Source organism: Oryctolagus cuniculus, chromosome 18 (assembly GCF_964237555.1).
Source record: "Oryctolagus cuniculus chromosome 18, mOryCun1.1, whole genome shotgun sequence".
Taxonomy (NCBI): domain Eukaryota; kingdom Metazoa; phylum Chordata; class Mammalia; order Lagomorpha; family Leporidae; genus Oryctolagus; species Oryctolagus cuniculus.
In genome coordinates, this window is record NC_091449.1 from 57,058,087 (window position 1) to 57,343,819 (window position 285,733).

The 285,733-nt window shown below is 48.5% G+C and overlaps 3 protein-coding genes, 1 long non-coding RNA gene, 1 other non-coding gene and 1 pseudogene across 10 annotated transcripts; 1 reads left to right on the forward strand and 5 right to left on the reverse strand.

Annotated features, from left to right (window-relative positions):
* Window positions 1-4,903: 4,903 nt before the first annotated feature.
* Window positions 4,904-132,649, reverse strand: GLG1 (golgi glycoprotein 1). Its single transcript, XM_002711721.5, has 26 exons — window positions 132,176-132,649; window positions 74,799-74,831; window positions 66,031-66,117; window positions 61,553-61,768; window positions 57,644-57,847; window positions 56,088-56,159; window positions 54,694-54,877; window positions 53,483-53,697; window positions 45,276-45,397; window positions 43,452-43,553; window positions 40,412-40,565; window positions 35,736-35,873; window positions 31,165-31,251; window positions 29,600-29,662; window positions 28,772-28,885; window positions 27,767-27,855; window positions 25,538-25,655; window positions 24,347-24,439; window positions 19,323-19,460; window positions 17,650-17,773; window positions 16,184-16,326; window positions 15,985-16,086; window positions 14,968-15,075; window positions 11,899-12,019; window positions 11,223-11,329; window positions 4,904-9,215 (listed from the first exon to the last, which is right to left on the reverse strand). Exons 1-26 carry the CDS (start codon window positions 132,623-132,625, stop codon window positions 9,048-9,050), a joined length of 3,552 nt encoding a protein of 1,183 aa, XP_002711767.2. The 5' UTR covers window positions 132,626-132,649; the 3' UTR covers window positions 4,904-9,047.
* A 616-nt stretch (window positions 132,650-133,265) lies between these two features.
* LOC127489343 (interleukin enhancer-binding factor 2 pseudogene) lies at window positions 133,266-139,022 on the reverse strand (annotated as a pseudogene).
* Window positions 139,023-146,639: 7,617 nt separating this feature from the next.
* On the reverse strand, window positions 146,640-198,472 carry RFWD3 (ring finger and WD repeat domain 3). Of its 3 annotated transcripts, none has more exons than XM_008257612.4 (13): window positions 198,322-198,472; window positions 187,333-187,951; window positions 177,309-177,511; window positions 172,656-172,726; window positions 170,322-170,513; window positions 170,149-170,240; window positions 165,382-165,496; window positions 164,345-164,573; window positions 161,268-161,418; window positions 157,254-157,430; window positions 153,425-153,639; window positions 151,424-151,635; window positions 146,640-148,948 (listed from the first exon to the last, which is right to left on the reverse strand). In XM_008257612.4, exons 2-13 carry the CDS (start codon window positions 187,947-187,949, stop codon window positions 148,805-148,807), a joined length of 2,418 nt encoding a protein of 805 aa, XP_008255834.2. In that variant the 5' UTR covers window positions 187,950-187,951; window positions 198,322-198,472; the 3' UTR covers window positions 146,640-148,804. The 3 variants fall into 3 exon arrangements, with proteins under 3 accessions (XP_008255834.2, XP_008255833.2, XP_051703251.1); XM_008257611.4 differs by having other exon boundaries at window positions 170,322-170,516; XM_051847291.2 differs by lacking the exon at window positions 198,322-198,472 and adding an exon at window positions 197,035-197,343 and having other exon boundaries at window positions 170,322-170,516.
* On the reverse strand, window positions 155,745-155,851 carry LOC127491414 (U6 spliceosomal RNA). Its single transcript, XR_007920075.2, has one exon. It is a non-coding gene; the product is annotated as a U6 spliceosomal RNA (small nuclear RNA).
* Window positions 198,473-202,398: 3,926 nt separating the features above from the next.
* LOC138846576 (uncharacterized) lies at window positions 202,399-223,366 on the forward strand. 4 transcript variants are annotated; one of them, XR_011384096.1, is made up of 4 exons: window positions 202,399-202,626; window positions 213,349-213,550; window positions 221,183-221,323; window positions 221,782-223,366. It is a non-coding gene; the product is annotated as an uncharacterized lncRNA (long non-coding RNA). The 4 variants fall into 4 exon arrangements; XR_011384097.1 differs by lacking the exon at window positions 221,183-221,323 and having other exon boundaries at window positions 202,403-202,626; window positions 221,782-221,895; window positions 221,992-223,366; XR_011384095.1 differs by lacking the exon at window positions 221,183-221,323 and having other exon boundaries at window positions 202,409-202,626.
* FA2H (fatty acid 2-hydroxylase) lies at window positions 209,630-260,509 on the reverse strand. Its single transcript, XM_002711722.5, has 7 exons — window positions 260,158-260,509; window positions 231,490-231,582; window positions 221,684-221,826; window positions 221,028-221,134; window positions 215,469-215,641; window positions 213,496-213,748; window positions 209,630-210,908 (listed from the first exon to the last, which is right to left on the reverse strand). Exons 1-7 carry the CDS (start codon window positions 260,425-260,427, stop codon window positions 210,829-210,831), a joined length of 1,119 nt encoding a protein of 372 aa, XP_002711768.2. The 5' UTR covers window positions 260,428-260,509; the 3' UTR covers window positions 209,630-210,828.
* Between the last annotated feature and the right edge of the window lie 25,224 nt (window positions 260,510-285,733).

Below are 285,733 nucleotides of genomic sequence, written 5' to 3' on the forward strand. Positions count from 1 at the left end.
CATTTATGTTTACCACATGTTTACCTTTTCCGTTGCTCTTGCATTTCTGTATTTCCTCTTCCTCCAGGAATTCTTTTCATGCAAGCCAGATAGTGACAGATTATCTCAACTTTTCTTTGCCTATTTTAATGGCTATCTTCATTAGGCATAAAAATGTGCTTTATGACAACTGTTTTTCCATCCCAGAACTTCAGATGTGTCTTCTCATCGTCTCTGGCTAAGAGGTCAGCCGTCAGCCTCAGCAGAACTCCTTTAATGGCAGTTTCAAAAGCTTCCTTTTCCTGGCTACTCTGAAGACGTTTTTCCTCTGGGTTTCAGCTATGACTGTGTGTCTAGGTATGTGTGGTTTTTATTTATTGGGGGCATTCTTCGTCATTATCTTTCAAATAATCCCTGACCCATCCCCTCTCCTTTTCTGAGGCTCTCGTCTCGGAAGCCAGATCCTTACCCTGGGCCTCAGGGACCATTTGTTCCTTTTCTGTTTCTCATTTTCTCCTCTCCGTGCTACAGTCTAGGTATTTTCTATCAACCCACATTCTCCTGTAAAACGGCGTCTCTGCTTGCTTCCTCTGGGATATCCAGTTGATTTTTTTGAAATGGACTTCGATTCTTTGTTGAAATTCTCTGGGCTTCAGCCACATTCTGATTTCTTGAGCATTCTGTTTGCCCTGAACATAGTAGTCTTAGTTATTTCAATTCCCTTGTAACTGGGTACCTGCGGGTCTTGCCTCTTGGCTTGTGAGGGGTGGCCGTCTCACTGAGCTCACGGGAACCCTTCCTGTGCCCACGTGGAGTGACTGAGGTCACATAAGGACCATCATCCTATCAGCGCAGACCGCCTCCTCTGACCTCATTCAACCTTAACGACTTTTTTGGGGGGACCTCATTTTTCAATCACTGTCACACAGTTAGGGCTTCGATATATGAATTTTTGTGGGGGTGGAGACACATTCAGTCCCTAACACCTAAAAGAGCTGATGTTTCCGACTAGGAAACTGATATCGCGCACAAAAAACTGTAGAGGTTCTCGGTGATGTGACACCGCCATAGAAGACTCACTCTCTTCTCTGCCAGTCACACTGAACTGACTCAAGGCTGGGATGACTTATTCCTCATTTTTTATTGCCCATTTTTTACACTTAGAAAAATATATTTTTTTTAAAAAAAGTGGTTTTTTATTTTTTTAAAAAGAGCATTTTTAAAAAATGGGCATAGTTTTGCTTATTAATGAGACAGAACTATCTTCTCATATGCAAGTGGCTTTCCCTGGGGTAAAAATGTCACAAGGGCAAGACTTCTGTCTTGTGGTCTCCTGCATCCCAAACACTAAAAAAATAGGGCCTGGCCCATTCTGGACACCAGCACTTCCATATTGCCTGTTCCCAGCCCTGTGCGGCCCCTCCTAGACACACCTGTCTCCCGTCTTACAGAACTGTATCTTCCCTTCTCAGGTTTCCCCACCTGCTTGCACTGGGCCGAGCTGACGGCAAGTGCCTAACAGATGACCTTGGTGTTGTTTCAAGTGGTGACCCTGCTCTCTGCCTCCTCAGCTGTCTCAGGGGTCCTCCCACCCTCCCTGTTCCAGCCCAGCCTTCGGGGTGAGCAGCCACAGCAATCCACAGACCTGGTGTGCGGTGTGGGGCAGTTCTGTCAGGGTCCATGTCTTGTCTTGGTACCAGCAGCTGACGGGGAGCAGCCCCACCTTCCTGCTGAGCTAGCGAGAAGGGCTCCCCTAATCTACGGCGTGGGTGAGAGCCCCGCTTCCTGGCAGAGAATGATCGACACAGAAAGCCGTGCCTCAACGTGAGCGATGCCAACGCTGCCGACAAGGACCCTCCTACTGTGCCGTGTGAGTCTCAGGCCACTGTATCCGGAGAGGGGTCCCTTCTGTGCTCCCAGGGCAAGTCCCAGGGTGCAGGGCTGCGATGCAGCAGGGTGGCAGGGGTGTGGGGACAAAGGCTGACGCGGCAGAGCCCAGGGAAGTCTCAGCTGGTGGAGGTGTAGGGCAGAGAGGGGAGGCTGCAGGGAGTGTGGAGCTGGCTGGCAGGGTTTGAGAATACAGACAGCTCAGACCTGGACTTCAACCACCCAGAGCAAAGAGCGCTCTGGAACACAAAATCCATGCCTGTCCCGTGCCCTCCAGGGAGTTGGGAGGCCCAGCAGAAGGGCCATAGAGCAGACAAGCTCTGAGCACACCCACTGCTGAATAGACCTGGGCCTAGGGAACAGGGAGGGAGGGGGACTCCCTAAGGCCACACAAAGGCAGGTGGTTTCAGGTGACATCTTGCTACCTGTGGTTCCCTACAGCTCAGAAGCCATCCCTGCTCCCCTCATGTGGCCCCCGGACAGCACCCTGGCCCTTGATGAGTCTCCGGGGTGGTGACGGGAGGATGTCATAGGGGAAGCTGGGGAGCCCCTTGCTCAGCCGGCTGCAGCTGCCCCAGCAGGTGGCAGGGAGATCTGAGGCCTGCCGAGGCCAGCGGCACAGCAGGGCCTCCCAGGCTGTGCTGTCTCTGCCTAGGGGTCCCAAGGAGTAGTGTCTGGTGCCCAGCGCTCGCTCCTTCTGCAGCCACCACACCCACAGCCCCATACCTGCTCTCCGCTTCCACCTTCCTCGGGAATCTCCACCTAGAGGACTTGGTGGATTGGCCCTGGCTACCTGGATATCCGACTGGGCCCCATGTTGTGGCAAAGCGGCTCTGGCTCGGGCCTGCTGATGGCGTGTAGAATGTGCTTGTGGGACACCTGTCACGCTGTCCCACTGCCCCTCTGTTACTCCAAGGCCGCGTTCCCTTTTGGGTACAGTGGAGGGAAGGTCCGTGCAGGGTGGTGTGCTTTCCAGGGTACAGGAGCAGGCCAGCACTGGACTGCAATGAGACTCGTGAGGACAGTGGAGACGTGGCCCTGGGTAGGGGGCCCCACACACTGACCTGTCGTCACCTGTGACACTGTGGCTGAAACCGTGGCTTGACCTCCACTCCACACTGATCCTCTCAGGTCGTCTTTGCGGAGTGAGGCATCTCCACGTGAGGGAGTCTGGGAGGCAAGCTCAGACCCTGACCAAGGCTTAGAACAGGACATGCGCTCAGGCTCCCAGCAGGGGACAGCAACTCACTCAGGAGCCCTCGGAGGAGAGGAACCTCCAGTGGCCGACCACGCTGCTAGTGCTGCGCTCTGAAATCCTCCTGGGGAAGTCAGGGGGCCCAGCCAAGAGCAGCTGGGTCTTGCTCTGGTTCTGCCACCAACCCTTAGTGGCCCCTGGGGTGCTTTTACCTTCTCTAGCCCTCAGCCCCACCTCCCACAGCCAGCCCTAAGGCTGTGCAGTGAATGGGACAGAACCTACACCCGTCCTTACAGAAAAGATGAATCCTCTCCTCTGTAAGGTGGGGACCATACACAACCCCCAAGAGAAAGGGAGGAAACGTGGTGGCGCAGGGCCAGGGGCCGGTGAGGCCAGCAGCAGACGGTTCAGCCTAGCCTCTCCCTGCGCCCATTCCCCACAGCAGACCCTCCCAGCCATCACCTCCTGCTATCGGGCTGCTGGGCGCCGCTCGGTGCTGTGGCCTGATCCTGGCTGCTCTCCGATGGGATGCTGCTGTCTTGTCCAGAAGCATCAGGGAGCACCCCCTGGTTCTAGGCCCCAGGCAGACGGGAGACACAGCCTTGCCGAGAGCCTGGAGGATGACGGACAAAGCCCCGGTGACTTCCCACTCCTCGCTCCAGCCGGCTTCCTCCTAGTGTCCCGCCCCTGCCAACACTCCGCTTCCCTCCGCTTTCCACCTGTCCAAGCCTCTCTACAAATACAGGGTGTCTGAGACAACACAGCTGTCCTGTGCTTGTTCTGGGTGAGGGAGTTGGGAGTACAGGACCAGCCACACCCAGAGGGTGCCCACCCAGGGTCTCAGAAGAGGCCCCACCACTCCCCAGAGCCTGGCTGACATCAGGGTTTCAGTTTGGACATCCAGTCCCAAAGTGGTGCCTGCAGCTCCGCCCATGCCCCCATCTCCTCAGCCAGTGAGAGAGGCATAGGCTAAGCAAGCTCCAGTTTGGCCAAAACGCTTTACTTCTTAGCAACCTTGGAAGACAAAATCCAAATGGCTTTGAGGATTGAGAATGGCCCAGGAACGCTTACCAGAGAATCTTCACACACCAAACTTGGGGGTGGGGGCAGCCCCTTCACCGTTGAAGGCCTCCGCCAGGCGGTTCATTCCGAGTCATTCCGGTGCCAGGACTTTGGGGATGTGGCGCCCCCTGGATCTGGGCTGGGTGAACCCCACCTCCACAGGGCGCCTGAGCCGTGGACCACATTTCCCCAGCAGGAAGCTTCCCCCAGTCACTGCAGGGCCCCTGTGCGGTCTCCTCATACATGTGGGGCTGACTCCAGGGGCAGACTGCCGACTCGAGGAGTTCTGAGAAGAAATCTTGCATCCCAGCCTGACTCCCATCTCACTGACGCTGCGTTACTGAATTCAGTAGGGTTATCACTACTTCAGGAGATCCCTGCCACCAGGAAAGTTCCTTAAGTTATTAATTCTTAGCACTCAGATGCACGTGAGCTTTGCCGAGAGTAGGAGAGGAAGAGAAAAAAGTGCAGGAAGAGAGGCGTGGTGAAGGCCATGGACCTGAGGGCCGCGTGCAAAGGGCAGATCCAGGCGCCTGTCACGGGCCCCGGGCTGCAGGCACGTACCCTCCCCACGCTGGCCCACACCAGCAGTCATTCAGAACACATCAGCTCTGCCATGAGCAAACGGAAAGCACAGGGGGTCGAGCCCCCTTCCCTATACAAGCCAAGAGCTCGGAGTGCGAGCAGCAGTCGGCAAGGTCGGTCACCGTCACGGCTTCCTAAGCTTCTCTGAGCAGAGCGGGTGGTTGGAGAGTCCTCCCAGTCACCACAGAGAAGATGTAACAAGTAAAAACCTGCAAACTCTTTATTAAATTCTCCCATTTCATCTGTACAGAAAAAAATGCACATTATGTTCAGAATCTCAGTAACATCTCAAAATTACACAGCATGAACATGTAAAAACAAGGACCTGCCAGGGTTTTATACAGAGAGAGGAAACCCATTTACAAAGAAGCTGTTAATTGTACTTTTCTTTCTTAAAAAAAAAAAAAAAAAAAAAAAAAAAAAAAAAGAAACAAAAAGCCAGAACAGTCAGAGGCCTAGGGCCTCATACCACACTTGCTGTGCAGCCGGTCGGTGTGTCTTCTGCTAGGACCGACCTGGGAACGCTGTGCTGGGAGAAGCCGCTTGGGACACCTCCTGCTGCCAGCCCTCCCATGGGCCCCTCTATCCAACACACTGCAGCCTGCCCTGGGGCCCTGCTGACCTCTGGGGTCTGGACGTCAATTCTGTGCTGTGGGGAAGGCAAAGCACAGCATAGGGGCACTGTCTTAACCTCCTGCTTTCTGGGAAGACCCCACGCCCCGCCCCAGGCCCTGTGCTGTGATGGACAGTGGGGAGAGACCACCCTCAGGGTCCTGCACACAGCCCACCTCTTCTCGCCAGGTGACAGGCAGCTGGCTCGGGGGAGCCCACGGCCCTGAAGGTTCAGGATGGATAGCATGGGAATTTGGCTTCAGACATGATTGCTCAACATGTGACCCTGGTCTGCGTGGAGGGAGGTAAATAGATCACCTGGGGGCCGGGGGCTGGCTGCAGCCCTCTGGGAGCCAGAGCCCAGTGAGAGAAGAGTCCCCAAGCGCTGGGAGAGCCCACGACACCAGGATGCTGTTTTACAAGCTACTTGGACAGGTGCTGAGCAGCAAAGCGGTGAGCAATGCAAGGAGCACTCTCATCTCTGAAGTTTTTCAAATGCCTAAGAAGCCGAGATCCCCGTAAAATGCGCCTGAGCTTAGCCTGCCTGAGCCAGGCTGGGCTGGCGGAATCCTGAGGGCTCCGAGCGCAGCTGCCTTCGCCCGTCCACGCACTCTGAATCAGTCAACCGTGGGAAAGGCCCGCCCTCTGGATGGCAGGCCCTGGGCCGCTGGATCTTTGGGACAGCAGCAGTACCACGTGGGTGGGGCAGGAGAGCTCCCGAAGGGCACTGATCTCTCAGGCTGCAGGAAGTCATTCATACTCCTCCTCCCTTGTGTGAGAAGATACCAGTGCGGATGTCCTCACCACTGGGTTCTTTCCTGATCTCAGGACACAGGAAGACATGAAACCCAACACCAACTTTCTGTGGCATCTTCCAGGAGAGCTGCCCCTCTCCTGCCCCCTGGCGGAGCTGACTGCTGCCCTGCGGGGAGGCACTGGGGGCTGAGACAGTCCACAGCCGCAGTGAACGTGAGGCCGCACCTGCTCACTCAACAACAGCTCAGAGGCAGCCTGAGGATGCCCTCGGCTCCCAAGGACAGAACTGGGGCCGGTGCGAAGCCGGGCCTTTGGTGTGACTCCCCTGTCCACGCATCTCGCCAGCAGGCTCATCTTGGGACAGCAGTGACGGCAGAGAAGCCCAGGGTGCACCAAGATAAAGGTCTCACCTACAGAGCAGGAGCAGTTGGCTTTGCTCTTGACATAGAATCCAGATTTTTGGTCACCTACACCACGCGGCCTGCAGCCAGAAGCCTGGGCTCCAGGACCTCGGGAGCTGTGGACCACACGCTGTGTAAGAGTCCCTGAGACCCTGGCAAGGCCACATGACAGTGACCTGGCTGCTGCATTGTCAGCCTTGCCATTGTCAAAACATCCTGACCTGCTACTGATACCATTCTTCGAGGGCTCCGCACCAGAAGACACAAAAGCCAGGTCAGGATCCACCATGGGCCCCTCCAGCAGGGGCAGGGGTCCTCTTCCGGCCGGGCTCTTGACCAGGTGACTCACACCCAGGACTGACCTAGGATGCCAGGACCCAGGGTGCCCTGGGCTGCCAGTGAAGATGGTGCTGTACCACTTGGACTTGAGAGCAGCTCAGGCCTGGGACCCTCGAGAGCCAGTCACGGGACCCATTCCAAGGGGGACAAGGAAGCTACTGATGACACAGGCAGAGGTATCCTTTCTATCTATCCCAACCGCTTCTAAAGACAACAAACATCCCACAAACAAACTCATCACACTCCACATCTACTGCAACTAACGCGCTTTTCTCTCATTGGAGAAGGAACGGAAATATGGGAGGTATTAGAACCGCGAGGCTGAGGGAGGCTGCAGAGATGGTGGACCTGAACCCTGGCCTGTGGACCCGGTGCCCGTGCCCACAGCATCGCAGTTCTTGCTCTGGAGCCTCTGCACCCCCTGCCCACCGGATGGGAACCCCAGCAGAGTGGGAATGGGCACGCCAGAGGCGGGAGTGGGTGTGCCTCACACGTGCCACGTGTTTCAGGTTGTACGAGGCTGGAGGACGCCAGCACACGTGTGGAGAGTCAGAAAGGCCTCAGCAGCAGGACTGCGGGCACCGAGGGGCTCAGCCGCTTCCTCCGGCAACTTGGATGGCCCTGGGCGGGGGTGTGTGGCTGCTTCCGGAACCCAGTGCCTCCAGCAAAGGCAGCCAAAGAGAAGAAGACCAAGGAAGAAAAACACAGTACTCAAATATACGTCAGTCAGGTGAGACGGAAGGAACTTGGGTCAGCTGCTCGGCAAGCCGACGCCCCCTGTGCTGACACCCGCGGGAGGAGGTGTCCCAGGGCCGTCCTGGTCAGCAGAGGGAAGGGCGCCACGCGCGGGCCGTGGTCTGTGTGGACAGTTTTAGGCACGTCATTTATAATACTTTGTGGACATCTAACAGGTTAATAAAATATATTTATATAAATATATCTCCTACTGTACACGCTGCCCTCCTGTGCAGCCACAGGACCTCACGCCCCAGCTCAGGCAGAGATGTGTCTGCCGGGCCGGTGACGCTGGTGCTGCTCCCCACACACCCCGAGCCTGTGGAGCTCAGCTCGGGAAGGGTCGATGAGTCACCAAAATACAACATTTAGCCAACGCCTACTAGAGTACGTACACGCAGCAAATAGACAAAAAAGAAAAAAAAAGGAGAAAAGTCCTCCATGTTTTAATGTAGGAACTTTCCACACCCTCTCCACGTAGAGGCCCAAAGGAGCTTGTCTGGGAAGTTTGCCTGGAGTGTGCGGAACGGTCAGGCTGGACTGCCAGCCACACCCTGAGCCCACACGAGCCCTCTCTAAACCACTGTCTCTGCCTGTACTGTCGCCTGAAAACCAGAGCAGGCAACCAAAGGCCCTGCTCCTCCTGCCTGCCCCGCGCTGCCCCCGCCCGTCTTGAAGGACGCCTCCCCCACAGTCACTGCCTCCTGCTGAGGCAGAGGACTTCTGCAGCGTGGATCCAAGGTGACTGAGTTCTGGGGGAGGAGGCTTCCGGGGCTCCCACGGCCCAGGGACTCCGATTCCAGTCTCTCGGTGCAGTGCAATGGGTGCCCGGCTTTGTCCAGGGTCGCAAACTCACGATGCCCTCGCATCCCATTTGCCCTTGGCTGAGGAGGGGGCTTGTGCTTTGCTCCACTGAGATGAGATCACAGAAAGACCTGGGGCCGTGGGGCTGCGCCCTGCAGGGGCTCCGTCAGCGTGGGAACGGGAAGGCGTTGCCATTTCAGCAGAAGGAGCAGGACAGGAGGTCGGGGCAGGCTGGGGAGGGGCTTCCCACCGTCTGGCGTGCTTCTCTCCCCATCCTGTCTTCACATCACACAGTTACACAGGAGGAGGAGGAAGTGCGTTACTATACACATGTTCTTCTGTCCTGAAAAATTTCTTTTTTTGGCGGGTTTTTAAAAAAAGCATTTGAGTTGCAGGTCAAGTGAGCTGGGGCTGGAAGTCCTGGCCATCCGGTTGGTGTGAGAGAGACGTGTCTACAGGCAGGAAAACCCGAGGCTGCCAGCGAAGGCAGTCACTGAGAGGCCATCTGCCGATGCCGCACAGGGGGCCGAGGAGGAGGACGCTGTGGACGGGATGGCGCAGTGGACGCCTGCTGTTGCTCTACCGTGGGTGTGGCATCACCTCGGAGAGGCGCGAGGTGAGTGGGGACACTATACAGGAGGGCTGTACAAACGGGCTCTGCACAGGCAGTTCCTTTGGGGGCCAAGGTGGCTCTACCTGTCCTTGAGCTCCCGTGTCACTCGCTTGGTGATCCGTCCACACATCAGGCCAATCAGGAACAGAATACAGATGCTGCCGCTGATCACAGACAGGATGTAGTTCTTGGACGGGGACGTCATGACTTGCATGGCAAGGTCAGAGAAGCCATCAGCTGGGGCCACCTAGAACAAGAGACAGCAACGTGTCCACTGAGAACAGGTTGCTGGTGCTGCCGTAACCAACTTGTCCCTGTACTCTATGTTTTAGGAAGTGAAAGCAGGGGTCAAGGGGATGGACACAGAGCTACAGCTCTTTGGCCTGGTCACGAAACTGCACACATCCACTGCCCAAAGTTAGAAACACAGACACAGTGACCAGCACTGCTGACACAGCCTGCTCCTCGTGCCTCCTTCCCTCCCTCATAGGAAAATGAGTGGCTCAGGCAGGGGTGCTGAATGGCTGGCTCGAGGCCACAGGGGCATACTGTTTGGCTCTTCATTGTGTATGCTGTCATTTTTAGAAACAAAAGAAGAGACTGTGCTGTGTGTTGATTCTGCATCCTGATTCTTCTCACCATTTCACTGTAAGCATTTCCTGCATCAAAAATAAGCTGCAGGGGCTGGCACTGTGGCAGGCAGCGAAATCACTGCCTGCTCTGCTGGCATCCCGTATGGACGCGATCCTGTATGGACGCGATCCTGTATGGACACTAATTTGTATCCTGGCTGCTCCACTTCCGATCCAACTCCCTGCTAACGGCCTGGGAAAACACAGTGGAAGATGGCCCAAGTGCCTCGGGCCCTTCCACCCGCGTGGGAGACCCAGATGGAGTTCCAAACTCCTGGCCTCAGCCCAGCCCAGCCCTGGCTGTTGCAGTCATCTGGAGAGAGTGAACCGCAGATGAATACCTCTCTCTCTAACTCTTTCAAAATAAACAAACAAGGTGCAGGTGTGCTTCCTAGGGACAGGGCAGATGTCCCCACTCTTCCAGTGTGCACGCTGGCAGCTCCAGGGGTTCACCCTGTTTCCACCACTCTCTCAGTGGAACTCTATGTAGCTGTAGGGGCAGCGTCAGCACAGGAAGGTTCCCTTGCTGCTGACCACGCTGTGTTTTTGAGCCTCAGCCTGGGTGCCTGGGAGGGGAAGGACACAGGGACACTGGAAGCTCCTGTGTCTGTCCCACCTGCACAGCGTAGAGCAGGCAGGTGTGAGACCATGGGGACGTGAACGTCAGTGTTCGCCAGGACAGCATGGCAGCCAACTGCTCAGAGCCGCTCTGGAGCAACGCTCGGCCGCTCGGAGGCATGGAAAGCAGCAGGGAGGGGGACTAACGAAGAGTTCTCACCGCAGCTTCATCTAACCGACGGCTTCATCCCCCCGGGAGAAGGGGGAGGGGAGGTGGCCACCGTGACAAACATGATCCCCTCCATCTCCTTCTATCTATGAAGACCCCTGGTTATGCCCTCTTGCCTTTTACCCCTGACCTTGGGGCATAAGGGAACCAGAAGAACTGGCCAAGGATGAGTTCCTGTGGTCACTCTCCTGATGTAAGGTCACTGGGAACATCTACCCCAGGGTGGACTGAAAGAAGCACAGGGATCTGGAAGCCTGGCAGAGCCCAGGGGGAGCAGAATCTCTGAGGTCGGGGTCCTGCAGCGCAGTGACCACCACGCTGTGCATCTCACGGGACCCACAGGTCGAATGAAGGGCACCCGGAGACTGCTCTGCAGGCTACAAAACAGCGCGGTTCAGAGAACCAGGACAAACCGGGGCTGAACTTGCACGGGAAGAACGTCTCCCCCGCCCGTGTCTGCCTGGGGACCAGGCACAGGGCTAGCGTCCCTGAGTCTGTTCTGTGCTCCAGGTTGCAGGCCAGCTGAGTACTGGTCCCGCAGATGCAGCCTCACGCTGCAGAAGTGAGCGTCAGGACAGGTGAGGCGCATTCCTCTTCCCCCGGGCACGACGCCCCTCTTCGGTTCGGCTGACGGCCACTGTGGCACCAGGAGTGGCACTGGAAAGGCCTGTAGAGAGTCGGTGCGGGGGGGGGGGGGGGGCGCTCCAGGCTTGCGGACAGCCAAGGAAGTTTGAAGGCTCACTGCCTGCTGTCTCAACAGCAGGGACAAGGACACTGGGGTCCTCTCAAGGAGGTGACGGCGACAGAAGAGAAGGTGCAGGAAGCTGGCGCTCACCTTCGCAGCGTAGCTCCACATCTCGATGCGGTCATTGAGGCGCTTTTTGCATTCGGGCTGCAGCCTCACCCGCTTGTCCTCCAGCGCCTCCATGAGGCAGGACATTTCTGCGGAAGGAGAGAGAGAGGTGTGCGGCTGCGGGAGCGGAGCGGCGGGTGGACGGGGAGAGGTGCAGACGAGCCCCAGCCAGGGGCTCAACGGAGCAAAATCCGTTCTGCGAGCTGACCTCAGGCCCCGCATGGACAGGAATGATGTCTAACCCCCAGGACTAGCTGTCCAGCCTCAGAAAAAACTTTTCTTTCTGTCTGGGTCCCAGCTGCACAAGGGGCCTGTTGACCAAGCCCGTGGTGGCCAATGGGGAAGCTGATGAAGCTACTTTCGTTTGGGCAAGGGGGAGAGAGGGCCAGAGTGAAGAAATACCTTTTGCTTCCATGACAAATGACTGTGCCCTTATCAAACCTTTAGCCCTGAGCAGGGCTAGGTCAGCTCAGACCTGCAGGATTTTCCATCAACTCAAGACGCTATAAAGGCCTAGTTTTGGCATCATCTAGGCCCTGGGGATGTTGCCTGGGGTTGGGTTGCAGCTATTGAACAGGGCAGTAGGACTGATGTCTAATGGAGTATCTGCTCCTCCAGAGACAGCTTGGACCAGGCGAGAGCCAACACGGCAACTTACGGCGCCCTCGGCCGGGGGTGATGGCTGCACAGTGGTGTTTGATATCCAGGGCACAGGCTGTGTGAAGAACAGGGTCGACAAAGATGTCCGCCTTGCTTTCCTTCAGCATGTTTAACACTTCCTGGAAGCGAAGGTCAACACAGAGAGAGCTGTTACAGCGGAAACACATTTGCTCTGTTGCTGGTACACATTTCACACGTAAACAAGACAGCCAAGCAGGGAAGGCTGAGGGCAGCAACGGAGCCCTCACTGCAGGGGCGGCACCGTGGGGTGACGGTGGAACACAGATGTTCATCCACCTCTTCTGTTTTTATTGCTGTTAATACAGTTATTTATTTATTTTTTTGACAGGCAGAGTGGACAGTGAGAGAGAGAGACAGAGAGAAAGGTCTTCCTTTGCCATTGGTTCACCCTCCAATGGCCGCCGCGGCCGACGTGCTGTGGCCAGCACATCGCGCTGATTCGATGGCAGGAGCCAGGTGCTTCTCCTGGTCTCCCATGCGGGTGCAGGGCCCAAGCACTTGGGCCATCCTCCACTGCACTCCCTGGCCACAACAGAGAGCTGGCCTGGAAGAGGGGCAACCGGGACAGAATCCGGCGCCCCGACCGGGACTAGAACCCGGTGTGCTGGCACCGCAAGGCGGAAGATTAACCTAGTGAGCCGCGGCGCCAGCCAATACAGTTATTTTGTTACTCTAAGAAATCTGAGGAAAAAAAATCTGATCTGAAAATGAGAGTGGGGCCGGTGCTGTGGAGCAGAGGGTTAACGCCCTAGCCTGAAGTGCTGGCATTCCATATGGGCACTGGTTCTAGTCCCGGCTGTTCCTCTTCCGATCCAGATCTCTGCTATTGCCTGGGATAGCAATGGAAGATGGCCCAAGTCCTTGGGCCCCTGCACCCACGTGGGAGACCCGGAAGAAGCTCCGGGCTCTGGATCGGCACAGCTCCAGCAGCTGTGGTCATCTGGGGAGTGAACCCGCGGATGGAAGACCTCTCTCTCCGTTTCTACCTCTCTCTCTAACTCTGTCTTTCAAATAAATAAAAGAAATCTTAAAAAAGGAAAAAAGAAAAAGAAAATGAGAGTAATACGCTGTATTAAAATTCCCAAATAATTGTGTGTTTGTTTCACTATCCCTGTCATGCTCAAAAGGAAAAAAGAAGGGAGAGAGCATCATTTCTACTCCAACTAACCACTGAGGTAGAGAAACACCTCAGGCCTGCAGCCCCCGGCTGGTCCACCTGCAATAGCAGTTACAGGAGGCCAGGCCTGCCAAAGACTCCTCCGTACCAAAAACCAGTCTGCGCTTCACAGAAAGAGGCCATAGCCTCTATAAAAACAGTAACAAACAAACTACAAAATAAATAAATACATATCAAGGGGGAGGAGGTTAGCCTAGTGATTAAGGCACTAACTTTCCAGTTAAGACACTGATGTCGGGCTGGCGCTGTGGCTCACTAGGCTATCCTCTGCCTGTGGCGCCCGCACCCTGGGTTCTAGTCCCAGTTGGGGCGCCGGGTTCTAGTCCCGATTGCTCCTCTTGCAGTCCAGCTCTCTGCTGTGGCCCAGGAGTGCAGTGGAGGATGACTCAAGTGCTGGGGAGACTGGGAGGAAACACCTGGCTCCTGGCTTTGGATCGGTGTAGCGCCGGCCATGGTGGCCATTAGGAGAGTGAACCAAAGGAAGGAAGACCTTTCTCTCTGTCTCTCTCTCACTGTTTATAACTCTCTCTCTGTCTCTCAAAAACAAACAAACAAACAAAAACAAAAACAAAAAAAAAGATACCTATGTCAGATGCCACCTGCTGCCGGCAGCCCATACAGGTGCCAGTCCAAGTCTCGGCGGCTACACTTCCAATCCAGCCCTCTGCTAATGTGCCTGAGAAAGCAGCAGCAGATGGCTCAAATGCTTGGGCCCCTGCACCCACATGGGAGACCCGGAAAAAGTCCTTGGTTCCTGACTTTGGATTGGTTCATTGCCAGCCTTTTTGGGGAGTGAACCAGTGGACAGAAGTGCTCTCTTTCTCTCTCTTTGTAACTCTTTCAAATAAACAAATCTTTAAGGGAAAAAAAAAAAAAAAAAAAGAAAAAAAAGAAAAAGAAAAGAAAAAGATGCCTGTCTTGCCCCTGAGTGTGTGAGTCTGACATCTGGCTCTGGCTCCCAGGCAATGTGCTCCCTGGGAGGCAGCCATGATGGCTAAAGTAGTCAGGCTCCTGCCAGTCCGTTGGGAGACCTGCACTCAGCTCTGAGCCTTGGAACTGGCTAGGGGTCACTGTGGGCATTTGGGGAGTAAACTAATGAGTGAGAGCTCTGCCTCTTAAAGAAAGAACGACAACATAATCAAAACAAAGCTCAAATATTGCTTAGAAGTCCTCCTCAAAGTTCTGTGGTTCTTTTTTTGTAATATCTATACTGGGGCCGGTGCTGTGGCACAGAAGGCTGGGTGGCTGCCTGCAACTAGTTAAGAGTCCCGGCTGTTCCACCTCCAATCCAGCTCCCTGCTGATGCGCTGGGGAAAGCAGTGGAAGATGGCCCAGGTGCTTGGGCCCCTGCCGACCATGTGGGCCGAAGCTCTTGGCTTCAGTCCTGGCTGCTGCAGCCACTTGAGGAATGAACCAACAGATGGAAGTTCCGTCTCTGTAACGCTTTCAAATAAATAAATAAATAAATAAGTCTTTCAAAATAAAAGACAAAGCTTTTCAAAAAAGGTCAAGTATATTATTTCTGAAATAAACTGAATTTTTAATTTCTTGGATTTTCACCAACACTCACTGACACACCGGTTCTGACATTTTGCTTCAGTACCGCACTCCCGGTGCCCTCCGACAATGGTCCCAGTGCAAACATGAGAGGCTTTCCCAGCAGTTAGTAGAGGTGACAGAATGCTCAAATTACAGGAGGTTAGCAGTCAGGGTCCATATTACAGTTTGGTAAGGGGGAACAGCAGAGAATGCCAGGTAGCAGGGTCTAGCTTTTGATTCTGTCACTACGTGTGTAGACTACAGCGTTAAAGTGAAGACGACAAAGGCGGAGAAAAGGAACTGAGGGAAGAGCAAGGTGCGGGAGGTCACCTTCTTGCACATCTCCGTCTTGATCTTGAGCAGGTTCACTTTGAGGCACTCCTCCACTTGGCCTGTCTGCTCTTGGGCCGCTGCTTCCTCAGCACAGAGACTGGAGATCTGTTCAGACAAAAACAAGGCCTCCCCTTGGGCACAGAAACCAGCAGTTTCCAAAGCAGGTGAATCTGGTGATTCTAACCGGGCCCTGCACTTCACAGTGCATTTGCTCCTTCCACAGGGGCCAGCTGCTGTGTCATGAACAAGGGACAGTGCTGCCAGAACCAGAAATCTTAGTTTCCAAACATGCTCACTTGGTGATCACAGCTTCCTGGTGGATTTCACGTCTCTCTGCCACACTGGCTGGCAGCCTCCATTTGGACACACAGAGCTGCAACTCAATGAATGCACCCATCTCACTGCCAACCCTGTGGCTGGAGGCAGCCTGTCCAAGAACTATCACAAGAAAGGTGACTCCCTGACTCTGACAAAGCAAATGATAACAAACGTCTGGCCCAGACTCTCAATTGGGATGTATGTGCACAAAGGGTTCTAAAACACAGCCCACAGCAAAGATACAAACTTAACTTTATATACAAAGTTTTATGAGCAGCTTCTTTAAAACATCTTTAGTGTTAATCTCCTAAAATTAATGTATGTTGAACAGGTTCTCTAGATGGCTACAAGGTTAAGTAATTTCCAAGGATGGACACTTCTTGAACAGCTATCATGGGAGCACTTCTGTCTTTTTTGGGCCTTCTGAGTTGACCATATAGAATAAAGAGAAGCAAAGAACAAATCATACATGGAGAACCATCATTAAAAATGCCCTTACTCAACAGAGAAATATGGAACCAACACTGTAGGACCAATGCGAAATCTAATCTAGTGTTGCAAAGAACCAGGAATTCAAGTGATACAGGGCCCAGGACATGGGTTTCAACCAAGCCTGGACTCAGCACTGAAGAGAAACCATAGTGAAGAACACCTCCCCTCCTCCCGATCTCTGACCAGCTCTGGCCCACGTCCTACCTCGTCTGAGCAGTGCAGCTGGAGCTGGGGATCGAGTCGATAATCCAGGGCCGACTCCTGGATGATGACTCGGATTTGGTCTTCGCAGTCTGAAGACAGGCGCTGCGTGGGATGCAGGGAGGACGTGTCAGCCCGGGGAAGGGGGAAAAGGTCTGGGGACAAGGGGACAAGAGGTGCCCCAGGGCAACCACCAGCCTACCTGGTCGGCGTATCGCAGCTTGAGGCAGGAGATGACCTGGCCTTCCAGCTCTGAATCATCCTTGGCCTTACTGAGGATCCCGTGGCAGAACTTAGGTATGTCCGCTTTGCAGGCTTTCCTCAGCACGGGGTTTAAGCGGTAATCTACAGCAGACAGCAAGAAGTATGCAAGAAAGCTTCATCCCTGGGTTCACACATTTTCAGAAATCCAATTCCCCATAAGGGATGTAGGTGTCAACAACTGAGGATGACTGGTTTGTTTCCTGGTAAATGTCTGCTGAGCTCTCACTCCTCTGCTGTCAATCAGCAGTACAAGTTCACACAAAGGCACTTCTGCAGGGCCTGGGAATCCTTCTCCTCTGCAGCACCTCTAAAGGATTTGTGGGGGTGGGTGTTGTGATGTAGTGGGTTAAGGCACCGCCTGCAATACCAGCATTCCATATGAGCGCTGGTTCAAGTCCCAGCAGCTCTGTCTCTGACCCCAGACCAGTACTCTGCTGATGTGCCTGGGAAAGCAGCATAAGATGGCCCAAGTGTTTAGGCCCCTGCTACCCATGTGGGAGACCCAGAGGAAGTTCCCGGCGTTAGCCTGGCCCAGTTCTGGCTGTTGTGGCCATTTAGGGAGTGGACCAGCAGGAGGAAGATCTCTCTTTTCTCTCTGTAACTCTTTAAAATAAATAAATAAATAAATCTTAAAAAAAAAAAAAAAATAAGGTCCAGTATTGTGGCATAGCAGGTTAAGTTGCCACCTAAGACACTGCCATATCACATGGGTACCAGTTAGTGTCTCAGCTGCTCCATTTCCGAATCAGCTAATGGCCTGGGAAAAGCAGCAGAGGATGGTCCAAATGCTTGAATCTCCGTAAGCCACATGGGAGACCCATATGAAACTCCTGGCTCCTGGCTTCAGCTTGGCCAAGACCTGGCTGTTGTAACCATCTGGGGAGTGAACCAGCAGACAGAAGATCTGTCTCTCTCACACAATACATACATAAATCTTTAAATAAAAATAAAGGGTTTGTGGTCCCATATCCTAAGTAATCCATACAAAGATTAAGCAAATTTCAGCAACCTTGCCTGTCACAGTTAAAACATTAGGAGACATCCTATTCAGGTTCTTGTAAGGCAGAGTTGAAGTTTCTCTATTCTGAACCAAATTACCTGCCACATGTATAAATCATTAAATCTCCAGACTTTTCTAAGGAACTCAAGTCCTCATTCCTTTGCTTTGCTTTCTTTCTTAACCAATCCTCACTCCTCTTTTATCAAGGACATTTTTCTAGTTCTCAGCTTCTTCCTTCTTGCACTTTATTCCTTTTCTCTAGATATTCCCTCAAAGGAAGACTAAGGCAATTTGCTCACATCCAGACTCCACTGTTAAAATGCAGACAGCAAGGCACCTTGGCTGACTTTGGTACCATATGTCCTTTCCACTCCACTCTGCTCCACCTATAGCTGAGCACTTACCGGTGTTCTGGGTGATCTGGCGCTTGGTTATCATCTGCTTGCACTTGGGGTCCATCAGTTCACTGTTTTTATTTTGCTTTAAGCACTGCAACATAGTTTTAGAGTCTGCTTCCGGACAGAACCTCTGCAAAGATACAAGGATTTATAAAAACAGTTATCCAATAGTGGTAACTGACCCCGACTGTGATCACTCTTCTGTGACACAGCGTAGTAAAGAACTGTGTGAGAAACAGCCAGGCCAGAGCAGTGCTCATCCCAATTCTCCTTTCTTTACTTGTTCTTGACTATTTCTGCCCCACCTCATTGCTTGCTACTCTGTGTGGGATTGATTTCTGAACTAGATGGCTTTATTAAATTACACGGATGCCCATGAGCTCAATCATTATTTAGGCATGGATGTAACACTGTACCAGGTGGCCCTCCAGCCCTCACGTTGTATGTACCTATCACCCAGTGTGATCACAAGTCTGATTCCCCCTTGCTGAGGGACTAGTCCATGTGTGCTTTACTGTGTCCCACCGGACAGGAATGAGTCTGGGGCTAGGAATCAGCCCCATTTCTGTCTGCTAATCTTCAGGAATTTAAGGATCACAGTGTCTGATAAACTCTGATCGGGACAGTGGGGCATCAAAGCTCCCTCCTCAGTTCTAATTGTAATCTACTGACATCTGAATATGGGGACATGGATTTCTGGCTGATTTTCTTTTTCATTCTCAAGATTGATTTATTCCTTTCTTTGAAGAGCAGGGAGAGTGAAAAAAGAGAGGGAGAGGGAGATCTTCGATAGGCTGGTTTACTCTCCAAACAGCCAGAACAGTGGCGTCTGCACCAGGCCAAAGCTAGGAGCTCGGAAATGCATCCTGATCTCACTCTAGGGCGGCAGGGGTCCAAGTACCTAGACCATCATATGCTGCCTTCCCAGGCATATTAGCAAGAAGCTGGGTGGAGTGGCGTAGCTGGGACTCCAGTGTGGGATGCCAGCAAGTGGTGATTTAACTTCACACAATGGTGGCTCTGGGTGCTGATTTTTTTTTTTTTTTTTTTTTTTAATAAAATATCACAGAACCTTTCTGAAGTGAGAGCTTGATAGGTCTACTTTTCCGTATGACTCAGCTGTACCAGCCCCAGCTAAGGAGACTTCGTTGTTTCTAACGTTCAAAATTTTCTGTGGAATTGATTTGATAGAGTAAAAGAAGTAGCATTTTATATCAAAAGAAAACTGAAATAACGAGTTGGAACCTTAAGGTTCATCTTTTATGCATGTGGACTGCTGAGAACATTCACCAGAGGGGTAGATGAAGCAGAGGAGCCTTCAGAACAGAAACATCCGAGTGTGGGTGAGGACCCCTGTAGGGAGCCTGTCGTTTAACTGCCCTCCAAACCACTCTCGGTTCCTGCCAGCCTTATACCTGTGCCTCAGGTGAAGGCTGTGCTTTTTAAGCATCACCTGAAGGGCTTGTGACCAGAGTCCCTGCTCCCCTCCCAGAGATTCTGACTAGTAGATCTGAGCATGGTTAAAAATTGGTAAGTTCCCAGGTGCAGCTGCCACTGCTCTTCCAGAGACCACACCTGGAGAATCGCTGCCTCAGCTATATAAAACAAGTCGCACAGACAAGAATTTGCTGTGTCATGTTTACCTGCCATGCGCTTGGCCTTTGTTCTGGACTCCTTACCTTTATCATCTGCTTGCAGACCCGCATGAGTGTGTAGTCCAGTTCTGGGTCCATCATCTCTGTCTCCTGAAGCTTGAACACTTTCTGGTGGCAACGGGTACTTAGCTGCTTCTTGTTTTCTTTGAGGCATTCAATAATCTACGGCATGGAAGTTAAGGTCAAGAACCAGAGACTGATAACCCATCAGCTGTCTGAGGAACACTAAAGCCATAAGGAAGATGCTAAGTAAATAAACCAAGGACTCAAAGCAAAGGGAATAAGGTTACAGAGTGATCAAAACAAATTCAAAAATACATTTAACATTCTCAGAACTATCCAGAAGGAAACAGTAAATAAGAATCAAGAACAGGAGTTACAAGAAGAACCAATTAAAGATCTAAGAACTGCAAAAAACAAAACCCAATTGGTAGTTTCTTTAAAGAGCAAAATGGACAGAGTTGAAGAATTAACTGAAGCTGGCAAACAGGACTGAGGAACCACTCATATAATGTACAAAGAAATGAAGACAAGGGAAACACCAAAGAGAATGTTTACAGACATGCAATAGACCAGACTCAGACACCCAACAGCCTGGGGTGAGTTTCAGAAGGAAGAAAAATAAATGTACTAGCAGAGGTAACAATGATCAAGGGGCCAGCGCTGTGGTGCAGTGGGTTAAGCCCCTGCTGTGACACTGGTGTCCCTTATCAGAGCACTGATGAGTTCCTGGTGCTCTGCTTCTGCTTCAGCTTCCTGCCTGAGTGCCTGGGTAGGCAGTGGATGACCCAAGTACTCGAGACCCTGCCACCTAGGAGGAGCTCTGAATGGAGTTCCTGGCTTCTGGCTTCAAACTGGCCCAGCCCTGGCTGTTGTGGCCGTTTAGGAAACTGAACCAGTTGTACAGATCTCTCTCTGTCTTTCAAATAAATAAATCCTAAAAAGGAGAACAATGATCAGGAATTTCCCAGAATTTAAGGGAGACATCAATTAAAAGACCAAAAGGGACAACTGGGATAAAGAGAGAAAAACAAAATACAAAAAAAAGTACCCCACCACACCTAATAATATTACATTTGCAGCCATGTGAGCAGTGAACCAGTGGATAGAAGATCTCTGTTTTTCCCCTCATCTCTCTGTCACTCTGCCTTTCAAATAAATGAATCTTAAAAAAAAAAAAAAAAAAAAAAAGATTTGCTATTTATTTGAAAGGCAGAGTGACAGAAAGGGAAGAGACACACAGAGATCTTCTATCGACTGGGTCACTCTCCAAATGTGGAGGTCTGGGCAAGGCTAAAGCCAGGAGCCAGGAGCCAGGAGCCAGGAACTCCTTTCTGGTCTCTCACATGGGCCATCTTCCACTGCCTTGCTAGTTGCATTAGCAGGCAGCTGGATAGGAAGTGGAGTGGCCAGGACTAGAACCAGCACTCCCACATGGGAGGGTGGTGATGCAAAGGATGGCCTGCCACGTGCAGGGTGCTATGCCACAATGCTGGCCCCAGGAAAGAATTTTAATGAAGGAATTGTGCATTTCCTTCCCACAAATCCTGCTTTGGATTAGGAAATGACACTGTGACTCATTAAACTACAAGTAAAATATTACAAAACATTTACAGGAAAATATTAAAAATAATCAAATACAGAGGCAAAATGAAATGTTTTTTCAGGAATTTCTATCCCATTGCTCATAGCACACAATACAGTTAAAACAAGTAAGATTCCCCTGGTCGCAAATTTCCAAAGAACTGGGGAGGAGGAAGAAACGGGAAGAAATGGTGGTGGGAGCAGATGTTAGCAGTGCTGCTTCTATAGCCACTGTACCTGAAAGCAGTACCCTCTCTTAGACGCAGGAGGTTCTGAACAGGTGGGACTTCAGGATATTCCCTGACTGACAGTAGAAAGCACCCTGCCAGCAGAAGCAGCTATTCCCCTGTTTAGTAACAGCCTCTTTCCCTTGAACCTCTGCTGTGCATGGAAGCCCCTTCCAGCATCAAAAGCTGCCACCATGATGACAGCTTCATGAACATCATCCCTGGCCTGAAGTGACACAGGAGCAGCAGGCCCAGACCTGCAGGCTGCTTTGCAAGAGGCACAGCAGAGTGACAGAGTGACACATACACACAGAATGATCGACCTTCCATCTGCTAGTTCAATCCTCAAGTGCCTGCAACATCCATGGATTCAATCCAAGTCGCTCACATAGGTGTTTGGCAGGGCCCCAATTACGTAAGCCATCATCTGCACCTCCTAGACTACATTAGAAGGAGGCTGGGTAGAAGTGGAGTTGCACACCTGTGGCATAGATTAAGCAGCTGCCTGTGACACAAGTATCCTATATGGGTACCAGTTTATGTCCTGGCTGCTGCACTTCCAATCCAGCTCCCTGCTAATGTACCTGAGAAAGCAGCTGAAACAGCCCAAGTGCTTGGGCCCTTGAATCCACGAGACTCAGATGGAGTTCCAGGATCTTGGCTTTAGCCTGGCTCAGCCCTGGCTGTTGCAGCCATTTGGAGGAATAAACCAGTGGATGGAAGATCTCTCTCTCTGTTTCTGTATCTCTAGCTTGCAAATAAACAAATAAATATTTTAAAAAATAAAATAAAATTTAAAAAAGTAGAGTTGCTGGGACCTGAATCAGAACTCTGATATGGAATGCAATGTCTCAAGTGGTGGCTAACCTGCTGTACCACATGTCTGACTTAAACACATACCCCCACCCCTCCAAAAAAAAAGACTTGCAGGCTGGCATTGTGGTATGGTGGGTAAAGCTGCCGCCTGCAGTGCTGGTATCCCATTTGGGCGCTGGTTTGAGTCCCGGCTGCTCCACTTCCGATCCAGCTCTGGTTTCAGATCGGCGCAGCTCTGGCTGTTGCGGCCAGTTGGGGAGTGAACCAGTGGATGGAAGACCTCCCTCTCTCTCTCTCTCTCTCTCTCTCTCTCTCTCTCTCTCATCTCTCTGTGTAACTCTTTCAGCAGTAGAAGATGGCCCAAGTCCTTGGGCCCCTGCACCCGCATGGGTGACCTGGAAGCTCCTGGCTTTGGATCAGTTCAGTTCCGGCTGTTGAGGCCAATTGGGGAGTGAAACAGCAGATGGGAGACATTTCTCTCTCTCTCTCTCTCTCTGTCTCTCCTTCTCTCTCTGTGTAACTCCGACTTTCAAACAAATAAATAATTTGCCGGCGCCGCGGCTCACTAGACTAATCCTCCGCCTTGCGGCGCCGGCACACCGGGTTCTAGTCCCGGTCAGGGCGCCGGATTCTGTCCCGGTTGCCCCTCTTCCAGGCCAGCTCTCTGCTGTGGCCAGGGAGTGCAGTGGAGGATGGCCCAAGTGCTTGGGCCCTGCACCCCATGGGAGACCAGGATAAGTACCTGGCTCCTGCCATCGGATCAGCGCGGTGTGCCGGCCGCAGCGCGCTGGCTGCGGTGGCCACTGGGGGGTGAACCAACGGCAAAGGAAGACCTTTCTCTCTGTCTCTCTCTCTCTCTATCCACTCTGCCTGCAAAAAAAAAGAAAAACAAAAACAAAAAAATAATTTTTTTTTTTAAAAGCTGGTATCCCACGTGGATGTCAGTTTGAGTCTTGGCTGCTCCACTTCCAGTCCAGCTCCCTGCTAATTAATTAAGACAGTCCAAGCGTTTGGGCCTCTGTATCCACATGGAGACCAGCAAGAAGCTCCTGGCTCCCAGCTCTGATCTGGCCAGCCCCAGCCATTACAGCCATTTGAGAGTGAACCAGTGGATGAAAGATCTCTGTCTCTCCTCTCTCTGTGCAACTCTGCCTTTCTAATAATTAAGTCTTAAAAATTTTTTTTAAATAACTTATTTCTATATTATTCCTAGTGATTCTGGGTAGGGCACTGTTTCCATGTACATAAAAATTTCCCAGGTGAGGGGCCAGTGCTGTGGTGTAGCAGGTAAAGCTGCCACCTGCAGTGTTGGCATCCCATATAAGCGCCGGTTCTAGTCCCGGCTTTTCCACTTCTTATCCAGCTCTCTGCTATGGCCCGGGAAAGCAGAAGAGGTGGCCCAAGTCCTTGAGCCCCTGCACCCACGTGGGAGACCTGGAGGAAGCTCTAGGCTCTTGGCTTTGGATCAGCCTAGCTCCGGCTGTTGCGGCCATTTGTGGAGTGAACCAGCGGATGAAAGACTTCTTTCTCTAACTCTCCGCCTTTCAAATAAATAAATTAACCTGGAAAAGCAGCAGAAGATGCCTGAATACTTGGACCCCTGCCATCAACATCAGAGACTAGGATGGAGTTTCCGTCTCCTGGCTCCAGCCTGGCTCAAATCTGGCAATTGCAGCCTTTTGGGAAATGAACCAGTAGGTGGAAGAGCTCTTTCTATCTGACTTTCAAATAAATAAATGAATAAATCTTAAGGAAAAAAAGTTCCCCAGGTGATTCTCAAGTGCTATTAAGAGGTTCTGTGCAATGGAACACAGCAAGGGAATAATGCCTTTTGGAGATGTAGAGTGTTGGGAAAGCTAGATAGAGGCATCGGAAGGATCCTTAGGAGCTCATTAGGCAGACAAGATAGGCAAGGATGAATAACCTAAAAGGGGGAACTAAAGGACAGGGGACAAGAGGACGGCGCATGCAGAACGAGTGGCCTGGGCAGCTTCAGTTTCAGAACTCAGACTTTGCTGTCCTGTACCACCAGCAAAGAAGGAAAAATTAAAACGGCCACTTCACGTTACTTTCACACTTAAAAAATACAGGGGTTGGAGCTGTGTGTAGCAGATAAGGCCGCCGCCTGTGGTGCCAGGGTCCCATGTGGGCACCGGTTTGGGCCCCGGCTCTCTGCTATGGCCTGGAAAAGCAGTAAAAGATGGCCCAAGTCCTCGGGCCCCTGTACCTGCGTGGGAGACCTGGAGGAAGCTCCTGGCTCCTGGTTTCAGATCAGCGCAGGTCTGGCTGTTGTGGCCAGTTGGGGAGTGAACCAGTGGATGAAAGACCTCTCTCTCTCTTTCTCTCTCTCTCATCTCTCTGTGTAACTCTTTCAAATAAATAAATAAATCTTAAAAAAAAAAAAATACAGGCAAAAGCTACCTGCGCGTTGCCATACTGAACAGTGGAACAGTAGTTCTTGATGTCACTCTTGCAGGCCTCGTATAGGTCTGGTTCCAGACGGATGTCCTCTGTCTGCACGAGAGGGAGCCAGTGTGAAGAAGTGAGCTTGTTTTATGCAGGTCTCCAACATTCTAAAGCCTCAACTGCTAACTGGACCTTGTCTACTGTCACCATAGTCTTCACAGCACAGGGGCAGCAGTGCAGCCACATGACAGGAAAACCCAGGACTGACTTTAGTTCCACCACCATGTTGCTAGGTGGCCTTGGACAGCAAAATATGTCCACCCCACAGTGTCCTGTTGAGTCCTTCAGAGACTGCTATGAGATGACATAATATGGGAAAACCATGGTACAAAGGCATGGTTCTATCTTTATTCTAATGTTTTGTTAAAAGAGCTAGGGCCAAAACCTCTGAACTCAAACAAGTCTCTATTACAGTAGCATATTGAGGCCTGATCCATTTTACACAGAATTCTCACCAAATCACTGCCGCTGTATGTGGACATCGGGTCAGTAATTTCCGGGATATTAATGGTGCTTTGTCTCCATTGCTAGTTTTTGCTTAGAATGAGGTGAAACAAGTATGCACCATGGCACTAAACATCTTTAAAATATTTTTAGCTGTCTTTTGACCATGCTTTGGGCTTTACCTCAAGAGTGAAACAAAAGGTCCTTTATAATGCACCCTGCGGATGCCTTTCCAGCATGCCTTGGTAATCTGTGAGCTCATCAGAGCGTGGCATGCCTGGAGAATGCTTGTTAGTCAGGGAGTGGGCTAATATCCTCCAAGCTGACACAATCAAATGCAAAGGAAAGACCTTTTGTATCATGGCAGGGAGAGGTTGCTCTTTCCCCTCTATTCTTGTTGGGGTGAACGATGAACGTTGGAGCAGGCAGCCCGGGGTCATCGTGCAGGCATGTGGGGACATGCCCCAGCACAGCACAGCGGGAGGAAAACACCCGAATCCTTGAGACCACTACTGATCCAATGATTATCTCACACACCTGGGGTCTGTCTTACAGCCGGACTTCCAGCTACTTACGGACATCAGCAAAACAATGAAACAAGGAACTGTCATATAGTAAAACTCTAGCACACGATGGCCTGTCTGCACCATTCGTGGCAGAGGCTCAATCTTCCGCCTCGCCCCGGCCCTCCCCTGGCATTACCATCTCCAGCTCCTCCACGCGGAGCTGCTTGCGGCACTTCAGGGACACTCTGTGCTCCTTGGCTTCCTGCAGAGTGTCGTTGCGCACAGTGGTACTTAGGCAGATCACCACGTCCACCCTGCCAGGAGGGACAAGGCTTCAGCAAGGTGCACGGGCCACACCATTCACCCAGAATGCATCACTCCTCTACCACCTGGCGAATGTCTGTCCTGGACGTCTCACTGCTTTTCCAATGCTAAAAGCAGCGATCTATACAGCAGTTCCCTTATCCAGTTTCATTTTCCAGGTTTAGTTACCTTGGGTCAACCACAGCCCAAATATATTAAATGCAAAATTCTAGAAATAAACAATTTAGGAGTTTTAAATTGTCCAAAGTTCTGAGTAGTGCACTAATTAGCCACTCTAATCTGCCAGGGATGTGAACTGCCCTTTTGTTCGGCATATCCACACTGTGTACACTACACATTCATTAGTCACTAGGTAGCCATATTGGTTATTGGACTGACAGTCACTATACCACAGTGTTTGGGTTCAAGTGACTCTTATTTTACTTAGTAACACCCCAAAACACAAAAAGTGATGATGCTGCCAATTCAGATAGACCCAAGAGGAACTGTGAGGTGCTTTCTTTTAAGTGAAAATTCTTGACTTAGAGGGGAAAAACTGTATGCCGAGGTTGCTAAGATCTACAGCACTAAAAGAAATTCTGAGAGACACTCACATTCATGAAAGTTGTGTTATAGTATAGTCTTTAAAAATTATTTTTTGTTTTTAGTTATTTTCATTTTATTTGAAAGGCAAAGAGAATCAGATAAAGAGATCTTCCATTTCCTGGTTTACTCCTTAGATGCCTGCAACTGCCAGCCTGGAACTCTGGGCCTTCCACATGCGGAGCAGGGGCCTACGCACTGGAGTGATCATTTGTTGCATCCGGGTTATGCATTAGCAGGAAACTGGTTTGGAATGGAGTAGCAGGTCCTCAAACCAGGCACTCCAATATGGGATGCGGGTGTCCCAGACTGTGACAGTCCCTCTGCCACATTCCCACACCAGCAGTATATTCTTACAAGTGTTCTATTCTATTATTATCTTATTAGTCTCCTATTGTAATTAATACATTAAATGTTCTCATAGGTATACACAGAAAAAAGCCATAAATGCATAGGATTTGTTATCATTTGTGGTTTCAGTATCTGCTAGGGGTCTTGGGGTTAAGAGGGTCCTGCTGTGTGTCATAAAGGTTAGGTAGCAGTCTGAAGGCTGATCATGTGCCTCATTGGAGGGTAGGCCAGATAAGGGGCACGTACAGGGACAGTTCAACATGTGTTTTGTTAAAAACGTGACCACATAGGAATGCTGCTCTTACTGCTGGGACTATGCCTCTAACATACCTTAAAAACGCATTGCTGAAAGGCACGGAGACCTGAGAAACAGGAGAACCTGGTTTGCACGAGGGGAAACATGGCGGCAGCCATGCTGTAGAAGCTGTATCAATCTCATCACCAAGGCCTAATTCTTAAACGAACAGAGGTCGTGTGTCTCTGCTTGATAGCTAAGTCAGCGAGGCATCCGCTGCTTCTCGGAGGTCATGACATCACGGATGAGGCGAGGGTAGACTGATTTATCCCTGACTCACACTGCAACTTACTTTGCTAAGTTCACAACCTGGATCTGCTTCATAGTAAGGCAGACGAAACCTGGAGAAAGCACAAATGCTCCTGTAGCTGGTGGGCTCTTCAAATAAAAACCAGGGCAAGCATCTGGCACAGTGGCTAAGATGCCACCTGGGACACTTGCACCCCATATCAGAGAGTGTGGGCATGAGTTCTGGCTCTCTCCCAATTCTGGCTTCCTGCTAATGCAGACCCCGGGTGGCAGCAAGTAGTTGTGTTCCTGGTTCCCAGTTTCAGCCTGTTCCCATGCTGGCCACTGTGGGAGTTTCAGCAGCGAATGGGAGCTTGCTTGTTCTCTTTCTCTGCCTCTCAAATAAATAAAAATAAAATAAATCATAAATTTTTGTAAAGAACTGCTACTAGGAGCTGTGGCTCTGGGTGGTCATAAAGATGATCGGTGTGACAACTGAAGTGTTTGGCAGCATGCCCGCAGGAGACAGGGGGCCTCCTGGGCTAATCCTGTCAGACAGCAGGAGGATGCCTGGCGTCCTGGTATTCATTCAGTAGCTAAGAGGGACTTTGGCAAAGCAGAACGAATCAATTAAAAGCTACATACTTCTTTTTTATGTTGGGGCAAAGTTTCAACACGTCTTCCTTGCAGGCCATTTTAAACTTGTAAGAGAACCGAAAATCCTTCATCTGCACCTGAAAGACAACAACAAAGAAAACTGGAAGCTATGGAAGCTGCAGTCAGCCTGATGGGTGACATCTTCACAAAGCCTTCAGAGCCTGCTTGCACGCGGGCGGGCCTGGCCTCCGTCTCTCATCCGGGCCTTCACTGCCATTCCAACCACTCTGGTGCCCTTTCCTCCGCCACAGGAGCTATGCTCCTGGTTCTCTGCATGGTTGGCCCTGCTACTTCCTGGACATTTCTACCGCTGTACCTGCTTCTGAGATCCCTTTTCTCAGCTTCACTCTCTGGCCCTAATCTGCTTAGTTCTTCTTCACAGAAGCCCTGGAGACTCTACGTGTATCTGCCCGGGGGGTAGGGGTGTGCCACCTCACTACCACCTCCCATTGCTGGGCACTCCGGGGCGCTCGGGAACACTCATGGAATGGACAGTCAGACAGGCTCTGGCCCTGGGAAGAGGTCATTACCACGCCGACCAGCCTGCTTCTTCCTTGGAGGGAAGTGCTTGCTGTGCCAGAAACACCTCCTTCAGTCCATGTGGCAGTTATGGAAAGGACGGCCTAACTTTCTCATTCAAAAATCAGATCTGGGTTGCGTAATTTAAAAGAAAAAAGGGCTCAGAGTTCACTGTATTCAGACAAATTCAATTATAGGAAATGCTTGCCTACATGTCTCTGTCTCCACATACTGGACACTCCCTAGGCAGGCACCAGGTTCTGTTTATCACTGCCTAATTTCAAGGGGCCTAACACAGTGCCTGGCCAGGGCAGGTAAAAGCCACCTTTACTGAGAAGGACAAGCCTTTACTAGACACCTTTACTAGACAGGACAAGCGTCTGGGGAGGGCGAGCGTTCACAGAGCAGCAGGGGCGCGTGCGTGCTCCAGACGAGGCAGGCAGCAGAGACGAGATCACACCAGGTGTCACTCACCAGCTGGAAGTGGGTGACTCCGATGGCGCACTTCTCATTCATGTCCTTCTGGTGCTTGTTCTGTATCAGGCACTCCATCAGGTCCCCCGAGTCTATCTGGTTATCTGCTACGTCCTGGAGAAGACAGTGCACATTTACTCTTCGGTTTCCACAGGCGAGGTACAAAATCTGTAGCTCAGCCCATGAAAAATGCTGACAGATTCTAGACCCCTTCACGAAAAAGACGCATTATACGTTATATCAAAATAAGCCTGAGACATCACAAAGGAGAAACACTCAGTGGAATGAAATTTGCACGGCCAGTTGTTCTGCAGGAGACAAGAACACCAGAGACCAGTGCTCTCTCCCCTTCACCGTCCTCACAGGGCACAGCAGCTGGCTCCGGGTAATAATTACACAGCCTCCTGCTCGGCAAAGCCCAATGGCTCCTGAGTGCTTCACTCCTACAACCGAGGTCGCTCAAGGAGTGAACAAGTAATAAAATAACAGAATCCGCCCAATCCTGAAGTATGAGGAGAGAGCTGGAAGGGAAGGCACTATTTCAGATGCCAATGCTTGAGCTGATGTGTGGGAAGTGACAGCCATCTTTTCCTATAATGGGCATCCCATGACTGCTGCTAACCACAGAGGCGAATCAAACAAGGCTTATGAGGATGGTGGCACCTCTCTCTGGAGCTTGTTCACATTTTCGACTTTAGCTTGTCAAAGCTGGCCATTATTCAAGAGTAATGCACGCTGAAGACAGAGAGGAGTCCAACACACCCAGGAGTCACAGTCCCAGTGAACTAAGGTCTGTTTCTAACCCTCATTTCTCCAGACATTACTTACATGGCAGAAGTTCTGAATTATGGGCTCGCAGGCTCTCATCAGCAAGGCTTCTATTTGAATATCCTGCAGAAGATTAAATATGTTAACAATTCTGCTTTAGAAAGAGCCAGAGGTGGAGAGAAGAGTTTCTCTTTCTGAATCAGTAGCATCCAATGGGCAAATAATCTAGTATGTACATCTGGGGATGATCCTGGTCCTTATGCCAGACAGCCCCAGAACAGATAGAGTTGTTCCTCCATTATTCTCTGAAAGATGGATTTTCTGGAGGCAGATTCCCCCCCTCCATGCCTGAACCAAAGAGAAGGCAGAATTAAGAGGAGTGGGAGGACAAAGCTCTTAGCAATCACATTAGAGAATGACAAACCTTTGGAATTTTTCAAAAAGCCACGCAGTTCAAATTGAAAAAAGGGCCCAAGTGACACCCATCTCTAATTTATAGGCTCCTAAGTCAGATCACTGGCTTCATGCCAGATGTTAAACCACCGCTTCTGGGAGCACACACGAAACGGCTTCAGGCTGCGGAACCCTGTGCAGCACTTGCTGCTGAAACACGGTCCCTCGAGAGCTATGCACCCAGAAGTCCTCACCAGCCCACAGGACAGTGAGAGAGGCGTGAGGGGAGGCAAGGCGCTTTTGAAAACTACACATCAATAAAAGACCAGGTGAGAAATCTAACTTCCTATCTTGCCAATTTTGACAATTCAAATAATACTAAAAGGCTTATGATGAAAAATATAGCAATTCCCCATGCATCTAACTTCTGCTCTCACAAGAGAACTTTACAATTATTTTTAGAATGGAGTCTTTATTCAAAAAATAAATGTTTTCATTTATGAGAGAGCAAGAGAGGATGGCAGGGACCCAAGCACTTTAGCCATTATCTGCTGCCTCCCAGGTGTCTTACAGGAAGCTGGATCTGAACCCCACAAGCCAGGGCTCTAACCAGCACTCTGATGTGGGATGCGGCATCCCAAGCAATGGCTTAAGCTGCTGCACCACAATGCCCACCCTCACCTCGACATTTACAGCTGCCCCTCTGCTAAAGTAATAATCACTGTATTTGCAGATAATACGTCCCTGCATGAGGTTTGTGAAATCCCATTTTTTTATTTCAGTGGGTCTCAGGATGGAGCAGGGATAAACGTGTCTTCAGTCTTCCAACTTTACCTGGAAGTCTCAGGTTTTTATCGTGTTAAACAGATATTACAAAACGGCCTAACAAAGAGAGCTAAGGCTGAGAGAACTGGAATGCATGGACCACTCTTCAGTGTGAGGAGCAGGCTGGAAGCCCCATGGCTACCTGTCTTCTGGGACAGGTTTTAACCACTGTGGTAACTCTCAAGGACAACCAAAGGGCTGAATGCAGAGAGTGCACTTCTAGAGAAGGAAGGAAGAAGCCAGGAAGCAACACAATACACGTCTCTGTAAAGCCAATGGGCAGAATCTGATTAGATTTCTTTTGATTGCCAGGGCACCTGTACCCTTGAGTCTGTGCACAGTAGAACTAAGCAGAAGAGGCCCTCTGCCAGCAGGCCCTGCTCTCTGAGGAGCTGCATGCCACTTACCTCTGACTCTAACTCGGTGAGGTTGCCAACTATATCTCTGCACTCCACGGCCAGGTCATCCAGATGGTCCTGGAGGCACTCGAGCTCCTGCAGACAGACAGGCAAGCCCTTGGCAATTAGCAGTCATATCAACACATGGGGAGCCGAGATACCACTGGTCCTCTTTTCCTCTTCTTCTAAAACCTTACTGACCAAAACACAAAAGCTTTGATTCCTGAGAACGAAGACTGTTAAAAAGATAACCACTCGGGATGTGGCCGGGAAAGGTGGCCAGGGTAAAACAGCTTGCAAATCTCCCAGAAGGCCAAATGTGTAAGCTCAACAGGAACAGATCCTCAGGCGTCCTCAAGGTCTAAAGATCTTATCAGGCCTTCATCCCACTCCATCCATTCCCTGCTACTCCATTTGAAATCCATGTTTCGATCACTTTTACGTCTTACTTAAAAGTCAGCACTTTGATGATGATCACTGGACAACACATTCGTGGTGAAGGCATGGATCATTTTAAGTCTATTCATGGGCGAGGGGGGTGGGACCTGGGGTCTGGAACACACACAGAGCTGACAGCTCCTGCCAGTTAGATCTGGGGTTCTGACCCCAGCCATCTCAAACGAATCCTCTGAGGGAATTCTCAAACAAGTGGGCATACTAGGGCTTGGGTATCTTATGCTGTCTTGTCTGGCCTTTGGAAACCAAGCTGTAGTGACTGTAGCATTAATCCACTTGGATTCTGTTAACAGGTTGAAGAACTCCAAGTATAACAGTAGCACATTTCTGGAAGTACAACCAACACCTATTTCTCTGTGAAGTGCTCTGTTTAAGGGGTCAAGTTTAATTTACTGACTATCCCATAAGAATCAGAATCAGAAGGGAGAAGATGGATTGTAGGAATTACAAAATAGCCATTGTAGAAGAAAAACAAACAGAAGGAAAATGCACTACACTATTGGGAGTAAACTGGTCCCTAAGTTTCTGAATCACCACAGTCCTTGTTTCATAGGGCCGAGGCAGCATAAAGCTAAACCAGGTATTTTCCTTTCCTTTTTTTTTTTTTTTAGACAGGCAGAGTGGACAGTGAGAGAGAGAGACAGAGAGAAAGGTCTTCCCTTTTGCCGTTGGTTCACCCTCCAATGGCTGCCATGGCTGGCGCGCTGCAGCCAGCACACCGCGCTGATCTGAAGGCAGGAGCCAGGTGCTTCTCCTGGTCTCCCATGGGGTGCAGGGCCCAAGCACTTGGGCCATCCTCCACTGCCTTCCTAGGCCACAGCAGAGAGCTGGCCTGGAAGAGGGGCAACCGGGAAAGAATCTGGTGCCCCGACTGGGACTAGAACCCAGTGTGCCGGCACCGCTAGGTGGAGGATTAGCCTATTGAGCCGCGGCGCCGGCCTCTTTTTTTTTTTAAAGATTTATTTATTTGAGGGGCCAATGCCGTGGTGCAGTAGGTTAATCTCTGCCTGCGGTGCTGGTTCTAGTCCCAGCTGCTCCTCTTCCAATCCAGCTCTCTACTGTGGCCTGGGAAAGCAGTGGAGGATGGCCTGAGTGTTTGGGCCCCTACACCCGTGTAGGAGATTGGGAAGAAGCACTTGGCTCCTGGTTTCGGATTGGCGCAGCTCCAGCCATTGCGGTCATTTGAGGAGTGAACTAACGGAAGGAAGACCTTTCTCTCTATCTCTCCCTCTCACTGTCTGTAACTTTATCTCTCAAATAAATAAAATCTTTAAAAAAAGATTTATTTATTTGAAAGTCAGAGTTATACACAGAAAGAGAAGCAGAAAGAGAGAGGTCTTCCATCCACTGGTTCACTTCCCAATTGGCGACAATGGCCAGAGCTGTGCCAATCCAAAGCCAGGAGCCAGGAGCTTCCTCCAAGTCTCCCACAGAGGTGCAGGGACCCAACGACTTGGGCCATCTTCTACTGCTTTCCTAGGCCACAGAGGAGAGCTAGACTGGAAGTGGAGCAGCTGGGACTCGAACTAGCACCCATATGGGATGCTGGCAACTGTATGCGGCAGCTTTCCCCACTCTGCCACAGCACCAGCCCCAACTATAGATATTTTCTAACAATATACCCAACAGAACTCTAGCAGGATCAGGAAGCAGACTACTGAAAATTATATTCCTATCCTCAACTGATCTGCATAGATAGCCATGTTGCTTCTCTAAATGGCCAATTCTGGTACATGTGACTTGGTCTCCCATGTAGGCGGGTGGCAAGGGTCCAAGCACTTGGGCCATCTTCCACTGCTTTCTCAGGCATATTAGCCAGGAGATGGATCAGAACTAGAATAGCCAGGACTCGAACTGGCACTCCGATATGGGACACAGAGGTTGCAAGCAGGGCTGAACCCACCGCACCACAATGCTGGTCCCATTTTTTTTTTTCAGTGTAACTTTAAAAAAACAAAACAAAACAAAACAAAACAAAAAAAAACCATTTATTTTGTTTATTTGAAAGGCAGAGTTACAGAGAGAGAGGGAGAATGAAAGAGAGAGAGAGATCTTGTATCTTCTGGTTCACTCTTCAAATAGCAACAATGGCCAGGGCTGGGCAGGCTGAAGCCAGGAGCTGCAGCTGGGTCTCCCAAGGACTTGTGCCATCTCCACTGCTTTCCCAGGTCCACTAGTAGGGAGCTGGATTGGAAGTGGAGCGGCTGGGACTCGGCCGGCACCCATATGGGATGTTGGCATTGCAGGTGATGGCTTCACCTGCTACCTCACAGCGCTGGCACCTCAATGTCACTTTATAATACTCTAATTTCAGAGGGGGTTCTGCATTGGTACATACGCCTCAATGTCACTTTATAATACTCTAATTTCAGAGGGGGTTCTGCATTGGTACATACGCCTAAGTTAATTTCTTGGTCTAGTATTTATGTAGCTTTAAACAAACAGCTACTCCTCATTGCTCATCACTCTGTGTTCAGATGGAGCCTGAAATATCTTCCCCAGCCTAGAGCAGTGAGCGCCCTCCACTGCCATCCTGGGATCTCCTGGAACAGCACTTCACTCACTCAGGGGCACAGCTTCTGTCTGAAACATTCTCCCGATGGCTGTAGACTGCGAAATCCACTCCAGAGTTCTGAGAACTCGGTTCTTGTGTCACTTTCCAGGCTTTCAGTGGCCATTGTTGAGCAGTGGGGGCCCAGTATTCCCTATTCAATTTTTAGCCTATTCTTCATTTTTTACTTTTAAAATTTTTTATTTATTTGAAAGCAGAGAGAATGATTTTTCATCTGCCATTTCACTCTCCAAATGGCCATAACTGGCAGGTCTGGGCCAGGCTGCAGCCAGGATCCAGGAACTCGATCCTGGTCTCCCACGCAGGTGGTAGCTATACAAGTACTTAAGCCATCATCATCCACTGCCTTCCAGGGTGTACATTAGAAGGGAGCTGAGGGGCTGGTGCTGTGGCATAGTGGGTAAAGCCACCTCCTGCAGTGCTGGCATCCCATATGGGTGCCGGTTCGAGTCCCAGCTGCTCCACTTCTGACCCAGCTCTCTGCTATGGCCTGGGAAAGCAGTGGAAGATGGCCCAAGTGCTTGGGCCCCTGTACCCACATGGGAGACCCAGAAGAAGCTCCTGGCTTCGAATCTGCCCAGCTCCGGTTGTTGCAGCCAATTGGGGAGTGAACCAGCAGATGGAAGACCTCTCTCGCTCTCTCTCTGCCTCTCCTCTCTCGGTAACTCTTTCAAATAAATAAATAAATCTTTAAAAAAAAAAATAAGGGTGCGGAACTAGAGGCAGATCTGGGGCTCAAACTTAGGTACTCTGATATGGGATGTGAGTATTCCAACAGTGTCTTAACACATACCCCAAATGCCTACTCCTATCCTCCATTTTAAAGTAAGATGGAGGATAGGCTACTTTTCTATGCAACTGGCACTAATGCATTTTTTGGCTTCTTTCCCTGAACTAGGCATATCATTCCAGAAACTACTCACAACACGCAGGTAACTACTGGGAGGTGGGGTGAGACTGCCTCTTTCTTTCCACTTTCCTGTATGGAGAGGTCAGAATGGAATGGAGTAAATGTCTAGCTAAGATCAAACTGAGAAAATAACTCCACTTCCACCTGTCTGGTAGTGCTGTTCTAGGACTCCACACTATTTATGCAGACCAGTCTTTATACACAGTTGTATGCACCGATACTCTCCTTACTCAGAAGGACTTGCTGTGGCTTGTTAAAGTAAGAAAAAGACAATATAAAGTGGATTACCAATAACCTAAAAAAAATAAAAAGGAAAATATGTCAAGGAAAGCAGGAGGAACCAGCGGTAAGCTTAGTACAAAAATGGCTATCAAAAAGTCTTGGTTAGAAACAGACCATACCTTTGGTTCTAAGTTTTCTAAGAGGCAACAGAAAAGAGGGGAAGTAATTGAATCCAAAATATGGTAACCATAACCTAATAACAAACTGGCTTCTAGAACTTCTTCTAGGGAGAATACTGAAGAACACAGCAAATTGTATCTGTGAATGCAGCACAGACCTGGACTCCACAGTGTTTGACTTCTACATAAAAGCGTCATCAGCACAGTTACTAAAAAGCAGACAGGAAGCTGTGTCACCTACCTGTCCGGTCTCTGTCTTCTCACTACACCATTTTCCCAGATCAATCAGGCACTTATCTTGCAGGGCAGGGTCCAGTTTAACATCCATGGCCCGCTGGTGTAGGATCCTCTGGACTTCAGCTCGGCACTCCCGAGAGAGCTGCATGAGACAGAGTGAGTAAACGACTTTAATGGAACAGATCAAACGTGAGAGTACTTTGAAAGTTCATGGAAAATGAAATTAAAAGATAAATTTATGTTGGTGCAAATAATTTGAAATCTAGGGGCCAGTGTTGAGGCGTGGCAGGTTAAGCTTCTACGTGCAATGCCAGCATCCCAAATGGGTGCCACTTGAAGTCCCCGCCTGCTCCACTTTCAATCTAGCTCCCTGCTAATATACCTGGGAAATGCAGAGAAGATGGTCCGAGTCCTTCTGCCCCTGCCACCCACATGGGAGACTTGGATAAAGCCCCTGGCTCCTGGTTTCAGCTTGGCTCAGCCATTGCCATTGTGGCTATTTGTGAAATGAACCAGCAGATAGAAGACCTCTCTATTTCTAGCTATCGCTCTCTGCAACTCACCTTTCAAATAAAAAAAAAAAAAATCTTAAAAAAAAAGGAAATCTATAGTTTTTCAATAAGATGCATTTCCCATGAATGCTTTCTTTTTTAAAATTTATTTATTTATTAATTATTTGACAGGTAGAGTTACAGACAGTGAGAGAGAGAGAGAGAGAGAGAGAGAGAGAGAGAGAGAAAGTCTTCCTTCCGCTGGTTCACTCCCCAAATGGCCGCTATGGCTGGTGCTGCACCGATCTGAAGCCAGGAGCCAGGTGCTTTCTCCTGGTCTCCCATGCGGGTGCAGGGGCCCAATCACTTGGGCCGTCGTCCACTGCCCTCCCGGGCCACAGCAGAGAGCTGGACTGGAAGAGGAACAACTGGGACTAGAACCAGCACCCATATGGGATGCTGGCGCTGTAGGTGGAGGATTAACCAAGTGAGCCACAGCACCGGCCCCTATATTTATTTAATTGCTGTTTTCCTCAATTTTTTTTAAAGATTTATATATTTATTTGAGAGGTAGAGTTACAGACAGTGAAAAGGAGAGACAGAGAGAAAGGTTTTCTATCCACTAGTTCACTCTCCAAATGGCTGCCAACGGCTGGAGCTGAGCCGATTCAAAGCCAGGAGCCAGGAGCTTCTCCCAGGTCTCCTGCATGGGTACAGGACCCCAAGCACCTGGGCCATCTTCTACTGCTTTCCCAGGCCACAGCAGAGAGCTGGATTGGAAGTGGAGTAACCAGAACTAGAACCGGCACCTATATGGAATGCCAGTGCTGCAGGAGGAGGATTAACCTACTGTGTCACAGTGCTGGCCCCCTTCTACAAGTTTTTAAAAAAATATTCATTTATTTATTTGAAAGGAAGAGTTAGAGAGAGAGAGAGGGAGAGATAGACAGAGATCTTCCATCCACTGCCCCGCTCCTGAAATGGCAACAATGGCCTGAGGTGTGCTCGTCTGAAGAGCAGGAGCCAAGAGCCAGGAGCCAGGTAACAGCTGGTAGCTTCCTCCAGGTCTCTCACGTAGGTACAGGGGCCCAAGCACCTGGGCCATCCTCTGCACCCCTCTCAGGTCCATCAGCAGGGAGCTTGATCGGAAATGGAGCAGCTGGGACTTGAACTGGTGCCCACATGGGATGCTGGTGCCATAAGCGGCACCTTTATCCACTATACCACAGTGCTGGCCCCTCTCGAATGTTATAAACAGCACCTGGATATGTGGATTTCAAACTTTTCTGAACCATAATTAACTTACCTTTTAATTCCAGTTTCCATGAATTTTCTTTTTATAAGATTTATTTATTTATTTGAAGGCAAAGTTACAGAGAGGCAGGGGCAGAGAGAGACAGAGAGGTTTTCCATCTATTGGTTTACTCCCCAAATGGCCACAATGGCCAGATCCAAAGCCAGGAGCCAGGAGCTTCATCCGGGTCTCCTACGGGGACACAGGGTTCCAAGGACTTGGACCATCTTCTACTGCTTTCTCAGGCCACAGCAGAGAGCTGGATCGGAAGTGGAGCAGGAGCTGGTGCTGTGGCGTAGTGGGTGGGGCCGCCGCCTGCAGTGCTGGAATCACGTATGGTTCAAGTCTCGGCTGTTCCACTTCTGATCCAGTTCTCTGCTGTGGCCTGGGAAAGCAGTAGAGGATGGCCCAAGTCCTTGGGCCACTACACCTGCATGGGAGAACTGGGGGAAGCTCCTGGCTTCAGACTGGCACAGCTCCAACTGTTGCAGTCATCTGGGGAGTGAACTAGCAGATGGAAGATTTCTCTCTCTCTGAGTCTGCCTCTCTGTGGCTCTGCCTTTTAAATAAATAAATTAAAAAAAAAAAAAAAAAAAAAAAAGTGGAGCAGCCAGGACTCAAACTGGTGCCCACGTGAGATGCCGGCACAGCAGGCAGTGGCTTTACTCACTACACCACAGCGCTGGCCCCTCCATGAATTTTCTGATATGCTCCTATCCACGAAGACACTAGATCAAATCTGTTATCAGGGAGTGTTTCCCATACTTCATAGCTCTAATTTCTTCCAGATAAAGAATTAAGTGTTCTAGGAGGTTTGTCACGGTCCCTGTCTCCAGGAGTGCAATTATACACATCGCATTTTTTAATATACTACTCACAGAACTACATCCTATTCTGAGAGGATCCTGAAAAAATGAATTGGATTCAGTGAGATTAGAAAGTTTTCTGGGGGGCTAGTGCCATGGCTCTTTTGGTTAATCTTCTGCCTGCGCCGCTGGCATCTCATGGGCGCCGGGTTCTAGTCCCGGTTGCTCCTCTTCCAGTCCAGCTCTCTGCTGTGGCCCGGGAGGGCAGCGGAGGATGGCCCAAGTGCTTGGGCCCCTGCACACACGTGGGAGACCAGGAAGAAGCACCTGGCTCCTGGCTTCGGATTGGCGCAGCACCGGCCGTAGCAGCCATTTGGGGAGTGAACCAACGGAAGGAAGACCTTTCTCTCTGTCTTTCTCTCTCACTGTCTATAACTCTGTCAAATAAATTTAAAAAAAGAAAAAGAAAAAAAGAAAGTTTTTCGCTTGTTTAGCAAAATTACTTTGTTATTCTATGAACGTGGAGTGGAATGCCAGATCCAGTTCTGGAGAGAATACATACTTGGTTCAGGAGAACTGAGGCACCCACAGGAGCAGGACCAGACTCTTCCAGATGAGTCAGGCAGAATTAGCAGAACGCTGTCATTGGGGGCTCGCGCTATGGGGTAATGGGCTAAGCCTTTGCCTGCTGTGCTAGAATCCCATATGGGTGCTAGTTCAAGTCCTGCTTGCCCTTCTTCTGATCCAGCTCTCTCCTATGGCCTGGGAAAAGCAGTTACAGATGGCCCGAGTGCTTGGGCTCCTGCAGCTGCGTGGGAGACCCGGAAGAAGCTCCTGGCTTTGGATCAGCTCAGCTCCAGCTGAGCTGGGGAGTAAAGCAACAGGTGGAAGAAGACCTTTCTCTCTGACTCCCTCTCACTGTCTGTAACTCTACCTCTCAAATAAATAAATAAAATCTTTTAAAAGAGAGAGCGAGCGAGCGAGCAAGCAAGCAAGCTGGCATTGACAGGTATAGCCGGTGTCTGTCATGAGAAGCCTACACACTGAGGACAGGAAAGAAAGAGACTGGGCACAGGGGTTCCTTTTGGAGTCATGGAAAGTTCTGAAACTAGACAGAGGTTGCAGTCACACAACGTTGTGTGAATATAATGAAAACCACTGACATTCTTTAAAACAGTAAATCTTATGTTATGTGCAATTCTGCTCCATTTAGAAAAACAGCTTATGCACCACATTCCAATCCTTTCATCAATTCTAAGAGGAGAAAATTTTCATTCTAGTGCCTAGCAGGATGCTGGAATTTGGGAGGCCCTGTGGTTAATAAGAGGGTCATTATACAAAGAAAAAAGTAACGACAAATTCCCAGGCTTTCGTACACAGCCCTATGAAAACTGGGTCAGGTGTGCAGCTACTGAAACATGATACTGCTTCCTACTGAGTGGCCGCAGTAAGTCCCAGACAAAATGGTTCTGCGTGAAGCTCAGAAGAGGTTTTTACACACGTGCATGCAAAGTAATACCATCGCCAGTTTATGTAACAAAGCAGGAAGGAGCCACAATTCAGTATCTCAAAGCACCAGCATGTCAGCACAGCACCAGGGCCAAGCACACTGGACTATTCTGTGAAAGGCAGCAGTCGGGGCGGACAGGTAAAGAGACTGCGTGTGGATGGAGGCTTCTGCAGAGTTGTCAGGGAAGTCTCATCAATACCGCATTATGAGCTAACTGCCAAGAGCAGAAGCGTACAGAACCATTTGTATCCTGGCTAAAAGCTTCTAATGGATCTTTGAAGCTAAATAAAGTTAGGGCAGCAGAATTTAATTGCCCATTTGTGATTCAGATTTCGGTAATTTAAAGAAAAAAACCTGGAAGTCTTCCCCCAATCACTTTGCTAAAAACATCAAGTCAGAAGCTGGTGGAGCAAGTGCAGGCACACTCACTGAATGAAGAGGCTTCTGACAGTACAGCAACCCCTCCCCACTGAATACACTAAGTAGTCTTCCTCGGATGAGAGAAATCAGAAGATACAGCAAACTATTAAAAAACACATGTGATGGTAAGAAGAAATGAAGCCAATATGGACCACATACCCTCCTTCCCTGCTCCTCGGTGCGGTAGGCATGTCTATACAAACAGGAGAACACGGCTCCCGGAGGCATGAGTTCACTGGTTTCATTCCAGCCGTGCGTGTGGCAAAGACGTGAAGCATCTCCTTGGCACTTGCGGTAGAGGACAGGGTCCAGCCTGTAAGGTGAGAGTCCAGGGGTAACACTGTTTACTGTACTTCCCCTTCTTATAGATGCTCCGGGTTTGCACCAGTACTTGCTCGTGTACTCACTGATAATCACCTCCAGAGAAGCCCAGAGAGAAGACTTCAAAAGTTTTACCTCAAAGATGCTACCTTGGCTATGTGAGGTACTAACACTGTCACAGACTCAGCACACACATGCCCTGCTGAACATAAAAAACCAGGGGTATAGCCACCATCAGGAAACTCACAACTTTTTATGAAGTACTTTTTCTAAGAACAAATGAGGTTCAACCTTACTTGAAATTCAGTGAGATTAGAAAATGGTAAGATAAACAGCCTCTGACCCAACTTCCTCATAAAAGCATTCTTCCCAGTTGATCTGTAGTTCACCAGAATATGCTCACTACTTTACAGAACCTGACATTTAACTTACAATCTAGGGGCAGTGGGTTAGGCAATGAGCCTGCTTCTCCCTGAAATGAGACCCGTGGATGTTTAATTCTGTCCACAATGTATTGTCAACTTCAAGGGAGGGTTATTTACTGGGAGGAGGGGCTCCTGGTCACCGAGTGGTTTTCAACACTACAAAGCACTTTTTTGTTGAGGAGGGAAGGTATTAAAGAGAAGAAGAAAAACATGATTTTGATCAATGTGGTACACTCAGTAAACTCCGATGGCCCGAGCAAGCACAGGGAAAATGCTGCCGGGCTTTCTTTAGTCCTTTTCAAGCTAAGCTGAAATCCCAGAAACAAAAAAATCATTAATTTTCAAGTGAACTCTTTTTTTTTTGACAGGCAGAGGACAGTGAGAGAGAGAGAGAAAGGTCTTCCTTTGCCGTTGGTTCACCTTCCAATGGCCTCCGCGCTGCGGCCAGCGCACCGCGCTGCCGATGGCAGGAGCCAGGTGCTTCTCCTGGTCTCCCATGCGGGTGCAGGGCCCAAGCACTTGGGCCATCCTCCACTGCACTCCCTGGACAAAGCGGAGAGCTGGCCTGGAAGAGGGGCAACCGGGACAGAATCCGGCGCCCCGACTGGGACTAGAACCCGGTGTGCTAGCGCCGCAGGGCGGAGGATTAGCCTAGTGAGCCGCGGCGCCGGCCTCAAGTGAGCTCTTTCCACATGTGGGTAAAACATGTGCAGCTGGCGCCGCGGCTCACTAGGCTAATCCTCCGCCTAGCGGCGCCAGCACACTGGGTTCTAGTCCCGGTTGGGGCGCCGGATTCTGTCCCGGTTGCCCCTCTTCCAGTTCAGCTCTCTGCTGTGGCCAGGGAGTGCAGTGGAGGATGGCCCAGGTGCTTGGGCCCTGCACCCCATGGAAGACCAGGAAAAGCACCTGGCTCCTGGCTCCTGGCTCCTGCCATCGGATCAGCGCGGTGCTCCGGCCGCAGCGCGCCGGCCGCGGCGGCCATTGGAGGGTGAACCAATGGCAAAGGAAGACCTTTCTCTCTGTCTCTCTCACTGTCCACTCTGCCTGTCAAAAAAAAGAAAAAAAAAGAAAAAAAAACATGTGCATCACCAGAGAAAGTTACAGACCACAGTCCTATGGCTCAGACAACAGAGGGCTGACCTCAGGGAGTAGGAGCAGCAGTCAGAGGTAACCGGCTGCCCTGGAGGTGAGGAGGGGCTGAGGCCAAAGAACTGGAAACAGTAAAAATGACCTTGCACTGATTTCATGCTGCATTCCCCCCCCCCCCCCCCCGCACCCCAGCCCCGCTTTTTTGCTAACAGGATGAAAAGGGAATTAGAGAATCAAACTGACACTTACTGATAAGAAGCTTATAACAAAAGCCAATTCCCATACTCTGTACAAATCAATAAAGATACAAATGCACTATTATCTTCTTAGTCATATCTGCAGATGCTTTTGCACCCCCCACCCCGTGTCAGAATTGTTGAGAGATCTTTGTGGTATCAGAACATTTTAACCCTGACTTCTAAGGTAGTGCAAAGACTGGTAGTGGGCTGACTCTGCTTTTAGAGACTGAGTTGAGCGCAATGAAGAATAGGTTTCAGGGCCGGCGCCGTGGTGCACTAGGTTAATCCTCCACCTGCAGCGCCGGCATCCCATATTGGGCGCCGGTTCTAGTCCCGGTTGCTTCTCTTCCACTCCAGCTCCCTGCTGTGGCCCGGGAGGGCAGTGGAGGATGGCCCAAGTCCTTGGGCCCTGCACCCACGTGGGAGACCAGGAAAAAGCACCTGGCTCCGGGCCGGCGCCGCAGCTCACTAGGCTAATCCTCCGCCTAGCGGCGCCGGCACACCGGGTTCTAGTCCTGGTCGGGGCGCCAGATTCTGTCCCGGTTGCCCCTCTTCCAGGCCAGCTCTCTGCTGTGGCCAGGGAGTGCAGTGGAGGATGGCCCAGGTGCTTGGGCCCTGCACCCCATGGGAGACCAGGAAAAGCACCTGGCTCCTGGCTCCTGCCATCGGATCAGCGCGGTGCGCCGGTCGCATCGCGCTGGCCGCGGCGGCCATTGGAGGGTGAACCAACGGCAAAGGAAGACCTTTCTCTCTGTCTCTCTCTCTCTCACTGTCCACTCTGCCTGTCAAAAAAAAAAAAAAAAAAAAAAAGCACCTGGCTCCTGGCTTCAGATCCGCACAGCTCTGCCCATTGTGGCCACTTGGGAGTGAACCAGCAGAGAGAAGACCTTTCTCTCTTTCTCTCTCTATCTGTAACTGCCTGTCAAATAAATAAAATAAAATATTAAAAAAAAAAAAAAACCAGAATAGGTGTCTTGTGGGGGGTGGGGTGGATAAAGGATGTTAGCTGCCTTAGAACTTAACGAAAGTAATTCGCTGCTGATTATTTCAAAATATACAGGTAACAGTGACAAAACAGGGGAACATGCTGAGGCAATATACTTGCTCTTTCTTTAAAATACTCACTTCCAATCTCGGGAGATGAAATACTGCAGCTCTAGGAGACGGTGTTCACAGTCTTCCACCATCTTCTCTGTGTACAAATGCTCCATTAGGCAAGAGAGGATCCTAGCCGCAAAAAGAGTGGAATTGCAAGAGCTAAGTATTCTGGATTTATTTTCCTGCGATCACTCAAGTTAACTGAACCTGACAGCGACACTGTCATCAACTTCAGAGCCACTTAGCACTTAGGACTCAGCATGCACAAGATCTGTGTGCAGTCACTTTATTTTTAACTGCTGATAAGGAAAATTTCCAACACACACATTAGCAGAGAGTCATATGATAGTCACCTTTCTTCTCTATAGCTTTATCAACCTATGGCCAAGTTGTGTGCGTGTGTGGGTGTGTTCCCTTGCTGATACTCTGATGCAAATTCCACACACCATACACTTCAGAATGTTCCTCTAAAATATGAGAATATAACACCATTGGTACACTATCAAGAAATTTTAAAAAAATCCCTAACATCACATAATATTTTGTTATTTGTCAAAAATTTCCCATTATCTGTCTTTTTACATATTCAATTAAATCAGGACCCAGAAAAAGTTCACACATTGTATTTCGATGAAAATATCTTCCATCTACTGTAATCTGTCCTTCTTCCCTCTGCTCTCCCCTCTTTTGGTTGCTATTGCTATCTTTATATTGATAAAAAAAATCTTAATTAGTCTTAAGAATTGTCTATCTTCTCCAACCACACAAAAAACATTAAGGACAGGAGCTGGTGTTGTGGCACCACGGGTTAAGCTGCTGCCTATGATGCCAGCAACCCATAACAGAGTGGGTTGGAAGCCCTGCCGCTCCATTTCCAATCTAGCTCCTTGATAATGCACCTAGCAAGGCAGCAGATGATGGCCCAAGTATTTCAGCCTCTACCACCCACGTGGGAGAACTGGATAGAGTTCTGAGCTCCTGGCTTCGGTCTGGCCCATCCCTGATCACTGGGTCCATTTGGGGAGTGAAGTATAGATTTCTGTCTCTCTTTTTGTTTGTCATTTTACCTTTCAAATTAAAAAAATAAAATCTTTTTAAAAAAATTAAGGAAAATGGTCATGGTTTTTCAGTTCTCCAGCCCAGCATGGGCAGCAGGAATTTCTGTACAGCACAATAATAAACACGGACTACATGCTATTTTTGCCTTTGGATACAGCCAGCTGCAGGCTAAAAAGATTTTTGCAGAATGGGAAACCTGTCCTTATTTGCAACTTGATTTTAAGAGCTGTTTTCATACCATATGAAATAAAAGTAATGCATGGGAATAGAATAGTTTCTTATAGCACTTATTCAGCCTTCCTAGTTCTTGGATGAAAGTCCAGTATTCATTTTTTCCATGACCATCTACAACAAGTATCAGATTTTGTTTCCTATTTCAGTTATAATTGACCATTTTCTAATGATTACTAAGCAGCTAGTGCAAACAATGAGTCAATATACAAACCAGATGAAAAGTACAGGGCACCAACCTATGTATCATTTTATCCTGAGTGTTTTTCTCATGTTTACTTGACTACTAAATGAAATTATTTAGTGACTTAACATATAGCACAGGTCCATACATGCTCAATCACTGTCAACAAGCATCATCACACTGCTGGGTTTAGGCGTCTCTTCGTCACAGACTTAAAGTTCTAACTCCAATACTAGTTTTGACAAAAGTTGGTATGTGTGTTTCTGGTTCAACAAAATTTCAGGGAAGATGTAAAGCACCCAAAAGTCATTGGAGGGAATGTTCTCTGCTGTCAATGAAACACAATATGAATTAATGCCAGAAATGAGAAAACCTACATTGGGTCTCCAGATCTTATATGTTTGCAGGCTGTCTGTATCACGGATTCACAGGCTTCATTCAAAGCTCGATCAATGCGGTAATCAGCACCAGGGTCAGTCTCCTGAATCAGTGTTTGAAGCTGTGTTAAAAAAAAAAAGTAAAATGAGAAGAAAGGAAGGAAGTCACTGAAGCCCCAGGGAAGAACAGTGTCCTCTCTTCACACAATCAGCTGCTGAGCCGGCGCCACGGCTCACTAGGCTAATCCTCCGCCTTGCGGCGCCGGCACACGGGGTTCTAGTCCCGGTCGGGGCGCCGGATTCTGTCCCGGTTGCCCCTCTTCCAGGCCAGCCCTCTGCTATGGCCTGGGAAGGCAGTGGAGGATGGCCCAAGTGCTTGGGTCCTGCACCCCATGGGAGACCAGGAGAAGCACCTGGCTCCCGCCTTCTGATCAGCGTGGTGCGCCGGCCACGGCGGCCATTGGAGGGTGAACAATGGCAAAGGAAGACCTTTCTCTCTGTCTGTCTCTGTCTCTCTCTCTCTCACTGTCCACTCTGCCTATCAAAAATAAATAAATAAAAAAAAAAATCAGCTGCTCAGCCTAAGCTATCAGTGTGCTCTGACAAGGTGCTGCAGATGTCACCAGGCAAACTGAAGAGCTCTCACCAGATACTTCCCAAGGCAGCTTATCTGCCTTGTTGCAATGTTTTCAGGTTAAATCACTGTGGGGGACTGCTTATCTACCTGTCCTGAACCATGCCAGGACATCTGTAAAACAAGAGGTTTTTATAATCACAACTGTGCAATTATCTGCCTACTTGTTAATCAGATTGCAAATCTGAGACTCAGGGTGAAGTCAGGAGTGAGTGGAGAAGAACTAAGACAATTCCAGAGATCTAATTTGGTCCAAAGGACATAAAATGTGAAATTTGATTCAATGACACTGGTGTTAAAAACCAACGTCACATAACTATTCAAGGAACAGCATGAGCCAAGTGATGAAAATTGGACATTACATGGCATAATGACAATTTTTTTTAAGTACAAGGAAAATAAGGGAATAGAAATACTGAAGAAAAAAAAGTCCTTAAGACAGACCCATGGAAATTTTGAATTCACACCTAGAATGCTTATAAAGACTTTTAGATGACCCCAATCAATGAACATGGACTACTGTTCTTAGGTGTCTTGTATTTTTTTTAAAGATTTATTTATTTATTTTAAAGTAATAGCTACAGAGAGACAGAGGCAGAGAGAGAGGAAGAGAGGTCTTCCATCCGCTGATTCACTCCCCAGATGGCCGAAATGGACAGAGCTGCACCAATCTGAAGCCAGGAGCCAGGAGCTTCCTCCAGATCTCCCATGCGGGTGCAGAGGCCCAAGAACTTGGGCCATCTACTATTTTCCAAGGCCATAGCAGAGAGCTGGATCAGAAGTGGAGCAGCCGGTCCTGAACTGGCACCCTTATGGGATGCCAGCACTGCAGGCAGCGGCTTTATCCACTACGTCACAGCACCGGCCCGTGTCTTGTATTTTAAGAGCCAGACGGCATGGGTTTTTGTGCTCTGATATGTTATATGTACGAGGACAAATACAAGGCCTTAAGTAAACAATCTGTGTAGATGTTAAAAAATAATAAAAACAAATTGTCCTGGGTCCTGAGATTACTGCATCCTGTGTCAGAGTGCTTGGTTGCAAGCCTAACTGCGCCATAAAGCAACTGGGAAACAGCAAATGATGGCTTTTGTATTTTGAGTTTCTGTCATCTATGCAGGAGACTTGAATGGAGTTCTTGGCTCCTGGATTCAGCCTGTCCTAGCCCTTGCTGTTGCATGCATTTGGGGAGTGAACCAGCAGATGGAAGGTCTCTGTCATTTTGCATTTAAAATAAATAAATAGGCCGGCACCACGGCTTACTTGGCTAATCCTCCGCCTGCGGTGCCCACACCCTGGGTTCTAGTCCCGGTTGGGGCGCCGGGTTCTGTCCCGGTTGCTACTCTTCCAGTCTAGCTCTCTGGCTTGGCCTGGGAGGGCAGTGGAGGATGGCCTAAGTGCTTGGGACCTGCACCTGCATGGGAGACCAGGAGGAAGCACCCAGCTCCTGGCTTCGGATCGGTGCAGTGTGCCGGCCGTAGCAGCCATTTTGGGGGGTGAGCCAACAGAAGGAAGATCTTTCTGTCTCTTTCTCTCACTGTCTAACTCTGCCTGTCAAAAAAAGAAAATAATAATAAATAAATAAATCTTAAGAAAAACAAAAAACAAATGTCCTTTACCTTATTAAAAACAGATGGTATTTATTTTAACTTGCAGAAATATTAATTATTAGAACCAAGAACATAAAGCTTATAATTTACCATTTTTTTCCTCATCTATTTTGACATAACCAACACATAAACCAAAGCTTGTTCATTCTAAGTAGACACAAAAATACCTGTCTTTCTTCAGTTGGAAATGAGAACATGGCCCTTATCATTTACTGTTGCTTGGTCCCTCCTATGTCATGTTATAAAGCAAAGGGACATGAGAACAGGTGACTCGCGTTTGGTTTTCCATCTTTGAGGAGGCAGCTGGGATACAGAGTAAAAAGCTCTACATCTGGGACCAGAAGATCCAAGTGTTATCGAGATTTCTGGCTTTGTCAGACATTAGCTTTGAGAACACGGATGAGCTGATAAAGCTCACAGTTTGAGTTTCCTCAACTGCAGAAGATGAGAAATAATAATATGCAAGGAAAGACCAGGTAAACTGCAAAGCATTTTACAGACATAAAAGATGATTATTTCTACAGATGGGGAGCAGATGGTGTTTTGGGGGGGGAATTTTCAATCCCAGAAAGCCTATCTGGAAAACTACCATCGTTTTTTCCAAGTTAAAGATTGTGGAGCCTCTTCTGCATCTGCAGTTATCCTCTACGGGCGTCTCCTGTGACCTGCACACATCTGACCTGTGATCCCACAGGGGAGAAGAGGAAGGCTTGGTGCTTGCACGGATTTATCAGAATGCAGATCAAAGGGGAAGAACAAACAATTGACTTCTGTTGTCTTAAAAGAAGGCCAATTATCAAGGTAAGAAAAATACAAAACATTTCTAACATTCTAGGATGGAAGTTATTTGCAGTAATTCTTGGTGGCAATTTGGAGAAGCTACAAAATGCTGTAGAGAGTTAGAAGATGGTCAAGTTATTAACAATTTTATGACATTTGCTGACAGAAAACCAAAATATTTACATATTTTCTACAGAAAGTTAGGAGCAACATGGGCATCTGTAAGTCTTTGCAAGAACCACAAGAGTCAAACCTTCATAACAGGCATACTTTGAGATTCACGGTGAATGTACTGATTGCAGTTACTAAAAGGAGAAAATGGGGGTAGGAGGGAGTGGTGTTAGGCATGTGGCCTAGTGGTCAAGACGCTGCTTGAGAGGCCCTGAATGCCACATTAGGATGCCTGTGTTTGAGTCTTGGTTCTGCTTCCGATTCCAGCTTCCTGCTACTGTGCACCCCGGGAGGCAACAGGTGATGGCTCAAATAGTTGGGTTCCTGGCACTCACACAGGAGACATGGAACGAATTTCTGGCTCCTGACTTCAGCTGGCTCAGCCCTCGCAACTGTAGGTGTTTGGGCAGTGAACCAGAAGATGGAGTCCTCTCTGTCTGCCTCTCAAATAAATAAAATTAAAACAAAACAGAAATAAAAATGAATGCCCTATCGAGCATAAGAGGCTAATGACTCAAGGGACTCTGTTGCCATCAATTCACTGACAAGAGCAGGAGAAATAAATACTAAAAAAAGTGAATTGCTTTATGAGTAAACATCTGTTCCAGCCCAACACACCTGGGAAAATCAGAGAAACACTGCAGAGATGTGATTATTCCAGAGCCTTGTAAGCAGCCATGTCTGGCGGGGAGAGCGTGGGCCCAGATTTGTTCAGCCATAGCTGAAGAGAACTTAATAATTCGTGATCGTGATAAATCTGGAGGAGTATGTGCTCATTAAGAGGGTCATTTTTCTTATGCTTTATGGTTCACTACTTGTTCAGAGATCACGAAGCAGAGAATTGGGAAAATGAATGGACAACCACGGACAGATACTGAAAACTGCTGTATTAAGGAAGAAAACTTTCAAGGCCAGAACTGTGGTGTAGTGGGCTAAAGCCTCTGCCTACGGTGCCGGCATCCCCTATGTACATGCAGCTGGGTCATGTCCACGCTGCTCCACTTCTGATCCAGCTCCCTGCTAATGCTCCTGGGAAAGCAGTGGAAGGTGGCCCAAGTGGGTGAGCCCCTGCACCCATGTGGGAGTCCCGGAAGAAGCTCCTGTCTCTGGATTGGTCCAGGTCAGGCCATTGTGGCCACTTGGGAAATGAACCAGCAGATGGAAGATCTCTCTGTCTCTCCCTCTCTTTGTCTTTCTCTCTATATAACTCTGCTTTTCAAATAAAGAAACCTTTTTAAAAAAAATTAAATTTTTTTTCCCTGCTTGCCTAACATTACTGTGGGCAAAACCATACATTTTACTATTTGAGATTACTCTCTAGGTTTTTGTTTCTGTTTTTAAAGATTTGTTTATTTATTTGAAAGGAGACAGAGACAGAGAGAGATCTTCCATCTGCCGGATCACTCCATAAATGGCCACAACAACTGGAGCTGGGCCAATCTGAAGCCAAATACTTGGGCCTCTGTACCCACATGTTTACCCATTGGGCCATTTCCTGCTGCTCTCCCAGGCACATTAGCAGGGAGCTAGATCAGAACTAGAACAGCCGGGACTCAAACTGCTGCCCATGTGGGATGCCAGCACTGCAGGCGGCTTTCACCTGCTGTGCCAAAGCGCCGGCCCCTACCCTCTGGGTTTGGGAAGCACTTTCTTTTTGGGGTACAAAGGTTGACTTCAAAGGTACTTAGCTGTTGAGTCACTTGTTCTTTTAATAAGCTAAATTCCAAAAAGCCCTAAAGTGAACTTGATGCCTTGAAATAAGTCAATCCAGCTTATTTTCTTTCTGTATACTTTACATGTAGTCTCAGCAGAAAGATAAGGATTGTTCCTGACCCCTGACTGCTCCCAACCTCTGCATGATGAATTATCGATGAAATGTCAACACCACACAGGCTGTCTTCAGATTCATTTAATCTGGGCGTCGGGGCAGACGCTGATGTGCAGGTTCCCCGGAACAGTCATCAACAAGAGGAGCCCCGTCTGGACAAGCTCAAACCACAGCAGAGTCCTGCAGCCTGTCTTCCAGAAGCTGGGTGCTCCAGGGAAGGGGGAGCGAGGGTCTGTTCTTCCCACCTCTGTGTGGGACACGTATGTGTGTGTGTGTCCGTGTGCACACATCAGAGCTGCTCTCTACTCTGGGTGGGTCAGGATGAGTCAGAAACTAACAGGAAATTTTATTCCACAGCAAAATTCTATGGAAATTTAGTGTTTCAGATTGTAAAATCCTGTTTTAGAATATAAAATTCTGATTTCACATGATTAGCAGGAAAATGAAGTTCAACAAACTTTTTTTTTAAAGAGATTTTTTATTTATTTGAAAGGCAGAGTTACAGGGAGAGGAGAGGGGGAGAAGGGATGGGAGGGAGGAAGAAAGAGAGATTGATTCTCCATCCTCTGGCTCACTTCCCAGATGGCTACAACAGCTGAGGCTATGCCGGGCTGAAGTTAGGAGTCCAAGCACTTGGGCCATCTTCCACTGCTTTCCCAGGACCAAGAGCACAGAACTGGATTGCAAGTGGAGCATGTGATTGGTGCCTGTATTGGGTGCTGGTGTCGCAGGTGGCAGTCCAATCTACTACGCTACAATGCCGGCTCCAGAACATTCAGTTTTCAATAAAAATGTCAACTATAGTGACTGGCGTTGTGGTGTAATGGGTTAAGTTGCTGAGTGCAACACTGACATCCCATATGGGCACTGGTTTGTGTCTCAGATGCTCTACTTCCAATTTGGCTCCCTGCTAATGAGCCTGGGAAAGCAACAGAAGATGGCTGAAGTGCTTGAGCCCCTGCAACCACATGGAAACTGGGATGAAGCTCCTGGCTCCTGAGGCCTGGCCCAGCCCTGGCTGTTGTGGCCATTTGAAGGTGTCTAGCTTCTTTCTTTTTCTCCATTAACTCTGCCTTCCTTCCTCCCTCCCCCCCTTCCTCCCTCCCCCTCTCCTCTCCCTCTCCCTCTCCTCTCCCTCTCCCTTCCCTCTCCCTCTCCCTTCCCCTTTCTTTCTCTCTTTCTCTCTCTCTCTCTCTCTCTCTCTCTCTCTTGCTTGCTTGCTTTCTTGGCAGAGTGGACAGTGACAGAGAGAGACAGAGAGAAAGTCTTCCTTTTGCCGTTGGTTCACCCTCCAATGGCTGCTGATCTGAAGCCAGGAACCAGGTGCTTCTCCTGGTCTCCCATGCGGGTGCAGGGCCCAAGCACTTGGGCCATCCTCCACTGCCTTCCTGGGCCACAGCAGAGAGCTGGACTGGAAGAGGAGCAACCGGGACAGAATCCGGTGCCCCAACCAGGAATAGAACCCGGTGTGCCGGCGCCACAGGCAGAGGATTAGCCTATTGAACTGCGGCGCCGGCCAACTCTTGCCTTTCTACTAAAAATAAAATAAATCTTGGGGCTGGTGCTGTGGCATAGTGGGTAAAGGCACCGCCTGCGGTGCCAGCATTCCATATGGGCACTGGTTCCAGTCCTGGCTGTCCCACTTCTGATCCAGCACTCTGCTATGGCCTGGGAAAGCAACAGAAGATGGTCCAAGTCCTTGGAGCCCTGAACAAGCTCCTGGCTCCTGGCTTCAGATCGGCCCAGCTCCATCCACTGTGGCCATTTGAGGAGTGAACCAGCATATAGAAGACTTTTCTCTCTCTGCCTCTCTGTGACTCTGCCTTTCAAATAAATAAATAAATAAAATCTTTAAAGATAAAATAAAATCTTTAAAAAATGACAACTATAAAAGACTAATTCTGGTTTTCAAAAGTTTTTCTGAGGGGAAGCTCAACTTTTTACTTTAGGACATAAAGCTAAAGTTAAATGATCTGTTGTGCTTCCTAAAATAAAGTTCACAGTACAGGGCATTTCTATGTCATCTGGCGTTTAAATTGTCTAGTAAGGGGCCAGCGCCATGGCTCACTTGGTTAATTCTCTGCCTGCAGTGCCGGCATCCCATATGGGTGCTGGTTCTAGTTCCAGTTGCTCCTCTTCCAGTCCAGCTCTCTGCTGTGGCCCGGGAAGGCAGTGGAGGATGGCCCAAGTGCTTGGGCCCTGCACGCGCATGGGAGACCAGGAGGAAGCACCTGGCTCCTGGCTTCAGATCGGCGCAGCGCTGGCAGTGGCGGGCATTTGGGGGGTGAATCAACGGAAGGAAGACCTTTCTCTGTCTCTCTCTCTCACTGTCTATACTCTACCTGCCCCCCCCCCAAAAAAAATTGTCTAGTAAAAAGTAAAAAACATGGACAGCAGTAACAGACATGTTGTATTTATGATAGTCGGTTAACTTTCTATCAGCTAACTGTTCTGGAGCTATTTAACTATTCACGAAGTTTGGATCAAGAAAAACTATTTTCTCTAACAAAGTATGCTATCTTGGCCGGCGCCGTGGCTCAATAGGCTAATCCTCCGCCTTGCGGTGCCGGCACACCGGGTTCTAGTCCCGGTTGCCCCTCTTCCAGGCCAGCTCTCTGCTATGGCCCGGGAGTGCAGTGGAGGATGGCCCAAGTGCTTGGGCCCTGCACCCCATGGGAGACCTGGCTCCTGCCTTTGGATCAGCACAATGCACCGGCCGCAGTGCGCCAGCCGCGGCAGCCACTGGAGGGTGAACCAACGACAAAAAAGGAAGACCTTTCTCTCTGTCTCTCTCTGTCCACTCTGCCTGTCAAAAAAAAAAAAAAAAAAAGAAAAAAGTATGCTATCTTTATAGAATTGACTGCAAAGTTACGGTGAAGGAAGAAGGATCTTACAATTCATAGATGACCTAGTCTAACATGAAAAGATGGTATGGTTTCAAAACTGATGTGCTCTCTTTCATAACCCTTTCTATTATAAGCTCAACCTCCTGCTCTGCAGCAAATGTCACATTTTCACTAAGATATGCCTGAGGAAATGACATTCCATGTCTGGTCCTTAGTAGCTGATGCTCACTGTGATGTCATAAATGATCCAGATAAACCAATTTTGGACAATGTCAGGAAGAGGCCACTTAGCTGGTAAGACATGACTTTCAAAATGCCAATAGAAAAATTTTCCTTACCGCCTGCTGGCAGTTCATTCCAAGGTTGCCCTTTTCGCCTCTAACTACTTTCATGAGACAATGCAGGGTTCGTCCTTTGCGATGTAAGCCGGAACAGTGGTGTTCAATCTCCCCCCGACAGCTTAGGATGATCTCAGGGCTCAGAGAAAAGTCCTCCATCAGCATGCGCCGGTAATCCAGCATCTCCCCCTGGCACTCACTGCTCACTTGTCGCCCTAGGTTAGGGTGAAAGTCACAGCAGGACGGAGGGTGAGTATGAAGGGCAGCAGTCACCAAGTATTAAAGGTATGTGTTCCCACCTGGAAGGTAATAACAGCAGCTATGCTAATAGCTAGACCGAAAAGCTTGAACTCAGCAAAAGCTTCAGCAGGGTAAAGTGAGCCCAGGCTCCAGACTCAGACTCATCCTGCCGCTGTTTTGTACTATGCAGACTTCAGACTCCTAGGCTGACACAGTGCAAAGCTTTGCCAATGGAAGTCTCACCAGTAAATTAACTATCATGGTAAAAACAAAGCCAAACAACAATCTCTACTGGCCTATACAGTTAGAGAGTGTGGCAGAAACTACACCTCAGATACTCACTTTAGTTCCCCCCACTTCTTTGAATCCTAAATGCCACACTGGGAAGACCTGAGATCAAAAAAATAAAAAACGGTCACCCAGCCACTGAGTTTAGATTTGAACTCATAATTTGAAGCTGAGTCTCTCTGATCCAAAGCTTATGTGCTAAATCATGCTACCCTGACACTCCTAAAAATGATGCAGTTTGCTTTTTAAAAAAATCAGAGATACTCATGGAGCCAGCACTATAGCTTAGTTGGTAAAGCCACTGCCCACAATGCCGGTATCCCATATGGATGCTGGTTCTAGTCCCAGCTGCTCCACTTCCGACCCAGCTCTCTGATGTGGCCTGGGAAAGCAGCAGAGGATGGTCCAAGTCCTTGGGCCCCTACACCCATGTGGGAGACCCATAAGAAGCTCCTGGCTTCTGACTGGCGTGACTCTGGCTGTTGCAGGCATTTGGCAAGTGAACCAGTGGATGGAAGATCCCTCTCTATCTCTCTACCTTTATAAATCTGCTTTTCAAACCAACAAATGAAGCTTTAAAAGAATAATCAAAGATACTCTAAAGAGCAAATATCGGAAAAAACCAACATTACAGGAACCAGAAGCTTTAGAGCATGAACCCAGATAAAGAAATGGACTGCCACCTCTGTGCACGGCTGACTCCAGGCACATCAGAAGGTAGGAGAGCCTGGCTTCCCGGGACCGAGGCAGGTTTTCCACATTGCACCGGTATTTCTTCAGGTCGCTCTTACAGGATTTCGCCAATGAATAACTGACTTTGTAATCCTGAGCAATCAGCTTCTGCCGAGTTGTTAGAGCTTCGCGACACTGAAGAAGGAGAACAGGCAGAGAGCTGTAAGTGCCCTTAGACAGTTCCCAGGTACCTTCAGGACAGTCAGCTGTGCATCAGTTGTAGTCATTACCAAAACGCCTCTCCTTGGGTGTGGTTGACACAGCACGATCATGCTTAACTACTGTGGCAACAGTCAAGCAGCTCTGGAATTCTATGGTGAATTGCCGGTTGTTGCTACGATAGCAGTTATCCCAAACACATCAATATTTGGTAGACTCCAGCATAGCACATTGACACAAAGTATTGTTTTGCTATTCAACAATATCTGAGATATAAATTTTACCAGGATCAAAGTGGCCACTGAAATAATACCCAGACGTTCCATTCTATACTTTCACAGTATAACTGTTCAATAGCAAATGATATAGGAAACTGAAATGAGAAACATGTCTTAAGTTGCACAAGAAAGTAAATGATATAATAAAATTAATTACTTTCAGAAGCCATAAAAGATTCTTGCGCTCATAGGGACAGAGAACAAACAGTAAAGCAAATGCTTAATGAGAGAGCTGCTGGAAATTAGGTAGTGGATGACCCAGACTCCCTGGTTTGGTTAGCCTGAACTGCCTGTGAATGTAGGGCTGGCCTCCGTGTGGTTCTGATACAAAAACCTCTAATTTACCAGACAAATCAATCTCTAACTTTTTACTGTCCAGATATCAAAATGAGAGCTGCTTTTTTTCAGTTTCAGCCAAATGTGCTTTGCTTCTTTACGTAAACCCAAGTATCTAACTTAGGGTAAGCGTTCTTAGTCATGTGAACTTTGGTATGAGATCACAATAATGGGGCCAGTGCTGTGGTGCAGAGGGTTAAGCTGCCACCTTTGATAACAGCATCCTACACGAACACCAGTTCAAGTCTTAGATGTTCTGCTTCTAATCCAGTTCCCTGTAGATGCACCTGGGAAAGCAGAAGATGGCCCAAGTGCTTGGGCCCCTGTCACACATGTAGGAGAACTGGATGGAACTCCAGGTTCCTGGGTTCAGCACAGCCCAGCTCTGGGTATTGTGGCCATTTGGGGAGTGAACCAACAGACTGAAGATCTCTGTCTCTCCCTCTGTAGCTATGCCTTTCAAATAAAAAATGAATCATTTATTAAAAAAAAAAAGAAAAAGTATTAAGAGGATTTGAGAAAGCTTTTAACAAAATTAACGAAATATTCATTTGTTTCAAAGTAATACTGACCTTTTCACTCATGGATTCTTCAAATTTATGGTTAAAGAGGCACTTATACACTCTGCCTTCACCAGCTTGTGTCTGGAGGATGGAACATACTTATCATTATTACCATTACTTACATAGTTACACTGTGTATTATCCACAATCTCATACAGAAATTCCTATTAAATAGTATTTGAGGGTAAATGACTTAGCCATTTATAAAACTGAGTAGCCTTTGAAAGAAAACAGTGACTGTAATAAAGATGAAAAAAAATTTTCATGATGTTTGGCTACTGTCATTTGTTCCCAGATATAATGTTAATTAGGAAACCAAAACAATGTTAGATTGAGTCTCCTTTCTTAGTTTATGACAGAGCCAATAAAACTCTTACTAGTGGCTCTGTTAATTCAAAGCAGCAGGCAGGGTAGCAGTACTCACAAGTCACCCTGGGTCCTCTGTTGTAAAGGTGGATACTATTCTACTTACAGTGTTAGAAAGTTGTTCTATAGGAGCAGCAGGTAGTAATCAAAGATTTGGTTTTAAAAGTTAGACACCTTTTGTTTTATTCACCTTAGCCAAAAACATATAAATATGCACTGCATCAAAGCTGAAGTCACTGAGTAGGTATGAGCAGAGTTCTTACCATAAAATAAGATGCTCATACATGAAGCAGACTTTTTCTTGTTGTTGTTTTTGGTTTTTTTGACAGGCAGTTAGACAGTGAGAGAGACAGAGAAAAAGGTCTTCCTTCTGTTGGTTCATCCCCCAAATGGCTGCTACGGTCGGCGTGCTGCGCCGATCTGAAGCCAGGAGCCAAGTGTTTCCTCCTGTCTCCCATGCAGGTGCAGGGCCCAAGCACTTGGGCCATCCTCTACTGCCTTCCCGGGCCACAGCAGAGAGCTGGACTGGAAGAGAAGCAACTGGGACAGAACCTGGCGCCCCAACTGGGACTAGAACCCGAGGTGCCGGCGCCGCAGGCGGAGGATTAGCCTGGTGAGCCGCAGTGCCAGCCAAGCAAACTTATAAGAACAGGAATTGAGAAGACAGGGGCCAGCACTGTGGCTCAGCAGATTAATTCAAGTTCAAGTCCTGGCTGCTTCACTTCCGATCCAGCTCCCTGCAAATGAACCTGGGAAAGCAGTGGAAGATGGCCCAAGTGCTTGGGCCCCTGCACCCACATGGAGACCTGGAAGAAGCTCCTGGTTTCTGGCTTCGGATTGGCTCAGCTCTGGCCACTGTGGCCATTTGGGGAATGAACCAGCAGATGGAAGATCTCTCTCTCCCTCTCCCTCTATAACTCTGCCTTTCAAATAAATAAATAAATCTTAAAAAAAAAAAAGAAAGAAAAAAAAGAAATTAAGAAGAGAGACAAAGCAGCAGAAACACATGCTGGGACAGTCAGCATCCAGCTGCTAACTAGGTGTTAGATCATCAAGGATGAGCAGCCAACACTACTGCATTAGGCTGGAACCAATTCCACCTTCCTTTCATGAAGGGCTTGTGATGGTCTGTTTTATTCTGGAGTACAGAATTTACTATATTTAAGAAGAAAAAAAGAACAGCTTCTGAACTGACTCACATTTTCACAAAAACGCTCTCGATCATCTCGGCAAGCAAAATATAAATGCCGATCCAAATGAAAGTCATCAGAGGACAGCTCAGCCACTCGAAGAATTGCCTTCTTGCATAGTTCAGACACTTGAATCTTGGGTTCTTTCTCCTCTGCTTCCTTCACCAGGCCCTTCTCCAAACACGACACCACTTCACCTTGTGAATGTGCATCCTATAAAATACAAGGAACGTGAATATTTTAAAACTTATACCATATAGGTTTTAAATAAACATCATTTAGTTAGCAAAAAAAGTAAAGCAAACAAAAAACCCAAGCAATACATAGCTAGTTTATTGATGTTGTATTAAGAAATCAATCACATTATAGAAGTTAAAAGAAAATGCCCTTAATAACAACTGGTTACAATATACATATGATATATAAACAAAAATAGAGGTCCTTGGAATTATAAGTATAGCTCACGTAGTGCTAGAACCAGGAACCTGAAATTTCAATGTCAGAAAATTCTTAAGAGGCTGGCACTGTGGTGCAGTGGGTTAGTCTTGGCCTAAAGCGCCAGCATCTCATATGGGTGCTGGTTCTAGTCCCAGCTGCTCCTCTTCCAATCCAACTCTCTGCTATGGCCTGGGAAAACAGTAGAAGATGGCCCAAGTCCTTGGGCCCCTGCACCCACGTGGGAGACCCGGAAGAAGCTTCCGGCTCCTGGTTCCAGATCGGTGCAGTTTTGGCTGTTGCGGCTGACTGGGAAGTGAACCAGCAGATGGACGATCTCTCTCTCTGTGTCTACCTCTTTCTGTAACTCTGTTTTTCAAATAAATAAAACAAGTCTTTGAAAAAAAAGAAAAAAAAAAAAAAGCGGCCGGCGCCGTGGCTCAATAGGCTAATCCTCCGGTCGGGGCGCTGGATTCTGTCCCGGTTGCCCCTCTTCCAGGCCAGCTCTCTGCTGTGGCCCGGGAGTGCAGTGGAGGATGGCCCAAGTCCTTGGGCCCTGCACCCACGTGGGAGACCAGGAAAAAGCACCTGGCTCCTGGCTTCAGATCAGCACGATGCGCCGGCTGCAGTGCGCCGGCTATGGCGGCCATTGGAGGGTGAATCAACGGCAAAAAAGGAAGACCTTTCTCTCTGTCTCTCTCTCTCTCACTGTCCACTCTGCCTGTCAAAAATAAATAAATAAATAAATAAATAAATAAATAAGAAAAAGAAAAAAAAAGAAAGAAAGGAAATTCTTAAAAGATGATATTGGTTCAACACTCTGATCATAGCTCATTCAATACTGAAATAAAATCACAAATTTATCTTGATTTACTTCTAAGAGCTAGGCATTTCTCAAATAATAGTGCTTTTAGCCAGTTAAAAAAGAAAAAACTGGAAAATCCCTTGAGAAAAGAAGTTAGATACCTTCTTTCTTCTTTTTCTACTCTATACTATCCATGACCACCCCAACACTAAGTCTGTGACATTATTAATACTCTCTAACGTTTTAAGTTTATTTTAATGTGAATCACAAAAATTGTCACCATTTATATACTGCTTTGGAGAGTTTTCCTAAAACAATTATATTTAATTATACATCACCCCCATAGAAACTAGAAGTATTTATTCACCTAAAATATAAGGAATTTCCCTTAAATATTTTTCATTCAGGAGCCCCAATCTTCTAGAACTCTTTTTTTTTTTTTTTTTTTTTTTTTTATTTTTTGACAGGCAGAGTGGACAGTGAGAGAGAGAGAGAGACAGAGAGAAAGGTCTTCCTTTGCCATTGGTTCACCCTCCAATGGCCGCCGAGGCCGGCGCGCTGCGGCCGGCGCACCGCGCTGATCCGATGGCAGGAGCCAGGAGCCAGGTGCTTTTCCTGGTCTCCCATGGGGTGCAGGGCCCAAGCACCTGGGCCATCCTCCACTGCACTCCCTGGCCACAGCAGAGGGCTGGCCTGGAAGAGGGGCAACCAGGACAGAATCCGGCGCCCCAACCGGGACTAGAACCCGGTGTGCCGGCGCCGCAAGGCGGAGGATTAGCCTAGTGAGCCGCGGCGCCGGCCTTCTAGAACTCTTAAGATATACTTTAGGGGCTGGCATTGTGGTGCAGTGAGTTAAGTTGCCGCCTGTAATGCCAGCATCACATGTGAGTGCCAGTTCATGTCCTAGCTGCTCCATTTCTGATCCAGCTCCCTGTTAATGTGCTTGGAAAGCATCGGAAGCTGGCCTGAGTGCATGGGCCCCTGCCAACCTTGGGAGACACCTGGATTAAGCTCCTGGTTTCTGGCTTTGGTCCATTCCCAGCCGGTGTAGCCATCTGGGGAGTGACCAGCAGAAGGAAAGCCTTTGCATTTACACCAAAGGAGAAACAAACAGACGGCAGGAGAAATTTAGAGAGAAACTACCATGTATTGTTTACAATATACAAGAGACTCCTTTTGGGGCCAGCATTGTGGCATAGTGGGTAAGCCACTGCCTGTGATGCCTGCATCCCATACGAGTGCCATTAAGAGTCCTGTGTGTGCTAACCACTGTTTTTATGCAAACAGTGACGTATATATACAGCAAGATTAGAGAACTCATACCAGCAGTTAGAAGCTGGTTTGGTACTGAAATTTAGAGCTGGGGGAAGCTGATCAGCTGCTACCTTGGTGGTCAACAGGCAAGAATCACTACAAAAGACCTGTGGAGAAACATAATGGCCTATTCCACACTGTAGACCACCAACCACATAAATGAAAAAGTGTTATTACTGATTCCTGCAAAGAGGGTACATAAAAAAGTCTGTGGAGGGGCTGGCGCTGTGGAGCAGCTGGTTAAAGCCCTGGCATCCCATATGGTGCTGGTTCTAGTCCCAGCTACTCCTTTTCTGATCCAGCTCTCTGCTTAAGGCCTAGGAAGGCAATAGAAGATGGCCCAAGTCCTTGGGCCCCTGCACCCACGTGGGAGACCTGGAAGAAGCTCCTGGCTCCTGGCTTCAGATAGGCGCAGCTCCAGCCATTGCAGCCATCTAGGGAGTGAACCAGCTGATGGAAGACCTCTTTCTCTCTCTGCCTCTCTCTATAACTCTTTCAAATAAAAAAAATAATAAATTTTTAAAAAATAAATAAGTAAAAAAGTCTGTTGAAAAACAGAGTTAAAAGATAAGTTTATTTTGGTGGAAAAAGGGTTTGAAATTCATAGGTAGTTTTTCTTGTATTTTTTTAAAGATTTATTTATTAATTTTGAAAAAGTTACTGAGATAAATGAAGAGACACAGAGAAAGATCTGTTGGTCCATTCCTCAGATGGCTGCAATGACCAGTACTGGGCCTGGTGAAAGTCAGGGACCAGGAGCTTCTTCCAGGTCTCCCACGTTGATGGCAGGGCCCAAATGTGTGAGCCATCTTCCGCTGCCTTCACAGGCACATCAGCAGGGAGCTGGATAGGAAGTGGAGAGGCAGGCGCCCATATAGGATGCTGGCACTGCAGGCAGCGGCTCCACCTACTACATCACAACGCTGGCTCCCATATGCAGTTTTTTTATAATAGACATTTTTCACAAACTTTTTGACAACCTCTCTGTGTATCTGAAACACTGGGGAGATTTGAACGAGGTGAGGGCTGGAACTGGATATGACATCCAAAACCCAAAATAAAGGCAGAAGAGAGATAAATAAAGACAGAAGAGCTTCTCCTTACTGGTGACTGCGCTACTGTTGTGATGACCCCACTATCTTGGCAGATGCTACCTTATACTGTTTGGAAACATTCTGCTACGAACACATGAAAGGTATACCCAGGCCAACTAGCTTTGAAGGTTAGAATGCCTGAGCAAGTTTCTTTCATTTCAACTTTAAGGCCACCTCTGGTCCTCAATGTTCCCTCTGCAAGCTATCCCTAGCTTTCCATTCATCAAACCTCTAAGATCTTACTACTGGTGAAGTCAATGCAGTGGGTACCTTTTCTCCAAGCCGAATGCTGCCGCATTTCAGAATGTTGATGTCATTTTTGCAGTCGTCCATGAAGCCACAGATTAACCGGTAATCACTGAAGATGATGGCTGTCATCTTGGTGATGTATTGGTGACACTGATACTCAGTAATGTTGCCACGGTGATCCACCAAGCAGGAGACCAGGTAGCCTTTCCCCACTGGTTCATCAGCGCATTCTTTAATCTGCTCAAAACAAAGTGGCTGTTTATACAAGTGTTCCACGCTCACATATTTTCCTGCTGATTTCCTGATCTCTTTATGTGGCAGATAAAAAAATGTTTAGAAATAAACACACTTTAAAGAAAAACACTGTACCATCTTGTGGGGAGCAACTCGGACTAGACTAAGTTACTGGAATTAAGACTTATTCTATGCATCTGCTCTCCCACAATATGGCGCTGGGAGAGGAGGAAACAGCGTCTACGCAGCTGCCTCCAGTTCGACCAATAACCTGCAGGAGCTGATCCTGCTCCTGATTGGAGGAGAGCAGCGTGCTCGGCGTGTGAGTAGCAGAGTTGGGATTGGTGGAAGAGGACTATAAAGGAGGAGAGAGACAACATGCACCAGGAACATCTATCTGAAGGAACACCTGTGCAGCCCCCGAGAGAGCCGGCCGGCGGTGTGCCGCTCCCCCGCGGAAGTGGGGAAAGTGGCAGGGGGCACCGCCCTTCCACGGAGGTGGAAGGGACGGTAGCCAAGCCGGGAAGAACCAGCAGCAAACCCGGGAAGGGCCGAGCAGACAAAAGAACAGCGCAGGGTCCTGTGTCGTTCCTCCGCGAAGACGGGGAGCAACACCATCTCTACTTAGATTGCTGTGCCTTCTAGGACATACCTGACTAATGTGTTTTTGCAAGAAAGTCAAAGCCTGTCCAAATGCTTCCACAGAGTTCATCTCTAGATGACGTAAAAACAGTTCTTAGCACCTACAGCTTCAGTCAGAGTCTCGCGGAGAAGAACGCAGTGGACAGTGAGACGAATCGAGGAACTAGCTCTGGAAAGCTGCGCTGGACCAGCAGTCCAGCGGCACGTCCCAAGCCAAGCTACACAGCAAAGTACTGCCGTTAGGTGAGCCCAGAGGCCAAGAGGAGACAGGAAGGCAGGCACGTTACTTCTTGGCATGATATTAATGTGCTCTGAATAGGCTATGGATTTGGACACATGTTTTTTAATTTAGTAGAATCCAAGCTTAACCAGTGTGGTCTGGAACAGAAACATGTTTCGGATGATGTCCAGTACGAAAGCTGGGAGGCAAAGGCTGCTGCAAAGCTAGTCTGGGTGGCTTAGACTTGTAATCCAGTGGATCAAGCACAGAGTGACTCCACATGGCTAGTGTTCCCACAAAGTACATGCCAAACCACAACTACTAATAAAGCAAACTGGCTCCCCAGACGCTGAAATTCAGGCATAAAAGCCTGAAATCTACTTACAGGGTTAAAAGCTGGAATTATAAAGCAGAGAAGGTTGTTTGGAAAAAGTCTATTGCGTGCAGGGAAATTAGACACAGAGTAGCATTTTCATTCAGAGGATGCAGACAAATGTAAATATTCGTTTTGAAGATAAAAAAGTGTTTCATTGACATTTTGAAACCAGTAGCGACAATTTTCTCCTACAATACCAACTACTGAAAGTAGGCACATGTGACAAAGATGTTTTCCTTTTCCGAAAGGTATCAGTGAAGGACAAACCTCCCACTGACCATCCGGGTCTCTTCGTGTCTACACCCGGGGTCAAACTGGGAACAAGTTAAGAACTCAGTTTAAGACAGACAATTGTGTTTACTTTTAAAGAAGCAGATTTGGGAATATAAGTAAATAGTCACACACTGGCTCCAGAAACAGCAGAGGCCTCCAACAAAAGAGATGAATGAGGGGTCAGTGCTGTGGTGTAGTGGGTAAAGCTGCCGCCTGCAGTACCGGCATCCCATATGGGTGCCGGTTTGAGTCCTGGCTGCTCCAATTCTGATCCTGCTCTCTGCTATGGCCTGGGAAGGCAGAGGAAGATGGACTTGGGCCCATATGGGATGCCAGCACTGCAGGCGGCACTATAACCCTGATTTTCAGACAAATAAATAAATCTTTTAAAAAAAAAGAGAGAGAGATGAATGCAATTCTTTCAGTTTGTGTGTATGTGTGTGTGTGCGTGTGTGAGATGCTTAAAAAAGGGAGCCATGAATGTATATTATGAATTTATTTCCAGGGAAAGTTTTTTTTTTTTTTTTTTGAGCAAAACATTTTCTAAAGTGAAAGAGGAGGAGTAAGTTCTCTCAAAAATCTCAGCATTTCTAATTCAATCACAGAAAAAGTCCTGGATAAAAAATAGACCAGTGGCAGACACCTGCATTTTAAAATTATAGCAGGAAAGCCTCCATATCTTAATATTGAACAATTTAAAATTAAAAAAAAAGAAAAAGAAAAACAGAAGATATTTTGAATGACTGTCCCAGTAAGAAATCACACGTACAGTTTAGCTTCAATCACTTTGGATTTTACTGAAACAGAGACCTGGTACCTATTTGTATTCCAGTTCACCACTAATTACAACAAGGTGTAGTGTGCAAATGAGAAATTCATGCTTTTGTTCAACCATTCTGCTGAACCACATTTATTGCTTCTCTCTTATTAAACTTCTAAGACTAACAGCAAAAACAGCATTAAACCACTGACACATTTAAGAACAGGAGTCAATGGGAAGTGCCTGGGGAGCAGACACACAAGGTGTCACTGGAAACACTTGCAGTCACGCTCTAGCTGACATGAGGTGGAAGGCAGGCAGGTGGTATTGGGCGCAGTTCCCAAGAGAAAATCAGCTTGTCTGTGGTTTGCAAACAACTCTTCTGATGTTATTTTCTCCCTCAAAGGATGATTCAAAAATTTTAAAAGAAGATTGGAGGAAGATGTATAATAAAATGGTTTGCTGGGAACTATGTTCTTCTGAGTTCAATTTTCCTGACTTGAGTATAATCTCCCAGTAGAAAGGGAGAAGTATCCTGGTCACTTCAATCTTTTACAAAACTGCAACACCTCAAAAGGTCACAGAGGACCTTCATTATATAGACATTATAAGGAAGCAGCGAATGCAGAGTGAAATTAATATGGCAAGTATGGAAATACTCTGAACCAAATTTCCACACAGAATTCAAATTGGTATACATTTAATACTGACGCAAAATGGGGCATAATGAACACCTTTATGTTTGCATGTAAGTATACTAATGTGCCAAAAAAACAAAAATCCCACCTTTTTATACTCTGATAGTTCCATAATATAGCAGGAATGCACAAATATTTAAAGTTCAAGCCCAAGACCATTTGTTAGTATTTCTTTTTGTTATTAAGCAAACATCACTGCCCTTGATACTTTACCTGAGCGGTTCAGTCACAGAGGTCGCTAGAGGAGTCTGAGATGTAGAATACTAATGTAAAGGGCTAAAGGTCAGTTATTCAAGCACATACTGTTCTATCCCAAAGCTCCCAGGTAAACAGAAAGGGTCACTGCTTTAAAGATGAGAAGATATCTGATCTAGTATTAGCAGGTCTGAGGAAGACAAGAGGACCCCATAACGATGTGTAAGCGAGGAACACAGCTAAGGGCTTAGCCAGGTGGGGCAAGGTGCTCCCTAAGAGCTCCGGACAATGTGGCCCTGACAAAAGCTGTCAATAGAGTCAGTTTGAAGACAGATTAGAATGGCACAAGACCTGCAACTATAACTTGGGGGTAGAAAATTAAGAACTGTTCTCTCTGAGATTCTCATCATTCATTATGCAGAAATCTTTGGCTTTCTGGAGGTTCCTATTCCTGATTCTTTAAAAAAAAAAAAAAAAAAAAAAAGGCAAAACCAAACCCAACATTTGAAGTAGCATGATGTTCATTAATATCAATTGTTGTTTACATTAAGCTATGAAAAATAATTCAGAATTTCTCCCATTATCATCTCTGCAGAGCTAAAATTTTCACTAATTGTTTTAGTTTTTATCCTCCGTATCAATTTATAACAATATACATAATCATATCCTTACCCTTTTCATCACAAGCTCCTATAATCTGAAGCATATGCTGCTGGGGTTCAGTGGATCCAGCTGCACAGCCAGGACACTGAGCAGTGTCTGCAAGCCTCCCAGGGAAACCAGTGTCACGTGCCTCAGATCTGGCAACTGTGAGATGTGTGCGAGCAGCACTGATGACCTCAGCAGTACACTGGCTGTCTAGGGACCAACAGAACCTCATCTCCAACTGTTTCAGTCAATAGCATCCTCCTCCAAGTGTAGGTGGATGCTAACAAAAAGAAGTCTAATTACACCCTGCTTCCTAGCTCTCCAACAAGACAGATGTGAATCCTCAGACAAGTAAAGTAACTGAGTCATTCCTCTCTTAATGACTGGTCTGCTCAACGATGTAATTCTCTCTTCAGTTACTAAACATCCATCACACTCTTTTCAATAGCCTACCTCTGATATGGTAGATTTGCAAACTTCTCTGGCCACAGACTCGAATTTGGGATCTGTAGTTAGGTTCAGCTTGTAATTCCACAATAACTAGGTACAAGAGAAAAATAGAAAAAAGGGGGAAAATTCCGTTAGAGTAGTATGCAATTTATCAACAGTTACTATAAATGACAAAAGTCTATTGTAGAGAGTCAGATACAACATATTCCCTGTGAGGTAACAAACAGAAAGATAAAACACCATTGCATTCAAAGATAAAAAGGAAAAAACTGCAGACAAAATTAAAGTATTAGCATTTTGACATACATTTCTCTTTAAGGACAATTTAAGGTATGAATTAAAAATTATTTTAAAATAAATATTAAAATCCCTGATCAAGTTTTCAAAGAAAATGATATATTATTTTTATAAAATATACACAGAGGGAGAAAAATCTTCCTGTTGGCATAGTTTACTCCTCAAATGCCTGCAATAGACAGGGCCGGGCCAGGCCAAAGCCAGGAGCCTGGAACTGAACCTGGGTCTCCCTTGTGGGTGGCAGAGAACCAAGCACTTGAGCCATCATCACTTGCTTCCTCAGAGGTTAGCATTAGGTAGAACTGCAAGCAGAGCCAGGACTCGAACCCAGGCATTATGATATGGGATGCAGGTATCCCAAGCCTCATTTTAATTACTGTGCCAAATGCCTGCCCTTTCAAAGAAAACTATAGATAAGTTATCCAAGTTAAATTCTGCTTAAACCAAAAAGTCTAACCCAAGAGTTTAGATCTGCTGGGTTCAGTTTCAGATTTCATAATTGACAGTGCTTTCACAGATCGTTTTTATCAAAGTGAGTCACCTGGAGTCTAACTCCCAGCAATATCTATCTTCATTCCTTTAAAACACTTGACACAAATACTGTAAGTTGCATTTTACACATCTATTCTAACATTTGCTAAACTAGAAGCAGCCTAAAACCTTATTATGCTCAGGTGAGGGCTGAATATTACTTTTATCTTTGTAGCTTCAAATTAAAAACTTCATTAAATGGTCTGATTTCTGAAAAGTAGCAAAAATCAGCCCTTAAAACTATTCGGATAGAGAGACAGAGCAAAACTTGGCATGATGCAGGATATGAATAGATGTTTGCTGGAAGGGCCATTCTTTTCTTTCTGACTGCCATACTCCAAGATGGAAGGTCAGCATCTCCTGAGCACCCATTACCACGCACCACACACAGTCTGATGTCCTGGAGCACCACAGGCTCCTGGAGAAAACCAAGGTGAGCATTTGTTGACTGTGTTCTAGGCATGGTGTTAGGAACCAGGAGAACAAACAGAAGTAGAAAGTAAGAGGCTGTCCAGTGGGTGGCTATGATCAGCTGTAGGACGTAGTGAAGGCATCCCCAGGTGTGACAGGAGTGCAGGGGAAGAGGGCTCTGGGCTGGGATGGGATGGGGTTTGGCTAGGGAGCACTCAACAGAGAAAAGGCTATTTAAGTGAAACCAGTAGTTAGATTGAAGCACAGGAAGAAGACTGGTTTAAGTAAATGAAACAGCATGCCTGGGAGCAGGGTGAGTTAGAGGAATCCCAAGACCAGCAGAGGATAACTCTGGACAGGCAAGCCACAGTCAGATCAGAAAGCCCTTGTGTGCCATGTCTTAACTTTAACCCTGGAGTAATGGGGAGTTAGCCAAAGGAAAACAATGCTGGTGACATGGCCATACATACTTTTTAGAAGTAGAAAAGGGGTCCAAATAAAGAACATTAGGAATGACAGACAGAGCAGCCAATTCTGGGTGAGTGCCGAGGAGTTGGTGAAGAAATAACCCAGCGGGGCTGGTGCTGTGGTGTAGCAAGGTTAAGCCATCACAGGGACACCAGCAAGCCATATCAGAGCACCAGTTGGAGTCCTGGTTGTTTCGCTGTGGATACAACTCCCTAATAATGCACCTGGTAGAGTAGCAGAAGATGGTCCAAGTCCTTGGGCCCCTGACAACCACGTGGGATACCCAGAAGGAGTCCCAGGCTCTTGGCTTCTATGTGACCAAGCCTCAGCTGTTGAGGCCATTTAGGAATTAGACCAATTTGATCACTCTGTCACTCTGCCTTTCAAATAAATGAATAAATCTTAGAAAGAGTAGGATTTCTTCTCATCCCTGCAAAAACAAAAACTCTTATCTTCAATAGGACATATTAGGCCAAACTGAAAATGGGCATAAAAGCGGGACTGAAAGGATTTTGGGCCTCCTGAGATGAATTCAACAATTCAAAGACAAGGCTGGAATTCAGGGAAATATGTTCACTGTTATTTATTTACTTTTTAAAGTGCACAATTCAGTACTTTTTACTTTTTGTAAAGCTGCACAACTATCACCATTTTCTAATTCTAGAACATTCTCTTCACACCCAACAGAAACATTAAACCCATTCTATCATTCTTCATGCTCTCACCCCTATTCTCTGGCAACCTAATCTATTTTCTGGTCTTTTATTTATTATTAAATTTATTTATTTCCTTAAGAGACTGGGGCGGGGGAAGACAGAGTAACATTGCTCCCTCATTTGCTGATTCACTCCCCAAACGCTCACAACAGCTGGGACTGAAGTTGGGAGCTAGGAATGCAATCCAGGTTTCCCCGGATGAGTCTGGGTGGCACAAACCTGACTTCTTGAGACACTACTGCTTCCTCTCAGGGTCTGCATTTGCAGGAAGCTGGAGTCAGGACAGAGTTAGGAATTAAACCCAGGTACTCCAACATGGGATTCAGGGTCTGACCCACTAGGTTAGATGCTTGCTCTGTAAATTTTATATTAAAGGGCTGGCGCCGCAGCTCACTAGGCTAATCTTCCCCCTGCGGCACCGACACACCGGGTTCTAGTCCCAGTTGGGACGCCGGATTCTGTCCCGGTTGCCCCTCTTCCAGGCCAGCTCTCTGCTATGGCCCGGGAGTAGTGAGCCCTGCACCTGCATGGGAGACCAGGAGAAGCATCTGGCTCCTGGCTTCGGATCAGCGCGATGCGCTGGCTGCAGCGTGCCAGCCGTGGCGGCCATTGGAGGGTGAACCAACAGCAAAAGGAAGACCTTTCTCTCTCTCACTGTCCACTCTGCCTGTCAAAAAATAAAAATAAAAAAATAAAAATTTTATATTAAAGGAACTGGTCAGCAAATGGTTTATTTTAACTACAGAAGGCAACACATCTGATTACAATTGGGAGAAGCACAAGACTGAGGGAGATTACTGACCAGTTAAGAGGCAAGAATTGATTTGGATGGAAGAACATGGTATATATTTGAGAAACACACTATGAAGTAATTACAGGACTAGGATATGTGGGGCAGGGGAGTGGCTCTTCATGTTCAAGCTCTTTAAAAATACAGCCTACAGTTTGTTTTATCTTTTTCCTCTTCCATCCACCCTTAATAATTTTATATCAAACCTATCTTTAAAAACCAAAACAAGGGAGCTGGTTCATGTCCCAGCTGCTTCTCTTCTGATCCAGCTCTCTGCTTAAGGCCCAGGAAGGCAGCAGAAGCTGGCCCAAGTACTTGGGCCCCTGAACTCATGTGAGAGACCTGGAGGAAGCTTCTGGCTCCTGGTTTCAGATCAGTCCAGCTCCAGCTGTTGCGGCCATCTGGGGAGTGAATCAGCAGATGGAAGATCTTTCTCTCTCCCTTCCTCCATTCCTCCCTCTATAATTCCATCTCTCAAATAATAAAATCTTAAAAAACAAACAAACAAACAAAAAAAAAACAGGAAGCAGGCGTTGTACAGCAGGTTAAAATGTTTCTTGGAACACCTTTATCCCATATTGGAGTGCCTGGAATAGAGTCCAGCTTCAACTTCTGATCCAGTTTCTTACTACTGCACCTGGGAGACAGTACATGATGGCTCAAGTACCTGAGTCCCTGCCACCTACGAGGGAGATCTGGATTGAGCTCCTGGCTCCTGGCTTCAGCCTAGCCCAGCTCTGGCTATTACAGGAATTTGGGGAGTAAATAGCAGATGGAAAAATCTTTTTCTGTTGCTCTGCCATTCAAATAAATAAAAATTAGTATCTAAGCACTAAAAAACAAAACAAAACAAAACAAAACAAAACAAAAAAAAAACAACAAAAAACAAAAAAACAAAAGACAAGACTATCAGGTCACTACGAAGTTCCTTTCTAAAGTCCTACATACTGGGCCAGCATTGTGGTGTAGCAGGTAAAGCCACCACTTGCAATGCTAGCATACCATACAGACACCAGTTCATGCCCTGGCTGCTCTACTTCTGATCCAGCTCCTTGCTAATGGCCTGGGGAAAACAGTGGAAAATGGTCCAAGTGATATTTTATTTAAAAAACTTAAATAATAAAGTCCTACATACTACCCAGAGGTAAACACTGTAAATTCCTATTTCTTATGGTAATTACCTCCATATTTTTTAAAAAATTATTTATTTGAAAGTGAGAGTTACAGAGAGAGAGGGAGAGACAGATCTTCTATCCATTGGTTCACTTCCCAGATGGCCACAGACCAAAGCCAGGAGCCAGGAGCTTCTTCAAGGTTCCTCACATGGGTGCAGGGGTCAAAGCACCTGGGCCATCTTCTGCTGCTTTTCCAGACCATCAGCAGAGAGCTGGATCAGAATTGGATCAGCCAAGACCTGAACAAGCTCCCATGTGGGATGCCAGCACTGCAAGTGGTGGCTTTACTCACTACACCACAACAACAGGCCCAACTCCACATTTTTAAGTAATATGCTTAAACTATTATTTCTTGACTTGTCAGTTTTAGATATTACCTTACCTTAGATACTACCTTACAATGTAGAAGATGAGCAACGAAGCCTTATACCCTTCCTACTGATCTATGTCCTTCCAAAATAGTAAAATCATGATAGATCTTCAGTGTTTACGCTATTGATTCTATTTTAAAAATGGCATATTCTGCCAAAATACCTTCATTATACAAGGGTACTTCAACAAGTTTATGAAAGATGAAATTAGAAGGTAAGTTTTATTTGGTGCAAAACAACTTTGAAATCCACAGATAGTTTTTTCATAACACCATTGTCTACTAACTCTTTAAAGACTTGTCTGTGCATGGATTTCAAAAATCGTTTTGTACCAAAATAACATTTATCTTTTTAAAATTTTTAAGATTTTATTTATTTGAAGGGCAGAGTGAGATAGGGAGAGAAAGAAATAGAGATCTTCTAACTGCTGGTTCACTTCCCCAAATGACCACAACAGCCAGGGAGGGGTCAGGCTTAAGCCAGGAGCCATCTGGGTCTCTCACATGGGTGGCAGGGGCCCAGGCACTTGGACCATCCTCAGCTGCTTTCCCAGGTGCATTAGCAGGGAACTGGATCAGAAGTGGAGTAGCCTGGACGTAAACTGCCCCTCACAGGATGCAGGTGTCACAGGTAGCCTCAACCTATTGTGCCACAATGCTGGCCCAAGGGCTAAATTCTTGCACTCAAGGAGCTAGAGTTTACATTCTTTGACAGGGAAAAAGATAATACACAAACACTTAGATGATAAAGTCTCAGAGTAGGGGCTGGGGGTGTTACTTTCCATAAGGGAAGGGGGACCCAGTAAATGAGTATTCACACAAGGTGAATGTTCCAGGCAGAAAGAACAGTGCATGCAAAAGCGTCAGGCACTCTCATTCACTACTTGCGGATCAGCTGGGGGCTACTGTGGCTTCAGTGCATTTTACATGGACAGCAGATAGCATCAGATAGCAGATGTTCATGCTTCTGCCTCAAGAAAGAATTCAGGATTAGAAGATAGTAAATGGCGAGCAGCAAGTGTTTTCTTGAGAAAGCGAAATTACATACTCCACAGAGTGTAGGCTCACTGGGAGGGGAGTGGCCCAGCCTCTGAACTGTGTTTAACTTTATATGGGTCATTTAATGAAAGAGGAGGTACATTCCAACAAAGGAGAGGAATATTCCTGGCTTTCTTGGAAGTAAGTGGAGACTTCCCAGAATCTAGTTGCTGCCTTGGATGCTGGTAGGTACGTCATTTAGCATGCTAATACATTACAAGGAGCATATAATGAGCCATCAATCTAGACTAGCTTTGGCCCCCTAAACTAGTATGAGCCTGGTCCAGTTAGAGGGTTTGTTAATCCTCAGAGAGGAAACCATACCCTGTAGGCTTTGAAATAAAAGGAACTAACAGAAGAGGTCAGAACACAGAGAGAGAGAGAGGAGGGAGGGAGGGAGAGAATATCTTCCACCCATTCCCCAAACTGCTGCAACAGACAGGGCTGGGTCAGCCTGAAACCAGGAAGCAGGACCTCTATGCCCATCTCCCACATGGTGGCAGGGGCCCAATGACCTGAGCCATCTTCTGCAGCCCTCCTAGGCACATCAGCAGGAAGCTGGATCAGAAGCAGAGTAGCCAAGACTTGAACTGGTGCTCTGATACCAGATGCTAGTGTTACAAACAGTGGCTTAACTCACTGTGCCACAAAACTGCTCCCAATTACTTCCTACAGATTTTATATCAACTCTCTCTACTGCTGTGCACTATTTGTTCCCAATTTTTCAACATCATGTCCTTCCCACTTCCCAGATTTTGAGGCACACATACGTGGGTTTCTCCTCAGTTTCCATCTACTGATGGACTTGGGAGGTTCCCCCAAATCTTCTGCCTTAATAATAAAGCCACAACAAATGTCATTTAGTAAACACAACACTATCCACTCTCTTAACTATACACAAATTTCTAGAAATAAAAGTTAGACAAAATCATATATATGCTGGACCAAAGCATTTTAAGTTGACTACTTTAGAAAGACATTTTTCTTATTTATATTCCCCCAATCACAGGCTTCAAAAGCATTTAGCAAACTTCTTCTAAAGAACCGGAAAGGATTAGAAACATTTTAAGTTTTGAGGAAATCCACAGTCACTGTTCCAAAGACTCAACTTTGCTATCTTGGCATGGCAAGCAACCACAGAAAATATAGAAATTCATGTGGCTATTCCAAGAAGACATTATACATAAAAACAGATAGTAGACAGGATTTGGCCCATGGTTGTAGTTTTTTAATCTGAGAGCTACAGAATGTTTAAATTATCAATACTGTACACTTACCAAACTTTTTTTATTTGCTAACCAAGTAGACAAAATAGAATACCCATTTTTCTTTTAATTTTCATGTTTCTTATTATAAGGGAGGATCAACTGTTTTGTTGTTTACTAGATATTTTTTTCTTCTCCTGTGAATAGTCTAATATTCATGTCCATCATCTATGTTTATTAACAGTACTTCCCATCAAAGAATATAGTCCTTTGAATCCATACAGCAAATAATTTTAAATAAGGCTGATTATGTTTAGTGCAATCAAATTTTATATATATGTAATATATATAACAGATATGTAAAATATCTCTTGAGGTCATGTGATGTTTGTAAAAGTCTTCTCTCTCTTCATGTTTTCTTCTAGGATTCTGGGGATCTTATTTTATACTTTAAATCTCTAACCTATCTAGATTTTCTGTAGAATGAATAGTTAGCCGAAACAGCCAAACTGCCTCTGTGTTTTGGTGGTCCCCTGTCTAATCCACCTACTACACTGTGACAGAGTGGTTCATATGCCTCTTTTAGTTCAAGCACAAACTCTCTATTATTAAGCCTTTCCTGACATCAACCTACCCTGACACAAGTCACTTTTTTGTCTCCACTGCAAAGCACAGATTTTCCCCAAAATATACAACACTTTTTGCATAGACATGATTTCATCATGGTCTCCTTTTGATGTGTTATCATGGTATCTGGATCACAGTTGACTGTATGATGACCATGAAAGAAGCCTAAAATGTGCAATTCTAGGGGCCGGCACTATTGCATAACGACTAAAGCTGCCGCCTGCAACACTGGCATCCCATGTGGTGTTTTGTTTGTTTGTTTGTTTGTTTTTACAGGCAGAGTAGACAGTGAGAGAGAGAGAGAGGTCTTCTTTTGCCGTTGGTTCACCCTCCAATGGCCGCCGCGCTGTAGCCGGCACACCGCGCTGATCCGAAGGCAGGAGCCAGGTGCTTCTCCTGGTCTCCCATGGGGTGCAGGGCCCAAGCACTTGGGCCATCCTAGACTGCACTCCCGGGCCACAGCAGAGAGCTGGCCTGGAAGAGGAGCAACCAGGACAGAATCTGGCGCCCTGACCGGGACTAGAACCCGGTATGCCGGCGCCACTAGGTGGAGGATTAGCCTAGTGAGCCGCGGTGCCGGCCCCCCATGTGGTGCTAAAGTGAGTACCAGCTGCTCCACTTCAGATCCTGTTCCTGCTAATGAGCCTGGGGAAGCAGTGGAAAACAGCCCAAGTGCTTGGGCCCCTGCACTAATGTCGGAGACCAGGAAAAGATACTGGCTCCTAGCTTCGGCTTGGGCTAGCCTTGGTTGTTGCGGCCATTTGGGGAGCGAACCAGTAAATGGAAGATTTCTCTCTCTCTCTCTCTCCTTCCCTCCCTCTACCTTTCAAATAAATAAATAAATCTTAAAAATAAAAAAAGGAATTCTGTAGCTCTAACTTGATCAGCAGAGAATACTTTTACTTAGTAGCTGTAACAGATGAAAACATTAAGCTTAAGTACATAAATATTATTTGGCAGACTTTGGTTTCTTCAACAAAGGGGTATTCGCCGAGTGTACCATGGTCCTTAAACAAAATGGATCATGCTTTTAAGGTTAAGAGAAGCAAAGAAAGTATGTTTCCCAGAACAACAGGAAAAGCATCCCCAAATCTATCAACTTTTATATAAAGCACATATGAAATACAGAAACCCCATACTTACATGATTACAGTCTGAAGAAATTTCATTTTCAGGCTAGAAGGAAAAAAAAAAGAGATGATGTTAAAAAACAAGAACCTCAAGTTTTCAAACACCCTGAAATAAGCTCAAAACAAGAAATCTGAATATTCAGTATTTCTTCAACATAATGAGGAAAATGGAGTCTATCTTTTAGACTGCTGGTGAGAGCTACACCAGAAAGGTACCTAAGAGACATAAACCCTTTCCTTCACTAACACATGGTAGAAAGGGGGAGACGGAAAAAAAATGCACTAAATCAATAAAAAATGGTGACTTAGGGTCATTACGTGAGACTTCATAATGCTGTAAGCTAAAAAGGGTCAGGTGCAATATAGGTGTCCTTTCTTTAAAGTGAGTTAAGAGATCTTTTAAAAAAATATTTAAATCATAGGCTTATTAAAGAGTGCAGATAAGGTCTGTCAGTGATTTGAAAATCAGTCTAATGTCACCCCTGGGGGAAGCTAGGTGACCGACACAAAAGATCTCTATGTACTACTTCAGAATTTCTGTAAGTTTATACTTAAAACTAGAAAGTTGTCTTTTAAAGTTGGGATCTATACATATTCACATGAGTTCACTTTCTTCATAAGGGCAGATACATAAAGAGAAGATGAACGTTCAATTCTATGATGAATGAAAACAAAACACCTACTAGGTTTTACCTAATATTGCACTTTGCACTGCATATCTCCTTTAGTTTCCTCATTCACACCCTTAAAGGAGATACAGCTATAGTAATACGCACCACAATAAAGCACTGCTTCTTTTGAATTGCTAAAGTATCCAACTATTAAAATGAATTAACTGAAAAAAAAATTTTTTTTTGACAGGCAGAGTGGACAGTGAGAGAGAGAGAGACAGAGAGAAAGGTCTTCCTTTGCTGTTGGTTCACCCTCCAATGGCCGCCGTGGCCGGCGCGCTGCGGCCGGTGCACCGCGCTGATCCGATGGCAGGAGCCAGGAGCCAGGTGCTTTTCCTGGTCTCCCATGGGGTGCAGGGCCCAAGCACCTGGGCCATCCTCCACTGCACTCCCGGGCCACAGCAGAGAGCTGGCCTGGAAGAGGGGCAACCGGGACAGAATCCGGCGCCCCAACCGGGACTAGAACCCGGTGTGCCGGCGCCGCTAGGCGGAGGATTAGCCTAGTGAGCCGCGGCGCCGGCGAATTAACTGAAATTTTACCAATTTAGGTTGTAAAAGGTGCCACCCACATGGGAGATCTGGCGAGAATTCCAGGCTCCTGCTTCGGCTTGGCCTATCCCGTGGCTGTCGTGGCCATTTAGGGAGTAAACCAGCGGGTGGAAGATCTCTCTCTGTGTCTCTCCCTCTCTAACTCTGCCTTTCAAAGGCAGAGTGATGAGAGAAACAGGAAGAAAGGAAAAGAGACAGAGAGACAGAGAGAGAGACCTTCTATTTGTTGGTTTACCACACAAATGCCCACAATGGCCAGAGCTAGGCCAGGCCTGAATTCCATCTGGTTTCCCACACGGGTCATCACCTGCAGCCTCCCAGGATGCCCAGCATCAGGAAGCCCAGGAGAGCCTCAAACCCAAGCACTCTAATACAGGATGCAGGCGTCCCAAGCAGCTTCTTACCACTATGCCAAAACTTTTAAATTTTCTTCCTATTTAAGTCACAACAGATACTTTAATGCCTTTCTGAGTCTCAAGATTCAGCCTCCACACAAAGTTAATCTAATCTCTCTACCCTTCCACTTTGAAGTGCTTAACTTAAATCTCTGAACAATTTTTAAACGAGAAAGCTTCTAATTTACTTTGGTGGTTTTCTATCCCATCCCAATTTAAATTATCCCTTAAAATTTTCCAATTAATAAGTTTGCTAAGTCGTTCTCAAACAAGGCATGAAAGGCAATTAAAATCACAATCTACGGGGCTGGCGCTGTGGCATAGCGGGTAAAGCTGCTGCCTGCAGTGCTGGCATCTCATACGGGCGCTGGTTCGGGTCTCGGCTGCTTCACTTTTGATCCAGCTCTCTGCTATGGCCTGGGAAAGCAGTAGAAGATGGCCCTAGTTCTTGGGCCCCTGCACCCATGTTGGGAAGCCCAGAGGAAGCTCCTGGCTCTAGATCGGCGGAGCTCCTGCTGTTGGGGCCAATTAGAGATGGAAGACCTCTCTCTCTCTACCTCTCCTACTCTCTCTGTGTAACTCTTTCAAATAAATAAATAAATCTTTAAAAAAAAATCACAATCTACTTTACATGTATTCGTTTCTATTAAACAACTTCTCTAAAGAGACATTCTTTGCTCTTTTTTTTTTTTTTTTTAAACAGGCAGAGTGGACAGTGAGAGAGAGACAGAGAGAAAGGTCTTCCTTTTGCCGTTGGTTCACCCTCCAATGGCCGCCGCGGCCGGCGCGCTGCGGCCGGCGCACCGCGCTGATCCGATGGCAGGAGCCAGGAGCCAGGAGCTTTTCCTGGTCTCCCATGGGGTGCAGGGCCCAAGCACCTGGGCCATCCTCCACTGCACTCCCTGGCCACAGCAGAGAGCTGGCCTGGAAGAGGGGCAACCGGGACTAGAACCCGGTGTGCCGGCGCCGCTAGGCGGAGGATTAGCCTAGTGAGCCGCGGCGCCGGCCCTATAGAGACATTCTTGAAAGAAATTCAGAGCACTGGAGAACTTTCAAACTAATGTAGTCAAATAAGATGTAAGTTGCCCATAGAGAGAAAAAAAAATGTTGTCATAGTTATGGTCCACAGGACCTACATTAGCAAATTAATGATTGTTCTAATGCCTTGCTTTCCTACAATGGTCAACTGGATTTTTTCCCAAGTTATCACTCTCCTGTCATGGGACTTAAGTTAGATCCTATGTTTTCTACATTTGTATTTTGTCTAGCAGTGATCTAAATATACATACACCTTGCTCCCACTGATGCTGAGCTGGGCCACTGACTCGCTTTGACCAATGCAATTTTAGGAGACACAATTGTGGTTGGGTGGTTTGGCCTGTAACCCCTACACTTCCACCTCGCCCCATGAGAAAAACATGCCCAGGTGGTTGATAGTAGAAAAAAAGACAGACAGATCTGAACTCAATTTGCATTCTGGAACAAAGCCATCCCAAAGGCACAGCCATGGGTAAACAAACTGAGTGCTTGTCATTATAAACCCATAGAATTTTAAGAGTGTTTTTTATGAAGAAAAAATGGCTATTATACTTACTATACACTTATTATACTTTCAAGCTAATAAAATAGTAAAAATCCCCCAAACTTTTAAGTTGTAACTGGTAAAAACTATGCCCTAAAATCAGTGAAGGAGGGTTGGCATAGTGGTCGAGCAGGTTGAACCACCACTTACTGAGACGCCTGGCTGGGGTCCCAGCTCCTTGCTTAGCATCTAGCTTCCTGCTAATGCACATGGGAAGAAAACAGGTCATGGCCCAAGTACCTGAGTTTCTGCCACCCATGTGGGAGACCCAGATGTACTCTGTGGCTCCTGGCTTTAGATTAGCCCAGCCTGAGATACTATGGGCATTTGGAGAGTGAACCAGGAGATGGAAACTCGATCTTTCTGTTGCTCTGCCTTTCAATTTTTTTTATTATTCTGTTTATTTTTTGAAGATTTATTTATTTATTTAAAAGGCAGAGTTAAGAGAAAAGAAGAGACAGAGAAATCTTTCATCGCTAGTTTGCTCTCCAAAGGACTGCAATGGAAAGAACTGGGCCAAAGCCAGGAGCTTCTTCAATATCTCCCATGCGGGTGCAGAGGCCCAAGGATTTAGGCCATTTTCTGTTGCTTTCCCAGGCTATTAGCAGGAGCTGGATTGGAAGTGGAGGATCCAGGACACAAATCAGCTCCCATATGAGATGCTGGCATTGCAGGAGGCTGCTTAACCCACTATGCCACAATGCCAACCACTCAATATACTTCTCTCATCATATCAAACTCAAGCTGATTCATTTTGTAAAAGCAAATGTTTCTCATCACAAATTGGTCAACTTGAATAAGCAAGATGGATAACGCTGATCATTCAGTTTTAATGTTGGGGTAGAAGTTTGACACAGTGTGCGAGTAGCATCTTGGAAGGCCCAAATCCTGTTGAGTGTTTGGCTTATAGTCCCAGCTCCACTCTCCATTTCAGCTTCCCATTAATGCGCACCTTGTGAGGGAACAAGTAACTGCCCAAGTATTTGGGTCCCTGCCACCTACACATGAGACCCAAATTGAATTCCTGGCTTCTGGCTTTGCTTTGGCCCATCTGTGGCTATTACAGGCAACTAGGGAGTGAACCAGTGGATGGGTGATCTTTTTCTATCTTGGTCTCTTTGCCTTTCACATACATAATTCTTTTAAATTTTAAAATGTTGGGGCTGGTACTGTGGTGTAGTAGGTTAAACCTCCGCATGCAGCACCGGCATCCCATATGGGTACCAGTCTGAGTTCCAGCTGCTCTACTTCCGATGTATCTCCCTGCTAATAGCCTGGGAAAGCAGTGGAAGATGACCCACATGCTTACGCCCCAGTGCCCACGTGGGAGATCCAGAAGAAGCTCCTGCATCTTGGCTTCGGATGGGCCCAGCTGTGAGCCAGCAGCTGGAAGACCTCTCACTGTATCTTTCCCTCTCTATAACTCTGCCCATCAAATAAATAAATCTTTTGGGGAAAAAAAGTCACACATTTGCTGTAACTTTCTATTACCAGTCACCTAAGAACAAGTTGTACAAAAGGAGATCCAGAGCCTGTGCTACTGAATTCTTTCAAATACTTCGAGCCCTCACAATAATATATTTAAAATTTTGATTGTCACAATTATTCTGCTTCAGAAGAGCACTGGGGAATCTAATACCTAAAAATACAAGTACAAAGCATTGATTTAAGGCCACTGAAACTTCGGTTTATGCCAGAAATGAAAAAAAAAAAAAAAAAGATAAGGATTCATGACTAGAGGTGGCTTTAACATGGGACAATTCTCACACAGCAGCAAATTAATGAGGTCTGAAAAGAAGTGAATTTACTAATTCTTCCTTCCCAAAAAAGGAAGGACTTACCATGACTTACCAAAACAATGTGTTCAACTGGTTACTAACACTGTGCCTGCTGAGGCAAATTCCACAGTGGGTTAAGCTAGCCCTTGGGACACCTACATCCCACATCAGAGTGCTGGAACAAGTCCTGTCTATTCCATACTTCCAAACTAGCTTCCTGGGAGGCAGCAGATGATGGTTCAAATACACGGGTTCCAGCTACCCATGTGGGAAACCTGGATGAAGTCCCTTGCTCCTGGCTTCAGCCTGATCCAGCTTTGGCTGTTGTGGGCATTTGGGGAATGAACAACCCATGGGAGATCTCTGTCCATTTTTGTCTCTCTTTCAAATAAATAAATGCTTAAAAATAAAAAATAAAGTTGTGCCTGTTTCCAGAACAAATAAACAATGCACTGAAATAGAGCTGGTTTATAACACTTTTTTTTTTTTTTTTTTAAGATTTATTTATTTACTTGAAAGTCAGAGTTATACAAAGAGAGGAGAGGCAGAGCGAAAGAGAAGTCTTCCAACCGCTGGTTCACTCCCCAGTTGGCCGCAATGGCCAGAGCTGCACTGATCTGAAGCCAGGAGCCAGGAGCTTCTTCCGGGTCCTCCACAGGGGTGCAGGGGCCCAAGGACTTTGGCCATCTTCACTGCTTTCCCAGTCCATAGCAGAGAGCTGGATCGGAAGAAGAGCAACCAGGATTCGAATCGGTACCCAACATGGAATGCCGACACTGCACGTGGTGGCTTCACCCACTATGTCGGCCCTCTATAACAGCCTTTTATTAGTTTATTTTGGAGCTGCTAAAAATTCCTAAATGTTTCTGATTTTGTTTTTGATCTCTAAGTGGGATGCAGTAGTATCTCAATCAAAATCAAAAACAATTCTTATAAATGTTAAGTTACCTCCTGAATATTTTCCTTGCTTCACCAACAGCTTATTTAATAGATTATATTCTCTCTTAAAAATTCAGAAAATAAAAAGGAAAAAAATGAAGAGCAGATCCTTTTCCCAAAGATGACTAACTCATTTGCTTTAGGATTTAAGATTAAGCAGATCTAGTTTACATAAGTAATTGCCACAAAAATGGATAGATCAGACACAACAAAATTGTCTTGCATCTGTGTATTGGCTTAAGGCTACAGTTTCCATTTATGATAAAATTCAAACATGTTTTCCCTATTTCAATAGCTTTCTTTATGGATAGTGAGGATAGCAACCTGCTCACTGAGCAAGACTATGAAATTGTTAATTGCTATTCTCCTGGTTAAGTTGTGCTAGGATTTGAGAGAAGTCATTAACCTCATTCTCTATCATGAGAATGCTTTGGATTTGAGCTATGGTGAAAAGAGAAAAAAACATCTTTCACACTCTTCTCCCATAAAAATTAGAGACTTATCTTTCTAAAACTCTCTGGTAACTTCAATAGTATAATTACCAATTCAAAATAGTTTAAAACTATGAGAAATGTCTATTTCAAATACAAGAAACTTCTAAAAAAATTGTTCTTTATTTACTTGGAAGGCAGAGTTACACAGAGAGAGAAGAGACAGAGAGCTAGAGAGAGATCTTCCACCGCTGGTTCACTCCTCAAAATGGCCCAACAGCCAGGGCTAGGCCAGGCCAAAGCCAGGAGCCTGGAGCTTCTTCCAGGTCTCTCATGTGAGTGCAGAGGCCCAAGTATTTGGGCCATCTTCTACTGCTTTCCCAGGTGCACTAGCAGGGAGATGCATAGGAAGTGGAGCAGTTGAGTATCGAACTGGTGTTGAAAGGTGATGCTGGCATTGCAGGCAGTGGTTTAACCCATAACGCCACAATGTTAGCCCATATAGGGATCATTTCAATGTCTGACAAGAAAAGCTATCTTGTGATAGCAAGTGTTCATTTAGTTCACTGATGAGAGCTTAAACTTACATTGCCAGAACAGAAGAATAATTAATTCAGAAGGAAAATCCAAATCAATACCTGTTTCTGAATGGACTCAACAGTAAGCCATTTAGCTGTTCCCTGTTCTAAAAACGCCTGCCACAGGACACCAAAACAGTAAAAATTTCCATCCTGTATTCCAGGTCCTACTGGGTGCAACCATGTCACACAGCAGGCAAGGCACACATATTTGGTATAAATTTCACTCAAAGTTATACTGATTTTGAAGTTCTTCCTGAAAATGCTAGAATTCTAATGAATTCTTAGTTGATGACTCCTCTTACTCCAGTATCCGGCAGAATTTTTCATCTTAAGAAAAACTCTTCTGTAGCAGCACAGATACTTAAATCTAAGAAAGTTCCTTAAAGGCATGAAGCATACCTTGCAGACTGCAATAGTAAGCACACACTGGGTACTCCACATAGTGTTCTTATTTGGCTGACACTGCCTCCCAGGACGCACATTAGCAGGAAGCTGGAATCAGGAGCAGAGCCCAGACTCAAACCCTTATACTCTGACACGGCCCCTGGGCATGCCAACTGGAATAAATGCCCACTTCTACTGATATGAATTCTAACTTCTGGGTTTCCAAAAGCAAGCTGTCAGTCAATTGGGGGCAAACTGACAAACAGCTTCTTAAAAATGTCTTTCTGGCCCACTTTCCAGGTTTTTTTTTTTTTTTTTTTTTTTTTAACTGCAATTCTCTAACAAAGCTCCAAATCAAAGATCAAAGCTATGAGATGAATTAAAGCTGAACTTAACCCGCTGAAGCACAATGCCAACCCCATCTTCTAATTTTTAAAGTAAAATTTGTGGGGTCAGCGCTGTGGTGCAGGGGGTTAAGCTGTAGCTTGTGATGCCAGCATCTCACATTTGAGTGCTAGTTTGAGACCCAGCTAGTCTATTTCTGATTCAGTTCCCTGCTAATGTGCCAGGTAAGGCAGATAAAGTTAGCAAACCACATGAAAGACCAGGATGGAGTTCCTGGTTCCACGATTCAGCCTGGCCCAGCCCTACTTGTTGCAGCCATTCGGGGAGCTAGCCAGTAGTTAGAAGATCTCAGTATGCCTCTCTCTGCCTCTCTGTGTCTGTCTGATGCTCTCCCTTTCAAACAAATAAATAAAGCTTTTATTTAAGCAAAAGTAAATTCAGTTCTCAAGGAGCAGGTCTTTGACTTAGCAGTTAAGATGCAAGTATTCCACATTAGAGTACTTGGACTCAATTCACAGCAGGGAAAAAAAGGTATTTATGTAGAGAGAACAAAGTCCAACAGTAGGTGGCCAATCCCAAGCAGATTCACTTGGAAATGTGAAAGGACTTCTGTTGTTGTTGTTGTTGTTAAAGATTTATTTATTTGAGGCCCGCACACCGGGTTCTAGTCCTGGTTCTGTCCTGGTTGCCCCTCTTCCAGGCCAGCTCTCTGCTGTGGCCTGGGAGTGCAGTGGAGGATGGCCCAAGTGCTTGGGCCCTGCACCCCATGGAAGACCAGGAGAAGCACCTGGCTCCTGGCTTCAGATCAGCGTGGTATGCCAGCCACAGTGCACGGACAGCAGCGGCCACTGGGAGTGAACCAACGGAAAAGGAAGACCTTTCTCTCTGTCTCTCTCTCTCTCTCACTGTCCACTCTGCCTGTCAAAAAAAAAAAAAAGATTTATTCATTTGAAAGGCAGAGTCACAGAGAAAGAGGGAGGGAAGGAGGAAGAGGGGAGGAGGAGGAGGAGGAGGAGGAGGAAGAAGAGGAGGAGGAGGGGAGGGAGGGAGAGAGAGAGAGACCGAGCTTCACTCGCTGGTTCACTCCCCAAATGGCCGCAACAACTATGGCTGGGCCAGGCCAGAGCCAGGAGCCAGGGACTTCCTCCAGGTTTCCCATGTGGGTGGTAGGGACCCATGCATTTGTGCTATCCTCCGCTGCCTTCCCAGGCACAGCAGCAGCGTGCTGGATGGGAATTAGAATGGGTGCCCCTATGGGATCCCAGCTTCACAAGAAGGAGCTTAGGCCGGCTCCGCGGCTCACTAGGCTAATCCTCTGCCTTGCGGCACCAGCACACCAGGTTCTAGTCCCGGTCAGGGCGCCGGATTCTGTCCCAGTTGCCCCTCTTCCAGGCCAGCTCTCTGTTGTGGCCCGGGAAGGCAGTGGAGGATGGCCCAAGTCCTTGGGCCCTGCACCCGCATGGGAGACCAGGAGAAGCACCTGGCTCCTGGCTTTGGATCAGCACGATGCGCCAGCCGTAGCGCGCCAGCCGTGGCGGCCACTGGAGGGTGAACCAACGGCAAAAAGGAAGACCTTTCTGTCTCTCTCTCTCACTGTCCACTCTGCCTGTCCAAAAGGGGGAAAAAAAAAAAAAAAGGAGCTTAACCTGCTACACCACAACGCTGGCCCCCCGTCAAGGGACATTTATAATCACATTGACCTGAGGAACAAAATTGATATTTATAGGCCAATGTCTGAACTACAATTTAGGAATATATACCATGAGTATTTAATAAAACCTGTCAAACAATTGTAAGCAGGTATACAAATGTTTTAAATGAATTTAAAAAACATAAAAATGGACTGAGTGTACCAACTGTCCTTTGTTGCACAGGACAGCACTGCACGGTGAGGAAGCAGCCCTCCATGACAAAGCATAACAAGAAGCACTGATTTAAATTACACTTTCCTGTTAGCACCCTAAATGGCAACATACAGTCACCCACAGATATTCGTTCTAGTCTACTGCCACTTCACCCTGAACACGCTTGATCTCGTCTGATCTCGGAAGCTAAGCAGGGAAAGGCCTGTACTTGGGAAGGTTAGTACTTGGAGGGGAGATTTATATTCTAAAATATCAATATTTTAAGGCATCTATATTAAAAATAAAGATGACTTTTTTAAAATATAAAATACCATATTCAAATAAAAATAATTTACCAAAACTATAACTTTAAAAAGTTATACATAACTATTAGGTGTATAAATTTCAGAAATAATACCAAATATTTATACCTAATTTCTTAGTTATTTATCAATTAGCTTGAACTAACTTTTTAAATTTCCCTCTGAGATATAAGCCATGGACTGAGCACTAACACAGGCAGTTCACAAGCAAAATCTTAATATTTTCCTTTGGGTCATTGGAAAGTTTAATTTTTTAAATTTTAATAATTTTAAATATTTATTTATTTTATAAATAAAAGCAGAGTTACAGAAAGAGAGAGAGAGGCAGAGACAAAGAGTGAGATCTTCCATCTGCTGGTTCACTCCCCAAATGGCCACAACAGCTGGAGCTGGGCCAATCTGAAGCCAGGATCCAGGAGATTCTTCTGGGTCTCCCATGTGGGTGCAGGGGCCCAAGGACTTGGGCCATCTTCTACTGTTTTCCCAGGCCATAGGAGAAAGCTGGATAGAAGGGAGCAGTCAAGACTTGAACAGGTACTCATATGGGATGCCAGCATCACAGGCAACCGCTTTACCCACTATGACACAATGTCGACCCCTAGTTTATTTTTGTTAAAGATTTGTTTACTTTTTTAAAATGTACAGTTACACAGAGACAGACAGACAGACAGACAAACAGGCACTCCATCAGCTGGTTCACTCTCCAGATGGCCACAATGGCCAGGGCTGGGCCAGGCTAAAGCCAGGAGCCAGGAGCCAGGAGCTTCCTCCAGGTCTCCCATGTGGGTGGCAGGGGCCCAAGCACTTGAAGCCAACTTCCACTGCCTTTCCCAAGCCATCAGCAGGGAGCTGGATCGGGAAAAGAGCAACTGCAACAGAAACTGGCACCCACATGGGAGCTGGCACTGCAGGGCACAGCCTTACCCGTCACACCACGATGCCAGCCTCTGGAAAGTTTAATCTTATGAGCAGCCTCCAGATACAAGCACAGTAAACTGTGTATCTCTCCAGTAAAGCATTACACTGCCTCCATGTTCACTGAGGGTAGAATTTTGTCTGTTCTATATTTTAAACTATATTTTTAAATACAGTATATATTTAATAATAACTGTACCAAGAATAACAATAAAATCACTGAAAACCAAGAAACACAATGTATATGGTAAACAAAACATACTTGTGTAATTTTTTATTTTCAGGAGAATGTTAATTTTATACTGGAAAGCACTGAAAAAAAAATTTCATAAAGTGAGGAACATTTAGATAAAGGACACAATGGACTAAATACCTGCTCCAGCAGAAGATGGACAATAGAAGGGGCAGAGGACAGTCATTTGAAAAACAGAATGGTCTTGGGTCTAAAGGGATACAGAAATGAGGAGGGGCTGTGGCACAGTAGGTTAATCCTCCGACTACAACACCAGTATTCCATATGGGCACCAGTGCTAGTCTCGGCTACTCCCCTTCCAATCCAGCTCTCTGCTATGGCCTGGGAAAGCAGTAGAAGCGGCCCAAATCCCTGGGGCCCTGCACTAGCATGGGAGACCCAGAAGAAGCTCTGGCTCCTGGCTCCGGATCAGCTCAGCTCTGGTTGTTGCTCTACCTCTCAAAATAAATAAATAAAATCTTTAAAAAAAAAAAATGCAGTAGAACAGCAATGAGTTCCTCCTATTTTGTCTAAATGTTTTAAAAGCTTCCCATAATTCAGAACTATACATCTCAGCCCCTCTTCCCACGCACCTACATCAACTTCTGCCATCAATATTTGTAATTTCTTTTCCCTTTGGAAATCTGGTTAGGGTTAGGGAGGCAATATGAAAGGAAGTGGCCGGCGCTGCGGCTCAACAGGCTAATCCTCCACCTAGTGGCACCGGCACACCGGGTTCTAGTCCCGGTCGGGGCACCAGATTCTTTCCCGGTTGCCCCTCTTCCAGGCCAGCTCTCTGCTGTGGCCCGGGAAAGCAGTGAGTGGAGGATGGCCCAAGTGCTTGGGCCCTGCACCCCATGGGAGACCAGAAGAAGCACCTGGCTCCTGCCATCGGATCAGCGCGGTGCACCGGCCGCAGCACGCCAGCAGTGGCAGCCATTGGAGGGTGAACCAACGGCAAAAGGAAGACCTTTGTCTCTCTCTCTCTCTCTCTCACTATCCACTCTGCCTTCAAAAAAAAAAAAAGAAAGAAAGAAAGAAAGAAAGAAAGAAAGAAAGAAAGAAAGAAAGAAAGAAAGAAAGAAAGAAAGAAAGAAAGAAAAAAAGAAAAGAAAAGAAAAAGAAAGGAAGCAATCAATACCAAGAAAGTACACAGTGGTGGGGCTGGTGCTATGGTATAGAATGACTAAGCCTCTGCCTGCAGTGCCAGCATCGCATATGGGCGCCGATTCTAGTCCCGGCTGCTCCTCTTCTGATCCAGCTCTCTGCTATGGCCTGGGAAAGCAGTGGAAAATGGCCCAAGTGCTTGGGCCTCTGCACCCACATGGGAGACCTAAAATAGGCTCCTGGCTCCTGACTTCAGTTCGGCACAGCTTCGGCTATTGTGGCCATTTGGAGGAGTTAACCAGCATATTGAAGACCTTCCTGTATCTCCCTCTCTGTAACTTTATCTTTCAAATAATAAATAAAATCTTTATTAAAAAAATACAGTACACAGTGGTAGTAGGGTACTAAAATATTTGATTGTATTCTGAAAGGTACATACTTTCCTTGCCTGTAATAGTTACTCAGAAACTTCTGTCCTGAGCTGGGTAAGAGATTTCACAAAATTTTGAATCTGTGATTTCACAATGTGGCCAAATGTCAAAACTGGGCGGAGAAAGAGCTCAACTACAGGATATCACAATGTACAGGATTCCTAATATATCCTGGTCAATACATTGGCTTTAAAGAGACAAGCATATGGGGAACGGTGGCTCTGATTCACACCAGGCAATGTCTCCTCAGTGTGGGTTTCCTAGGGTAACAGCAATCATGCCATATGGTGCAGCTTTTACTGGCATGGACAGGACAAAAGAAGCCAAAAACTTAATGTGCTATTTTGGGCCATGAAACGTGATAAACTCTAAAATTAGATCGTAAGCATCTTTAAGATTTAAAAGGAAACTTTTAAAATTTTTAAGATTTAAAAAATACTGAACTTTTTTATAACTTAAGGCTCAATTAGAAAACATCTTTGTCAGTCTTTGCAATAAGAGATTAAACAAAAGTCAAGAGACAGAGAACAAACATGGCAGCAATTTTCTGAGAAAAATATTTTTAAGGTTTAAGAGAAACCTCTTTGGTTACAGTATAAATATAAAGGTGTAACCCAAAGGAACAGCTTTTGGAATATTACATTTTGATAACACCAAACAAGGGCAAGTCTGCTCCTTTTTCCTGAATTAGGTTAATTATAAGTAATAAAAATAGTTTTTCGGCAGGGCTGGCACCAGGGCACAGTAGGTAAAGCCATAGCCTACAGTGCTGGCATCCATAATGGGCGCTGGTTCAAGTCCTGGCTGTTCCACTTCCGATCCAGATCTCTGCTTTGGCCTGGGAAAGCAGTGAAGATGGCCCAAGTCCTTGTGCCCCTGTACCCACATGGGAGACCCAGAAGAAGCTCCTGGATCTCTGGTCATTGCAGTCATTTGGGGAGTGAACCAATGGATGGAAGACCTCTCTCTCTCTCTCTCTCTCTAATAAATAAATAAATCTAAAAGAACACTACATATGTTTCTATTAAATCTATTAAAAATTAGTTTTTCCTTTACCTTAAGCTGACAAAATGGGTTTCACAAACTGCTTTATATAAGGCACTAACTTTTAAAGGTATTGCTCTCTAATATCTCCCATAACAATAAACATAAAATATCTAGAGCAGAGGTAAAGTGTAAACAAATAACGTCCAACTAAAGAGCACTTTGGCCAATTCCAACATGTAAAAATATAACACAAAAGTATCAACACCACTTGTCAGAAATGCCAGCAAAATCACCATCACTTGTTAAAAATGCAAATTCTTGGATCCTCATCCCAGACCTACAGAATCAAAAACCGGAGATGGGGCTGAGAAACCCATGCTTAGACTGGGTCACAAGGTGATTTCACAAATGCTCACATGTAAAAACCACTGAGGTAGGGGCACTGGACTTCTCATGTATGAAAGCCTAGGTATGCCAAAATGCAGATTATCGCTGAAATGCAATTTATTTATTTAAAAGATTTTATTTATTCATTTGACAGGCACAATGGCTGGAACTGAGCTGATCTAAAGCCAGGAGCAAGGAGCCAGGAGCTTCTTCCGGGTCTCCCACTCGGATGCAGGGATCCAAGGATTTCAGCCTTCTTCCACTGCTTTCCCAGGCCATAGCAGAGAGCTGGATTGGAAGAAGAACAGCTGGGACTAGAACTGGCGCCCACATAGGACAATGGCACTGCAGGGAGAGGCCTAGCCCACCACACCACAGTGCTGGGCCCTTAAAATGCAACTTAAGAACTTTTATTTTCATAAACATTCTGTTGTCTTGTTCTGGAATATTAGTATCTAGAAACTACAAATTAATCAAGTGCCATGACAGGAAGAAGTGAGAAATGCTTTTTGGGTTTTACAAATCTTTTTATTCCTTCTTGAGAGACAGTTTTTTATTATTTTTTTATTTTGTATTTTTTGACAGGCAGAGTGGACAGTGAGAGACAGACAGAGAGAAAGGTCTTCCTCTGCCCTTGGTTCACCCTCCAATGGCCACCGCGGCCACAGCAGAGAGCTGGCCTGGAAGAGGGGCAACCGGGACAGAATCCGGCTCCCCGACCAGGACTAGAACCCGGAGTGCTGGCTCCGGCGCCGCAGGCGGAGGATTAGCCTATTGAGCCGCGGCACTGGCCAAATGTACAGGCTCTTAAAAATCTTACCATTAGCAATATACACACAACAGAAGGTAAACTAGAACAAGAAGTGAATTTTAACTAGAAGACTCTAGTTTTTCTTCCACTAGTCATTTACCTTTGCTACTGAATTCAGAGAAGTCTGAAGTTTGTCATTTTATACCACTACTATGACCTAGTTTGTGGGATATGGAAAATAGGATATATAAAAATTTTCCTGAGCAATCAAAAGCACACCCAACATTTACTGTCTTCTATGAACAGGTCAGCATCTTTTTCTTCAAATGTCCTGACTTGGAACATGTGAACTCCATTAATCTGCAGGTACTTTCGCTTAAGCCACTGTTTAACCTGTTCTTTGGTTCCGACTTCCTTCACCAGTTTTGAAAACATTTTAACTTGTATTTAAGTTCATGATTTAGTCACAGATCTTGCTTTACTTCTTTATTCAAAATCTGACTATTTGGCCGGCGCCACGGCTCACTAGGCTAATCCTCCGCCTGCAGCACTGGCGCCCCAGGTTCTAGTCCCGGTCGCTCCCCTTCCAGTTCAGCTCTCTGCTGTGGCCAGGGAGTGCAGTGGAGGATGGCCCAAGTGCTTGGGCCCTGCACCCCATGGGAGACCAGGAGGAAGCACCTGGCTCCAGGCTTCGGATCAGCGCAGCGCTGGCCGTAGTGGCCATTTGGCGGGTGAACCAACGGAAGGAATACCTTTCTCTCTCTCTCTCACTAACTCTGCCTGTCAAAAAAAAAAAAAAAAAAAAAATATCTGACTATTTATGGGTCAGGTGTTTGGTCTAGCAATTAAGCTGCCCATATCCCATATGGATGCAATTCCTAGCTCTGACTCTTGATTTTTTTTTTTTTTTTAACATTTATTGATTGATCGATTTGAAAGGGAGAAACACATGGGGTGGGGGTTCCATTTGTTTTTTCACTCCCCAAATGGCCACAACGGCTGCAGCTGGACAATCCAAAGCTACGGCCAGGAGTTTCTTCTAGGTCTCCCACATGGATGCAGGGGCACAGGGACTTGGGCCATCCTCTGCTGCTTTCCCAGGCGCATCAGTGGGGATCTGGATTAGGAAGTAGAACAGCTGGGATTCGAACTAGCACCCACATGGGATGCCAGCACTGCAGGCAGTGGCTTTACCCACTATGCCACAACTCAGGACACCCCGATTCTATCTTAACACTAGTGCAGACTTTGGAAGGCACTGGTGATGGCTCAATCAGACTTCTAACTAGCACATTCAGCCCTGGCTACTTCAGCATTTGGGGAGTGATCCAGTAGGTGGGAGTGTGTATATGTGTTCTCTCCATCTGCTCTCAAATTAATTAATTAATTAAAAATGTTTTTGATTATTCTTACAGATTTTAGCTTAACTGCATTAGTTAAGTAGCAATTATCTGGAACATTCTTTAAAATGGATTGTAGATTCCACAACATTTTCTTCATCAGATCCTATATTCTACTATCAATTCCATCTTTTGTTACTTTTTAAGATTTTATTTATTTATTTGAGATAACAGTTATAGACAGATACGGGGAGAGACAGAAAGAAAGGTCTTCCATCTGCTGGTTCACCTTCCAAAAGACTGCAATGGCCGAAGCTGGGCCAATCCGAAGCTAGAAGCCAGGAGCTTGTTCAGATCTCCCACACAGTGCAGGAGCCCAAGCACTTGGGCCATCTTCCACTGTTTTCCCAGGCCATCAGCAGGGAGCTGGATTGGAAGTGGAGCAGCTGGGACTCCAACTGGTGCCCATATAGGATGCTGGCACTGCAGACAGAGGCTTAGCCTACTACAACACAGCACCAGCCCCATGACTTTTTTTTTTTTTTTTTTTTTTGACAGGCAGAGTGGACAGTGAGAGAGAGAGACAGAGAGAAAGGTCTTCCTTTGCCGTTGGTTCACCCTCCAATGGCCGCCGCGGCCGGCGCGCTGCGGCCGGCGCACCGCGCTGATCCGATGGCAGGAGCCAGGAGCCAGGTGCTTTTCCTGGTCTCCCATGGGGTGCAGGGCCCAAGCACCTGGGCCATCCTCCACTGCACTCCCGGGCCACAGCAGAGGGCTGGCCTGGAAGAGGGGCAACCGGGACAGAATCCGGCGCCCCGACCGGGACTAGAACCCGGTGTGCCGGCGCCGCTAGGCGGAGGATTAGCCTAGTGAGCCGCGGCGCCGGCCTAGCCCCATGACTTTTAAAATACAGTTTTCACTGTATCTCAAAATGCCTTAATTTGGTAAACAATACTTCTATGGAAGGAGCCATCTGATAACAGCAGGACTCGTATGCACAAGATATAATTATCAACTCCTATTTATCATGAAATTATTTATTTATTTATTTATTGATAGGCAGAGTGGATAGTGAGAGAGAGAGACAGAGAAAGGTCTTCCTTTTTTTTGCCATTGGTTCACCCTCCAATGGCCGCTGCGGCTGGCGCACAGCGCTGATCCGAAGGCAGGAGCCAGGTGCTTCTCCTGGTCTCCCATGAGGGTGCAGGGCCCAAGCACTTGGGCCATCCTCCACTGCCTTCCTGGGCCACAGCAGAGAGCTGGCCTGGAAGAGGGGCAACCGGGACAGACTCTGGTGCCCTGACCGGGACTAGAACCTGGTGTGCCGGCGCCGCAAGGCGGAGGATTAGCCTATTGAGCCGCGGCGCCGGCCTATATCATGAAATTATTAAAAATCCTTCACTGGGGCTGGCATTGTAGTATGGTGGTTTAAGCTGCTGACTGACACTGGCATCCTATTTGGATGCTGGTTCGAGTCCTGGCTGCTCCATTTCCAACCAGTTTCCTGCTAATGGACCTGGGAAAGCAGAAAATGACCTCAAGTATTTGGGATCCTGTCACCCACATGGGAGACCCATAAGGAGTTCCAGGTTCCTGGTTTTGGCCTCGCCCAATCCCTGCTATTGTGTCATATGGAGAGTGAACTAGCAGAGATCTCTTCCTCTCTGTAACTCTGCCTTTCAAATAAATAAGTAAATATTAAAATAAAATCAGTCTTGAAAAGAATATTTTGTGCAATTTCTCAGTAGTGTTTTTACCTTACTTTTGGGGCTGGCGCTGTGGTATAGCAGATAAAGCCACTACCTGCAGTGCTGGCATCCCGTTTAGGCGCTAGTTCCAGTCCCAGCTGCTCCAGTTCTGATCCAGCTCTCTCCTATGGCCTGGGAAAGCAGGAGAAGATGGCCCAAGTCCTTGGGTCCCTGTACCCATTTGGGAGACCCAGAAGAAGCTCCTGGTTTCAGACTGGCGCAGCTCTAGCCATTGCTGCCATCTGGGGAGTGAACCAGTGGATGGAAGACCTCTCTCTATGTGCCTCTGCCTGCCTCTAACTCTGCCTTCCAAATAAACTAAATAAATCTTTAAAAAAAATAAAGATTAGATTGAGAATTCTGTACTTTTTTTTTTTTTTTAGTTACAGAGAGGCAGGGGCAGAGAGAGAGAGAGAAAAGTTCTTCCATCCGCTGGTTCACTCCCCAGATGACCGCAACGGCCAGAGCTGCACTGATCTGAAGCCAGGATCCAGGAGCTTCTTCTGGGTGTCCAACACGGGTGCAGGGGCCCAAGGACTTGGGCCATCTTCTACTGCTTTCCCATGCCATAGCAAAGAGCTGGATCGGAATTGGAACAGCCAGGACTCAAACCAGCAGCCATATGGGAATGCCGGCATGGCAGGCAGTGGCTTTACCGGCTATGCCACAACGCTGGCCCGCTGTTCTTTTCTTAATATATTCCTACTTACATGAATTTGTCACTTAAACTCGGCAGATGGGACTTCATTAAACCATGATGAAAATGGTCAGGAAAAGAGCTATTTTTATGGACAGGAACTCTGGTAAAGTTCATGAATAAAATAATTTTTGTGGATGTATCTTATTAATATTCATTTCCTCAACTTGCAAAGCAAAGTCAATGACATCATTGTTTGTCACTTTAACTAGCTCTTTGCCCAACAGTAGACCTAGTCACTGATGCTCAAATAAAAATAAAATGCTAATGCAAAATGATGTAATTTCTTTCAGTTTAGTTTATAGGACTTTGTGATGAAATAAAAAGAAAAGAAAAGGGAAAAGAAAAGAAAAATCTGTTATTACTATACTTAGAGATATCAAATAGACCACTCTCACAAACGGACCAAATGACTGTGGTGGTCCCCAAATTATAATCCTGCATTTGTCTAGTGCTCTGACCATTTGACTTGGCGGCTCTGTATCAGAGGGCTTGGGTTTGGTTTCTAACTCTACCACTGACTCCAGTTTCCTGCTAAAACAGACCCTGGGAGCCAGACAGGAGGTGTTATGGCCATTAAGTAAGTAAGCCAGCAGATGGCTGCTTGCTCTCTTTCTCTCTCTCTCTGCCTTTCAAATAATAAAAATAAAAATTAAAAACAAAAAGTAGGGCAATTATTCATGTTATAAAAGGATCTGCTCTACAAAAACAAAACTTAAAACTCAGCACAAGTTATCTTTCAATTGTGAACTCCATCTATATGCTTAAAATGTGATTCCATTCTCCAAAGAAGGATCTGCAACTATTTTTATGTTTTGTGTAAAACGAACATGCATAACTCCAAGGTTTCTGTTAATGTATGCTAATTGGTTTCTGTAACATAGTACAGTAGTAGGGAAAATTTGACCTAAGGTGAAATTCCTATGGGAATTCCTATGGGAAGCTCTTGGGTCATTCTTGAGCTTTCTATTATTTATGGTAACTAAAGAACTTATGTAGGGGGCCGGTGCTGTGGTGTAGTGGGTAAAGCCGCTGCCTGCAGTGCTAGCATCCCATATGGGAGCCGGTTCGAGTCCTGGCTGCTCCACTTCTGATCCAGTTCTTTGCTATGGCCTGGGAAAGCAGCAGAAGATGGCCCAACTCCTCAGGCCCCCACACCCATATGGGAGACCCGGAAGAAACTCCTGGCTTTGGACTGACGCAGCTCCCGCTGTTGTGGCCAACTTGGGAGTGAATCATCAGATGGAAAACCTTTCTCTGCCTCTCCTCTGTCTGTGTAACTCTGACTTTCAAGTAAAATAAACTCCCCAAAAGCCTGCAACAGCCAGAGCTGGAAACTCAATGAAGGCCTCCCACATGGGTGGCAAGGACCAAATACTAGAACTGTCACTGCAGTCTTCCAGGACGCACACTAGCAGAGCTGAGCACCAAACACATGGACCCCAATGTAAATACAGACACCGTGACAGCCAGGCCAAACACCCACTCCTCCACAGAGGTCCATCAGATACTGAACTAGGAAGTTGTGTTTGAGTGCGGGAACAACCACAGTATAAGTAATTTGGTGCCTAAGATGGTATTGAATAGATGGAAGTAAATACATGAGTACTTCAAAGAGTTCATAGAAACAGAATTAAAGGATTATTTTGGGAGCAAGAATGTTTGAGATTCACGTAAACAAAAGGTCTTAAAAAACTTCATGAAAAGTAGGTAGTAGGAAAAAAATATCAAAGGATTTTAATTCCCTTTGCCATAAGATTTTTGGAATGTCCATGTACAATTTGCAGATATTGGTAATCCAAATTTCTGGGCAAAGTTAACTCAGACACTGCTTGCAGAGGATGGCAGAAAAACAGACAAGAGCCTACATCAGGAGGCGTCTGAGGCTGAGCAAAAAACAGGAAGAAAGCAGAGTGAAGAACACAGAGGACCATAACCCAGAGCATCTGGGAGAAGTCTGGGGCAGCTCTCTGCAAACAGCAGTCTGGGTCTTTGATAGAAACTGTCCTGTCTCAAAGAATGTGGGCCATCAATCAGTGTCCCCTAAACTGAAGGGGAAATAAGATAAAATAAAAGGGGAAATAAAAATAAGTTCTCTTTTACAAAAGACATAGTAGTTATTCGGGAAGAATACATATTGAATGAGAACTTTTTTATTTTTTAACAGGCAGAGTTAGACAGTGAGAGAGACAGAGAGAAAGGTCTTTCCTTTTTTCCATTGGTTCACCCCCCAAATGGCCACTACGGCCAACACTACGCTGATCCGAAGCCAGGAACCAGGTGCTTCCTCCTGGTCGCCCATGGTCTCCTAAGCACTTGGGCCATCTTCCACTGCCTTCCTGGGCCACAGCAGAGAGCTGGACTGGAAGAGGGGCAACTGGGACAGAAATGGGGCCCCAACCAGGACTAGAACCTGGTGTGCCGGTGCCGCAGGCGGAGGATCAGCCTAGTGAGCCGCGGCGCCAGCCTCATTTTTCTTTTCTCCCTTTCTTTCTCTTTCCCTTCCTTTCCCTTCCATTCCCTTCCCTCCCCCTCCCTCCCCCCCCTCCTTTCCTTCCCTTTTTTAATAGAATGTTAATAGCATAGTTCTGTATAGAAAAGACTAAAAAATACTATTTTACCACGGGGAGACCTGATTACATAAAGGCAGAAACCTGTTTAAATCAGCCAAGCAACACAGTGCATGGTTTTAACAGCTCCCAAAATGACTGCTGAGGGATCTCCAATTCAGGGGTGAAACGTTAACCCTGGCTTCCTGGACAGGAAGGTTTGCTCAGCTTTGTTTTCTGGTGGGAGGGACACAGTTCAGTTGCCTCTGTGATGAACGCATGCTTCAGCTCAAGCCCGGCTCAGTGGAATTTGCAATGATGGCTCTTTAGAATTTGAAATGAGAAACTGACAGATACCTCGATTCTAATCAAAGAAATGAATACAACTATTAGTTTCCTAGGACATGGGAACTGTTCTTGATTTGGGTCACCTCAGTAGTAAAACTTCCAGAGATAAAAATCCCATTTCCCGTGCTGAAATCTTACTATGTTCGCACAGTGTCACACTGTCTGTCATGTGCCTCCCCAGCACGCGGCTTTCTTTTGGGAATTCACAGCCCCTATCCCCCTATTAGTCCAAGTGCTTCGGGTAAGATTAATTCCTGAGACTGGAGAGCACGTGAGTCCAGTCTAAGACCATCCACAGAACCTTCCTAATTGGCCAGGGACTCAGACAATGGCAAACAACAACACATCTGCAAAAATGCTGGCACAGATGGAGGAAAAGGGATCAAAGTTCCTCCTTGCCAGTACGTGGAGATGGCGAAGGAAGTCAGCCCAGCACATGGAGAAATCCATTCAGTTAATACACTGAGTCCAGTAACTAGCTAAGCCTGAAACCAGTGCTCTACTTTATAGTACAAGAGGTAATTTTTTTGAGTATAAATTTACAAAAGAATCCTAACTCCAGATTGATATAATAAGGAACATGTACTTTTTGCCTGAATCTCTGATGAAGCTGAAAGACATACTGGAATAATTTTACTACTTTTTAAGGTAGTCCATTTATATATTTAAAATTGTAATGACAACATTTGTAAAGGGTTTATTTTCTTTTAAAGAAATCCAATGGGTTTATGCACACTATATGCTAAACAAAATGTGTCACCCAGTCAAATTTAAGGGTATACAGGGGGAAAAGGAATAATATTTTTTTACTCTGGCAATTAGGCCTGTTTAATTCTAAAAACATATTGAGCCTTTTTTTTTTTTTTTTTGAAGATTTTATTTATTTGAAAGAGTTACACAGAGAGAGGAAGACAGAGAGAGAGAGAATTATCTTCCATCTGCTGGTTCACTCCTCAAATGGCCACAATGGCTGGGGCTGGGCCAGGTTGATGCTGGAGTTTCTTCTGAGTCTCCCACATGGATGGAAGGGCCCAAGGAGTTGGGCTATCCTCTGCTGCTTTCCCAGGCCATAAGCAGTGAGCTGGATCAGAAGTGGAATAGCAGAGTCTTGAATTAGTGCCCATATGGAACATTGGCATTACAGTCGGTAGTTTTATCTGCTACGCCACAACACTGGCCCATACTTTAGTTTCATGAAAACTAACGCAACAGGGCCGGCGCTGTGGAGTAGCAGTTTGAGCTGAGCTGCTGCCTACAATGCTAGCATCCCATATGGTCACTGGTTCAAGTCCTGGTTGTTCCACTTCAAGTCCAGCTCCCTGCTAATGCACCTAGGAAAGCAGCAGAAGATGGCCTGAATGCTTGGACCCCTGTACCCACATGGAAGACCTGGATGAAGTTCCTGGTTCCTGGCTTTAACCTGGCCCAGCCCAGCTGTTGTGCCCATTTGGGGAACGAACCAGCAGAAAGACTCAACTCTCTCTGCAACTCTGCCTTTCAAATAAATTTATCTTTAATTAAAAAAAAAAAAAAGGTGGGGTCAGCGCTATGGCATAGGGGGTAAAACTGCCGCCTGCAGTGCCAGCATCCCATATGGATGCCGGTTCGAGACCCAGCTGCTCCACTTCCGATCCAGCTCTCTGATATGGCCTAGGAAAGCAGTGGAAGATGGCCCAAGTCCTTGGGCCCCTGTATCCACGTGGGAGACCCGGAAGAAGCTCCTGGCTCCTGGCTTTGGATCGGCGCAGCTCTGGCAGTGGCAGCCAACTGGGGAGTGAACCAGCGGATGGAAGACCTCTCTCTTTCTCTTTGCCTCTCCTTCTCTCTGTGTGTAACTCTGACTTTCAAATAAATAAATATTTTTTAAAAAAACCTGGGAAATCAAACCTACTGATAACAGACCTTTTATGGCCATTGTCTTGTAGTTGGTGCTACCATAATGACTCCAAGGGTGCAAGAGTCAAGAGAGAAAATAAAGAGTGTATTAAGCAGAAAGGCTGGAGAACTTCCTCTTGCTTTCTGTACCAATGGGAGTGACTCACTGAAATAAAGATGTGGTAAATGTTTATAACCTGGTAAATATTAACATGCTCAGTTTTGCACTTCAAAAGCATTTTGAATTACTTCATGCTTGGAATAACTCCAGTTTAACTTTTAGTGACTCTCAGCTGACAATGATTCTACACAAAATCCATGGTGTAAATGCAAACATCTGAGTTGATTTTAATACATAATAAACAAAGGACTAGGTATAAGAATATTACAAAGCACAAATAGTTGTCAAATCACAAGCAAGGGGTTTTCAGAAAGTTCATAGAAAATTAATATTATCTTTTTTTTTTTTTTTTTTTTGACAGGCAGAGTGGACAGTGTGTGAGAGAGAGACAGAGAGAAAGGTCTTCCTTTTTGCCGTTGGTTCACCCTCTAATGGCCGCCGCGGCCGGCGGCCAGCGCACTGTGTTGATCTGATGGCAGGAGCCAGGTACTTATCCTGGTCTCCCATGGGGTGCAGGGCCCAAGCACTTGGGCCATCCTCCACTGCACTCCCGGGCCATAGCAGAGAGCTGGCCTGGAAGAAGGGCAACCGGGACAGAATCCGGCGCCCCGACCGGGACTAGAACCTGGTGTGCTGGTGCCACAAGGCAGAGGATTAGCCTAGTGAGCCGCGGCGCCGGCGCCAATATTATCTTTTAATTCTAGTCTTCCATGAGGTTTTTGAAGTACCTTTGTAGAACATAAAAATTTCATTCTTTATGGCACAATTACACATAGTAATTTATTTCTTCTTTTGCCTTGCCAATTATAAATAGGGAGGGCAAGCATTGTGGCACAGTGAGTTAAGCCATCAGCATTCCATGTAGCAGTACCAGTTCAGATCACTGCTGCTCCACTTTTGATCCACCTTCCTGCTAAAGCACCTGGGAAGGCAGCAGGGAATTGCCCAAATACTTGGGCTGCCACTCTGTGGGAGGTGCAGATGGAGTTCTAGGCTCCTGGTTTTGGCTTGGCCAGGCCTGGATGTCACAGGCATTTGGAGAGTGAACAACTGGATGGACAATCTCGCGCTTTCTCTCCTTCTCTGTCACTCTACCTTTCAAATAAATAAATGATTTTAAAAAATTACAAGTTTCAGGAGCCAGTGCTGTGGTGTGGCAGGTTAAGCTACTACCTGCAGCGCCAGCTCCCATATGAGCACTGGTTGAAGTCCCAGCTGCTCTACTTCCTATCTAACTCCCACATGGGAGACTTAGAAGAAGTTCCTGGCTTCTGGCTTTGGCATGGCCCAGACCCAGGCTTTGTGGCCATTTAGGGAGTGAACCAGTGGATAGAAGATGTCTGTCTCTGTAACTCTGCCTGTGGGTTGTGCAGGCAAGGCCACGTGTTAAGACAAAGTTGTCATTTCTTCAAGTTGCAGCAGTATGGAAACCTAACAGAAGATAATCACTTGAAATTTAACATCTCGCTGGAAGACTTTATCTTAGACTGCAGAACGTCACATTATTTTTAATTTGCCCCATACCTCTAAGGTGGTTTAGAAAAAAAAGTCACTGTAAAAACTGAACCCTAAGTTAAATTACTGGAATAAACTACTTTCAAAATAAGTCCAATGCAAGGGTTTAAATCATAACTATCACAAGGCATGTCACGAGTCATGGAGGTGAAGTGGACAATCTTCTGTTATCCCAGGTACTGCAGCAGTGTTTTTCATTACTTTGTTCATTTCAAGCCTGAGTATTCCATAGTGGTAAGCACTCAACTTCCTACAGACTCAAACACATTTGATCAACTCAAAAGCATCCTACAAACTCCAAAGATAACAAAAATATTCTGTTAAATTCTTTCATTAACTAAAGTAAAGCAAGTTTTTTTCTGAAATGCCTGGGGGCATATGCCTGCTTAAATTGAAATTAATATTATTCACTCACTTAATGACCCAGGTTCTACTTCTTAAAACTTTAATATTTCATTTTTTATAGTTCTCTGTATATCTTCTATAAGTACTTAAACAACAGTGTTCTAAATCTAACGCGCATGCGAATTAGCAGGAAAACTTTAACAATGAAAATATGTGGTACCCACTTCTGCTAATAGTGGGTTAGACTTCTTGGAAAAACCCTTTAACTATAAACAACTGAAAATGCTAGAAGATAAACATTTTCTTAACAGCAACAAAGAGTGGGGCTGGTGCTGTGGCATAGCAGGTATAGCCACCACCTGTACTGCCAGCATCCCATATGGGCACTGGTTCAAGCCCAGCTGCTCCACTTCGGATCCAGCTCCCTACTGTGGCTTGGAAAAGCAGTAGAAGATGGCCCAAGTGCTTGGGCCCCTACACCTGTGTGGGAGACCTAAAAGAAGCTCCTGACTTTAAATGGCTGTGGCGGTCATTTAGGGAGTGAACCAGTGGATGGAAGATATCTCTCTCTGCCTCTGCCTCTCAAATAAATAAATAAATCTTCAAAAAAAAAAAAAAAGTTAACAATACTGTAAAGTATTACTAAGCCAGACCTGAATGAAAAAGGAGCTATATACCTAGCAACACAGGAGAGTTCAGAAGTTCTGGCTAAAACCAATCAAAATGCATTTCCTTTTTGAAGGGTATCTGGATAGGAAACAAGCTGAAGGGAGCCAGCGCTGTAGCACATAAAGTCACGACCTGAAACGCCAGCATCCCATACGGGCACAGGTTTGAGTCCCTGCTGTGCCACTTCCAATCCAGCTCCCTGCTAATGGGCCTGGAGAAGTAGCAAAGATGGCCCAAGTCTTTGGGCCCCTGCCCATGTGGGAGATTTGTCCATTGCAGCCGTTTGGGGAGTATGCCAGTAGATGGAAGATAAATCTCTCTATGTCTCTCCCACTCTGTAACTCTTTCAATAAATAAATAAATCTGTTTTTAAAAAATAAAAAAAGCCATGGGAATAAACTGATGGCTCATAGCAACAAAGAAGTCAAAAGAAGAAATGAAGAAAATGAAATGAAGAAATGAAGAAAATATGGGAAAGAAGAAATGCCAACCTAAAATGCTGTATGTAAGACATATTTTTAGGGCCATATATCCCTCCCATTTCTTTAAGAATAATCCTTTGGGGGCCAGTGCTGTGGAGCAGCGTGTAAAGCCAATGCATGCAGTGCAGGCATCCCATATGGGCACCATGAGTCCAGCTGCTCCACTTTCGATCCAGCTCCCTGCTAATGCACCTAGGAAAGCTCCAGCTGTTGCAGCCACCTGGGAAGCGAACCAATGGATGAAACATTGATTCTCTCCCGCCCCCTGTAACTCTGCCTTTCAAATCAATAAATTTTGGAAAAAAAAAAAAAAAAACTCTTTGAATATGACACTGTTACTCTGCGTCCAAGAGATGGAGTCTAATTCCTTCACCCTTTGAAATTTTTCAATTTGTTTATTTTTATTTATGTGAAGAGGTGTCGGGGAGTGATCTTCCATCCAAAATACTTGCAACAGCTGGGGATGTGTCAGGCCTAAATCTGGAGCCTGGAACTCAGTGTAGGTCTCCCATGTGGGGGGCAGGGACCTAAGTGCCTGAGCCATCTCCTGCGGCCTCCAATGGTGTACAGCAGCAGGAAGCTAGATCAGAAGCAGAGTGGGAACTCCAACCCAGGCTCTCCAACACGGATGTGGGCAGCCCAAGCAGGGTCTTAAGTATTCGACCAGATGTCTGCAGACACTTTCCGCTTTTGAAACTAGCCCTGGCCACCTCACTTGATTTGGTCAACGAAACATTAACTAACGTGACACGAGCAACTGGAAGAGTGTGCATTTCAGATTGTTATCTCTGTATTGCTTTTGAACCCAGCACAACGTGAATTTGGGCTACCTAGGTGGATGATGAGAGACTACCACCCAGTTGGTTCTTTCAGATCGGCAAACTATCAAATATTTAAGTATCTGTCCAGCTCCCTGATGAACTATCACACAAGACAACATGAAGAAAAGAGAAAATTTATCCCACTGAGCCCTGCCCAAAATTCTGAACCACAGATTCAGTGGCAAATAAGTAAGTAGTTGCTGTAATTTATGAGCCATTAAGTTTGGGAAGATTTATTATCCAAAGTATAACTGTTTCCTGAGGTATGGTTCCTATAAGTCTTGGAATCTCCAATGTTAATTAGATGAATGATGGCTGGGAAGCACTGGAGATAGCGTAAAAATAGGGGCTGGTCAAAAAGAACACCAGGGCCAATGTGCAATTGGAGAGTTGGGACTTTAGCATATCACAGTACCTGGCTTTGAATCCAAGTTCAAGACCCTGATTCCAGCTTCTTACTAATGTAGACCCTGGGAGGCAGCAGCTATTGGCCCCAGTAACTGGATCTCCCTAACTGGGACACCTGGATTGACTGCTTGGCTCCTTGGCTTCAGTCTCATCTATCCCTGGTCATTGGGGTTATTTGGGGATTAAACCAGCAGATTTGAGCTCTTAACTCTCTTTGTTCTCAAATTAAAAATAATAATAATAAATTAGACATTGAGACCTGACTGAAATCAAATCTTTTTTAATAAGACATTTATTTTATTTGAAAGGCAGAGTGACAGAGAGAGAAGGAAGAGACAGAAAGAGATCTTGTATCTGCTGTTTCACTTCCAAAATGGCAGAGATGGTCAGGGCTGGGCCTGGGGTCCAAGCACTGCTTTTCAAGGCACATTAGCAGTGAGCTGGATCAGAAGCAGAGCAGCTGGGATTCAAACTGGCTGTCTGATATGGGATGGCAGTGGTCTGTTATGGGATGGTGGTGGCGCAGGTGGCGGCTTAACCTGTTGTACCACAGCACAAGCCCCAAAATCGTTTTTCCTAACATCACAACACTGGCTCCTATTTTTTCTAATGATTTTTACCATACTTCATGCATAGAACCCCACTCACAAATCCGAGTTTCAGTGTAAGTTTGCAAAACACAACTCTCAAAGAAAGACACTTTCCACTTCTCTGAATAGTAAAGCCTTCTGAGGTTATGACAACCAAAGAGAAGTCTCAGAACTAGAGAAAAGTCAAGCTTAGGGCAACAGCTTTCACATTAGTCCTGTTGTAATATGGACTTGTTTATAAAAGGGAAAATAAAGTCCTTGCTCAGTTTTATATAGACGGAGTTTTGGTGGTTGTTGAGAGAAACCTGAGAAGATTTTTACAAGTTCTACATAAATCTTTTCTGCTAAATTGTTTTGAGTCACAGAGGAAATCACCAAAAAGCAGATTCCAGAAATGTCTTCTGACAAAGAACTTTGCAAAGTGAGCCATGACCATGGGACCCAGAAATGTAAAAGAAATATGGGTAAAGGACTGCGATCTGTAACAGGAATCCCAAATGTAATAATGAACATTATAAAGCAGGAAGGGGAAATCATATCATCTGAGTATTCTGACTTCTTACTAAAACACTCTAATAGCAATGACTTGCTAAAACCAAAAGCATGAATGAGATACAACTGGGTTGGTTTGGAGAGGGGAGTGTTTTACTTGTTTGCTTGCTTTTGTTTCCTAACTAGTAAGCTCTAAGCGCAGTCAATTTGAGTTCTTTGTTTAAAAAAAAAAAAAAAAAAAAAAATTGTTTACTATAGGAGTTCTTTTATTTTTATTTATTTATTTAAAAAATTTTTTTTTATTTTTGACAGGCAGAGTTAGACAGTGAGAGAGAGAGAGACAGAGAGAAAGGTCTTCCTTTTTCCATTGGTTCACCTCTCAATGGCCGCTGCGGCGGGTGCGCTGAGGCCAGCGCACCATGCTGATCCAAAACCAGGAGCCAGGTGCTTCTCCTGGTCTCCCATGCGGGTGCAGGGCCCAAGCACTTGGGCCATCCTCCACTGCCCTCCCAGGCCACAGCAGAGAGCTGGACTGGAAGAGGAGCAACAGGGACAGAACCCGGCGCCCCAACCAGGACTAGAACCCGGAGTGCTGGCTCCGGCGCCACAGGCGGAGGATTAGCCTAGTGAGCAGCGACGCCAGCACTATAGGAGTTCTTAATGATGCATGATTGGTGAATCAGACAACGAAATGGACTAAAATTAATCTCATTCACACAGTGGAAATGTCTCCACAGAACTCAACCAGTTTGTGCCCATCTCCAGCTACTGACTTGTCTGACTACTGTCTGTGTACAGTACAGTCAATTTATCCTTCAGCTTTGTAGGGTTTCTTGCTTCTATGAAGTTCAGTTTCAGAGTAAATACTGTCTAGTGTGTTGTAAACTGTTTCTAAGAAATAAACACATAATTTACGGGCGCCACGGCTCACTAGGCTAATCCTCCGCCTGCGGTGCCAGCACCCCGGGTTCTAGTCCTGGTTGGGGCGCCAGATTCTGTCCCGGTTGCTCCTCTTCCAGTCCAGCTCTCTGCTGTGGCCAGGGAATGCAGTGGAGGATGGCCCAGGTGCTAGGGCCCTGCATCTGTGCGGGAGACCAGGAGAAGCACCTGGCTCCTGGCTTCGGATCAGTACAGCACACCGGCCGTGGCAGCCATTTGGGGGGTGAACCAACAGAAAAAAGGAAGACCTTTCTCTCTGTCTCTCTCTCTCACTGTCTAACTCTGCCTGTCAAAATACATAAATAAACAAACAAACACATAATTATAAAATAAGAGAACAGTCTAAATATTCTACTTAAGAATTTTGGTAAATTTAAGAATAAAAAGCTAAGAGTTGCAAGTAGGGTACTGAGATGGGAGACTACGGTTTGTCACTATGAACCCGAAAGCATCTTTTACTTTTTTAAAAAAGACTTATTTATTTACTTACTTATTTATTTGAAAGGCAGAGCCAGAGGGAGAGAGAGAGGAAGAGACACATAGAGAGATGAAGACCTTCTATCTGCTGGTTTACTCCACAAATGGCCCTAACAGCTGGGATTGGGTCAGGCTAAAGCCAGGAGCCAAGAGCTTCAGGATCTCCCATGTGGGTGGGGAGACCCAAGTACTTGTATTAGCTTCCATTCTTTCCCAGGTGCAATAGCAGGGAGCTGGATCTGAGGTGGAGCAGCTGGAACTAGAATCGGTGCCCATATGGGACACAGGTGTCACAGGCTGTATCTTAATGCTATGCCACAACACTGGCCCTGGCATTATGACTTGAAAAACCATGGACATGCATTACTTGAATTATAAAGAAAGGAAGAGGGGCCAGTGCTGTGGCGTAGTGGGTAAAGTTGCCATCTGTAGCGTCAGCATCCCATATGGGCACTGGTTCGGGTCCTGGCTGCTCTTACTTCCAATCCAGCTCTCTGCTATGGCCTGAGAAAGCAGCAGAAGATGGCTCAAGTCCTTGGGTCCCTGATCCTGCATGGGAGACTCGGAAGAAGCTCCTGGTTCCTAGCTTCAGATCGGCTTAGCTTTGGCTGTTGTGGCCATTTGGGGAGTGAACCAGATGGAAGATCTCTCTCTGTCTCTACCTCTCTCTTTTTCAAATAAATAAATAAATCTTAAAAAAAAAAAAATGGAGGGGGGAAGAAACTAAATCCAGGTGCCTGGCAGGACGCGTAGTATCCAGATGAGTATGCAGTATTTTCTGAAGACAACATTCCTACCGCATTCTGCTGTGTATGCTTTAGTACACCAAAAAAAGTTATCTCATCTAGAGATATTGGATTTTTTTTTCTCATCGCTCAAAATGCAATTTGCATAGAATGTCATGAGTCATCCTGTTAAAAGATCAAAGGATAAAGACCTTTGAAACAATGTTTTTCAAGATGACATGGTCTTATAAAGTGTTTCAGTAATCTTCTAGCAGCTGAAAATAGGTAAATGTGCCCCGAAAGACCTGCATTTTTGAAAAGCATTTCTCGGGACCAGTGCTGTGGCACAGCAGATAAAGCCGCCGCCTGCAGTGCAGTCATATCATATGGGCACTGGTTACAGTCCCGGCTGCTCCACTTCTAATCCAGCACTCCGCTATGGCCTGGTGAAACAGTAAAAGATGGCCCAAGTCCTTGGGCCCCTGCACCCACGTGGGAGACCCGGAGGAAGCTCCTGGCTCCTGGCTTTGGAGTGGGCTCCTGGCTTTGGAGTGGGCTCCTGGCTTTGGAGTGGCGCAGTTCGGGCTGTTGCGGCCACCTGGGGAGTAAACCAGTGGATGGAAGACCTCTCTCTCTGTCTTTCCCTCTCACTGTCTGTAACTCTACCTCTCAAATAAATAAATAAAATATTTAAAAAACTATATTTCTCTTCTTAGAGACACTAATCAATCCCAGTGAGACTTTTCTGGATCTATCAGGAAAATGGGAGATTCAACAACTGGGCAGGAGAAAAGCAACTGTTTTTCACAGAAAGTCTGAGGGTCACATGTCACACTAACAATGAATGCAAATCTTTAACATTAGTTGCCAATTTTTAAAATTATAAGTATATATTAATATGTTTCTAGATTTTTGTTCTAAAGAGACAGGCATCCCACATGACACTGGTTCATGATCCGGCTGCTTCACTTCCAATCTAGCTCCCTGCTAGCCCAACCCACAGCACTGGCATCCCATATGTACACCAGTTTGAGTCCAGGCTGCTCCACTTCTGACTCAGCTCTGTGCTATGGCCTGGGAAAGCAGTGAAAGATGCCCAAGTGCTTGGACCCCTGCACCTGCGTGGGAGACCTGGAAGAAGCTCTAGGTTCCTGGCTTCGGATCAGCTTAGCTCCAGCCGTTGTGGCCATTTACGGAGTGCACCAGCAGATGGAAAACCTCTCTCTCTCCCTTCCTCCCTTCCTCCCTCCCTCCCTCTCTCTCTCTCTCTCTCCCCTTCTCCCTGTAACTGTCTTTCAAATAAATAAAATAAATCTTAATAAATAAATAAATAGGGGCCAGTACTGTGGTGTAGCAGGTAAAGCTGCCACCTGCAGTGCCAGCATCCCATATAGGGGCTGGTTTGAATCCCAGCTGCTCCTCTTCTGATCCAGCTCTCTGCTATGGCCTGGGAAAGCAGCAGAAGGTGGCCCAAGTCCTTGGGCATCTGCACCCATGTGGGAAGCCCAGAGGAAGCTCCTGGCTTAGGATCAGCGCAGTTCCAGCCGTTGTGGCCATCTGGGGAGTAAACCAGCGGATAGACGAGCTCTCTCTCCGCCTCTGCCTCTAACTCTGCCTTTCATATAAATAAATAACTCTTTTTTTAAAAAAATAAGTAAATAAATAAAAAAGAAATCTGGGTTCTATGAAAACTGTCCTATCTCAGCTTTAACAAAACCATGCTGTTTTCTTAATCATGAATCTTAATAGTGTTTTTCTATTTACCCTACCACTCCCTTTTGAGTTTCCCTTTCCGCGGCTTCTACAATTAAGCTCTTATAAATCTTCTAATCCCAGCCACTCCTTCTGTTCCCTACAATTCCTTCAACAAGCTTTCAAGCCTTTCATTGTGAGTATTCCTGAGGGCTCAGTTCTTGGAATCACACTCTTCAATTTTACACATTCTTTAAGAGGGTTCTGCCATTTTTAGAGTTCCAACTACAGTCTTTCAAACTGAATGACTCTAGATTCAGTTCAAGATGTAGTCACAAATTTATACCCTCTTTCTGGAAATTGCTTGAAATGCCTGGCTGATATTTCAAATTCAACACAAACTAAGAATTATATATTTTTGGAAGTAGCCTAACAGTTAAAGCTTTCCATTCCCTTCACCTGGCTACATTCTACTGCTTCTTTAGCCCAACCATCAGTTTCTCAGGAAAATACTCCCTGACTCTCCATTAAAAGTGTCGATGTAGCTCTCTTTCACATCACTTACAGCTGTAGTTTTCCACTGGCTTTGTGGTTCTGTAATGGCTGCTTCTCTCACTGGATGGCAAGCTACATGAGAGCAGGGCTGTGACTTTTAGGATAAGAGGTGAAAGATATGTCAACTGGGGTTGGCACTGTGGTTTAACAGGTAAGCTGCTGCCTGCAAGGCTGGCATCCCATATGCGCACTAATTCGAGTTCCATCTGCTCCACTTGCAATCTAGCTTGAGCCCCTGCATGCACATTGGAGACCTGGAAGACACTGCTAGCTCCTGGCTTCGGTCCGGCCCAGCCCTGCCCCAGTTGTTGCAGACATTTGGGGAGTGACCCAATAGATGGAAAATCTCTATCATTTCTCCCTCTCTCTCTGTAACTCTGCCTTTCAAATGAATAAATCAAATCTTTAAAAAAAAAAAAATGAGAGAGAGAAAGGTATGATAGCCACCTTATTCCCAGAACCTACCATTAGGTTTTGGGCATGCAGTATTTCATTAAAGGGCACAATTTGATGAGAACTGTGTCAGTTGTTTAGGGCAGTCTGACCAACTGATCCTGGCTTTGAAAAATGCTGACAGATTCTTTCTATGATTATCCTTTTTTCTAAACTCCTTGCAGAGCACCAACAGCAATATCATCACAGAAATATTACTATCAATAGCATGACAAATGCCCTAGCATTTAGCCAATTTTTGTTAGGAATACATAAACCACCTCTTAGGGTGCGCTTTTCCAAGACGTGATAAACATTATTAACATTCTTGGAGCCACAGCTGTGGCATAGCAGGTCAGGTTGCTGCCTGCAGTGCTGGCATCTCATATGGGCACCTGTTCCCACATGGAGCTAGCTCCCATATAGAGCTAGGCTGCTCCACTTCCAATCCTGCTTCCTGTTAATGTGCCTAGGAAAGCACCTAGGAGAACGGCCCAAGTGCTTGGGCTCCTGCACCCATATGATAGAACCTGAGGGAGCTCCTGCCTGGCTCCTGGCTCCTGGCCAGGTTGTTGGGGCCATGTGGGGACTGAACAGGCAGATGGAAGATCGACTCTCTCGTAACTCTGCTTTTCAAATAAATAAAATAAATATTTTTAAATATTCTTTTTAAAAAAAGAGATTTATTTTATTTATTTGAAAAGCAGAGTTACTGAGAGAAAGGGAGACAGAAATCTTCCATCTGCCATAGGGAAAGAAATACTACCAAACGTCTGATAGATTATTTTCAGAACACTTATTAACACTTCTAAATGATTTAATCCCATGCCTCCACAATTTTACACACATTTCAACAAAAAAACTTTCTGAAAGAAAACTGCCTCATTAAAGTTGGAATATCTCTTGATTACAGACATCAGACAAGTGGACAAAAATGCAGGCAGGTACTATACCAACAGAGGACAGTCAGCAAATACAACCCAAAATCTTTCAGATACTGGAAAATATCAAATAGTTTTTGCTAAATTTAATGCTTACAGAAAGTACAGTGGACTTTTTTTTTTTTTTTGGACAGGCAGAGTTAGACAGTGAGAAAAAGAGACAGAGAGAAAGGTCTTCCTTTTTCCGTTGGTTCACCCCCAAGTGGCTGCTACGGCTGGCGCGTTGTGGCCGGCGAGCTGCACTGATCCAAAGCCAGGAGCCAGGTGCTTCCTCCTGGTCTCCCATGCGGGTGCAGGGCCCAAGCACTTGGGCCATCCTCCACTGCACTCCCAGGCCACAGCAGAGAGCTGGATTGGAAGAGGAGAACAGGGACAGAACTGGCGCCCCAACCGGTGCTGGTGCCACAGGCAGAGGATTAGCCTAGTGAGCCACGGCACCGGCCCTCAGTTCATTATTAAATACAATTTCAGGAGCCCGCTCTGTGGCACAGTAGGTTAATCCTCAGCCTGCGGCGTCCACATCCCATATGTGCGCCAGTTCTAGTCCTGGCTGCCCCTCTTCCGATACAGTTCCCTGCTATGGCCTGGGAAAGCAGTAGAAGATGGCCCAGGTGCTTGGGCCCCTGCACCCGCATGGGAGACCAAAAGAAGCACCTGGCTCCTGGCTTCAGATAGGCGCAGCTCTGGCTGTTGCGGCCATCTGGGGAGTGAACCAGCAGGTGGAAGACCTCTCTCTTTCTGCCTCTCCTTCTCTATGTACCTCTTTCAAAGAAATCTTTAAAAAAAAAAAAAAAAAAGGAACTAAACAAGGTCTCCAACTGTTCTGTTTTATTTCCAGTGTTATATTAAATCCAGAGACATTAAACAATTTGGCCAAAATTGAAATGATAAAGAAAAGGGATAAAAATGACAGTGACACAAACACAGAGCTTGTTTTACATTGGTTCGGAACAATTATTCTTTATCTATCTTTATTTATTTGAGAGGCAGATTACAGAGAGAGAGAAAGCCAGAGGAAGAGAGGTCTTCCAGCCACTGGTTCACTCCCCAAACAGCCACAATGGCCAGAGTTGGGCCGATCTGAAACCAGGAGGCTCCTCAGGGTCTCCCACATGGGCTCAGGAGCCCAAGCACTTGGGCCATCCCCAGTGTTTTCCCAGACCATAAGCAGAGAACTGGATCAGAAATGGAGTAGCTGGGACATGAACTGGCGCGCCTATATGGGATGTCGGCACTGCAGGTGGAGGCTTAGTCCACTATGCCACGGTGCTGGCCCCACAATTAGCTTTGATAAAGTTGAAAGCAAATATACAGGCCAAGGCCCTGAGGTAGAAGCTAAGCCAAATTGCGAAAATACATCACATCAAGAAGTCTTTACGGTTATGTTTTGCATTAACATAGGAGCCTGTAAAGTCTAATCCAAGTTTGCATTTAAGTTTCAAGTTAGCAAATAATGCATTAACCAGAAATGTTCCTTTAAATTACCTCAAAACAACTTGAAAATATTCTTTCATGAACTGTCCCAAACCTTGAATAAAAGAGCTATCATTCGGAGGGCATGTGGAGTTGAACCTCAGCTTGGGACACCTGCATGCCCTACCAGGAGGCTGGTTCCAGGCTACTCTGCTTCCTGAGACACAACTTCCTAGGAGGCAGCACTTAGGTTCCTGGCATCCACCTGGGAGACCCAGCCCCAGCCCTGATCAGGGAGAAATCGCTGCAGGCACTTGGGAAGTGAATCAGCAGGTGGAAAATCGAGCTCAGCATCTGCCTCCCCCAGCTCAACCTGCCTTTTCAAGTAAATGGGAAAAAAAAAAAAAAAAAAAAAAAAAGACTCCTAATTCTTTCTCCCATTTAACACTAAATTGACATCAGGTAGCCTACCAGCTCCCACAATGACATCTTGATGTGTGGTGGCGTTTTTTAATTGCCCTTAGAAAGCTCTACAGTTTCAAAAATGCTTTTGGATCTATTATAACTCAACTAGTCATTTTTACAGATAAGAAAACTAAAGCTCACCAAACTGACCTGCACAAAATCACTTAGCTTGTACAGTCTTCTGACTCAAAGTTTAAAAAAAAAACAAAAAGGCTAAGGTGCTCCTCCTCTTAAACACTTCAGTGTATGACCAAGTCAAGTCTTACTGGCAGAGCGGGAAGGTCAGACTGAACCAGCAACCTGCCAAATCACACTGCGTGATATCCAGAGTTGGACGGTAAGAGTCCGTTTCAGTAAGTAACTTTGTTTGTTCAGAAATTATTCAATTTGCTTGGGAAAATAAAAATTACAAATAAACACCAAATTATGCAGGGCACTACCACTTTGGTTATGTATAAAATGGCCAAATTTTCCCACAAAAAATAATATACACAATTATTTCTAGAATAACCTGCTTCAGTAATGACATCAAAAATTCATCTTGGTTTAATTTCTTGTTTCATTTTTCTCTGCTAAAAATCCAAAGAACTTAACCATTTTGGGAGAAAGCAGTCTATTATACAAAAACATTTATTTGTCTCAACAAGTACATTACCTCACAAGTATTTTAAATTCCAATCCAACCACCATCAATAAAAAATAAACCAGGACCCCATGTTCTAAAAGTCCTTCTGGTCAAAAGCAATCATTACAAGAGGGCAACTGTATTTTTACATATATGCAACCATGTCACATTGGCTCCTAGAAACCTCCAGCTAACAGCCAGTTTCTGAATTCAACAAAAATGAGCTGTGGTGGGCCGGTGCTGTGCCGCAGCAGGGTTAAGCCAAGGCCTGCAACGTCGGCATCCCACAGAGGCTGTTCTACTTCCAATCCAGCTCCCTGCAGTAAGACTGGGAAAGCAGTAGAAGAGGACCCAAGTGCGTGGCCCCTGGCTTTGGATCAGCCCAGCTCCGGCCGTGGGGGCCATTTTGGGAGTGAACCAGCAGATGGAAATTCTCTTTCTCTATTTCCCTCAACCTCCGAAACTCTGCCTTTCAAATAAATAAATAAACCTTAAAAAAATAAAAATAATTGTTTTAAAAAGCAGTGATCAGTAAAAATAAACTCATTTCTAAATCTTAGCAAGTTCATGGAAATTATCTGTCAACATAAAAGACTGATTCTCAATTACCCAATAAGAAACAAAACAATGGATTTTTTTTTTTTTTTTTTTTTTTGACAGGCAGAGTTAGAGAGAGACAGAACGGCCGGCGCCGCAGCTCACTAGGCTAATCCTCCGCCTTGCGGCACCGGCACACCGGGTTCTAGTCCCGGTCGGGGCGCCGGATCCTGTCCTGGTTGCCCCTCTTCCAGGCCAGCTCTCTGTTGTGGCCCGGGAGTGCAGTGGAGGATGGCCCAAGTACTTGGGCCCTGCACCCCATGGGAGACCAGGAAAAGCACCTGGCTCCTGCCATTGGATCAGCGCGGTGCACCGGCCGCAGCGCACTGGCCACAGCGGCCATTGGAGGGTGAATCAATGGCAAAAGGAAGACCTTTCTCTCTGTCTCTCTCTCTCACTGTCCACTCTGCCTGTAAAAAAAAAAAAAAAAGAGAGAGAGACAGAGAGAAAGGTCTTCCTTCTGTTGGTTTACCCCCCAAATGGCGGCAAGCTGCGCCAATCCGAAGCCAGGAGCAAGGTGCTTCCTCCTGGTCTCCCATGCGGGTGCGGGCCCAAGCACTTGAGCCATCCTCCACTGCCCTCCTGGGCCACAGCAGAGAGCTGGCCTGGAAGAGGAGCATCCGGGACAGAACCAGCACCCCAACCGGGACTAGAACCCTGGGTGCTGGCCTTACAGGCGGAGGATTAGCCTATTGAGCCGTGGTGCCGGCCTCAATGGATATTTTTTAAAAAGATTTCTTTATTTATTTGAAGCAGAGTTAGAGAGAAAGAGAGAAATTCTATCCACTGGTTCACTCCCCAGATGGCTGGGCCAGGAGCTTCATCTGGGTCTCCTACGTGGGTGGCAGGGGCCCAAGCACTTGGGCCATTTTCACTGCTTTTCCCAGACACATCAGTAGGGAGCTGGATCGGAAGTAGAGAAGCAGAAATAAGAACTGATGCACCTGTGGGATTCTAAGCCATACTCCAGCCCCAAGACAATGAAGTTTTTTTAAAAAGTATACTAAAAGTATACTTTTAGTCAAAAGGTAGACTACACAGTATACAGGCTATGATAAACAATTGGGGGGGGGTAAGGGAGGATGTTGCTTCAGAGCAGCAATTACTCTGCATTTCTGCTATATGTGAATTAATTTAGAGAACAAATATATATATTACCTCAATGCAACCCACCAATGACCTTGACCTTGCTAACCTCTCCTGAGGAACAGCAAAGTTCCAGTATGTGTCAATCTGAATCGTCATGCTGTGCTTCCTGAACCTGCTGTATCTTAAATCACCTGGGATTCCATGTAGTTTACAAACAGCGATACTTACAGTAATAAAGAGCCCATCCAGAAGCAGTAAACTATGAAATAATATCCTCAGAGACTAAGAGAAAAATCAAAGTCTAAGGGAACTGCCTCAGGAAGGACTAGATCTACCCTAGAACAGATGTGGCTTTTCCTGTTTATTAAGGGGTGGGGATACAAAATAAATGCAGCTCCTGTTTACTACTAAAATACAAGTGTATCTTTGTACTCTGACAGTAGGACAGTGCTTTGTTTTTTGTAAGCATAAGAAATACTAAAAATTACAAATGACATGGAATAGCATTTTCCATATAGTTCAGAAGTATTTTCATCTTTTCTTTGTAAAAAAGATTTAGAAAGGCAGAGTAAAAGGGAGTGTGTGTATGTATATATATGGAGAGAGAGATGGACACAGACAGAAAGGTGTTTTCCACCCGCTGGTTCAATCCCCAAATGGCTGGAACAGTCAGGGCTGGTCCAGGGAATGTGCACAGAAGGTTAAGCCTCTATCTGCAATGCCAGCATCCCATATGAGTGCCAGTTTGTGTCCTTGCTGCTCCACTTCTGATCCAGCTCCCTGCTAATGTGCCTGGGAAAGTAGCAGATGATGGCTCTAGTACTTGGGCCCCTGCCACCCACGTGGAGACCCAGCGGGAGTTCCAGCCTCTTGCTTTGGTTTGGTCAAGCCCCAGTCATTGCAGCCATTTGGGGAGTGAACCAGCAGAGTAAAGTTGGCTGGGCTCGCACTCTTTATCTTTCTCTGCAACTCTTTCAAATAAATAAAAAAATTTTTAAAGGGGCCAGTGCTGTGCCGTAGCAGGTAAAGCCGCTGCCTGCAGTGCTGGCATCCCATATGGCTCCCGGTTCGAGTCCCAGCTGCTTCACCTTTATCCAGGTCTCTGCTATGGCCTGGGAAAGCAGAAAAAGATGGCCCACGTCCTTGGGCCCCTGAAACCGTGCATAGAAGACCCGGAAGAAGCTCCTGGCTCCTAGCTTCAGATCGTCGCAGCTCTGGCAGTTGCAGCCAACTGGGGAGTGAACCAGTGGATGGAAGACCTTTCTCTCTCTGCCTCTCCTTCTCTCTCTCTTTGTAACTCTTTCAAGTAAAATAAATAAATCTTTAAAAAAATAAGTTTCAAATTTCAAACTGGTGCTCACATGGGATGCTGGCACTACATGCAGGTGGCGGCTTAACCCACTGTGCCACAGTGCCAGTGCCAGTTCTCTTTTTTTCTTTTGAATTTACTTGTTTGTCAGCTTAATTTTTTTGAGAAAACATTTTTAATTTACATTATAGTCAAAGCCTTAATGGATCTACTAAAATAATGAGCTCAACAAACAAACAGTATGAAGACCAGGGTCCAGCAGGAAAACAGGTAAGGGCTATAGACAATAAACAAGTGAAAAGAGAACATAAACTTCTTGGTATGACAAATCAAAGACTGGCACCTGAACTTGACCTAACTCAGCCGACAACTGAGAAAGAGACTCCCATGTGCTGGCACGCTGTTCCCTTCCACAGTGGGAACTCCTGGCCTGCCTCAGGAAGAGAGCTCCCACTCAGAACAAGAGCTCAACTGTGGGGGGGTACAGGGGAGGGTTTTAAGAACAAGAAATTAAACCTACGCATTTCTTCTCAGGGAGAGAAGTGATGGGGGCATGGGGTGGGGGTGGGGAGCAGCAGAAGGGCTTCTGACTTTTTTTCGTGCCTGAAAGCAGAAGACTCCAAAGCCCTGGGAGGTGAAGGGAAGGAACCCGGGTCTCCAGATGGCTCCGTGGCCGATGGCTTCCCACTTCTCTTATGGTAAGCCACTGATATTTTTGGGTTTGTTATGACAGTTTTGCCTTAAATAGTACCCAAAGTGAAAGGAAAATTTTTTTTTTAATCTTGCTCAACTCAGTTTCAAGTTGACCCTCCAGTCATGTATTGAAATTATACTTGTGCCATTCTCATGCTACTAATGCAGAATTTGTTAATATTGGATAATGGGGAAAAAAAGATCTTTAGTTTTTAAGTAAAATAAGTAACATATACTTAAGATTTGAATTTTTTTTTTTTTTTTTGACAGGCAGAGTGGACAGTGAGAGAGAGAAACAGAGAGAAAGAAAGGTCTTCCTTTGCCGTTGGTTCACCCTCCAATGGCCGCCGCGGCCTGCGCGCTGCGGCCGGCGCACCGCGCTGATCCCATGGCAGGAGCCAGGAGCCAGGAGCTTTTCCTGGTCTCCCATGGGGTGCAGGGCCCAAGCACCTGGGCCATCCTCCACTGCACTCCCGGGCCACAGCAGAGAGCTGGCCAGGAAGAGGGGCAACCGGGACAGAATCCGGCGCCCCAACCGGGACTAGAACCCAGTGTGCCGGCGCCGCTAGGCGGAGGATTAGCCTAGTGAGCCGCGGCGCCAGCCAAGATTTGAATATTTTAAAAATACATATATAAAAAATACAGTGGAGGGGCCGGCACTGTGGCCTTATAGGTTAAGCCTCTGCCTGTGCTGCTGGCATCCCATATGGGCACTGTGGTTGCTCCATTTCTGATTCAGCTCCCTGCTAATGCACCTGGGAAAGCAGTAGCAGATGGCCCAAGTGCTTGGGCCTCTGAACCCATGTGGGAGACCCTGAAGAAGTTCCTGGCTCCTGGCTTCAGATCAGTCCAGCTCCATCTGTTGAGAACATTTGGAAAGTGAACCAGCAGATGTAGGATGTGTGTGAGTGTGTGTGTGTTTGTATGTGTGTCCCTCTCTCTGCAGCTCTGCCTCTCAAATAAATAAATCTTTAAAAAAAAAAAAAAAAATACAGTGGAGGGGGCCGGCGCTGTGCCGCAGTGGGTTAAAGCCCCAGCCTGCAGCACCAGCATCCTCTAGGGGCACCAGTTCACATCCCAGATACTCCTCTTCCGATCCAGCTCTCTGCTGTGGCCTGCGAAGCAGTAGAAGATGGCCCAAGTCCTTGGGCCCCTGGAGAGGCCCATGTGGGAGACCTGGAAGAAGCTCTTGGCTCCTGGCTTTGGATCAGCTCAGCTCTGGCTGTTGCAGTCATTTGGGGAGTGAACCAGCAGAACGGAAGACCTCTCTTTCTCTCTGGCTCTACCTCTTTCTGTAACTCTCAAATAAATAAAATAATTCTTTAAAAAAAATACAGTGGAGCCGGCGCCGCGGCTCACTAGGCTAATCCTCCGCCTTGCGGCGCCGGCACACCAGGTTCTAGTCCCAGTCGGGGCGCCGGATTCTGTCCCGGTTGCTCCTCTTCCATGCCAGCTCTCTGCTGTGGCCCGGGAGTGCAGTGAAGGATGGCCCAAGTATTTGGGCCCTGAACCCCATGGGAGACCAGGATAAGTACCTGACTCCTGCCATCGGATCAGCACAGTGCGCCGGCCGCAGGGCGCCGGCCGCGGTGGCCATTGGAGGGTGAACCAAAGGCAAAGGAAGACCTTTCTCTCTGTCTCTCTCTCTCACTGTCCACTCTGCCTGTCAAAAAATTAAAACAAACAAACAAACAAACAAACAAAAAAACAGTGGAAAGTTCCCCACCCATCCTTCCTTGGCCTAGTTTATTCCACATCCTTCCAAAGCACTCAAGTACAAACACAAATATTAATAAATATGTTTATTCTCCTTATTCTTTCTCTTTGAGAATAGAGGTGGGTGCTCCACATTGAGGCATGACCTCACTTTCTTCATTTAACAGCAGATCTTGGAGATCTTCCCACACTGACACCAACAGCTTCTTTCTCACAGTATAGCAGCCTACTGTACGGATGCACCACAATCATTTTTAATCTTCCTTACTGAAGGATCTGACTTGTTTCCCGCTGTTAGCTATCAGCCCTTCCAAAGCTTCAATACACATCATCAAACATTGATCACACTGCTTATATGTAAATTTATCTGAATAAACTTTGAAAAATAGGATCATTGGATCAAAACCTACCTCCTCACCATTTCTCTCTTTCTCTCACACACACACACACACACACACACTCATGCACACAAAACCTGGAAATCTGATTAAGTCATTTTTTTAAAAATGTATTTATTTGACAGAGTAACAGAGAGAGATCAATCAGTTGATTAACTGTCCATCCCATTGGTTCATGTTCCAAATGGCAGCAACAGTCAGGGCTGGTCCAGGCTGATGCCAAAAGTCCAGAACTCTATCGGGCTCCCACGTGGGTAGCAAGGGCCCAAGCATTAGGGCATCATTTGCTGCTTTCCCAGGCACATCAGCAGGAAACTGGATCAGAAGTAAGCAGCCAGGACACAAACCAGCACTCAAATGGGATGCTGGCACCATGGATGGTGGCTTAACCTGCCATGCCACAATGCTTCAAAAGGCAGGGGTAAAGATTTACTTATTTATTTATTTGAAAGGCAGAGGGAGAGTAACATAGAGAGACACAGAGATATCTTGAATCCAGTGGTTCACTTTTCAAGTGGCCACAACATTCAGATCTGGACCAGGCCAGAGGCAGGAGCCAGGAGCCAGAAACTCCATCCTGGTCTCCCAGTGGTAAGGGTCCAAGTACTCAAACCATCATCCACTGCCTTCCCAGGTGCTTTAGGAGGAAGCTGGATTGGAAGTGGAGCAGTGGGGACTTGAATAGACACTCTGATGTGGGATGCTGACATCTTAAGGGCTTAGCCTACTGCACCACAATGTCTGCTGGACCCTGGGTCTTTCTTCTCTATGGATTCCATTTTCCCCTTCATTTTGTTTATGTTTTCCTTTATATCCTTCAGTGTCCTTAGAATAGCTGTTTTAAGACTCTGGAGTGCTAATTCCATTATCTCTCATTTCTTGATCTTTTATGGCTGATTACATTTTGTTATTGGTCACAGTCCAATTTGCCAAGTTGTGGTAATTTTTATTATTATTAGACTCAATGCATCCCTCTGCAGACTCCCTACTCTTATCTGTGCCGTGCTCTTTCTTGTGTTTTCTCTCAGTACGGTATCCCTGGCTGTGTTAGATCCTCCTCCAGTCAGTTCCTCCTCCCTGTGCTGCAGCCTGGAAACCACTTGCAGGCAGTAAACTGGGGTAATCATTGGCTAACTCGGTTTGTTTTCCTCTCTCAGGATCATAGTCCTGTACTGCCTGTTGTCCAATAGCTAATTAGTCTTACATTTTTGTCTAGTTGTTTATGGTGAGGGTAGGGGAGACACTTTCCTCAGGAATTAACCTTCATGAGCAGAAGCAGAAATCATCCTCCCTTGAATTTTTTTTTACTTCTGACATATCAAATGCAAATGCATTGGGGAAAGAAGACCGAGGGTAATTTATTCAGAGCTAGCATTTCTGACACAACAGGTTAACCACCACTTGGGATACCACCGTCTCATATCCAAGTGCCAGTTCTCGTCTGGTTGCTCCACTTTCAATTCAGCTCCCCGCTAATGTGCCTGGGAAGGCACTGGAGGATGGTTTAAGGACTTGGGCCTCTCTCTGTATGTAACTCTGCCTTTCAAATAAAATAAATAAAACTTAAAACCCTTCCTGAACCAGGTTCATAACAGTTCGGGGGTTAAGGCTGATCTAGCTTAACCCAGAGCACATCATACATTCACTGTAATATATTAGCCTGCTAAATGACAAGCCTGCCAGCTGACACGACCAGAAACATTGGACCATATAAGTAATGAAAAGGGTTAGTAGCTACATTCTAGCAAATTTCCACTTAATTCCCAAAAAACCATGAATATTTCTACCCCTTAATAAAATATACCCCCCCAGGGCCGGCACTGTGGTGTAGCGGGTAAAGCCGCCACCTACAGTACCAGCAACCCATTTGGGTGCCGGTTTGAGACCCAGCTGCTCCACTTCCAATCCAGCTCTCTGCAGTGGCCTGGGAGGCCAGTGGAAGATGGCCCAAGTACTTGGGCCCCTGCGCCCATGTGGGAGATCCGGAGGAAGCTCCTGGCTCCTGGCTCCTGGCTTCGGATGGGTGCAGCCAACTGGGGAGTGAACCAGCAGATGGAGGATCTCTCTCTCTCTCTCTCTGTCCGTCTCCCTCTGTGTTACTCTGACTTTCAAATAAATAAATAAATCTAAAAAAAATATTAAACAGTGTACCTCCCCTTTCAATAAAGGGCCCATATAAAGTTAAACACAGTTCACAGACATTCAGAGACCATTCCCCTCTAAGGAGGCCTGTGGAGTGTGTACCTTCTGTTTCTCACTAAAACGCTTGCTGCTCACTATTTACCATTTCCTAACCTGCTGCTACACTGTTTCTTGAAGCAAAGTTAAGGACACCAGTACTAGGCAGCCCTTGCTACCCTGTGCCAAATCTAAAGACAGCAACAGTCATCATCAAAAATGAAACACAGGCAAAGGGTAAGAACAGGGCCTCATGACTTGTGGGACAACAGCAATCAACTTAAACTACAAGATTACAGCTCCGGAAAGGGGGAAGGACAAGAATGAACTGAAGATAAAGGCTTTGAATTTAAAAAGAGCTGGACTAGAGTCCAAAGTCCATTACTTAATCTATGTTAATCACAGTCTCTGATTCATGTTTGTTTTGTCTTTTTAATCTACAAAATAAGGACGCTACCTGTTCTACTGCATATGGTTACCAAGATCTGCAAATGAGATAAAGAAGGTTCCATAAACTGAAAGTTGGACAGCAACTTGACTAAGAATAACTAAATATTTAGGGAGGAGGTTGTTACACAAATATTCTGTTTGGTGAGTTTCTCTGTAATATTTACCCTTGATTCCACATCAAGAAAATTTTTTCAGAACTTTATTCTATATGAAACAAAATTCCTAAGTCACCTTTTTCAAGTCAAATAAAAATCTTGATTATTGACAAAACCATATAGTAAGTGGGCAGGAAATATCTCACAAATGAGGCCAGTCACTAGGCTAATCCTCCGCCTAGCGGCGCCGGCACACCAGGTTCTAGTCCCGGTCGGGGCGCCGGATTCTGTCCCGGTTGCCCCTCTTCCAGGCCAGCTCTCTGCTGTGGCCAGGGAGTGCAGTGGAGGATGGCCCAAGTACTTGGGCCCTGCACTCCATGGGAGACCCGGAGAAGTACCTGGCTCCTGCCACCGGATCAGTGCGGTGCGCTGGCTGCAGCGCGCTGGCCACGGCGGCCATTGGAGGGTGAACCAACGGCAAAAGAAGACCTTTCTCTCTGTCTCTCTCTCTCACTGTCCACTCTGCCTGTCAAATAAATAAATAAACAATAAATAAAAAATCTCACAAATGAATAAGACCAGAAAGGTAATCTACACTAGTTCTCTTCTGCGATCCTGGGGACACCTGGGGACAGAGAAGTCAAAGACTCCAGAGGTGACCCTAACTAATAATAACTAATTCTTTCTATCTCTGGGTTCTTAACTGTGGATTGCAAGATGATACAAAAGGAAACAATGAAACTGCTGGAAAAGCAGGATACCATTAACTCAAAAAATCAACTATATGAACAACTAACTGGGTTTGAACGCTATGAAAATGCTGTTTTTATGTCAAACTGATGAAATACTACTAGTTTCTTTTTGGTCCAATCTTATAAAAAGCACAAAGGCAGAAAATAATGTTTTAAGAAGAGCTGGTGGTGGAGACAGGGCCAGAGGGCTGTGCAGAGAGAAGAGTATTAAGCAATATTCTGGTGCAGCAAATTCCCAAATCACTGAAAGTGAAGTCTTCCCCAACAACTACCCTTTACAAATACCCATGTAAACTCCAGAGCTGTAACCCACACTCTCCAGAAGCCCACAGCACTACACAAATTGGTGGATGCAGAGCAGCACGCCCTGGAAGGGGCTAGTAGGAAGAAGCAAGGCAAGAAAGTAGGCAGAGAACAGCAGGCTAAGGAGCAGGAACTGGTTTCCCTAAGAGGAAGGGAACTGCACCAGTGTCTTCGGACTCCTGCTTTCACTGCTCTCACTTCTCTTATTCCAGCTGTACTTTAAAGTCAAAAATAAGAACACACAATAGCATTATCTAAATTCTTTAAAGCTCTTATGATGATTTAAAAACAATAACCACACTAAAAGCTTCTACCTGTACACATAATAGACAGTCAAGTCCTAACAAACCTAATAAACTAAGTTTTAAAATGAAATTGTGAAATTTCAACCGTATCAAAACTAACTCTGCTGCCTAATTGCCTCTAAAAAAAGGTTTATATACTGAAAATATTTTGCACCAAAATTGATGTATTACTAAGCTTAGTGTTGATAAGTTTTAATACTTTAGACTTCCTTTAAAAAAAAAGATTTATTTATTTGGAAGGCAGATTTACAGAGAGGGAGATACAGAGAGAAAGGTCTTCCATCCACTGGTTCACTCCCCAGATGGATGTAAAGGCCAGATCTGGGCTAGTCTGAAGCCAGGAGCCAGCTTCTTCCTGGTCTCCGACGTGAGTTAGGGTGTAAGCACTTGGGCCATCTTCTACTGCTTTCCCAGGCCATAAGCAGAGAGACGGATCAGAAGGGGAGCAGCCAGGACATGAACCTGCATCCATATGGGATGCCTGAGCCACAGGCAGAGGCTTAACCTACTATGCCATGGCACCAGTCCCAAAACTACAGACTTTCATCCAACCTTAGCAGTCTAAGCAAAATACAAACAACAGTCTTTGTTAATATTCTCCCTTCGAAAAGTCAAGTATTTTCAGGAAAATTTTAGTGATTTTTGTTTTCAGTCACTCCACTCTACAAAGTAGAATTTTAAGCGAAAACATCTTCAGTACATAAGAAGTTTGTTTTGTTTTGTTTTGTTTTCTTCTGACATGTAAGAAACAAGTTTTCCTTCAATAGATAGTATATTCCAAATTTAGGCATCATTTAGGCCTGCAGAACTAAAGATCATCTGTCAGATTGCAATTCCTTTATTTACCCCTTTGCACTCTTCTCAAAGCATGTTTGCTTAAATACTTGGACAAGTATGCAAATGTTCCTGATCTTACTTAAAGCTTTGAAGAAGTCTGAGGATTACATCAAAGTGGAGCATTACAGTTCATTCCACATTTCTGTTAAAGAACAGAGAACATAAAGAATTATCTTGAACAATTTCATCTGTAAGAACAAAGAAGGGGCGGTACTGTGGCATAGGGAGTTAAGCTGCTGCCTCTAGTGCTGGCATACCATATGGGTGCCAGTTTGAACTCTGCTGCTCCACTTCTTCTCCAGCTTGCTCTAATGTGCCTGGGAGAGCAGTGGAAGATGGCCCAAGCACCTGGGTCCCTGCCACCCACATGGGAGACCGGGATGAAGCTCTTGGCTCCTGGCTTCAGTCCGGCCCAACCCTGGCCACTTGTGGCCATTTGGTGGAGTGAACCAGGGGATGAAAGCTCTCTCTGTAACTCAAATAAATAAATAAACCTTTCAAAAAAAAAAAAAAAAAAAAAAAGAGAGAGAGAGAGAGAGAGATTAATTTGTCCAGCTCATAGTAACTGGTAAGTAAGCCAGGATTTGAATACAAGACTTGGAGCTCCAAAACCCATTCTAGTTTTCCATTTGCCACACTGCTTCTCTTCCTATCAGAAGTTGTACATGATTACACAACCATATCTTTTCTGATTTTTATTTCATAAATAACAGGTGTGTGCACAGCAGATGGCACTAATTCACTGATGACAGATTTTGTTCACAATTAACTCTCCATCACCCCTCCTCCATCTGGAAAGTTACCGTTCACTTGATTACTGATCAAAGCTGATTGGGCCACTGCAAAGCTAGTTTTGTTTAAACTCCAATGACAAATGAAACTTCCTAGGTACCAAAACATTCTGTGAACATGATTTTCTTTTCTTTAAAACTTGAATTTGAAAAACAAAAATTTAGAAAATAAAGAAAAAACACATAAAACTTGAATTTGAATTCAGAACTTATATTCATTCTAATTTTTCTCATATTATCAATTCACTTCATTGTTTATCTTGCTTATAATTTTAAATATATATTTATTATTCTGTAAAGGAATAGGAAACACTATTAAGAGTATGTCCTATTTTACAAGTATATAGGCCTAGTAATTCAAGTCAGTCACCCATTTTCACTATGATTCCCTAAAAAGAGTTACAGGTATTATTCAACCCTTTCATAGAATTTGCAGACATTGTAAATATCACACATTCACTCTAACAAGATTTTTTGGTTCTATTAAAATTATCAAGGCTTAATGAAAATAGACATCTGTTTCTCTTAATTCATATGTTTTTAGATTCCAGTCCACACTTGTTGTTTCTCCACACTCTATTTTAATGCAGATACAGGGTGAGGACTGGCACAGTTTTGAGGGCCATCACTGGAGATTCTTTCTTAAATTTCAAATATATCTGATTCTACTAAAACAGGTGAGTCACTTACTGACTTCCAGCTTTATCACAGTATTGTTCCTCCAAAGCTTAAGGACAATTCAGAAATTAGGCAGCAGCAGATGAGATTCACCCATTAACAAGTTGAGGAGGCATTTTACAGTAACTAAATTAAGAATTTTATTATACAGGCTGGCGCCGGCACACCGGGTTCTAGTCCCGGTCGGGGCGCCGGATTCTGTCCTGGTTGCCCCTCTTCCAGTCCAGCACTCTGCTGTGGCCCGGGAGTGCAGTGAAGGATGGCCCAAGTCCTTGGGCCCTGCACCCCATGGGAGACCAGGAGGAAGCACCTGGCTCCTGGTTTTGCATCAGCGTGATGCACCGGCCGCAGCACGCTGGCCGCGGCGGCCATTGGAGGGTGAACCAACGGCAAAGGAAGACCTTTCTCTCTGTCTCTCTCTCTCACTGTCCACTCTGCCTGTCAAAAAAAAAAAAAAAAAAGAAGAAGAATTTCATTATACAGGGGGCTGGCGCTATGACCTAGCATGTTAAGCTGCCACCTGCAATGCCGGCTGCTCCACTTCTGATCCAGCTCCCTGCTAATGCACCTGGGAAAACAGTGGAAGATGGCCCAAGCGCTTGGGTCCCTGCACTTGTGGAGGACACCTGGAAGAAGCTTCTACCTTCAGATCAGCTCAGCTCTGGCTGTTGCAGCCATTTGGGGAGTGAACCAGCAGAAGGAAGACCTCTCTCTCTGCCTGTGCCTCTCTGTAACTAGCCCTTTCAAATAAAGAAATCAATCTTATAAAAAAAAAAAAAAAAAAGGACAGGGATGGGTATTGGTGTAGCAGTGAAGACATCACTTGGGACCCTACACCCATATCAGAATATCTAAGTTTGAGCCCCAGCTCTGTTCTTGATTCTAGCTTCCTACTAATGTGTACCTTGGAAGGCAGCAGGTGATGGCTCAAGTGGTTGGGTCCCTGCCACTACACAGAGACTTAGTGTCTAGCTCCTGGCTTCAACTTTACCCAGCCCTGGCAGCTATGGTCATTTGCCAAGTGAATCAGCTAATGTAAGATCTCTGTCTGGGACCGATGCTGTGGCACAGCAGGTTAAGCTTCCACCTGTGGCGCTGGCATCCCATATGGGCACCAGTTCATGTCCCAGCTGCTCCTCTTCCAATCCAGCTCCCTGCTGGTGGCCTGGGAAAGCCATGGAAGATGGCCCAGGTGCTTGCACCCCTGCACTCACGTGGGAGATCCAGAAGTTCCTGCTCCTGGCTCCAGTTTGGCCCAACTCTGGCCGTTGTGGCCATTTGAGTGGTAAACCAGCAGACGGAAGACCTGTCTCTATCTCTCTCTGTAACTCTGCCTCTCAAATAAATAACTCATATATATATATATGTATATATGTATATGTATATGTATCTTTTTCTCTCTCTGGCTTTCTGGCTTATTTATTTGAAAAAAATAAGTAAATTTTTTAAAAGAGTAAATATACTTTCAAAATAGCAATAACACATCTTTTGCAGTAGTAAATGAGATAACATCCAGAAAGTATCTGGCTCCTTAACAGGCACCTGGGAAACCCTCAATAAGGGGCCAGTTGGGGCCTGCATGTGGTGCAGCGAGTTAAGAGCGTCAGTTAAGAGTCCCAACACCTCTGCTTCTGATCCAAAGTACTTCTGATGGCTCAAAATACTTGCACCCCTGCCACACGTGTGAAGGTCTCGGATGGAGTCCCACGCCTGGCCCAGATCTGACTGTTGTGCGCACTTGAGGAATGAAACAGCAGACAGAAAATTCTCATTCTGTCTCTTTTCCCCTCCCTACCTCCCTACTGCCTTGCATTTCAAATGAACAAACAGAAAAAAGTCTTTTAAAAATCTTCAGCAAACGGTACTTATTATTTGTATTCCCTAACACTGAGCACAGTTCTGTACAAAGGACTCAATAAATGTTTGGTGAAGAAAAATTAACTTATCTAACAGCTTACAAGTCATTTTAATTACTTCTTTTTAAAATGTATAAATTCTCATACAAACAGGAAATTTTTTTGCTTGTGGCTGACTAGGCTTGTTTGAACATATTAGGAAAAATGTATAATAGAAATGTAGGGGCCACTGCTGTGGCATAGATTAATCCTCCACCTGTGCTCCAGCATCCCATATGGGCATCGGTTCTAGTCCCAGCTGCTCCTCTTCCCATCCATATCTCTGCTATGGCCTGGGAAAGCAGTGGAAGATGGCCCAAGCGCTTGGGAGTCCCGGAGGAAGCTCTTGGCTCCCACTTCACATCAGCTCAGCTCCAATCACTGCAGCCATTTGGGGAGTGAACCAGCAGACAGAAGACTTCTCTCTCTGTCCCTCCCTCTCACTGTCTGTAACTCTACCTCTCAAATAAATAAATAAATAATATTTAAAAAAAAAAAAAGAGAGAAAGTAGCATTTCATCTTTTGGGATGTTCAAGTATTGCATTTCCTTCTACAGAACAATGGAATAACGAAGCAACTGTGTGCTGTAAAGTTGGTAACTCTCCATTACCTCCTAGGATACTTGCACCTCAGGTTGGGCTAAAAACACATCCCATTTCTGGACTTCACCTGGAGAACCAGCCAGTGGTGAAGACACTTCAGGAGGCCAGTGCTGTGGTTAGAAAGTTAAAACTCCACCAGCCGTGGCAAGCACTGTGGCATAGTAGGCTAAGCCTCCACCTGCAGTGCTGACATCCCATAAGGGTACCAGTTTGTTTTCCAGTTGCTCCTCTTCTGATCCAGCTCTCTGCCATGGCCTGGGAAAGCAGTAGAAGATGGCCCAAGTGCTTGGGCCCCTGTACCCATGTGGGAGACCAGGAAGACGCTCGTGGCTTCGGATTGGCCCCGCTCTGGCCATTGCAGTCATTTGGGGAGTGAACCAGAGGATAGAAGACCTCTCTCTGTCTCTCCCTCTCTCTGTAAATCTGCTTCTCAAATAAATATTTTTTTTAAAAAAAGCATCTCCCTTTTCACCCATGCTTTTGCCTCTTGTGTACATATTTTTCCACATTTCACAAAAACATGAAGCACCAGAACCTTAAAGATCTTATGAGAAAATCTAGTCTTACGGTTTTCCAAAATATATGCCACTAATGGTATGTAAGATGATTTCAGGTGGTATGCTTGGTATTGTACATTTTGTGGACATATGTTTGGCTTAATGTATATTTTAAAAAACTACAGCTAGCACAACAAACTCTTTCACGTAGGACACAGCTAAAATAGCCTCTGCATCTGGGGAAAAAATATGATTTTTAAGCTAGGCAGACCTGGGTTCCACCTACATCTAAGTCTTAATTTTGTGCTCATTTCACTGCCCTAAAAGAATGCACCGTGTGCATAACATCAAGTGATTAACACCTTATATAATTGTTTCTTAATCACAATCTCATTTATCAAACCAACAATAAGTAGTAGTGGTATCTAAAAAGCACTAGCTGTCCTTCCACAATGAAAGGTGCCTAAAAGAGACCAATTAGGACTTGATTATGTAGCTAGCTCGCTTTAAACCACTGAGTTACCACAGGAAAAATTCCATATTGGCTCAAACAAAGCTATCGTAATACAACCTAAAGCCGTATAATGTCTGGATTAATTACAACTGGTATTATTCATAACACTACTTCCTTCCATGGATGAATATGCAATCAACAGAGAGTACACATACAAACACCTTGGAAATGATACAATATATACACACAGAGAATATACCAAGGGGGGCCAGCGCTGTGGCACAGTGGGTTAACGCCCTGGCCTGGAGCACCAGCATCCCATATGGGTGCCGGTTTGAGTCTTGGCTGCTCCACTTCCTGTCCAGCACTCTGCTATGGCCTGGGAAGCAGTGGAGGATGGCCCAAGTCCTTGGGCCCCTGCACCCACGTGGGAGACCCGGAGGAGGCTCCTGTCTTCAGATCGGCACAGCTCCAGCCAATTGGGAAGTGAACCAGTGGATGGAGGGCCCCTCTCTTTCTTTCTCTCTCTCTCTGCCCCTCCTCTCTGTGTAACTCTAGCAAATAAATAAATAAATCTTTAAAAAAAAAAAAAAAGAGAGATAACATACCAAGGAAACAACTCATGAAGGCTAAAGATCTTAAAGGGGTTAGCTATGAGCACAGTGGGATAAGCCAACTGCTAGCTGTGACACTGGCATCTCAGACTGGAGTGTCAGTTCAAGTCCCAGCTGCTCTACTGCTGATGCAGCTCCCTGTTCATGTGCCTGGGAAGACAGCAGAAGATGGTCTAAGTACTGCAGCCCCTGGCACCCACATGGCTTCTGGCTTTGGCCTGGCCCACACCTGACTTTTGCGGCCATTTGGAAAGTGAACCACTGGATAGAAAAATCATCGTTCTCTGCATTTCAAATAAATTGCCCACAGTCCAAATTTAGTTGATGGCAGTGCCAGTCCTAATCCCAGCTCATTTTTTGTGCTGATCCATGGGTTCAATAAGAATAGCTGGGAAATATGAGTATAATACTTCTGTTCTATTAGTATAGATCCTGCTTAAGGTGGGTTGAGATCTGAAACTATCAAGTAAAAATTCTGTTCATGATGGACCCACACTAGTAATTATGTTAACTTTGCTGATAATGGTGGTCTAACTGCCTGAGAAATCCACAATACATCAATACATAAGAGCTGCTGCAACTCACTCACTTTTTTTTTTTTTTTTTTAAGGATTTATTTGTTTATTTATTTGGAAGTCAGAGTTACACAGAGAGAGAAGGAGAGGCAGAGCGAGAGCGAGGTCTTCCATCCGCTGGTTCACTCTCCAGTTCAACAGCTAGAGCTGTGCCAATCTGAAGCCAGGAGCCAGGAGCTTCCTCTGGGTCTCCCACCTCGGTGCAGGGGCCCAAGGACTTGGACTATCCACTGCTTTCCCAGGCCATAGCAGAGAGCTGGAATGGAAGAGGAGCAGCTAGGACTAGAACCAATGCCCATATGGGAAGACGGCACTGCAGGCCATGGCTTTATGTAACTGCTGCACCACAGTGCTGGTCCCAACAGCTCACTTTTTTTCTGAAAGACTTATTTATGGGGCCAGCACTGTGGCGAACCAGCAGCATTCCATGTGGGCTCCGGTTTTAGTCCTGGCTGCTCCACTGTTAATGCGCCTGGGAAAGCAGAGGAAGGTGGTCCAAGAGCTTGAGCCCCTTCACCTATGTGGGAGATCTGGGGGGAGGCTCCTCGCTCCCGGATTCAGCCTGGCCCAGCCCTGGGCAGTGAATCAGTGGAAGGAAGATTGATCTCTCTCTCTCTCTGTAACTCTGTCTTTCAAATAAATAAGCAAATTTTTTTTTTCTAAAGCTTTTCCATTCACTGGTTCACTCCTCAAATAGCCACAATGGCAGGAGCTGGGCCAATCCGAAGCCAGAAATCTCTCAGGTCTCCCACTTGGGTGCAGGGGTCTAAGTACATAAGCCATCTTCTGCTGCTTTCCCAGGTGCATTAGCAAGGAGCTGGATTGGAAGTGGAGCAACCCGGAATCAAATGGCCGCTGTGGCCGGCACACCGCGCTAATCCGAAGCCAGGAGCCAGGTGTTTCCTCCTGGTCTCCCATGGGGTGCAGGGCCCAAGCACTTGGGCCATCCTCCACTGCCTTCCCGGGCCACAGCAGAGAGCCGGCCTGGAAGAGGGGCAACCGGGACAGAATCCTGCGCCCCGACCAGGACTAGAACCCAGTGTGCCAGCGCCTCAAGGTGGAGGATTAGCCTAGTGAGCCGCAGCGCCGGCCGCAACTCATTCTTGATAGTGAGGAAAAGAGGATTCAAGTTCCAGGTGACACTGCCCATTTTGTATCCATTTATAAATCTGTAGCATTCTCAACAATCACACAGTAGCTACAACCATCTGCAGCAGACTGGAAAGAGTATGTTCTTGAACCCAAAAGGGACTTGCTGAGTATCAGCTCTGCCACTTATATATATCAGAAGCAGAGTAGCCGGAACTCAAACTGGCACTGCAATATGGGACACAGGTGCCCCAAGTGGCGGCTTAACCAGCTGTGCAACAATGCTTTCCCCCCTTCTGCTCTCTTTAAAGAAAAAAAAGTTTAAAAATAACTATCTACTCAAGAATATACACATGTATTTATGGTGTTCTTCTTTCCATATTTCTGTATGTAAACTTGCAGGAAATTTTTCTTTTATCTTTCTTTTTTGACAGCCAGAGTGGACAGTGAGAGAGAGAGACAGAGAGAAAGCTCTTCCTTTTTCCATTGGTTCACCCCCCAGTGGCCGCCGCAGCCGGTGGGCTGCGACCAGTGCACTGTGCTGATCCAAAGCCAGGAGCCAGGTGCTTCTCCTGGTCTCCCATGGGGTGCAGGGCCCAAGCACTTGGGCCATCCTCCACTGCACTCCCGGGCCACAGCAGAGAGCTGGCCTGGAAGAGGGGCAACCGGGACAGAATCTGGTGCCCCGACCGGGACTAGAACCCGGTGTGCCGGCGCTGCAGGGGGAGGATTAGCCTAGTGAGCCGCGGCGCCGGCCTTGCAGGAAATTTTTCTAAATTGGAAATTTAGCCCCTCATCTCCAAAGACATACCCCCATCTCCAATTTACATGATACCTTTCTTCCTCTGGAGCATAAAATCAGCTCCATAAGTTTAGTCATCCTCAGTCAAACAGTATTTCAGAGATGCCAGCACTGAATTAGGTACTACCCCTCAGAGTTTAGGGATCACCCCTACAAAAGAAGAAAAATGTAGTTACTGTGATAATATCCTTGCTGGGAATCTTACAGTCACTGGTAGAGCTAGGAGTGAATTTTCAAGCCAGTGTAGTTTTCTACATACTAAGTAATATAACAAAGATATAAATTAAGCAGATTCCAGGAAATCATCAAATCTATGTCATTTACGGAGTATGTATACCTCTACAAACGTCTACACGCACAACAAAGGAAGACTGTAGATTTTCAAATGTTTCTAACGCAAATGAAGGAGACTTGCATGGGACACTTTTTGCCACTTTCCCTAATAAGGTTCTGTTTCTGCCACCAACCACTAACAATGGGTGGCCACCAGTGTTAGGATCCCCGTGTGAGGAAACAAGCTCTATTAAGTATCCTGAGGGAACAAACAGAAAACTCCATAATGCTTGGCAGCGTTAGGAATCGTAGCTGAAGCTGCTAAAACAGCTGAAGAAGAGTAGCAAGGGAGCTTCCTTCTGGCTTCAAGCTACACGTGAGACATCACGGAGGCCCCACGTGTCTGGTGGCTCTGGAAACTTCTCCTGATTCTGGGTGTCTCTTCTGAATTACTTTATGGAGAATACTAGGACGAGCCTGGCAGTGGGCTGAAGGCAGAAAATGACCAAGAGCAGCACATTTCCCCAAGCCAGCGGTCTTCCCAAAGCCTTGCGCGCCTTAGACAGCATTCAAGACACAACATCCCGGACAAAACAGCAGCAGCCTCTCCTTGTCAACCTGGTGGGCTGGTTCTGCAAATCTACGTCTTAGAAAAGAGAATCCCCACCAGATCTGCTTCCAGACTTGGACTGAGAATGGCCAGTAGGCACTTATGACCCCAGCATTAAATCTAGAGAAGCAACTACCCACGTCCCTTAGCTGAATCCTATCAGACAACATCCACTGCAGATTTCATGCCGAGGTGCTGCTGAAGTCTGACTCAGACCTCAGGGAAGATTCCACCACCTAACCACATACACTGTTAGGGACTACAGCTTCACACGCTGCCCCAACTTTCCAAGCTTTGGGGCGCCAAGGTACATGGTGTAAGTTTAAAAACGAGGTTCGCTACAAACTGACCAAAAGAGGGAGAGCACACACTCGGTTCACCAGGTTTAAAAAAAAAAAAAAAAAGAGGGGACCAGCAAATTACAAAAGGACGAGGGTTAAGACAATAAATCCTGCTGTTGGCTACAACACACACCAGAACAGACCCCTAATCAAACACGATCTACAGCCAATGAACAGCCCACACCCAGCAGCTGAAGCACGCCAAGCATTTTCCAGGTTTAAAATGGATTGCTACAAATCGCCCGAGTCGAACCCGAGGGCAAAATGCTAAAGTGGCTCTCGGCGAGGAGCATCACACAAAAGACAGGAGCAAACAGAAACACGCTCTGGGCCGCGGGCGGCTGAGGCGGGGAGCCGAGGTCTCCGTCCCAGCCCGCCGAACAGGGGGGCGAAGAAGGGCCCGCTGGGGCTGGGGGTGGGGGTGGGGTCCTCTCCCCCTAGGGCGCCCGGGAGAGAGGGGCGGGCAGCGCAGCGGCGACCTACACTCGGCGGCACCCGCGGGCCCGCACCAGGCCTGGCCCTCCCGGCCCGGCCCGGCCCGCCCGCTCACCTCTCTCACGTCCTGCAAGCACTCGAGCACCGCCAGGTTGTTGCTCCAGGTATGTCTGGGGCACACACGGGTCACGTCCTCCCTGCAGGACTCTTCCTCCGCCAGCTTCCAGCCCCCGCCGGCTCCGCCGGGCCCCGCTCCGCCCCGCCGAGCCGGAGGCCCACCCGCCGGGAAAGGCGGTTGCGGCGGCTGAGGCGGCTGCTGTTGCTGCTGCTGCTGCTGCTGCTGCTGCTGCTGCTGCTGGAGCTGCGATGACGGGGGCAGCTGCGGACCCGCTGGGCCGCCGCCTCCGGCCTGCCCTGCAAAGGGCACCGCGTTGACCCCTGCGCCCTGGCCCTGACCGTGGACGCCCTGGCCTGGGACTTTCTGGGCCCCGGCCGCCGCGAGCAGCAGCAGCGGCAGCGCCGCCGACAAGCGGAACATCCTCCGTACACGTCCACACGCCGCCATCTTGGGTCCGCGGCGAGCTCGACGCACCCGCCGGCGCCGCGTATTTAAATGAGGGGGCGGAGCCGCGGGGCGTGGGGCCGTCGTGGCCCCGCCGAGCCCCTCCCCGGCCGCCGAGGACCCGCGAGGCGAGGGCAGGGCGCGGAGCAGGCCGCGCTGTGGCGCCGCCGCCCACTCCCCGGACCCGGCGGGCGGGAAAGCCGCGCTCTTTACCCTGGAAGTGGCTGGGCCCGATTTAGAAAGCTGGGTAGGGCCACGACGACTTGGTCCAAGTCCCTTGGTTGTCGTCACAGGAAAAAAAAAATCAAAAAGGATTGGGGTTGCCACAACCAAGATGGCCGGTAGACAGTGTCCCCAGTTCAGTCACTTGGAAAAAAAAAAAAGTGTGTACACGTGAACCTTTCCCCCAGCAGGTGCAGTCCGGGTCTTTCTCGCCTCCAGGGCAGTGGTTAAGAGCACAGGTTAAGAAGAGACGCCTTGGCCCTAACCCTTGCACGTGAACAGAAATGTCAAGAACGCACTTGATTGTGAAGATTAGAAATGAGACATGTGCCTAGCCCACGCATGGAACTCAGAAAGTTACAGCGGTGTCTGTTGATGTGAGGCCCTCTGCGGGAGTCCTGATTCCAAGCCAGGAGCAGACTCAGGACCCAAGGTTGAAAAGAAAATGGAACACAGGTTGGCTGTGTGCTGGCCGCTGCTTTTGCGGACTTGTCTGTAGCATCTTCAACACCTGCTGCACCCTCACCAGTGTCGCCTCCTTCAGGTTGGGAGAGATGTCGTCTTCCCAAAGCCTCTTCACATCCCTTGCACCATTTGAGTCGCGCATCAAGACTGGGTTAGGTTCCAGTTCAACTGGGGAATGGCATAAAGATGTTAAATGGGGCTGGTGCTGTGGCATAGAAGGGTAAGCCTCTGCCTGCCGTGCCGGCATCCCATATGGATGCCGGTTGGTGTCCTGGCTGCTCCACTTCCGATCCAGCTCTCTGTTTATGGCCTGGGAAAGCAGCAGAAGATGGCCCAAGTGCTTGGGCCCCTGCTCCCACATAGGAGACCTGGAAGACGCACCTGGCTTCGGATTGGCCGGGCTCTGGCCATTGCAGCAACTTGGGAAGTGAATCAGCAGGTGAAAGATCTTACTCTCTCTCCTTTTTTCTCTGTATCTCTCTTTCAAATAAATAATCTTTTTTAAAAATGTTAAACAGTTCTGCACAGAGGAGTTAAATGAGCTACCCAGGATGAACTCTGCCAGCCCATTTACAGCCTTCAACCCCAATCTCTGGGTCTTCCCACCACCTTGGTACACTTTTATCCCTTTCTGCCATTGCAGAATGATGGGGAGGGAGGCACTTTGAGACATATAGTCCCCACTGACTACAAGTTATCAAGTCCAAAATGCAAATCCTGCTGTCCCGGCCCACAGATGAGCAGTAAAGACCATAACTAGGACCTGAGAAGTTGGATAGGGGCTCAGGGGTTCCAAAAGCAGCCCCCCAAGGCGGAGAATATTCTGTGGGTACAAATTGCCTACCGTGACCAACCCATGGCCTCCACCTCTGAGACTGAAAACAGGTTGGTATCTCCCAAGGCTCACACTTGTTTCTGCCATAAAATGACCCTAAGGCTCTTCTCTACCAGCGTGGTGAGATAAAACGCAAAGCATAGATAAGAGACAGGCCAGAGACATCACGAGTCCTTGAGAAGTCACCAGGAACCATTAATTTTCAAAGCTGGATCTGCCCATGTTTAGATAACAAGTGAACAACTGTTTTAAACTAATTTAAGGCTAGAAATTGACAGTCTGCCCACTGAAGCCAGCAGTTGCCTATCTTTTATCAGGGCACAAAGAAAATTCTATATTGAACTGCAGATTGCCTAGCAGATAGGGAGGAATATATGCACCTATCTTGAAATCACAGCGACCGAGAAGCAAGAAATCGAAAGAAGTCTGGGAACCTGGCCAACTCAAACCATGTCTGGCAATTCTATACCTTACACAAGGTACAAGCTCCCAAACCAGTGGAAAGATGGTTGACCTAAATCAGGTCTCCTGGACTTTTTGATGTATCTTTTCTACCAGAAACTACACATTCATTTTTTAAAGGATGTATTTATTTGAAATGCAGAGTTACAGCAAGGCAGAGGCACAGAGAGAGAGGTCTTCCATCTGCTGGTTCACTCCCCCAGATGGCTACACAATAGCTGGAGCTGCACCAATCTGAGCCAGGAGCTTCTGGGTCTCCCATGTGGATGCAGGGGCCCAAGGACTTGGCCATCTTCTACCGTTATCCCAGGCCATAGCAGAGAGCTGGAGTGGAAGTGGAGCAGCTGGGACTCGAGCCAGTGCCCATATGGGATGCTGGCACTGCAGGTGGCAGCTGAACCCGCTATACCACAGCACCAGCTCCCATATTCATTTTTAAAAATACTATTATTACTCTAGGAATTCTTTTTAGCCCCCCCCCCTTTATTTTTAAATTATTTGAAAGGCAGAGTTACAGAGAGAGAGAGAGAAGCAGGGAGATACAGAGAGTTCTGGGCTCCCGGCTTCAACATGACCCAGCACTGAGTGTTGTATGAATTTAGGGAATGAACTAACAGATGGAAGATCTCCATCTGTCTCTCTGCCTTTCAAATTAAATGACAATAAATAAATAATTGTAGGGACAGCATTTAGCCTAGCAGTTAAGACATTGGATAACAGGACTGGCACTGTGGCGTAGCGGGTTAAAGCCCCGGCCTGCAGTACCGACATCCCTTATGGGCACTGGTTCGAGTCTGGCTGCTCTACTTCCAATCCAACTTCCCTGCTAATGCACCTGGGAAAGCAGTGCAAGATGGCCCAAGTCCTTGGGCCATGCATGACTTAGCTCCAGCTGTTGGTGGCTGTTTGGGGAGTGAACCGGTAGATGGAAGACCTATTTCTCTATCTCTACATCTCTCTGTAGCTCTGTCTTTCAAATAAATATAATATATCTTGGCCAGTGCCGCGGCTCAATAGGCTAATCCTCCACCTGCGGCGCCAGCACCCCGGGTTCTAGTCCCGGTCAGGGCGCCGGATTCTGTCCCAGTTGCTTCTCTTCCAGTCCAGCTCTCTGCTGTGGCCAGGGAGTGCAGTGGAGGATGGCACAAGTGCTTGGGCCCTGCACCCGCATGGCAGACCAGGAGAAGCACCTGGCTCCTGCCTTCGGATCAGCGCGGTTCACTGGCCCTAGCGCTCCGACCGCAGCGGCCATTGCGGGCAGGGGGAGAGGGGGTGAACCAATGGAAAAGGAAGACCTTTCTCTCTGTCTCTCTCCCTGTCCACTCTGCCTGTCAAAAATAAATAAATAAATCTTAAGAAAAAATACACTGAATAAGACTCCCACATCTCATATTGTTTCCTGCTAAAGCAGATCCTGGCATGGGCAGTGGCCAATGGGGACAGGGGAGCCAAAGCTAGGATCCAGAAACTCAATCTAGGTCTCCCTCTTCCACGTGGTTGGAAGGGACCCAATTATTTGGGCCATTACTGCTGCTTCCCAGGGTCTACACTGTCAGAAAGCTGGAGTCAGGAACCTGATCCAAGTATCAAACCCAGGTACTCTGGTGTGGGATGTGAGTTAACCAGCTAGGCCAAAAACCTGCCCCTGTGAATTTTTTTAAAAGATTTATTTATTTACTTGAAAAGCAGAGTCGGAAGGAGTGAGGAAGCAGGGAGAGAGACAGCAAGAGATGGACAGATCTTCCATTTGCTGGTTCACTTCCCAAATGGCCAAACAGCCAGGGATGGGCCAGCCCGAAGCCAGGAGTCAGGAAATCCATCTGGGTCCCCCACATGGGTGGCAGAGGCCCAAGCACTTTGATCATCATCTGCTGCCTTCTCAGGCACAATAGCAGGAAGCTGGATTGCAAGCAAAGTGGCTATGACTTTGACTAGCACTTCGATATGGGATGCTAGTGTCATAAGCAATGGCTTAACCTGCTGCCACATAACACTGGCCCTAATTCCTGTGGTCTTTCCTACTAGGAAGTATTTTAATCATTTTTAAAAAGATTTATTTATTTATTTGAAAGGCAGAGGTAAAGAGAGAAAAAGAGAGGTCTTCACTCTCTTCACTTTGATTCACTCCCAAATGGCTGCAATGGCCGGAGCTGGGCTGATCCGAAGCCAGAAGCCAGTAGCTTCTTCCAGGTCTCCCATGCTGGTGCAGGGGCCCAAAGACTTTAGCCATCTTCTACTGCTTTCCAGGCCATAGCAGAGAGCTGGATCAGAAGTGCAGGAGCCGAGACTCAAACTGTTGCCCATATCTGATGCCAGCACTGCAGGTGGCGGCTTTACCCACTATGCCACAATGCCAGCCCTGAACTTTAATCATTTTTCTTAGAAAACAAAAACCAAAAAACTTCCAGACACGGTTCACTTAAACAACAAAGGTACTGATTGACAGGGATTTTTCAGGAGTTGGGGATTCTAAAGTACTAGGAAGAAATGTTGGTATCCTGCTTCATTATAGATGGCAGAGGTCATTAATGGGAAACTTCTGCCCTCTAGGCCAATATCAAAACCCAGTGCAATGATAATCCCTTTTATAGTTTGTTTTCTTTCCTGCTATCTCCTCTATCCCACAGAAATGCCCAGTAGGAACTAGCTTAGACTCCAGTCTTCTTGTTGAGTAGGAAAGGGAAGGTCACTCAGTCTCCACGCTTCCTCTTCTTTAGATGGTTCTTCTGTGTTCTCTCCCTTGCCTTCCTTCTTCTCTCGTGGCTTCTTGTAAGTCTTTTTTTTTTTTTTTTTTTTTTTTTTTTTTTTTTTTTTGACAGGCAGAGTGGACAGTGAGAGAGAGAGACAGAGAGAAAGGTCTTCCTTTGCCGTTGGTTCACCCTCCAATGGCCGCCGCGGCCGGCGCGCTGTAGCCGGCGCACCGCGCTGATCCGATGGCAGGAGCCAGGAGCGAATCCGGCGCCCCAACCGGGACTAGAACCCGGTGTGCCGGCGCCGCAAGGCGGAGGATTAGCCTAGTGAGCCACGGCGCCGGCCTTCTCGTAAGTCTTAATGAGTCGCTATCACTCCATCCCAGAGAGAAAATTTGGAAGCAAGATGGTTGCATCAGTTCCTGGCCAAGGATCTTTCTGAAGCCACCACGGACCACAGGCTGAGATGTGTAGCTCGCATGTCCTGCTGTTCCAGGGTCAAGACTGTGTGCCCTGAAGCTGCCATTCTCACAGTGATACCTGCTAAACCTGGAAGACACAGTCCTGCCACCAAAATCTGCAAGCAATGCCTGGATGCCGCATTTAGGGCCAAAGGCTGTCGGATGGGGTTATTCATCACAGTACAATGCCCAAGTAGGTCAAGGATCCAGGGTGAGAGGCTCACACCCAGGAGAGAGTCCTCAAGTCCTTGCAGTCTGATGAGAACTCTGTGGAATGAGAAGCATTTTCCTCAAACCAGCAGGTGTGTCAGGTGGCCGGCAAGGTACTCTGCAACACCTAGATAGCCAAAGGGAGTTCTAGGTCCAGTTTTCGGAGATTGGGTGGCACTGTTGTATTGGGAATCTTTGCCGAAGCATTAGGAGAACCGATGTCAGAAACAGTCTTATTGGTCTAAATTTCTGAAGGATCCTGCGCTCTCAGGCTTTCTATAACTTTGTTCCCCAGGGCAGCAACAGCTTCCAATGGTGGCAGAATCTTCAGCATTGCAACCAGGTCAGTAACGTTGTGTCCTCTAGTCATTGTTCTTTTTTTTCTAAGATCCTACCTGTCTTCTTCAGTTTGCCCTTCAAATGTCCCTGGAGCCACATTCAAATTGTCCATCACATTGCTTATGTTTTTTTTTTTCTTTTTTTTTTTTATTTTTTGACAGACAGAGTGGACAGTGAGAGAGAGAGAGACAGAGAGAAAGGTCTTCCTTTGCCGTTGGTTCACCCTCCAATGGCTGCCGCGGCCAGCGCGCTGCGGCCGGCGCACCGCGCTGATCCGATGGCAGGAGCCAGGAGCCAGGTGCTTTTCCTGGTCTCCCATGGGGTGCAGGGCCCAAGCACCTGGGCCATCCTCCACTGCACTCCCTGGCCACAGCAGAGAGCTGGCCTGGAAGAGGGGCAACCGGGACAGAATCCGGCGCCCCAACCAGGACTAGAACCCAGTGTGCCGCCACCGCAAGGCAGAGGATTAGCCTAATGAGCCGCAGCACCGGCGTTTTCTTAAAAGATTTATTTGTGGGAGACTGGGAGGAAGCTCCTGGCTTCGGTCAGCTCAGCTCCTGCCATTGCGGCCAACTGGGGAGTGAACCATCGGATGGAAGACCTCTCTGTCTCTCTCTGCCTCTCCTATCTGTGTAACTCTGACTTTCAAATAAATAAATATTAAAAAAAGATTTATTTGTTTATTTGAAATAATTAGAGGGAAATGGAGAGACAAAGTTTTTTTTCAAATCAACTCGTGTTTTTATTCCATTTTTCCATAAACTTTTTTTTAAGGATTTATTTATTTATTTGAAAGTCAGAGCTACAGAGAGGAGAGGCAGAGAGAGAAAGAGAGAAAGGTCCTCCATCTGATGGTTCACTCCCAGTTGGCCACAACGGCTGATCCGAAGCCAGGAGCCAGGAACTTCCTCCGGGTCTCCCACGAGGGTGCAGGGGCCCAAGGACTTGGGCCATCTTCAACTGCTTTCCCAGGCCATAGCAGAGAGCTGGATGGGAAGTAGAGCAGCTGGGTCTCGAACCACATGGGATGCCTGCGCTTCAGGCCAGGGCATTAACCCACTGCACCACAGTGCCGGCCCGAGACAAAGATTTTTCACCTGTTGGTTCACTCCCCAAATAGCTGCAATAGCTGGGGCTGGCCCAGGGTGAAGCCAGGGGCCTGGAACTCCATCTGGGTGGCAGGGTTGGGCCATCTTCAGCTGCTTTCCCAGGCACATTAGCAGGGAACTGGATTAGAAGTGGAACTGCCAGGACTCAAGCCAGTGCTCAGATGGGATGCCAGCACCTCAGGCAGTGGTTTACCCACTGTATCACTAACCCCCACATCTTTTGTTTTGTCACCAGAGAAAGGAGAGGTCTGTTCAGCAGAATGGGGGGTAAGGTCCCGATCTCCCTTCAGCAAAGCTCCACTGAAGGAGCTGGCTTAAGTGGGGGCGGGGGGGGACATTTCATGCAAATAGAAATCGAGTAAGATATGTAGCACAAAGGGCCTGAACCCTCTGCCTGGGCTGTCTCTGGAACCAGAGTCCATTGCAACCATGGCCTCTCTCAGCCCTCACGGTGCTCGTCACACCAAGCTCCCTTTCCCCTGAGCAGCAGACAACTGGATAATCCTATGATTTTTTTTAAAAAAGTATTTATTTACTTATTTACTTATAAGGCAAAATGAGGGCTGGACAGCCGTGTGGGAGACCCAGATGGAGTTCCTGGCTCCAAACTTTGGGCTGGCCCAGTCCTGGCTTGTTGTGGCCATTTGGGAAGAGAACTAGAGAGCCAGAGAGAACCAGAAGATGGAAGGAAGTCCTCTCCTCCCTCTCTCTCTCTCTCCTCTCTTTGGCTCTCCTCCTTTCTCTGATGTTCTTTCAAATCTTAAAAAAAAAAAAAAAAAAAAAAAAAGGCAACAGAGAGAAGGAGAACAAGCAAGAGATCTTCCATCTGCTAGTTCATTCCCCAAATGGCCACAACAGCCAGCACTGGACCAGGCCAAAGCCAGGTACCAGGAATTCCATCCAGGTGTCCTACACGGTGGCAGGGTCCAGTGCTGCTTCCCAGACAGAGTAGACGGGACTCAAAGCAGTGCCCCAGTACAGCATGTCAGTGTTCAAGCAGTGGCTTAACCTGCTGTGCCACAATATCAGCCCCCAGTAATAAAATATGAAAAGGACATTTCTGTCTATAAGAAAAGAAAGTGAAATACAGACCTCTTCGCACATAGAAAGCTGACATAGTTCTGCGCTGGCAGACATTACTTTAGTCTGAAGGAAAAGCACCCCAGTTGGAATCTGAGGACTTAAGGAAGGATAAAGAGCACTGGAAGGATAAATAGGGCATAAATAATAATACTGATGTTTATTTATCTTTAAAGATTTATTTATTTATTTGAAAGGCAGAGTTACATAGAGAGGGAGAGAGAAATCTTCCATCTGCAGGTTTACTCCCCAAATGGTCGCAGTAACTGGGACTGGGCCAGGCCTGGAACTCCATCTGGATCTTCTGTGTGGGTGCAGGGGTCCAGGACTGGGGCCATCTTCCACTGCTTTCCCAGGTGCATTAGCAGGGAGCTGGATCCGAAGTGGTGCAGCCGGGTCTCAATCCAGCACCCATATGAGATGCCGGTGTTGCAGGTCACGGCTTAACCCAGTGTGCCACAATGCCAGTCCCAACACTGATAGTTTTTTTTTTTTTTTTTTTTTTTTTTTTTTTTTTTGACAGGCAGAGTGGACAGTGAGAGAGAGAGACAGAGAGAGAAAGGTCTTCCTTTGCCGCTGGTTCACCCTCCAATGGCCGCCGCTGCAGCCGGCGCACCCCGCTGATCCTGGCAGGAGCCAGGAGCCAGGTGCTTTTCCTGGTCTCCCATGGGGTGCAGGGCCCAAGCACCTGGGCCATCCTCCACTGCACTCCCTGGCCATAGCAGAGAGCTGGCCTGGAAGAGGGGCAACCGGGACAGAATCCGGCGCCCCAACCGGGACTAGAACCCGGTGTGCCGGCGCCGCAAGGTGGAGGATTAGCCTATTGAGCCACGGCGCCGGCTAACACTGATAGTTTTAAATATAATAATGAGGGGTTTATAACATATGTGAAAGGAAAAAATAGTATTTCCATACTACTTAATTAAGGAGGCATTTATAATTTTTAAGTCCAAGAATATATGGCAAACACTAAAACAGTAATCCTGTACATGAATGTATATGTACAAAGAGAAAAACACTGAAGACACTAGAATTGAAAAGCACTTGATTAATCTAAAAGAAGGCAAAGAGTGGGAATAAAGCAACAAAGAACAGATGGATAGAAAACAATTGTATTAAATCTAAATGCAAAGGGAAACCCTTGGAGGGTTTCAACACGAGTATGAAAAAATTACTTCCCAAGCAGGAGCTAGCAGAGGTTGGGCCTTTGGCTACCACACAGCTGACCTTACAGTGGCCAGCACGAGGCTGGACACAGAGGGCATCAGTGACGACCTACTGACCGCACTACTCAAGCTGCCGGCTACGCTGCCAAGCAGCAGCAGATTCACCTTTCCCTGAAGCCCGTTCTAGTTGCACTGTTCAGCCAGCAGAGAAAAGAGGTGACTGGATTGAGACCCCCGTCCCCACCCCCACACTCCTCAACCGTCTTTCCCATTTGGTAACTATGGCAGCTTCTAAAGTACAGGAATATTCTCCCAGACTTGACCGTGCAGCGGACTCAGCTGGAGTGACTTACAAACAGTTCCGATTATGGTGTCAGGAATATGCTTTCCTGTCAGCCCAGCGCTGACCCTGCTGATCTTTGGCAACTGTTGCTCTAGGGCATGAATGCATTGATGGTCTCCCTGACCTTTGCCATAGGCAAGACTTTAAGGTCAAGAAGGAACATTGACCCATGCAGTTCTAACACTTTTACCCTAAAACTGTTTTTCCTTTTTTTTTTTTTTAAAGATTTATTTATTTATTCGAAAGAGAGAGAAAGAGAGAAAGAGAGAGAGAGAGAGAGGTCTTCCATCTGCTGGTTCACTCCCCATGTGGCCACAATGGCCAGGGCTGGGCAATCTGAAGCCAGGAGCTAGAAGCTTCTTCCAGGTCTCCCATGCCGGTACAGGGACCCGAGGACTTGGGCCATCTTCTGCCTTCCCAGGCCATAGCAGAGAGCTGGATTGGAAGTGGAGCAGCTTGGACTCGAACCAGCACCTATATGGGATGTTCGCACTGCAGGCAGTGGCTTTACCTGCTACACCACAGTGCCAGCCTCGCTTTGGGTTTTTTTTTTTTAGCAATCTATCCATTGCTAAAAATGTAGTATTAAAGACCATACTATCGATTTTGAATTTTTCTTATCCTTTTGTATATTTCCCAAAGTGTCAACAGTTGCAAAATTTCCCTGGAGAAAATGAACCCTTTGTCAACATGTCATTTTCATATTCACTCAGCAGTTATTTTCTGAGTGCCTCCTTTGGGGGTAGCACTGTAGTTGGGGGAACCAATCTAGTCTGGCTTCCATTAGCTTCTCCACCATTACCTGCTGTTGAGTTATTCTAGGTCCTCGGAAAAGAAATCACCAGGTAGGACGAACCATGCAGGGATTAAAGCCTGATGGGTCCACTTCAGCATCTCTGCTATGCTCATTGGCTGAGAGCAACTCTGGGGAGAATGGCTTCAGAGTGAACAGAGTGATGGATTTCAGAACACAGAGTTGAGACACTGGTCAGTAACACTCCTCCCCACAACTGGAGGTCGGAGGCATATTTTCATGTCCTCTATCTTTCAGACTTATTTCTCCGTAGTTCCCATGGGCCTCTCTATCTAGGGGAAAAACTGGAGAGGGAGATCAGTGGGATAAACTAGCATTCATCACTCTAATTGTCTCAGAGCTGAATATTCACCCTGTGCTTCCTCCACTCTTATCCACTCTTATCCTCAGCCAGCATCCCCAAAGCTGTGGTGGCTTACCAGGCGATGCGACCCAGACCTTCACCCCGGAGTTGGCAGTGGTCTAAACTCCTGGTCACCATACCATCCTCAGTGTACATGTCTGTTCAACTAGAAAAGAGCAGAGCACCAGCAGACCCTGAAGTGGACTACCTAGACATTTCTTCCTCCCACTATGTGAAACGTCCTATGTCTTATCAGGGTTTATGACTTGACAATATGATGACTTATCATCTATGATCACTGGGAATAGCAAGCCTACAGGTCCCTAGTGGCAGCTATAACTTGTATTTCAGTAAGCCCTTTTGTGCCACTTGGACCCAGAACCATGCAGGGTCCAGAATGCAGGATTGGGAAGCACAGCCATGTGGGTCCTGGGATTAACAGACATAGCTGTTTTTCCACATTAGTTCCTAGATTAGTTCCATGTATTCTTCCCACTATGGACACAGCACAATACAGAGGACACTTTAACATCGCATCCTGAAGAATAACACCTCTGCTTTCAAACCACTGCTTAGTGCTTCAGCTGTACCTTTTGAGGGTCACAACTAGGATTCCATTAGCTGGCTCCTCCTGAACGGTGCGGTAGTTTTCTGCACTCCCTCCACTGTTAAGCTATCGATCAATTATGCTGTGTGGCAATCTGGGCCTCCATCAGTTATTCCACAGGCAGAGGCCCTGAAAGGCAAACCCACATCCATAACATGCAGACTATCCTTGGAGGAGGAAGTGCTGGTCTTTGTAGAAGGAAGGGGCCCTGTGATTTTTTTTTTTTTTTTTTTTTTTTTTTTTTGACAGGCAGAGTGGACAGTGAGAGAGAGAGACAGAGAGAGAAAGGTCTTCCTTTGCCGTTGGTTCACCCTCCAATGGCCGCCGCTGCAGCCGGCGCACCGCGCTGATCCTGGCAGGAGCCAGGAGCCAGGTGCTTTTCCTGGTCTCCCATGGGGTGCAGGGCCCAAGCACCTGGGCCATCCTCCACTGCACTCCCTGGCCATAGCAGAGAGCTGGCCTGGAAGAGGGGCAACCGGAACAGAATCCGGCGCCCCAACCGGGACTAGAACCCGGTGTGCCGGCGCCGCAAGGTGGAGGATTAGCCTATTGAGCCACGGCGCCGGCTCAGGGGCCCTGTGATTTGCCACCATGTGGCTGCTTGGTCTTCTTGAGAAAGGGTGTACACCTGAGACAGGATTAGTCCCTGGTGCTGACACACTGGTATTCAAAGTCAGCGCTTTAGTGAGTGGGAGGGAGTCCGTGTTATTGGGCTCACGTGTAGCCTCCACTTCTGCTACCGCGGATGACTGCTCTGTTCGTAGGCCCAGCATGTCAAGTCTGGCATGGCTGAAGACTGGCTCGTGTCAACCGGCTGTCATTTTGTCTACTGTCTGCTCAGTGTAGCTTTCTGGTGGGCTTATCAAGAAATTTTAGGAATCTCTATTTTTAAAGGTTCATTCATTCATTTGAAAGGCAGAGTGACAAAGGCAGATCTTCCATCTGCTGGATGGAAGTGGAGCAGCTGGGACTTGAACTGGCATCCATATGGGATGCCGGCACTGCAGATGGTGGCTTTACTTGCTATGCCACAGTGCCGGTCCCCCCGACCACCATTTTTAGGGCCATGCTTTTTTATTCCCCCCCTTTTAGAGTGATTTATTTGAAAGGCAGAATTACAGGGGTGTGAGAGAAAAAGAAAAGGGGGGGGGAAGAAGGGGAAAGATAGCAAGAGATTCATCTTCCATTCAGTGGCTCACTCCTCAAATGGCTGCAATAGCTGGGGATGGACCAGGGCGAAGCCTGGAGCTTGGAATTTCATCCAGGTCTCACATGGGCAGCAAGGACTGTCACTTGCGTCATCTGCTGCTTTCTCAGGCACATTAGCAGGAAGCTGGATCGAAATGGAACAGCCAGGACATGAACTGGCAGTGCTCATAAGGAATGCGACTGCTGCACCACAGCCCTGGAGGCCCCAGGGCTACAAATTTCAAGACAGCTCTTATCTTCACTATCCTCCATCCTCCTAATAAGACATTATTTTAAAATTTAGTATCTCAGGGAACAGTTTAAGAGGTTTCTAGTTGGCCTTTCCTGACACGATAGTTCTTTTCCTAAAGGCCTATTATTGATTGATCATTTTCAGTTATGTATTGGGAGACTGTAGAAACCACTAGGCGGTCCAAGCATTCAGTGGGCTCACTGAGCCATACTTTAGCCAGAGCTCTATTTTAATGAACTGTCTCCAGTTAGATAGAAGGCTATGATGATGCTTTGGCCTCTTATTATCAATGTCAACTCAGAACCTAGACCCAATAGTTGTTTGCTCATTTCTTTTTCCAGTGTATAGTTACCCAAGTCAATGGTCATGAGTCTTTGAAGAGGGACTGAGGGAACCACTATGTTGGTATATATTTGCATGGTCTTTCAGGGTCATTCTACCTAGGCTGTTGGTCACCACTTCACCAGCGTAATCTGGATCTGAAAACTGGCTCATATCTAGAAGCTGAGCGAGGGACAATGATTTACTGGGGGTGACTGCCCTCAGCTCCCTGCTCCTCCATCCTTGAGGACTTTGTGATTATAGCTGTTAAACTGCGTGCTTCTTAGTAGGTAAGGCAAGCAGCCTTGTCCACTGCTGCTGCTACTGCCAGAAGTGCTGCCAATAACTAAAAGAAATAAAGAAGAAAAAGTTCTCCTCCCATATTACAACCTCCTGGATTCAAAGAAACTATCAGGAAGCCAGTAGGCAGAGGAGTCTGGGAAATGTAGATTCTTGGATCTGAGGATAGAAACCTAGGATCAGTATGGGGATAGAGGGAGACTATCAACAGGCAAACAGTTTCTCGCTAGCAACAGCAAAATAGTTGCATTACAGCTGAAGTGTCTTTTTTTTTTTTTTTTTAAGATTTATTTATTTGAAAGTTACACAGAGAGTAGAGGCAGAGAGAGAGAAGGAAAGGCAGCGGCGGAGGGTGTGTGTGTGTCGTCTTCCATCTGCTGGTTCACTCCTCAGATGGCCGCAACGCTGATCTGAAGCCAGGGACCAGGAGCTTCTTCCAGGTCTCTCATATGGGTGCAGGGGCCCAAGCACTTGAGCTATCTTCCACTGTTTTCCCAGGCTGTAGCAGAGAGCTGGATCGGAAGTGGAGCAGCTGGGACTAGAACTGGTGCCCATATGGGATGCTGGCACTGCAGGCAGCGGCTTTACCTGCTATGCCACAGCACTGGCCCCACAGCTGAAATATTAACCACCTCTATTGTTTTCAATAAGATGTTTACTTCACAACCAGATACTAGCTATCCTGGGTAACTCAGATATAGTATGCATACAATAGAAAAATCTACACCAGGCTGGGGTTACATCCCTCTGCCAAGAGGCAGATGACCTGTTCCTGGCTATAGTAGTCAAAGAGACAAGACACTAGGAGATATTACACATGGCAAACTCTTTATTTTCTTATTAACACTAAAGCAGAAAATACAAACATTAAAACAGAATATGAACAACAATCTATTGCCCCATTTTCAAAGCAGGCACAAAACATACAAAAGACATTTTAAATCAGCTTAACTCCAAACCCTCTAATGGGAAAACCACCAGAGGTAGACAGAGGTAAGGGAACATGGTAGACAGAGACCCTGGTAGTGCTCAGTGGACTAGAGCTAGTCAGGTACAGCTTCCTGCAAGTAGGGTGGTCCCCCATTTCCCATGGAGAAATCAGTCATAGTCACGTCAATTCGCTTCCAAAACATCCAAGCATATTGTAGGAATGCAAGGTCAGGCAAACCTTGAGATTCACCCAACCTCCCTAGTAACAAATCCCTTAGTTCCTACTCTTAGGGGAAACCAATGAGTATCAGTTGAGTAGACTTCAAAGCAAGTCAAATCCTAACCTACCCCAAAGAGAAAGGCAGTCAGAGGCTGACCACTCGCATCCTCTCTGCCAGTCTGCTGAAATCAGATGACTTTCTACTGAAGTGTCGGGCCCAGGGAGCCACTCTTAATCAACATATCATAAGGAACATCTCCACCAAGAAAGGGGAGTTTTGCCCAGACTCCAGAAGGTGGCTTTTATAAAGATGTTCTCAAATAGAAGGAGGCCATTAAAAAGGTTAGTAACTAGAATATGGAACTCTGGGGAAATCCACAACAATGAGAAAAATCCTGGCAACCTTCCAGACAGTTGATAGCTCAGAATTGTTTTATAATAAAAGTAGCATCTCTCTGACAATCATGTAAGAAAAAACATCCTGCATCAAAGAACAGGGCAGTGACCTGCCACCCCTTGAAGACGGTGGTTCAGCAGAGGAGCCTGAGGCAAACAGAAACTGAGCCTCCAGTGGAGAGACCAGCGCTCAGTGCTGGCCAGTGCAGGAGAGGAACGACAGCTGGTGAGCATCTCCCTGCCACCATGTGGGTCTCCAGCCACCACTCTCTTCCTGAGAATAACCTTTTATTACCTACACTTTTACAAAACATTATGGAGGAAAATCAGAGGAACTTAAGAGTCAAACATCAATTTCAGAGAGGAAAGCTTTTACCTGGGAACTAAAAACATGCTCAAGAACAGTCCCTTACTCTGAGGGATTGGCTTTATTGAGATAGGAACTCTCAAAATGGTAAAAAACAAGCCGTTCTATCCTCAAAAATGGTTTGAGTGTAGCTTCTCTCCTGTGAGCTCTTAGTCCTTTGCTCTCAATCTTAGGTGAGACTAAAATAAGAGCTTTGACATATCATTCATTTTTTCCTAGTGAGAGAGGAAAGCAGTAGTCTTTAAAGCTTTGAATTGGATAAAACTAACCCTGAGATCCTAAAATAGCTAAATATACAAGCCTTCCCTATTGCTCAAACAACTGGTCTTTTGTCTTTAGATCTCAAAATATGCAATGAGTTTAATGTACTCAGCATTAGCAAAGATTCTAACACTCATCAGTTGCCTTCATCACTGGGCTTGCTGACATTCCAGCACCGTGTGCCTCAAACGTAACTACTGTTGCCACAAAGCATGCCAGATGTGTTCTACCACACATTTCTGTGGAGATGAGACCAAGGTACCAAAAGGTCAGCCATTAGGCTGAGAAATAAATTAAATCACACACAAGGTTCCACAGTGCCCTCTTGTGTTTAACTGGAGAAGGACTCTTCTACATCCATGCTGCATCCAAGCAGCAAACAATGCAGGACTCTCAAAGCAATTAACCCAGTGAAAAGACCATTCAAGTGGGGTGTCATATCCCCTGGAAAACGCTTGGTGAACACGCCTATCTTAGAAGACTGCTGAGAGGATATTCTCAGGTCCAACAGAAAGACAGGAAATAAAGACAGATTCCCAAAAAAGACTCAAGAAGGCTCGTAACTCAAGAAATAGAAAATGAAGATGGACCACCAGTACTTACTCTTTTAAGGGATATAGCAGATACACAATCTGTAGTGTCTAAGTGACCTGGAGTCCCAGAATCATATTAATCCAAAAGAACCATGATCCCAAAAGTTGTCCACAAGCAATAAACAGGAATATTACTCAAGGCTGCTAGGTGCTAGCAAAAAGCATTTAACATGAACCATCAGTAGATCTGAAAGCTCAAAACCATGGTCACTCCCACCTATAGAGGTGGACCATCTTCTCTGTCAAGGTGGCCAGGTAGCTATTATGGTTCACCTCAAATGGGCAGATGTCCAAGACAGGATGATCAGTCTGCAGGTCCTGTAACTTTGAGCCATTGCTGGCATCCCACAGCTAAAGAAAAGCAAAGACAAAGGTTAGTAGTCAGTTCAGGTTGGGGATTTGCTCTCTTAATCATCAAACAACTCTGAAAGAGCTACTGAGAGAGCCATGCCTGGGGAGCAAACAAACTGTTCCTAACCTTCACAAGGTATCACAAAAGCCAGCATACCTTACATGGTACAAGTATAGCTTCACCTAGGATAATCAGCAGTTATTCCAACTTTGAAATGAGTTTGAAAACCAAGCCTGGTACTCATTTCTTCAATTATTGTACCAGGAAGTCTTCTAGGGCCGTCATTTCTAGTGACAAAGGATCAGTAAGACAAAGCCCCTGTTACAGTCCTCAGGGAACATACCTTTTAACTGTGCTTCCTTCTCCTTTCTAATAACTTTTAATATTACTAAAAACATTTAAAAGCACTTAAAAAAGTAGACAGAATAGTACAATGAGCTACTCATCACCTAGATTCAACATTACATTTTTACTATATCTGTTTTATCAACCCTATTTTTTTTATTCTACCAGCTTCAGCCATTTTACCCTTATTTACTTAAGTATGCATCTCTAACACCTCAATGCCATCATGTCCAACAAAATGAATATACTATTATCTAAAACCTGGTACATAAACTTCCCGGGGAGTTTTTTTTTACATCCTGTTTGTTTCTATCAGGTCCACATTACATTTGGTAGCTATTTCTTTTAAATCCAGAGCAGATCCAATCTCCGATTTCCCCCTGCCCCCACCTTGCAGAAGCTGGGTCAGCTGTCTTACAGAATGCCCACAACCTGGGCTTGTTTGCTTTCTGTGCTATCATTCAACTTGTGGCTCAATTCCCTACAATTCCAGTCAGTGAAGGTTAACAACAGTCTCAGGATGGCACTCTTAAAACAGTGGCAACTAGCCATGTTTATATTTAACTAAAACAAAGTTCTTCACTCATACTAACCACATTTCAAGTGGCTAGTATTCTGGACAATGTTGTTATCAGCCTTGATTAAACTTAGGTTCAAGTATACCTTACAGGAGGCACTGTGTGCTTCAAATTATCTTAAACAGGCACAATATTACTGGTTAACCCACTTACAGTGATGCTAAGAAGACTAGTCAACAAGTTCAGGTGATAGGCTGGTCCGTCCACCACCAAATTGCCTATCAACTTTTCATCTGCTGACTTCATTCTGAGTTGATGAAGTTGATGCTTTGGGTAAGTTATTTTACTGGAGTTTCAGTAGTGCCTTTTTTCCCTCCAAAAAATTTATTTATTTCTTTGAAAGACAGAGTTACAGAGAGAGAGAAGGAGCGGATTTCTATCAGTAGTCAGGAGCTTCATCCAGGTCTACCATGTGGGTGGGCAGGGGCCCAGACACTCGTGCTTTCCCAGGCACATTAGCAGGGAGCTGGACTGGAAGTGGAGACTCAAACCAATGTACATATGGGATGCCAGCATCATAGATGGTGGCTTAACAATGCCAGCTGCTTAATAGTGTTTTTATCTATTTATCTGAAAGGCAGACTTAAAGATTGACAGAGAAAGAGAGACAGAGAGATCTTCCATCCACTGGTTCATTCCCCAAATGGCTGCAATAGCTAGGGCTAAGCCAGGCCAAAGGCAGGAGCCAGGAACTTCTTCTGGGTCTCCCACATGGGTGGCAAGGGCCCAGGGACTTGGGCCATCCTCCACTGCCTTCTCAGTTGCATTAACAGGGAGCTGGATTAAAAGTAGAGTAACTGGGCCTTGGCCGGCGCCGGCACACCGGGTTCTAGTCCCGGTTGGGGCGCCGGATTCTGTCCTGGCTGCCCCTCTTCCAGGCCAGCTCTCTGCTGTGGCCAGGGAGTACAGTGGAGGATGACCCAAGTACTTGGGCCCTGCACCCCATGGGAGACCAGGAGAAGTACCTGGCTCCTGCCATCGGATCAGCGTAGTGCGCCAGCTGCAGCGGCCATTGGAGGGTGAACCAACGGCAAAGGAAGACCTTTCTCTGTCTCACTGTCCACTCTGCCTGTCAAAAAAAAAAAAAAAAAAAAAAAAAAAAAAAAAAAAAAGTAGTAGAGTAACTGGGCCTCAAACCAGCATCCATAATGATTGCTGGCACCACAGGTGGTAGCTTTACTCACTAGGCCACAATGCCAGCCTCCCCCCCTTAAAAAAAAGAGAAAAGATTAATAATATGGCCCATGGAACTATGGCTCAGCTAAAAAGAATGAAGTGAGTCTACAGATATTAAAATGAAAAGATATCTAAGATAGGAAGTTAAATGGGGAAAAAGAAACCCAAACTATAGAGTAGTTAAGTATAGTACAACTCATGTGAAGAATAAGTCACACAACCACACATACATACATATGTAGCTACAGGAGAAAATGGAACGTAACTCTGGCTTTTTACTTTACACACATTTGTACAAATTATTCAAGATTTTCCCATCAACATTTTCTATAAAAACAGTGACTTTTTAAGCAAAAATAAAAACAACAGGCTCACCAAAGCAGAATTTGATGCTTCATCCCCAGTACACACCAAGATGCTACCATCATGCTCTGGACTTTGGAAAATGGCATTTTTGGTCAACAGTTTGCAAGTGGGTCCACCATGGAATGTTTGTACAGGATTGCAGGAGCAGACTGGCTCTCCAGCATCATCCAGCCTATAGGACATCTCCATCAGCACACTCCGCATGGTACTGTGGTTTTTATCTATGGGACAGAGAAATCAATGCTGCAGATGGCGATGATAGAAAAGAACTTAAGTAAGTTCCTGAACCTCGGACACTTACAACGTAATTGAGTGAAAAGGCTACAAACCACCAAGAACAGCTACAAAGCAAACACAGCAATAAGAAAAAAATATTGCACAAATGAAATTTAGAACCCTGGGCTAAGATGAAGCAAGTTTTCTATAATAGGTTTTGTCTACAATTAAATCAGTACACCTAGCCAGATTTCTACTAGGGGATTTCTTTCTTAAGAGTTTTAACTAAAAATTTGCCCCCCCCCCCCTTTTTTCCTAGTTAGGACCCTACTGGCCTCTATCACAGTATGTTATTATAAAGTGAACACATTCCATTATACAAAGGGAAGCATGTATCTTAGGTTCTGGGCCTAGTTAAAATTTTCTTGTGTAGTTTTGAAATACAGCCCAATTATTCCTCAGCCTATTACCCCAAACCCAACATACCTGTAAACTGCTGACTACAGTAACATCTAACAGTTAACACCAGACTCAGGTAAGTTCCCCTCTTAAAGTGTTTTTTTTTGAATTACCCAATTGCCACCCTGGCAGTAAAGCTTAGGGAGAAGTGCCCATGGGCCTTAATAAAAGCAAGTCTCACAGGTGCTCTTTCTCTCCCATCAGTGGTGGAGAGTACATGTTCCCCAGATGGCTCTCCTTCTCCCAGAGAGGCACACTGCTCTCTTCTCTCCAGAATTTGTAATAAACCACTTGTTTTTTCATGTGTTTTGTTGAGTTGCTTCCTCTGTGTTATACTTGAAAAACAAACACCTGAATCTAACTTTTTTCTTGGCCACGGTTATCCTAGACAGTGGCTATAATGATAGGAATAGAATAGACACAGGTCAGACCAGAGTCACAAAGGTGGGGTCAGGGTTGTGGTGCAATAAGCTAAGCTGCTGCCTGTGATGCCAGCATTTCACACCAGAGCTCTGGTTTGAGTCCTGGCTGCTATGCTTCTAATCCAGTTCCCTATTAATGAGCCTAGTAAAGTGGCAGACGGTGGCTCAGGTACCCCTGCCACACACTTGGGAGATCAAGATGAAGTTCCTTGTTCCTATCTTTGGCCTGGACCAGCCCCAGCCGTTATAGTTACAGCCAATTTCCTGAAAGAGACCGCAAGACCAAATTAGGAAGGGAAAAAAACACTATAATATTGAATATCAGTATGATTCATAAGAAATTTAGATTCATGCCTTTTAGGCTACAGAAACTCCTATGAATCCAAGCAGTCTGCTGTCAAGGGTTCTGCCCTGGTTCTGAAGACTGTTCAGCTGGCTAGGCCTACACACTCAACCATGGCTATATCCATCTTATCTTATTTACCTCTGTTGGCCCTAAATAAAGAGGATTAGCTAGCTAGTCTGGGTACCACATGCTTGCTTTCATCTGGGACTTTCTCTTAGATGAAGTGAGGGACGCTCATCAAACAAGAAACTTATCTGAAGATAGCTCAATGGTTCCAAGAGTAGCCCTCCTCATTACATTACTGTTTCAAGTTGCAGAAGCTCCTAAAGTGGCTAATTCACTTCCAGGGAGACCTACTGGAATGTGTTCTAGATTTTACAAGCAGCAGGGAGGCATGCTGTAGGAGAAAGAGCTACAAGAGGACAAGAAGTGCAATGGGAGCTGTTAGCCTGGAAGGGACTTACCACAACCTCCCCAAGGGAAGGGTCAAATCCTCCTTCCTTCTCCTCTCTCAGTCTGTTCCCAAATAAACCGTAAGAGGTTCCACGAGAACACCTCAACACTTACCAGGCCTGTAGGTCACAAGACAGTGCCGGGTGCTACTTTCTGTCTGGAAGTCTATACAGCCCCCTTGCTCCAAGGGCAGCACGTGAGGCCAATGAGAAAAGCCTGGTCTCAGCACCCAGAAGGAAGCATTCTCCAAGGTTCCAGCCAGTACTCCACCATACGGAAAGGCAGCCGAAGCAGCTTTAGGTATATATGACAGGGATACCAGCGGGCATCTGAAAGAAAAGAAAGGAAACTATGCCTCACATTCCAATACCCGGATGGCTCCAGATCCCACAACCAAGATCCCTACACTACATTTCTACCTCTACAGAAGAGTAAATACTTTTGAGTTACTATCCTGGCACCTGACAAAAACTACCAACTCTTTGTAGAAAGGAAAAGGCAGACACATAATATTCTGCATATAATATCAGGGGAGGTCCAGAAGCTCTACAAGAAACTAGGGGTTGGGGGGCAGGCCAACATTGTGGCACAGTAGGTTAAGCATCTGCCTATGGCGCCGCCATCTCATATGAACGCCAATTCGAGTCTCAGCTGCTCCATTTCTGATCCAGCTCCCTGCTGATGGTCTGGAAAAGCAGTAGAAGGTAGCCCAAGACTGCACCCACACTGGAGAACTCAGAAGAAGCTCCTGGCTTTGGACTGGCTCAGCTCCAGTAACTGCGGCCATTTGAGGAGTGAACCAGTGGATGGAAGAGTTTCTCTAACTATGCCTGTCAAGTAAATAAATAAATCTTAAAAAAAAAAAAAAAGAAAGAAACTAAGAAAAAGGGAAAAAAAGGATTAGGAAATTTAATCGATGCAAGATCATAATTAGAAAATCTAACTAGTGTGAAGCTCCTGGCAATGGCATTAGGCACATACACAAGAAAAGCCAGTAAGGAAACACAGCTTATGTAACCAATGAAAAGTCTAAGCTATAGTTAAAAACCCCTACGATTAAAATATAGTCAATCTGGGGCCAGCACTGTAGGTTGAGCCTCTCCCTGCAGTGCCGGCATCCCATACGGGTGCTGGTTTAAGTCCTGGCTGCTCCACTTCCGATCCAACTCCCTGCTGACTTGCTTGGGAAAGCAGAGGATGGCCCAAGTGCTTGGGCCCCTGCACCCACGTAGGAGATCCAGAAGAAGCTCCTGGCTCTTGGCTTTGGATCGTCCCAGCTTCTGCCACTGTGGCTATTTGGAGAGTGAACCAGCAGATGAAAGACCTCCGTCTTTCCCTCTGTCTATAATTCTGCCTCTCAAATAAATAAAATAAATAAGATATATAGTCAATGGTTAGGACTAACATTGTGGCATAGCAGGTAAAGCTTCTGCCTGGGATGCTGGCATTCCATATTGGCACTAGTCTGAGTCTCAGCTGTTCTACTTCAAATCCAGCTCCCTGCTACTGGCCCAGGAAAAGCAGCAGGAGATAGCCCAGGTGTTTGGGTTCCTGTCACCCACCCACCCCTGGGAGATACAGAAGAAGCTCCTAGATCCTCATTTCAGCCTGCCACTGTACCAGCTATTGTGGCCATCTGAGGAGTAAACTAAGTGGACAGAAGATCTCTTTCTCTCTTTGGAATTTTGCCTTTCAAAATAAATAAGTTTTACAAAAAAATCAGCCTATAGAGTTGTGGTGAAGCGGATTAAGCTGCTGCTGATGAAGTGGGCATCCCATATATGTGCCAGTTCAAATCCCAGCTGCTCTTCCAATCCAGCTCCCTGCTAATGTGCCTAGGAACACAGTGGAAGATGGTCCAAGTACTTGGGATCCTGCCACCCACGTGGAAGACCCAGATGGAGTTCAATTTGTGGCTTCAATCTGGCCTAGCCTTGCTGTTTGTGGCAATCTGGGGAGTGAACTAGTGGATGGAAGATATTTATCTCTCTAACTCTGCCTTTCAAATAAATCTTAAAAAAAAAAAAAAAAAAAAAGTGACAAAGCAACTGCAATTCAGAAACAGAATCATTTCAGATTTTCTAAAATTTTTCCTTCCTTTTTTTTTTTTTAAAAGATTTATTTCTTTTTATTTGAAAGTCAGAGTTACACGGAGAGAGAGAGAGAGGTCTTCCATCCAATGGTTCATTCCTCAATTGGCCGCAATGGCTGGAGCTGCACTGATCCGAAGACAGGAGCCAGGAGCTTCTTCCGGGTCTCCCACGCGGGTGCAGGGGCCCAAGGACTTGGGCCATCTTCTACCGCTTTCCCAGGCCATAGCAGAGAGCTGGATCAGAAGTGGAGCAGCTGGGTCTTGAACTGGCACCCTTATGGGATGCCGGCGCTTCAGGCCAGGGCGTTAACCACTAAGCCACAGCAGCGGCCCCATTTTTTTTTTAATATGGAATGCTTCACGAATTTGTGTGTCATCCTTGTGCAGGGGCCATGCTAATCTTCTCCGTATCATTCCAATTTTAGTATATGTGCTGCCGAAGTGAGCACTAAATTTCTTTCTGCAAGCCTATGACCAAGACTGTATGCCAAGAATCCTTTCAGAAATATTAGTCTGGGGGCTGGTATTGTGGTGTAACAGGTAAAGCCACAGCCTGCAGTGCTGGCAACCCATATGGGCGCCGCCAGTTCAAGTCCCGGCTGCTCTACTTCTGATCCAGCTCTCTCCTGTGGCCTGGGAAAGCAGTAGAAGATGGCCCAAGTCCTTGGGCCCCTGCACCCGCGTGGGAGACGCGGAAGAAGCTCCTGGCTCCTGTCTTCAGATCAGCGCAGCGCCAGCCATTGCGGCCAACTGCAGAGTAAACCAGTGGATGGAAGATCTCTCTCTCCCTCTGCCTCTCTGCCTTTCAAATAAATAAATTTAAAAAAACAAAACATCAGTCTGAAGAGTATGTTCCTCTGAATTCATTTCTACCGATTCTGACAAGAGGCCATTTTGCCTGTTTTACTTCATTTTCCCTAACACAATGAAGCCAAAGCAAACTAAAATGAGTATTACATAAAAACATAATTTCCCTGCTATTTTTAAACTTGATGTACTTTATTGTCTACTTGACATAGTTCCCTCTACATCAATGGCAGTTACTTCTTTTGTCTGGGGTACACATCAATCATATTCATGTACATGGCCCATGTTATTGAAGCATGGTTCCATGCTGCCCAAATGATAAAAACCCTAATGTGTTGAGCCTAGGTCTTAGTAAATAATGATTGCTATACTGATATCTTCATATTTAGATTACTCTGCTCCTTTTAATATATACTCACTCAAAACTGGAAATGGAAAGTCTCTTTCAAGACAATTTTCATTGTGGCCAGGTCATAAAACCTCACTTCCCTTCTGAGAACTTTATACATCCAGGATGGTGCAAATGGCATGCAACACATTCTGAGGAGCCACAGTGGTGCCACTCTCGAACTTGGGCTGACTTTACAAGCCTTGCAATAATATAACTGGATTACAAATGCAAAGTAATACTAATACATTATCCTCAGACTATGTTATCTAGCTTTGGATTAAGGAAGTTTTAAATCACTTTCTATTATGCTACCCTTTGCTCATCTCTTCTTGTGTGCTTGACATGTGGATACTAAAGCAAAACTATGATCGTCATATTTCACAAAGTTTACAACTAGGCAAGAAATGTGACCAAGGTCACATGACTTGTAAGTGGTACAGCTTGGTTCTGTACATAGATCTGACTCTATGAACCTGGCTATACTTGATACCAAAGCTTTACAACACAACAAAAACATTAAGGATCTACTGATTACGAAGGAAGAATAGATCAGTGGATCTTAGAGAACTGTTAGGAACGTGCTCTGAGAGAGAATACAGTAATAATCCAAGAGAAAGCTGCTGCCTAGAGTGAAAACGTGGCAGGTTTCTTACCTGGCTTTCTGAGGCACCAACTCCTGGACGTGAGAGTTTGTAATTCGCATGTCGTACACCAGAATTGAACCGTTGACCAGCCCAGCATAGAGATAATAGTTTTCATCAAGACACCAGCAACAGCTCCAGACAGGCCGACCAGTATTGTAAGTCTGCACCACAGTATTTGTCTCCAGGCTATGATGTTACAAGAGAATTTTACAATCATTCATTAAAATCACATGGTGACGGAGGGACAGCAGTGTTGTGGTCCAATGGCCAAGCTACTACCTGCAATGCCAGAATCCCATATGGTCTCCAGTTCAAGTTATGATAGCTCCTCTTCAATCTAGCTCCCTGCTAATGGTGTGGGGAAAGTGGCAGAAGATGGCCCAAATGTTTGGGTCCCTGCCACCCATGTGGGAGACCCAGGCAAAACTCCTGGCTCCTGGCTTTGGCCTGGCCCAGTCCTTGCCACTGTGGCCATTTGGGGAGTAAGCCAGCAGTTGCAAAGATCTCTGTCTCCCTCTCTCTGTGTAAATCTTTCAAATAAATAAATCTTTAAGAAAATTTCATATTAATTAGGAAGATAACCCAGAAAAGGTATAAGATGCAGAGATCAGTATTCCAAATCTGTAGTCACTTTTTCCAATAGATAAACTTCCTTCCACACCAAAAGCATGGTCCAAGTCAAAACATTCACTAAATGTCATGTTAGAATCCCACATGTGGGCTGGGGTCATGTCCTGGCTGTTCTACTTCCAATCCAGATCCCTGCTAATAGGCCTGGGAAAGCAGCAGAAGATGACCCAAGTGCTAGGGCCCCTGCAACCATATAGGAGATGGAGTTCCAGGATCCTAGCTTTGGCCTGGCCTGGCCTAGTCCTGCTGTTGCAGCCAACTGGAAGTTAATCAACTGATGGAAGACCTCTATCTCTAATAAATAAATAAGTCTTTAAAAACAAAAACAAAGAATCTCACATGGACTGTATGTGACCACCTGCCACCTCTTTAATACAACTGAGCTATTAAAAACACACAGAAGGAGCCAATGGTATGGCACAGAAGGTGAAGCTGCTGCCTGTGAGGCTGGCATCCCAAATGGGTACCAGTTTACATGCCAGGTGCTCTGCTTCTGATCTAACACTCTGCTAATTATCTGGGAAAGCAGAATATGGCCCAACTGTTTGAACTCCTGAATATTACATGGGAGACCTAGATGGAGCTCCTGGCTAGCCCTGGCTGTTGAGGCCATTTTGGGGAATGAACCAGTGGATAGAAGACCTCTCTTAACTGCCTTTCAAGTAAAGTAAATAAACCTTAAAAAACACAAACAAAAAAACCAAAACAGAACTAATTTCCCGAAATTCTGTAAATACACAGTCAAGACAAAATGTGAACAATCTGTTTAAAAACATCCTATATAAAGTCTGTAAATAATTAGTATTTGAGGAAACTGGAATATAAATACAACTATTTTTAAGTGATTTTCTTCTCTACTGTGTTATTTTATTTCCATGGAAACTAATCTGATTAAAGCATATATTTTAAAAAGCAAGAGTGGCCAGTGTTATGGCACAGCAGATGAGGACACCACGTGCAACACCAGCATCCCATACAGGAACATGTTCAAGTCCCAGCTGTTCCATTTCTGATCCAGCTCCCTGATAATATGCTTGGGAAAAGCAGTGGAAGATGGCCCAAATGTTTGGGCCTCTGCACCCACATGGGAGACCTGGAAGAAGCTCCTGGCTTGTGGTTTCATTCTGGCCCAGCTCTAGCCACTATAGCCATCTGGGGAGTGAACTAGCAAATGTAAAATCTCCCTAAGTTGTCTTAAAAAAAAAAAAAAAAGAAAGAAAGAAAAAGCCTCTGCCTGTGGTGCTGGCATCCCATATGAGCGCCGGCTGGAGTCTCACTCAGCTGTCCCACTTCCATCCAGCTTCCTGCTAATGGCCTGGGAAAGCAGTGGAAGATGGCCCAAGGACTTGGGCCCCTGCACCCACGTGGGAGACCTGGAAGAAGCTCGTGGCTCCTGGCTTTGGATCGGCCTACCTCTGGCCTTTGCAGCCATTTAGGGAGTGAACCAGCAGATGGAAGACCTTTCTGGCTGTCTGTAACTCTGTCTCCCAAATAAATAAATGAATCTTTAAAAAAAAAAGTTATAGTGACAGAAACCGGGAGAGACAGAGATCATCTTTTTTTTTTAAAGATTTATTTATTTGAAAGTCAAAAGTTACAGATAAGAAGGCAGAGGCTCTACCTGCTTTATCCACTATGCCACAGAGACAGCCCTCAGAGAGGGGTGGAAAATGTCTGGCCCATGAGCTGTGTAAGGCCTGTGGAGGCCAGCTTAACCCATTATTCCACAAAACTGGCCCCATCCTTGCACTAATTCATTCCCCAAGTGACTGAATCCAGGAGCCGGGAAATTTCATTCTGGTCTCCCACAATGGGTGGCAGGGGCCCAAACACTCGGTTCATTTTCTGTTTTCTCAGGCGCATGAGCAGATAGCTAGATCAGAGTGAGAGTAGCCTGTACTTGAAGTGGTGTGACAATAAGGGATGTCAGCACTGGAAGCTGAATCACAATGCTAACCCTTAAAGAATAACTTAAAAAAAAAGCATACACAAATAAAACATGTTATATTGAGTTTTGGGCCAAAATTAGCCTACAATATCTTGAAAAATCAAAAGATTTGGGGCTTGCACTGTGGTGCAGCAAGTTAAGCCACTATCTGCAGTGCCAACATCCCATTTTGGCGCTGTTCTGAGTCCCAGCAGCTCCACTTCCGATCCAGCTCCCTACTAATAGCCTAAGAAAGCAGCAGACGATGATTCCAGTGGTTGAGCCCCAGCATCCACATGGGAGATCTGAATGAAGCTCCTGGCTCTGGCCTGGCCCAGCATTGGTCATTGTGACCATCTAGGGAGTAAACCAGCAAATGGAAGATACCTTTCTCTCTCTTCCATTTTCTCTGTAACTCTAACTTTCAAAATAAATAAATCTTAAAAGAAAAAAAAAAGTGTTTTACAGTGCTCACAGAGCATGTAAAAGATAAATAATGGTACCCAAAGACAGCTAGAGCCTAGTCTTTTCTTTTTTAAAGAATTATTTATTTATTTGAAAGGTGGAGTTACAAAGAAGGAGAGATAGAGAGAGATCTTCTACCAGCTAATTCACTCCCCTAATAGCTGCAACAGCCAGGGCAGGGCCAGGCCAGGCCAGGCCAGGCCAAAGCTAGGAGCCAGGAGCTTCTGCTAGGTCTCCAGTAGGTACAGGGGCCCAGGCACTTGGACCATCCTCTGCTGCTTTCCCAGGTGCATTAGCAAAGAGCTGGATCAGAAGTGGAGCAGCCAGGACTGACTTGCACCCACTTGCGATGCCAGCACTACAGGCAGTACCTTAACCCACTGTGCCACAGCACCGGCCCCAAGCGAGTTGTTTAAATTTTTTTAATTTATTGTTTGAGAAAGAGAGGGGGATAGACGAGAGTGAAAGAGTATGAGCTTCCAACTGCTTGTTCACTCCGTAACTGCCCACAACAGCCACAGCTGGGCCAAGACAAAACAGGAAGCCAGGAACTCAATCCAGGTCTCTCATTTGAGGGGCAAGGGCTCAACTATTTGAGCCATCATTTGTTGCTTCCCAAGGTATGCATAAGCAAGAAGCCTCTCTGATACAGGATACAGGCGTTCAATCAGCAATTTGACTGCTAGGCCAAATGCCTGGTCCCAGTGAGCATTTTTGTTAGACACAATTATCCAAGTCACAGATTAAGTTGCAAGTTGATAGGGTAACTCCATAGTGTCAAGTGCCAAAGCCCCCCTCCATTGTTATTCTATCATTTGCATGGTTTAGGATATATTTTTGAACAAGCATAATCTTAAAGAAATGGAATACTACCTAAATACTTTTGTAAACTGCTATGTGCACTTTGAAAAGCATCACACAGGCCATCATAATACTGACAGCAATTCAATGCTGACGGCACTGAGCAGCCTAGGCTCCATTTTCTGTACTGAAACACTCACCTGGTCAATTTAACAGTGTTGTCCAGGGAAGCAGAGAGCAGCAAGCCTTTGGATCGGGGGTTGAAAGCCAATCCACGTATCTGTTTGCCATGCATTGGAATGTACTGACTACTTTTCATGTTGGCTGTACTCAGCATCCTAACACCAAAGCCTGATAAAGAAAAGACAATATGAAATAGATTGTTGAAAGCCAACGTAGGGCAAAGGATGTACCTGTCATAGTATGTAAACTCCCAGGAATCAGCGGATCAACGAAAGTAAGAATTCCTCAGTGTTATAATTTATTTTAAAAGGTATAATTTGGGGGCCGGCGCCGTGGCTCAATAGGCTAATCCTCCACCTTGCGGCGCTGGCACACCGGGTTCTAGTCCCGGTCGGGGCGCCGGATTCTGTCCCGGTTGCCCCTCTTCCAGGCCAGCTCTCTGCTATGGCCAGGGAGTGCAGTGGAGGATGGCCCAGGTGCTTGGGCCCTGCACCCCATAGGAGACCAGGAAAAGCACCTGGATCCTGGCTCCTGCCATCGGATCAGCGCGGTGCGCCGGCTGCAGCGGCGGCCATTGGAGGGTGAACCAACGGCAAAGGAAGACCTTTCTCTCTCTGTCTCTCTCTCTCACTGTCCACTCTGCCTGTCAAAAAAAAAAAAAAAAAAAAAAAAAAGGTATAATTTGGGGCCGGCGCTGTGGCTCACTTGGTTAATCCTCCGCCTGCGGCACTGACATCCCATATGGGCGCCGGGTTCTAGTCACGGTTGCTTCTCTTCCAGTCCAGCTCTCTGCTGTGGCCTGGGAGGGCAGTGGAGGATGGCCCAAGTGCTTGGGCCCCTGCACCCACATGGGAGACCAGGAAGAGGCACCTAGCTCCTGACTTCGGATCGGCGCAGCACCAGCCGTAGCGGCCATTTGGGGAGTGAACCAATGGAGGGAGGACCTTTCTCTCTCTCTCTCTCTCAGTCTATAACTCTACCTGTCAAATTTAAAAAAAAAAAAAAAGGTATAATCTATTCTAAATGTCCATCAATAGATGAATAAACAAACCTATTGTATATATACAAAGCAATGAACTCCCGATACACACAGTAATATGGACAAATCTCAAAAAACTAATTTCTTTCTAAGAAAAAAGCAAGGAAAATAGTAATACAGAGGACCAGCACCGTGGCAAGTTGGTAAAGCCTCTGCCTGCAGCACTGACATCCCATACAGATGCTGGTTCATGTCCCAGCTGCTCCACTTCAGATCCAGCTCCCTGCTGATGGCCTGGGAAAGCAGTGGATGATGGCCAAAGTACTTGGGCTCTGGCACCCAAGTGGAAGACCTGGAAGAAGCTCCTGGCTCCTGCCTTCGGAAAGGCCCAGCTCTGGCAGTTGTGGCCATTCAGGGAGTGAACCAGTGGATGAACGACCTCTCTGTCTGTAACTCTGCCTCTCAAATAAATAAATAAATCTTGAAATAAAAAAGTAATACAGAATCATTTCATTTGTATAAAATTCTAGAAAATGCAAACTAATTTATAATGATTAAAGGCAGATCAGTGGTTGCCTGGGAATGTATCAGTGTATAACATTCCTGGGAGGGAGATAATAAAATGTCCTTTATTGTTACTCTGTTCTCTCACCAGGCTGTAACAACACATTCTATTATTATCTGAGTTATATAAAAACAGAATCTGTCAACTTTTAGATTCAAGATAGCCTTGAATCTCACTTCAGCTATTACAGGGAACCAAGCAGGATGAAGTTTATTGTGTTGTCTCCTGGAACAGAATTAGGAAAGCCAGAGACAAACAAGGGAACCATAGGCTTTAAATCAACAAGGGAATCTGACCACCTACTTAGTTAATCATTAAGAAGAAAAAGGACACATTAGCACCAGCCTGCTATGAAGAAGTTTGCTCTAACAATGAGAATAGACACATTAAGAGAAAGGGATTGGGGACTATCAAAAGAAAAAGTATTTTCCAATTTATGGCAAACTTTTACTTGACGATAAATCTTCTTTATTGGGATATAAGGAATACCATAAACAATCCTTTTACTTTCCCTTAAAATGAGAGGCTATCAGGAGCATCCAACTCATAGCTTATCTCAACCAATACAGAAACACGTCAAATTAGGGATTCCATTCTCGAACTTGTTTATATCTAGATTTAGGGACAAAGCTTTTAAGTATTTGAATGGAACTTTAAAAATTATCTATTAATTTGAGAATCAAAGAGATACAGAGACAGAGCCCCCATCCACTGATTTAATCATCAAGTGTCTGCAGTAGCCTAGGTTGGGCTGGGGCAGAAAGTGGGAGCCAGGGACTCAATCCAAGTCTACACGGGAGGTGGGAGCAACCCATCACTTGAGACATCACCACTGTCTTCCAGGGTCTGCATTAGCAGTCAGGAGCCAAGGCCAGGAATCCAACTGTGAGATATGAGACAGGCTTTTAAACTGCTGGGCGAAATGTCCACTTGAGGGAAACTTCTAAGTGGGGAAACAGAATAAATCAGGCTGAAGTAAAGGGACTTTACAGTTGCTGCTGTTGTGGTGCAATGGGTTAAGCCGCTGCTTAGGACACCACCATCCCATATCAGAGTGCCAACTCAAGTTGCTTCACTACCAAAATGCAGCAGAAGATGGCCCAAGTACTTTACTTGGGTCCCTGTTACCCACATGGGAGACGTGAATGGAGTTCCAGGATCCTGGCTTCAGCCTGGCCTAGTCCTGAATGCTGTGGCCATTTGAGGAGTTAATGAGTGGATGGTATTTCTTTCCTTCTCTGTGACTCTGTAAGTTGAATGGAATATATAGAGAGTGATGGCCTTCTCCTCAGATTATTATAGGTGGCCGAGGCTTCTAATACCACATCTCCCACTTTACTATGATTATTAGTATTTCTACTCCTTTGGTGAACAAATTTACAGACTGAAGGCAGTAGACACTAAAGACTTCCTGATTAATAGGAAGCTGAAAGGAATGGGTAATTTGGTGGGCTGCTGAGTCCTAGAATCTTCAAAAAGGGAGAGGAGAAAAACAAGTGGAGTCCAACGATGAATGCGAAGGGTGAGGTCCTGGCATCTAGCATAGTTACCTGGAAGGAAGGAGGCTTGAGGAGAAGGCTGTGACACCACCAGGCAGCTAAGAGTTTCACAGTATTCCATGATCCGGCAGCTTCCTGTCTGAGACACTGGGAAGGTCTTCTGGAAGTGGTACTTGCGCTGGCCCTGGCTGGAAGACTGGCAGCTCAGGAACTGTGCTTGGGAGCCCCTGAGTCGCTGTAAAGTTTGTTCCTTATGCTGCATAATAAGACTTTGCAAATCCTAAAATGACAATGATTTTGTAAATGCCAGACTTTTTCATCTGATATTCTCTTCAAGCACAATTCCACAATCTAAGATTTCTTATCCATTATATGAAAATGTTAACATCAGTCCCACAAAATTGCTAAATTTATAAAAAGTCTTATAATGGTTATTTTGCTTGAAGCTTTCATTTTACAGGGGGCATTGGGAGAAATAAGATAACCTAAGCTTAAGTTTAGAATTCTCAGCTTGCTGTTTAACTTTTTTTCTGAAATTCAGACTGCAGAAATTATCATATAAAGTGTCTAAGTTTTGCACAATGCCCTACTCAGAAATAAAAAGTTGGTCATGTTTACTTCCTAAACAACTGGAGTAATCCTATTTGTATTAGAGATGAACCTAGTAATATTTAGATTCGGGGCTGAGGATGTGGCATAGCAGATAAAACAGCTGCCTGCAGGGCCAGCATCCCATATGGGCGCCGGTTCGAGACCCAGCTGCTCCATTTCCGATCCAGCTCTCTGCTATGGCCTGGGAAAGCAGTAGAAGATGGCCAAGTCCTTGGGTCCCTGCATCCACGTGGGAGACCCAGAGGAAGCTCCTAGCTCATGGCTTTAGATTAGTGCAGCTCCGGCCATTGTGAGCAATTGGGGAGTGAACCATCGGATGGAAGAACTCTCCCTCCCTCCCTTCCTCCCTCGCTCTGCTTCTCCTTCTTTCTGTGTAACTCTTTCAAAGTAAATAAATCTTAAAAAAAAAAAAAAAATTTACATTCCTCTTAAACTGTTTTTCTGAAAGTTCTTAGGGATACAAAGGGCAAGCTTACCTGAACACGACTGTGCAGTTTAGTACATTCATCAGTGAGGACCTGGAGTTGGAGCCGGCACTGGGCTGATTCTAACTCGGCTTGCTTCCTAAGCATTTGCTCCTTCAGTAGCGAACTAGAGGGAGAAAGCCAGCAATGGGGGATGGGAACGGGTAGATCAGGAGGGCCACAGAATGTATGTCCACATTGTGACACACACATTTTGCTGAAAATGTGTCACGATAGTGAATAAAATATAAAAAAAGAAAGTTCTCTCTCAAGTCTAGGAAAACTACTGAAAAGTAGCATACAGGGCTGAACTCATGTGCTGAGGGTTTTGGTGTTAAAGCAAACAATGAGGGGGAATGGGAACTAAGGGCAAAAGGAGGGACAGAGCCAGTTCATTGCTTTAGTTAAGGCAAACTTGAAAAAATTAAACCGACATGTTAAAAAGACCAAGGTTATATATTGGACATAAGCTATTGGTTGTTCATGACATAATCAAATTAAATAATATAAAAAAAAGTTAAAAAGATAGAAAGTATATATGGAGGAAATGCTAACAAAAGGATGGTCAGTTATAATTAAGGCAAAAAGTATGAACAGGTGAAAGGAACAACACATAATAAAAGTACACATTCACCAAGAATAACAATCACAAATTTGTATATACCTTGAAAGTTTCAAGTTTGAAAGGCAAAGAAAGAATTCCACTCAAATAAAACAGAAAAGATATAAAATTGACAGGGCTGGCGCTGTGGCGTAGCGGGTAAAACTGCCTACAGTAATGGCATCCCATATGGGCACTGATTTAAGTCACGACTCCTCCACTTCCAATCCAGCTTCCTGCTATGGCCTGGGAAAGCAATAGAAGATGGCCCAAGTCCTTGGGCCCCTGCACCTGCATGGGAGACCTGGAAGAAGCTCCTGGCTCCTGGCTTCAGATCGGGCAGCTTGGGTCCTTGTGGCCAATTGGGTAATGAACCAGTGGATGGAAGACTTCTCTCTCTCTGCCTCTCCTTCTATGCGTAACTCTGACTTCCAAATAAATTATTTATTTATTTATTTGACAGGTAGAGTTACAGACAGTGAGAGAAAGAGACAAATGGCCGCAACAGCTGGAGCTACACTGATCCGAAGCCAGGAGCCAGGTGCCTCTTCCCGGTCTCCCATGCGGGTGCAGGGGCCCAAGCACTCAGGCCATCCTCCACTGCCTTCCTGGGCCACAGCAGAGAGCTGGACTAGAAGAGGAGCAACCAGGAATAGAACTCGGTGCCCATATGGGATGTTGGCGCCATAGGCAAAGGATTAACCTAGTGTGCCAAGGCACCAGCCCCAATAAATTAATCTCTACAAAAATAAAAATAAAAATTGACAAGGAAAAGACAAGTGGTACAGCAGTTTAAGTTCCCATCTGTAGCACCAGCCATCCCATATGGGCATCAGTTTAAGACCTGGGCTCTCCATTTCCAAACCAGCTCCCTGACAATATGCCTGGGATGGGGCTGGCACTGTGGCGTAGCAGGTAAAACCGCCACATGCAGTACTGGCATCCCATATGGGCACCGATTCTATCTCAGCTGTTCCACTTCCAGTCCAGCTCTCTGCTCTGGCCTGGGAAAGCAGTAGAAGAGGGCCCAAGTCCTTGGGCCCCTGCACCTGTGTGGTAAGACCCTGAGGAAGCTCCTGGCTCCTGGCTTTGGATCGGCATAGCTCCGACTGTTGCAGCCAATTGGGGGGGTGAATCAGTGGATGAAGACCTCTCTCTCTCTCTCTCTCTCTCTCTCTCTCTCTGCCTTTCTGTGCATAACTCTTTCAAATAAATTAAAAAAAAAAAAAAAAAAAAAAAAAAAAGCCAGTGCCGCGGCTCACTAAGCTAATCCTCCGCCTGCGGCGCCGGCACACCAGGTTCTAGTCCTGGTCAGGGCGCCAGATTGTCCCGGTTGCCCCTCTTCCAGGCCAGCTCTCTGCTGTGGCCAGGGAGTGCAGTGGAGGATGGCCCAAGTGCTTAGGCCCTGCATCTGTGGGGGAGACCAAGATAAGTACCTGGCTCCTGCCATCGGATTAGCACGGTGCACCGGTCGCAACGCGCCGACCATTAGAGGGTGAACCAACAACAAAAAGGAAGACCTTTCTCTCTCTCTCTCACTGTCCACTCTGCCTGTCAAAAAAAAAAAAAAAAAAAAAGATAATCCCACGCAAGAAGCTCCGGGTTCCTGGCTTCGGAACAGAGCAGCTACAGCCATTCCAGCCACTTGGGGAATGAACCAGCAGATTGAAGATCTCTGTCTATCCTCTCTCTCTGCAAACTATTCATTTAAAATAAATAAATAAATCTTAAACAAAATTGCAGGGTAACTCACAAAACTACTAGTTTAGAAAGGTTGCTAGGGGGCCGGTGCTGTAGCATAGCGGGTAAAGATGCTGCCTGAAGTGCCAGCATCCCATATGGGTGCCGGTTGGAGTCCTGGCTGCCACACTTCCAATCCAGCTCTCTGCTATGGCCTGGGAAAGCAGAAGAAGATGGCCCAAGTCCTTGGGCCCCTGCACCTGCATGGGAGACCTGGAAGACGCGCCTGGCTTTGGATCAGTGCAGCTGACAGCTGCGGCCAACTGAGGAGTGACCCAGTGGATGGAAGACCTCTCTCTCTCTGCCTCTCATCTTTGTAGCTTTTTTTATTTTTATTTTTTAAAAGATTTTATTTATTTGTTTGAGAGGTAGAGTTACAGACAGTCAGAGGGAGAAACAGAGAGAAAGGTCTTCCTTCTGTTGGATCACTCCCCAGATGGCTGCAGCGGCTAGAGCTGCGCCAATCTGAAGCCAGGAGCCAGGTGCCCCTTCCTAGTCTCCCATGCGGGTGCAGGGGCCCAAGCACTTGGGCCATCTTCTACTGCTTTCCCAGGTCATAGCAGAGAGCTGGACTGGGAGAGGGGCAGCCAGGACTAGAACTGGTGCCCACATGGGATCTGGTGCCATAGGTGGAGGATTAACCTAGTGTGCCAGGGTGCCAGCCCCCTGACTTTCAAATAAATAAATAAATCTTAACAAGAAAAAAAAATAAAGGTTGCTAGAATCAAGATTAAGAAAATTAGATCAATGGCATTCTCCATATACCAGATAACATTAACAGTGAATTTAATAGGAAAAAACACATTCACAACAGCAATTTAGGAATACAATTAAAAGGATATACAGGCCTTTATGAAGCAGAGTATACTTGAGAAAGCACAAGAATACAGAGAATAGATGGGAGGATATTATGTAAATGTTCATGGCTGGGAACACTAAATATCATGACATTATCTCAAGTCACTGCATGAGCTTCACATGATTCAATCAGTATCTCAGAGGATTTTTCATGGAACTTAAAAAACTAAAATGGAAAAGCAGTTGCGAAAAATGGAAAATTTTGTTCCTAATTTAATTTTTAATTTTAGAAAGGCAGAAAAATGGAGAGACAGAGAGACAGAGGGATCTTCTATCCACTGATTCACTGCTGAAATGCCTGCAACCGTTCAGAAAGGGCCAGGCCCAGAATGCCACACCCAAGTGGATAGCAAAGACCCAAGACTTGAGCCATCACCTGCTGGCTCCCAAAATGTACATTAACATGAAGCTGAATGGGAAGTGGAAACAGGAGTTGAACCAGGCATTCTTATATAGGATGTGGGCATTCCAATCAATAACTTAGGCACTATATAATTCATCCATACCAAAAGACAATCTGGAAAGAAATAGGCAGAAGGTCAAATTAATACTGAAGAATTAAGAAACAGGAACAGGCCGGCGCCGCGGCTCACTAGGCTAATCCTTCGCCTAGCGGCGCCGGCACACCGGGTTCTAGTCCCGGTCGGGGCTCCGGATTCTGTCCCGGTTGCCCCTCTTCCAGGCCAGCCCTCTGCTGTGGCCAGGGAGTGCAGTGGAGGATGGCCCAGGTGCTTGGGCCCTGCACCCCATGGGAGACCAGGAAAAGCACCTGGCTCCTGGCTCCTGCCATCGGATCAGCGCGGTGCGCCGGCCGCAGCGCGCCGGCCGCGGTGGCCATTGGAGGGTGAACCAACGGCAAAAAGGAAGACCTTTCTCTCTGTCTCTCTCTCTCTCACTGTCCACTCTGCCTGTCAAAAAATAAAAAAATAAAAAAAAAATAAAAAAAAAAAGAAACAGGAACAGGCATTGTGGCCAGCGGTTACTCTGCTGCTTACAATGGCGACATCCCCTGTCTTAGCATTGGTTTGAACTCTGCTTGCAATTCAACTCCCTGTTAATGTGTGTGGAAAGGCAGTGGGAAATGGACTAAGTACTTGGGCCCCTGCCACTCATTTGGGTGACCCAGATGGAGTTCGGCACTTCCGGCTTAGGCCTGGACCAGTCTCAGTCATTGTGGTCATTTGGAAAGTGAACCAAAACATGGAAGACATCTCTTGCTCTTTCTCTTCTTACCTGTCAAATAGATTAAAAAAAAAAAAAAAAAAAAAAAAAGGCAAGAACAGCCATAACTTGGCATTCTGATATGTGACGCTAGTGTCACAAGTGGTGGCTTAAAACCACTGTGCCATGCTAGTCCCCCAAATTCTCATTTTTAAGGCTTGATGGAAAGCAAACCATGCAGATATTCCTCAGATGATCAGATATGTATGACTAACAGTATTGTGAGACAGACTACCAATGACCCTCATATGTCAAGTTAAACCTTGCACCACATTAGGATTGGTTCATACTCCTTTTTCACGTGGGCCTCCAAAGAACCCAAAGGAAATATCCCAGCTAGGCACACTCTCAACACCTACCTTCTTAAATGCTCCTGTTCACTAGTGTCCAAAGCTCTCAGGTTTCGGGCATAAAGGACAACGATGTCACTGTGCTTGGCTTTCTTATTGCACTAAAGAGCCCAATGGGACATAATTAGTATGATTGTAGGAATTCTGACTTAACATGCTGGGTCCTTAGCTGTGGTCCTTACCTGGGGACATTTTCGTGCTTGTCCTTTGAGCCACTTAGAAATGCACTTATAACCAAAGAGGTGCCCACAGCGTAATGCTGTCAGCCGGTGTTCCCCAGCGTTTGTCCACTGTTCCAAACATATTGTGCAAGTGTCTCCTTCTTCATCATCAACAGAAGTAGAAGGTACAAGAGGGCTGGATCCATTGGGAGCCTGCTGAACAGAAAGCAGAATATACCCAAGACAGAGAAAACACAAAATCAGTCCTGAAGAGGACTACAATTCTATCAAACTAACAATGTATACAAAAATTATACAAATCTAACTGAAAAGGCAATAGGAAAACTACAACACCCATGACTCACTCATCATTCCTTCTAGAATGTAATCTGGCAAAATTTAATACAAGCCATGAAAATATTACTCTTTTCTGATCTTAAGAAATTCTTACATTACTTTTATCTTCATTCATATGAATAAAAGCAGCTATCTGTCCAAAGATACAAAAAACAAAACAAAGAAAACCCTAGTAACTATCAAGATAAACAACAAGGAACTGTAGGTGTGTACATATTAAAAATTACATTCATTAGGCCGGCGCCGCGGCTCACTAGGCTAATCCTCCGCCTTGCGGCGCCGGCACACCGGGTTCTAGTCCCGGTCGGGGCGCCGGATTCTGTCCCGGTTGCCCCTCTTCCAGGCCAGCTCTCTGCTGTGGCCAGGGAGTGCAGTGGAGGATGGCCCAGGTGCTTGGGCCCTGCACCCCATGGGAGACCAGGAGAAGCACCTGGCTCCTGGCTCCTGCCATCGGATCAGCGCGGTGCGCCGGCCGCGGCGGCCATTGGAGGGTGAACCAACGGCAAAGGAAGACCTTTCTCTCTGTCTCTCTCTCTCACTGTCCACTCTGCCTGTCAAAAAAATAAAAAAAAAAAATAAAAAAAAAAAAATTACATTCATTATCAACTCAGGCTGTATTATTTAGCTCATGTGGGTCAAAGGAAAAAAAAAATCCAGTGGAATAGAGAGGATATAAACAGTTACCTTACATATACACACACAAACATGCAAAATAAATGTTCATTTTTAATTAAAAAAACACAAATTAAAGACAGACTATTTTCCATCTATTAAAATTGGTAGAAACCGATGACACCAAGCAGTAGTGAGGGTGATGGAGAAATAGTAAGTTTACACAATGCTGTCACAAAAGTGGCACAGATTTGATGGTGATTTAGTATTGTCTACCAAAATTAAAACACGCCTATTTTCCCTTTGACTTAGGAATCTCTCTGCTAGAAATATCCCATGGTTACAGTCACAAATATTTGCTAAGGCAACTGTAAAACAATGTTTAGTGCAGCAAAATTTTATCAAGGTGAGAAAAAAAATGAAACCAACACGATGTTCATCAGGAAAGAATTAACTAAAAATTTGGGAAAAAAAAAGACGTAGCAAAGTATAAAGTAATCCTGTGTAAATATAATAACGCAAAAATAATATACATGTAAGTAAATTTTACAGAAGGAATAAAAACATGGAGATAATATACAAACATACAAAAAGTAGGTACATGTTTTTGATACTGGCAGAATTTACAGCAAACATAAAGTCTCATTTCAAAGACAATGATGTACAGGTGTTACAAAAACTATTATACAGTAATCATATTTTCCTTGATAGTTTATAAAGCACATTTCCATCAACTTTCTCAATTGATAATTAATTGTTAGGCAGACAGGACAGGCAAATAATGAGTGACTGGGACAGGTACCATTACAAGGATTTTTTTTTTTAAGATTTATTTTACTTATCTGAAAGGCAGTGACAGAGAGGGGAGAGACAGAGTCCATCCCTGGTTCACTCCCTAAGTGGCTGCAACAGCCAGGTTTGTGCCAGGCAAAGCCAGGTGCCCAGAGCACAGAATACCATCTGGGTCTCCCATATGGCTGGCAGGGAACCAAGTACTTGGGCCATCTTCTGCTGCCTTCCCACGTACATCAGCAAGAAGATATATTGGAAGTGCAGTAGCCAGGATCAAACTAGTGCTCCAACATGAGATGCTGATGAGGCAAGCAGTGGCTTAATCCACTGTGCCACAACACTAGCCTCTCACACTTGGACATCTTGCTCATAAGTTTTTTTTTTTTTTTTTTTTTTTTTTTTTTTTGATAGGCAGAGTGGACAGTGAGAGACAGAGATATCTTCCTTTACCGTTGGTTCACCCTCCAATGGCCGTTGTGGCCGGCGCACCGTGCTGATCCGAAGCCAGGAGCCGCCCATAAGCTTTCTATTTTAACCTGCAGCCCCCTTTTTAAATGAAAATTCAAGTTTTATTTAAAAGAACGTTCAGATTACCTGTTCAGAGATGGTCTTGCCTTCATTAGCACATGTAACTTCTTGCTCTGCTGAGACACCTCCTACTTGATCTGTCAAATTGTTTCCAGAAATGACAGGATATTAATATAAAAAAGAAGATACAAATCAGGTATAAGAAGCTAGCAGAAGACAGCCTGACTCACTAAAGCTATTTCTTTTTTCTTAAGATTTACTTGAAATTCTTAAGATTTCTTTATTTATTTGAAAGACAGAGTTACAGAGAGGGGGAGAGGGACAGACAGTGAGAGAGATCTTCAATCCTCTGGTTCACTTCCAAATAGTTGCAAAGGCTGGGGCTGGACCAGGAAAAAGCCAGGAGCTGGGAGCCCACCTAGATTTCTCACGTGCGTGGGCAGGAGCCCACAAGTACTTGGGTCATCAGTTGCTGCTTTCCTAGGTGCATCAGAAGGGAGCCCAATGGAAGTGGAGTAGCCGGGCTCATATGAGATTGCAGCTTTGTAGCCTGTAATCCACTATACCACAATGCCACCTCCACTAACACATTTTTTTTTTAAAGATTTATTTATTTATTTGAAAGACAGAGTTACAGAGAGGCAGAGGTAGAGAGAGAGGGAGAAATGTCTTCCATCTACTGGGTCACTCCCCAAATATACTACAAAGGCCAGAGCTCAACTGATCCAAAGCCAGGAACCTAGATATTCCTCCAGGTCTCCCACGTGGGTGCAAGGAAGGGCCCAAGGACCTGGGCCATCCTCTACTGCTTTCCTAGGCCATAGCAGAGAGCTGGATCAGAAGTTGAGCAGCCGGCACTACAGGCACTGGCTTCAGGCTATTTCTAATTGACAGTATTTCTATAAAAGGATATCAATTTCCCCAAGTAATATTAATGAATTTACTTACATTTATTTATTAAGATTTATGTATTTACTTGGAAGTCAGTTAGAGAGAGACAGAGATCTTCCATGTGCTGGTTCATTCCCAAGATGGCTACAATGGCTAGGGCTAGACTAGGTTAAAGACAGGAACAGAAGCTTCATCTGGGTCTCCCAGATAGATGACAGGGACCCAAGCAAGTGGACCATCCTTCGCTGCATTTCCCAGGCCATCAGCAGGGAGCTGGATCAGAAGTGGAGCAGCCAGGACTTAAACTGGTACCCATATAGGATGCTGGCATTGCAGTTAGAGGCTTTACCTGCTACACTATCATGCTGGCCCCTTAACAAATTTACTTTTTTAAAAAATTTGTTTGAAAGGCAATACAGAGATAAAGAGGGAGAGGGAATAGGAGGAAGGGAGGTCTTCCATCCTCTGGTTCACTCACAAATGGCTACAACAACTAGGTTTGGGCCATGCTGAAACTAGGAACCAGGAACTCCATCCTGGTCTCTCACTTACATGGCAGGGACCCAAGTATATGGTCCATTATCTGTTGCTTTTACAGGTGTATTAGCAGGAAGCTGGATCAGAAGCAGAGTAGGGGCCGGCACTGTGGTGTAGCAGGTAAAGCTGCCGCCGGCAGTGTTGGCATCCTATATGGGCAAGGGTTCGAGTCCTGGCAGCTCCACCTCTGATCCAGCTCTCTGCTATGGCCTGTGAAAGCAGTAGAAGATGGCCCAGGTCTTGGGCTCCCTGCACCCACAAGGGAGACCCAGAAGAAGGTCCTGGCTCCTGATTGGCGCAGCTCCGGCCGTTGCAGTCAACTGGGGAGTGAACCAGCCAATGAAGACCTCTCTTTCTCTGCATCTCCTTCTCTTGGTGTAGCTCTGACTTTCAAATAAATAAATAAATCTTAAAAAAAAAAAAAAAAAAAAAGGCAGAGTAGCTGAGACTCAAACTGGCACTCTGATATGGGTTACAAATGGCAGAAGTGGCAGATAAACCCACAGCACCACAACTCACTGCATCAGAACGCTGGCCCTTGAATTTAAGATATTAATTTTTTTAAAGATTTATTTATTTATTTGAAAGTCAGAGCCACACAGAGGAGAGGAGAGGCAGAGAGAGAGGTCTTCCATCCGCTGGTTCACTCCCCAGTCAGCTGCAATGGCTGGAGCTGCATCGACCTGAAGCCAGGAGCCCCTTCCGGGTCTCCCACATGGGCGCAGGGGCCCAAGGACTTGGGCCGTCCTCCACTGCTTTCCCAGGCCACAGCAGAGAGCTGGATCAGAAGTGAAGCAGACGGGCCTCGAACCACGTCCATTTGGGATGCCGGTGCTTCAGGTCAGGGTGTTAACCCATTGCGCCACAGCACCAGCCCCGAGTATTTCTGATGGTAACACATAAGGTCCTCAATCTTTGGGATGCTGAGATTGATCAATGGGTTGAACCCCATCAGATTTTATTTTTTTAAAGATTTTTTTTTTTTTGGACAGGCAGAGTGGACAGTGAGAAAGAGAGAAAGTTCTTCCTTTTCTGTTGGTTCACCCTCCAATGGCTGCTGTGTCTGGCATGTTGCGTCCGGTGCACCGTGCTGATCTGAAGCCAGGAGCCAGGTGCTTCTCCTGGTCTCCCATGCGGGTACAGGGCCCAAGGACATGGGCCATCCTCCACTGCACTCCCGGGCTACAGCAGAGAGCTGGACTGGAAGAGGAGAAACCGGGACAGAATCCAGAGCCCCGACAGGGACTAGAACCCGGGGTGCCAGCGCCGCAGGCGGAGGATTAGCCTAGTGAGCCACGGCGTCGGCCCATGATTTGTTTTTTATTTTATTTGAAAGGCAGAGTTTTGGTGTCGGCGCTGTGGCATAGCGGGTTAAAGCACAGGCCTGAAGTGCCAGCATCCAATATGGGCACCAGTTCTAGTCTCGGCTGCTCCTCTACCAATCCAGCTCTCTGCTGTGGCCTGGGAAAGCAGTAGAAGATGGCCCAAGTGCTTGGGTCCCTGCACCCACCTGGGAGACCTAGAAGAAGCTCCTGGCTCCTGGTTTCGGATCGGCGCAGCTCCAGCTGTTGTGGCCGTCTGTGGAGTGAACCAGCAGATGAAAGACCTCTCTCTCTTTGTCTCTACTTCTCTCTGTAACTCTTTAAAATAAATAAATCTTAAAAAATAAATAAATAAAAGCAGAGTTAAGGGGGGGGGGGGAAGAGAGATCGATCTTCCGTCTGTCCTCTGGCTCACTTCCCAAATGGCCACAATGGCTGGGGTAGGCCAGGCCAAAGCCAAGAGCCAGGGGCTTCTTCTGGGTCTTCCACGTGGGTGTAAGAGACCTAGTACTTGGGCCATTTTCTGCTGCATTCCCAGGCACATCAGCAGGGAGCTGGATTGGAAGTGAAGCAGCCAGGACTTGAACCGGCATTCATACAGAAGGTGGAGGCTTAACTTGCTATACAACACAGTGCCATCCCCCTGCCAACCCCATCAACTTTTCAACCAAATGGCTTTAGGATCCATTGATCATCTTTGCATCATTTCATGAGGAGTGATATCATTCATACTGTAACTGTTAGCTGGGATTTTTATATTTATAAAAAACTTCTTCAGGGGCTGGCACTATGGCTCAGTGGGTTAAAGCCCCAGCCTGTGGCACCAGCATATGGGTGTTTGTTCGAGTCCCTGCTGCTCAACTTCCAGTCCAGCTCCTAGCTAATACGCCTGGGAAAGCAGCAGAGGATAGGGCTCCTGCACCCACAGAGGAGATCCAGGGGAAGCTCCTGGATCCCTTCACCCTGGCTCCGTCTTGGATGTTGTGGCCATTTGGAAAGTGAACTAGCAGATGGAAGATCTCTGTGTCTCTCCTCACTCTCTCTCTGTAATTCTGTCTTTCAAGTACATAAATAGATCTTTTAAAAAAATAAACAAAAAAAAAAAATCCCCCAACTTCTTCAATGAGCAATTTGCTTATCCTGGATATATTTTTTAATAGGAAAGAAAGTATAAACGTACAATATTTTTTTTTTTTTTGAGTAATGATGGGTTCAGCAACATATGATAGGGCTAAGCATCTAATTACTAATTTATAGATTTTCACAGATGTGACACATTTCAATCCATTTAAGCCTATAATCCAAGAACAGCATACTCAACAGTCTTTTTCGTTCAAATTATTCCATTTTAGACTACAAAGAGCCCTTTCAAAGTAGCTTCTATGCCTACTGACTTAATTCTATGATTTTTAGATGGCTTCTCGTTTTCTAGTATAATAAAAAGTGGGAGGCTCATTCTGTATGTGGAAAGTTGTTTTTCCAAGATGCCTCATAACCTTTTACTGGGAAAAAGTAATGAAAGACCTCCATCTGGGGTACTAGTGGGCTTTCAATGCAAGCAGAACATCTACTGTAGGATTCTCTGCCCACTTACCTATTGGTAAATAAAGTTCCACTTTTACAACACATAGCATTACTAGGATGTGAAAGTAGTAATCTAGACAGAGTGCTGAATTTATAAAACTCTTCTTTTAAATAAAGAATCTAGTTCTTAAATGTATAAAGGAATAAAAGGACATAAAATGCCATTATAAAATAACTGACTAGGTCAAAATTAACACTAAATTGAGGGTCAAATCAAATCTTCTCTTACAGCCAGTGAAAGCTCTCTGTACTATTCAAACAGGAATCCATGACATTTGGGGGGCAAAGGGAAAGTATCAAAGCACAAATCTACAGAATTTCTATTCTGAAGTCCAACCTTTGTGAATATTAGCCTTGTGAATCCAAACTTGGATGAAATACTGACCTTCTAAAATGACAGCTCCAGGTTCCTCTACCTGGGCAACCACCTCTTCATTCTCTGCAGAGCTGTCACTGTCAGAATCAGAACCACTTGAAAGATGCAAATCTTCAGACACAGGATTCCTAGTCTCTGAATTATCAGAGATGGCTGACAAGTGAGGCTGGCTCCTGCTCACCTGAAAATAGGTATCCAGTGGTGCTCTCAACCTATGTGAGCAGAAAGATAACAGAATCACAGGACCATGGTCCATAATCAAAATAATTACCCACAGTATTTAGAGAGTAAATCCTAGTCATTTTAATCCATTTAATATATTTCCAGGCCACATTCAGGAAATGCTGGCTGACCTGGATACTATAATTTCCACTCAATCAATGCTACATTATCCACACTAAAGCTTGATCCTTTTGCTAAAAGCTAATTCTACCGGCCGGCGCCGCGGCTCACTAGGCTAATCCTCCGCCTAGCGGCGCCGGCACACCGGGTTCTAGTCCCGGTTGGGGCGCCGGATTCTGTCCCGGTTGCCCCTCTTCCAGGCCAGCCCTCTGCTGTTGCCAGGGAGTGCAGTGGAGGATGGCCCAGGTGCTTGGGCCCTGCACCCCATGGGAGACCAGGAAAAGCACCTGGCTCCTGGCTCCTGCCATTGGATCAGCGTGGTGTGCTGGCTGCAGCACGCTGGCCGCGGCGGCCATTGGAGGGTGAACCAATGGCAAAGGAAGACCTTTCTCTCTGTCTCTCTCTCTCACTGTCCACTCTGCCTGTCAAAAAAAAAAAAAAAAAAAAAAAAAAAAGCTAATTCTACCAATCTTTGGCCATTCGTCAATATCTTTAAAGAACTTAGGAGGGGCCGGTGCTGTGGTGTAGCGGGTAAAGCTGCCGCCTGCAGTGCCAGCATCCCACATGGGTGCCAGTTCAAGTCCCAGCTGCTTCACTCCTGATCCAGCTCCCTCCCTGCTATGGCTTTGGAGAGCAAGGGAAGATGGCCTAAGTTCTTGGGCCCCAGCACCCACATGGGAGACCCAGAAGCTCCTGGCTCCTGGCTTCCGATTGGCGCAGCTCTGGCGGATGCAGCCATCTGGAGGGTGAACCAGCAGATGGAAGACCTCTCTCTCTCTCAGCCTCTCTGTAACTCTGCCTTTCAAATAAAATAAATAAATCTTTAAAAATAGAGGGTGGGCAAGAAGAAAAGAAATCTCATTGTTCAAATATGGTCTCACAGGATTCTGCTACTGCAGCTATTCAAAGACCTTTTAGATTACAAAGTCTGAATGGCTTCAGTCATCACTGTCCCATCTCTTTCTTTTAAAATTTAAATGTTGGTTTAAGAAAAAAAAAAAAAAAAAAAAACCTCATGATATCAGAAAATAATTTAGGACTGGGCATTTAGCATAGTGCTTAAGACACCAACATTCAACTTCAGAGTACCTGGGTTCAATTTCTGGCTCTGGATCCTGATTCCAGTTTACTGCTAATGCACACCCTGAGAGCCAGTAATAATAGCTCAACTAACTGGGTTCCTGCCACTCATCTAAGAAACCTGGACTGAGCTGCTGGCTCCCAACTTCAGGCCTGGCCCCACCCTAACTATTGCAAGCTATTTGGGGAGTGAACCAGGGTATGGGAGTTCTACCCATCTGTCTCCCTTTTTTTGGCTTTCAAACAAACAAACCAAAAACAAAACAAAACAAAACAACAAAAATCACAAAACAAAAAACAATTTAGGATGAAAAGAGTTAGTACCAGCCTAAGTTTTAACCATAACCACCATATCTCAGTTTCTCTTTGGGAAAACAAACCAGAAGCTGTATTCTAAACTTTAGAACATGCTGCCTAGTTAATAATTATAAAGTATTATTGGAAAGAGACCTACTTTAAGTTTTTTTTTTTTATTTTTTATTTTTTGACAGGCAGAGTGGATAGTGAGAGAGACAGAGAGAAAGGTCTTCCTTTGCTGTTGGTTCACCCTCCAATGGCCGCCGCACCGCGCTGATCGGATGGCAGGAACCAGGTACTTATCCTGGTCTCCCATGGGGTGCAGGGCCCAAGCACTTGGGCCATCCTCCACTGCACTCCTGGGCCACAGCAGAGAGCTGGCCTGGAAGAGGGGCAACCGGGACAGAATCCGGCGCCCCAACCAGGACTAGAACCTGGTGTGCCGGTGCCGCAAGGCGGAGGATTAGCCTAGTGAGCCACGGCGCCGGCCTACTTTAAGTTTTAGTAACTTTATGACATTAAGACATATTAATCATTTCCCAGAAATAGTGTTGGAGACTGCTCCACAGAAGAATTCTGAATTCTAATAATCTGACTGAAACTTATGACAAACTACTGCTTCCTACTTAGTTTTAAAAAATGTATGACTGGAGGTCAGTACTGTGGCACAGCAGGAAAAGTCACCACCTGCAGTGCTGGCATCACATATGGGTGCCAGTTCAAGTCCCAGCTGCTCCACTTCCAATCTAGCTCTCTGCTACGGCTTCAGAGGATGGGGAAGATGGCCCAGGTCCTTGGGCCCCTGCATCCACATGGGAGATCCGGAAGAAGCTCCTGGCTCCTGGCTTCAGATAGGCACAGCTCTGGGGGTTGTGGCCATCTGGGAAGCGAACCAGCGGATGGAAGACCTCTCTCTCTGTCTCTGCCTCTCTGCAACTCTGTCTTTCAAATAAATACAATAAATCTTGAAAAAACAAAAACAAAAACAAAACAAAACAACTTCTGAGGCCAGCGCTGTGGCATAGTAGGTTAAGCCTCTGCCTGTGGTGCTGGCAACCCATATGGGCGCTGGTTTCTGTCCTGGCTGCTCCTCGTCCAATTCACCTCTGCTTATAGCCTGGGAAGGCAGTGGAGGATGACCCAGGTACTTGGGACCCTGCTCCCACGTGGGAGACCTGGAGGAAGCTCTTGGCTCCTGGCTTCAGTTCAGCCCAGCTCTGGCCATTGCGGCCATATGTGGAGTGAACCACCTGGTAGGGGACCTTTCTCTCTGTCTCTCCCTATCTGTAACTCTGCTTTTCAAATAAATATTTTTTTTAAAAAGACTTTTGTATTCATTTTCTCTTTTTTATTCTCTATTTCATGTATTAATCTTACTCTTACTTTCATTATTTCCTTCTGCCTGTTTTGAATTTTGTTGTTGTTCTGGGTTATTAAGGAGTTCATTTCCACCTATTTATGAATTCTCCAAGTTTCTTTGATGTCTAATTTCATTCTACTGTGGTCAAAAAACATATATCAGGATTTCAATCTTTTAAAATTTATTGAGGGGGCAAGCGTTTGTGCTAGCAGTTAAGACATATGTGTATTTCATATCAGAGTACCTGAGTTTAATACCTGGCTATGGCTCCTGACTCTAGCTTTCTGCTAATCCAGACCCTGGGAGGCAGCAGTAACGCCTCAAGTACTGAGTTCCTACCTAGAATGAGCTTGTAGTTCCCAGTCTCATCCTGACTCTGCCAGGCCCTTTGAAACATCTGGGGAGTGAACCAGTGGATACGCTCTTTCTCTGCCTCTTAATTAATACATATTTAAAAATAAATTTTAAGAGTTATTTATTTGAAAGGCAGAACGAGAGAGAGAGAGAGAGAGAGAGAGAGAATCTTCCATCCGCTGGCTCATTTCCCAATTGGCCATAATGGCCGGAGCTGCACTGGTCAGAAGCCAGGAGCTTCTTTCGGGTCTCCCATGTGGGTGCGGGGGCCCAAGAACTTGGGCTACCTTCCACTGCTTTTCCAGGCCATAGCAGAGAGCTATACTGGAAGTAGAGCAGCTGGGACTCAAACCTGTCCCCATATGGGATGCTGGCACTGCAGACCAGGGCTTTAACCAGCTGTACCATAGTGCCAGCCCCCACTATATATTTTTGAGTTACTTAAACAAAACTATTTATTAGAGAGAGGGAGGGGAAGGGGAAGGGGAGAGGGAGGAAGGGCTCCTATCTTCTGGTTGACTTCCCAAATGCCTACAACAGCCAGGACTAAGATGGGTGGAAGTCAGGAGCTAACAATCCAATCTAGGTCTCTCACATGGATGGCAGGAACCCAGAGTCAGATACTGAATGCCAACATGTATATGGGCATCCTGTCTACTAGGCTAAATGCCTACCCCTTGATAATTTCTTAACAGTTTTCTTCAGATTTACAATTAACAACCCAATTTCTAACAATCTGGTCCAGATTAATATCTGCGTCCTTCAAAAGTATATTAAAATTTTATTCCTATAAAGCTTCATTTCCTTCCCAATTATTTTTTGTTCACATATAAATTACATCTGACAATACACAACCTTCAATACAGATTTATACCTATTTTCTTACCCTACTGTTTCTTAATCAGGAGAGTTATAAGCAAAAGATGTTTATATATTTTACATTACAAATGTAGTTATCTTTGCTGGTGCTCTATTTCTTCAGGTGGATCCAATTTAAGTTTGGTGTTATCTAATTTCAGCCTGAAGGACTGTCTTTAGTTTCCAGCATCTCTTCTAAGAAATTCTGCTTTTCTTTTTCAATCCCAGAATGCCTAATTTTTTATGTTTGAAGAATTCTTGGTTAACTATTATTTTCTTTCAGAACTTTCAAAGTCATCCAATTATCTTCTGACCTCCAATGGTTCCTGATGCATAATCAGGTATTAATTTTATTGCAAAGGGCCAGCACTGTGCTACAGAGGGTTAAGCCTCCACCTGTAGTGCCAGCATCCCAAATGGATACTGGTTCTGGCTACTCCACTTCCAATCTAGTTCCCTGCTAATATACCTGGGAAAGCAGTGGAGGATGGCCTAAGTGCCTGGACCTTTTCAGTTATGTGGAAGACATGTAAGAAGCTCCTGGCACCTGGTTTCTGCCTGACCCAGCCCCGACCACTGCAACCATTTGGTGAATACACCAACAGATAAAAGATTTCTCTCTGTAAGTCTGCCTTTCAAATAAATTAATCTTCAAAAAAATTTTTATTGAGTCTCTTTTACATAATTGATTTTTACTGATGATTTCAAGATTCTTTGGCTTTGACAGCCTGATCACGTGTCTACGTGAAGGTCTCTGTAAATTTAACCCATTTAGAGTTAGTTTCTCAAATATATAGTTTTCTATCAAATTTGAGAAGTTTTCAATCATTACATCCTCAAATAATCTTTTTGCCACATTCCTCTCTCCTTTCCTTCGAAGACTCCCATTAAATATGTTGGTATGCCTAGCAATGTCCCTTGTGGCTCTCTTTTCATTATTCCTCATTCCTATCTGAGTATTTGGGTTTGATATCTGGCTCCTTTCTTGATTTCAGCTTCCTGCTAACACATACCCTGGGAGTCAAAAGGCAATGGCTCAAGTGGTTGTGTCCCTGCAACCCATGTGGGAGACCTTGGTCAAATTCCTGGCTTCTAAGCTCACTGTTGCACATATCTGGGAAGTTAATCAGTAGATGGGAATTCTCTGTCTCTCAAATTAAAATTTTTTTTTTTTTAATTTTTTTTTGACAGGCAGAGTGGACAGTGAGAGAGAGAGACAGAGAGAAAGGTCTTCCTTTGCTGTTGGTTCACCCTCCAATGGCCGCCGCGGCTAGCGCGCTGTGGCCGGCGCACTGCGCTGATCTGATGGCAGGAGCCAGGTGCTTCTCCTGGTCTCCCATGGGGTGCAGGGCTGAAGTACTTGGGCCATCCTCCACTGCACTCCCTGGCCACAGCAGAGAGCTGGCCTGGAAGAGGGGCAACCGGGACAGAATCCGGCGCCCCGACCGGGACTAGAACCCGGTGTGCCGGCGCCGCAAGGCAGAGGATTAGCCTTGTGAGCTGCGGCGCCGGCCTCAAATTAAATTTTTAAAAACTTAGTTAAGCTGTTGCTTGGGATGCCTATATAAGTCTGAGATACTCTGCTTTGAATACAGATCCCTGATGTATTGCAATGGGAAGCACTGAGTAATGGCTCAAGTACTTGAGTTCTTGTCACCCATGTGGGAGATCCAGACGGAGTTCTGGGCTCCTGACTTCAGCTTGAACCCAGCCCTGGCTGCAGCCATTTGGGGAGTGAACCAGTGAATGGAAACTGTCACTCTGCCTTCAAATAAATACATAAATCGGGGCTGGCACTGTGACATAGCCAGTAAAGCCACTGCCTACAGTGCTGGCATCCCATATGGGTGCCGATTCGAGTCCTAGCTGCTCCACTTCTGACCCAGCTCTGTTATGGCCTGGGAAAGCAGCAGAAGACGGCCCAAGTCCTTGGGCCCCTGCACCTGCCTGGGAGACCTGGACGAAGCTCCTGGCTCCTGGCTCCGGATTGGCCCAGCTCTAGCCATTGTGGCCATCTGGGGAGTAAACCAGAAGATGGAAGACCTCTCTCTCTCTCTGCTTCTACATCTCTGTAACTCTGCCTTTCAAATAAATAATATTTTTTTTAAAAAACATTATAACATTGTTTTTCATTACTAGATTTATACAGCAAAATCAGCATTTCCAAGGTTATGTGGGAACATAGGAAAGGAAAACTATGCAGAGACTAACAGAAGGTAATGTTAGAACCCAAGAAATATTCCTCCATCTCTGTACTTGTCATCTCTGGATTCTTTAACCTCTGTAGTCCTAGATTCCTTATGTTCCATGAGAACATATCTCCTGAACTAACTTGTTCACTAATATACATCTCTAGGACAAAGTTCAATCTCCTACAAAGTGGAGGATTAGAAACACCGATAAGTAAGTGACAACCCTAGCATCCAGAACCAAGCAGCCTCAAACAAAGAAAAAGGAAAGGAAGTTCATGATCTTGACTAAGCAGCCTACTGGAAAAGCAGGATCATTATCTAGCTTTCTTTAATTTTGGCTTCTTGGCCGAATCTGACAAAAGCTGTCCACCTTGGCCAGGATCTCAACTGGCTCAGGGTCTCAACAGTCTGTGTGGGAAGTAAAGGCCAAATACCATTTGAGAAACTGATCTCAAGAAAAAAAAAAAAAAAGTTCAGATATTATAAGCCATTGGTTCTGGGAAAGCTCACACTTGTGTGAGCTAAGTCTAGAATGTGCTTACAACACACCTAAGGAAAAAATGTTTTAGTATCATATTTATCTGGCTTCAAAATCCATGTTTTTTCTATTGAACAGCACAGTTCTTGCCTTTTAGGTTTATTTCCTTTGTGGAAAAAGATATATGGCTATTGATCAAATAGCTTGACTGACATCTTCCCACAGTGAAATTTTTTTTACAGGAACTATCTTCTATTTCTTTATTTGAAAGGCAGAATTATGGAGAGTGGGAGAGCATAGGACAGAGGGAGAGTGGGGACAAGGGGAGAAGGGGAGAGGAGAAGGGGGGGGGGAAGGAAAGCGACAGAGAATCAATCTTACATTTACAAGTTTACTCCTCAAATGGTGCAACAGGCAGGACTAATCCAGGCCGAAGTCTAGAGCGTGGAACTCCATTCAAGTCTCCTATGTGGGTGGCAGGAGCTTAAGTACTGCAGCCATCTTCACTGCTTTCTCAGGCAGATTAGCAGGGAGCTGGGTAAGAAATGGAGCATGGGCCAGCGTCATGGCAAAGCAGGTTAAGCTGATGCCTGCAAAGCCAGCATTACATGTGAACGCCAGTTCAAGTCCTGGCTGCTCCATTTCCAATCCAGCTTCTTGTAATGTGTGTAGGAAAGCAGCAGATGTTCCCAAGTATTTGGAGCCCTGCATCCATCCAAGTGGGAAATCTGATAAAGCTTCAAGCTCTTGGCTGTGGCCTGGCCACTGTGGCCATTTGGGGATTGAACCAGCAGATGAAAGATTTCTCTGGGCTGGCGCTGTGGCATGGTGGGTAAAGCTGCCACCTGCAGTGACAGCATCCCATATGGGCACCGTTTTGAGTCCTGGTTGCTCCACTTCTGATCCAGTTCTCTGCTATAGCCTGGGAAAGCAGTGGAAGATAGCTCAAGTCCATATGGGCCCCTGTACCTCTTTGGGAGACCAGGAAGAAGCTCCTGGCTCCTGGTCCAGCTCCAGCCGTTGTGGCCATTGGGGGAGTGAACTAGTGGACAGAAGACTGCTCTCTTTCTCTCTGCCTCTGCCTTTCAAATAAATAAATAAATAAATAAATCTTTAAGAAAAAATGGAGCAGCCAGACTGTCACAGGCAGGAGCTTATCCCACTGTGCCACAACACCAGCTCCAGGAACTATCTTTTAAAATAAATACTTATTGAGAGTCACAGAGGCAGATAGAGCTACACTATCTGCTGGTTCACTCCCCAAAAATCCACAACAACCAGAGCTGACCAGGCTAAAACTAAGATCCTAGAATGTGATACAGGTCTTCCATGTGGGTAGCAGAGATCAACTGCTCGAGCCTGCTGACCTCCAGAGTGCACATTAGCAAGATAGAATTGGAAACAGAGCAGGGATTCGAATGCAGATACTCTGACATGGGTCATGGACATCGCAAGCATCATCTTAACTGCTAGGCCAAGTTCTACCACAATATCTAAATTCTAAAATCCCTTCCCTGAGCACAGATTCTACACGCATCAAGCAATTTTTTTGACTGTAAGTTTACCTTCTGACTTTGACAACAGAATTTGGTGTATAATGGTTCTATTTCTGATTGTAAACTGAATCTGGCTTATAAGTGTTACCTTCCCATAAACTGGCTAATACAAGTCAGTAGGCCCAACTAAGAGCAATCAACTCAGAGGTCTCCCCAGCAATAGTGTGATCAATAAGCTAGGCTGGGGACAACTCCTCTAACAGGCCTCTAGGCAATTCGCCAGCTCCTGGGGATACCACTCTCAGTTCTTAGCCATGGAAACGTGGTCCACTTGCTTACTTCAACAGGGGCCCCAACATGTGCTACAAAGGTGCCTTCACCTCACACCAATGTATGAAATCTTACTCTACCTTTATAATCCAGGGGAAGACAGCTTAAAGAGTAATGTGTAGGGGCCGGCGCTGTGGCGCAGCAGGTTAATGCCCTGGCCTGAAGTGCTGGCATCCCATATGGGTGCCTGTTCTAGTCCCCGCTGCTCCACTTTTGATCCAGCTCTCTGCTATGGCCTGGGAAAGCAGTAGAAGATGGCCCAAGTCCTTGGGTCCCTGCACCCACCTGGGAGACCTGGAAGAGGCTCCTGGCTCTGGATCAGCGCAGCTCCGGCCATTGCGACCATCTGGGGAGTGAACCATCGGATGGAAGACCTCTCTCTCTCTCTGCCTCTCCTGTCTCTGTGTAACTCTGACATTCAAATAATAAATAAATCTTTAAAAAGAGAGAGGTCCTCCCATTTGCTGGTTCACTCCCCAAATGGCTGCAATGGCCAGAGCTGGGCCAATCCAAAGCCAGGAGCTTCTTCCTGGGCCAATCCAAAGCCAGGAGCCAGAAGCTTCTTCCAGGTCTCCCATGTAAATGGGCAATCTTCCACTGCTTTCCCAGGCCATCAGCAGAGAGCTGAATTGAAGTGGAACAGCCAGGACTCAAACCAGCACCCATATGGGATGCTAGCACTACAGGCAGAGGCTTAACAGCCATGCTTTTTAAAATTTTCCCCAAAAGTACTTATTTATTTATTTGAAAGATAGATCTTCTTTCTGCTGCTTCACTTCCCAAATGTCATTAACAGCCAGGGCTGGATGACCTGCCTTCAGTCTGTCCCAGCCCTGGTCATCTTGGTTATTTGGGGAATGACCCATCAGACTGAAGATCTCTCTCTCCCTGTCTAAACTGCCTTTCAAATAAACAAAATAACTTAAAAAAAAAAAAAAAAAAAAAAAAAGACGACACAAATGATCTAAAGAGCTAACTTCCACAAAAATTATTGTCAAAAAACAAAAACTACCACCTAGTTTTCAAAGCACTTCAGTGTAACTGATATCTTCAATTATTTTGCGATGTAAATGAGGCAGGAACTTCCCCATCTGACTTACAAGGAAGCAGCAGGTTCAGAAAGGTTATCTGACACGCTAAAAGGTCACACTGCCAGTCTGGCAGCACTGGGGATAAGATCTGAATCTGAGTTTCATAATTCCTAGTGGTATGGCACTAATCACATGACTTATATATAAATATTTACCTGGTATTATCAGTCCTCTGCGACCCTCCAGCTCTTGCTCTGCGTGAGGCAGATCCCCTTCTCCTCACTCTCAGTGGCCCCACATTGTGGTCTGAAGATGAAGGTCTCAGGAATTCTAGCATTCCATGAAGTCTCTGCAGACCATTAATGAAGCTATTCACTGACTCTAATGAAGCCCCTCGGGGTGTGCGAACAGCACCAGGTCTCTGCCCTTGCTCCTCTGAAGCTCCTGGATTCATATTCACGCTCGCTTCTCTTGCAGGCTCCACTTCCTCTGTCAGACTGGTGGCCACCTGTGGAGCAGGCTGGAACAGAGGTGCTACCAAGTGGCTGTTGACCACTTCAGCAGGAACAGGCTGGAACAAGGATGGCGTCCCTTGGCTGCTGACAACGTCAACAGCAATAGGCTGAAGAAAGGGTGGTTGCTCTTGTCTGCTCAGGACTTCGACAGGAATAGGCGGGAGCATAAGCGGTCCTCCTTGGCTGCTGACAACTTCAACAGGAGCAGGCTGGAGCAGAAGCGGTCCTCCTTGGCTGCTGATGACTTCAGGAACAGCTTCTGAAGCAGGATTATCTAACTGTGCTTGGATACTATATTCCATTGTTTCATGAGCCATAACTACAGAAATATTTGTAAAAAGTATTATTAGTAAAATAGACAAAACACGTTACATAGCTGATAGAATCATACCTAGTCTTTCAGAATTTTGTTAATATCATTCTGTCAGCAAAACTAACAGGCTTAAAGATTTTAGTCATTTTTTTATCTGAGAGACACGGCTAAGAGAGAGAGCTCTTGTTTGTTGGTTCACTCCCCAAATGCCTACAATGGTTACAGCTGAATGAGGTTGAATTTGGGAGCCAAGAACCCAATCCAGGTTTTCCATTTAAGTGGCAGGAATCCAACTACTTGAACCATCATCTGCTGCCTCCCAGGGCTCGCATTAGCAGGAAGATGGAATCAGGCATAGAGTGAGATGTGAATCCAAGACACTCCAATATGGGATGCAGTACGTGTCTCAATGCAAGTCTTAACTGGTGGTAGGCCAAATGTCTAGGCCTAGTTACTTATTTGAGTTGAAATGTTTTGGTCATCATGTACTTTTTTCTCCCACAAAAGAAGCACTTATAATCAGTTTCCCAGTTCATCTTTCAACAACATGAAATCCTGTGACCACAGAAGTATCATCCAAATTATATCTATAACATAAGAGGATTGAACTATTGGGTCGGAAACCAACCTCCCAGACACTCTGCAGTTCTGTCTTGACTGCAATACGGATATTTTGCAAAAACAAATGCATCTGATGACACACCTAATTTTAGATGGTAATATTCATCAGGACATCAAAAATTACAAACAGCACATTTTAACACTTGCAAAATTAACTCAGTTACTAACCAACAATAGAAATTTAATATCTCCAAAAAGGCTAAGCAATCTTTATTTATCCAATTTGTTTTGTTTCCCATCTCTAATTTCATTAGGTTGGTCCTTTCAACAAATATTTATTAAGAATCTTGGGGTTGGCTCCACACAACTGTTTGTAAAGTGGCTGCTCCACTTCCAATTGAGCTCTCTGCTAATAGCCTGCGGAAAGCAGTAGAGGATGGTCCAAGTCCTTGGGCCTCTGCACCCATGTGGGAGACCTGGAAGAAGCTCCTGGCTCCTGGCTTTGGATCAGCCCAGCTCTGGCTGTTGTGATCATTTAGGAGTGAATAGGTGGATGGAAAATATCTCTCTGACTCTCCCTCTCTGTAACTCTACCTTTCAAATAAATAAATAAATAAATCCTTTTTGTAGTTTTTAAAAGTGTTTTAAGATTTATTTATTTTATTTAAAAGGCAGTTACAGAGAAGGAGGGAGCGAGGGAGGGAGGGATCGATCTTGCATCTGCTGGATCACTCCCTAAATGGCTGCAACAGCCAGGGCTGTGCCAGGCTAAAGTCAAGAGCCCAGAGTCTTTTCTGGTCTCCCATGTGGGTACAGGAGCCCAAGCACCTGGCCATCCTTCACTGCTTTCCCAGGTGGATTAGTAGCAAGCTGGATTGGAAGTAGAGCAGTCAGGTCTCAAACTGGCAGCCAGATGGTATGACAGAGTTGCAGGTGGTGGCTTAACCCACTATGCCACAAAACCAGACCCAATAAATAAATCTTAGAAAAAACAAAACAAAACAAAAAACCCAAACAGTTGTGAAGGAAGGCCTTTCCAAAAAATGAAAACTGAGTAGAAGCATACAGGATTAAAAGAGGCTGGCCATTTCAGAGGAAATTGGTACAAGGTCCTTGCTGAAGCTTGGTGTCTGGTGTATTCAGAAGCTAGCACACTAGTTTAAAGAGCACAGTGAGGAAGAATGGATAGTATATGAGGCTGATGGTCAGAATATTATCATTTAAGGCCTCATGGATACGGAGTTTCTTGTGTTTCAGGAACAGATCTTAGAGGAGTAAGCATGCAAGTGTGGTAACCAGGGTAGAGGCTATTTTAAGAGTCAAGCCAGGGGCCAGCACTGTGACCTAGTGTGTAAAGCCGCCACCTGCCGTGCCGGCATCCCATATGGATACTGGTTCCAGTCCCAGCTGCTCCACTTCTGATCCAGCTTCCTGCTAATGCACCTGGGAAGGCAGCAGAAGATGGTACAAGTCCTTGGACCCCTGCACCCATGTAGGAGACCCAGGGAAAGGTCTTGGCTCCTGGCTTCAAATCAGCCTAGCTCTGGCTGTTGCAGCCATTTGAGGAGTGATCCAGTAGACAGAAGATCTCTCTTGTTCTGCCTCTCAAATAAATAAATAAATCTTTAAAATTTAAAAGTCAAGCCAATGATCACAAATGCTTGAGCAAGAGTACCAGCGGTGGAGACAGAAAATAATAGACATCTTTACTAAAACATGCTTCTTAAAATCCCAGAAGCAGGCCGGCGCCGCGGCTCACTAGGCTAATCCTCCGCCTAGCGGCGCCGGCACACCGGGTTCTAGTCCCGGTTGGGGCGCCGGATTCTGTCCTGGTTGCCCCTCTTCCAGGCCAGCCCTCTGCTGTGGCCCGGGAGTGCAGTGGAGGATGGCCCAGGTGCTTGGGCCCTGCACCCCATGGGAGACCAGGAAAAGCACCTGGCTCCTGGCTCCTGCCATCGGATCAGCGCGGTGCGCCGGCCGCAGCGCGCTGGCCGCGGCAGCCATTGGAGGGTGAACCAACGGCAAAAGGAAGACCTTTCTCTCTGTCTCTCTCTCTCTCTCACTGTCCACTCTGCCTGTCAAAAAAAAAAAAAAAAAAAAAAATCCCAGAAGCAGACCACACCACCAAAGGAGATTGATAGAAGAGGGCCAAAGACTAAACTCAGAGACACTAACATTAAAAGGAAAATAGCATCAGAAAAAGCCAGTAATGAACACTATGAAGTCTTAGAAGGTTTCAAGGAAGGCATGGTCAAGAGTGTCAAGTGCTTGTGGGCAAGAATGGCAACTAGATTTAGCAATTTGGAATACTAGATAACCTAAAAGGAACAATTTCCCTGAAGTGGTGGGATTGCAGATTGGACTAGACTGGGCTGAGTAAATTTAGGCAATTATACAAGGACAATGCAAATGTAACTAGGATATGAGATACACAAACTAGCTTTTTGAGACCATAAATAAAGGGAACTGACGACTGAATATTACTTAGTAGAAATGAAAAGGTAAAACTCATTCCTGCAGAGTGGGGGAAAACGTGTATTTGAGATGCTAGCTGAGTTCCACTAAGGAGTTTGGGGAAACCAGGTATCACAAAAGTCAGTGTTAGAAAATGAAGCTGAAGTGGTGGGCACTATGGTGTAGCAGGCTAAGCTGCAGCTTGGGATGCCAGCATACCATACTGGTGTGCTGGTTTGAGTTCCAGCTACTGTGCTTCCAACCCAGTTTCCTGCTAATGCACCTGGAAGGCAGCAGATAATGGCCCTGGTACTGGGGTTCCTGCCACTCACATGGGAGATCCTGATGGAATTCGTGGCTTCTGGCTTCAGTCTGGTTCAGCCCTAGCTATTGCAGGCTTCTGGGGAGTGAATTAGTGAATGGAGATGTTTCTCTGTTACTCTGCCTTTCAAATGAATGAATGAATCTTAAATGGAGCTGAAGCAGGTTAGTTAAGAGCCTGTAAAGTAGTTAGCCTGTCTCCTTTTCAACGAAACACTAGCCAGTCAAATAAAAAAAAATTCCTTCTCCCCCTAATTTGTAGAAAACTAAAAGTGTGAACCAGACAGGCTTACAACCAGAATAGAAGGCAGCACAACAGTGAAAATAAGTGGGTAAGTAAAAGTCTACAAACTGAGGAACATCAGATAATCCCAACCTTTCTCTCCAGCTTCTGTGACCTGCAAAAACCCAGGATACAATCTTCCAGTTTACGGATTGTACATTCCTTATGCCCTAGAAAACTGCTCTCTAAAGAAAACAAGTCCAATAAAAACAGATCTTTATAACTCACAACGATGAGTTCCCCAAGAAAACAGATGGGTCTATGAATATTATCTAGCAGTAAAAGCACAATAATTGATAGGGCTTAGCAACTCAAAGCTTCTAATCAACTTTCCAAGGGTCTCCCTTTAAAAATAAACAGGTCAATGTTATGGCAAAGCAGGCAAAACTGCTGCCCGCAATATTGGCTCCCCATAAGGGTACAGGCTATGTCCTGGCTGCACGGCCTGGGAAAAGCAGAAGATGGCCATGTCCTGACTTCAGCCTGGCTCAACCCTGGTCAATGTGGCTATCTGGAGAGTGAAACAGTGGATGGAGGTTATCTCTCTCTCTCTGAAACTCTTTCAAATAAATAAACCTTAAAAAGAGGGATTGGCACTGTGGTATAATGGGTAAAGTCACCATCTGCAACACCAGCATCCGACATGAGCACTAGTTCACATCCTGTCTGCTCTACTTCCAATCCAGCTCCTTACTAATGGCTTGGGAAAAGCAGTGAAAAATGGCCCAAGTGTTTGTGCTTCTGCCACCCACATGGGAGACGCGGATGAAGCTCCCAGCTACTAGCTTCAGCCTGGCTCAGTGTTTGCTGTTATGGCCATCTGGAGAGAGACCCAGCTGAGAGAAGATTTCTTTCTTTTTAATTCTGACTTTCAAAATAAAGTAAATTTTTTTTCTTTATTTTTAAAAGATTTACTTTAGTTACTTGTAAGGCAGTTACAGAAAAATAGAGGGAGAGAGGTCTTTTATCTGCTAGTTTACTCCCCAAATGGCTACAGTGGCCAGAACTGGACCAGACTGAAGCCAGGAGCCAGGAGCTTCTTCTGGGTTTACCACGTGGGTGCAGGGGCCCAAGCACTTGGGCCATCTTCTACTGCTTTCCCAGGCACATTTGCAGGGAGCTGGATTGGAAGTGGAGCAGTCGGGTCTCAAACCAATGCCCAAATGGGATGCTGGCATGATAGGAGGCAGCTTTATCTGCTTCTCCACAGCGCCAGCCCCAATAAAATAAATCTTAAAAAAAAAAAACAAAAAAACAAAAAAAAAAAACCCGCTGTTTAACCTTAGGAACAAAATTATATAAAATTAAAAAGGACAGGTGTCCTACATAGCAGAGTTAAGACTCTTACATCTCATATCAGAGTCCCAGGGTTTGAATTCAAGTTCTTATTTTATTATTATTATTATTAATTTGACAGATAGAGTTAGATAGTGAGAGAGAGACAGAGAGAAAGGTCTTCCTTCCATTGGTTGTCCCCCCAAATAGCCGCTATGGCCAGAGCTACGCTGGTCCAAAGCCAGGAGCCAGGTGCTTCCTCCTGGTCTCCCATGTGGGTACAGAGGCCCAAGCAATTGGGCCATCCTCCACTGCCTTCCCAGGCCACAGCAGAGAGCTGGACTGGAAGAAGAGCAACCAGGACTGCAACGTGGCACTCATATGGGATGCTGGCGCCACAGGCGGAGGATTAACCAAGTGAGCCACAGCGCCGACCCTCCCCCCCAGCTCTTATTTCTTAATTCCATCTTCCTGCTAATGTAGACTCTTGAGAAGGAGCAAGTGATGGCTCAAGTAATTGGTCCCTGCCACTGGTGTGTGAGATCTGGATTTATTTTCAGGCTCTCAGCTTTGGCCTAGCCCAGTCCTGGACATGTGGGGAGTGAACCAATAGATGGGAGCTGCCTGTCTGACTTAAAACAAACACAAAAACAAACAAAGATCAATTGACATTTGAGGAAAGCCCCAATAAGACAGAGACTAAAGCAGACAAACAGAAAACTAGTTGGAAGAAAGGAAGAAAATGTTAAGAAAGAGCAGAGAAAAAATGTTCAAATTTACAAAACCAAACTAGTTAAAATCTTAGGATTTTAGGAGTATAAATCCATTTTTAAAAAATGCTAGGGGAAAAAAGAAAAATCATAAAACAAAATGGGTAGAGCCTTCTAGGAGCTCAGTGAGCAATAGCTATGCCCAGTCTTCTGGGCCACCTGGTCTGCTTGGGAACTCACGGAGACCTATAAAGAAGCCCAATAAACCCCTGATACTAGCTAACGACATCAGAGAGCTGCGCTGGGAGAGGACGAGGTGACCTGTATCACAAAGATCTAGGCGATGATGTTTGGCTGGAAGCAGAATTTACACGATGGACTGTGCAGAAGAGATCCAGGATATCCTTGGCTGCACTCTGAGGGCTCAGGAAACCTGACAGATGAGAACACTCCAAGAGACATGGGGAGTGTAGGGGTTTACCCCCCAAGAATCGAGTAAGTTCTTAACAGAGATTTCCTAACAAACCTAACATCAGTTGGAAAATAGAGAAGCATTTCCAGACACTAGAATATAGCTCTTGAGGACTATATTAGCTTTATTATTATTATTTTTTTTTATTTTTTGACAGGCAGAGTGGACAGTGAGAGAGAGAAAGACAGAGAGAAAGGTCTTCCTTTTGCCGTTGGTTCACCCCCCAATGGCTGCTGTGGCCGGTGTGCTGCGTCCAGCGCACCGCGCTGATCCGAAGCCAGGAACCAGGTGCTTCTCCTCGTCTCCCATGGGGTGCAGGGCCCAAGCACTTGGGCCATCCTCCACTGCACTCCCTGGCCACAGCAGAGAGCTGGACAGGAAGAGGAGCGACCAGGACAGAACCCAGCGCCCATATGGGATGCCGGTGCCGCAGGCGGAGGATAAGCCTATTGAGCCGCGGCACCGGCCTATATTAGCTTTTTAAAGACATTTGTACTGCTGTGCCCTCTGTGAGAACTCATGAGGCAAAATACTTTTTTTTCATTCTTTGGTACCATGGTCTGGATGGAAATTATCTTTATCTTGAAACAAAGTCCTTTGGGGGCCAGCCCTGTAGTGTGCCATATCCAATATGGGTGCCTGTTTGAGCTCCCGATTGCTGCACTTCTGATCCAGCTCCCTGCTAATGTGCCTGGGAAAGCAGCAGAGGATGGCCCCCTGCACCCATAGAAGCTCCTGGCTCCAGATACGCCCAGCTCTGGCTGTTGCAGCCACAGTGGATGGAAGATCTCTCTCTCCCTTCTGTCTTTGTAACTCTACCTTTCAAATAAAACAAATAAATCTAAGAAAGAAAGAATCAGTCCTTTGAAGAGGAAAAAAAAAAAAAAAAGACAAGAAAAACAAGAATGGTCTCTTGGAAATAAATATGACAATCTAAATTAAGATTTTGTAGGACTGTAAGAAAAAAGACAAGTAACTGTTCCAGGAGACAAAAAGACAACCAAATAAGAGAATAATGAGGGGCCAGTGCTGTGCCATAGCAGATAAAGCCGCCACCTGCACTGCCGGCATCCCATATGGGCACCAGTTTGAGATCCAGATGCTCCACTTCCAATCCAGCTCTCTGCTATGGCATAGGAAAGCAGTGGAAGATGGCCCAAGGCCTCTGCACACACATGGGAGACCCAGAAGAAGCTCCTGGCTTCGGATCGGCGCAGCTCCAGCCATTGCGGCCAACTGGGGAGTGAACCAACTGATGGAAGTCCTCTCTCTCTCTCTGCGTAACTCTGACTTTCAAATAAATAAATAAATCTTTTTAAAAAATTAAGAGAATAATGAAATTAGGAGCATGAGCCAATATATGACTAAGTGAAATCCAACAAAAAGAACTCAGCAAATGGAGGAAAAGAAGGTAAAGAAAAACTCTGGTCACGGCAGAACCATAAACAGCCCTCTTCTAAGAACCCTAACACCAAATTCTCTTCAAAAATCACACTGAATAGAAAAAAAGCAGATTGCAGATGAAATCACTAGGATTCCAACTCTTAAAATAGAGATTATCTAAAAGGCAGACTGACAGAGAGATCGAGATCTTCCATCTGCTTGTTCACCACCCAAATGCCTACAAGAACCAGGGCTGTGCCAGGCCAAAGCAAGGAGCCAGGAACTCCATCCAAGTCTTTTTTAAGATTTTTTTTTTTTATTTGAGAGGTAGAGTTACGGAGAGAGGGAGAAACAGAAATGTCTTCCTTCTGTTAGTTCACTCCCCAGTTGGCTGCAATGGCCGGAGCTGCGCCAATCCGAAGCCAGGAGCCAAGAGCTTCTTCCTGGTCTTCAACGTGGACGTAGGGGCCCAAGGACCTGGGCCACCTCTACTGCTTTCCCAGGCCACAGCAGAGAGCTGGATTGGAAGAGGAGCAGCCAGGACTAGAACCCGCTCCCATATGGGATGCCAGTGCCGCAGGCAGAGGATTAACCTACTGCGCCACGGCGCCGGCCCCCTCCATCCAAGTCTTCCATGTGGGTAGTGGGAACTCAAACATTTGAGTCATTATCCACCACTTCCTGATGTTGTGGTATAGTGGATTAAGCTGCCACCTGCAATGCCAGCATCCCATATGGGTGCCAGTTGAGTCCCAGTTGCTCCACTTCTGATCCAGCTCCCTGCTAATGTATCTGGGAAGGCAGCCCAAGTTGGTACAAATGCTTGGGTCCCTGTGCCCATGTGGGAGACCTAAAAGAAGCTCCTGGCTTCAGCCAACCCCAGCCATTCCAGATGGAAGATTCTTTCTCCATATATAACTGCCTTTCAAATATATAAATCAATCTTAAAAAAGAAAAAGGAAAACAATTATATCAAGGATGGGTATTGTCACACAGGGGGTTAAGCTGCCCATTGGGAAATCTGTATCCCATATGAGGACGCTCAAGATCGAGCTCCACCTCTGCTTCCAATCCAGCTTTTTGCTAACGGGCCTGCGAGGCAGCAGATGATGACCCAAGTGCTGGGGTTACTGCTGCAACACAGGAGGCCCAGACAGAGTCCCTGGCTCCTGGCTTCTGCGTGATCCAGTCCTGAGGGAATTTAGTGAGTGAACTAGTTGATGAGATTTCTGTCACTGTGACCTTCAATTAAATTTTTAAAAAACCCACAAATATATAAAAAAAAAAACCTCAAGATTTATTAGATCTTTGTGGTGACTTCATAGATTTTTTAATTTTTCTTTGCATTTTTCAACATGGGTGAATTTTAATGAAATTTCTTCCCATCATATGCCTGGTGAGCAACCAGTTCTGATTTGAACAGAAAGATAGAAAAGTAGAATCCAAGTTGAATTCGTCACTGTATTCCCTAAGCATCAAGTTCAGAAAAACCCAAAACTCATAACCAAACAAAACCAGATAACTAAGAATATACCACGTGCTAAAATACTTAAGTGCGATACTACAGTATAACTAAACTTATACACAACAGTAAAACTTCTTAGGGTTACTACTCCAAATAAGAACCTACCAAGCGGCCCTGCGCAGTGTGGCACAGTGGGTTAAACTGCTGCCTGCGACGCCCGCATCTACTTCCCATTCAGCGCCCAGTTAATGTGCCTGGGAAAGCAGAGGAGGATGGCCCAAGCACTAGGGCTTTGCCATACGTATGAAGCCCTGGATGGAGTTCCAGGCTCCTGGCTTTGGCATGGCCCAGTCCCAGCTGTTACAGCCAGTTAGGAAATGAACAGCAGATAGAAGATCTCTCTCTGACAGCCACTACTCACTCACAAGCGGCTGTTTAAACTTTAATCAAATAAAAAATCTTGTTCCTCAACTGCGCTGGTCACATTTCAAGTGCTTACAAGCCACACGTGGACAGCAGAGGAAGCGTACACTTCCATCGTCACAGAAGGTTCCATGGAACAGCGAGCGGTTCCGGGACGCTTCCCAGGCGGCGTGCCCTACCAGGGGCTGCCTACAGTCGGAGACCGTGGGCCGGGGGTCCCAAGGCCCTGGGTTCCAGTCCCCGCTTCTACTCACGAGCACCTAAGAGGCAGCGGACGATGGTTCAGGGGACTGGGTCCCTGCCACCCCCACGGGAGACCCGCTTGGAGTTCCCGGCTCCTGGCATCGCCATGGCCCAGCCCTGCCTGTTGTGCGCATTTGGGGAGAAAACCAACGAATGGAAGCTCTCTCTGCTCTTCAAATAAATGCACTTTTTAAAAAAAATCCAACACGCCAATTTCCCACTAGGCACCTTCCTAAGCTTTGAAACTTTGGCGTCGGTCAACACGCACAAGCTGTGGGGACCGCCCGAGCAGGCAGGGGGGGGTCCGACCGACCTCGGTTCGAATGGGGTGAAGGGGGGGCTTGGGTGGGTCTGCCGACCTCCTTGCTCAACTTGTTCACCCTTAAAATGGGGGCAATAAGGGTGTTCGGGTTACAGACTTGCAATGATAAAAATCAAGTTTTTTTTTTTTCGGGGAACTTGAAAGCGACCCGAGTAACCGGCGCCCAGCCCGACGGAGAGAGAAGTGCGGGAGGCTCTTCCCTCGGGGCGGGATCCCAGAGACCTGGGACCCCCGCGGCGCAAGCCTGGCCTCGGCCAACGCGGCCCCTTCCGCCCCCGCCCCCCGGGAACGCAGGAAGGAGGAGGGGGTAGCGCCCCTCGGCCCCGACGGTTGGGGCGCCACCGAAGGCCCGCGGCTCCTCAGGCCCCCTCGGGGAGCGTTCGGAGCCTCCACGCCCACAGATCTAGCCCGAAGAAGTTTCCCCGGGACCAAGGCCCGAGGAGAAGAAAGCACCCCCGTCTCACCTGAAGGTTGAAGGGCGCGGCGGGGCTCGCGGGCCCAGCGAAGCACCTTTGGTTACTTCAGTAGAACTCCCAACGAACGCGCGCAAACAACCGCCACTTCCTCCGCAACGCGAGCGCCCGACCCGGCCTGCTCCTATTGGATAACAGCCCCAGCCAGCAGCCAATACCGCCCCTTCTTCTTCCTTGGGTGGCGGGGTCGCTGAAACAGCGGCGCTCTCATTGGCGTAAACTGGCTAGGCGGGACCACGCTCGAGGAAGCCTCGTACAATTGGTAGAAATCTATGTCCGTCACCTCGCGCCCATCCCCGGACTAGTAGAATGCGAAGGGTTGTTTGCCGCGCTCTATTTTGAACTTTCTTAGCGGGATAAAGTTATGGGAGAAAGATGTATTCAAACTGTAGTTTCTGCTGCTGCTTAACCTTTAGTGAAGGAACTGCCTTTCTCCGAAGAATATCCGTATCCAAAGGAATAAATTCAAAACGTTGTCCCCAGAATGCTGGAGGCTGTGAAGAGCGGCGAGACAGACTCGTTCGTATGGATCCTGTCAGGGGATCGAAGAGTTCACACGAAAGAATCCGCCTCTGCCATTCAAACCGCCGCATAAACTGCCCGCTGCGACCACTCATCCCGTCACGCGGCAGCAAAAGTTTCTTTCTTTCTTTTCTTTCTTTCTTTCTTTTTTTTTTTTGACAGGTAGAGATAGATAGAGAGAGACAGAGAGAAAGGTCTTCCTTCCGTTGCTTCTCCCCCCAAATGGCCGCTACCGCCGGCGCTGCGCCGATCCGAAGCCAGGAGCCAGGTGCTTCTGGTCTCCCATGGGGTGCACGGCCCCAGCACTTGGGCCATCCTCCACTGCACTCCCGGGCCACAGCAGAGAGCTGGCCTGGAAGAGGAGCAACCGGGACTGGAAGAGGAGCAACCGGGACTAGAACTCGGCGCCCATAAGGGATGCCGGCGCCGCAGGCGGAGGATTAGCCTAGTGAGCCGCGGCGCCGGCCCCCAATCTCTTTTCTATACGTTTCTTTCTTTGCTTCTTCAATTGTCTAATTTGTCTTTGTTGAACATACAGTACTTATAACAATGACAATCTTATTACACAGTGTTTATACATATCAAAAAATGACAAGGTACCCCATAATATATGTAGTTTTTCTGTCAAAAAATCACTCAAAACTTTATTTTGCTCTATATTTGTTTATAAAAATTCTCATTACTCATATTAGCCATCCTATATTACAGCAGTGCGTCCACTCTGTCCACTCTGCCTGTCCCGGTTGCCCCTCTTCCAGGCCAGCTCTCTGCTGTGGCCAGGGAGTGCAGTGGAGGATGGCCCAGGTGCTTGGGCCCTGCACCCCATGGGAGACCAGGAGAAGCACCTGGCTCCTGCCATCGGATCAGCGCAGCGCGCCGGCCGCGGCGGCCATTGGAGGGTGAACCAACAGCAAAGGAAGACCTTTCTCTCTGTCTCTCTCTCACTGTCCACTCTGCCTGTCCAGAAAAAAAAAAAAAGGAAAGAAAGAAAGAAAGAAAGAAAGAAAGAAAGAAAGAAAGAAAGAAAGAAAGAAAGAAAGAAAAACAGATTGGAGGGGCCAGTACTGTGCCGCTGCAGGTTAACGCCCTGGCCTGAAGCGCCGGCATCCCATATGGGTGCCAGTTCGAGTCCCGGCTGCTCCACTTCCAATCCGGCTCTCTGCTATGGCCTGGGAAAGCAGCAGATGGCTCAACTCCTTGGGCCCCTGCACCTACATGGGAGACCCGGAAGAAGCTCCTGGCTCTTGGCTTCAGATTGGCGCAGCCACGGCTGTTGCAGCCAACTGGGAGTGAACTGTTGCAGCCAACTGGGAGTGAATTATTGGATGGAAGACTATCTCTTTCTCTCTCTCTCTCTCTCTCTCTCTCTCTCCCCCTCTCCCTCCCTCACTCCCACTCCTCTCTTTGTGTAACTCTGACTTTCAAATAAATAAATGAATCTTTAAAAAAAAAAAAAGAAAGAAAACAGATTGGAGCTCAGCAGAGGCTATTCTCAAAGCTTATCTTAGGCCTGCGACGCGGCTCACTAGGCTAATCCTCTGCCTGCGGCGCCAGTACTCTGGGTTCTAGTCCCGGTCGGGGCGCCGGATTCTGTCCCGGTTGCCCCTCTTCCAGGCCAGCTCTCTGCTATGGCCCAGGAGTGCAGTGGAGGATGGCCCAAGAGCTTGGGCCCTGCACCCGCATGGGAGACCAGGAGGAGGCACCTGGTTCCTGGCTTCGGATCGGCGCAGCGCGCTGGCTGCAGCAGCCATTGAGGGGTGAACCAACGGAAAAAGGAAGACCTGTTTCTCTGTCTCTCTCTCTCACTAACTCTGCCTGTCAAAAAACAAAACAAAAAAATAGAATCACAGCCTGGCATGGGGAATGGCAGGATGGGAGGTGAAAACACTGCCCTGGCATCTCTCTGGATACAGATGGCTGGTATCAGAACTAGGGGTTTGGGGGTTGGGCTGTAGCCTGCAACACTGGCTTCCCGTATGAGCGCCAGTTAGAGTCCTAGCTGCTTCCAATCCAGCTCCCTAATGAAGGCAGGGAAAGATGGTCCAAATACTTAGGCCCCTGCTACCCACATGGGAGACCCAGATGAAATTCCAGGATCATGGCTTCCATTGTAGCCATTTGGGAAGTGAACCAGCGAATGGAAGATCTTTCTCTTTGTCTCTCGCTCTCTCTCTCTAACTTTGCATTTCAAATAAATAAATATTTTTTTTTTAAAAAAGGAGTGCAAATAATTGCTCACTTTCTTCCTACGACCCTCCAGGAAAAAAAGTTGCATTCATGCAGTAATAAAGGCATCTGACGGCTGGTCTCATTGTCAGAGAGAGGATGTGGGTTGGAAAGCTTCTGCCCTGGCCTGAAGCATCAGCATCCCATATGGGCACTGGTTCGAGACCCGGCTGCTCCACTTCTGATCCAGCTCTCTGCTATGGCCTGGGAAAGCAGTAGAAGATGGCCCAAGTCCTTGGGCCCCTGCACTTGCGTGGAAGACCCAGAAGAAGCTCCTGGCTCCTGGCTTCAGATCTGCGCAGCAGCTCCTGTCGTTGTGGCCAACTGGGGAGTGAACCGTCGGATGGAAGATCTTTCTCTCTCTCTCTGCTTCTACTTTCTCTGTGTAACTCTGGCTTTCAAATAAATAAATAAATAAATCTTTAAAAAAATAAAAAAGTAAGAAAAGGCAGGCATTTGGCACAAATGTTAAGCCACTGCTTTAAAAAAAAAAAAAAAAAGACAGCCCCTCTTGGAGGCCTTGGTAATGAAAGATTCAGTTATTTTTCAAGTCCAGAGGAATCACAGTAGACATTTTTGTTGCCTACAACACACAACACATCAGATTTATTTATTTTATTTGAAAGGCAGAGTTAGAGAGAGAGAGAGGGAATTTTCTATCTGCTGGTTCACTCCTCAGATGGCCACAACAGCCAGGAGCCTTGCGCTTCACCCAGGTCTCCCATGTCGGTGGCGGGGCCCCAAGTGCTTGGGCCACCCTCCCCTGCTTTCCCAGGTGCATCAGCGGGCATAGGGAGTGGAGAGGCCACGCTGGAACATGAGCCCAAATGGGACTCCTGGTAACCCTCTGTGCCACAACGCAGGCCTCAAGAAAATATATTAAAAACCACAATAACAAACATGGTCCGGGGCTTATTAAGTGTATGATAAGAATATCAAAGGGATGAAAGGAAATAAATACAAACAAACTCAGCAATTTGAATTTCTAGGAACCTAGGCAGTAGAAAAGCTTGGGCGAGTGGGCAGAGGGATGAAGACGGGATACAAGATGCCCGGAGCCCTGCTGTTTATAACACGCAGAATGAACTCAGCTCCTGTAGGGGGAAAAGCGAAAAACCTTCCAGCGGTGGTAATATAAACCCACACTTCCCCTCGCTGTACGAAACAAACTAATAGGCGCTACAGTGGGCCCCGGCGAGGGAAGAAGGAGGCTCAGCTCCTGCAGAACCCTCGCCGCCCGCGCCCCGCTGCGGTCCCGGCGTCCCCGGTCCCCAGCACAGACAGCTGCACCACCCGCGCCCAGGAATCGAAACCAACTCGGTGCTGGGTTCCAGGAAACCGGAGAGCGCCGGGTACTCCCCTCCGCGCCCAGGCGCCCCGCCGCCTCCCGGTTCCGCGTTCCCGGGGACCGCGGGGCTCACCTGCGCCCCACCTGCTGCGCGCACCGCTCCTCCCGCCTCGCCGCCACCTCTGCCTTCCGCTCCGGAGAGAAGTCAGCCCGGGGGGCTCTCAGGGCCCCTGCACCTCCTTCGCTTCGGTGCCCGCGACGTGAGTGTCCCTGGTTTTGCGGGACCCCGCAAGTGAAAGCCGGGCCACCAGCGCTGCGCCAGGGCCTCGTGCTCCGTTCCTGCCCCCGGGCTGGGATGCCCGCAGGGAAGGCCACGCACGCCTCGCAGCCTCCTGGCTCGCGCGTGGCGCACGCCTTGGTCCTCCCGCCCTGCCCACCGTCTCCGAACCCGCTCCAGACCCTTCCTGGTCACAGGTGCCAGGGCCCCTGCCTGGGGGCCGCGCAGCTGTTACAACCCGGACTGTGCGTGGGAAGGGCTGGAGGCTGAACTGAGGCAGCTGGAGAGGGGGTCCCAGAGTCAGCCTCTCCCGGGGGCGCGGCGGAGTGAGGCGGGTGGGGAAGAAGGCTCAGCGCCCTCTCGCCTCCCTGCTGGGCTCTCTGTCACCAGAGGAAGCAGGTTGTCCGGAGGTCAGCTGTGCCCCCGCTGGAACGGGTCAGTAATGGCATTCAGTTGCTCATCAGGCTAGTTTCCTCTGAAAGGGAAGACGTTTTGGGTTGGAGAGATGTGAGGGATGGGCGCCCGGGGTCCTCCTTGCTTACTCATTTGTTTACCTTGCTGCTGTGTTCCCTCTCCCACACCATCCCGCCGCTCTTCTAGCTGTAAGTTAGGCATGGGCTCGGGTGCACTGAACGAGGGACAGGGAGATGCGGGAACAGAGGGATGTGGGGACAGGGGGCTGTGGGGACAGGGGGCTGTGGGGACAGGGGGATGTGGGGACAGGGGGCTGTGGGGACAGAGAGATGCGGGAACAGGGGGATGTGGGGACAGGGGGCTGTGGGGACAGGGGGCTGTGGGGACAGGGGGATGTGGGGACAGGGAGATGCGGGAACAGGGGGATGCGGGGACAGGGGGATGCGGGGACAGGGGGCTGTGGGGACAGGAGGATGCGGGGACAGGGGGATGTGGGGACAGGGGGCTGTGGGGACAGGGGGCTGTGGGGACAGGGGGATGTGGGGACAGGGAGATGCGGGAACAGGGGGATGCGGGGACAGGGAGATGCGGGGACAGGGGGATGCGGGGACAGGGGGATGCGGGGACAGGAGGATGCGGGGACAGGGGGATGTGGGGACAGGGGGCTGTGGGGACAGGGGGATGTGGGGACAGGGAGATGCGGGGACAGGGGGCTGGGGGGACAGGGGGATGCGGGAACAGGGGGATGCGGGGACAGGGGGATGCGGGGACAGGGGGATGTGGGGACAGGGGGATGTGGGGACAGGGGGCTGTGGGGACAGGGAGATATGGGGACAGGGGGATGTGGGGACAGGGGGCTTGGGGGACAGGGGGCTGTGGGGACAGGGGGCTGTGGGGACAGGGGGATGTGGGGACAGGGGGATGCGGGGACAGGGGGATGCGGGGACAGGGGGCTGGGGGGACACGGGGCTGTGGGGACAGGGGGATGCGGGGACAGGGAGATGCGGGGACAGGGAGATGCGGGGACAGGGGGATGCGGGGACAGGGGGATGCGGGGACAGGGGGATGTGGGGACAGGGGGATGCGGGGACAGGGGGCTGGGGGGACAGGGGGCTGTGGGGACAGGGGGATGTGGGGACAGGGGGCTGGGGGGACAGGGGGCTGTGGGGACAGGGGGATGCGGGGACAGGGAGATGCGGGGACAGGGAGATGCGGGGACAGGGGGATGCGGGGACAGGGGGATGCGGGAACAGGGGGATGCGGGGACAGGGGGATGTGGGGACAGGGGGATGTGGGGACAGGGGGATGCGGGGACAGGGGGCTGTGGGGACAGGGGGATGTGGGGACAGGGGGCTGTGGGGACAGGGGGCTGTGGGGACAGGGAGATGTGGGGACAGGGGGATGTGGGGACAGGGGGATGTGGGGACAGGGGGATGCGGGGACAGGGGGCTGGGGGGACACGGGGCTGTGGGGACAGGGGGATGCGGGGACAGGGAGATGCGGGGACAGGGGGATGCGGGGACAGGGGGCTGTGGGGACAGGGGGATGTGGGGACAGGGGGATGCGGGGACAGGGGGCTGGGGGGACAGGGGGCTGTGGGGACAGGGGGATGTGGGGACAGGGGGATGCGGGGACAGGGGGCTGGGGGGACAGGGGGCTGTGGGGACAGGGGGATGTGGGGACAGGGGGCTGGGGGGACAGGGGGATGCGGGGACAGGGGGATGCAGGTTTCCTGGGGGCTATCAGGTGCTAAGCAAAGACTGCTGCACAAAGTTCTGGGGCAAGAGGCAGCTTCCGTTCTGCTCAGGGCTGTTCCCCAGAGCAGGAGGCAGCTGGGGGAGCCCTCACAGCAGCTGCAGGTTGGCCCCCCCTGGAATCGCGCTGTGTAGAACCTCCTGGGGTTGTCGTGTTACAATCCCACCACCCATGTCCGAGATAGCCATTACTCGGCACGCATGCTCATCAGCGTTGGGTTTCCTCACTGTTTTTAATAGCTGAAATGTTAACAGGTGTGAACCAATGGTAAAGGAAGACCTTTCTCTCTGTCCCTCTCTCTCTCTCACTGTCCACTCTGCCTGTCAAAAATAAAAAATATATATATACTATGCTCAACAAATTTAAATCAAAGTATCTTCGCTAATCACAGTGGAATGAAGCTAGAAACCAGTAACAGAGGAAAAAAACGGGAAATCCACAAATTTGTGGAAATTAAACAGCACATTCTTAAACAACCAGTAGATCAAAGAAGAAATCAATTACAAGAGAAATTAGAAGCTACTAGAGATGCCAGAAAACAACAATACAATATATTAAAGACTATGGGATGCAGTGAAGGCAGGTCCCAGAGAGAAATTTATAGCTGCCAGTGCCTACGATAAAAAAAGATCTCAAATCAACAATCCAACCCTAAAACATGAGGAACCAGAAAAAGATGAAACCAAACCAAAAGCAAGGCTGAAGGAAGGGAATAATAAAGATTAGAATACAGATAATCAACAAAACCAATGGTTGCTTCTTCAAAAAGATGAATACAGCTTACACATCTTCAGCTAGACTGACATAAAAAAGATGAAAATAACTAAAATCAGAAATGAAAGTGGGAACCTTATAGAAATAAAAAGAACTATAAGATAATATTGTGCATTACATCATCAAAGTACCTCACCCAGATGAGATGGACCAATTCCTAGACACAAAAATTCCAATGAACTCAATGAAAAATGGAAAATCTGAACATACCTGACACAAGTAAGGAGATGAAATTAGTAATCAAAACTCTCAACTAAGAAAAGCCCAGGAGTCGGCGCCGTGGCTCAATAGGCTAATCCTCTACCTTGTGGCGCCGGCACACCGGGTTCTAGTCCCGGTTGGGGCGCCGGATTCTGTCCCGGTTGCCCCTCTTCCAGGCCAGCTCTCTGCTATGGCCAGGGAGTGCAGTGGAGGATGGCCCAGGTGCTTGGGCCCTGCACCCCATGGGAGACCAGGAAAAGCACCTGGATCCTGGCTCCTGCCATCGGATCAGCGCGGTGCGCCGGCTGCAGCGGCGGCCATTGGAGGGTGAACCAACGGCAAAGGAAGACCTTTCTCTCTCTGTCTCTCTCTCTCACTGTCCACTCTGCCTGTCAAAAATAAAAAATAAAAATAATAAAAAAAATTAAAAAAAGAAAAAAAAAAAAGCAAAGCCCAGGGTAGATCCTTTCACTGGTGAGCTCCATCAAACCAGAAGCATGGAACTCCATCCTGGTCTCCCACACCGGTGCAGGGGCCCAAGTACTTGGGTCGTCTTCCACTGCTTTCCCAGGTGCATTAGCAAAGAGCTTGATAGGAAGTGGAGCAGCTGGGACCAGAACCAGTGTTCATATGGGAAACGGCCTCCCAGCTTCAACCTGGCCTAGCCCTGTCCATGGGGTCATTTGGGGAGTGAACCAGTAGATGGAAGATATCTCTCTGTTTCTTTCTCCCTTTCTCTAGTATCTAGCATCTGTAACTCTGCCTTTCAGATAAATAAATAAATTAATATTTTTTTTTAAAAATTGTAGATAAAACAAGAAAGCAAGTGAAGAGGACAGATGAGGTGAGAGAGTGCAGGAATTTTGAAATCGCGGATACCTGCTTCCAAGACTTTGGCGGCAGTCATAATGGGGAAGTGCTGCATGCTGCCACCAGAGGGCAGTAGAGGCCAGGGATCAGGTGGATTAACGCAGCTCAGAGATTGGGTGGAGACAAGACCAGAATTTATTGGGCTGTGTTACAAGTTGGTCATTATACTGGCACAATGGGAAATAGCACAGAGTTCGAAGGCAGAGGCCAGAGGCAATAGAGGAATGGAATGGCAGAATTAAGAGGGCAATTCTTCAGATCAGCCAGGAAACACCCAAAGACAGCATGTCTGGAAGTATAAACCCAGTGCCATAAATGAATACGACTGCTTAGGGGCTTGTCTCTGGCCACGGTGGCTGTGTCTTTGTGGGAGGATCGGGCGAGCTAAATTGCTAGGGTCACTGAAGTTCAGTCCCTCTGCATTTATTCTATGTTAATCAGAATGTAAATGTGCTTCGCTGAGCAAACATTACACTTTCTTGATGTTTTGTGTCTTCCTCCATCCACTACAGGCATAAACACAGTGATGTGTTATAAGTGCCAGGCTGTACCATTGTGCTACATGTGTTGGCACTTTTTTTTTATTTTTGACAGGCAGAGTGGACAGTGAGAGAGAGAGTGACAGAGAGAAAGGTCTTCCTTTGCTGTTGGGTCACCCTCCAATGGCCGCTGCGGCCAGTGCGCTGCGGCTGGCACACTGTGCTGATCCGAAGCCAGGAGCCAGGTGCCTCTTCTGGTCTCCCATGGGGTGCAGGGCCCAAGCACTTGAGCCATCCTCCACTGCCCTCCCGGGCCACAGCAGAGAGCTGGCCTGGAAGAGGAGCAACTGGGACAGAATCCAGCACCCCGACTGGGACTAGAACCCAGTGTGCCGGAGCCGCAGGTGGAGGATTAGCCAATTGAGCCACGGCGCCAGCCCATGTGTTGGCATTTTGATGAGAGAGAGAGAGAAAGAGAGATAGTCCATCTGCTGGTTGACTCCCCAAATAGCCCCAATGATGGGGGCTGGGCCAGACTGAAGCCAGGAGCCTAGAACTCCATCCAGGTCTCCCTTGTGGTTGCAGGGGCCCAAGAATTTGGGCCATCTTGCACTGCTTCCCCAGGTGTGTGAGCAGAAAACAGGATTGGAAATGGAGCAGGTGGCGGCTTAACCCACTGCACTGCAGTGCGGGACCCTGCACCTGATTTTTAACTCTTACACTGCTGGTAACATTCTCCAGCCTTCCAGACAATGACTGGGGTGGGCACTGCACCAGGCATGCCAGCCAGCTTGAGGTTAAGGGCCACATGGCCTTCCTGTGGGGATGCAGGTGAGTGACCTTGCACTGTTGTTGCCTCCCTCGCTCACTCTCCAAGGCCTGTGGACAATCAGGGCAGACAGCGCTGGGGAAACCTGCCAGAAGCTGACTGATTGGGCCTTTTCATGAATAGGGTTCCTTGGTTTTATGTTTTCACTTTTCCTTTTGAAATTTTTATTTCTTTATTTTCATTTTATTGGAAAGGGAGGGAGAGAGAGAGACCTTCCACCCTCTGGCTCACTCCCCAAATGCCCACAACAGCCAGGGCTGGGCCACACTGAAGCCAGGAGCCTGGAACTACATCTGGGTCTCCCACATGGGTGGCAGAGACCCAGATACCTGAACCATCACCTGTATCCTCCCAGGGTCTGTGTTAACAGCAGGATTTGTGTCCCAACAACTCTAGCGGCTGCTTACCCTCTGTTGTCTTGCTGTCCATGATTGGCTGATTAAGGGCCCAGAGTTGCTCTAAGGAGGGCCGATGGGAGGTCTTCGGGTGGTGGGGACTGTGCCCTCCGAGGGTGGGTTTCTGAAGAGGTTTGAGTATTTCAGTTCATCTTTGCTGTCACATGGGCCATGACCAGACGCTGGGCCACTGGACCGCCCGATCTGAAACGTCCACCATCTGCTGACGTAACCTCTTTTCCGAAGAAGCTCCCTTCATGAAGGGAGTTTATTTAAAGTAATGAAAAGTGGACCAAACAACTCCTTTTTTTTTTTAAAAAAAATTAAAGATTCATTTATTTCCTCAAAAGGCAGAGTGTCAGAGAAAGATCTTTTTTATCCACCGGTTGATTCCCCAAAATGCCTGCAACAACCAGGGCTGGACCAGGTCCATGCCAGGAGCCAGGAACTCCCACAAGGGTGGCAGGGACCCACGTACTTGAGCCGTCGGCCGCTGCTTTCCCAGGGGCATTAGCAGGGAGCAACGCCGCCACGTCGTGCCCTCACTCTTGTGAAAGGAGTCAGAAGTCTTTTGTGAGAACTTGCTCTTTGTAAAGCTTCCTCCACAGAGATGGAGGCTGTGGTTCTGCCACGTGCACGGACCACGTTCCACTGACGGATTCCAGGAACTTGGATGATGAGTGGCCCAGACAGATGCCACTTGTCTTTAGGCTCGGGCTGCAGGGATAAAGCCGCCCGTGGGTGCTGGAGCAGGAGAGGCAGCTGGCGTGGGGCTGCTTCCTTGTGCCTCCCATCATTACTGCCTTCCACTTCTGCACGCTCGGGCAGGTGAGTCCTGGGCCAGCCCCCTTGGATCTATCGAATTAGAGGAGTGCCGGGCTTCGGACTTTGCCAGGTTCCCAGGTGACGCTGACGTGCTGGCCAAGCAAACCGTGTTGGGCAATGGTTCCCCTGCACTGAGCTGGCCTGAGGTCTTCGTGCCCGCCATGGGCATTTTGTTGACCTCAGCGGAGGTCAAGCTGCAGATGAGACACCCCTCCCCAGGGATGCATCGAGGTGATTTTTCGGGCATGATCTCTCCGAGACAGACAGTGTCTATAGGACATTTAATAACAGAAATAATAAAACCAAGCAAGAGGCTAGGGCTTGGTCAGATTTTTATTATCCCCCCTGCGCCAACCATCTGATGCATCCCGGTCAGTGCCAGGGCCACCCCCCGCCACGCCAGGCCCCCCTCCATCAATGCCACCACGCAGCAAAGCATCTGTGTTGATTTCTTTTCATTGTTTTATTTTTCAAAATATACAATTTATTTACATCTTTATTTCACAAGTGTAGTTGTGGATATTTATTCAAAAATCTTTAAATAGCTCCGCCATAAACAGTACAGATCGCAAGCACTGCTTCTCGTTAGCCTCACGTTCGTTGAGATTTTACAGTTTCAAGTAGTAATGGTTTGTGGGTGAGAAGGGAAAAACACGGGGCCAAATAATTTTTTTTTTTTTTTTTTTTTTTTACAGAAGCGGAACACAGAGGGTTAGAAAGGGCGGTTGGGCCAGCGACCTGGCGTTTAGGTTGATTATAAATAAGGCCCTCTCGGGAAAGGGGAGGTTGGGTTACGAAGAAGAAGAGGTGGGCACCTCATCTGCCGGGCGGGAGACGAGGTGCACCATGAAGGCTGCTTGTGGCTCCAGGAGGCACTGGCTGGCAGGGTCCTGAGTGGGGGCCGGTGCAGGCCACGCGTGGCTGAGGCTGGGTGGGGCTCCTGCCAATGGAGGGGCCTCGCGACCAGCCCTGGGTGGGGGCAGCTCTGTGGCTCTGGAGGCAGGGAGCAGCTGGTGACACCAGGGCTCCCACCAGCAGTCCCCCGGCCCTTGCACAGGCTGGGGAGGGCACCATGTGGTGCTGCGCGCCTGGCAGCAGAGGCACAGCTGGCTACTGTGGTCGGCAGGACAGGTGGAGGGGCTGCCGTGGGACCTGGGCTGGTTCCTGGGAGGCGTCATGCATCCCTTCCGGTGTGACTCCTTCATCATCGCACGTGGTGAGACGTCTTCATCCGCCTCGTGGCCACCAAGCCGACCTCAGGAAGGCAGGAGGGGTGGACAGGGCTGCAGGCTCCCACGGAGCTGGAGGTGCTGAGGCGCTGGGGGCCATGGGGCTGGCTCTGGGGTCAGTTTCCATCATTCCCCTGGGGGCTGCTGCCCTTGGCTGGTCCTGCCAACAGTCCCATGGGCTGGGGCTCCCTGCTAGGCCGCCAGCGTGGAGACCAGGCCCGTGTGTGACCCTCCCGGGGTGGCCAGGAAGGCAGTCTGGCCTCAGGGTCTCCTTGGCACCTTCTACCAAGCCCCAGGGTGGGACAAGGCCATGCTGCCTGGCCCAGCCAAGCTCTGTAGCAGAGTTTGGATGGGGGTGGGGGAGCAGGGGCCAGGGCGGGGCTGAGGACAGGTGAGGGGCGGTGCTGGGAGTTGTCACTGTGTCTTCGCATGGGGTTCCTCTGGGATGAGGGTGTGGAAAAAGTAATCCCATAATTTAGTGCTGATGCCGAAGCCTGCACAGGGAGACAGACGGGGAGAAGGTGAGGCAGTGCAATAGGAGCCGGGTCAGCGTGCTCGGGGAGTGAGCCAGGAGGGCACAAGCCAGCCTTTCTAGGCCCTGGGGCCATCCTGGCAGAGGCCCGGCCCAGCACCTGCCTTTCCTGTGTCCCCAGGGCGTGGTGGGAACTAACCCAGGTTGCTTATCTGACCTGGGATCCTGGGACAGCCCCAGCCTGCCTGCTTCCCTCTCTCCCACCTCCAGCCTCTTCCGGGTCCTCACAGTTCACCCCTGCCCCAGAGCTGCTGCCTCCTGGGGCCACGCTGGCCACACATTGGGGACACCGGCTTTTCTTCTTGTGGTTCTTAGCTCTGCTGGCAGCTCTGCAGTGCCCCCTTCCTGGGCCGTTTTTCTAGAGCTTTGCTGCCCAGCACGTGGCTTCTGTGTACTGGAAATGTGCCTGCACTCACCGCGGAACTATTGCTTTCACTTCATTAAGTTTCAGTGCAAACACGGACAGTTCGGCTACTAGAAAACGTTGAGGCATGTCTGGGGCAACTTACGTATGTGAGTCTACTTTTAGATTTTCAGTTTTATGAATCCTAGATACAGATCAAGTATTTCCAGTGAAAATGCAGCAATTAAATTGAGATGTAATGTCAGGGCAAAATAGACCCTGAATTTCAAAGACTTTGTCTAGGGGCTGGCGCTGTGGCATAGCTGGTAAAGCCGCTGCCTGCAGCACCAGCATCCCATATGGTCACCGGTTCGAGATCTAGCTGCTCCACTTCCCATCCAGCTCTCTGCTATGGCCTAGGAAAGCAGTAGAAGATGGCCCAAGTCCTTGGGCCCCTACACCCACGTGGGAGACCCAGAAGAAGCTCACGGCTCCTGGCTTTGGATTGGTGCAGCTCCGGCCATGGCGGCCATCTGGGAAGTGCACAAGTGGATGGAAGACCCCTCTGTCTGTCTGTCTGTCTGTCTCTCTCCCTCTCTCTCTCTCTCTGTGTGTGTCTCTCCTTCTCTCTCGGTGTAACTCTGACTTTCAAGTAAATAAATATATTTAAAAAAAAAAGACTTTGTCTAAGAGAAAGAATGTAAGATATCCCATTACCAGTGTTTTATGTCAGTTACATGTTAGAATAGTATGTTGGTTATATTTGATTAAATGGATACTTTATTAAAATGCTTTTTAGGACCAGGCATTTAAGACCCATGTGCTGGGGCCGGCGCTGTGGTATAGTAGGTTAAGCCCACACCAGCACCCCATTTGGTGCCAGTTAGAGTCCTGGCTGCTCCTCTTCCGATCCAGCTCTCTGCTATGGCCTGGGAAGGCAGTGGAAGATGGCCCAAGTGCTTGGGCCCCTGCACCCATGTGGGAGACCCAGAGGAAACTCTTGGCTCCTGGCTTTGGATTGGCTCAGCTCTGGCCTCTGTGGCCATTTGGGGAGTGAACCAGCAGATGGAAAATCTCTTTCTCTGTCTGTAACTCTGCCTCTCAAATAAATAAATACATTTTTTTAAGTCCCATGTTCTATAGCAGTGTGTGGTTTTCATTCCAGGCTCCTGTTCCAGCTCCCTGTTAGTGCAGACCCTGGGAGGCAGAAGTCATGGCTCAAATAATTGAGTCCCTGGTGCCCACATGGGAAGTCTGGCTTCTAGCTTTGGCTCTGGCCCAGCCCCATCTATTGTGGGCATTTGAGGAATGGATTAGCAGAAGGGAGCTCTCTGCCCCATAAATTAAAAAAATGATTTTCAGTTCTATCTTTTTACTATAAAGTTATTTATTTATTTGAGAGGAAGAGAGAGAGACAGACACAGAGAGATAGTCTATTTACCAATTCATTCCCCAAATGATTGCAACAGTTGGGGCTGGGTCAGAGCCTAGGTCAGAAGCTGGGAACTCAATCCAGGTCTCCCACATGGGTGGCAGGAACCCAATTACTTGAACCATCACTGCTGCCTGCTAGGAGCTGCATTAACACAAATGTGGAGTCAGAGCTGGAGTTGCGTGTTAAACCCAGGTACTCTCAGGTGGGATGTGGGCATCCTAACCAGTGGCTTAACTGCAAAGCCAAATGCCTGTTTGTTTTTTACTTTTAATGTGGCCACTAGAAAGTTTAAAATCATCTATGCGGCCTGCATAGTACAGCTATCACCTGTCACTTGGTGGGGATGTGTTTTGAGAAATGTCTTGCTGGGCAGTTCCATCATGGTGAGAACATCGGTGTACTTACACAAACTAAGGCAGCTGTAATGAGATGAAGTGCTATAGTCCTACACGACCACTGCTGTATCCAGGGTCCACGGCTGACCACCACAATCTTGTTGTGTGGTGCATGACTGCATTTTAATGGGCAGTGCTGGGCCCCCTCCCCCCACCCAGGGTTACTCAAGTATCACCTTGCTTTATTTTCCTTTAATGGCATTTCTGTTCCTTGTCTGTCTCTGCACAGCCACCTGCACCCGTGAGCAGGATGGAGGAAGCTCTGTGTGTGCCCCAGCACCGAAGACAACGCCTGGCCCTTCGCAGGGATTCAACAGCTGTTGTCCAGTCGATCCCGGGCCAACAGGGGAGGCGGGGAGGCTCCAGCCTGTCTCACCTGACTTCTGATGTGCAAAGTGGTGCTTGACGTGGTGCGCCTTCATGCTGTACAGGTAGGAGCCCTTGTTCGGCGAGCCAAAGTGCAGGTAGTAATGGGTCATGTCGTAGAGGACATAGCCCAGGAGGCCCCCAGCGAACATCGTGCCCCCCACCGCCTCGGGCAGGATGAGCCGCAACAACACGTAGAAAAAGGCGATCACCAGAGAGGCCGGCACGGGGGGAAAGACCAGGCGGGAGCCGTCGAAGGGTGCCTGTGGATGGAGAGGCCCGAGTGTCAGAGGTGGCGCTGGCTCGGGGTCGCAGCGTGCCTCACTGGAGACGCTCCCCAAGATGAGCGTGGAGCAGCCCGAATGTTTCCAGTGAGGGGACAGGGACCTGTCTTGGGTGGGCCTGGCGTGTTTGGTGGCTTTGGGAAGGGCAGGCCACCCAAGTCCAAAGCCCTGGAGAGATTGCCCGATCCAGGAACACAGGGCCAGGTGTGACGTGGGAGGGAGCGGATGCAGGTGTGCTGATGGCTCAGGGCCCACCTGGAACTCAAGGGACCACGTGGGCCCTGGTGCCAGACAGGAAGGCTCAAGGGGCTTTCTGGAGACAGGGGGCCTAGCCTGAGGCCTGCGATCTGGGAGGGTGTTCCCGGAAGTGTTGTGCAGAGATGTGGTTTGCACCGCCACCTCCCCACACAAGGCCCTCTGTGCAGGGACAAAGCAGGTGTTGCCAACAGAGATCCGCAGGTGTGGGCCTCCCTTCCTCAAACCATGGCAACAGGGCCAGTGCTGTGCAGGGAAGCAGTGCTCAGACAAAGGCAGGCAGGCTGGGGGCAGAAGGGATAAAAAGCAGGAGGGAGGATGAGGGCGCCCAGGTCAGCAGCGTTTGCCGATTCCTGCAGTGTAAACACTCCTGACGTGGCCAGGGTCAAATTAGGCATGAGCCCAGGCCACAGACCCCTAGACACAAAGGCTTGGGTATCTGAGGAGGTGGCGGTGGGCCACACAAGCTCCTCCTGTCCTTGTGCTGTGCCATGACGGGACTGCGTGTACTGAGGTGGAAATGTCTTGGAAGAGAGAGCCCGAGACAGTCCCTCCAGCCCCCAGAGGGTCCGTTTGTCCCCTGAAGATGGGAAAGTTGACCAATAGGGAGCGATAGATCTGAGATGTCGTGAGGGGGGTGAGGGACAGGGCCTGGACAGCAGAGGCCCGATGGGCTGGCGTCAGCCTAGAAAGAGGACACTGGCCGTGGCACCTCTTAGAGCCAGGCTGGCCCAGGACTGGATGTTCACCCAGATACAGGCTGCCACGTGAGACTCCCAGAACACAGCTCAGCACTGGGAAGAACAGGAGGGCAGCCCACCCCAGCAGAGAAGAGAAAGTGGGGGAAGGCCCTGCCTTGGAGGAGATGGCGGCGAAGGGGCCCCTGGGCCAGGCCGAGGACAGCACTGTGCAGGCACAGCAAAGCTGCCAGGGGGAGGTAGCTCCCTGGGGCCGACCTGGCTTCCAGTCCCACCTCTGGGCTGATACTCCCAGGGCCAGCGGGTGCTGGTGAGAGCAGCCACATGGTGGGGGACAGCGTGCTGGTTGTGCCTGCCTGACCCTGGGTGAGTCCCTTAGTACATTAATTCCCCCTGGCCTACTTCCTGCTCTGTGGAATTGGGGAAAACTGCAGGTGCTTCGCCTGCTTGGGTCACTGATGCTTGGCACATGGTAGGCATTCAGCCTCAGAACACTTGCAGAATGAATGAGTGAATGAGCTGTGCAGATTCACGAGGCTCATGGAGGGTGACGCAGAGGCACACGTGCACACATATGTACACACACGCACAGCATTTACATGCATGCTTATGCACACATGTGCACACACATACTCACTCACTCACTGTCCCGTCTTGCTCAGATTAGGATGCCTGGGCCCGTCTCCCCCCTGTGCAGCCTCCGATGCCTCGGGTTTGCCGATGTCCCACCCCACGGCCACACCCACCTTGTGGTGCTGGCCGTGCAGCACGAAGTGCAGCGTGATGAGGCAGTAGCTGTCGCTGGGGGGCTTCATGTGGAACAGGAAGCGGTGGATGAGGTACTCAATGAGGCTCCACAGGAACATGCCCAGCACGAAGAGGCCGGGGAACGCGGACTCGGGCACCGCCACCGAGTACTCTGCAGGGGCGGCAGAGAGGGGGGCAGGCAGGGTCAGGGCCAGCGGGTCCCGGGTGCAGCAGCGCCTGCCTGGCGGCTCCAAACGTCCCTGTTTCATCACCCGGGGCAGCGTGGGAGTGGCTGCCCTCTGTCCAGCACCTGTGGCGTCCTGGCCCTGTCGTTGGGGCAGAACGGGAAGGAGGCCGAGAGGGTCTGTTGTGGTTTAGGAGAGAGCTGCTCTTTTCCCTGGGGGGGTGGGTAGAGCTGCAGGAGGGGAAGGGGACCAGCAGCTGAGCCGGTGGGGTCAGGGGCTACGGATGAAAGACATCGCTCAGAGCCTGCAGGGCCAGAGGACAGGAAGAGCCAAGGACAGGGGTGTTAGGGAGAAGCAGCTGGGGGAGATCTGGAAGTAGCAGATGAGGCCAGCCTGGAGACGGACCGTCAAGGGCAAGGGGCCCACTCTCCAGTCCCCCCACCCCCCATGACCCCTGTGGTCCCTGCAGCTCTGTGTCATTCCTCCACTTGGCTCATTCTTTGGCCTCCTGGGAACTTCACCTCTCACACCTGTCTCCTCCATTTCCATCCTCACCCTCTTAGCTTTTCCTTTCTCCACAAACCATTGCTTGGGCCATGCTTTCTCTTTTTAGGTAGCAGCTTTATTGAAACATGACATGTGAGCATGCAGCTCATCGTATGAAGCACGATCCGTGGTTTGGAGTCTTAGAGTTGTGCAGTCACCACCACGGTCATGGTTAGGACATTTATTTTTTTATTTATTTTATTTTTTGACAGGCAGAGTGGACAGTGAGAGAGAGAGACAGAGAGAAAGGTCTTCCTTTGCCGTTGGTTCACCCTCCAATGGCCGCCGCGGCCGGCGCGCTGCGGCCGGCGCACCACGCTGATCGGATGGCAGGAGCCAGGTGCTTATCCTGGTCTCCCATGGGGTGCAGGGCCCAAGCACTTGGGCCATCCTCCACTGCACTCCCTGGCCACAGCAGAGAGCTGGCCTGGAAGAGGGGCAACCGGGACAGAATCCGGTGTGCCGGCGCCGCTAGGCGGAGGATTAGCCTAGTGAGCCACGGCGCCGGCAGACTTTTTTTTTTTTTTTTTTTTGACAGGCACCTATGTGGTTCAGCTTGGGAGCAGCTGCTGGGCTGGTTTCCAAAGCCAGTGATTCTCCTTGGATCTTTCCTCCTTCCCTGGTTCCATTCACCCCAGGCCTCGATCAGCACCAGAGTCTGCCACTCCATCTCGTACCCAGGCGGCTTGGCCAGCTGCTGGTGTGTTCAACTTCAGCAAGACCCCAAGCCCTGCCTGGTGGTCCTTCAGCATCTACCACTCCTCTCCGCCCTCAGACACCCTCCCCCCTTCCACGCAGCCTCCGCTTCACGGAGAAGACAGGCCTATTGTGGGGCAGGGCGGGGCGAGCTGTCGCCTCCAGTCCTCCCTTCCTCCTCTGTCCACCTGGGGCATCCTTGTTGCTTCCTGGGGAGGCGTGACCCAGGCAGGCTCCAGGCCATGGGTGATCAGGAAAAGACATGGCGGCAGACACAGGTGGCCCAATGCCGCACTTCGGTGGTTCTACGTTCTGTCACCACACCCTTATGTGAGGGTGCGCTGGCACTGCCTCCGCGAGGCGGGTGTGGAGGAACAGGCGGCCGTCACCACTTGCCAGGGTCACCCTACTAGGCAGCCGCCTCCATGCCAGCCAAGTCTCTGGGCACAGCCCCCTCTGCTCATCTTTCACTTCACCTACTGACAGCTGGGCCAGACTCGCACCTCCACCTCACTGGTTCCTGAGGCCTTATCAAGTCCCTAAAAACTGCCTTCTGCCCTGTTTTCCAGAATTGCAAAGGCCATTCATGATGTATTTCTGCTAAATCAAAGTAATTTTCTGATCCTTCTCCCACTTGGCTGGGCCATGTGACATTAGTGACCACTCTCTTCTTGAATCTGTAACAGCATGCATTCTTCTTCTTCTAATTAGAATATTATTTATGCGAGGAAGACAGAGAACTCCCACTGCTGGTTCACTCCCCAAATGCCTGCAACAGTGGGGGTTGGGCTGGGCCAAAGCTGGGAGCTGGTAATGTAGTTGGCATTTGGTGGTAGAAACTCAGTTCGTGGAGAGAATCCAACTATTTGAGCCATTGCTGCTGCCGCCCAGGGTGTATATCAGCAGAAAGCTTAAATCAGTAGCCAGAGTCAGGGATCAAAGCCCAGCACACGGATGTGGAAGGTGGGCCTGATCATTAGGTCAAATGCCTGACTATGCATTGGATCCCCACCTGAGCCTTACGAACATCAGGGGCTCCGAAGCTGGATTTTAGGGTGTTCTGGAACCTACTGAAGTGACCACACTATTATGCACCTGTGTGCATTTTCCTGGGGAGAGAGTCCACAGCTTCTCAGAGTCTAAAAGGGGCTGGGGTCAATGACGAGCACACACTGTTCCACCCCTGCCTGCGGGGCCCACGTTTTCTCCTCTTGGCTGGACACTTCCTCTTAGGCTTCATGGTAGAAACTCTGCCTCTGTCCCCAGGGTCCAAGCCTTGATCCTCCATCTTCTCTGCTCCATCCCTGGCGACCACCACACCCTCCACGATGCTTTCCTGCACATCTGTGTCCACCTCAGCCCTGCATGGCCACCTGCACTGAGCATCTCCAGGGAAGAGGGAGAAATGGGGGCTCCAGGGTTTGCTCTGGAGGTGATGGGCGTGTTTTAGATGCAGAGGTGGTGGATGTAATAAACGCCACTGAACTGCACGCTCTCAAGTGACTAATTTTCTATTATATGAATCTCACCTCATATTACCCCACTATTCATGTTCCCAGGACAGCGTCAGCGATCAACCCTACCCCCTTCTCCACACGCTATCGAAGCCTCCCACGGAGGCTCCTGACCTTCAGGCAGAACCCAAACCCCATGGGGTGGCACTTGAGGTTCCACAAGACCTGACCCTGGCGGCCACATCCCTGCCTCTTCTCTCTGTCACCACCCAGCTCCTTAGGTGTGCCGCGTCTCTCCTCCCAGCTCCATCAGCTGCTCACGTTTCCTTCCCTGGAAGTCCCTCCTCCCTGCCGGTTTATTGGGGTGAGGCAGCCCACGAGGGAGGCTCCTCCCTCACCACCCTGGATCACACCGACTGGTGGGGGTCACCTCGCCCTACGTGGTGTTGAGCATTGCAAGGGCAGGGTCTGGCCTTTCATTTGGCGTCGCCGGTGCCCACTGTGGCAGGTGCTTGGAGACTGGTTGGGAGTATAATCAGTAGAAGAAGCCCTTTCTGAGGGCTGTCTATGCATGATGAGATTTGCTTGGCGCCTGTCTCAGAGCAGAGCCAGGCCCAGAGGGCGACAGCTTTGGGTGCAGTTAAGGAAGTGCCTTGGAAGGGCTCGAGCCGTCTGCACGGGTGGATGCTGAGGAAGGGAGCAAACCCAGGAAGGCAGAGAGGGAGAGGTGACCCCCGGCTCTTTCAGACCAGGCTCTAGGCCAACTGCCCACATCTCTGTGTGCTGGGAACCCCATGTCACTGACATTCTACCTCCTAAGGATCCATCTTTCTCAAATCAGGTTTGAGTGGACCCAGCAGAATCCTAACACGCCCGTGGGCTACCCTAACTCTGCGGAACCCCTCTTGCCTTTCCAAGCCTTGTCGTAGATGCCCCTAGGAATTTCAGACTCCAACTGCTGTCTGCAGTCAATGTTGTCAGTGTCCCCTGCTTCCCTGCACGCTGACCCCTCTGTGTTTATTCCAGCCACCTCCCCCAGCCTTGCTCTGTGCCCTGGGCCTTGCGTGGGGAGGATGAGCGAGGCGTCTCTCGTGCCACTACTGCTGGCATCGTGGCTGCAGGCTTGTGAACCCTCCACACTGGGCCTTTATTACACAGGCACATTTTGGCCACCTGCAGAGCTCACGGAGCTCTTGAATCACCCTCCCTACCATGCAGAAAAGTCCCCTCCTATAGGGCAAGCCTCTGCCCGCCCCCTCACCCCAGCATCACCCCTGTCTGCCCATCCGGCCGGAGCTGGTACTGAGTGGCATCTCTGGAGGAATCCGGCAGAGGGACTTGGGCCAAAGCTTCAGCGTCCCCTTCCCCCTCCAGTGGCCAGCCCTGGCGGCCCTGCCACTGTTGGTGATTGTTAGGGGAGCGCTGGGCGAACAGTGGGCGATTCAGCGAGCAGGCCTCTGAGCAACAAGCCCTGGGCTGTGCCGAGCTCTTCAGAGTGGGCAGAAAGGGTAACACGGGATGCACACGGCAACCCTTGGGGACCAACAGCAGCTCTGGGATGCGCGGAGGGGGTCCCCCTGCAGCTTGCATGTCCCCCACCCCACCCTGGGTCAGATGGTCACCTTGACATCTGAATCATTCAGACTCCGACTAGCTGCTCCCCAGAGAGGCAGGCTGGGGAGAAGCTCTGAGAGTGGGGCCATGGAGCTGGAGACAGAGCCTGGCAGAGCGAGGGGGCTCAGAGGGCCGAGCGTGAGGAATGCCAGGTGTGGTCAGGGTCGGGAGCCCACTGGGAAGCCGGTTCCTCCTGCACTTGCTTGAGGCAGGCTGGGCCGGGACAGACAGAGCACCTGGTGGGTGGCTTGTACCTGGGGGCCCCATGTAGGCAGTGAGCCTGCGGGGCAGGCTGGCAGAGTGGCCGCACCTGAACCCATGGCTGCCCTGGGCAGTGGAGTTCTACTGGCTCTGTGGACACTGCCTCACGTCAGTCCCTCTCTGGGTCCTCTGCCAGGACTAGGGTTGGGAGGGGCACCTGGTACCCATGTCCCAGCCACATGACCTTGAGTCACTCGCTTGACACTCACCATTCTCTCGGCTCTACTTTATTTCCTTATTTAAGCCAATGGGTAACGCTGCATGACCTTGGGTTAGCTGTTAGAACATGATATGTTGACATACATACGTATGTGGGAATGACCACATTCTCTTCACTCTTAAAGGGGATAATGATGGTGCCTTTCTCACAGGGCTTCTGGGGCTCAAAGAGGCATCCCTGGGCAGCATGGCGTGGCACGTGGTCACTCAGCTGTCCCCTGCCAGGCTGGGGTCCTGCTGCATGGCCCTTTGCCTTGGGAATTCTCAGGGATACTCCTGGATCTCTCTCTCCCAGGCTCTCTGCTGATCTGTGCTGCCTTCATGGACCAGCCTGAGCCCAGCGCTTAGCTGTGTCCCCGGTGAAATGACTTCAGTTTCTGCTGAGGTATTGCTGGTGTTTGTATCTATCTGCGTGGCGGCATGATCCTCTTTTGGAAGACTGCTTCTACAGACAGGCCTCCCTTAAACGTGTTTTGTGGTGTGCTTTGGGGTCCTGCGCTCTCAGAAACTCAGGACTTGGGAGAACACTGATGTCTCCGGCATCGGGGACCACGCAGCAGGTCAGGAAGGGACCAGGCGTTACCTGTTGTGAACGAGGTGAAGAGCCGGACGTTGCCCCGGGCGAGGGCCTGGTAGTAGGACCAGCTGAGGTACAGCATCAGGGGCACCCAGATGATGGGGACACTGTACCTGCAGGAAGGCCAGGGTCAGAGAGACTCATGCACAGGAACTCAACAGGGGCCGTTCCCTAAAGACCAACATCCTGGGGACACGGTGACACCAGAGCACATGCAGAAGGCATACGGAGACCTGCGGTTGAAGGGGGCAATGGTGTGGAGGAGAGGCCAAAGGGTATGAAGCCATGTACCCGTCTCTAAGGTGAGTTATTGGCCCATGGCTACCGACACAGTGCACGCATTTGGGTAAACACTGACCTCTTGTGGCAGAGGTGCTAATTGCAGGCAAAATTGTTCCCATGGGCGTTAAAGGTTGTAAATCCCTCTCAGAAGTCTGGACTAGACCAGGGGTGGCATTCAAAGTGGTTTCTGGCCATGTGTTGGGCTGTCACCTGCTCGGTGGATAAAATCACGCACATGCCTATGGCATGTTCTGCCCTCCCCAAGGGCTTACAGCATTGCCCTGGGCTCTGGGGAGGGGCTCCTTTGCTTCTCCCCCTTCCAAATCTGATTGGCACCATCAAGAAAGAGGGACAGCCCACCACAGGAGGAGCAGGCTCACCAGACAGTCTTGGACAAGGCCTCGATGAGATCTGAGTGGAAGAGGCGGATGGGCCTGGCCACTGGCTGGTGGACCCACTCATCGTACTTCTCTCCCAGGTGGCCCACCTGCCACAGGAGAGGCTTCTTCCAGTCCACCAGGTCCTGCGAGGAACAGAGTCAGAGGACTTGACGGGCACGCCTTTGCACATTCAGTCTCCTGCTCGCTTCCAGGTGACCGCTGTCCCTCCCCCACCTGTAGTGTGTGGCGGGGGGACTCCTCACCCTCCTGCTTCCGGGATCCAGAACTGACCAAGCTGCTTCTCCCAGGCCCCTGACCATAGCAACAGGACCCAGGACAGGCCTAGGACCTACACCGGTGCCATGAGCCAGCAGGCACCTTCTCTTCTTAATGGAGCTGCTAAGATGGCAGAGCCTGCCAGAGGAACCGGCTAGCACAGAGGATGCCAAACCAGCTACCAACGTGGAATCCTGGGGGTGATGTCTGAGCACCCAGGTGAAGCCGCACCTGAAGCTCCAAGTATTGCCCAGGACACTTTTTTTTTTTTTGTCTAAGACAAGGACTTGGGTCATTGTTGCCCTGGACTCTTTAGCAACAGGAGCCAATACCTTCTGAATCAGGAATGATACCGGGACTTTCCCTTCCACCATGGGCTGTCCACTTGGTGTTGGCCTGGGTCATTCATTCATTCATCTAAATAATCACACATTCCACAATTTGCTTCACATTTCACAATGGGAAATACATATTATGAAAAAAAATAAGAATGGATTTCAATTTCTTTGCACCAAACTAAATTTGCAAAGAATCAACAGTAATAGAAGAGACCGTCTTTGCTTTGTAGAGCGTAGAGCTTATCTGGAGTTCAGACTTTGGAGCTGGTCTTGACTACAGATCTTGGCTCCACCCCTTCCTCTGTGACCTTGGGAAAATTACACTTTCTCTCCGAGCCTGTTTCCCTGGCTACACAATGGAGGTAGTAATAACGGTACGTGCATTAAGTGCTCAGCGAGATGCAGCGTGCGAGGCGGGAGTTTCATGGTGGCCCACGCCAGGCTGAGCTCTGGATGCAGAGCCATTGGTGCAAACACCGAGGTCCAGGGCAGTGAGGACCGGGGGTTTGTGTTGGCACTCATGTGACATGGAGGAGTTGATAACAGGGTGAGGAGTGTAGATGGAGACGTGGGGTTGAGAATGATGGGGGCCCAGCTGGGACCTTGAGCAGTACCAGCGGGAACTCTGTGCGTGCCCGATCAGCCGAGAGCTTTAATAGCAGACGACTTGCTCCAGGTCCAGTGGTTGGCGCTTTGTCCCCAAAGGCAGGAAATATGGGCACCACTGGTACTCTCAGGCTGACTACCAGAAGCAGGAAGAAAATATTAAAGACCTTACTTCAGGGCCGGTGCTATGGTGTAGCAGGTAAAGCTCCTGTCTGCAGTGCTAGCATCCCACGGGGCACTGGTTTGAGTCCTGGCCGCTCCACTTCCAATCCAGCTCCCTGCTATTGTGCCTGGGAAAGCAGTAGAAGATGACCTAAGTCCTTGGGCCCCTGCACCCTTGAGGGAGACCCGGAAGAAGCTCCTGGCTCCTGGCTTCGGATTGGCCCAGCTCTGGCCACTGTGGCCATTTGGGGAGTGAGCCAGTGGATGTTAGACTCTCTCTCTGCCTCTGCCTCTCTATAACTCTGCCTTTCAAATAAAATAAATAAATATTTTTTAAAAAATAAAGACCTTACTTCCTTTTATTTTTTTAAAATTAAAAAAAAATTATTTGATGGGTAGAGTTAGACAGTGAGAGAGAGAGACAGAGAGAAAGGTCTTCCTTCTGTTGGTTCACGCCCCAAATGGCCACTATGGCTGGCACTGCGCCGATCCGAAGCCAGGAGCCAGGTGCTTCCTCCTGGTCTCTCCCATGTGGGTGCAGGGGCCCAAGCACTTGGGCCATCTTCCACTGCCCTCCCGGGCCACAGCAGAGAGCTGGACTGGAAGAGGAGCAACTGGGACTAGAACCCAACGCCCATATGGGATGCCGGTGCCACAGGCGGAGGATTAACCAAGTGAGCCATGGCACTGGCCCCCTTACTTCCTTTTAAAAAACATATTTATTCATTTAAGAGGCAGAGAGACCTCCCATCTTCCAGTTCACCCCACAACTGTTGGGACTGGGAGCCTAGAAATCAGTTTGGGCAGGGACCCAACTACTTGAGCCATTATCTGCAACCTCCCTGGGTATGCATCAGCAGGAAGCTGGAATAACTGGAAGTGGACCTGGGATTTGAACCCAGGCACTCCAACATGGGATGCAGGCGTTTTAACTGTTAAGCCAAGCACCTGCCCTTAGAGAGACTATATTTCCAACTATGAGATGTTTATCTCAAATTTAAGCCATAGTTGAATGTGTTCAAATGCAGAGTACAAGAGTACGTTAGCCATGCAAATAATGAATAGATGATCAAAATGGACATTAACATAGAGTGTGTTCAAAAAGTTCACTCCTAGGGAAGAAAGAACAAAAAGAGTTCAGAAGCCACAGCTGTAGGCATTGAGAAGCTGTGAAGATTTCCGATGAGTCAGTGAACTGAAGTTGTTGAGAACAATGAACTTGGAGATGGAACCACCTTCAGAGCCTGCCTCTGCCCATCAGCAGCTGTGAGATCCCATGCAAGGGAGCCACTGGGCCCCAACCTACCCCCGCAATCGGGATGAGGTGGTGGGTGTTCAGGTGACCTCCAGAACAAGGGGTCGGGGGTGAGGCAGCCACAGCAGGAGGGCAGGGTCTGGACAGGCAAGGGAAGAGCAGGAGTCAAAGCTGTAAGTGGAGGCACAAGACACAGGTCTGGGAGACAGAGCCAACAGAGATCCTGGAGCCCAGGCTGGACTCTCCTCCCGGCACAGGTGTCTCCAACCAGAGCCGACCCAGCCCCAGCGGGTCTCCCAGGAGCCAGCCTTCACGTGTGCCCAGCTGCTCGAGGGTGAAGCTAGTCCTTGGGAGTGGGGACGTGAGGGTCCTGGCGCAAGCAAACAAGGTCCTGGGCATTCTCCTGTAACTGTGTCAAGTGGGGAAGGTTGTGGCTCCTGCCGTGTGCACCTGGCAGGTCCCTGGTGCTGGCTGCCTTCCTGAGGCAGGGGGAGGGGACCACTTCCTGCTTCTCAGGCTGGAAGATGACCCAGGTCAGCCCGGAGCCATCCCGCCCTGGCACCAGTCAAAGAGGCAGCTGTCCAAACCCCGCCCACTTGCTGCTCCCTTTCTGATCCCAGGCTCCTTGACCTCACCCCTTGGGTTCAGCAGCAGGTGGCCTCATGGGATGCATGCTGTCTCATTCCTCCTGTTTCTCCACCCTAGATCTCTAAATGTACACTCATGCACACATGTGCGTGCGTGCACACACACAGACACACACCCCACCTTGCCACCTGCACCAGGAAAAGCAGCTCGAGGAACCAGGCAGCAGCCGTGTTTACAGCTTATCTCGCAGCAGCCTGCAGAGCCCCACCTCCAAGGAAGCTGGACCAGGGTCACAGGCAGAGCTTTAAGCTTTGGCCCAGTTGCAGTAACTCTGAGCACCGACACAGAGCACTTGTTAGGATGCCAAGCGCGGTTCTGAACACTTTCCACATGTTAAATCAATCACTCCTCACCGCACACCTACCCGGGTGGGCCCTGCAGTTACCGCCACACCGCAGGTGGGGACACAGGGTGGCTGAGCTGCCTGAGGTTGCCCAGTCATGTCTTCCTGACGAGGTGGCCCCTTGACCACTGGGAAATCGCCATCGTGGCCCTGGTACTGTTCCGAAGTCCGCTTTGATGTCACGAGAGCTGCACAGCTTTCTGAAGCCTGGCATTGGCAGGGCCTGTTTTTTTCCACCCTTTTACTTCCACCCTGTGTATGTGTTTACGTTTCAAGTGCATCTCTTGTAGACAGCACACAGCTGGGTCTTGCTTCCTACTGGGCCAGTCTCCTTGGATTGGCGTGTTTACACTATTTACATTCAGTATCAGCATAGGTCTACCTCCTGCTGTTTTCTGTCTGTCTCCTCTGGTCCTCCCTTCCTTTCTTGCCTCAAATATTTAAAAATATTCTATATTACTTCCTCTATTTATTTTTAGCTGCTTCTTCTTTTTTATTATTTATTTGACAGGTAGAGTTATAGACAGTGAGACAGACAGAGAGAAAGGCCTTCCTTCTGTTGGTTCACCCCCCAAATGGCCGCTACGGCAGGAACTGTGCCGATCTGAAGCCAGGGGCCAGGTGCTTCTTCCTGGTCTCCCATGCGGGTGCAGAGCCCAAGCACTTGGGCAGAAGAGCAGGTGTGGGCCAGTCGTACAAACGACGAGCTCGCTGTGTAGGGCCAGTCCCGTGGCTGCCAGTGGCCTGCCCGTGGCTTTGCAGGGCCTCCAGACTGAGCTCTGGGAGGCAGCCCTCCTCGCTGCCCTGGGAGGACCACTCTGGGGGGATTCCAGGCAGGTTTTGCTCCACCTCCTCCCCTGCAAAATTCCTGCCCGTCATCAGAGGCCTCGGGTCTGCTCTTCCTGGGATGTGAGCCCTCCCTGGAATCTGGGCCTGTTGACCTCCTCCCCATTTTATGGATGAGAATACCAAGGCCCAGGTTCATGGGCTCTCCAGAGGCGGCTGGCTGGTTTCAGTAGGACCCTCTCCTTGCCCTTCCCTCGGCTCATAGAAGCCTCCACACAATTTCCCAAAGTTGGGGCGTCCCCCTGAGGGCTTGACCTTGATCTTGCAATAGGCGGACCTGCACTGACTGATGTCCTTTCTCAACTCTCCTCGAGTCCTGGCCATGGACGGAGAGCCTCAGCTGGTGCACCCACCTCCCACATGCTAGCCATTTTCAACAGGGCAGCTGGCAGCGAACTGGCTTTCGGCAGGAAGGATGGGACTGCTCCGGATCCAGCCAGGTGGGAAGCGGCTCGAGGTCAGTTTCACGTCCTACTCTTCACCAGGAGGACCCCTTGGCTCCTGGTCTGGGCCCCTCCCTCTAGAGCTTCCTAAAGCTTGGGGGACTCAGGCAAGGCACCAGCCAAGCTCTGGGGGGAGGGGCAGGGGGACCACGCCTCCAGTTCCCCCTCCCTTTACAGCAGGGGAACCTATAGCTAAATCCAGACCGTGTGGATGAAGGTGAGATGTACCCAGAAACCGCTTTGTAGTGGGCAGCTTGTAGAGGCTGGGGGTGGGGCCTTTGGTGATCCAGAGACCACAGGAATAGGCCCCGGGGAGGCAGATGCAAGTCGGGGTGATTTGGCCAACGCACCTTATGGTGGGCGGTGGGCGTGGGCCCCGTACCCCTCCCCCCAGCTCTGGCCCTGCCCCAGTGGGGAGGGGTGGGGGAGGGCCTCTCAGGCTATGCCAGGAATGCAGCTGAGGCAGCGCCTGAGCCAGCAGGGGGAAAGGGCAGCCCGCTGCCCCCAGGGTGGGCGGAGGGACCGCTGCCAGGGTGGGGAGGGAGCCTCCTCTGCCCCCCCCACCCCCCAGGTCCCCTTTTGCTGCACAGCACAAGGCCCAGGTGGCCCAGGACGTGGTCCCGGGGCAGCCCAGGTCAGGGAGCCACCGGGCTGAGTCTGTTTCTCTCCAACAGTGGAGGGGAATGTGGGAGCCGGGCAGCGGCTGGTGCCAGCAGTCCCTCCCACCGCCAACATCGGCCAGGACAATGGTTTAAAGAAATGTCCGTGGAGCCCAGAGCACATAGCTCCAGGGCAGCTCTCTGAGCCAGGGAGGCGGAGGATGGACTCTGGGGGCGGGCAGTGAGGACAAGATGCTCTGCACGAGTGCCCCTCCCACTTCTTGCCCCTGACTTTGCCAGGTGGGGGCTGTGGCAGCTTCATTTCACAGATGAGAAGACTGAGGGCTGGAGGCGTCCAGCCTAGACCCGGGGTTCTTTCCATCTGGCCTGGAGGCCTTAACTCAGCACAGTCAGGTCCCCGTGGCTGTGACCTCCTCAGCACAGAGGCTTTTAGGAGCCTGGGGCTGAGTCTGGGGCAGGGGTCAGTGGGGTCAGCAAGGTGGGGCTTCCGGTGGCTCTGCAGGGGGCTGCAGGCCCACCCCGTGGGGTCCACCTGGGACAAGCTCAGGTCCACTGAGCAGCCCCTGATCTCGAGGGTTTTTTGTGTGTGCCGGGTGAGAGGCAGGGGGTTGAGTGGACCACTGCATTGCGTTTTGTGACACACCTGGCTGACAGCCTCCCTGTCTTAGAGAGAAGAGGGCAGCCACACCCACCGGCAGCCTGAAGATGCTGGAAGAGAGCCGGTTATGCTGTAATCTGGCTGGCGCTTCTGGCAGTTAGAGGAGAGGATGTGGCTGGGTTTTGGAGACACCTCCAGCGCCTGCTCAGCCTCCCGCCTCCCTCCTGCTACCGCCTCTCCAGACACGGGCCTCAGGGGCTCGTGCTTGGCCAACCATCAGGGTTCCAGGATGTGCAGAGGGGCGCAGTGGTGGAGAGGCAGGCTCAGCGGGTACCATCAGCTGGACCACTAAGGTCCCCGCCAGGTGACTCTGGGTGGGAGATAGAAGCTCTTTCCCATCAGTTCACTCAGGACAACTGTAATCTTTATGCTGTTGGCAGGCTCAAGTCAGATAATAAATGATCCAAAGTGCTTGGCACCAGTAACTGCTCCCTAGGAGCAGTGTGGATTTGGTGCCAGCTGTACTGCCCGAGGCAACTGGCAGGGAACTCCTGCAGACCCCTCCGTGGCTCTTGTTTCCTTCGCTCCCTGAGCTGCTTCCCCAAACGGGGAGGGTGGTGGAGAGGGTGCCCAAGGGAGGGCTCTGAGAGGGACACAGCCAAGCGCCCAAAAGGAGCAGGCGTGTACCCAGACACCAAGAGCAGTGGGCAGCTCCGGCCACCAAACCGGCTCAAGCTCCAGGACAGCTGGGTTCCAGAAAGCAGGGAGAGAGGCACGCAGGGTGAGGAGCCACAACCCGGCTTCTTGTCCCTGAAGGAAGCCCCGGTCCTGCTTGGCCGGATGATCAAAGGGATGATTTAGACATTCTTCCAGTAAAATTCCACGCAGGGCCTGAGCCAGACTGTGTCTCACCTCTGAGCAGGCTGGGCAGCTGGACTTGCTTCTTGCTATTAATTTATTTATTTAAGAGGCAGACAGAGAAAGAGAGAAAGATACGGTATACTTATCTACCAGCTCACTCCATAAATGCCCATAACAGCCAGGACTGGGCCAAGTCACTCTAGGTCTCCCACGTAGGTAGAAGAACCCAAGTGCTCGAGCCAGCACTACTGTAATAGCAGGAATTCCAGAACTGGAAGTGGAGCCTGGGCTCGAACCAGGCCCTCTGACACGGGATGTGAATGCCCCCAGCTGCGTCTTAACCCGGTGCCACGCACCCACCCTGGCCTCCTGCCCCTCCCTGCTGGCCTCCCCTTCTCCCTGGGCCCAGCATCCCCACCTGTTTCCCCTCACTCTCTCCAGCATGGCCTATGCTGGCCCTGGCTGCTGCGGCCGGGGAAGGTTGGTAGCTCAAGGCTCCCTTCCTCCGCAGACCCAAGGACTCACCTTGAACACAAAGCATAAAGAGTTCCCTTTGGCAAACCCTCAATTTCAGGACCAGATGTGCAAACCCGCCTGGGGCCTGCGGACCCCCAGCTGGGAAAAGCTTCTGCCTGTGGGCCTCTCTCCACCGCTCCTCAAGGTCTGTCCTACGAGACCCCCTCCCACCATGGCCTCCTCAGTCCTGCTGGGTAAGGATCAGGAGCAGGGCTTAGGGGAGTCCTGTGCCCACCTGCTCTCAGCCCCTCCGCTCCCTCCCAAAGGGTGCACGGACCTTGTGGATGAGCCGGGACCAGAACCCTTTTGAGAAAACAAAAATGGAGAAGAAACCGGCAAAGCCCCTCCGACCCTTGCCTCCCTGAGCTGGCTTTTCACAGGGTCCTAAAGGAGCTCCCGGACAGCCCAGGTTGGCGACGACTCCTGGCCTGGAGGAGGCCCAGCCAGGCCAGGGACACGAGAGGAAGGGGGGAGAAGGAAGAGAGTGAGTGCAAGGGGAATCTAAGAAAGGCCTGGCGTCTGGCACCAGCTCCCCGGTCAGGCTAAGCCGGCCCCGGTCAGGCTAAGCCGGGAGCAGGCTCTGGGGAGGAGGTGCCCGTCTTCCCCTCCGAGGCTGTCTCCCTGGGGTACAGGTGATGGCAGTCAGCCTGGATGGACTTGACCCACCCCTGGCCTCACACGGTGACAGGCTAGGGTGAGCCTTGACCCACAGCTCAGGGACCCTTCCCAGAGCAGGTCCCCTCCCCACCTGGGTGGTCTTTCCTGCCCCCTGTGCCTGCCTCATGTGTCCAGCCTGGGCCAGATTTTTCTTTAGAGAACTTCTTTCCAGCGTCCACGCCCTCAGCCATGCCCACAGGTGCTGGCCCCTCTCTGCACTCCTTCCCTGGGCTGGGACCCGCTGCAGCTCCCTCTGGTCCCATGCTCATTTGCTGGACCCTCAAAGCTCCTGCTGCCTCAGGGCAAGCACTCAGGGGGCGTGGATGGGGTTACTGGCCCTGGGGGAGGGGCCTGCCTGTCTTGCTCAGCTCCCAGGGTCTGTGAACTACCCAAGCTGCTGTCCTTTTGGTCCTCCAAGCACAAGTCCCCCGAAGCATCCAGAGAAGTCTTCCTTCTGTACCAAGACCCCCACCCCCATGCCTGGCCTGGGTGAGTGTCCCCATGAGCAAGTGTGGCTGTGCTGAGGGTTGAGGCCCGGAGACCAGATTCCAGGGAGCCAGCAGGAGGCCTGCTGTGGGCTGCAGCCAGTCTTTCTTCTCACTGGCCTTCCTTCCACTGTCACGCCTCCCTGGAGGGGGTGGCCACAGAATACCTTCTCCCAGCCTAGGTGGAAGCCCACAGGCGTCTTTTCTGTGGACTGAAGGCTCACCTACGTGACAGGTGCCATCTCTGAGCCCCGAGGTCAGGGTTCAAAAGTCCTGGCCAAAAGGCCCGGCAAGCTGTTACCTATCCCATCTCCCGTGGTCGCCTGTGTCCCCTGGGCACGCTGCCTGCCGGCACTTGCTCACATTGTCGTGAGCACTCAGGGGGTGCGGATGGGGGTTGCTGGCCCTGGGGGAGGGGCCTGCCCTGCTAGCTTCTGTCTGCAGCGCACAGGCCAGGCATTTTCATCTGCACCAAGAGGAAATAGCACCATGACCATGCATAGGCAATCCTGTGCCCCACACTGCAGCGAAGCAGCGTCCAGGCCTGGTCCCCTCCAGAACCCCCAGGCAATGCCTCCTCCCCTGGCTCCCTAGCTGGGGGCTGTGCCTCCATCAGCGACTGCTCAGCACCTCCAGATCTCATCTCCCCCACCACCGGCATCTGCCTGACCACAGCAAGGTGCCGGCCTCCAGACACCAAGAGAGTTTGCCATCACCTGTTCCCTGCACACCTGTGCGGGCTCCCTGCCCTGTAGCCATCAGTGACTCAGGCGATCGCATGCTGAGGGCAGCTCTGCCTGGTGCCTAGGCTGTACTGCGCAAGTCGGGGTCCACTGCCCCTGCCACTGTCCCCTCCTCAGCTCTGGGAGTCCTGGTAGGAGACTTCTATTCCTCCAGGGTTATCTGAAAGGCTGGCTCTGGGCAAAGAGAGACCTCCTTGTGTGCTGTACCCCCGCTGTCCACCAACGAGGCGCCCCCACAACCTCGGCATGGGTTTGCTGCCCCAGGTCCCCGCTTGTGAGCTGGGGCACCTGCTGCCTCTCCCCTCATCTTCCTGTTGTGAGTCCCCCCGGCCTCTGGCTCCACACACGCACTCCTTGTCCCAGCGGTCGTTAATTGTCAGTCACCCCTCCTCCATCCCACGCCAGCTACCTTGTCCCAATCCACCACTTTGAACCTTGGTTCGAGAGCTGGGTCTGTCTTCTGAGTTTCTACCAAGTCTGCAGCCTCTTTCTCCAGGGAACCCTGAAAAGAGAAGACACGAGAGGGTCACTTATAGCAGGGTGGGAAGGGAACCGAGCTCTGAGCTCCCGGACGGGTGAGGAAGCAGCCAGGAGCCCTGGGGAGCCCTGTGGGTGGGGCAGGTGGGTGGAATTCAAGGGCACTGAGCACTATTTGAAAGCAGAGGGACACTGATGTGGGGGTCATTCTTCTCTGTACTTTTCCTCTCGCTTAGAAAACAAACTCCTACAAAAAGAAAAGAGGCAAAAGATTGGGGAGAGGGAGTGAGTGTCGGGAAACAAGAGCGGCTGAGGGGTCCCTGCCAGGTCCCTCCAGACCCCTGGCAGGTGTCGGGCAAAGGGAGTCACAGGGTGGGCATCACCCACGCCTGGTGTCTACCCTGCCTCCCTCCCTCTCTCCCTGGTTGTTCAGGAGGTCCTGTGGCCATGGCGGTGGCCTCAAGGTGCACACAGCGGGCAAGGCAGCAGGGAGGGACAGAGCCTGTCCCGCCAGCAGCCCCACATGGAACTGGTAGAGGAGTGCCCTAGTAAGCTCAAGGTCAAATCGAACTGCAAAGAGGTAAAGTTGGAAGGAAATGGAATGTGCTGGGAAAATCACACAGCCCCAGCCAGCCCTGACGTCACACGGGGTGAGGCCAGGGAGAACAGGCTGGCACGGAGGTGAAACTCACACTTCCCCGTAGGAGAAAGCTCACCAACGGTGCCTGCCCCCTGAGACGGAAGGAAATCAGGGTGCTGCTGGCCACCCAGAGGCCCCTGGAAGCTGGGTATTGGCAAGAGGTAGAGGGGACTGGGATGAGGAGTCATTTGAGGTTCCTTTTTTCTAAAATTTGCCATTCTTGAAATCAGAGTTACAGAGGGAGAGGGACAGAGACAGAGGTCTTCCATCTGCTGGTTCACTTTCCACATTGAAGTCGGGAGCCAGGGCCAGTCTGAAGCCAGGAGCCAGAAGCCAGGAGCTTCATCCAGGTCTCCCACATGGGTGCAGGGGCCCGAACACTTGGGCCATCTTCCTGCTGCTTTTCCCAGGCCATTAGCAGGGAGCTGGATCAGAAGTGGAGCAGCTGGACACTAACCGGCACCCACACGGGATGCTGGCCCCGCAGGCAGTGGCTTTACCTGCTACATCACAATGGCAGGCTCTCACTTGAAGTTATACTGTCATGATGCTTACGTTTTTGTTTCTAAATGAAACTGATGGTGACAGTGACCAGGTTGGCCTTCCTAGGGAGACCCATCATGTATCCCAGATAAAGGTAGGCTGTCATGGTCCTGTCCTGCCATGTCCTTGGTACATTTATTTCGTGTCATCAAGCTCATACCTGATTTTTTTTAAAGCATCTCATGCTTTCTTGAGGACAAAGAGAATGAATTTCATAGCGCGTCTTGCACTGAAACTCCTTAAGTATCCATTTATATGTCCTCCCTTTTCCCCATGTTGGTCACTCCGTCATCTTGTTCCTTCTGATTCTATTTTACCCTCAAAATACCCCAGAGTTGGGGCAGGCATTTGCTGCTACAGTTACAACACTGCCTGGGATACTTTCATTGCATACCAGGGTGCTGGGTTCGAGTCCTGGCTCCACTTGGGATTCTAGTTCCTTGCTCATGCACATCCTGGAGGTGACAAGTGATAACTGACGTGGTTGGGCCCCTACCATCCATGTGAGAGATCTGGGCAGAGCTCCAGGCTCCCGGCTTCCACCTGGGCCAGCCCTGGCTGCTGCAGGCATCTGGGGGAGTGAACCGGCAGATGGGAGCTCTCTGCCTTTCAAATACATAAAAAAATAAAATACCCGGGAGTGCCGCCTGTCACTGGCCTGTCCCGCAGGAGAGGTAATTTACTGTGGTCACCCCAAGTCTTTCTTTAGGGAAAATCTACCCCTTCTCTGCACCCCCAGTTCCATTCATTGCAACCCCATCTGCCTCTGGTCTTAGCAGGAAGGGGTTGCCACGCACAATATCACTAAGTGCTTTTGTCCTACACCCCCCAGGGAGACAGACACAGACCTGCCTGGGGCATGCCCACCTGAACCATCGCTGGCCATGACAGAGACGATGTTGACTGCCACCTCCTAGCACCAGGCATGCACCTCACACTTCTGGTCCTTGTAAAACTGTCCCTTCTGTTCAGCGGGCCACCTGCACGCTTCCAGGTATCACTCCTGGTTCTGCCCCTGCAGGGCAGCCTGAGCCCCACCTAAGGACAGCTGGTACTCCCGCCCCCTGCCATCTGCTTCCCCTAGGACCCTTTGGGACCCAGCGAAATCTCTTCGCCTGCCCGCTGGCCACACTCCTCTTCCACGGCAGCTGTGAGGGGGCCCACACAGGACCCAGCACTGCCTGCGTGGGAAGTTCCTGAGTTCTGATTGTGGGAACCAAGCAACCGCTGGCCCTTCCAGCAGCTCTCTCAGCTCATGGCCTCCTGAAGCTTTTTAAGTAGAACAGTGCTGCCCACAGGGACAGAGAGCTGGTGTGGGCCAGAGAGTGATGCAGACCTGCGGCCACACAGAAGCCGTGCAGGAGGCCCTGGACGCTTTGGGCGCAGGGAGGAGAGGGAGGGCAGTGGGAGACAGGGAAAGCCCAAGGGAGATGACCAGGGACAGGAAGACCAGCCGTCAGGGTCGCTGGTCCTGGTCCCTTCCTCTTGCCAAGTTCTCCACACTGCAGTGGAGCCCCATCCACCTGCACTGCACCTGCTCCGCAGACTCTGGGACGGCCCTCTCTCTCCAGCCCCTTGCCCTGGGATTCGGATCCCAGCTTCCCCCATCCCAATGGAATGGGCGCTCCTGGAGGCGCATGCGCTGTCATCCTCTGCCTTCTGCTTCTCCTGGGCTTCCCTGAAGTCCCCCCCACCCCCACCCCAACCCCCCACCCCGTGCTTCCCGGCTCCTTGGGTTGACACGAGCTTCTCCCTCTCACACAGGGACAACCGGCTGTGTCCTCACGTCTCCCCGTGTGAGATGGAGACAGAGGCTTGCTGTGCACCCAGCCCCATCCCCCATCACCTTCCTCATGGCTGTAGGAAGCAGGCGGAGTTACGGCTCTCATTAGCCGGCATAGGCAGCGGAAGCGGGGAGCAGTCCCCTGCGGCTGAGGGGTCAAGCTAGACGTAGGACTTTGGGACACTTCTCTTTACCCTCATGCTCTTCTCCCCTAACTGTTCTAGTGAGAAACAAGCTCTTCATTCTCCAACTGCATAAAAAGCGTATTTTCCATGTATGCAAAGACCCACCGCCTACAGTGGTCCTTATAACGTCTTGCCCCTGCTTTCCGAATGGTGGGGTAATTATCTTGTTCGTCCACTGGTGTTCCAGAAGCCAATGGGGCAGGGACCTTGTGAATTAGCATTTCCTGTTCCTGTGGCTGCAGTGGTTGGACCCTTAGATGTGCTGGATGTGCAAGTGCTGTGGCATAGTAGGTTAAGCATCTGCCTGTGGCACTGGCATCCCATATGGGCACCAGTTTGAGTCCCAGCTGGTCCATTTCCTATCCAGTTCCCTGCTGATGGCCTGGAAAAGCAGTGGAAGATGGCCCAAATGCTTGGGCCTCTGCACCCACATGGGAGACCTGGAAGAAACTCCTGGCTCCTGGCTTAGGATTAGCCCAGCTGTGGCCGTTATGACCATTTGGAGAGTGAACCAGCAGATGGAAGACCTTTCTCTCTGTCTCCCCCTCTTTGTTTGTAACTCTACCTACCTCTCAAATAAATAAATAAAATCTTAAGAAAAAAAAAAAAAAGAAATTCTAGCTGCTCCAGCCACAGGTCCTGAGGGTTGAGGGCGGAGCCATGCTTCAATGCTGGGCCTTAGCAGGGGAGCCTCTGCCCCGAGACACTACCATGTGGGCCTGGCTGCTAGGACTGGAGCCCACAAGTGTGGCGTGACTCTCGCTCCTTGGGAATGTGAGTCGAATAGAGCAGGCTCATCGCTCAGCACCTCCAGACAGTGTGTGTGTGGGGGGGGGAAACACAGCTCTGCCTGGCAGGGCTGCCCTGGCATACGGACTGTGCCTTCTTAGAATGCCACTCTGGGCAGGCGAGGGCAGTGTCAAGATATAAGGGTCCAAATTCCAACCAGACCCACGCCAAAGCTTCTCACTGGCCTTTGGCCAAGTATATAGGACAGGCGCGTGCAGAACTGAATGCACGTAAGCTGATAGGAGCCTGGCAACATTTTATTTTGCCAAATAAAAATTGTTTAAAAAATGACTGCAAGCAACATATGCCCAAGAGGCAATGTCAACACTAAATGCATAGGAAATAAGTGTTTTCAGAATAAAAGACCGTTCTGCCAGAGAAACGGCAGTTGGCGAGTTTATATTGACGTAGACAGAGGGGTTCCTTTTTTAAATATGAGTGCAGACAATGACTAAGCAAAACGCGGGCTTTATGAGCATGACCCATACATACATAGCTGTTTTCTGGGTTCGAGTTTGTGACTATGGGGCCCCGAAATGGGAGGTGGGCCACCTGTTCATCATGTTCCAGTGCTAAGGTTTCACTTCAAAAATGACTGAAGATCCAGCTCATGAGGGAAGCTGGCTAAAACTGGGAAGAGCAGTTTGAAGGCTTTTTTGTGCAAATGCAGTCCAGTGAGGCAAGGGGAGGCGCCATGCTCTCTGCCCTCTGCCTCGCTCCCAAGCACCAGGACAGGAGCCAGCTAGGGCCCAGAGCCTGGCTGCCCACTGACATCCTCAGCTCCCAGCAGTCAGGGACTCCTTCTCGGGGGTTCCTGGGAGCCACTGTCCAGCCCCGGCCAGGCGCCTGGCATCGAGGGAGGATGAAGAGGGCAGGCCACGGAGAAAGGGACTAGGCATGGCCTCCTCCCGCCCTCCCCACGACCCGGCTGACCCAGCTTAATCATGCCTCAAGGTTCCTGGGGCCACCCGGGAGAAATGTCACGAGTGAGATACTTTGGATAAATAAATCCCAGAGTGCCCCTAGAAGCAAGGTGCTTTTGGGGTGGTGTCGTGAGACCACACCCCTCCCTGGCAGCAGCCAGGTTATCATCACGAGATTGGACACGCTTCCAAGGCAGGGGGAGACTCCAAGGAGAGCAGAGCTGGCGTCACTTGGAGCCAGGAGACCTTGAGGTGCTGTAAAATGCCCCGTGGGGCGTCTTCCACTGCCCAATGTTCTCAGGTCACGTCGGCTATGAGATGCCAGGAAACCTAAAAGTCTTCTGTGCATGGGACCAAAGACCTTCCTGAAGGAGACTCCCATTCTCCTCCGGCGGCTGCGTGGAATGAACCGAGTCTCGCTGGGAGCGACCGCTCTGCACGCCCCGCGGGCTGATTGAACCCTTGCTTTCCAGGCGTCCGGGCCCTGGTGTTCATTTTATGGTCGAGCCAGGCTCACCCTTGAATTCCACGGGCCAACACCGTCCATGAATCAGGAGTGTCTAAAGGTCATTCCAGGGAACTAGGGCACAACCCCAGCATGACAAGCTTTTGAAACAAGTTTCTTGGAAACTTCCACAATGCATTATTTAAAAGACTCCCCTGATCCTGGAAGGAAGCCAGAGAGCTTTAAAAACCAAAAAGCACCTCCACGTGAAACATCTGAGCGTATGCCTTTGTTGCAGCGTTAGGACATTGTGTTGGTGGTGCCTCTGGATGGAACACACTGCAGTATTTGGCCAGGGCAGTGAGGGATTTTATAGCCAGGTGGGTACTACCTGTCACTGAGAGAATTGGCATGAGGGTGGCCACACAGGGGCTGTCCAGCCTGCCTGGGGCATGTGACAGCTTTTTCACAGAGTCCACCTGAGGGACACGCAGTAGCCTTGGCGCCCTGACCTTGCCATGGGGTAGGGGGAACACTTTCACGGCAGGTACCGTGGCTGGAAGCACCTCCTCTCCTTGGGCCCGTAGCCCTGCTGACTGTCTCCAAGCTGGAATGGAGCCTCGGTCCATGTGGAATGGACACGTCTGGAATCCCAAGTGGAATGTGCTGGAACCCAGCACAGCGGCGGCACTCAAGCAAATGCAGAAGGAAACGTTCCCGAGCAGGTGGGTGCCCTGTGGAGGCTGATAGCCCGGGCCTGGCGAGCAAAGAGCCCCCCTGGTATCTTTCACAGCCTGTGTTTATAGGGGCAGTGGACAACAGGTGCCCTACCAAGCAGCCAGGGAGCGGCCCCCCGCCCAGTCTGAGCCGTGCAGGGCGATACGGTGGTGGTACATGGAGGGCACTTGGACCCTTGGGTCCTTCTAGCTGCAGTCTGAGGCCACCAGAGAGAAAAGCCTGCCAGGCAGCTGCACCAGCCTCGCTTCTCCCAGCACAAGGCCGAGTCCTGGTTGGCCAGGAGGCGCTGAACTGCAGCCTCCCTCTTGGGGCAGCGGTCCTGCCCCCCCCCCCCCCACTTCCTCTGGGCACTCTCCTCTGCCAGTTCTCTCACACCAAGGCCAGCACCTTCAGCCCCGAATACACAAAGCACCTAGTGGTTGTTCCCCCGCCAGCTCCTGGGAGAGGCGGTGCTCAGGGGGCACCTGGAAGGGAGAGAACCCAGAGCCGCTGTCCAGTCCCAGCCTCCGAGTCAGCTCCAGCCCAGGACACAGTTCCAGACCAGGCTTCATCACCGACTCGGTGTGTGACCTCAAGCTCTGCCTTTGAGAACAAGCAGTTGCTCTTGGCTGGCAGGGACACCCCAACTTTCCGCTCTGTCCTCACAGGTCAGGCTGGTGACAGCATCGAGAGAGCTGGAAGGGGATGATTCATAATACGGACGCGTTTTGCTTGTCTATCAAACACGTAGGACTATTCTTCCCTTCGGCAAAGAAAGATGCTCGGCTTGGATTTTCCTTAGAATATGGGTACTAAATACCCAGACAAAACCAGGATGCTCCCTTTTGCTACATGCATTGGTATGGAGGAGAAAGAAACTCAACAAGGGCAGTGTCAATGGCCACTGTCACTTGGCCTTGGTATCAGGGAGGCCACAAGGAATGGAGTGAGTGGCCTACAGTGGCACAGAGGGGCCATGCCCTGTGACAGGAAACAGCCCTGGTAAAGGCCAGGTTATGGGAGGAGGGGACCTTCTGGTTTCTAAGAAAAGCCAGAGCACAAGATTTTAATGTGAAGTCTCCAGATTTTAAAAATTGATTTGCATTTAGAACAAGCAAGTTCTATGAACCAAATCAACATGTCTGACTATATGAGGGTAGTTAAAAAAGTTTATGGAAAGTGGAAATAAAAGATCCGTTTATTTTGGTGCCAAAAGATCTAAATCCATGCATTTTCCCCCATACTATGTATTTTCACTAAACTCTTTTGAAGCCCCTTTGGTGGGCCATGCTGAGACCCCTTGCAGTCCTCCCAGGGAAGGGGGGTTGGGGTGAGGCCCCCGCAAGTCTCAGAACAGGGAATCTAGATGGAGGGCCTGTGCCGCACCCCCAGGGCCAGGCCTGCAGTGTCAGCCGTACCAAGGCCCTGGGTAGGGTGGGGATACACTGGCTCCAGGGGAGCCGGAGCCCAGCAACTCCAAGGAAGGGTGACCCCAGCCCTCTTCCTCCTCCAGCTTAGGGCGGCAAGGACTGGCTTGAGAACGCAGCAGGTTGGAGAGCAGGAGGGACGGTGGACGCAGGTTTCTACTGGTTCTCTGCCCCTGGTGTCGAGTCTGTGAGGGTGGGAGCGTCAGAGTGGAGGTGCAGGCCACACACCAAGGCTGTTGTTCCCTCCTGGGTCTCACTGCACTCCACAGGCGGGGAAACAGAGGGCACTCACGCAGGATCTGTTAAACAGCGGTGGGAGGGCCAGACAGGAGGCCACTTCCAGGGCTGTGCCCCATCGCCCCGCTCAGACGCCCCCCAAGTCCCTGCCTCAGTCCCCAGGCCCCGTCTTCCCTAGAGAGGCTTTGCTCGGAGGGTGCCTGGGCGGGTGTGTGGGGAGGGGGGGCTGGAGAACAACAACAGAAAGCCTGGGCCCTGCCCCACAAGCGAGCAGGGCCCAGAGGACCTGAAAGGAGGCAGTGTGTGCGGCCGGCGGGGGTGGGGGCCCACATAAAGGAATGCTGTTCGGGAAAGCCGGGGCTGGGCCCGCGGGATGGACAGATGGCCCTTTATCCCTTGGCTGGGGTTGTGCCTGAAAACCCTTTCTCTGCACCGAGATGGTGCCCTGGGCCCTGTGTCCAGCAGCCTCCATCCCACCCCACAGAGGCACAGAGGAGGCGGGGCTCCAGGTGGGGAGGGGCAGATGGGAGGAAGATGAAGGAGCTGGGTGGGCAGAAGCCGCATCTATACTGAGAGCCTCTTCGGCTAGGCCACCCTGGTCTTCCAGTGTCTTGGAACTGGCTGCTTTTGGAAGCCAGCAACTTTTGGCTCGGACGAAGGCGGGGGAGTGGGAGTGGCTTGCTCCCATCTCTAGTAAGCTGTCCTTGGCCTTCCTCAGTCCCGGGACCAGCAGAGGCTGAGCTCTCCCCACAGAAGGGTGAGGTCTTGGGGTCTGGGGAGCCACAGGTGGCAAGCGACAAGTCACAGGACCCCCAAAACACACCCACCTGGTGCCCTGCCCAAGGTCACTCAAGGTGATTAGTTCTGAGAGTCACTATCCCTATATTCGTGGTAGGAGGAAGAAAGGATCAAAGAGAACCATGTGTGACCTCCAATGTGTGACCAACTTTCGCTCAGCAGATGAAGACAGGACAGGGGACAGGCCCAGCCCTCTAGGCCCCTGTCTTCCGTTTACAGGAACTGGCAATCCTTGTACTCACAAGACGAGGCTCCTCTGATGCCATGGCCAACAGCCTTGTCGCCAGAAGCAGAAACCAGCACAGGTGAACACTCCAGGACCTCTGAAAAGGGAGCCAGTGCTTCAAAGTGCAAAATTACCGGGCGAGGTATGGGCGCAGTGGTGCAGATCCCACCCGGGCCACCTGCATCCCGTGGCGGAGTGTCCGGCTCGAGTCCCGGCTCCTGTGCTTTTTTTATTTTTTATTTTTTTATTTTTTTACAGGCAGAGTGGACAGTGAGAGAGAGAGAGAGAAAGGTCTTCCTTTTGCCGTTGGTTCACCCTCCAATGGCCGCCACATTCTGGCCGGCGCATCACGCTGATCCAAAGCCAGGAGCCAGGTGCTTCTCCTGGTCTCCCATGCGGGTGCAGGGCCCAAGCACTTGGGCCATCCTCCACTGCCCTCCCTGGCCACAGCAGAGAGCTGGCCTGGAAGAGGGGCAACTGGGACAGAATCTGGCGCCCCGACTGGGACTAGAACCCGGTGTGCTGGCACCGCTAGGCGGAGGATTAGCCTGTTGAGCCGCGGCGCCAGCCTCCTCTGCTTCTGATCCAGCTTCCCGTTAACATGCACGCACCCTGGGAGGGAGGCAATAATGTGAGGAGTCGCGTACTTGGGTCCTGACCATCCACGTGGGCGACTTGGCTGCAGCTCTGGGCTCCTGGTTGGCCCAGCTATGGCATTTGGGGAGTGGAACAGTGCAAGGAAAATCTCTCTTCTGTCACTCTCTCAGTCTCTGTCTCTCCTCTTTTCAAATAAAATGAAAAAACAATAAAATAAATAGTAAATCCCCACTCAACACTCACCAGGGTGCCCCCAGAAATTGTCAGGCTAGCAACTCGATTCTCTACCGAACCCTGCCGCACCTCATCGTCACCCGCATGGATCTTCTGCTCTCTGGCCTGTGGCCCCAGTCCAGGGCAGCATTGCCAGGAACGCCCTGAGCCACGCGGGGGTGGGATAGGCTCAGGGGAAAAGGCCCACTGTAGTCCAGTGGGTGGGGACGTGGCCTGGGCTTGGCTGGGTGGACAGGAGGAGGTCTTGCAGGCTCACTTTCTGGGTCCTTCTTACCAAACCCCTGCGTCTTGAGGCAGCGGCAGGACAGGAGGGCCCTGAGTTCCAAACCCGGGGGCAGTGCCAGCAGCTTGCAGTACCTGAGGTCCGCAGTGGCATTCTTTCCTAGACCTGCCGAGGCCACGGCCAGACTGCAGGCCCTAGGACTCCGACTGCAAGGCGCCTCAGGTGCTAACGGACGTCTGGACCACAAGGAACAGACACTGAGGCCACGCGGACTGCAGTGTCCCCTCATCAATCAACTTGTATTGCAAACAAACTTCTGAGCTCCCACGCAATACCCCAGTCTGCACAGGGTCACCCTCCCTGGACTTCTACTTTGCTATTTTTCAAAGACAGAGCAAGTCAGTGATTTGCTAATAACCTCATTTATCCCAGATACAGAAATAATGCTCCTAAGTTTGTCTTTTATCATTCAATAATTTAAGAAAAATAATACATAAAATGCTTGCCATTGTTTACAAAACTGTAAATGACTGAGTTGCAAAAAATAGTCTGAACTGTTTTGTAAAAAAAAAAAAAGAATCCAAAACAACAACAACAATATTAAAGAATCTACTTTATTCCTATTACTTCTTATTGAGTCAAACAATTACCCCTCTCCCGGTCAGCCATGCAATCTCCCCCTCTTTATCATTGAGAATATTTATGCTGACTTGTGTGGTTGTAATGGTTATTTCTAGAACACAAGTCTGTCCATCTTAAGCCTATGCCCTCTTTTCCATTCTCATTTAGCCTGATGATTTCCAAACCCATTGCATGTTTCTGAAATTAGCAAAGTCTGCAGGGTGAGCCCTAGCACTGTGATGCCTGGTGAACTGCAGCCTATGCTCCAAGTTCAATGCCACGCTGTATACTCATCTGTCACTGCAGTGGTACTTCAGCCTCAGGGGACCAGCTGTCCTCCAGGGTAGTGGGAGGAGGGGTGGTCAGTGCCTGCTGATGTGGCCACAGGTATGGGACATCACTGAACACATGTTCTGGTGTCACTGAGCACGGAGGGCAAGAAGGAGCCATTTGTCACAGGGATGCCACCCTAGAGTGGAACCAGCTGAGTAGATGGCCACCATCTCCTAGAGAAAGGCTCTGAGCCACAGGACTTTCTGCAATGATGAAAATGCCCTCCCTCTGCAAGGTCCAGTAGGGTAGCCATGGGCCACATGTTCTACTAAACACTGGAAATGTGGCTATTTTTTTGTTTTGATTTGATTTCAGTGGCCCCTTTTGGCTAGTGGCCACCATATTGAACAGCATGGTTCTGGACTCATCTATACTTGAAATCTTGACTTGGGTGTTCTCTTGGCATCTCAGACCTCCTCCAGCCCAGTCAACTTGGATTCTTCCATCCCAAACCTGGGCCCTCACCCCAGTGCTAATCACCTCCATTAACCAAACCACTCAATTGCTCAGGTCAAAGCCTCTCTTTCCTTCTGTGCCAACGTTTAATCCATCAGCAAAGTCTAGGATCTGTGCAAGCCAACTCCAAATCTGTCCATTCGCACGGGCTCCCAGTGCAGGCCACCCCCCGTCACGTGCACGACAGCAATGGCCTCTTAACTCTTCCTGCTTCTGCTTCGGACCCCTTCAATTATACTCTAATGGCAGCTGAAACTGTCTACTGAAATGTAGAGCAACTTCCTCAGTCTTCCGCTAAAAACCCTGCAGCAGCTGCCCACTGCTCTCAGAACAGACTTGACAATGACCCGTGAGTCCCATCAAGACAGGGCCTCTGTCCACTTCCTGCTCCCCAGCTCCCTCCAACAATGCCAGAGCCTCCCTTGGCCTCTTCAAACCTCAGCACCTTTGCACTTGCTGGTCCTTCTGCCTGGAATGCTTTTTACCCAGTCCCCCCTTTTTTTTATTTATTAAGATTTATTTATTTGAAGGGCTGGTGTTGTGGTGTAGTGGGTAAAGCTGCCGCCTGCAGTGCCAGCATCCCATATGGGTGCCGGTTTGAGTCCTGGCTGATCCACTTCCAATCCAGCTCTCTGCTATGGCCTGGGGAATCAGTGGAAGATGGCTCAAGTCCTTGGGCCCCTGTACCCGTGTGGGAGACCTGGAAGAAACTCCTGGCTTCAGATTGGCAGTTGCAGCCAACTAGGTCTCAACAACTCTGTCTCTGTCTCTCTGCCTCTGCCTCTGTCTTTTAAAAGGCAGAGTGACAGAGAGGCAGAGACAGACCAAGAGAGATCTTCCCCAAATGCTCCTAACAGCCAGGGCTGGACCAGGTCAAAGCCAGCAGCCAGGAACTTCATCCATATCTCTCATGTGGATGCAGAAACCCAGGTACATGGGCCATGATCTGCTGCCTCCTTGGGTGTGCATTAGCAGGAAGCTGGATGGGAAGTGGAGGCAGGACTCACCCCAGAAACTCTGCTATGGGATGTGGGATACCAACCAGCAACTCGCGGCATCACAACGTCCATCTCTACCCAGGCCTTCTAATGACGCCTCCCCTGGCCATCATCATCCAAATCTGTGGCTGCCACTCGGTCATAGCCTACTGGGCTCAAACATGTTACTTATTCTGCTCTGTTGTGTAATACCTAACTACAGGATATTTCTATCTTGTAGTACTTGTTGCCACCTGTAATGATTCTGTCTCCCCCAATGGCAGTTAAGTCCCATGAGAGCAGTGACCAAGTATCTTTTAACCCCCAAAACACCAAGCATCGTGCCAGGCATGGAGTCGACAGGTGCACTGTGCGTGGGGTTGGAGAGAGGAAGGAACAGTGGGGGAGGGGGGAGAGCCAGTCCTGGGAGCCTTGACCGCCTTTCTCGGAGACCATCCTTTCCCAGCCGGCCTGTGTCCCAGTGTAGCCAGGACGAGCAGCCCACTGGCCCTGGCCCGGGGAAGGGGCAGCTGTGAGAACAAGGTGTCACTGCTCTCCAGCTCCTCCAGGGGGCAGACGGGTCTGCCTGCGAGGGCCCAACCATGTTGCAATCCAGGTTCTAAAATGCCCACCTGGAAACTGGACCTGGGAGGACTCGCGAGCCCCCTGTTTGAGTTTAACCCACCTGTTCTGCTTTATAGATCTCACAGGCTCTCAGGGCTGCCACTCAGAGCAGGGAAGGAGCATTGACGCACAACGCTCCACCTCCAATCCAGCTCCCTGCTATTATGTGTGAGAAAGCAGCCCAAGACAGCCCAAGTCCTTGGGCCCCTGTCACCCACATGGGAGACCCGGATGGAGTTCCAGGCTCCTGGCTTTGGCCTGGTCCAGCTCCAGCCATTGTGGACATTTTGGGAGTTAATCCACAAATGGAAGATCACTCCATTCTGCTCCCCCCTAAACACTTCCCATAACTCTTTCACATAAATAAATCTTATAAAAAAGAAAGAAAGAAACCATAATTCTAAGAGGTAAAGCCACAAGTCATTAAGAGGCTGAGCTGGGTAGGGCCCAGTCTTTGGGCTCCAGACTCCAGGCTCCCTCGTCTGTCCCAGGGCAGCAGGTGGGCTTCTAGTCAGTATCCCCTGCACGAGTACTTGGGGCCGAGCCCATGCTGGGAGCCTGAGGATGCTGATTCCTTCTGAACTCCCAGAGTTCTGCCCACCCAGCCGCTCTGAGTGCCTCTGGCTTGCCCATGTCTATTTCCCCTGCCCTCGGCCTTCTAGGACAGCAGGTAGCAAACTGAGCCGCTTAGGGAACTGGCTAGAAATGCAGATTTGGGGGGTCTTGCCTCTAGAAAGTCTGATGCAGCAGGTTGGGGAGTGGCCCAAGATTTTAAAAATTACACAGACCTATCACCTTATGCAAGTCTTCAGTTACACGTGGTCTTTGTCCACTCAAGGGACATGAGTCAGCAGCATGGCATCATTTTTGTGGTTCCCTGGTGCACATTTATGTCCCTTCCATAGCAGGGGCTCGGGGTGGGAGGGGCCGGAGTTGTTCAGTGATATCTGTCCTGGGGGAATAGTGTCCCTCCCAAGTCCACGTGTACCCAGGACCTGTGCGTGTGACTTTATCTGGGAACACGGTCTCTGATATGGTCAAGTTGTAATCACACAGGGTCAGGCTGGGCTCTAACTTGAGCAGACTAGTATCCTCCCAAGAAGAAGGACATCGGGGGGACACAGAGAGCTACAGGGAAGAGTGCGTGCGAGGAAGGAGGCAGAGACTGGGGGATTATGTCTGCAAGCCAGGGGAGAGCCGCCTTGCACGCAGCCCCCCCAGAAGCCACCAAGCTGGCGATCTCAATGTTAGATGCCTGACCCCAAGACTGGGAGGGGACACGTTTCTGTTACTTGGAGCCACCCAGTCTGTTGATGCGTTGTGACAGCAAACCTGGGAAACTCAGCTTAAAAAAAAAAAAAATCACTGGAAAACGATCCTTGGCTGCAGATCACTGTTCATGAGCGGTTACTTTGCTTTTCCACTCAGCCTTGAAGAACAAACCTGTGAGTGATTTTCACAAAGTAATCGCGTAGTATTTGTTCCCAACTGGTGTTAGGAAAAATTTCAAAGAGGTAGCAAAGCTGGAAGAATCGCACCAGGAACACCTGCATGCTTTCTGCCTGGAGTTCACCACCCAAGCCTGCTGTTTCTTATTTATTTATTTGAAAGGCAGAGTTAGAGAGACAGAGGAGAGACACAGAGAGAGAGAATCTTCCATCTGCTGGTTCATTCCCCAAATGGCTGCAGCAGCCAGGGCTGGGCCAGGCTGAAGCCAGGAGGCAGGAGCTTCTTCCAGGTGTCTCCTGTGAGTCTCTCATGTGGGTCAATAAAAATAGATGCCTGGGACTTTGTGGGGTGAGGGAAATGTTCTGTATCTTGACTGGGGCACTGGTAGGAGGAGGCATGGAACTGTTACATAGTATCAAGCTATACTTTGAGATCAATACTTTTTTTCTTTTTGCAATATGAAAATTATGCTCAATGGAATTAGGAAAGGAGGCTAATAAATTTAACACTGATTTCATAATCACTCACAATTCCAAGAGTTGGATTGTGATCTACCCAAACCTTCAAAAGCTTGCTTCTTAAAAAGAAACAGCAGGGATTGGCACTGTGGCATAGCAGGTTAGGCCTCTGCCTCTGATCCTGGTGTCTCATTTGGGTACTCCACTTCCGATCCAGCTCCCAGGTAATGTGCCTAGGAGAGCAGCAGAAGATGGCCCAAGTTCTGGGCCCCTGCACCCACATGGGACACCTGGAGGAAGCTCCTGGCTCCTGGCTTCGGATCGGCCCAGCTCCAGCCGTTGAGATCAACTAGTGGATGGAAGACCTCTTTCTCTCTTTCTTACTCTGCCTTTCAAATAAATAAATCTTAAAAAAAAAAAAAAAAAAAAAGGCTGGGGAATGAGCATCCACCTCCCGTGGGCAGCAGAGCGGGAAGCGTGAGGTTTGGGAGCCTTTCCAGAACAAGGGCCGTGCCAGGGTCTGCACCAGCAAACACGGCTGCTCCCCGACCCTCCCAGCTGCCTGCCAGCCACACGCACAGTACCTGACCTCCAATCACAAGCTCCAAACACAGAGCAGGAAAGGTACCTGGGACCCACCCAAGGCTGAGGTCGAAGGGCAAAGCTGCTTCCATCTGCTTCCTCCACACCCTGTCACCCCCGCGGCCCCAGGCTGGAATCACTGCCATTCCATGACCTCTTGGACAGGCTCTGCTTTGGACACGTGGCCCTGTGGCCAGGGAGGGGGTCTGCCAACTGTGTGGTTCCTAGGACTTCCTCCCTGCTCCGCCCGCATGACCTCAGGGCCCAGTGCAAGTGAGGCAGCCCCCTGCCGCGGAGTCTAGCCGCAGTTAGGTTCCCCATGACCAACAACACAGCCCTGAAGGACGCCCAGCTCCTGCCCTGCCTTTCTTTGTCTAGTGGGGCAGGATCTTGGCTGGGATGGAAGAGAAGCAGGAAAATACCTACTTACTAAAATCTAAGAAAAAAATTATAATTTCATTGGCACCAAGTGGAGTCCCAAGCAGACCTAAATTCATATGTAAATGATTGATGTGTGATAAAGGTGAGTTTTTTTTAATTCAGTGGGAAGAGATTATTCCATAAATCAACCCAGACAACCTGTTGTCATGGAAATATAAACATCAAACAATCCCTACTTTGTTTCTTACAGCAAAAAAAAAAAAATTTTTTTTTTCAGAGAAGTAAGAAACTTCAGCAAAAACAGTTGAGAAGAAAAAGCATTGAGCATAAAACTATTGACAGGATTCCAAATATTTCTGGTTTTGTTTTTAAGAACTTAAAGTCCAGTTAAATCTTTCTAAAAATAAGACTTTTTTATTACATGGAAAATGTAAAAGTTGTTGTATGGATAGAAAAATTAGTTAAAAGATGAATGAAAAGTGGAGGGGAAATAGTAATATAGTAATGCAGATGCTGGAATATAAGGTAAAATCCTTTAGACGTAGGACGTGATCAGAAATCAACAAGAAAAAGAGCAGCTGACCAGCGGAAAAGCAGACATGGCACATCAAAGAGCAGCTCCACAGAAGCATGCAAATCGCTTAAGACAATGAAACGACACTGAATCTCTCGCTCATGTTGTATAAAAATGTAAACAGGGAGAAACTGTTTTCCTTATAGGCCAAAATGAAAACTACTGATAAGAGCATTCACAAGAGGGTGCAGAAATAGGCACACTTCTACGTTTTTGGAGGGAGCACGATTTAGAAGGTGATTTGGCGATCTCCGTCCAAATTCAAAACGTGTATCATTTTGGTTCAGAAATCCCAAAGCTAAGCCTCTACATTTTACAGATTTATTCACACACATATGCAAAATGATCGCGTACGATGCTATTACAGTGTTGACGTAATAGAGAAAACCATCAATAGGAGCAGCTGCTGTTAAAAAGAATGACGTAAACCAACACTTCCAAGATGGAAGATGTACAGAATAAGTCATTAGCAGAAAAAAAGCGGCACATTGCCAAGCAGTGTGTACCATATGATTCCTGAATGTGGGAAATTAAGAGAACAACATTTGTGTGTGCACGAATGTTCCCATGAGGCTGCACGAGGGGCTGTTGATGGTATTGACATATAGAGGGACCAGGGTGGGAGGCACACTCCTTTTCCGTACTCTTAATGATCTACATTTTTGTAAACTATGTTCACATGTAATTTCGATGATAGAGAAGCCAAAGGAAAGTCCGTAGTCAAATTTAAAACATTTTTAAAAATTTATTTGAGAGGTAGAGAGAGCGCCCCTCTGCTGGCTCACCCCCTAAAAGACTGCAAGCCCAGGGGCTGCAGCCAAGAACTCGACCTGGGTCTACACACGGGTGGCAGGGATTCAAGGACTTGAGCCAATGCCCACTGCCTCCCAGGACCTGCCTTGGAAGGAAGCTGGAACCAGGAGACAGAGCCAGGAATCCAACCCAGGCTCTCTAATATGGGACCTCCCCCCCAACTCGACCCAGTCTAATTTATCAACTGTGCGTCCCTTCCCCTGGACAAACAGTACCGCTGAATATGATAAACACTCAACATGTATCTACAGTGAAATGCCTTTATCAAGTCTTAATCAATGTCAATTACAATGACAGTTTCTGGGACACGGTGGACTTGAAAGAGCCCGGACCAACGTCCTTCCCAGCTGTATCTGGAATAATCCAGGGGTGCCCTCCTCAAGGTCACAGTCTTGGCTACGTGCAAGACTCACCAAAGAGAGAGCGCTGCCGGGGTTGGCACCGAAGTTCATGCCTCTCTTGGTCGCTGGCTTTATCAGACCCCCCCTCCCCATCGCGTCTGGCAGCTTCTCCCGGGAACAAGCTCCAGACCCTGGACGTCTCATCTGGGACACGCTTAGAAAACTTGGTGCCAGGAACTCCAGGGTTCATTTGTTTCTGTAAGGGGGTTTCCATGTCAGTGCTCACTCCTCCAAACGTGCACACACAGGCTACCTTCCTGACACGTAACTGCCTGCCTCTCTCCAAGTCAGATCTGAAGACACCAGTGTGGCCGCTGAGGCGGCTCTTCCTGTCTGCGGGGGGCAACAGGACTTTGGCTGATTGGCTGGGATCAGCTCCAGCTCCACCCAGGCCACAAGCTGAGCGTGCTGCTATGGGCGTGTGGAGTGCAGTAGAGGAAGCAACAGGAAGGGCCCACTCCTTTGTTTTTTTTCCCTTTCCTGCTAAAGACTCTGCCCTTAAACCTGTTGGATGAGCCGAGATGCGTCACTGGCATTCCTCTCAGGGATACTCATTGAAAGACCAAAACAAGCAAAACCCAGATTACAAGAACTTTGCCAATGCCCTTGTTGTCCTTGTAGGCTCACCTCTGCCAGTCTGGCACCCCAGAGGCCACTGCAGTTGGCGATGGCGTCACTCAGGGTCACCACCACGCAGGCCAGAAAGTGCACATGACAACGGCTGCCCACCGGAGGAGCCGCAGGGCCCAGTGGGGACCGCGCTATCTTGCCCAGACAGCTGAGGGAGGACTCGCAGCAGCCGCCTGCCCGTTAGGTGTCCCTGATTCCTCCCCGGCTCTGCTGCCCCAGGGCAGGCTTTAGAGGAAGAAAATGGAGACCTACAGTCACCTGGCCCTGAACGCCCCAGGACAACAGGGATGGGGACCTTGGCCTTGGCAGCTGCCAGCCTGACCTGACAAGCCCCTTCCACATCTCCGGGACCAGACTGAACTGCTATGCCCTGGGTGCCCCTGCTTCTCTCCACAGCGTAGGCCAGACACGAATGATCCCCAGAACACTGGGCCCCTTAGGGAGCACTGCGGGGGCCACAGGTCACCCCCATCGCAGGTCCCCCACTGATGAGGGTGTTTCTCAGACCCTACTGCTCATGCAGGAAGTAGGTCTTTGGCCTGGCTAAATTAGCACTGTCTACATTCAATACTCCAGAGCCAGTGTGGCAAGCTGGGACCCTCCCCGACCCCCCGTGTGCCCGTGATTACAGAGGAAGCTTTGGAAGCCAACACCTGGCCCCGTCTCACACTCGGACCTCCAGCCCCTCACCCTGTGGAGGGGCAGCTGCCAGGAGGTCGCAGTGTGGAACCCACGGGATTAATCAGTAACTGGGCGTTCGGTGAAGGAGTCACGTGGCCAGGGGAGGGGCGCCTGCTCCCCTGTGGAAATCGCCCTCCCCACCCTGCACACACATCGTCGTCCTGGAAGGCAAAGCACATTGAGGAGACCCAGAACGCACACAGATTCAGGGTCCTTCCCCTCTCTCCTCAGAGGCCAAACTTCAGCCCAGCGAGAGGGGTAAGAGGGGACCCGAAATCGCACGTCATCCCCCCCACCCCACAGCTCCAAACAAGCGCATCTCCTCCCGCTTGGCCGACCCCCATGCCCGAGATTCCTCTCCACTGGGCACACAGTGGAGATCCTGGCTCCTGCAGCCCCCAGACCCCCGGGTCTCTCTGAGCTACAGCTTCCTACAGGTGTCCCACCTACTTGGAAATGTTCACACGGGAACTGACGTGGGAAATTCTTGGAGACACCGGAACTGCTACACAAATTTCACTACTGGTTCCACATCGTTATCCAAGTGTGCGTTATCTGAGTGCCAGATTCGAGTTGCAAAGGGCAGCAACAATCATGTTCGCACGCCAATATTCCTGAGTCAGTGGATTGCTCATCCCCGCTGAAGCACTGACCACCTGCTCTCCCAACTTTGCCCTGCCCACCTGGGCAAAGTATGCTCTTTGATGACAGGAAGTTGGTTATCATCGGACAACATACAGTGTAACACAATGCAGGGGAAACTGAAGATCAACCTAAAACAGTAGAGGCAATTTCATGACATCAATGCAGCCAGAGAGAACGGCTTGGCTCACAACGTCACTGCCAAGCACGGATCTGGCAAAGTTGACACTGCGAGACAGGTCATCAACAAAGGGTTAGGGCCTTCAAAGGAGGTTGGCTTGTTGATCAAAGGATCCAGAGAGCCCCTGAGCCTGTGAATACACTTCTAAGGGTGACCCTCTTTATACTGGCTCACAGGATGCAGCGCTCGCACACGGCTGTATCGGAGAACCACACGTACATGAAAAGAACGCTACCGACTCTTTGCTCGACTGCAGGATCGGAGCACAACTGCCATCTTCATTTTGAATGCTTGCTCATTCCTAGGTTTGAGATCATCAATTCTCCTCCAGACCCCATCCCTTCATGTACAAGATTTTGATTCTGTACCTTAAGTGACGTTTTATTCTAGGATCCACGAGGCTTTGTACTTAGGCCCAAGGAACAGCCAGGACTTCTTCCCGCACCCTGACTCTGACCAACATAAGCTCTTAACCTGGGGCGCAGAGGACCGTGGCCCAGAAGAGCAAAGCAGTGAGCAGGCCGGTCTGGTATTTTCCCCGATAGGGGGCCACACAGGGTCCTGGAAGCTGCAACGTTCTATCCAGCGTGGGTGCTCCTTAGCCCTTCACAGCAGCCAGTTTCAAAGTGGAGGCCTTGACCTGACTTTGACGTTTCTTAGACGATGTCCCATTTCCTAGACTTGCTTCATTACAGGAGACGGAGGGCCGCTCATCTTACGTAAGGGCCTTTTTTTTTTTTTTTTTTTTGACAGGCAGAGTGGACAGTGAGAGAGAGCGACAGAGAGAAAGGTCTTCCTTTGCCGTTGGTTCACCCTCCAATGGCTGCCGTGGCTGGTGTGCTGCGGCCGGCGCACAGCGCTGATCTGATGGCAGGAGCCAGGTACTTCTCCTGGTCTCCCATGGGGTGCAGGGCCCAAGCACTTGGGCCATCCTCCACTGCACTCCTGGGCCATAGCAGAGAGCTGGCCTGGAAGAGGGGCAACCGGGACAGAATCCGGTGCCCCGACCGGGACTAGAACCTGGTGTGCCGGTGCCGCAGGCGGAGGATTAGCCTAGTGAGCCACGGCGCCGGCCACGTAAGGGCCTTGAGCAGCCGCAGGTTTCGGTATTGAGGGGGTTTTGGAAGGAAGACCCTCAGAATACTGAGAAACGACTGTATAAGACACGGGGCCCTGAGGAGGCGATCGGGTCGGAGGGCTCTGCCCTTGGGAAGGAATTAGTGTCCCTACGAAAGGGCTGGTGGGAGTGCGCCGTGCGAGGACATGTGGCCAGGTGACATCATGCAAGCAGAGAGCAGCCCGCACCAGACAGCAGATCTCATCTCAGACTTTCCAGCCTCCAGAACTGGGAGAGAGACATTTCTGTTTACAGATAAATTAAAAAAAAAAAAAAAAAAAAAAAGGCAGTAGGGGCTACTTAGGAGCACTTAAGTGGGCTGTTTTGGATTTTTGGCATTTGGGATTTATAATCTAAATCCAGCCATCTCTAGAGATTCCTAAACACTTGGATTCCAGGGGCCAGCACCGTGGCCTGACGCATGGACACAGGCTCCTTCTGGCAGGCTTGGGAACAGGTCCTAGAATACCCCGGATATGCATCCACTCAATACTCAAGGCAGCAGTCCGGGCTTCACCCCCAGGGCGCTGGCTGCCGGGCTCACACCCGCATCCCCACGACTCGGAGGCTGGCAACCACTCGGTGTCCCAACCTTTTCAGAGACCCCGCAGGCCCCAGGGTCAACTCCTGGCTGGGACCTCAAGCTATGCCCCAGGCTCCCTTGAAACGACACGGACACCACACCAGCTACCTGCTGAGAAGGTGGGAAGCGCTCAAGGACGTCATCGCTCTCATTGCAAAGCAAGCGCACAGCACGCACGTGCCGTTTCCACACTTCTGTGGTACTGGAATCTGGCCCGGTGGCCCCAAACCTTTCCACGGCTTCTGACTGCCCCCGGGACCCACACCTAACACCGAGCCTGCTGCCAGGGCCCTTTTGGTCTCCTTTCCTATCACTTCCCATCTCTTCCGCTGTCACGACCTTTGTTGGCGGTAAACCATGGGGACCGGGCGCGACGGTGCCGGGAGACAAGGCAGTGCGGTGGTTAGCAGCCTACACCGGCATCAACTGACGGCTCCGAGAGTGCGTACTGCAGTAGGTGACACACAGGCAATGATCGATGAGCGCTTACCGGGTTCTGTTTACCCAAAGTGCTACCAAAAATGCAAAGCCCATCCGATAGTCTACAGCACTAGCAAACGTGAGCACCCTGGGATCATCACCCCAGCACAGCACAATAGAGAGGGAGGGCAGGGGAGATGGGGTGAGGAGGAAGAAAGAAAAGAGGAGGAACTGGAGTCTCTAGGGGAGAGGAGTTGGCTCGGCCCCTGGGGTGCCAGGGAAGGAAGGGCACCTGTCTAGGGAAAGGGCTCCCGGGGGACTTGTCTTGGAGGTTAATTTGCATGAGAACAAGAAAACGTCCATTAAATTATCTGTATTAATAAAGACTCCCAGCCCCCAGTGGGCACTGACAGGGTCGTGTCTCCAACTCTGGATCACCAAAGACATAACAGGATGCCAAAGAGAATCCCAAGCATGAGACTCAGAACTCCAAGTTTTGTGAGGGTTGCCTGTATCCAATCGGTTGGTGTCCAACTTTATTCTGATCATGGGACTTGTTTCTCATTGGTGGGAAATGGCAGCTGGTGAGAGGGTGTTCGGTGCCTTCTGCCTGCCTTAGCTGAGCAGCAACCCGAGAAGACGGAGAACCACTGTTCTCAAACTCTGTGCATTAGGGAAATGTGCAGGAAAAGATACTGGAAAGAGTAGACAGGGCCAGAAACCCAGGTAAACTGAGGCATGCCTGTGAGTGGCACGCAGGTGCTTGCAGCCACAGTGGGACTGGCCACATCTCTCTCAGCAACATGGCTCTTAACTGGTGTTTTCTGTGGTTAACTTCACTTCAAAACCTTGCTAGGACTCAACAGAGAGGCGACCTGCAGGAGCGTAGTATGGAAGACATGTTGCTGAACTCTCTCTGGCTGCAAAGAACTGAGGGCCAAGGCAGAAATGAGAGATACAATCGGTAGCTTCCATTCTTTCCCATCAACTTCCAACCCTTTTAGCTACCAAAGAGGAAACGGGAGAGACTTCTGCTTTGTGTTTTAATCCTTGACGAATCTGGGATGTGTTAATATTTCCACTTTCCCTTTCAAGAAGGGGCTTAACTCATTAAGTCTCAAGTTTTCACAAATATTTGCAAATATTTCAAAGACGTAAATTTATTTCAACAGAGGCCTATTTATTGCTCAATGTAAGTCTTTACAGGAGTCCTCTGTGTAGGATAACAGAATGGGTTAACTCAGTTCCCCAGGCAGTTCATTCATTCAATTATCCAAATGCTTATCTGTTCTTGTTGACATGCACCTGTGCCAGCACTGTGTCCTAGAGACACCCAGATGAATCACACAGTTCTAGTCTCTTGAAGTATACAGTTTACTAGACAAGATAAGACATGGAATGATTATACATTAAATAAGGAAGAATGTTGTAAATGCTGCAAAATTGGGACAGGTGAAGTGCCGTGAGAGTCTAAGAGAAGGAAAGACAGTCTTAGACGACGATGTATGCAGTCTGTTGGAGAAAAGAAAAGCAACTGAGCTGGACTTAGGATCAGGCGAGAGGGAGCTGCTGAAGGCCTAGGAGCACTGCCACCACCTGACCAAGTTCTCTGTGGAAAGATTCCGAGGCAATGAGGTGCAGGGGGAGACCTGCCCAGGAGTGTGCCGCAGGAGTGAGCACGGCAGGGCTCTGGCCAAAGTAGGGCTGTGGCCGGGGGGCCATTCTGGAAGGAACACTAAGGCGTCTCCGGCTCTTCCTTTTCTACCCACTCCTCATTTCCCCCCTTCAAACACCTATGGATTCTCTGGGGCGGAGCAAGCAACGGAGACAGTTGCTGTTAAGAGTGGGGAAGAACACTGGTGATCTCCCAGAGAATATGGGGTGAAAATTGTTGTCCAGCAGAGTGCAAGATTCTGTTCAACAGAAGTTGAGAGACAGGCAAACCCTCCCCTGAGGGTAGCGGTGTAGGACAGTGGCCAGCTCTGGGAGCAGGCAGGTGCCCACCACAGGCACTGGAAGAGTTCTGCATCCTGGCCTGGGTGATGGCAGCAGAGGGGTCTACCTCTATCCCACCCCCAATGCCCAGGTCCCAACACCTGCAACCTGGGACTCCGTCACCCTCCTTGTCACAGGGGACTTTGCTCATGTGGTGAAAGATCTTGAGCTGGGGAGATCATCCAAGTGGGCCCAAGGTCATCACCAGCATCCATACACGTGGAAGAGGCAGGCAAGGAGAGAACGCAGCAACAGAAGCAGTGGCGCGGGTGAGGAGACAGCTGGGGGCCACCAGCCAAGGCAGGCAGGCAGGAGACTCCTCCAGGAGGCAGGACACCGACCCTGCCCCCAGAGCCTCCACAAGGAAGTGGTCCTGCGGGTTTATTTTTTACTTCTGAAACCCAGGACTGTGAGGGAGTACACCTGTACGGCTTAAGTCATTCAGTTCATGCTGAGTTATCATAGGAGTAACAGAAAATGAGTGCAGGTGGGAAGCTGACAAGGCAAGGCGTCCAGCAGGCATGAGAAGAGCGGGCATCAAGGAGGCGGCGATGCTAAGTGGGCCAAGAGCTGCCCCCCAGCCGGGTAAGGCAAGGTGAGAACCGACGCCAGGTGCAGGGAGATGAAGGTGCCCGTGACCCTGGCAAGGGCTGTTCCAGTGGTGTGGTGGGTTTCAGAGAGAACAGGGTAGATGCTTGTCACCTGTGTGTCTAAATAAATGAGGTCCACCTAAGGACTGCTGATGCGTGTGCACCCTGAGAGAAGACAGTGGGGGAAGGGGGCTGGGATGGAAGCTGCACAGGAATCGCCTTGACCTCTTCCTGGACGTATCTCCAGCCAGCACGGTCAGATGTTTGGCCCTGGAGGGACCACTCTGGGTCCGGTGCACGAAGTGGGGGAGGGTGAGCCTCTCTGACAGTTACCAGCCCCTCAGTGGCAGGGTTGGGGTTGGCCCTGGTTGGGCTGCGATGAACACTGTGGCATTCTCATGAAAAAAAAAAATGCACATTCCCATGTTTTTCACATACAAGTTCATCTCTCTCGTCAATGCTAGAAAATGATCCACTGGGCGGGGGACTTAGGGGCGCTGCTTTGTGTGTTCCTTAAAGTGTGGTCTGCATGGCACTGGGGAGCGAGGGGGTTCCCAGGATGCGTATTTCTTTTTTCAGTGCTTCTGGGTTTATTTTAAAGTGCACGTAAACCTAGTGATTTCTGGGAGCAGGTGTTCAGCCTAGTAGCTAAGATGTCTGCATCCCACACCCGAGCGCCTGAGTTCAGTACCTGGTTCCGGTTCCAGACTCCAGTAATTGGGTCTGTATCACCCATGTGGGAGACCTGGATTGAGTTTGAGGCCCCTGGGTTCAGCCTGCCCAGTCCCAGCATTGCAAGGCTCATAGGGAGTGAACCGGGAGCCAGGAGATGTGTCTCTCAAAAGAATTTCGAAACCCAGCCGGCTAATCCTCCACCTTGCGGCGCCGGCACACCGGGTTCTAGTCCCGGTTGGGGCGCCGGATTCTGTCCTGGTTGCCCCTCTTCCAGGCCAGCCCTCTGCTGTGGCCAGGGAGTGCAGTGGGGGATGGCCCAGGTGCTTGGGCCCTGCACCCCATGGGAGACCAGGAAAAGCACCTGGCTCCTGGCTCCTGCCATCGGATCAGCGCGGTGCGCCGGCTGCAGTGGCGGCCATTGGAGGGTGAACCAACGGCAAAAGGAAGACCTTTCTCTCTCTGTCTCTCTCTCTCACTGTCCACTCTGCCTGTCAAAAAAAAAAAAAAAAAGAATTTCGAAACCCACGTATGATGTCATTGGCATTATCGCCTAGGATGAGTAAATGATAGAATAAAAAGTGAGTCAATTTCAAGATAAATATTAAGTGTAAGAGTTCAAGTGGTATGCCAATTCAGAAAGGACGCAACAGTGATTCATTGATGACCAAAGCCTGGAAGACGCAGCACCCACAGTGTGGCGAGGGAGCTGAGGCCCGAAGTCCTTCCCTGGTCTCTGTTACGGGGAGTGCTGGCTGCAGCTCACATGAGCTTCATGGGCACCAGCTGCCAGTGCTACGGCTGGAAAAAGATCGCTCTTACCCAAGCTTGCAGTGAAGAGCAGGGGCAAGGAGGAGGCCCGGCTCAGCCGCAGCCCTTCCACCTGTTCCATGTGGGCAGCTCAACGTCCCCAAAGTCAAGGCCATGGCCACAGCAGATTGTGCCTCATCTCTTACACAGTATGTTGGTTCAGACAAGTTGGACTTGTTTTGTGTGTCTGCAAGAGTGTGAATGTGTGTGTATATGGTGGGGGGTGTGACCCAGTGAGGAATGGGAGAAACAAATGGGACCGGGCCTTCTCCCTGGGAGAAGACAGCAGGTGCTCCCCTCAAGGGACAAGGCTAGGGGAGGCCCCCTCGGAGGGCCACCATTCAGAATGGCAGCAGGGCTGGCTCCTGGCACTTCTCTCCTGCTCCTGACACTGGAGGCGGCTCTGACCTCAGGAACCGTGAGCAGCCCTGATCCACAGGAGGAGAGGAAAGGAGTGGGGAAGGGAGCATGGGGTTGCTGGAAGGTCCCATCTTTACCCAGGCTTCTCTTTGAAAGGACGTCCAACCCTAGATTTGAGGCAACCCTGTACCAGTTCCTGGATAAGAAACCTGAAGACAAAAACCAACAGGCAACTGCAGTGTCTGGCTAGTGTGGCCAGTGGTCAAGTCTGGCCCCTGGGTTTGTAGATGTGCAGGGTTTTCTCACATCCTTAGGTTGAGGCTGAGAAATGGGGATACTTGCAATAATGCCACACTGGAACTCTCGGGGTGACAAGGACTCTCTGCAGGTGTAGGAAGCAAACGTGGACTTGGCGTGCCCTCTGGATCTGTCGTGAGGACGAGGTAAGGCAGAGTAAAGCAAAGCCAAAGCAAATGCCGGTGCTGGGTGGTTGGCGGAGCTAGGGGGTGGGGCCGTGGAGGGCAGCTGGCCAGGAGTGATATTCAGGATGGCGCTGGGAGGACAGGCCACACCCCGAGGCTCCTGACTGTAGGAGTTATGATGCATGGCCAGCCCCAGGAGCCATCACCAAGCCTTGGAGTCTCTCGTACTCTGGTCTCATTTCTCCCACTCTATTTTACTTACATCCATGGCCTGGCATCGAGTGGCAACTTCCCAGATTACATTGGGTTCCCACGGTGGGACATTCCGACCACACAATCTCCCAGATTCAGCCCCTTCAACCTCGCCACCAAAGTGCAACCCAAGTGGGAGCCTCCTGGCTGGCCTCCTCTATTTCTTCCCAGCACCACTGCCGGGCCACCCTGCTACAGATGCAAATCTGACCACACCACGCCCCTGCTTGAATCCCTTCACCGGCTTCTGGGCAGTCTTAGAATCCAGTGCCTGCATGAACTGGCCCCTCTGACCTCCTCCCACCTCCCTTGCCTGGCCCACCCACTGCTGATCACATTGGTTTTACTTCCATTCTTTGACGGTGCCAAGTCCTTCCCCTGCAGAGCCCTCGCACATGCTGTTCCCTCTATGTGGAATGTCCTTCCCACCACGCTTTGTCTGTTAAGCCCTGTCCTCCAGTTAGCTGTCATGTTAATGTCACTGTCTGGAGAAAGCTCTCCCCTCCAGATCCGCAGGCTGACAGCACCGTGTAACACGTAACGGTCATGAGACTAGCCTGGGAACACCATGAGAACAGGAGCCATTTCATTTTGTTCATGGTACCTGCCTGTGCCTAGCACAGTGCTGTCGACCCACAGAAGAACAAGTGACTGGACGCATGAAGAAGTATTAGCCAAAATGGGCTGCAGAGGAGCCACCTGGAGCCGTGAGTGGGCGGTCCTTCCAACTCAAGTTCTAAAGCACCTGCTGAGTCCACAGGGCAAGCAGGAGCTAGAAGCAGGGAACAACTCTTGGTTTGTATCCAAGCATGGTGGCCCCGCTGCCACCAGTCCTGCAGCCAAGACCGGGGAACTCCCAGAGTTAGTTGGCCTCTGGCCTGAGTCTACCTGCAGCCCTGTGGCCAGAGCTCCTCTCCCTGCCCGAGGATCCTTGGGTTGGAAGAGAGCCTTGATTTTGGCATTTCCACTGAGTAGCTGTCAGCTGTTTGGCATTAGACACATTCTGAGCTTTAGCTTCCACAACCTAAAAGCAGGATAACGAAACCCATGGCAGGACCAGTCCAAGGCTGGAGGACCATGATGAGCATGGACCACGTAGCCCGGCAAGGTTTACCAAATAGTCCGGGTTCAAGGTGCTCGCCCTTTTGCTTCAGCAAAACTGGCCACCCCCTTTCCTTTCTCTCTTTTTCTGTCCCCCAGCCAGTGCAGGACAAGAAAGGAGAGGAGCTCTTGGTTGGAGGACACAGTGCCCCCGAGTCACTGCCCAGACCTCTCCACCCACACAGGGTAGCCCTGGAACAGCCCGGCCGGCACCAGGAAATCCAAGCTCTCGGAAAAGACCTTCTGAGCCAGGGGCTGTTGGAAGCAGGAGCCGGATGGGATGGGGAGGGGGCGGTAGGACAGGTGAGCTTGGAACCTATTACTCCGACAGGAATGGAGAACACTTGTAAAGAGGGAGAGGCTGAAAAAAGAGGAAGGAAAGGCTGGGAGCGCAAGGGAGCTGGGGCCAGGACTTGGGGACCCAGGCCATAAGAAGGTAGGGGCTGCAGCAGGAGCGACTTGGGAGGAGGTGGGGGAGTTCGTGGGTCAGGGAATAGGCTGGCAGAGCAGGCTGGTGGAGAGGAAGGGGACCGTGACCTGTTACCTGGAGAGAGGACAGGGGGAGTGGAGCGAGGGAAGGGCCGGCCGACGCTGTCACCTTGGGTCCTGGGGGGGGGGGGCAGGCGAACGGGGCTCGCCCGGGAGCGCCTTGGGGGAGGGGTGGGCGGGAGCGGGGCGCGGGTGGGTGTGACCCCCGGCCGGCTGTACCTGCGGCTCCCCGCGCAGCTCGCCCACGTAGTACTGCTCCAGCCAGCGGCGCGCGTTGGCCGAGTGCCTGTGCGGGGGCCCGTCCAGGTCTGCGCTGATGTCCTGGCCGGCCCGCGCCCGCAGCAGCTGCTCGCCCCCCGGGTGGTGCCGCGCGAAGCCTGTGAGATCGTAGAGGCGGGCCCCGCGGCGGACCCAGCAGGCGCCGGCCGCCAGGCGCCGCTGGACCTCGGCGGGCGAGAAGGAGGCGGCGGGGGGCGGAGCGGGGGCCATGGCGGGAGACCGGAGCTAGCAGCTCGAAGCCCGGGCGTCTGCTCGGCGGCCGCCCAGCGCGCCTCTAACATTGCCGGGGCCGGGGCCCGGGCGGTCGCCGCGGGCCGGCCGCCACCGCACCTGCTCATTTGCATGCCGCTTTCCCATTGGCCGTTCCGCGGGACGCGGCCGGAGCCCAGAGGGCCCCCGCTGCCCATTGGCCGGCAGGAAGGCCCGGCAGACCCGAGCGGGGAGGGCCGGGCGCGGATGCTGCCCGGCAGGTGGCCCTGGCCAGGTAGAGGGCGTGCCGGCCAGGTGTGTCCCGTAGCAGGAGGAGGGCGAGCGGATGCGGGCGGAGCAAGTCTCCGGTGGCAGGCGGCTGTCTGGACGGACGTCCTTGGCGACTGCCTGCTTGCTGTAGTTTCAACTAAGAAAAGCATTGAATTCTCTGCCTGCAGGAGGGGTCCAAGAGGGGGAGCGAGGGCCTGCGATCAGGTGAGAGAGGCAACTTCCCTCGGGTGCAAGCTTTAAGGCGCCACAAACTCAGCACATCACAATAACCTCAAAGTTATATATTCAGAGAGTCTACCGTTACCCAACGTGGATGTACTTAAAGCCACTGAACCGTAAAAAATGGATGAGGTGGCAGATTTATATTATGCATATTTTACTGTGTGTATATATACTTCATATATATATATTATATATAATAGAGGACTTTTAACAGCCATATTGGCAACTATGGGGTGGGATGCACATCCCTTGCTTTTGTCAATAAAGCTGTTTCGGACCATGTCTGGGATTGGTGAAGCAGAGTGATGCAGGTGCAGGGTTGGGTCCTGGATATTTCACTTACTGTGGAGCTTTTGCATTAATTTTGAATTCTTAAAAGATTGCATTAAAATATTTCTTTATTATCAAATTTTTAAATTTTATTAAAAATTTTTTTAATACCCTTACATTTTGCACCCAGGGCCAGTGTCTTACTCTCTCCCTCAGTCCTGGGCCCTGTGGGAGGACCCTGAGGTGGCGAACAGAGCACATCGTCTGCATTTTTAGAGGGGGAAATAGATAGGGCTGCAGGCTGGCATGCGCTCACCACAGCTCTGTTTAGAACAGCGAGGAGCCGCACACAGCTTTGCTTGCCCCGCCACGGGAGATCCCCTGACACCCGCAGTTTGTAATCAAAGGCTTCTGTTGTGGAGGCTACCCCATCCAGGTGGCCGTTGTTCCTCCCAGGGAAAGGTACTGCTGGCTCGCTCTGGTCTCTGCCCCGCTGGGGAAGGCCTCTGTGCCAGGCCAGGGCTGTGTGGGAAGCCTAGCCTAGAGGCCCCCAGGACCACCCCAGCAACAGACTAGCTGCCCTTTCCCGCCCAGCCCTCTCTGTTCTCACCCTCGGGGAGTGGGCAGGAGTTCTGCCCGGCTCCGGCTCTGCTGTGGAGCAGCTGTCCCTCAGCCAGGGGGGCCCTACCTCTGAGCCCTGCTTCTCCCAAGCAGTGAACACACACCTAGTGAGCCTTCCTCCACCTCCCAGGCAGAAGCAGCCCAGCACACACACGGGCACTTCCTGCTGCCTGGGTCTGTGGGAGAGCCCTGGCTGGATTTCTCACTATTGCCTGAAACTATCATTGCCTGAAAACAAACAACTTAGCTGTCCATTCAGAACTGTAGCAGCCTCTCTCCTCTCTCTCCCTCTCCCTCCCCATCCCCTCCTCTCTCTCCCTCCCTCTCTCTCTGTTTTTCCCTTTCTCTCTTTCTTTTCTTCTTCCTTTTTAAAATATTTTATTTTACTTATTTGAAAGGCAGAGTTACAGAGAGCGAGATTGAGATCGTCTACCTACTGGTTCACTCCCTAAATGGTAGCAATGACTGGGGCTGGACCAGGCTGAAGCCAAGAGCCAGGAGCTCCATCCAGGTCTCCCACACTGGTGGCGGGGGCCCAAGAACTTGGGTTGTCCTCTGCTGACTTCCCAGGTGCATTACTAGGGAGCTGGATCAGAAGTGGAGCAGCTGGGACTGGAACATGTTCCCATATAGGATGCCAGCATTGCAGGCAGTGGCTTAACCTGCTGCTTTCCTGCCCTAGTAATTCCACATCTAGAAATTTGGTTTTGGGAATATAATGTATCAAGATATGGGAATAACATTGATTGCAACATTGTTAATAGACTATAAAACCCACAAAAACTCACTATTAGAGAGGACTTAATAAATTATGGTATATATAGACAATGAAATTTTATGTAGACATTAGAATTAATGAGATAGATCTATGAGGGGCCGGCGCTGTGGTGTAGTGGATAAAGCCACCATTTGCAGTGCTGGCATCCCATATGGGTGCTGGTTCGAGTCCTGGCTGCTCCACTTCTGATCCAGCTCTCTGCTATGGCCTGGGAATGCAGTGGAAGATGGTCTAAGACCTTGGGCCCCTGCACCCACGTGGGAGACCCGGAAAAAGCTCCTCACTCCTGAGTTCAGATTGGCACAGCTCTGGCTGTTGCGGTCAATTGGGAAGTGAACCAGCGGATGGAGGATCTCTCTTTCTCTCTCTAAGTATAGTGGAAAAGAAAAAACAGCATATGGTATGCTGTGAGTTTGTAATTTGTAATTACTTAATCTTTCAAAATATTTCATAGGTAAACAAATAAGTATATGTAAAGGGTTTTTTTTTTGCTTCTTATTTGTTTGTATAAAGATTTATTGATTTATTTGAAAGGCAGAGTTAGAGAGAGAGAGAGAGAGACATATATAGTAATTTTCTATCCACTGGTTCACTCCCCAAATGGCTGCAACAGCTAGAGCTGTGCCAGACTGAAGCCAGGAGCCAGGAATGACTTCTGGGTCTCCCACATAGGTGTGAGGGCCACCTTCCACTGCCTTCCCAGGCACTTTAGCAAGGAGCTGGATCAGAAATGGGTCAGCTGGGACTCCAACCAGGCCCACATGGGATGCTGGCATTGCAGGTGGTGGCTTTACCTGCTACTCCACACCACAATGCCAGTCCCCATTTGCTTGTTTTAAACTTGAGATGCAGACAGATAGAATTAGAGTCCCCATTTACTGATTCACTCCTCAAATGCTCACAGTGGCTGGCGCTGGGCCAGGCAGAATCTGGGCAGTCAGGAACTCAATGCAAGTCTCTCACATGAATGTTAGGAACCCAATTACTTGAGCCATCCCTGCTTGTCCCAGGGACTACACTGGTGGGAAGCTGGAATCAGGAGCCAGATTCAGAAATTGAGCCTGGGTACTCTGATGTGGGAACAGGTATCTCAACCACTAAATGCCCACTCAGACACGTAACTTTTACAGCAAAACATGATGAATTCCTTGTCTCTGCCTCTCAGCCCGAGCTGGGACATCACCAAACGCCTGTACCTATTCCTGTGCTGCCCACCTTCCACCTCTCTGCCTCCTGCTTATCAAGAGGCAACCACGGCCTTCTCTGCTCATCTTTCCTCTAACTTTTAATATTTTTATCACTTCTACCTGTGTGCCCACAGAATTTTTTTAGATGATCTTGTTTTTGTTTTTAAAAGCATATGAATTAGCCGGCGCCGTGGCTCAATAGGCTAATCCTCCACCTTGCGGCGCCGGCACACCGGGTTCTAGTCCCGGTTGGGGCGCCGGATTCTGTCCCGGTTGCCCCTCTTCCAGGCCAGCTCTCTGCTATGGCCAGGGAGTGCAGTGGAGGATGGCCCAGGTGCTTGGGCCCTGCACCCCATGGGAGACCAGGAAAAGCACCTGGCTCCTGGCTCCTGCCAGGATCAGCGCGGTGCGCCGGCTGCAGCGGCGGCCATTGGAGGGTGAACCAACGGCAGAGGAAGACCTTTCTCTCTCTGTCTCTCTCTCTCACTGTCCACTCTGCCTGTCAAAAAAAAAAAAAAAAAAAAAGCATATGAATTGTGTTTAGCCCCATGTGGCCTTGCATACATGGTCATTTTGTTCTTTTATTGAGGTATAATTTACAAACAGTAAAATTTGACCTTGTTAGTGTATGGCTACATAAGTTTGGAGCATCTTCTAAAAGTTAGGTTTGTCTCTTCCTTTGCCAGTATCTCCTTGTCTTTCTTGTTATACCTTTTAATAAGTTTTGACACCTGACAATACTGCACACGCATGCTGTTCTTTGAGTGTCTTGGTTTGTGTTTTCCTTTTTAATCATATAAACTTCAGAATAATTTTCTCAATGCCCACAAAGAAGCCTTTTGGGACTGTAAAAGCAACTGTATCGAACATATAGAGTAATCTGCATTGGGGGGAGGGGGAAGCCAATGTAGTCCATAAGCTGTACTTTGGAAATCTATATTCATTAAATAAAAGTTAAAAAAAAATCTGCAGAAAATCAGCCTGGCAGTTAAGAGGCCCAGGTCCCACACCCAAGTGTCGGGGTTTGAGTCCGGTCTGCTCCGGTCTCCTGCTAATGTGCACCCTGAGAGGCCGCAGGTGTGGCTCAAGTGCTGCGTTACTACTGCCCTCGTGGGACACCTGGATTGTATCCCTAGCACCTGTCTTCAGTGCCAGCCGGGGGCCATTGTTGGCATACAGGAGTGAACCAGCAGACGGGAGCAGTCTCTCTTTCACCCTTTCCCTTCCAAATAAATACGTATTTTTTTTTAAAAAGTTGCTCCCTATAGGACTTGCACATAGGAGGGGTCTTCAGAAATTTACAGAAAATGCATGTTTTAATTCCATTTTCCATTAACTCCTAAAAGTATTCTGGAGTGTACTAAATGCATTCTGACAAATGGTTTCTTTTTAGAGTAAGATTTTACTAAAGTATAACAGCCAAGGGAAACGTTCAGCTCAATCAGCTTTCATGAGGTGCACATAACACACACTTCTCAGTAGCAGGACCCGAGCAGCCCCACCTAGGTCCCCTCCAGTGTTTCCACAGTGCCTACCTCATTTCTTCCCCAAAGAGAACCACTTTATTGGTTTCAGATGCTGCACATTTGTTTTGTCTGCTTTTGAGCTTTTATATGTGAAATCAGGTAGTGTGGATTCTGTTTATTCTGTTTTTACACCACCTTTTTTTTTTAAGATTTATTTATTTATTTGAAAGGCAGAGTTACAGAGAGGTAGAGCGGTAGAGAGAGATAAAGAGAGAGAGAGAGAGAGAGGTCTTCTATCTGCTGGTTCACTTCCCAGATGGCCGCAATGGCCGGAACTGCGCCGATCCAAAGCCAGGAGCCAGGAGCTTCTTCCAGGTCTCCCACGCAGGTGCAGGGGCCCAAACACTGGGGCCATCTTCCACTGCATTCCTAGGCCATAGCAGGGAGCTGGATCGGAGGTGGAGCAGCCAGGTCTTAAACTGGTACCCGTACGGGATGCTGGCATTGCAGGTGGTGGCTTAACCCACAGTGCCACAGCACCGGCCCCCACCATGTTCTTTCAACTTACTGTTTGTGAGATCCACCCAGCTGTATGATTTGGCACGGTGACAGTTTGTACATTGTTATTTCTGTATAGTATTGTATGGTAGGAATATGCCTCATTTAATTTGTCCATTCAGTTACTGATGGACATTTGGGTTGTTTGCTGCTTAGGGCCAGTAAGAGCTGCTATGAGCATTTTTGCACGTGTTTTAAAATGCATTTCTCTCAGGTAGATAGCTAGGAGTGGATCTGTGTGTGTTAAACCCCAGGAGATGGAGAGCCAGATTATACTCCTACCTGTACCGTGGGGGAGGATCTAGTATCTTTATTGCTTTATCTTTCACATTTAGGTTACAATCAACGTGGGATTGATTTTCAAGAATGATATGAAATATAGGTCAAGAGTATCAGAAGTGGAGCAGCTGAGACAAGAACAGGTGCCCATTGGGGATGCTGGTGGCACAGGCAGTGGCTTTACCCACTATGCCACAACCCCGGCCCCCCAAATATTATATAGTTCTTAAAGTAGAAGTTTGAATTTGTTTTGGTATTTTATACTTTTTGTTAAAATTCATTCCTAGGTATTTTATTCCTTTTGATACTGTGTTTTCCATAGTTTTATTTTAAGATCATTTATTACTAGTATATAGAAACACAATTGATTTTGCACTGTACAACCTTGAGGAACTTATTTTTGAGTTCTAATAGTATTTTCACTGGAGCCTAATTTTCTGTATATAAGATCATGTCATTTGCAAATGAGATAGTTTTACTTTTCCCTCTCCAATATGGATGTCTTTTACTTCATTTTCTTGCCCAATTGCCCTGACAGGCGCCTCCATTGTTGAGTACTTGATGACAGAAGACATCTTTGTGCTTTTCCTAATGCCAAGGATAAAGTTTTCAGTCTTGTGTTCTCATTATGATATTGTTTTTTTTTTTTTTTTTTAAGATTTATGCATTTATATGAAAGGGAGAGACAGAGAGACATACGGACCTTCCATCTTCTTCTGGTTCACTCCCCAAATAGCCTCAATGGCCACAGCTGGGCCAGGCTGGAGTCAGTAGCCTGGAACTCCGTCTGGATCTCCCACCTGAGTGCAGGGGTCCAAGGGGTTGGGCCATGTTCCACCGCTTTCCCAGACGCATTAGCAGCGAGCTGGAGCAGAAGTAGAGCATCTGGGATGGCTGCATTGCAGGTGGCGGCTTAACCCGCTGTGCGATAGCACTGCCCCAGCTTTTGGTTTTTAGGTACTTCTCATTAGGCCTAGGAAATCGTCTTCTAACCCTAGTTTGTGGAGTATTTTTTACCAAGAAGGACACTGAATTTTGTCAAATGCCCATTCTGTATCTACGAAGACATTCATGTGGTTATTTTTTTTCTTACTCTGTTGACACAGCCTGTTATATTATTTATTTTTTTTAAGATTTATTTATTTGAAAGAATTACAGAGAGAGGTAGAGACAGAGAGAGAGAGGTCTTGCATCTGCTGGTTCACTCCCCAAATGGCTGCAACAGCTGGAGCTGAGCCGATCCGAAGCCAGGAGCCAGGAGCTTCTTCCGGGTCTCCCATGCGGGTGTGGGGCCCAAGGACTTGGGCCATCTTCTACTGCTTTCCCAGGCCATAGCAGAGAGCTGGATCGAAAGTGGCGCAGCCGGGACTAGAATCTGTGCCCACATGGGATGCTGCCACCACAGGCTGGGGCTTTAACCCACTGCGCCACAGTGCCAGCCCCATGTATATATATATATATATATATATATATATATATATATATATTTTTGACAGGCAGAGTGGACAGTGAGAGAGAGAGACAGAGAGAAAGGTCTTCCTTTTGCCATTGGTTTACCCTCCAGTGGCCGCCAACCCCATATATTATTGATTTTCAAATGAGCCTTGCATTTCTAGGATTATCCCGACTTGGTCAGTTTGTATAATCCTTATATACTTCTAGATTTGATTTGCTACTATTATTGAGGTTTTTGTTTAGATAGTTGTAAGAAATATGGGTCTGTAGTTTTCTGGTGACATCTCTGGTTTTGGTATCAGATACTGGCCTCAAGTTACAAAGATTTGGCAAAAATTCCTTCCAAATTGTTCAGTAGGATTCACCAATGAAACCAGGTCTAGGCTTTTCTTGGTGGATAGTTTTATTTATTATTTTATTTGAAAGGCAAATGACTGATTTGTTGGCAAAGAGTTGTGCCTAGTATTCCTGCATAATCCTTTTCATTTCTACACTGATCTTAGCCAAAGGCCAAAGTAATCTTTTTCATTTCTGTAAGGTCATAGTGATGCACCCTCTTTCATGACTGATTTGTGTAATTGAGTCCTCTCTCCCTGTCTGTCTCTCCTTCCCTCCCACTCCAGTCTAGGTAAACTGTTTAACTATCTGACTGATGTTTTCAAAGAATAACTTTTGGTTGTTTTGATTTTTCCTTTTGTTTCTCTGTCCTCCATTTCATTAATTCCCACTCAATTTTCTTCCTACTGCTTACTTTGGGACTCGTTTATTCTTCCTTTGTAATTTCTTTTCTTTACCTTTTTTTTTTTTTTTTTTTGACAGGCAGAGAGTTAGACAGTGAGAGAGAGCGACAGAGAGAAAGGTCCTCCTTTTTTTTTTTTCTGTTGGTTCACCCCACAAGTGGCCGTTACGACCGGTGCCCTGCGGCTAGCGCGCTGCACCGATCTGAAGCCAGGAGCCAAGTGCCTCCTCCGGTCTCCCATGCGGGTGCAGGGCCCAAGCACTTGGGCCATCCTCCACTGCACTCCCGGGCCACAGCAGAGAGCTGGACTGGAAGAGAAGCAACCGGAACAGAATCCGGTGCCCCGACCAGGATTAGAACTGGGTATGCCGTGCCGCAGGCAGAAGATTAGCCTGGTGAGCCGCGGCGACGACCATCTTTTCTTTTCTTTTTTCTTTTTTAAGATTTATTTATTCATTTGAAAGAATTACAGAGAGGCAGAGGCACAGAGAGAGAGAGGTCCTCCATTCGCTGATTCACTTTCCATATGGCTGCAATGGCTGAAGCTGCGCTGACCCGAAGCCAGAAGCCAGGAAATCTCCCAAGAGGGTGCAGGGGCCAAGGACTTGGACCATCTTCCATTGCTTTCCCAGGCCATAGCAGAGTTGGACTGGAAGTGGAGTAGCTGGGACTTGAACCAGCATCCATATAGGATGCTGGCACTCACTACAGGCAGCAGCTTTACACACTATATCACAGTACCAGCTCCCTTTGTAATTTCTTAAAGTTAAGGTTAGGTTTTTAATTTGAGATCTTTCTTACTTTTTCTTTTTTAAAGATTTATTTATCTTACTTGAAAGGAAGAGTTAAAGAGAGGAAGAGCAGAGACAGAGATCTTCCATCCACTGGTTCACTTTCCAAATGGCTGCAACGGCTGGAGCTGGGCCAAAATGAAGCCAGGAGTCAGGAGCTTCTTCCAGGTCTCCCACAAGGGTGACAGCAGCCTAAGCACTTGAGCCATCTTCCTGTGCTTTCCCAGGCACATTAGCAGGGAGTTGGATTGGAAGTGCAGCATCCAGGCCTTGAACTGGTACCCATATGGGATGCTGGCACTGCAGGCGGTGGGTTTACCCATCATACCACAGTGCTGACCCCAATCTTTCTTACTTTTATATGTAGGTATTTATAAGTAACTTCCCTCTAATCACTACCTTACTATATCCCGTAAGTTTATGGATGTTGTGACTTCGTTTTTTTCAGAACGTTTTCTTTTTCTTTCTTTCTTTTCTTTCTTTCTTTCTTTTTTTTTTTTTTTTTTTTTTTTTTTGACAGGCAGAGTGGACAGGGAGAGAGACAAAGAGAAAGGTTTTCCTTTGTCATTGGTTCACCCTCCAATGGCCACCGTGGCCGGCGCACTACAGCTGGCGCACCGCGTTGATCCGATGGCAGGAGTCAGGTACTTATCCTGGTCTCCCATGGGGTGCAGGGCCCAAGCACTTGGGTCATCCACCACTGCCCTCCCTGGCCACAGCAGAGAGCTGGCCTGGAAGAGGGGCAACCAGGACAGAATCCGGTGCCCCAACCGGGACTAGAACCCGGTGTGCCGGCGCTGCTAGGTGGAGGATTAGCCTAGTGAGCCGCGGCGCCAGCCCAGAACATTTTCTAAGTCCTCTTAAGATTGTCTTATTGATGTATTGGTTACTTGGCAGCATGATGTTTAATTCTACATATTTATGAATTTCCCAAATTACCTTCTAACTTCTCATTTTACTCCCTTGTAAAGGAGAGCATACTTCATGTGATTTCAACTCTTGAATTTACTGAGGCTGCTTTTATGGCCCAACACTTCTTGCAGAATGTTCCATGATTCTTGAGAACCTGTACTCTGCTGTTGTTAGGTGGCATGTTCTAGATAGGTCTGTCAGGTCTAGTTGGGGTCTAGTATTGTTCAAACCTTGTACTTTTGATCTTCTGTGGTCTCTCTCTCTCTCTCTCTCTCTCTCTGTACCTTAGGTCTGCTCAGCTCTGTCCGATCCATGTTCAAATTCTGCCGCTCCTTTGGAGAACCTGTGGTTAAGTTGTAAGTGGAGCCACACAGAGGCCCGAGGGCCAAATCCAGGCCCGAACCCAAGGTTAGCAGCCTGCCGAGGAGGGAGATGGGCCACACAGCGCCCTGGAGAGCGGGCGGCCCAGCACCCAGCAGGCTCCTCAGCCTGGCCCCTCCTGCTGCTTCTGTGGCTTCCCAGAGCCTAGCCATTAATTAATTTAATCTTTTTTTTTTTTTTTGACAGGCAGAGTGGACAGTGAGAGACAGACAGAGAGAAAGGTCTTCCTTTGCCGTTGGTTCACCCTCCAATTGCCGCCGCGGCTGGCGCACCACGCTGATCCGATGGCAGGAGCCAGGTACTTATCCTGGTCTCCCATGGGGTGCAGGGCCCAAGGACTTGGGCCATCCTCCACTGCACTCCCTGGCCACAGCAGAGAGCTGGCCTGGAAGAGGGGCAACTGGGATAGAATCCGGCACCCCGACCGGGACTAGAACCCGGTGTGCCGGCGCCGCTAGGCGGAGGATTAGCCTAGTGAGCCACGGCACTGGCCATGCAGAGCGTCCGAGGGACTCTGCAGACGGACTTGGGGAAAGGAAGAAATGCCTCCCAGACGCCCTCAGTGTGCGGGCCCCCAGCGTCTGCCTGGGACCATGAACCTGCCAGACGCACAGCCGGCCTCCCGCAGTGTCCCCCAGAGCAGGGGGCGATCCTACACAGTAATATTTTTAAATTTTAAAATGTTGGGGACAGCGTTATGGCATCATGGCTTAAGCTGCTGCCTGCAGTGCTGGCATTCCATAGGGGTGTCCGTTCAAGTCCCAGCTGCTCCACTTCCCATCAGGCTCCCAGCATTTGGGAAAGTAGTGGAAGATGGCCCAAATCCGTGGGTCCCTAAAGCCATGTGGGAAACCCAAAAGAAGCTTCCGGCTTCTGGCCTTGGCCTGGCCCAGCTCCAGCAGTTGTAGCCATTTGGGGAGTGAACCAGCAGATGGAAGACGTCTCTCTCTCTCTCTCTCTCTCCCATCTACCTCTGCCTTTCAAATAAATACATAAGCCTTTAAAAATTTTTTAAAAAGTTTAATTATTCACTTTAGAAGCAAAGAGAGAGAGAAAGACAGAGACAGAGACAGACAGACAGACACACACACCCAGAGAGCTCCTGTCTGTTGATTCACTACCCAAATACCCCAATGGCTGGGGCTGGGCCAGGCTGAACCCAGCAGTGGGAACTCAGTCCAGTTCTACCACATAGGGTCTGGGACCCAAGGGCTTGTGACAACAACTGCTGCCTTCCAGAGGCTGAACAGGCAGGAAGCCAGAATCCAGAGCCTAAGGGCCATCAAACCCAGACACGTCACTATGGCATTGACGGCACGCCCCACTTTAAATGCCCTAGTAAGAACGTGATTCCCTTTTCAAAGTTGCGCCCTCTACCCCAGCCCCAGGCCCTTTGATTGTCCAGGAGAAAGCCTGTGTTTGGAGCTAGTAGGTCTTTACCAGCTTGCTGAAGGTTAGCACCTTGGACAGTCAACCAAAGCCTAGCTGGGACCAGCAAGATCATTGTCATTGTGGTGTTGTCCTTGTGGCAAAGTCAAGCTTTCTTTTTATATGCATTTATTTCATCTTTTTTTTTTTCTTTTTTTTTTTTTTTCAAAGCGAGTCTTTTAAAGAAGTCACTCAGGCTGTCCTGATGGAGTTTCGAGTTCAAAAGCAAGGCCCCTGTTAAGGCGTCTGTGCACCTTCCACGCTGTCCAGGCCACAGGGGCGCCGCGAGGGAGGCGAAGACAGCATCTGCACTCAGAGGAAGGGAGGTCGGGGAACGGCCACCAAGCGGGTCCTGGGGGTGGGCGGCGCGGGGTCGCTGGGACAGCGGCTGCATCGGATGCCACACGGAGGCCGGGCACCGGTGCGGGTCGGGGACCGGGGACCGGGGCGCAGTGCCGCCTTTCAGCACTAGGGGGCAGGCTCGCGCTCGCAGACAGCCGGGCAAGACCGAGTCACCTTCAGGCTCCTTCAGAACCCAATCTTAGAGCTGCCTGAGCCCCCGGGAAGAGAACAGCCCTACCTGGGAGCCTTAGTCTGTTTGGCGCTCAGACCGGCGGCTGTGCCGTTCTCAGAGAGACGTTTTTAAATGCTTAAACTCTCTAGCGATGAATAACAAGACCCAGGAACTTCTGAAGAGTTATTTATAGGAGAAGCAGATTCACTCACTCCCCAAATGCCTGCAATGGCCAATGAAGCTCGGAGTCAGGAACTCAGTCCAGGGCTCCCCCTGGTGGGTGGCAGGGGCTGGATGATTGGAGCTATCACTGCTGCCTCCCAGGGGGCAGGGCAGCTGTAAGCTGGAGCCCGCCATTACCCAGGTCCGCTGATGTGGGACGCAGGCATCTCAAGTGGAGCCCTAGCCATATGAATGCCCACCCCAAGATCTTGTAACTCTATTTGTTTTTTAAAATTAACTAAGGGAGGGGCCGGCGCTGTGGCACAGTGGGTTAACGCCCTGGCCTGAAGCACCGTCATCCCATATGGGCACTGGTTCGAGACCCGGCTGCTCCACTTCCTGTCCAGCTCTCTGCTATGGCCCGGGAAGAAGTAGAAGATGCCCCAAGTGCTTGGGCCCCTGCACCCACGTGGGAGACCCGGAAGAATCTCCTGGCTCCTGGCTTCGGATCGGCACAGCTCCGGCCGTTGAGGCCATCTGGAGAGTGAACCATCGGATGGAAGACCTCTCTCTCTCTCTCTCTCTGCCTCTCTTCTCTCTGTGTAACTCTGACTTTCAAATAAATAAATAAATCTTTAAAAAAAATTAACTGAGGGAATCAATGGCAAACAGGAACCATTCCATTTCTTCTTTAGATTTATTTAAGGCAGTTACAGAGACAGAGAGAGAGATCTTCCGTCTACTGGTTCACTCCCCAGATGGCCAAAATGACGGGGCTGGACCAGATCAAAGCCGGGAGCCAGGAGCTTCTTCCAGGTCTCCCACGCAGGTGCAGGGCCCAAGCACTTGAGCCATCCTCCACTGCTTTCCCAGGCCATAGCAAAGAGCTGGATTGGGATGCTGACACTGCAGGCTGGGGCTTTATCTGCTATGCCACAGCGCCAGCCCTCTCCATTACTTTTGGCTGGGATTTCACACACCTGTATCCAAGACCAGTGGTGGCCGGCGCCACGGCTCAATAGGCTAATCCTCTGCCTGCGGCGCCAGCACACCGGGTTCTAGTCCCAGTTGGGGCGCCGGGTTCTGTCCTGGTTGCCCCTCTTCCAGGCCAGCTCTCTGCTGTGGCCAGGGAGTGCAGTGGAGGATGGCCCAAGTCCTTGGGCCCTGCACCCCATGGGAGACCAGGATAAGCACCTGGCTCCTGCCTTCGGATCAGCGCGGTGCGCTGGCTGCAGCGCACCGGCCGCGGTGACCATTGGAGGGTAAACCAACGGCAAAAGGAAGACCTTTCTCTCTGTCCACTCTGCCTGTCGAAAGAAAGAAAGAAAGAAAGAAAAGAAAGAAAAGAAAGAAAAGAAAGAAAGAAAGAAAAGCATGGCAGGGCCAGGTCAGTGATGGTAAATTCTTCCAGCTGCCCCTGCCACCCACGTGGGATTCTGTCCCCCAGCCCATCATGCCTGGCCTTTGATCTGAGATCCTCCAGAAACCACCCACAGCTCCACTGAGCCCCAGGAAGCTTTGTCCTCCAGCCAGGAGGACAGCAACCTCACTAGTTATTTTAATGGAGAGAAGTTAACACAGGGAATTAAACAGGCACAGGGTGGGGAAGAAGGCAAAAGCAGGCAACTGACGGAACGCATAGCTCTTTCTCCCATTTTACATCTTTGAAATCCAGTACACTTGCAGCGGCACGTCCTGATGTCTGTCAGCCACATTTCCAGTGCCCAGTGGCCGTGCTACTGGGCAGCCAAGATCGAGGACATCTGCGACACGGCAGCCAAACCTCGGGCACTTTGCACCCACATCACTGCGATGCAGTCGCCGGGAGCTTGGGCTGCGTGCTTTTGGGTTAGACCACACGGCGCCACCTGCTAAGCCTCCACGAGGCTCATTGCATTTCATCCTCCCAGCAACCCTGAGAAAACCTCTGCCACTACTGTGTTCGCCTTCTGTGCGAGGTAGCTAAAGACGGGTGGTGTGAGGAAACCAGGCCACACGACGCCAGGCCAGGGAGCCTCAGGCAGAAGTGCCCTGGCCAACAGCTTGCACCTGGTCTCCCAAAGATCACCCCCACACCCGCCCACCCTTACAAAGCAGGTTCTTACTATGGCTTCTAGAGAAGTGAGTCAGGCCGAGTTAGGAAGGGTTTGTGCTCTTTCTGGTGGACTTAATCCTCCCCAGCACGCATCACTGACTGCTTAAACACTGTTAAGAAACAGGGTGTGAGCGCCACCGCAGCCTTCCACTACCTTTGGTCCAGGAGGAAAAGGCCGTAGCCGACCTCCCTGTCGACTTGACAATGACCATCAGCTGTGCTGGCTGTTACTTCTCAGGCAGAGATGGCTGTTCAGACCTCCATCCGTGTTTTGCTCTGTGACTTCAATATGTCTGCCAAGGATTAAAATCCATCGAACCGTATCCCCCTCAACCTTCTCCAGGACATTGAAACAGAAGGGCAAACTGCACGAGTCATTCAGAAACAGTTCAAGGTACCCACACCCCATGTCAAAGCGCCTGGGTCTGGGTCCTGGCTCCACTTCCGATTTCAGCTTCCTGCTTCTGTGTACCCCAGGAGACAGCAGATGATGGCTTAGGTGTATGGGTCCCTGCCACCTCTGTGGGAGGCCCAGACTGAATTTCCATCCAGTGCCTGGCTTTGGCCTGGCCCCATCCCTGCTAATGTGAGCATTTAGGGAATGAGCCAGCAGATGGAAGATCTCTGTTTCAAATAATTAAAATTATAATAACTTAAAAATTAATAAAGAAGAAAAAAGAAGAATGAATGATTAAAAAGTGTTAAAAATACAACTTCTAGAAGAGTATGATAACTAAAAAATCTTTCACAAGAGAGACTGAAGGGACCAGCCTTGCAGTGTAGCAGGTAAAGCCGCTGCCTGCAGTGCTGGCATCCGATATGGGCGCCAGTTTGAGTTCTGGCTGTTCCACTTCCAATCCAGCTCTCTGCCATGGCCTGGGAAAGCAGTAGAAGATGGCCCAAGTGCTTGGGTTCCTGCATCTGCATAGGAGACCTGGAAGAAGCTCCTGGCTTCGGAGCAGCCCAGCTCTGGCCATTGTGGCCATCTGGGGAGTGAACCAGTGGATAGAAGACCTCTCTCTCTCTCTGCCTTTGCCTCTCTGTAACTCTGCCTTTCAAAATAAATAACTCTGCCTTTCAAAATAAATAACTCTGCCTTTCAAATAAATAAACAAATTTTTTTAAAAGAGAGACTGAAAGCAGATATGAATAGGCAAAAGAAAGAACCAGAGAGACAGAAGATAGAGCCATTGAGATTACCCAAGAGAAAAAGGAACAGAGCTTCAGAGACCAGCAGGCCACTATCAAGTTTACCAATGTACATAATTGTGGGAGTTATAGGGGTTGGCACTGTGATGCAGTGGGTTGAGCCACTGCCTGTGAAGCCAGCATCCCATATGAGCACCAGTTCTAGTCCTGGCTGCTCCACTTCCAATCCAGCTCTGCTAATGCCCTGGGAGACCAATAGAAAATGGCACCAAGTCCTTGCTTCTGTGTCCACGTAGGAGACCTGGAAGAAGCTTATAGCTCCTGTCTTCCATCTGACCCAGTTCTGGCCACTGGAACCATTTGGGGGGTGACCAGCAGATGAAGATCTCTCTCTCTCTCTCTTTTTTTTTTTTTTTTTTTTTTTGACAGGCAGAGTGGACAGTGAGAGAGACGGAGAGAAAGGTCTTCCTTTGCCATTGGTTCATCCTCCAATGGCTGCCGCGGCCGGCATGGTGCTGTGGCTGACACACCGCGCTGATCCGAAGCCAGGAGCCAGGTGGCCAGGTGCTTATCCTGGTCTCCCATGGGGTGCAGGGCCCAAGGACTTGGGCCATCCTCCACTGCCCTCCCTGGCCACAGCAGAGAGCTGGCCTGGAAGAAGGGCAACCGGGACAGAATCCGGCGCCCCGACCGGGACTAGAACCCGGTGGAGGATTAGCCTAGTGAGCCACGGCACCGGCCGAAAGATCTCTCTTTCTCTCTCTCTCTGTCTCTTTCTCATTCTGTCTCTAACTCCCTCTCTCTAATTCTGCCTTAAAAATAAGATAAATTTTTTAAAAAATGGGAGTTACAGAAGAGAGAGACAAAGGAAAAGAAAAAATATCTTAAAAGCTCAAATAAGTTGATTTCAAAGGAGTGGGTTGGGTGATGGAACAAGGACATAGGCCGTAATCATTTTAGGTTCTTGTTACCCCTGCCTTCTTTTTCTTTTTTTTAAAAAGATTTATTTGTTTTATTTGAAAGTCAGAGTTACACAGAAAGAGAGGGAGAGGCAGAGAGAGATCTTCCATCCGCTGGTTCACTACTCAATTGGCCACAACAGCTGGGCTACGCCGATCTGAAGCCAGGAGCCAGGAGCTTCTTCTGGGTCTTCCACATAGGTGCAGGGGCTCAAGGACTTGGGTCATCTTCTACTGCTTTCCCAGGCCATAGCAGAGAGCTGGATCAGAAGAGGAGCAGCTGGGACTTGAATCAGCGCCCATATGGGATGCCGGCACTGCAGGCCAGGGACCAAGCTTTCCCAGGCAATAGCAGAGGGCTGAATGGGAAGTGGAACAGCCAGGACTAGAACTGGTGCCCATATGGGATGCCAGCACTGAGGTGGTGGCTTTATCCACTATGCCACAGCGCTGGCCCCAACCCCTGCCTTCTTTCAAGAGACCAGCTCAGTCTCCCATCCTGCATTGTGCCCCATTCCACCCCCTGCATTCTCCTCCAGGTTTGAGGAACCTGTGTGGGGAAGCTCACCTCCACCTGCTGCCCCACACCCCACCCTTAGCCACCTAAGACACAAAAAGGCTCAGTCTGCTGGGGTCTGGGCCCTCTGCCACGTGTTCAGTGTGTGTGCACTCTGGCAGTTGGTCACCCACCTCTACGAATTTATTTTCTTTGAATAAATTTGGTCTGGCTGTGAGTTAATACCCTGTCTCCTCTCTGTTCTGCACCCTTTTACTTACAGCAGGTACTATGGCACAGTGGGTTAAGCCACTGCCTGGGAAGCCCACACACCATGTCAGAATGTCTGAGGTCGACTCTTGCCTCTGCCTCTGATGCGGCTCCCTGTTAATGTGCACCTTGGGAGGCAGCAGATGATGGCTGATGTTCTTGACTCCCTGCCACCCCTGTGGGAGACATGGATGGGGGTTCCCATCTCCTGGGTTTGTCCTGGTCCAGCCCTGACTGTTGCGGGCATTTGTGAAGTAAATCAGTGGATGGAAGATCTCTCTCTCTCTCTCTATTTCACTATCTCTGGCACTATGCCTTTCAAACACAAATAAATAAACTTTTTAAAAACGAAGTTGGTCTCATAGAAGTAAAGACAGCAGTGGTCACTGGAGGCAGGGAGGGGAGAGGGGACGGGGATGGAGGCAGGTTGGATAATGGGCACAGTCAGGCAGGAGGCCAACGTTCTCACACAGCCACTTATTTATTTATTTATTTTTTTGACAGGCAGAGTGGACAGTGAGAGAGAGAGAGAGAGAGAGAGAGAGATCTTCCTTTTGCCGTTGGTTCACCCTCCAATGGCCACCATGGCCGGCGCGCTGCGGCTGGTGCGTCGCACTGATCCGAAGCCAGGAGCCAGGTGCTTCTCCTGGTCTCCCATGGGGTGCAGGGCCCAAGGACTTGGGCCATCCTCCACTGCCCTCCCTGGCCACAGCAGAGAGCTGGCCTGGAAGAGGGGCAACTGGGACAGAATCCGGCGCCCCGACCGGGACTAGAACCCGGTGTGCCGGCGCCGCAGGCGGAGGATTAGCCTAGTGAGCCGCGGCGCCGGCCGCCACTTATGCTTTATAAGGAGCTGGAGAGAGGAGTTGGAAACCTCCTAGCACAAAGAAATGACAAACGTTCAAGCAGATGGAAATGCTAATTACCTTGATTTGACAAGTACACATTGTATATATCTACCAAATTATCACACCATACCCCCTAAATATGTGCAATTATTACGTGTGATTTTTCAAAGGTGTACTGGAAAATCATCGTGGAGAATCCAGCATTGCGGTGTTAGCAGGTAAAGCCACCTCTTGCGATGCTGGCATCCCATAAGGGTGCTGGTTCGTGTCCCAGCTGTTCCACTTCCAATCCAGTGCTCTGCTGTGGCCTGGGAAAAGCAGTAGAAGATGGTCCAAGTGCTTGGGCCCCTCCCACCCACAGTGGGAGACCCAAATGAAACTCCTGGCTTCAGCCTGGCCCAATGCTGGCCATTGTGGACATTGTGGACATCTGGAGAGTGAACCAGTGGATGGAAAATCAATCTCTCTCTCCACACATACACACCTCTCTCTGTAACTCTGACTTCAAAATAAATAAATAAATCTTTAAAAAGTAGAAAATTTGCCAAATTTTGTTTAAATTCCAACTAGAATAAACAGAAAGGCCCACATCAAGACACATCACAGGGGGCCGGCGCTGTGGCATAGTAGGCTAAGCATCTGCCTGCGGCGCCAGCATCCCATATGGGCACGGGTTCAAGTCTAGGCTGCTATAATTCCAATCCAGCTCCTACTGATGGGCTGGGAGAGCAGCAGAAGATGGCCAAGTGCTTGGGCCCCTGCACCCACATGGGAGACCCAGAAGAAGCTTCTGGCTCCTGGTTTGAGATTGGTGCAGCTCCGGCTGTTGTGGCCATTTGGGGAGTGAACCAGCAGATGGAAGACCTCTTTCTCTGTCTCTCCCTCTCTTTGTCTGTAACTATGCCTCTCCAGTAAATAAATAAAAAAATTTTTTTTTGACAGGCAGAGTGGACAGTGAGAGAGAGAGTCAGAGAGAAAGGTCTTCCTTTGCCGTTGGTTCACTCTCCAATGGCCGCCGCGGCCGGCGCACCGCGCTGATCCGATGGCAGGAGCCAGGAGCCAGGAGCCAGGTGCTTTTCCTGGTCTCCCATGGGGTGCAGGGCCCAAGCACCTGGGCCATCCTCCACTGCACTCCCTGGCCACAGCAGAGAGCTGGCCTGGAAGAGGGGCAACCAGGACAGAATCCGGCGCCCCGACCGGGACTAGAACCCGGTGTGCCGGTGCCACTAGGCGGAGGATTAGTCTAGTGAGCCGCGGCGCCGGCCAATAAATAAATTTTTTAAAAAGATACACCATAATCAAATTATCCAAAGCCAAAGCCAAATAGAGAACCTCAGAAGCAACAAGAGAGAAGCAACTCATCACGTTCAAGGAAGCCCCAGTAATGCTGACATCTGATTTCCCATCACAAGCCATAGAGGGCAGAAGACAGTGGAAAGACACATTCAAAGTGCTGAATGGAAGATACAGTTAAGCACGGATTCTATATCTGGCAAAACTGTCCTTCTAAAGTCAAAAGAAATTAAGACACTCAAATAAACAAAACTGAGAGCTTTCATTACTAGCAAACTTGCCCTAAATGTATTCTAGAGAGAGTCCTAGAATTAAAGAACTTATTCTTACTACATACTAAATTGAATCCACATAAAGAAATTAAGAGCACTTGATTACTACATAGGTAAACATAAAAGGTGACATTAAACTGTTTTTGTTGTAACTCTCTTTTACCTCCTATCTGATTTAAAAGACAATTGCATTGGGCAATAACTATAACTCAATGTTAACATGTACATAATCTATAAAGATGTAATCTGTATGACAGTAACAGCACAAAAGAAGGGCAGAGAATGAGCCAAGTTTTTCTGTAACACTGAGATTAAGTGTTACATAACTAGATTCTTGTAAGATGCACATTGTACTTCCCAGTACAACCACTAAGACACAAAGAAAAACAAAAACCTTCAAAAAGTACAGCTCAAGAAAAGACAAAGCAATTAAAACGACACCTTAGAAAACATGTATTTAACACAAACACAGGCAGAGGAGTGCTGGAGGAGGACAAGGAGGCTGGGGTGAGAACTGTGCAGTGTGCGAGACAAAGCTGGCGCTGAGGGAGAATCCTAGTGGTCAGCAAAGCCACGTCCATGGTGGCGGGGAGTCTGGAGCTTATTCAGAGAGCCAAAGTGAGATGGATTCTGATGCCTCCGTCTCTGTGTCTGTGTGTGTCTCTCTCCAACAGAGAGAGTGCAGGACCTGTGTTGTGGCACAACGGGTTAAGCCACTGCCTGGGACAGCAGCATCCCACAATGAGCACCAGTTCAAGGCCCTGCTATTCTGCTTCTGGACCAGCTCCCTGCTAACGCGCCTGGGAAAGCAGCAGAGGATGTTCCAAGCACGTGGGCCCCTGCCACCCATGTGGGAGATCAGGATGGAGTTACAGGGCTCCTGGCTTCAACCTGGCCCAGCCTCCCCCTGCCCCCACTCACTCTGCCTTGCAAATAAATGAAATTAATCTTGAAAAAAAAAATAATGGAGTGAGTAGCAGGCCATCTTGAGAGTGCCTTCTGTCTCCTGAGGACCCCTGACAAACTAGCGATGTTCAACTGGGTTAGAACTTCCACTGATTATTCAAGAATAGCATCTTTGAATGTGTACTATTTTGATATGTTGTTACAGCGCGTACATTTTTGTTTCTGTACGAATTCCAAGGCTCTTCCTGCCATCCTGATCCTGCTCATTTACTCATTCACACTTTGTGTGAAGTCCGTGTCTACTTGAACGCCTTCTAGATTATCCAAGTGCTGCATTATGGAGGCTTCATTTTGTAAGATCCTCGCTGATGGCCCGAAGCAGCCTGATCCCTCTCCAAATCTCTCGGCGTGAGTCACCAAGCAGATGTCGCCACATCCGTCCTCGCTGGCTATCAAAGTTGCAGGAAGCAGGGGTCAGAGCAGGTTTCTGCGGGCTGCAGGGGGGAATAAGGTCTCGGGTCTGAGGAGCAGCTGTGCAGGGGCTCCCAGTGGGAGCGACACAGGCTCCAGGGAGACCTGAAGCCCCACGCCGCGGACTCCAACGGAGTTTCTTCTCTTGCTTGCCGCCCCCCCCTTAAAATATTTATTTATTTATTTGAAAGTCAGAGTTACACAGAGAAAGGAGGGGTAGAAAGAGAGAGACGTCTTTCATCCGCTGGTTCACTCCCCAGTTGGCCACAGCAGCTGAAGCTGCGCTGATCTGAAGCCAGGAGCCAGGAGCTTCTTCCGGGTCTCCCACGCAGGTGTAGGGGTCCAAGGACTTGGGCCATCTTCTACTGCTTTCCCAGGCCATAGCAGAGAGCTGGATCGGAAGAGGAGCAGCCGGGTCTCGAACCGGTGCCCATATGGGATGCCAGCGCTTCAGGCCAGGGCATTAACCTGCTGGGCCACAGCACTGGCCCCTTGCTTGCCCTCTTAAGAATGAAATTTCATTCCCCCTGCTTGTCTTCGTCAGAGCTTCCGGCAAGTGAAAAGTGAAAAGGAGGCATTTAGGGGCAGGAACCTTGTGTGGCGGTTAAGGTGTTCACATCCTGTATCAGAGTGCCTGTGCTCAAGTACCGGCCCCACCCTGGCTCCAGCTCCCTGCTAATGCACACCCTGTGAGGCAGCGCTGATAGCTTAAGTAGTTGTGTTCCTGCCACCTACCTGGGAGACCTGGACTGAGCTCCAGGCTCCTGGCTTAGGCCTGAACCATCCTGGCTAGTGTGGGCATTTGGGGGGTAAACCAGTGGACAGGAACTCTGATTGATTAAGTAATTAATTACAAGAATTAAAATGGCCAGCTTTCTTGCCACCTCACTATCCACAGTTCTTATGACACACTCATTCTTATCCTACTTCCTCCTTTTAGTCTTATATTTCACTCATTCACTCATTAATTCGTTCAATAAGCACTGACTAATGGACAGCTCTCCTCCTCTGGGCATGCCCAAATGCCTATGTTTGTCACGATTCTCAGTTTCAAGCCCCATAAACCAATGAAGCACAGAGAGGGAACGTTCTGGAACAAACAGATGGGAGGCAGAAGAAGCTGGCTTACAAAACAGGAAACAGGGCAACTTCGAAGGCGAGGGAACAGGAAAATCACCACTGTTTTTCACAGAAACCATTTGGTCATGCCGATACTAGCACTGCCCCGATGGGATACCGCCACCTTCACCACCAGCATCACGGCGTTTCACTCCCTGGGCTTTCTCCCAGGAGGAAGGAGGTGACTGGCCACGCCAGGCCTCATTTTCCTATCCTGGTCACCTGAAACAAGGTAAGAGGTCAATTGTCCACAGCGGTGGGACAGGCAACAATAGGCAAGAAAGTCTGGAGGAACAAGCGCACATTTCAAAACCTCAGGCCGTGGGGAGCTCCACGTCTTGAAAGAGAGACAGATGCAAAAATAGACAGAACCCAGCACCGGACACCAAACGTTACGGCAGAGCTCAGAGCTGGGCTCTGTCGGATGGAAGCTGGGCGATCTGGAGGAGTTACTTAATCTCTGGCTGCTTCATGATTCGTAAAGAGAGGTTAACTGCGGGGGCCGAGTATCCTTCATCCAAAATGCTTGAGACCAGAAGCATTTTGGGTTTTAGACTTTGCTTTTCTGTGGGATGGGCTGGGGGATAGAACATGTACATGTACATAATGAGATATCTTACAGATGGGACAAAGTCTGAATATTAAATTCATTCATGCTTTAAATACATTTTACCCACATAGGCTGAACGTAATTTTGTGCAATACTTTTACCGGGCCCGTGTTCTGACTGCGACTTGTCAAGTGTGGAGTCTTCCATGTGGCATCACGTTGGCCACAAAACGTTTCAGGTTTCAGGTTTTCAGGTTAGGGACGCTCAGTCTCTGGTGAGCTCTCTGGAGGCTGCTCTTAATTGAAGACGCACAGCAACTAGTGTCGTGCCTGATACAGCAACGTCCCAACACACGTTAGCAGGTATTATTATTATTTTATTATTTTATTTATTTGACAGATAGACTGAGAGAGAGAGAGACAGAAAGAAAGGTCTTCTTTCCATTGGTTTACCCCCCAAATGGCCGCCACAGCCGGAGCTACGACGATCCGAAGCCAGGAGCCATGCGGGTGCAGGGCCCAAGCACCTGGGCCATCCTCCACTGCCTTCCTGGGCCACAGCAGAGAGCTGGACTGGAAGAGGAGCGACCGGGACTAGGAACTGGCACTCATATAGGATGCTGGCATCGCAGGCAGAGGATTAACCAAGTGAGCCACAGCACCGGCCCCAGCAGTTATTATTTTTACAAGACTTACTGAACAGTCTCTTGTTGACTCACAAAAACTCAGACCCTGGAGTTCTATCTACTCACAGTTTGTAGATTCTTTTAAAATGGAGTTGTTGGGGCCTGCGCTGTGGTGTAGTCGGTTAGGCTGCCACCTAAAACAACTGACATCCCATATGGGTGCCGGTTCGAGTCCTGGCTGCTCCACTTCTGATCCAGCTACCTGCTAATGACCCAGGGAAGCAGCAAAAGATGGCCAAGTTCTTGGGCCTCTGCCACCTGCATAGGAGACCTGGAGGAAGCTCTTGGCTTGGGCCTGGCCCAGCCCTGGCTGCTGCGGCCATTTGAAGAGTGAACCAGCAGATGAAAAATCTCTCTCTGTCTCTCCCTCTCTGTCTGTAACTATGCCTTTTTTTTTTTTTAATTTTGTTTATTTGAAAGACAGAGTTAGAGCAAGAAGTAGAGATAGAGAGAGGTCTTCCGTTCGCTGGTTCACTCCCCAGATAGCTACAATGGCCAGAACTGAGCCGATCCGAAGCCAGAAGCCAAGAGCTTCATCTGGATCTCCCAAGTGGGTGCTGGGGCTCAAGCACTTGGGCCATCTGCTGCTGTCTCCCCAGGCACATCAGCAGGGAACTGGATCCAAGTGGAGCAGCTAGGACTTGAAATGGTGACTCTATGGGGTGCTGGTGCTGCAAGTCAGGGCTTTAACCTGCTGCGCCACATGTGGGCCCCTGTAACTCTGCCTTTCAAGTAAGTAAGAAGTAAGTAAATCTTTTTTAAAAAATCAACATGTCTTTGGATGTAGGTAAGTGACTCTGCCTAAGAACTGGCAAAAACTACAGTCCCGTGTTCCAGATTATTTTCTCTAGTTCTTCACTTAATTCCTAGAGAAAAATGGGATGGGCATGGTAGAGGCAGGTTATGATTCTATTTTTTTTTTTTTTTTTTTGGACAGGCAGAGTTAAACAGTGAGAGAGAGAGAGAGAGACAGAGAGAAAGGTCTTCCTTCCGTTGGTTCACCCCCAAAATGGTTGCTACGGCCAGTGCGCTGTGCTGATCCGAAGCCAGGAGCCAGGTGCTTCTCCCTGGTCTTCCATGTAGGTGCAGGGCCCAAGCACTTGGGCCATCCTCCACTGCCTTCCCGGGCCACAGCAGAGAGCTGGACTGGAAGAGGAGCAACTGGGACTAGAACCCGGGGTGCCGGCGCCACAGGCAGAGGATTAGCCTAGTGAGCTGCAGCGCCAGCTGGCAGGTTATGATTCTTGCATCAGACTCTCAGGTTTGGCAACTCGAAAATCAAGGCTGAGAATCTCTGCAACAGAAGGAAGTGATGTGGAAAGAGCCTTTGATAGCTGCAATGCTGGGAAGGAACTGAATTACGTGTCCACCCCCAAATACGGCCATCCAGAGACGCCAGCTCAAGATTTAAGAATGTTGCCTGCGACCCTGTGATTGGTTCAGAGAATGTTTCCCTTTCTGACTCCACTGGCTTGACCTATTACGTAAGAGAATCTTCACACCCTGGTTTCACCTTCCAGAGTGGCAAAACCCAACAGAAATTCCTGGCATATGAAAACGGCCAACATCCACGTAACCCAAACATGGTGGCCACTCTTTGCTGAGCACTTGAAATATGGCTCATGTGACCGAGAAACTGAATTTCAACCGAAACGTAACTTAATTTTAAGTAGCCACATATGGTTAAGGGTTACCACGTGGGATGACACAGCTCCTAATACTCCGAGGGCTCAATTTATCCTACCAGGGCTTACCCCCTTGCTGGAAGGACCAAAATAACTCCTAATTTCTTCTTTTCATCCACAGAGAAGGTCCCAAAGTTCTCTACCAACAGTCATTTAAGATAAAAAATAACAAAAAAAGATAAAAAAAAAAAACAGTAGTAAAAGCAGCAACAACAGGGCTGACTGGTGGCTCTCAGTGGTTAGGTGCTTAGCATGTGCCAAGCATCTCTGATCTTGTTCAAAACCCACAAGAGCACAGCGAGAGGTGTCTTATTCAAAGTGCTAGGATTTCTCTGGAGAAATTAACCTTGATGTTTCCAATCCGGTATATCCTGTTTCCCCCAGAATCTCCCGGCCATTCATGTAGGACCCGGTGAACTGGAGGCTGACTGCTTCAGGGATGGTGATGAGGGGCCGTGCAGAGCTGTGATGGTTA

Bases quoted from the DNA above. Each gene is read 5' to 3' on its own strand.
- GLG1 (XM_002711721.5), bottom strand. From the start codon at position 132,625: ATGGCGGCGTGTGGACGTGTACGGAGGATGTTCCGCTTGTCGGCGGCG. The intron at 40,566-43,451 runs GTGAGTATTTTA...CTCACCTTACAG, and splicing joins TTCATCTCCCGAGATTGGAA to GCTGGACCCTGTCCTCTACC. The intron at 12,020-14,967 runs GTGACCTCCCGC...CTTCGCTTCCAG, and splicing joins AGACGGAGATGTGCAAGAAG to GAAGTGTTAAACATGCTGAA.
- RFWD3 (XM_008257611.4), bottom strand. From the start codon at position 187,949: ATGGCTCATGAAACAATGGAATATAGTATCCAAGCACAGTTAGATAAT. The intron at 177,512-187,332 runs GTAAATATTTAT...CTGCTCACATAG, and splicing joins CAGAGGACTGATAATACCAG to GTTGAGAGCACCACTGGATA. The intron at 157,431-161,267 runs GTGAGTGTTTCA...GTAACATCATAG, and splicing joins AACACTGTTAAATTGACCAG to CCTGGAGACAAATACTGTGG.
- FA2H (XM_002711722.5), bottom strand. From the start codon at position 260,427: ATGGCCCCCGCTCCGCCCCCCGCCGCCTCCTTCTCGCCCGCCGAGGTC. The intron at 215,642-221,027 runs GTAACGCCTGGT...CCGCCCCTGCAG, and splicing joins CTTCACCTCGTTCACAACAG to AGTACTCGGTGGCGGTGCCC. The intron at 210,909-213,495 runs GTGAGACAGGCT...CTCCCTGTGCAG, and splicing joins CTTTGCACATCAGAAGTCAG to GCTTCGGCATCAGCACTAAA.